At 41.7% G+C, this 288,358-nt stretch overlaps 1 protein-coding gene across 3 annotated transcripts; it reads right to left on the minus strand.

The window, feature by feature from the left end:
* Positions 1 to 62,830: 62,830 nt before the first annotated feature.
* ZSWIM6 (zinc finger SWIM-type containing 6) lies at positions 62,831 to 229,704 on the minus strand. Of its 3 annotated transcripts, none has more exons than XM_030566876.1 (14): positions 229,194 to 229,704; positions 139,445 to 139,801; positions 119,889 to 120,037; positions 119,226 to 119,376; positions 99,923 to 100,102; positions 97,830 to 98,006; positions 97,427 to 97,573; positions 93,541 to 93,687; positions 90,353 to 90,613; positions 85,137 to 85,272; positions 74,859 to 75,016; positions 73,981 to 74,144; positions 68,285 to 68,366; positions 62,831 to 65,472 (listed from the first exon to the last, which is right to left on the minus strand). In XM_030566876.1, exons 1-14 carry the CDS (start codon positions 229,702 to 229,704, stop codon positions 64,610 to 64,612), a joined length of 3,483 nt encoding a protein of 1,160 aa, XP_030422736.1. In that variant the 3' UTR covers positions 62,831 to 64,609. The 3 variants fall into 3 exon arrangements, with proteins under 3 accessions (XP_030422736.1, XP_030422737.1, XP_030422738.1); XM_030566877.1 differs by lacking the exon at positions 229,194 to 229,704 and adding an exon at positions 175,407 to 175,514; XM_030566878.1 differs by lacking the exon at positions 229,194 to 229,704 and adding an exon at positions 146,312 to 146,330.
* Positions 229,705 to 288,358: the final 58,654 nt, after the last annotated feature.

Consider the following 288,358-nt stretch of genomic DNA (forward strand, 5'->3'; position numbering starts at 1 on the left):
GTGGAACTGCAGTCAGAGGTCCCATGGTCCCTGGACTTGTGTCATGGTATAATTCCCCACTCTGAACCTTAGCATCCAAAAGATGGGGTACCAGCATGAATTCCTCTAAGCTCAATTACCAGCTTAGAACCTGTAGCGCTGCCACCAACCAGGAATTCCAGCGCCTGGTACACTCTGGTCCCCACAAAACCTTGCCCGGGGACCCCCAAGACCCAGACCCTCTGGATCTTAACACAAGGAAAGTAAACCCTTTCCCTCACCGTTGCCTCTCCCAGGCTTCCCCTCCCTGGGTTACCCTGGAAGATCACTGTGTGATTCAAACTCCTTGAATCACAAAACAGAGAGGACAATTCACCTTCCTCTCTCCTTCTCTTTCCCCCTCCCAGACTCTTCCTGAGAGAAAGTAATCCTGGCACAGAGAGAAATCAGCCTCTCTCTCCCTCTTCCCTCCTTTCTCCCCACCAATTCCCTGGTGAATCCAGACCCAGTCCCCTGAGGTCTCACCAGAATAAAAAAACAATTAGGTTCTTAAACAAGAAAAGCTTTTAATTAAAGAAAGAAAAAACAGTAAAAATTATCTTTGTAAATTTAAAAAAAATGGAATAGGTACAGGGTCTTTCAGCTATAGACACTGGGAACACCCTCCCAGCCTAAGTATACAAGTACAAATTAAAATCTTTTCAGCAAAATACCAATTTGAACTCCTTTCAGCCAAATACACATTTGAACTTCTTCCAACCAAATACACATTTGGAAATAAAGAAAACAACCATAAGCCTAACTCGCTTTATCTACCTAGTACTCACTAGTTTGAACTTATAAGAGCCTGTATTGGAGAGAAACCTGGTTGCCCCTCTGAGCCCCCAGAGTGAACAACAACCAAACACTAACAGCACACACAAAAACTTCCCTCCCTCAAGATTTGAAAGTATCCTGTCCTCTGATTGGTCCTCTGGTCAGGTGACAGCCAGGCTTACTGAACTTGTTAACCCTTTATAGTCAAAGAGATATAAAGTACTTCTGTGCTATTAACTTTTCTTATCTGTTTATGACAACTTGTATTGATGGGATACCAGGAGAACATTGTGAGGAGTGGGCTGGAAGCAATGCAGCCATATGGACAGAGCAGTGCACAGGCATTAATTAAGTTCCACTTAATCTGCATTCAACTTCACTCTGTTAATGAAACAGTTAGGTTTACACTCCAAAGGGGCTTACCTGGGAGGGCCTTTCATGTATTTGCTGTGACTTGCCCTTCACATCTCTGTACTGCCAGCAACCCCGCTTTCCACCCTCCCTCTGTGTCTGTACTCAAGATCCCTTCCAGCAGTTAGCTCCTGCTGGGTCCTCATCTTGACTGGAAGGTAGATAGTTTTCTGCTTATTTTGTCTCTGCTCTCCAATGCACATTGAATGAGCACCCAGTGTACTGAAATCTGCTTCCAGGGTTAAGGAGTCCTGCTGCTGGGACATAGGCCTGCAGCTCCTACATGCAGTGCAGCATGAGAATGATATCAGTTCCTCTATGAATTGAAGAAACTAGGTTGCCAGCCCTGGCACCACAGTAGATAAGACACCAGGGGGCAATGAGGGGAAAAGAAAGCAGAAGAGTGAGGAGCAAGAGGGAGCATGTGCTCTTCCTGAAGAGGTTGCTTGCTCCCACTGTTAGGCGAGCTGCTCGGCTCTCCTTTCATCCCAACCCTGGCACATTAACGCCCTATACAGTCAGCGGTGACTCACCTTCTTCACAGAAGCATGCTCAGACTCTTCTGTAGCTAAGCACAGGTCAACAGAGCACCATCATCATCATCTAGATCATGTGACGCCAAAAATTGGGGCCCTCCAGCAGGCCTCAGGCCTCACACACCCCTGTTGAGCTCAAACAAAAAGGAGTGGGCATGTATGAGAGTGTATTGAGTTCTTCTCTATATCCTTTGCATGCAAGGATTGTGGGGAACATCTACCTTTATTTTCCATGTTTTTTAGTGTAATTTACACATTGGATTGAGGTGGCCTCTGTGAAAGAGGTTTGGTGGTCTCAGTCCAGTTCCCAGTGGACAAGGACCTACACCACAGAGACTACCATCACCTCACAATTTGCAGTTTCAGAAAAAGAGAGGCCAAAAATGGAATGGACACTGAGACTGAACCATCATGTCTCATCTTAAATTGGATCATAAGGTCCTTGGGACAAAGACTGACATTTTAGTAAGTGTTTGTGCAGTACCTACCACAAGGGGGCCCTGACAGGGGCCTCTAGATACTGCCGCAATACAACAACAAATAGTTGTGATAATAAAGCACCGGCAATGTGCTTAGCCCTGCTCAGGACACAAAATGAAGAAAATCCCAGCCCTAAAGATCTTACAAGCTGTAGACAGCAATGGAGCCCTGAACATAGCAGAAGTCGGGAGGAAGGAAGAGCAGAGTTACTTTGTTGAGTGTTAATATCTGTTTTGTAACAGAGCGGTAGCCATGTATGTTGCTTTTTACAGATCCAGACTAAGTGTCCTGTGGCACCTTATAGACTAACAAATGTGTTGAACATAAGCTTTCGTGGGTGAATACCCACTTCGTCAGACAAAAGCTTATGCTCCGATACATTTGTTTGTCTATAAGAAACCACAGGACTCTTTGTTGCTCTTTAAATATCTGTTTTGAGTCACTTCTTGGGGCCGTTGCGGAGGAAAGGAGTATTAATGAGGGATTAAAATGCTGCAATGGTGGTTTCTTAGTGAATCAGGCTTAGGGGAGAGTTCCATGCATATGGGAGTTCCATGGAAAGAAACAGAGAGGGGAATGGGAAAAAATGAATGGATTTAGAGGTTGGTATACCTGGCTGAGCGTGTGTGCATGGGGCAATGCAGTTAGAAATAGATTCAGAGATGTTTTTAAACTTAGAATGGGTGGATATTTTTGCTGATATGTGTTAATGGCTACGGGCTTCCACTCTACAGTTCTGTAGATAATCAGAGGATTTCTATCTTCAGAGTCCAGTCTGGTCCTGTTTATCGGCACTAAATTCCATGTGATATCTCTCTGAAAAACTGAATTATGCTGATATCTAATAGAGAGGCCTACTGCAAACGTACATTGTAATGTCAGTCCCATTTGTATTCTAGAAGCTTAAAACAATGAGCCAAATTATTCCCTGATGCAACGCCACTGAAGTCAATGAATAGTGTTTGGCTCAATGACTTAAACACTAATTGTGGCACACACTGTATTTAATAGAACTGGGAAGTAGTAACTATCACCTACACAATAAATAGAATGTGTATGCCATTAACAATGTAGAGTTCCTAATAGAATACCGTATATTGGAAAACTACATTTGTACCATTTATCACTATCATGTGCTGCTAACACTATATTTATAAAACTGCACAAAATTTCCAGATTACAACAGGGTAAAATAAATAAAGTGCACCAACAATCACCTCTTATACCTTGTTTCCATGAATTTCGTGATTAGGTAATAAGACAGGAAGGATTCATATTTCTGAATAGTGCAGGCCCTAGGTGGCGTTATAAAAACATGAAGCCAACAGAAAAGTGGTTATACCCATTTAAGAACTGCAACACTTACCCAGAAATGAACTGCAAAGGGAGTGTTTTATTTCTGTTATTAATAGAACTGATCAAATTAGCTGTCTGAATAAATTACCTGATAAATGTAGTTCTGTTTTCTGTTTGTGAAACATTCATGAACAGATTTTGGCCAGTCCATTGGGGCCTTGATTTCAAATAATTTTTGTACTTATTTCTTTGTTAAATCAGTTTGTTAAACAGTTATATCAGTTTCTGGGTTGTTCAGAAACCTCACTTTGTCTATTCACTGTTCATGATATCTAATTGGTCACCTACACAATATCACATGGGATTGTTTCTGCTTCCTTACTGAAACTTTTTAAACAAGAGAATAATGATTGTCTTGTTTGTATGCCAATACCTTCTTCACATGTGAGTACAGATGTTCAGAGTAGCCATTTCCCCAAACACTTATTGGGAATGAAAACCCTTCTGCATAAACATTAGCAAATAGAGACTAGAAAGGGTTAGGAACACAGGTGAACCAAGCAGCTGTTTGGATCTCGAGGGAATCTCATGAACATTGTTTTGCAATAGCCAGTTTTAAATACAACAAGAGAAAAAAATTATCCATACAAATAATGCATACCTTTTTCTGTGCAGGATGTAACTTTATTGATTGTTTATCCAAAAGGTCTACTTGCATCCACAATACCAGAAGCCATTTCAGATATGCTGGAAATTGATTAGCTTTCTTTTTTAAAATAAGTTGTATTGAGGGCAGAAAGCCTGCTGTGGGGCATGTAACCCCTCTTGGAGTGTATGCCATTCCTTTCCACTTGTTAGCTTGGGCTTTGATGGCCTCCATACTTGGTTTCATTTTTATTGCAGTATTTAAAACCCCCAACTGGAGTAGTCACATAGTGATTTTTAAAAAAGAAAACCAAGAGCCAGGAAGGTCTTTCTGCATGTGTGCTTCTACTCACTCAAATGATGGAAAGACAGCTGCTTTTTTATTTTATTTTTTTTTAACTTTTTTTTCCATTGTCATTCAGAAGTTTGAGTTAACCAGGCCTCGTTAACTTCTCTGGACAAGAAATCAGATGATTTGAGACAAAGAGAGAAGAAAAATGAAAGCCATTCTAATATCAGACTCAGTGAATCATCATCTAGGCTGATTATCATGATGAGGGGTGGCTAAGGCCCACCTCAGTGCCCCCTGCCAGGAAGATGCTGATGCCACCCCTGGGCCTTGGGCAGGCGCGGTGCTGCAGGGGATCTGGGACAAATGCTGTCCCAGAGTCATTCAGCCTGGTAGTGGGACTTGAACTCTGCATTTCGGGATTCTCCTACCGAATTCGGGATGGGTGGTCACTCTACCCATTGTACTGGATACTGTACAAATAAGAAAGACAGTGCCTAATCCAAAGTGTTTAAAACTAAACAGGATGCAACAGGGGTGTAAAACATAATAGGGGCTGGGCCTGGCAGGCAGGAGAAGAAAGACCTGGAGAAAAATAATACAACACCTGCCCTCTGTTATTTTGATAATTTGCCTGTATTAAACACCACTTGATTTCAGGTTAGAATGTACAGCACATTTCTGATATATAAGGTATTTAGCATTTTTTCATTTTCCAGGATACTTTTCCATTGACCTAATGGGGTTTTCCATGCATTCCTCTTCCACCCACTACTCAGGATGGCACAGTTCATGGGTGTGTTGTATTAACCTTCCAGGAAGAATTTCTGGCCCCTAGTTCTTTCCACCTCATTGCACTCCATTACATACAACTTGATATAGTGCCGTGGAAGAATAGATCAAAGCATATGAAAACACTATAAACTAGCAATGACATCCTGGGTAAAAATATTTGCACTGAAATCATTGGAATAGATGGACATCGAGAAAGACAAAATGGAAAAATGGAAACAACAATTTGCCCAAATGAGGAACTGCCTTTCTTGGAACAGAGAGAGCTGTGTACCATTGGTAGAATAGGCAAAACAGCCATATGTATTGAGGACTAGGAAGAATGAGAATCAATTTTCCCCTGGATTGATCTCCGAATCCTTGGAATCCTTGCTTGGAATTTGGATCTTGACACTGGTACCCTGCTAGGAGCCTTTGGCTCGGTTCTGCTGCCAATGGCAGTTTTGCCAAACCCTTCAGATTAAATCTAAAGTGATCTAAGGGCCAATTTCAGCTTCCCATTACACCATTGTAAATACAAGGCAACTGTTCTGATATTAAAATGTGGCAATCATCCTTTTCTCAAGGGCCTTATTCAGCACTCATTCCCCAGGAAAAATATCATCTGGGCTAAGTATCAGAGGGTAGCCGTGTTAGTCTGGATCTGTTAGTCTATAAGGTGCCACAGGATTCTTTGCTGCTTTTAGATCTGGGCTAAATTCTGCCCCTGTACACCAGTGCAACCCTTCAGGATCTCCTGGGATACAGAAAGGGCTAGTAATGCAATTACCCTTTATAATTCTTATTTACTATTTGTTTGCCTTGATGTAGTAGTCTGTGCCCCAGAAACTTTAAAAGGTGGCATCCTCTTATCCCTACTTTGACTCATCCCCCATAGCGAAACATGGAGACAGGGAGCCAAGTGCACGGATAAGAGTAGCAAGTGTATGGAGAGGCTGAAAAGACAACAGAAAGGAGCCTCATCCGTATGCTCACACTGCTGGAAAGGAGAATGTGATTGGGAAGTGGAAAGGGGCCACAGACCTGAGCCTCGGGCCAAAGGTTAGGAAGGTAGACTCCTAGTCAGACAGTAGGAATGTGTGTGTGTTTTCAGAATGTGCCTTTAAGGCAGCTTCCATTAGGGACATATGTCTGCAGATAGTGAGCTCCATTTCTCTCTCCCTTGGCTCAGGCAGCTAGTCTGGGAGGCAGAGGGCTTTCCTGCTGAGCATAACCGGGGTGAATCACCGTTAAGTCTTTGATGCCATCCAGCCATTGTTTTGGCGGGACCTGTACAGGAGAATTATGTGGATTATGTTATTCTGAAAAGAAATATTGCGTTTTCCAAACTACAGCAATGAGAGATGGGCTTGAGTCTGCACCCATAACTGGATCTAGACCTCAGGGATATTTCAATCTGGGCCTCTCTCTTCTTATAACTGAGTCGGGGGAAAAAGGAGTCATTTTGAAGAGGGATCTATTAGAAAAGAACTATGAACATCTTCCATCCTGAAACACTTCTGTAAAATCCAATCTCTGTGTCTTCAGTTTCTCCATCTGTAAAATGGTGATATTAATGCTTTCTTAACAACCTCACGGGGGAGTTGTGAGGACTAATTAATTAATGTCTACAGTGCTTTGAAGATGAAAAGTGCCATATAAGTGCTAAGTATTATTACAGTAAAAGCATTCCATTAAACGGACTGCTGATTTTAAACCACTCCGTGTTGCATTTTGGACTTGAAATGCTAGTTTTATTCATAAGAGTTACCCCAAGGTAAGCCAATACAGCTCTTGCCAGGGTAAGCCGAAACCTTTATGTTTTGTTCACTTGGGTTACCTCAGAGCTGTGTTATGTTGATTCTTGCGCCTCTGATGAATTTTTAAAGCCCTAAAATATTTCTCCTTATGGGAAAGTCCCATGTATTTAATAGGGATGAAGTCAATAGGATTCTAAAGAAATTATTCTAAAAACCAATAGAATTTAATGGAGAACAATCTCCTTTCAATATGTTTTTGAACCACTCTAAGTAAGTCTAAAGATTTCTATTAAATTATATTAAGTGGATAGAAAACCTTTTGGAAAGGTTAGCGGTCTCTGTTAAATTCTATAGGACCTTTCCAGAACAGTACCTGAAGGTAACAGTTTTGAAGCTGGACATGGAATGGGAAAATTGATTCAGGAAAATGAGAACCTGCCTCAGTCTCAATTTTTAAAAATTGTAGTGAATTGAATCGGAGTCTTTTTAGAGGTTTAGCTGATGGGGCTCCCCATTTTAATCTCTAGGGATAAGTCCTACAGAAGTTAATAGAGACTTAATCAAAATAATAGGATGATGTATTTGTATTACTATAGCACCTATGAGCCCCAGTCATGGACCAGTACCCAATTGTGCCAAGGAGATTACAAACTAAGTATAAGACAAGAGATGAGAGGTGGACATGGAGCACACGAAAACAATGGGGCAGTACTGGTCAACAGGACAGGAACTGGTCTCTGCACACTAGCTGCTTAACTGCTGTCATGCTTTTGGCAGGCACCACAGCACAAGGGTTTCAAGGAGGGATTTGAAGGAGGACAATTAGGTGGACTTTTGTAGTATTTTTAAATCAACTCTGTAGAATTCTATATCAGGGATATAATTGTATATGATTCATAGCTCATAAGGGACCATTGTGATCATTTAGTCTGATCTCTTGTATGATGCAAGTCTTACAACTTCCCTGAATTAATTGCTGTTTGAACTATAACATCTCTTTTAGAATATTACCTATGATCATTTAGGAGATAGAAAAATTAATAAGCATCTAAATTTTTAGAATAATTTCCATAAATCCCTGCTGATTTCTACAGGAGTTTTTCTACAAGAACATCTAAACAAGCTCCTAACTCCTCCCAGAATTCCTTGCTCTCAAGCCCACACATTGGTATCATACTAAGAAGCCCCAGAATGAACCTGAATAGAATGGGGAAGACATACTAAAGCTTAGCAGACCTATTGTGAGATCTACTCAATCCATAATGGGACAGATCATGAAAGGATAGGAGGCACTGCCAAACATGAAGGTTAGAAATTGTAGGAAGAACATGATGGAAAGACAAATAGTACCTTTGGTTTGGTGAGGGAGTGGTCTTGGAGAATGAAGGTTTATTGCAGGCTGGGAAGACAAGAGAAAAGAAGAATGCCTTTTTTTTTTGGTAGGGATTGGGGGAAAGGAAGAGATCTAAAAAGGGGAGATCTAAAAAAATCCTTGACAGATTTTCTATAAGCATTTCAACTTATTTGGGACTATTCTGAACCCTTTGAAGTTCCATTGCACTAGATTTTGTAATTGCCAACATTGCAAAATGCGGACTTCACCCTAGTATACACTAAAAAGATTTCTCCTCTGTATGCAATATTAAACTTCAGTCTGCAGCAACTTTCCCCACCCCATCACCCCCTCCCAAGGAACAAATGTAACAAGACAAATCTTATGACCATTTGCAATAACTAGAGGGTAATGGTAATTTCTAAATTTCCAGAATTTCTTGTAAATATCAGACCAAAATACCGAGAAGGACGCCACACAAGTGGTGAGTTTGAAAGAACACTCTTAAATAAAGTTTTCAAATGATTTAGAGCTAATGAAAGGTTCTGGACTGACAGCTAAGAACACTGAAGTCCACTGTTCTAGGCCAGGCATAGCACAAGCATGGGTAATGGGAGTTGCCCCATGCTGCCCTGCCAATGCATCTCAACCTATCCCAGAGGGATTACCTTTAGAAGTAAGAGGGTGGTTCAATCACTTGGTCTCTTTCCTGAGACTGCCACCAAGGTTTCCAGGTGAAGGGATGACTGGATCAGTCTATAAATACCTACAAAGGGAACAGAAATTTGACAATACAGACAAAGGTATCACAAGATCCACAGCTGGAAATTGAAAAACAAATTCAGAGATGTGATGGATTCTTCATCACTGGAAATTTTTCAATCAAGATTGGATGTTCTAACATATATACTCTATTTCCAACAGGAATTAATCCAGGGCACTGCTATGGTCTGTGTTATAGAGGAGTTCAAATGAGATGATCATAAAAGTCCCTTCTGGCCTTAAAGTCTATGAATCAGTTGCATTGGTAGTTATTTTATAATATGGGTTACCTGTAACTAGATTAAGGCTACCCATACTTTTCACATAGAAACACTGAACAGTCATCACTTAAGTCAGGTCACTTTACTACTGACCTGATCTGGATTTCAGCTAGTGACTTTGAAATATGAAAAACTGGCATGTGTAATGTGTCACAAAGGAAGGTCTCCCATGTGCTTATATGAACATTTGCATTATAAACAAAGTTGATCAGGTAGCCTGGTTGGGTGGGTTCTGACAGCAGGTCTATAAGGCCCTTGAAATACATGCTCTTCTCTAGCTTCCACGGGCTATGTCATACCCTTTAACTTTCCCAAAAATGACTACTGCCATCATCACCCTGGAAGAGTATTTCACCCCCAGAATGGTTTCCATTTTGTGACTAATAAAAATGGTCCTACTAGTTACAGCTCATACAAAATCAGTGACACACATTGCAATAAAGGTCTGCGTCATAGATCTCACTCTTACAATGGACTTTGATAATTGGTCAGCATTGATCTGTGTGATTCAGTCTAACTAGTACAGAGCCAACTGCTGTAGGGAAAGGTTTACCTTCTTTGGTGCTGCGCGTGTGTGTGTGTGTGTGTGTGTGTAGCAAACAGATTCCACCCACACACACGCACAGCTCAGAAGACCCTAGGGATTTAGGGGGGCTGACCCCCTTTCTGGTGCACCCTCTGACAATAAAACATGAGTGTAGAAACCACTAAGGTGGGCTCTGGTGAGGGAACAATCTAGGTGGCAGCAGAACAGAGAAAATGGCAAAGGAATTTCAGAGATCTCTCTACTCTATGAATATTCCATTCACCACCTTACGTAGTTCCAGGTTTTCTAGAAACAGTTCAGATGGTTCTAGCTTAGATCTATACAGCACCCACCTCCTTGGCTAAATCTACTGTAGACATTACTGAAACCATTAAGATCAATCGTTACACTAACTCCTGTGGGACATGCAGAAAACACTGCCCAGTCCTGTTTTTCCACTGGGAGCAGAAAGCAGTGGATAAAAAAAAAATCATTTCTCATTACAGACAAAAAGAATGTCATAACTAAGCACAGTCAAGAAACAGCAAGAAAGCACATGAGATGCCTAGATGTTTGATTGCATTTTTACACTCATTTTCATTCCAGTTTCATATCATCACTACATTCGCATAGCCGTTGCCTTTCTTCTTTTGCTGGATTAATATGCATCCAATTCCTCCTCAAAGCAGACTTTTGTCACAGAAATTATGGTTATTATCACAGCTTGGAATTTATATTTGTACTGTGTAATCAGAGTTCATAAGCCATCTCACAGGAAACATTTAGCGTATACACTATCTAGAATAATAAATATTTTTCTGGTTTTATCCCGTATGCCTGTGAGAAAAATACCAGAAATCTACCTCCAGGCCTCTGTCTTCTCAGATTTTATATTTTAAATAAATACCATTAAAAAAAACTTGTTGCTGAAGATCTTGGCCCAAATTCAGCCTTGAAGTAAGTTTTGTAACAGAGTGAGAAGCCTTCTAAGAGAATTGGGGTTTCGCTTCTCATACCAGGCTCCTCTGACTCCATTCCTAGGTCAGTGGGTGCTCCATGGGAGAGGATAGATACTGTCTGGCATTGCAATACAGGAAAGGAGGCAGAATGGGTTCCTTTCATTGGTAAGAGGAAATCATTAAGCTGAAGCTAAAGGGAGGGAACAGTGAGGCTTAGGGGATATATAAAAGTGCTTGCAGGGTGGATCTTAGGATGGTATGTTGCAGGCCAGCTTGGTCAGGAGATTTTTGTGGCCTGTTCTAGAAGCACTTGTCTGGGCACCCCACTGTAGCAGTCACATCCTTTCAAAGTCAGCTACAGGGTGGCTGAAAGTGTGGAACACTGCAGTCAGCTGAAGATATGATAGGACAGGGTACAGGGCACTAGTGTCCAGGAGGAGACAAGGCCAAGGCCAAGGATGCATCATTTAATATCAGTGCCACTAACCATGCCTGGGATTTTACTGGCTAGTGACCAGGGCCTTTGGTCAACACTATTAAATGCATGATTGTGATGGGATGCCTGCCCCACACTGGACTCTAAGGGGTTAATAGACTGCACAGGAAGCAGCCAATCAGAGAAGAACTGAGAGGAGCAGCCAATCAAGGCATGGCAGGCCCATATAAGAAGAGCTGCAGGGCAGTGCAAGTTCAACAACTGTCTAGAGCTCGAGGAGAGAAGATGAGGCTCCTAGCAGGCTGAAGGCAGTGAGCACCTTGGACAGAGCAGTGCTGCAGGCAGAGACGCGGAGAGCTAAAGGCAGCTCCTGGTGGGCTTCAGGGATCTGCAGGCTGAGATCTTGAGGCAAGGGCAAAGAGGGCGCTAGGGCTGCAGGGAAGTGGCGCAAGGAGAACTACAGAGGAGTTGGAGGGGATGCAGCAAGTGGCAGCCATCTGCAAGGTGCCTAGGCCGGGACCCAGAGTAGTGGGCAGGCCCGTGTCTCCCTCTCCCCACCCCCACCACTAAGGAAGTGGCCAGACATTGGGAATCAGTTGCCACTGAGGAAAGTGGATGGAGCATCAGACTATGGTACACTCCCCAAGAGGGTGGGAGCACAGAATGCGACATAACCGGAGGCCTGTGTCATGAAGAGGACGCTGCGGTCCTGGGAGTGACGTGGATCCCTGGAGCAGAAGTGACAGCAGCAAGATGCCACCAGAAGAGGGCACACCAGCTAGTAGAGTTGATCCCCACGACATCCATCAAGGGGTGCCGCAGTGGCGATTCGCACCATCACAATGATCAATAAAGCAGCTGTTAGCTAGGATGGAATTAAGACTATCTACCACCACCAGTGGGACCTCCCCAGGACCTCCATTATCCAAGCACATAAGGCACCCAGGCAAGTGACGAGCACATGCCCACACCCAGGTGACCCGGGGAACAGAGAGTTGCAAATATATTCTCGGAGCACACAGAGACTTGTGTACAGCGAGATACGAGGGGTCTACAAGCAGTTAAATGTGTGCAAGCCACACATCTATCTTTAAAGCACAAACTTGCAGGAGCCTGAAATCCCCCTGTACTTAAATCCTATGTGGGGGCAGGAGTTACATTTGTGTACCTGGGTCTGCTAGGGCCTTGCACTCTTGGGTTGACTTTCAATAGCAGCACTCCTATCACCCTAGGTGCACAGAAATCCTTGGATATGTCCACACAGGGCATATTAACATCACAGATCGGGTAGTGACTCTGCATATGCAAGTCAAAGCTTTCTAAAAGCTCACCTGCAACAGTCTGACACTCCTTTCTCCTCACCAGCCTCATTTCAAATAGGTGCAACCATTCAGCTTGTACTTCTGCCTGCTAACTTGCTCAGCCTTCTCTTCCTCTTCTTAAACTCTCTCCCTCTCCCGACTGCCTCTAAAATTGTGCCGTGTAGTGTAGGTCTTGCCTCAGAGCTGCCTCTTCTGCAGGACAGTAGCTGACGAAGCCATAGCTTGAATCAATGGCAAATCAGTTCCACCTGGGACTCTCATCTGTAGAAGCAGTAAAAGCCATTTTATGTTGTGCCCATCTTAGTCAGGGGTTCGGTGTCATGCATGCAGCTATGTTACTGTTACTCAAGAGCAGTTTTCAAGTCCATTTCCCTCTAAGTGCAAAGTGGACTATTAGCTTATTTAAAAAGAAGCTTTCCACGAGTTAATTCAAGATGGCCACTGTTACAAAGTGAATCGAGCTCTTTCAGGGAGATTTTATATTTGTTCTTTCTTTCCTTGCTGGGTCTTTTAGCCTAAAATAAAGGGTATCTCATAATGAAAGTGTATTGTTGCTCTTTGGACAGGGAAAAATATGAAACACATGAAACTCTGTACATAAGTACTATCTGCTAGATGCACCTTCTTCTGCACTTACAAACACCTGCCTGCACTGGCATTTGTTCAGGTTCAAGTGGGCACGTACCCTTATGCTAGCCTACAAGTTTCCTCTGAAGAGAAAGCGCTCACCTGTTATCTGTGTGAGCATCTGCTTGCTGGCATGTATATCTGGATTTGCCTGCATGCAAGTCTTTCAAAATGTGGCTCGCTGTAATGCTGTCATTCATATTCTTGAGCTCCTTTAATTTTCATTTCACAGGCCATATTTTCCATATCTATATGTGAGATAGCTGCTATGCTGGAGCAGCAGAACTCCTATGCACTGAAAATAAAACAAACTATAATGGATCCAACACAGAAAGAATCTGGTAATGAGATTGATATATTCAAGGTTTAATTGTTAATAATTCTTTGTTCAGGACTCCGATTATTTACCATTCTGCTGTTGCACAATGGTTATCTTAATAGACCAGATTAGATTTCTATCAGAATAAAGTGGCATGATCAATAATTAAACACTGAAATGTATATATTAACTCTGAATCCATACCTACTCACACAGACATGGTAAGTGGTATGCAAAAGGGCATGCAGTGTACTGTGTATTCCATTCCATGTTCCACTGAAAATACCAGAGGAAAGTATATTCCCATAGTAATTTGAGGGTAATGAAAAATAATGGCACAAAAAACAAAAGGGAGCCGACTTAACTGTAGTGGAAACTAAAACGTCAGGGGCCAGTAAAGGCCGAAAAGAAATTATAAAAGTAAAAACTTTATGGAAAAAAAGAAACAATCATCATCTGTCAGATATCAGAGGGGTAGCCGTGTTAGTCTGGATCTGTAAAAGCAGCAGAGAGTCCTGTGGCACCTTATAGACTAACAGACGTTTTGGAGCATGAGCTTTCGTGGGTGAATACCCACTTCATCAGATGCATATAGTGGAAATTTCCAGGGGCAGGTATATATATGCAGGCAAGCTAGAGATAATGAGGTAGTTCAATCAGGGAGGATGAGGCCCTGTTCTAGCAGTTGAGGTGTGAAAACCAAGGGAGGAGAAACTGGTTTTGTAATTGGCAAGCCATTCACAGTCTTTGTTTAATCCTGAGCTGATGGTGTCAAATTTGCAGATGAACTGAAGCTCAGCAGTTTCTCTTTGGAGTCTGGTCCTGAAGTTTTTTTGCTGCAGGATGGCCACCTTAAGGTCTGCTATAGTGTGGCCAGGGAGATTGAAGTGTTCTCCTACAGGTTTTTGTATATTTCCATTCCTAATATCTGATTTGTGTCCGTTTATCCTTTTCCGTAGCGACTGTCCAGTTTGGCCAATGTACATAGCAAGGGGGCATTGCTGGCATATGATGGCGTATATTACATTGGTGGACGTGCAGGTGAATGAACCGGTGATGGTGTGGCTGATCAGGTTAGGTCCTGTGATGGTGTCGCTGGTGTAGATGTGTGGGCAGAGTTGGCATCGAGGTTTGTTGCATGGATTGGTTCCTGAGGTAGAGTTACTATGGTGCAGTGTGCAGTTACTGGTGAGAATATGTTTCAGGTTGGCAGGATGCCTGTGGGCGAGGACTGGCCTGCCACCCAAGGCCTGTGAAAGTGTGGGATCATTGTCCAGGATGAGTTGTAGATCTCTGATGATGTGTTGGAGAGGTTTTAGCTGGAGACTGTATGTGATGGCCAGTGGAGTCCTGTTGGTTTCTTTCTTGGGTTTGTCTTGCAGTAGGAGGCTTCTGGGTACACGTCTGGCTCTGTTGATCTGTTTCCTTATTTCCTCGTGCTGGTATTGTAATTTTGAGAATACTTGGTGGAGATTTTGTAGGTGTTGGTCTCTGTCTGAGGGCTTAGAGCAGATGCGATTGTACCTCAGTGCTTGGCTATAGACAATGGATCGTGTGATGTGCCTGGGATGGAAGCTGGAGGCATGAAGGTAGGCATAGCGGTCGGTAGGTTTTCTGTATAGGGTGGTGGTAATGTGACCATCACTTATTTGCACCGTGGTGTCTAGGAAGTGGACCTCCCGTGTAGATTGGTCCAGGCTGAGGTTGATGGTGGGGTGGAAGCTGTTGAAATCCTGGTGGAATTTTTCCAGAGTCTCCTTCCCATGGGTCCAGATGGTGAAGATGTCATCAATGTAGCGTAGGTAGAGAAGGGGCATGAGTGGACAAGAGTTGAGGAAGCGTTGTTCCAGGTCGGCCATAAAAATATTGGCATATTGTGGGGCCATGCGGGTGCCCATAGCTGTGCCACTGATCTGGAGATATATATTGTCATCAAATTTGAAATAGTTGTGTGTGAGGATAAAGGCACAGAGCTCAGCAGCCAGTTGTGCTGTAGCATCATCAGGGATACTGTTCCTGACAGCTTGTATTCCATCTGTGTGTGGGATGTTTGTATAGAGAACCTCTACATCCATGGTGGCTAGGATGGTGTTTTCTGGAAGGTCACCAATGCGTTGTAGTTTCCTCAGGAAATCAGTGGTGTCACGGAGATAGCTGGGAGTGCTGGTGGCATAGGGTCTGAGTAGAGAGTCCACATATCCAGACAGTCCTTCAGTGAGAGTGCCAATGCCCGAGACGATGGGGCTTCCAGGATTTCCGGGTTTGTGGATCTTGGGTAGTAGATAGAATAACCCTGGTCAGGGCTCTAAGAGTATGTTGATTTGTTCCGGCGTTAGTGTAGGGACTGCCCTGAGTAGATGTTGTAGTTTCTTAGTGTATTCCTCAGTGGGATCTGAGGGAAGTGGCCTGTAGAATTTGGTGTTGGAGAGTTGTCTGGCAGCCTCCTTTTGGTAGTCAGACCTATTCATGATGACAACAGCACCTTCTTTATCAGCCTCTTTGATGATAATGTCTGGGTGGTTTCTGAGACTGTGGATGGCATTGCGTTCTGCACGACTTAGGTTATGAGGCAAGCGATGGTGTTTTTCCATGATTTCTGCCTGTGCACGTCAGCAGAAGCATTCAATGTAGAGGTCCAGACTGTCATTTCAACCATCAGGAGGAGTCCATGTGAAGTTGTTCTTCTTGTGCTGTTGGTGGGAGGGTACCTATGTATCAGTGCACAGTTCAGTGTTGTCCTGAAAGTATTCTTTGAGTCAGAGACAGCGGAGGTAGGCTTCCAGATCGCCGCAGAACTGTATCATGTTGGTGGGGGTGGCAGGGCAGAAAGAGAGTCCCCGAGATAGGACAGACTTTTCTTCTGGGCTGAGTGTGTATTTGGATAGATTGACGATATTGCTGGGTGGGTTGGGGGTACCACGGTTGTGGCCCCATCTGATTGGTACATTTTAAACATAAAAGCCCCATATACATGCATCAGAAAAAGTTGTTCTTGTGAAGCAAGGCCTGAAGGGAGACCCTGCTTCTGTAATAACCACTGAGCTGTATGCAAGAAAATAGAGTGGCCACTGCTATGTCCCAAATGCACCATTATCCAAACTGCCTGCTGTAATTATAGTGCTTTGGAACAAGACAGACTGAGGGGAAAAAAAAGCTACATATGTGCGTGGATATTTTTCTTCTATTGTACCTGGTTCATTTGAATTATAATGTATTACAGTTCATGGTATAGGATTTTGTGCCTGCAATATTGAACTGCCCCATAGAATAGAGTAGCTGTACTCACCCTTGGCATCCGGGGGCAAAAAAAAATGTTAAACATTGAGGCGAAGTACTGCAGCAGCAGATGATTTCAAAGTAATCAAATCATGTGATACTGAATACCCTGATGGGATCATTTCTGAAGCTATCATACTGCTACCAAGTACTTCTTTTTCAATTTTTGATCACAAGGTTTTACTGAGCTCCCATGTAAATATGGTAAATAAAATAATAAAGTTTGCTAAGAAATCCTGCCTCCTCCAGAAAAGAACATTTTGGATCTAAATTTGATGCAAACCGTTTTCCTGCTAAAATCTTAGATAGCCCAACATGTACTATGTACATACACATATAGATTCAAGAAGGGTTAGAGGTGAAAAAGGCCAGAGCATCCAGTTCATCCCCTGCCCTTGCAGAACTGTTCTCTATGGTATATCTTTCTAGAGTTTTGTCTGCTCTAGGTTTAAATGTCCCAAGCAATGGGCCTTTCACCGCTTTCTTTGGAAGTCTATTCTACAGCTGAATAGAGCTCACTGTCAGGATTTTTTTTCTCCCTAACCTTCAATTAAATTTGCCCACACTGATGATAACAGATTTTCAGTGTTCCATGATCTCCAGTTCAGAGTCCTCTGCTTCCCCTCCAAACTGCAGGCCTGGATTCTGCCTTAGTCTGTATGTGACTATAGACACTTAGACGTGTTTAACTTTAGTCACCTGAGTAGAGCTAGAGCCAGTCAAAAAATTTACAAGTAAAAGTTTAGTTGTCAGAAAATAAAGTTGAACTGAAAAATTTTTGCAGAAAATCTTTGCTTTTGATCAAATGTTTTGATTTTAATTTTTGTTAAGAAGTTGTAAGTTTTTCTATACTTCCCAACATTATATGACTATTTTTAAACTAGGGAAAAATATGGGAAACGGTTACAATTTGGGGAATAGTAGTTTTTGCACCATAGTTTTTTTTTATTATCATTGTTTTATATCGTTTGCCAGTTGAAAAACAGTCACAAAGTGTGAGAAAGTGGGGGGAACATCCCACTTTTTAACTGAATGATAAGAAGATACAGAACATGAGTTCCCTCTTGTTTTCCCATTTCTTCCCTTTTTCCAATGGGAAAAATAGCAAAACAGGCAACATTTGAAGCTGAATGCAACACATTTTTGTTTCATTTTATTTTAAGGTTTCCAATATAAAACTGAAATGTGACCAAAAATTTTGATAGTATTTTTTCTCTGCAGAAAAAAATCCATGGGAAGAAGTCCTATTTTTTCACCACCTCTTCATGTGAGTAGTCCATTGAAGTTAAATTCCTGGATGATTTTAAGACTTCCAAGTATAGTCCACAGTTTCAGTTGCAGTTAACATGGATGGAATTTCCTTAAAAGTTTCAGTAATTGTAGTCTTGCAACCTCCCATCCCTCAAGGTGGATGATCATCCATGGATGACAGTGGCAGTGGATGCTGGAGAAGAGATGGATGCCATCAGAATTATTGTACATAATCACTCTTGATGACATGGTGACACTTCAGTGTGGAAGCGACACATTGGCTGCTGCATTTGGGGGAAATCCGTTCTTTTGCAGTGGATAATTCCAACAGTGCATTTGAGAAGGGGTGACTGGATTCCAAATTAATTAAATTATTCAAGCAGGTGGTTCTCCCTTAGCACATGGAATGGTTTTACCTTAAAAGTAGGTTACCATCAACTAACACAAAATGAGGTCTTGTCAGATAAGTGGGACATGATTGGTTTGTGAGAGTCCAGATGGACTGGGCATGGAATGATGATTACTGTGGAAAAAAACATGTTGATCTGGACTGGAATAAGACAGAATGGGGCTGTGCTGCTGCTGAGGACATGATGGACAAACCAGCCAGCCCCGGGTATTTCTTTGCTGACATGGAATTGAACTTGTGACTACTACTCTACTCTAGCAACACTCAGCTACATTTGGAGAAGCAAAGATATTACCATGAAGTGTAAAATGAAATTGCTTGTCTCTTGTTTTCAGCATCTTGCTGTAAGAACAAGAGACGTGAATGTTAGAGAAACAGGACATTACAATGCTTTTTACCTTTGAATTGAAATGCCACAGGCAATTGCTGCAAATAAGCTGTAATTGCTTGAATTTAGAGCATAACAGGAGCAATACCTGTTATTATAAAGATGATCAGATGATAACAACTTGAGTTTGTGGGACATACGGTTTGAATGAGTGGAGAAAGATTGCCTAAGCATGTGTTGCTGAGATTGGTCCCAGGGACATGGGCTCCCATGGTGTGGTTTGATGATGTGGTTGACTGGAGGGATGAGGTCTGGCACAGTTCTCAAGGTTGTGTAAAGACCACAAAATGTGGAGGAAGATTGCTGGCCAATGTCTCATGTGTGTTGTGTTTACTGTTCATTGTGATGTGACTATGGTGCTTTGTACTATAAGAGAATGCAATGAATGAACATGTTTGTACACTAGTAAATTCTGCTTAGCCCTGGACTCTGCCCCATCGCTTTTAGGGTGGTAACTGTAACCCAACAGCACTTGTTGGAGACACATACACAAAAAGCCACTAATTAAGTTTTTCCAAATGAAACCAAAAACACCATGAAACCCTTCTCCTGCCAGGGGCCTTATACCCGAGTTTTCAAAATTCGTTCAATTCTCCAAAGAGGTGTCTGCCTCACAGCATACCATTATTGGCAAGGAAACAATATACAGTGGGAAAGGAGAGTTATTTTCCTATCACTTTCCAAAAACCTCCCACCTCACCCAACCCCTAGCTCCTTCCAGATTTCTCCCTTATCCTCTGGAGTTGTTGTTTGTATAGTTCCCTTAAGTCCCAGCATACTTTGCTTCAGGCTAGTACTACTGTCATGGCTGCACAAGGGACTACAATTACCAGCAGTCTCTGATCTGGATGTCAGTGAACGACTGACTGGGAACACCCCTGAATCAACCTTGTCCCTCGCTACTGAAGAAAAAGTGGTACTCCAGCCCACATCGCTCATAAAACTTCAGTCTCAGAGCCCTAAAATCAGAAACAGCCTTGTGTGTTCTTCCAAACCCAAAACTGCCTCTGAGACCACTTTTCTCTTCCTACAGTGATCATGGCCCCTTCACACAGATATTGCTCCTTGAACAGGTTGTACTGGCTCAGAGGAGTTTCCATCCAAAACCTCAAAGGTTCAGTACATATCTCTACACCACCACATTAGAATACATTTTATGGAGAAAACATTTCTTCACTGAGCCAGTTGGCTGTGGGATCTCAGATTTGAAGCTGTGTCCCTAGAGTGTAATTTGAAAGGATTACTTAATAATTATACTGTCCTGCACATATTGTGACAACACAGCTTTAGAAAAAACTCTATACTTTCTAGAGATGGTCAAAAACCCAACATTTTTGTCCAACTCATCATCCTCCCCAAACTTTGGTGGTTCTGGTACAATACAACCTGGTCCAAACTATTCCAGGATAGCGCAGAACCAATTATAAAACCACTCTGCTTTGTCTCACTCTGTAGTGAGAGCAACAACAAAACTTTAAAACAAAAATATTTATCAGAACATCTCAGCTATGGTGGTTTAGATAAAATAGAACTCAGATATTCAAACCAGGAGAGGGCTGAAATATCAAAACTTGACCAAAACAAAACCTCAACAGCCTGCCTCTTGTGTTTTTCTGGGGGGAAATGGGGTGGGGGGAATCATTGAGTTTATGCTGAGGAGCAGTGCGCTGCATATGTGAATGGCATGAAATGAAAACCTTTTAGTATAGATCTTGACTTCAGAGCTTTGTGGAAGCAGCAACTAAACATGCTAGTCAATAAGACTGGTAAATCCATTTACAGCATCTTTTAGATCAATTTCTGTTCTGATTCCTTGTACAACATTTAAAACCTGCCAAAGCCCCAAGACATTCTTATCCTGTGGTGCCTTTAAAATAAACCACTCAATCATCAACAAACACTGCATACTTCCCTCCACAACCACAAATTGAGACTGGTATTTTAAGTGCTATTAAAACTAAGGAGTGAAATGTTGGGAAAATTACAGAAAGTAGATATTAAATTCTCTCCTCCTCCACCCAACTGTTGCTTTTGGATTAGTCTTAAACAAATGACTGATGCAATTTTTAGTTACTGTCATTTCTCCCAAGGGAAGGTCTTAATTGTGTACCAGCAACATATTGGCTGTGAAGATGAAATTCAGAAAACAATGGAAAGCCAGTGCAAGTGTATGTAACTTTTTTACCAGAGGTTTCAGAGGGGTAGCCGTGTTAACCTGTATCAGTAAAAACAAGGAGTGGTGATTCTTGGTAAACTATAATAAAAAAAACGAGGAGTTCTCGTGGCACCTTAGAGACTAACAAATTTATTTGGGCATAAGCTTTTGTGGGCTATAACACATGATGGATGTATCTGATGAAGTGGGTTATAGCCCATGAAAGCTTATGCCCAAATAAATTTGTTAGTCTCTAAGGTGACATGAGGACTCCTTGTTTTTTTATCATAGTTTACCAAGAATCACCACGCCAGTTTTTCAGTCTTTATGGTAAGCATTGGACAAAATGTTTTACTCTAATCTAGCTTTCTTAGTTAGATCTAATTCCTCTATTTCCTATTGCAAGGTTAGACCCAAGTCACTTCCAAAAAAGACAGACTTAAGTGCACTAGAAATGGCTTGAGGGTAATTACAGCACCAGCTAGCCTCTCTCTGATGGCTGGTCTACATATAGGATACAAGCCTCCTATTGATACAAGCGAAGGGAGTTGTTGATGCTTCATCTGAAGTAGCAAAGGCAGGTGTTAGACGTCCCAGGGTCTATCTGGGCTGATGACCCACAGGGATGGGTTTTTACATATGCTCTCATATTAGATTTGATTCTCCTCTTTCATCCAGTCAAGAGTCAATGGAATTATACCAAGGTAAAACTGAAATCTGACCTACTGACTATACCAAAGCCTTTCACTGCTGTTCCTGAGTTGGGAAAGTCAAACTGCTCTTCAGCAGCTTTACAAAGCCCTTGTGTCATAGATTCATAGACTCTAGGACTGGAAGGGACCTTGAGAGGTCATCGACTCCAGTCCCCTGCCCTCATGGCAGGACCAAACACTGTCTAGACCATCCCTGATAGACATTTATCTAACCTACTCTTAAATATCTCCAGAGATGGAGATTCCACAACCTTCCTAGGCAATTTATTCCAGTGTTTAACTACCCTGACAGTTAGGAACTTTTTCCTAATGTCCAACCTAAATCTCCCTTGCTGCAGTTTAAGCCCATTGCTTCTTGTTCTATCATTAGAAGCTAAGGTAAACAAGTGTTCCCCCTTCTCCTGATGACACCCTTCTAGATACCTGAAAACTGCTATCATGTCCCCTCTCAGTCTTCTCTTTTCCAAACTAAATAAACCCAATTCTTTCAGCCTTCCTTCATAGGTCATGTTCTCAAGACCTTTAATCATTCTTGTTGCTCTTCTCTGGACCCTCTCCAATTTCTCCATGTCAGACAGGATCACCGTGAAAACAAATATCAGAGGGGCAGCCATGTAGTCTGGATCTATAAAAGCAACAAAGAGTCCTGTGGCACCTTATAGACTAACAGACGTATTGGAGCATGAGCTTTCATGAGTGAATACCCACTTCATCAGATTCATGAGCTTTAGTGGGTATTCGTGGCTCCAATATGTCTGTGAAAACAAAGGACAACTTCACAAGGTTAGCTAAGAGCTTTAACCTCTCTTCTCTGGATCCTCATTTTGTAGAAAAAGTTCTAAGCAGGTACTGCTCATAACCCATTTTTACTCTTAGGTTGGGGGGGTTGTTTTTATTTTTTTACTTCTAAAATAGCTTTGGTGGCGTATTTCTACATGGAGAAAGGAAAAGAATTATTGTATTAAAGTTTAGAATAAAACAGGTGTATGTCAGGCTTTCATACCACCTAGGGCAGTTCTGGCTTGTTTTAACTGCAGAGTTAACTTAAGTGTTGCCTCTAGCCCAAGCCCCATCTACACACACAACCCCTTTACTCGAGCTGCCTTACCTATCGGGGTATAAACCACTGCTTGAATTAGCACAACTCATCAGCTGCTAATACAGTCACCGTGCAGCTGGAGTGTTATTTCATACTGCCGTCTCTTGCTTGAGCTAAATTAACTCAAATGTAGATAACGCGCGTTAACTCTGTAGTGAAGACGTAGCCTCACAGGGAAGCTCAAGTGGTTTATCAACATCTTCATAATTTGGGATGAGAATTACTAGCTGACAGATAGTAACAGTAATCTATCCATGGCTAATGCATGTTAAACACTGGCTAGATGTTTTAAGAGTCTTTTGAAACAGCTGCTGCTGTTCTTTGCTGGAGTTGGGTGAATGTTTCACAGTGGACAATTTATTTAATTTAGCCCTTCATACTAGATCCACAAACAGACTTAAATGTTTTCATTATTCAGAATTATTCACTGAATAATGTATAGGAACATATTGCAGCCTATGTATTACTTGTGAATTATGGTCCAAGGCTTTTGCTTACTCTTTATTTATAATTCACTAGTCACGCTGATTGGTCATGAAAGTCACAATTTTTTTTCTGCACTCTGACAGGAACATTCCGAACCCCAAGAGTTTTCAAGTTGGCTGCGCAAAAGGCAAAAACATATTTGCAACATATAATTTTATGCACATTCTTATGATTTTTTTTGCATGTATTAATTGTAGAGGATGGTGAAGAAAAAGGAGTTGAAAATAGTGCAAATTCAAATGAATTTTCTTTTATTTGGAAAAATGTTGGTATGTTTTTAGCACAATTTTGTCTCGTTCTGCTCTGCATCAGTTGGGTCTACAGATAAAAACAAATAACCTTCAAAAGTTCTCATTACACTTGACTATGCTGACTTAACTTTCTGCTCGGTGTAACTTCATGCTATCTGGTTAGCTTTTACAAGTGATGGTACAGACACAAATTAGAGAGATTAAGGGTGAGAATATCAAGTGCACCTCAGGGAGTTGGGTACCATTTCCTATCAAAAGCCAATGGGAATTTGGCTCCTAGTCTCCCTTAGGCTGGCTTGGCACTGGGTAGAAGCTGGTATTTATAAAATGCTTGTTTTTACAGAGGTGAAATAATTGTTTTATTATTGGGCAATAACAAATAATTGTGTCAAATTAGTGTTCTCTATCATTAGATCACACTTTTTATTATAACAAATAATTACAATTCATCAAAATGGTATCTTTCATAAAAAAATTTAAACAACATTTTTCATTTACAATGTCACACATTTGGGGGGTATTAATTGTTAACTGAAAAACAAAAGTTTTCAGGTTTTTTCCTCTCCTCTTTCTCTCCCTGCTTTTATTCCATCACCCTCCCCCCCGCTTTTTTTTTCCATTTAGCCACTGCGAAGAGAAGGATGGGAGAGAAAAAAATGGAAGAAAAGAAGGAAAAAACCCACCAGATCTCAAAACGAGAATATTTTCATTTTGGACTCAAAAACCATTTGTTTGATTGAGATGAAAAATTGGAAAATTTCAGTAAACTAAAAGTTTTCTGACAAAACTTTTGTTTTTGAAAAATTCATTTTTCAGCCCCAAAATGCTTCAAATAAAAACCATTGGCCTGTTTTACAAATAACACGTCGGCAATGATCAAGTGAGCATCTAGCAACCTGATTGGCAATATGCTCTAAACACTGCTATGTCATGTAGCATGCTGAGAAGCATGCTGAAAATGAATACTGCAAAGTTTCAGTGAGTGTTCCCCATGTTGCGTGAACTCCAGGGTGCACGGCACAGTTCTGGGATGGACTACTCAAACAATCTATACATTAATCACTCTGCTGAACTATGGTCCTGTTTAGCCATCAAAGGGGCCCTTGCCTGCACCTTTAAAAAGACATATTTACTGTTTAGTTTGTTTCTTAAAAATGTCAGTAAAGATTCAAACAAATGATTTTTGCTTAAAAACAGCAGAGGGAATGGAAAACACATTTTACAGTTATTTTCATTTTGTAATGACATATGTGTACCTCTCAGTCATGTGGTTGTCCATTTAATTTCTGGTTTTGCCCATTTCTCTTGCTCTAACTTAGAAATTGTTTCCATGTTTCACCCAATTAATTTCAGAGACTGATATTAGTACTTTGCAAGGAGAGAACAGATCCCTAGGAGGAGTTAATATAAACTTTACTATCCACTAACTCTTAATTTGTTATCATTCCAAATAGAAGATTCCAAAGAGGGGAATTCCAAATCAAAGAAACTAGGAAACACGCAGCCTTGCTAGAACCAATAAAGAATACAAAAGGGACTAGGGAAGAATGTGCATGTCCAGAGGCAGAGGGACAAATAATATTGAGGTCAGACTCTCAGAGAGAAAATGAACATGCACAACTTTGCAGAAAGAGTTTAAAAAATTACATGGCAACAGGGTAAAAATGCTTCCAGGCCTACAACCATCAGGGAGAGAAGAGAAGGAGCCTGGCAGCATAAGCTGTAACATGCAGATGGGATGCAGGGAGCCACGAACTCGGCCAGAAACCAAACAGGAGAGTGAGGCTGGGTCAGAATAATCACTAGCAGGAAAAATACAGTAAGCTGGAGGAAAGATGAAGGCAATTAAGTCTAAGTAGAAGGAGCAGAAGTAGAAATAAGCTGTGAATGCCAGCTCAGAGCTACTTCATGAAAGCATTGAAAGGTCTGATTGGAGTCCTTATAAATAGGATTTTTTTTTATTGGTCTATTGCAAATGTACTTTGAGAGATAGGTACTAAATCCTCAGAGGAATATGTGGGCTAAAGCAGTGACTTCCCAAAGCAGGGAGAGAAATACTGAAATCTCTTTCACAAAACCTTGCTCTTTTTAACTCCTTCATGGCGGGAGTATCAACGATGGGAAGAGCAGTGACAGTCCACTGGTATCAATGAAGCCTTTCATTTCTTGAACGAAAGCAGAGTGTATACCTATGAAACCAGGATTTGACTATATCTTGTAAGTTATTCCTATACAAAGGTATGATGCAAGGGGAAAGACGGGGAGATACTGTCACCTCTCACAGACTTCTGTGGAACAACAAAACCTATTGAGAATCTCTGAGGCAAAATGCCCAAACAAGGTTTAAGCTTCCTTTGGGAGACACTCATGCCTCTGCTTCTGCTGTGAGAACACAAGCGTGGTGCAGAGTGCTGCAAGTGAAAGGTAAGACTAGCATTTAAAAATATTACAAGGGGGAAATGGAGCTGCTGGGGTGACACTAGTTTACATAGATGGGATTTCTCCACTTTGAAGGGATAAATGTTTTGGGACTGGGAAAAGGAAGCCAGACAACAAGGGCTGGATATTTCCCTCCACTTTTATTGAGAGAAGTGAGCAGAAGCCTCAGACATCTGGCAAGGATGGACACTGAGACAAGGAAGCAGTAAGGCCCTGGCCGCCTCTGCTTAAACACAAATTGGTTTCAGGAGAGCCAGGTGGTGGGATTCTGTTACTGCCTTTGCTGGGCTGGTCCCACAGCATGATCACCTCCAACCAGAAAATATTAACAGGAAAATTCAGGGGAGTTATTTTTGCCAGAAGCAACATTAAATCCTACCCGTGCTGTTCTCTTCCCAGGAAGCAGGGAGATGCTTGGGGGGAAGGGGTGTTTAACTACTGTACAGGGAGCTGTGCTCCCTAAGGGTTTGGAGGCTGCAATGCCTGCCTCTTCCTGGGCCCAAAGACTCTACTCTGAGAGGAACTTTCATCAGAAGCTCCCTGGGCATCATCTCAAATAGATTTCTGAGCCTGCTTGTCCGCCTCTTGCTGGGCTTACTACCAAAGGCATGGTATGGCCCCTAGGACTAGCATTTAAAAAAAAAACACTTGGGAAAAAATGGAGCTTCCAGAACTGCAGTGGAAACTCAAATGTCAGGGGTTAGTAAAGGCCAAGGAGAAGCTATAAAAGTAAAAACTTCATTGAGGGGCAGAGGTGTAAACAATATTTGATGGGTACATTTTTAATATAAAAGCAACAAACTGGTGAAATGGGTCAAGAAGCAAGCCCTGAACAAGACTCTGTGTTTCTAATAAATATGTTATTGATTTTGTAGGTGCTGGAGTTTTAGCCTAGAAAAATTACAGTGAGTTTCCCCAATATCCCCAATGCTTTGTTATCCAAAACATCTGCCTGCTTGTAATTACAGTTCTTTAGAAAAAATGGAGAGAGAGACACTGAAAAATCTACTTGCATTTTTCATCCATTGTGTTCAGCTCATTTGAATTATAAAGTACAACAGCTGATAGTGTAAGATTTTGTGCTTTGAATATAAATTCAATCACGTGTCTATTACCTGTACTCACCTGCAGTGTCTATTGAGGAAAAAATGTTAAACATGAAACAATATCATACCATGAAAGATGATCTCAAGGTAGTGGAATAATGTTGTGAAACACCCTGATAATAACAATAGCTGGAGCTGGAGCTATTGTGCAGCTAAAGAGACACTGTCAACTTAAAAAAAAAAAATCACTTCTGGATGGATATTTTTTTTTTATCTAATATTATTATAGGTAACACCTAAGATTACTGTAACTGAAATTAGAGACAAAAGCTTTTTCTCTTTTTTTCCAGTGATCTAGTGATTGAGTATAAGAATGGGAACAAATCTTTGTACCTAATGCCTTAGTATATTTTTCCAGAGTCCATTTTCACTCAGATAATTTGTACCTTTCCTCCACTGACAACAGCCTTCTTTCCTAGGTCCTCCTCTTTTCCTGTTTGACTCCATCCTCTCTCTCCTCCCCTTCATGCCCATCCCCCTTTCTTCCTTTTTCACCCTCTCTCCTCAGTTTCATCCTTCCACCTCCATTTTTACAACTCTCCTCTTCCTCACATCATTCATTGTCCCACCCACCCACCCCAAGTTCCCATGGAGCATGAGAATACCATGGGAGTTTCATGTAGGGAAGAGCTAAGTATAAAGTTACAAGTTCTTCTCTGCCCTTCTCTGAAAGCCAGAGGAAGAGTCACCAGTCACTAGATCTCTTCATTCCATCTTGACCATCTTCCCTCCAGAGTAGAAAGTGAAGGGAAGAGTTCTTCCCTATCTCTCACTGTGTCAGAGGCAGGGGGACCTAAGCCCTGATAAGTTTCTGAGAAGAAACTTGGTCCAATGGATTAAATATGGTGCTGGAGTTCAAGAATTTTGAGTTCTATTCCCTTCTCTGTTACTGACCTGCTGTAAAACTAGGACAATTCAAATCACATTTTTGGGTTTCACTTTCCTCATCCGTGTAATGAGGATAATACTTATCGATATCATTGAGGTGTTGTAAGGGTTTAATAATGTTTGTACAGTCATAGGTGCTGGAACTAACCGTGCTGTGGGTGTTGCCACACCTTCTGGATTGAAGTAATAATCACAACCCTAATACATGGTTTCCCCCTTCAGCACCCCCACTATAAAAATTGTTCCAGCATAGCTGCGTACAGTCCTTTAAACATGTGAAAAACTGGAGTATCAATGTTGATCATTTTCTCCATGCTAGGTTTCTGCTAGTGCTGCCAGCAGAGTAGACATCTGGCTGTGTGGCCCAGCCGGAGAGTGGCCAAATGAGTGAGTATCCAGCTCAGAGTGAAAACAGGTAAGCGAATGGCAAAAATGTTTGTTCCTGAGAGCTCATCATCCTGTCACTGAGATAAAAGAAAGAAATCCCTTTATCACATAGTGAACAACAGTTACAATATCCACTATATACGTTACACTGACTATTACAAAGTACTGCAAGCTCTGTTAACCGGAAGAAAACTATATGGCGAATACACAAACTATGTCTCCTTTCAGCACCAGAAATCCAATCCAGCCACGTCTTGGCCTTTTTGGCTATTTGAATGAGCTAACTTCAGCTTGTGTGTCATGCTTTGTTGGCATTGAAAATGTCTTGTGCGTCAGCATGAGGATGCAAGGGTGCGTCAAGGCAATTTGATGGCCTAGATGCTCTTGTTCTCACAAGGGGAATATCAGCACAGAGGAGCTGTTTAAGCAGCAGCACAGTTTTATGCCATCTCTACTTTGTCTCATATCACTTATGAAAGTCCTTGAATGGAACTCATGTAAACAGAAATGCAGATGTTCTTAAATTAGTGTGTGCACTTGGTGGCACACCGCAAACATACACTAATGTTCTCATGCGCTGGCCCCTGAAGGTTTGTATTTGAAGACAGCTCCTTGCACGAGCCTATTTTCCATCTGTAGCAGAGAAAACACAAGCTATAGAGAAGCACAACCGACAGCAATATACACTGAAATTAATAAAACTTGGAAAGTAAAGCAGCAGGCTCCAGCCTAATAACCTAGTGAAACGTGCTGTCAAATGGGAGACTTGGTTCAGATTAGCTACCTTGGGTCATTTGTTCCAAGAATTAGCTAGGACTGGGAGCATCACCGAGGTAATGATCTTAGCCCTCAAGGGAAGAGTGCAGCACACATGGCTCTTCAGCACCCCAGCCCAGGCAATGGGCTGAGAATTCTTCAGCAGCTGCTTGTTTTCCCTGATACTGGGTTGATGTACAATGATGCCCAAACTGGGGGTGGAGGAGAAGGGCAGGTAAGTGATGGGATTAAATGGAAATTACCTCCAGTTGAACTAGGGATGAACTCTTTACTGAAGACCTGAACCTTCAAGGTAAATCAATGAAAACTGACAGCACTCAGCACCTCACAGCATTGGGCCATAGTGACTGCAGTCTAGGAAGATTTACAGAGCAACTGCCAATACTGGAATCACTGATGGCGACAGGGGAAAGTGGAGAATGACTTTTTTTCTTCTCCAGCCTAAAGCAAAGACTGTGACCAGACTAAAAGCCTGTGGGCCTACAAACCTCTCTCAGAAGTCATCCCACTGAAGTGAATTGCATAAGGGTTGGTGCATCAAGCTTTAGTTATTAATAAAGATATAGGCACAAAAAGGTGCTGCAACACAAGGGTTCTCCCTAGGCTTTCATCCAGTGCTGCCAGGTCTCAGTTTCCTCCACACTGATCCACCATATCTGGCAGGGTGATTCAGGAGGACGCATCCCTCCAGCTAAACAGAAGTCATCCTCTTCCAGGGATTAACAAAACAAGAGTCCAAAGAAGTCAAAATGCAACCAATGGTCTGTTTGACCATGCCAGGCTCAAGTAGTTGTCTTCCCCTTGGTACTAGGGCTTCCTGTTCCCCTTCTACCAGGAGGCTTTGTGCCCATTATCTCAAAGTGGACACAGCTAGGAGTAGGAAAGCCCAGTTCTCCCTTTATCCCATATGTCATTCCCCAGACCCTACACAGAAGAGCGGACAATCAAGAGGAGGTAGGAAAAGTTCCAGACAGGAGGTGCATAGCAAAGCAAGGGGAATAGCTTTAGGGATAATATTGTTTTTCTTATTTGAATACAGTTACTCATTCATCATGAGAAGAAAGTGACCCTTTCTGTGACTCATTGTCACATGACACTGATTGAGTTTAAAAAGTTACTCAGTTTTAGCAGGAGTCCTAAATTGCTAGTTAGCTTTACACTTTCAGGTAACGTGCCTGGGAATCAGATTCAGATTCTACCTAGAGATTTCTAACTACTTACAAGTGGGGAAATCCATTAATATACATGGTCACCTAGAATGAGCAATCACAAGTACAGCATCCAATGCTAGGAAAAATGTTATATTGTTTAGAGGTGATTGGTGGGGAGTTAGAACCTTGAGGGAAGAAACAGGAAAAGAGAATGAGGAAGCTTGAAGAGCACAGGCATTGCAAGAACTGCAATGCAGGAAATGTGAGGCGTCAATGCAGTGAGTCAGTGCGGTTGTTGGGTAACTGAATGGGGTGTTGGTCCAGTGAAATCAGAGGAGGTTCCATGTTGCAAAATCCACATCCAGATTTCAAACCCCACTAAGTTTGGGACTGTTCAGGGCCAGGATTTTGAGTTGTGTCATCCATCTGGGTTGTGTCATCCAACAGTCAGAAGACAGGATACTGGGCTAGATGGGCCTTTGGTCTGACCCAGTATGGCTGTTCTTATGTGCTTATGTTCTTATATATCTAAGAAACATGGCTGTTTTAAGAGCCCAAGTGCATCTTCTTTCTGCATTTCTTGTCCTGCCACTTTTGAGCATCTTAATTTTTCCACTTTTGGGGGCTGATGCTCAGCTGTATACAAGTTTCTAAAGTGACTATTAAAAATGTGATTAGTAAAAAAAAACCCAAGAAAATAGTGTTATAATAGATGGTAAAATAGTGCTACATGCCAGCAGTGAACACAAGTACAAAATGTACCCCAGCACTCCTTATGCTTGGACGTGAGCTAAAGACTACAGCAAATCTTTTAAGGCTTAAAATTAACTGGTTCACAAATTCAGCCAAAAAATAAAGAAGCTAGAGATAGGTTTGAGTCTGGCTATTTGCTAGTGAAGATTCATTATAGCTGTCAAGGCCATATAATTTTATTGTGAGCTCAAGAAATTCCATCACTGGGCAATGACAGATCCAGCACTTCTCAGAAAACACTTACGAAATGACTGGATCTAAGGGGAGAGATTCTTTTCCCCAGCTCAGCCCTATATGCTGTTGCAGAAGCACAAAGAGATCAGAAAAGTCCCTTAGCAGGCCTGGAGAGAATTGCCCCATAAAGCTAGTGTAAAGCTGACAAGGTAGCCATCAGCAGGACGCTTCATTGAATTGTAGGACTGGAAGGGACCTTGAGCCGTCTTCCTGTCCAGTTCCCTGCACTCATGGCACGACTAAGTATTATCTAGACTATCCTTGACAGATATTTGTCTAACCTGCTCTTAAAAATCTCCAATGACAGAGATTCCACAACCCTCTAGGTAATTTATTCCAGTGTTTGACTACTCTAACAGTTAGGAAGTTTTTCCAAACATCCAACTAAACTGCCCTTGTTGCAATTTAAACCCATTGCTTCTTGTCCTATCCTCAGAGATTAAAGAGAACATTTTTCCCCTCTCCTTGTAACAACCTTTTATGTACTTGAAAACATATGTCCCCACTAATCTTCTCTTCTCCACAATAAAAAAAAACTATTTTTTTCAATCTTCCCTCAAAGGTCATGTTTTCTAGATCAGGCGTTCTCAACCTTTTTCTTTCTGACCCCATCCCCCAAACATGCTAGAAAAACTCCACAGGCCATCTGTGCCACAACTGTTTTTCTGCATATAAAAGCCAGGGCCAGCATTAGAGGGTAGCAAGCAGGGCAATTGCCTGGGGCCTCATGCCATAGGGGCCCCACAAAGCTAAGTTGCTCAGACTTTGGCTCAGCCCTGGGTGTCAGGGATTGGAGCCCTGGGCTCCAGCTCAATGCAGTGGGGCTTTGGCTTTCTGCCCTGGGCCTTAGCAAGTCTAACACTGGCCTTGCTAGGCAGACCCCCTGAAACCTGCTCACGGCCCCCCACAGTGGCCCCAAATCCCTGGTTGAAAACCACTGTTCTAGACCTTTAATCATTTTGGTGGCTCTTCTCTGGACTTTCTCCAATTTGTCCGTGTCTTTCCTGAAATGTGGCACTCAGAACTGGACACAAGACTCTATTTGAGGCCTAATCAGAGCAGAGTAGAGCAGAAGAATTACTTCTTGTGTCTTGCTTACAACAGATCCCTTTCCTCAGTACTCCTTCCTAGGCAGTCATTTCCCATTTTGCATGCGTTCAGCCGATTACTCAACTTAGGAAGGAACACTTTGCATTTGTCCTTATTGAATTTCATCCTATTTACTTAAGACCATTTCTCCAGTTTGTCCAGATCATTTTGAATTTTAATCCTATCCTCCAAAGCACTTGCAACCTCTCCTATCTTGGCATCATCTGCAAACTTCATAACTGTACTTTCTATCCTATTAGCTAAATCATTGATGAAGTTATTGAACAGAACCAGAACTGATCCTTGTAGAACCCAACTTGATATGCCTTTCGTGCTTGACTGTGAATCACTGATAACTACTGTCTGGGAATGGATTTCCAACCAGTTATGTATGGTGTATTGGCATACTGGGGGCAGGAAAGACATGCTGGGGTGAGGCCATGGTATGTAGTACAGTGAAGATTCTGGGCAGCAAAGGATGGGCTGCCCGAACTCGTGATGCCCAGTCTACTTAAACTGTTCTGGAGGCCTCATCAGACCCTAGGACAGCCTAGAATCAGGAAGGGGGAAAAGTGGCCCAGTCAGCTCCTTATAGTGCCACTTTCCCATGCTTGCACTTGCATGTACCTCCAATCACACACATCATGTTTTAAATTGTGCAGAAAGTTCTACCTCTACAACCAAAATCAGAGCAGGTTTCCAAACATTCTGTTTGTATCAAACCAGTTAAGAGATTCAGGTCACATCATCATATTCAGAACATAATCTGAATCTTTGGCCCTAAAGTGAAGACTAAAGCAGCAGCAGAATTTCTGATGTTGTACATCAAGTATAAAGTCTAGGCAATAGAATTCTTTTATCCTAGTTGCTGCCAACATGTTAGTAGTGCAAATAAGAAAATAGCCTGCAAACTGAAGACAAAAACAAAAATGAACCAAATACATGTTCTCTAGACATTTGCTATGTTAGTAAATAATCTTTAGTTCAAATGCAGCAAGGGAAAATATTACATCATCTTCCTGCCATGCCGTACAAAGAGTCCCTGTTCGGGATCAGTGAATAGGAATGTGCAGCCAGCCTCCTTGTGATTGCCTGCAGGTTATGATTTTGGAAATTGGTGGAAAATTTCAGATTGAGCTTGAACATTTGCTCTCATCTGGACTTTAGTGTAACAGCCTAAAGGGAGTGTTGCTCTAAATTTTAAATCATACTGAACCTGACGAAGGGCTAGACATGATCCACATGAAAAGGTCAGAAAAACTGTAAATGTTTATTTCGATGAGATCAGGGAGTGCATTGATGCCAGTTTTACATTCCATCTATGTATCTAGTTACATAGTACACAGAGCATGCCTAGTGCACTTTTGTTCCAGAAATCTACAGTATACATACAAGGAAAGAAAATGTACAGCTATGGCATATAGCACTCTTAGAGCCTAGGATGAGTGGAATTTGTGTGCAACTGCACAGACATTTCTTACTCTTTCAAATTATCTGCAGACAAACCAGTTGGTCAAGAAAAAGGAAGCTGTAGGTTATTGAGGAACAATAATTCATTTAGCATGAAGATAAAGACTTGCCTAGCTGACACCAGTACATAATGAAGATATCTTGACTAATCAGATATCATAATGGAGAATATACATTTATATGCATCATGAAAGATATAGTCTAAATGCAATGTGCAAAGGAATGCAAATGAATGTCATCTCAGTCCTCTCAGGGTAGACATATGTATTTCAAAAATCACCAGTGAAAATGAGACTAGAAGAAATCAGCCAAACCATTATGGTATACTCTCAGGAGAAGGAAGTCCAGTGGTGGAGGTATGTGTGAAGGGTCTCAGGGATTTAAATGGCTACAGAAGAAAGGGAACTGTTCCATCAATGGATCATTCAGCTGTACAGATCCTGAAAAACAGATGTTTCTGCCTCCAGCATGATTAGGGAAAGCTCACTAGGCATTTGTGACTCTTCAGCTGTGTCTGCTCTAACTTTGAGCACTGTTTCTAAGTGGAGTTTGAATTCTCTAAATGGCCAGTGATTTCAATGTTCTCTGCCTTCCAAACCATTAGAGCATGAATTCAGAGCCATGTGCCACCTCAGAACTTGGACGCCTTGTGTTCAAATGGCATCTAGCATAAATCTCTATCTCCAGTGGTTCTTGAGATTGGCCACAAAAATCATGTCAGAACAGATGTAGACAAAGAAAGCTAGAAAGTGATACAAATTATATGATTTTAAGTTCCAATATCATTAATAGCCTAACTGATCCCCTCCCAGCATACAAAATGAGTGAGCACTTCTAAAAGTCTGCCTGCATGTGAACTACAGTGGGACTGTGCTCCACTTCAAATCATAATGGCTGAGTTTTACACAGCTCTGTTTAATGCGGCCTTTTTAAACTGCATTGGGCTGGGTAACACTAACATGTGGTTCTTGTTCCCTTGTCTTAAAATATTGCTTACCGTGATATTTCCATGTGATTTGCAATGTGAACTTTGACAACACATGAATCATTAAACTAACTAATATGCATACTGGTAGCTCACCAACTTTCCCTGCTAAATCTGCGTGAAGTCTGGACTGCTGCCTTAGTTCACATACTGCTGATTATTTCCTTGGCAGAGCCACTTTGTGATGATTTAGTGAAACACATTGGCTAAAAGACAAAATATGAAGATGATCCTTGGATAACTGACATAAAGAACAACCATAAACCAACCCTCCAGCCTCATGTAAGTGACTGTGTCTGCCAAACATATACATTAGTGACAGGCTTTATCTTGTGGTGGGACTCCATGACAAGCAAATCTCTTCACTTTGTTTGGTCTTCAGCTTCAGCGTTTTTTGCTTCCATCCATCCTGCAATGACATACAAGTGCTGACTATAAAACAAACTAGCTCACCTGCAGCGCAACATCAGGAATAAATGTATGAGTATAAATGCGTGGCTGTGTAAGAACGAGTATGGGCAAGAATGGATGTAGGGGGCGTCACTCATTAAAAGAAGAATCTTTCAATGGGTGCTCATTAATTGCAGCCTGGGAAGTTGCAGTGATGAGCATTTCAGGTCTGTATGTGATTAGGCATATGAGTCTGAGGGCTTGTCTACATCAGAAAGTTGCAGCGCTGGTGAGGGAGTTACAGCGCTGCAACTTTGAAGGTGTACACATCTGCAGGGCATCACCAGCGCTGCAACTCCCTGTTTGCAGCGCTGGCCGTACTCCCGTTTTGTCTCGGGTGTAGAGGATCCAGCGCTGGTGATCCAGCGCTGGTAATCCAATGTAGACACTTACCAGCGCTTTTCTTGACCTCCGTGGAAGGAGGAAGCCTCTGGTAATCAAGCTGGTCTCCTTCCCCGGCTTGCTCTCGCGTTCCCGGAACCCCGAGCAAGCAGGTCTCCTTCCCTGCGGTTTGCAGGGTGGTTCGGGGAACGCGAGAGCAAACCGCGGCGAAGCTGGTCTCCTTTCCGGGTTTGCTCTCTCATTCCCGGAACCCCGAGCAAGCAGGTCTCCTTCCCTGCAGTTTGCAGGATGGTTCGGGGAACGCGAGAGCAAACCGCGGCGAAGCTGGTCTCCTTTCCCGGTTTGCTCTCGCGTTCCCCGAACCCCCCTTGAAGCCGCCCAACAGCGCTGCAGTGTGGCCACATCTAACATCACTTGCAGCGCTGGTTGCTGTAAGTGTGGCCACTCTGCAGGGCTGGCCCTATACAGCTGTACTAATACAGCTGTAACAACCAGCGCTGCAAAATTTTAGATGTAGACATGGCCTGAATCTGACATCAGGGTTACTAACAAAATGACCACAATGGCGACTGCACATATTCAGGAATTACTTGGTATTATAGCAAAGTGTGAAGGGGTCAGCTCACCACTTGCGCCTCTGGGCTGGGCTTGGCGTGGCAGTTGTGTGTCTGCTAAGTGCTGCAGCTGCCAGGTGCTCTGCCTCTGTGGTGGCCTGCCCTTTCCTGTGAATTGGCATCCAGCCAGGTTACTTCCAAGTTTCTTCCCTTTTGGGGTAGATCACAAACAAAACCAAAGGGAATTAACACTAACTAACTGAGTTAGTTTTGAGGGGGACGCCTCCCTCTCAGGGTGTATCAGAATCACATCCTCCCTGCCACCAGGGAGGGATCTTCAGGCAGTTGTTGTTGGGAAAGATCCTTTCTTACCTCTGGAGCTGTGGGTTGAAGGTCTGTCCTCTTCACTGTTCTGCTTCCCTTTTCTCACCTTCTCCAGGTGGTGCATGTGCAGCAGGGCAGGACTGACTGAGCCTAGAGCCGCTCTTAACCCCTTGTTGCCCAGTGTGGGGTTTATACCCTACCACACAAACGTTTAGTTCCATTCATCCACTTGATCACAGATGATTCTATTGACACTGGGTATTGAAACTAAATAATAAATCATAGAAGATTAGGGTTGGAAGAGACCTCAAGAGGTCACCCAGTGCAACCCCCTGCTAAAAGCAGGACCAACACCAACTAAATCTTCCCAGCCAGGGCTTTGTCAAGCCAGGCCTTAAAAACCTCTAAGGATGGAGATTCCACACTTTCTTAAGAAACCCATTCCAGTGCTTCACCACCCTCCCAATGAAATAGTGTTTCCTAATATCCAACTTAGATCTCGCCCACTGCAACTTGAGACTGTTGCTCCTTGTTCTGTCATCTGCCACCACTGAGAACAGCTGAGCTCCATCCTCTTAGAACCCCCCTTCAGGTAGTTGAAGGCTGCTATCAAATCCCCTCTCACTCTTCTCTTCTGCAGACTAAACAAGCCCAGTTCCCTCAGCATCTCCTCGTAAGTCATGTGCCCCAGCCCCCTGATCATTTTCGTTGTCCTCTGCTGGACTATCTCCAGTTTGTCCACATCTCTTCTGTAGTGGAGGGCAATGAGCACAAAGACCAGTCACAAGTGATTGTAGCCCATAGAATATCTAACAGCAGTCATTGCCCTGAAACCCATGCAGCAAAATGAGGTTTGAGAGGCAGTCTCACCTCTGTATTGTGGTCTTATGAGAGCTTGAGTTATTTTAAATAAACATTGTGTGGGGGGGGTTGTACTTAAAGGCTGGACAAAACTGAACTCTCCTGATATCAAAGAATGAATAAATTCATATCTCATGCATTCCATGTTAAATGTTTGCCAGGGTTTTTATCTGAGGCCAACTATTTACAGTGGCTCTAATAATATGTAAAAGACTGAAGCAAGCCTTTCCTGGGGGACTATATTACTATTTGGCTTTATATTTCTTTTGATGCTTCCAATAAATCATGAACTTCTTCAGAGGTGTCAGAGGGCATCCTGTTTCCTCTACTGCAAATGACAAACTATGAATAATACACACTGCTGGCTTTTAAAAAAAGAAAACAAAAAAAACCCAAAATGCATATTTATCTCCAGTGACTCCCGTTGTTGCATTTGGACGGTCTGTTCTTGCAGGCCCTAATCTACAGCTGGTATAACTAAACTGTGTTCTATACAATTAGAGTGAATCTTCTGGCTGGTTTCCCTTGGTAGAGGGAGAATAGCTGACATGTGCATATATCCTCACACCCTAATTCAAATCCAGCACAAAGGTATTCAAGTCACTGCCTTTGAAATGGCTGAAACTTTTAAATTGTTGCACACCCAGCTCTCATTATAGTGTTACTGCAGCCTTCTAAATTTTTCACAAATATCTACTAGCATGCAAGCTACTTCACACCCACCTTTCCTGTGATGGTGATGGGAACGAAGAAACTAATGACCTTTTGCTCACCTATCAAAAAGTATTTCTTGCTCAAGGTGAGCATCTGAATGGAATTTTGCAAGGCAGATCAATGAAAAACATCCAGCAGTGTCCAGCAGAAAAGTGTTACCTGGCATCCAGTATACCAGCAATGTTTTGACATTCTCCCTGCCGTAAGGAGTTTATAATCTAAACAAACAGAAAAAAATTATACAAAAAAAATCAGAGGAAGATTCTACCTCATATAAGTGCAAGGCTGGTTTTGTAACATTATTATTTATGATAGGTAAATGGCAGCATTTCTTACTTAGGTCAGTTAAAAGTGGTAGGTTTCTTGGAAGAAGCAAGTTGAAGGAGGAATTTGAAGACTTCAATAACTCAGACATAGGTTAGGGGTTTGTTATAGAAGCGGATGGGTAGGGTTCTGTGGCCTGCTTTGTGCAGGGGGTCGGACTAGATGATCACATTGGTCCCTTCTGACCCTAGAATCTATGAGTCTATGAGACTCTGAATAGACAGAATGATACCCCTTTGCTCACAAGGGGCTGGAGGGAGTACAATTATGGAAGAAAGCATGAAAATGAGGGGCAGACCGTATGCTTTCTGTTAGTCCCACTTAAACTGCACACTTCAGTCAGCAGTAGCAGTAGAGGGTGTTTTATGTGTGTACCATGTGTTAAATATGTGTTTTGGTAAGAGTAACTGGAATAACAGAGGTTAAGTACATCAATAAAATGAAACAGAGGGGCTCTCCTGCACAGAAATCTGCTCAGAACTGGATGGTAGGGTGGTTCTACATGTAGCCAATTAAGCATCAAACTGCTCCAATCTTGACATGAGTTACAGCAGCCTATGGGCTGGTTATAGTCCATAGGAGAATATACATCATCATGGATTAGCAGTACAAAGCACTCCTCCCATATACCCTAGCACTGCTTTTGTGGGGGCAGTTGGCCTAGGAGTGGGGTCTGGTGACTCTATGCCATTGGAGAAGTCCCATTAGCGGAATTCTCATACTGGCAGCTGTGGCCAGATCCTGGTACTGTATGCCACTCTGATAAAGGGGCGGGACCCAGGACAGAAAATCTGCCCCAAAAGTTTATGGGCCCATTCCTGGAAACTCTTACTTATGCAAGTAGTCCACTTGTTTTCCTCTCTTTGTCACCCCCTGACTTCAGTTCAGTTTGTTAGCTCTTCCCGGAGGAAGATCACTGTGACAGTGGGTGAGGTTATTTGGCAGATGGGTGTGCACTTCAGTTTGAATATTGTGAGATTTGGGCTGTGGCTGATCAACTATGGTGGAAGTTCCATAATCTGAGCCTGTAACTGAGGTGACTTTGTCCCCGTGCTGCTTTGTCCTGGCCCTTTCCAGATGTGTTATCTCCGTCGGGCGCAGCTGTCTCAGTGGGCTGTGGCTGATGATGAGGCAGACTCTGAGGTAGCTAGGTCCTAACCCTTTAAGTGCCTTTTTGTATTAGAACCAAGAGTTCAGTCCAGGAGTGAATGGGGAACCAGTGGAATTTCTGGGAGTGCTGATGAAATATGTTGACATCAGTCCGTATTGCTCAAGCCATGCCTGGCTGCTGCATGTAGCATTAGCTGCCTCTCCCATGTGCCGCTGTGCTCATGCTCAGGTGGAGTGAGTTGCAGTATTCTAACCCGGAAGTGACAGAAACATGAGATCACAGTGGCTAAGTCATCACCTGCGAGGAAAGGGCACAGTCTTAATGGAAGGACTTGCTCATCTGAGGAAGGATTTGCAGGATCAGGCCACGTGTCCACAAATATTGAAGCTGCAATTTTGGATCAGAAGGTGGGGCACAAAAAGGCTGGAATCATGGTTCACTGTAAAGCTCCTTTGAAATGTATGAAAAAGAGAACTCCAGTGATTGTGATGAGTGTGTGGAAAAGCACAAATTTCTATCTGAAAGGCTGTGAAGGTTTTTCCCCCACTTTGAACTTTAGAGTACAAAAAGTGGGGACCTGCATGAACCCTTTTAAGCTTAATTACTAGTTTAAATCTGGTACGCTGCCACCAGCCAGAATTTAGTGTCTGGCACACTTTCTGTTCCCCCAAAACCTTCCCCGGGGAACCCAGACCCAAACCCCTTGGGTCTTAAAACAAGGAGAAATTAACCATCCCCCTTCTTTTCCCCCAGACTTTCCCCTCCCTGGGTTGCCTTGAGAGGCTTCACACCAATCCAAATTCCTTGGATCTTAAAACAAGGAGAAATTAACCATCCCCCTTCCTTCCCCCCCCCACCAATCCCTGGTGAGTTCAGACTCAATCCCTTGGATCTTAAAACAAGGAAAAGTCAATCAGGTTCATAAAAAGAAAACTTTTAATTAAAGAAAGAAAAGATAAAAATTATCTCTGTAAAAATCAGGATGGAAAATGTTTTACAGGGTATTCAGATTCATATAGACCAGAAGGACTCCCCCCCTAGCCTTAGATTCAAAGTTACAGCAAACAGAGGTAAAAATCCTTTCAGCAAAAAGATATATTCACAAGTTAAGAAAACAAACACAAGACTAATCTTCCTTGCCTGGCTATTACTTACAATTTTGAAACATGAAAGACTGATTCAGAAAGATAGGTGTACGTCTGATCCCTCTTAGCCCCAAGAGTGAACAATGAACAACACAAAAAGCACAAACAAAGACTTCCCTCCACCAAGATTTGAAAGTATCTTGTCCCCCTATTGGTCCTCTGGTCAGGTGTCAGCCCAGGTTACTGAGCTTCCTAACCCTTTACAGGTAAAAGAGACATTAACTCAAACATCTGTTTATGACAGGGGCTTTGCTGTGGATTCACTACAGGAGCTGCTGGTGTACGTCTCCCTCCAATTCTCTTTACTGACATACCATGGAAAAGACAGACATTTCAAAACCTTAGAAGACACATTCTGATGGCAATGCAATACATAAAACCTCGTGAGACTCAAAGTCACAAATCTGCAGAGAATGTTTTGTATTTCTGATCTCTACTCTTTTCAAAAAAAAAGGTTTAGTTTTAAATTAATTTAGTCCCCAAAATTTCAGATTCCCCAACAGTGCTTTTCTTGCCAAACTTCTGTCCCTCACACCCAGAGGCACCTACTCCACTTGATTCTGTTCTTGACCATGACGGAAGGGTGTCTTCTTGGCATTTTCTTGTATCCCCATGTACCTGCCAGTCTGCACAGCAATGAGGCTAACAGACTTTGGGTGAAAATTGCCATGGGACCTTGGAACACATTCTTCTGTTCCCACTTTCAGATCCCTGGTCTTCTACCTCCCTCTGTCCTAAGGACCCCTCCTCAATGTCAGTGAAGCAGCAAAGTTTGAATCTGGACCTGATCTTTTCTGAAAGCTGAGAATTTTCAGTTTGGCCTTTTATAAAGAATGGCCAGACAAAAAAATGTGGTTACAGAGGCTAATTCCCTCAGAGTTTTAGGCTGTTCAGATCTAGGGTGTTACAAAAGCCCAGCCTCTAGCTGATATGGATGGGTTCTTAGCACCATGGCCTTTTCGGGAACAACAAAAAGAGACTGGAGGATAACTTATGTGAGCAGTCTCTTATGTACATGTTTCATTTGCACGCCAGTAGCATCGAGTTTTTGCGGTGCCTGTGAACATGGGGATCAAATTGTGCATCTCAGGGGACAGCCGGACACTAATGCATACCTAGCCAGCGGTGTTCCTGACCTCTGGCTAGATTTGCAATTTGTACATCCTGCATGTTTCTACAGCACACAATCGAACCAAGTTCCCCATGGTTAACAAGCAACAACTCTGCCAGGTGAGCCTGAGCTAAAGGGGGAAATTCCCCCTAGCAAAGTCTTGGGTATTGTGCTGAGTTTATCTTAGCTGGAAGTCACTCTTCGTATATATCGTAGACTTCCTAGCCACTCCAGTGGGGAATATATAGGCACCTACCCAAAATGTAAACCAGGATGTTTCCTACATTTTAAATCTGAAGCAGTGCACTTACATACCTTTCCAAGAATGCTTAGCATTAGCTGCAGCTCTCATTCCTTGGGCCTGGAAATGAGAGCCACTTCTGCGGAGCAGAGGTGCTGGAACAATTTGACAGCTGTAAACCCTGAATATGAAAGAAACCAGCTCAAGGCAGGAGGTGCAGCAGCACCTGTAGTTCCAGCACCTATGCTGTGGAGGCTAGGTTTTGGGGAGTCTGGAAGAAACAGCAGATTGCTACTTGCTAATTGAGCAGTTTCTGCCAACTAAGTCTTGGAACTTAATTAACTTCAGTTTCAAAAGAGGCTGCTGTGTCTCTCCTTAGCTGGAAGAAGAGCTCCACAACAAATTGCTGAAAAACTCAGGAGGAAATTCCAAATTCATGATGATCTCAACAACTACCTTGTGAGACCCAGTTGCAACTTTGTAGTGCCCCAATGTAATTAAAGGGCAATTCAGTTTTGCTGAGTAAATGCAACTGAACTGCATTTTAACCATGATCCAAATCATACCTTAACCTTGGGCTTCAGAAGGTTTGGGAATATGGTGATAGCACTTGTTTTGGGAACATGCTCCCATCAATACTGCATGTTCAAGCCATTTTTTAAATGTGTTGGGGGAGTACAGTTTTATAACCAGACCAGCCATCACAGAAGTTGTTACACTGTAGATGAGATGAAAATAAGAACCATTGACCCCATGGCGTTTAAGCAATCCATTATCATTATTATGAAAATCCCTGTATGCAGTTAACTCCCCATCTCGCATAACTGAGTTCATGCTCTCTCTGATGCTCTTAATTCTCCCAAGACTTGAATGCACTTTCTCTCGCTCACTCTGCTTATTAATTTTACATGGCACTTTATGAGACAAGTTAATAATAAGATCCAAGTCATACATTGTCCCACTGTTGGGGAACCAAAACGCACTGATGAGAAACCTAGTGCTAATAGCAGAACAGTTCAGAAAAAGCAGAGTTTACCCGTCTGTGTCAAAAAGCTAGCCAGCCCGCCTCCCCTCCTCTTGGAGATTCTGTTCTGCTTTGTGGAAACAAGCAAACAATTCAGAGAGTATTTGTAACAATTAGAAGGAAAATTAAATGGTATAAAATCACTTTATTGCAGTTTATACTTGAGGGTCATAAGCTAGAACACTCATTATCTAACTATTGCAGACAGAGATTGATTAGTCTGAATATATTGCATGGCAGCAGCAGCTCTCCTACCTCAGAAAATAGTCAGGCTAAGAGAGGTGATGGCTGGATGGAGAACATCTTACAGATCTGAACATGAAAACCCTTTTCATTTACATAGCGTACACGATGTCTCATTTCCTTCTTTGAACAGCCCCCACCCCCCACCCAATCCCTAATTGGGCTTTTGGACACAATCAGACTATTTCTATTTACTACTACTACTACTGCTATGTGAATTCAGGAATAGTGGAGAGTGTTGTTATAATCTTGGAGAGCTCAGCAAACAGTTCACAGCGAATAACTCATTCTGCAAATGCACCCCTTCTCTATTTGCAAATAATTTTATCAAAACTCATTTTTATAAAAGTTTGCTATTTGTAATTCTTCAGCAAATCATTTCTGTGAGCATGTTAGCCTTTGCTCACAAACTATTTGCCGCTTGTAATTGGCTGTTTGTGGTTATCTAAGTCACATCAGGGCTGCCCAGAGGATTCGGGGGGACTGGGGCAAAGCAATTTTGGGGACCCCTTTCATAAAAAAAGTTGCAATACTATAGAATACTATATTCTCGTGGGGGCCCTTGCAGGGCCCGAGGCCTGGGGCAAATTGCCCCACTTGCCCCCCCCCCCCCCCCGGCAGCCCGATGTCATATGACATGGGGTGGTTTCTGCTTGTTTATATATATATGGATCTTAGATTTACAAATAGCTGGGTACCTTCCTGACAGCTTTATAGGTTATTTGGCAGACTTTACATTCAGTTCTCTCATGTCACGTTCATGCCAGGTAATTCTGGATGAGTTTTTAGCTGCAAAGGTTGCAGCTAGATCCTTGGCTGAATTGATACAGTTTCCAAGGTTTTGGGTTCCATTTTATATCCTACTTGCACCAACCACTCAGTCACAGCCATTCATCACATGTATGTGAAGAAAAGGGGGCATTCTTAGAACCTTGTAAATTTCCTTTTTACCTACTTTAGGACCAGGTCTCTGGCCTAGAGCTTTGAGGAACACTGTTTCACATAATATTTCACATGTCTACCACATGCTATAATTTGATATTCTATCTTCTGCTACTAGTCACCATAACTGCTGCCAGTCACCATGAATTGGGTGGCTGAGTGGGTGTTCTTGGTCACAGTCACAAAAAGTGCAGTTACCTCTTCCTTGTGCCTGGTTTGGTTAAACGCCTCAGTGCAAAACCTTTGGCAGGATGGTTTGTCAAAGTTCTCTCTTAACGATGTCCAACTCTCATGCCATAACAATATTTTATTTTTACATATGCTAGGTTACTTTCACATTCCAGTCCTTGTTTCTTTCTCTGCTATCCCCATTCACCACAATCACTGCCAGCCACCAAAACAGTACATCCTAGCTGCACATATGCACTGCTGGAGCTGCCAAGGGTGCAGACAGATCTCTGTGTTTGTGCCAGAGGGATTTTGTAACAAATATATCTGCCTACTTTGTTAATAGTAACTTCCTCTATTGGTTATTACCAGCACATAGTAGTCATAGTAGAAGTGAAAGTAGAAAGGGGCACGCCACATGGATATAACCCCTTCCTGATGATCAGGCGCATCCTGCATTTTAACCTGACGGTTAAGACATGTTTCAGTGAATACACCATGCAGAATTTCACCCAAGAGGGGACTGTCTCCATTCACACTGTGATATAAAAACACTTGATTTACAAAAATATATGCAATCCGACACAAACATTTTTGTGCCTAATTTCAATAAGGTGTTTAAGCCTCTTCAGGCCTACTGCGTCATATTTCATCCTACAGTCAAAATAGTTGCTACCCATATAGTTCAGCCAGGGAGCATGGCCTTCCCCATTGATGTAAGCGTACTTGTTGGCATGACAAAAGCCAGCCAGTGTAAATTTGCTGTCACAAAGCTTTATGCAAGAGAAAGGGCAGATAATGTTAGTGATCCTGGTGCTCTTCATATCATAACTCAGGAAAATCTAGGGCAGGTTTCTGCTCCTATTGAAAGCAGTAGTAGGAATTCCATAATTTCACTGTTCCTGATGTGTGCTTTATATATATATGTATATCATTCCTATTCCAAAAAGTACCAGTCTATTTTTAAAAATCTCTATTTTTATTTTTTAAATTGATCTGGTAGGTGATGTATATAATTGGTTTATTATTCTAAAGCAGTCAATGCTGATCAATGGTATTGTTCCCTATCTGCCTCCTTTCTTCTCTGAATCATATCCCCATTTTGGTTTCCCACCCGCTCCAACAGGACAAACGGAAAGAGGAAGAACCAGCTGCCTGCAGCTCTGCCTTCCCTCCAGAGTATAAGAACATAAAAATGGCTATGCTGGGTTAGACCAATGGTTCATCTAGCCCAGTATCCTGTCTTCTGACAGTGGACAGTGCCAGATGCTTCAGAGAGAATGAAAAGAACAGGGCAATCATTAAGTGATCCATATCCTGTTGTCCAATCCCAGCTCTTGACAGCCAGAGGTTTAGGGACAGCCAGAACATGGAGTTGCATCCCTGATCATCTTGGCTAATAACCACTGATGCACCTGAGAGAGACAAGGTGGGTGAGGTATAATCTTTTATTGGACCAACTTCTGTTGGTGAAAGAGAGAAGCTTTCAAGCTCCACAGAGCTCTTCTGCAGGTCTTGGACATCTCCTCTCTGAACTTACCTAGTTCTTTTTGAACCCATTTATACTTTTGGCCTTCACAACATCCCCTCACAATGAGTTCCACAGGTTGGTTGATTGTTGGGTGAACAAGTACTTCCTTTTGTTTCTTTTAAAACTGCTGCTATTGATTTCATTAGGCAAACCTGGGTTCTTACATAATATAAAGGGGTAAATACTCTATTCACTTTCTGCACAACATTAAGGGGGGATATGTCTATAAAATCATGAGTCATCTCTTTTCTAAGCGGAACAGTCCCGGTCTTTTTAATGTCTCTTCATTTGGAAGCTGTTCCATACCCCAAATCATTTTTGTTGTCCTTCTCTTCACCTTTTCCAATTCTGATGTGTCTTTGAGTTGGGGCAAGCAGAACTGCACATAGTCAATATGGAGATAGTTGAAATCCCCCATTATTATTAGGTTTTCTGTTTTTGTAGCCTCTCTAATCTCCCTGAACATTTCACAATCACCATCACTATACTGGTAAGGTGATCAGTAATATAGTCTTACCCCTGTACTCTTACTTTTCAATCATGGAATTTCTATTTGATTAAGTTAAGATTTTTACTGTATTTGATTCTGTGCTCTCCCCCTCCCCTATAGTGTCACTGTCTCTCTAGTTTGACCTACTCTGTCATTCCTATGTGTTTTGTACCCTAGAATCGCCATATCCAACTGATTATCAGCATTCCACCAATCTTTTGGTGATGCCTATTATATCAATAGCCTCATTTAATACTAGGCACTCAAGTTCACCCATCTTAATATTTAGACTTCTAGCATTTGTATACAAGCACTTACAAAATTTATTAATATTTAGTTGTCTGTCTTCATATGATGTAACTAAATGGGACACTTTCATTTGACTGTTTCTCCTCAGTTCCTGTCTACACTTTATTAACTTCTATCCTATGAACTTTTAGCAGGATTTAGAGTATCCTCTTTAATGTATCCTCCCTAAGGGATGTCTGTCTGAACCATGTGTTCCTCCACACCTGTTGACTTTCCCTCAGCCCTTAGTTTAAAAACTACTCTACCACCTTTTTAATTTGACATGCCAGCAGTCTGGTTCCATTTTCATTTAGGTAGAGCCCATCCTTCCTGTATAGGCTGTTCCTTTCTCAAAAGGCTCCCCAGTTCCTAATAAACCTAAATCCCTCCTCCCCACAGCATCTTCTCATCCATGCATTGAAACCCTGCAAATCTGCTTGTATAACTGGCCCTGACATGGAACTGAAAATGATTCAAAGAACTCTACCTAAAAGTCCTGGACTTGAATTTCTTACCTAAATTTGGCCTCCAGAACCTCTCTCCTACCTTTCCCTATATCACTGGTATGTACACGTACCACAACCCCGGCTCCATCCCAGCACTGCACATGAGTCTATCTAGATGTCGAGAGGTCTGCAACCTTTCACGCAGCAGACAATTCATCATGTGGTTCTCCCAGTCATCACAAACCCAGCCATCTATATTTCTGATAATCAAATCCCCCTTTACTATTACTTGTCTCTTCCTAATAACTGGTGTCCCCTCCCCTGGAGAGGTATCCTCAGTGCAAAAGGATACCACATCATCATCTGGAAAAAGAGTTCCAACTATGGGATCGTTTCCCTCCACTCCAGTTGGATGTTCTCCTTCCCCAAAACTTTCATCCTCCTCAGCAGCACAGAGGCTTTTAGGCTGGGGATGGGACTGTTCTGCTGTTCCCCAGAAAGTCTCATCTATGTCCCCTCTGTCTCCCTTATCTCCTCCAATTTAGCTGCTCTGGTCTTAAGAGCCTGTACTCTGTCTCTGAGAGCCATGAGCTCCTTGCACTGAACGCACATATACGCCACTTGCCCACAAGGCAGGTATCATACATGCTGCACTCAGTGCAATAAACTGTATAGCCCCCCACATTCTGCTGCTGGACTTCTGCCTGCATTATTTTTACTCTTGAAGGATTGTTCGTTTGTTTTTTTGAAGGGGTACTGGCCTAAGTTTAGAGTATGTTTGATAGGCGTATCTGTTTCTCACACTCTCTCTCTGAACTCCTCTGTTTGCTTCTCCTGGTTCCTAGCTCCTCTGCTCACTTAAGAACTAGCTTTGTAACACACACACACACACCCGTTCATCCTGAATAAGCCCCGCCCCCTTGCCAAGGGCTTGTAAAGAGTTTAAGGATTAGGATGGCAGGCTAAAGCCTCGTTTGTAAGCTCTTAGCCTAGTCTAGCAGGTCACTTAGCTCAGCACATATTCCCCACAACAGACCACATTGCCATGCACTTGTTTGAAGATTGTAAACAAACTAACAGACAGACACCCCAAAGATCACAATCTCTCCTCCTCCACCTGGAGAACCCCTTTACAAAACTCCTGTTTGCTGGCTCCTGCTGCCTCACATTGCCAGAACACAGAATGGCCCTGTTGGTTCCATCTCCCCTCTTGGCACGCTATAATGGTGCAGGCTGCTGGGAGCACAAGACCGCATGCCTACACTTACATTTTAGCTGGCTATGGCCCTGTTTGGAAACACAGTCCTCTCACATCTATCCATTCGCTTGCCCCATTCTCTACTCTGCACCACGCTAGCCCTCTGACATACAACCACCACACATTTGAATGTAGAGCTCACCAGAGTATCATCTCAGCAAACTAGAACTTCTAAGCCAGTGACCTCATAGCAGGCTGTCCTTTGACATCAACTTCTTAGGCTAGAGGTCCTGAGTCAATAACCTTAGAAAGTCGCCTGCCTTAACATGGGACTGACCAGTCAGAGTAACTGAACCAATAACCTCACACTGGCCTCTCTTTTGCCACTAGCCCAGCATGCTCAAGTTACTGAGCTAATGACCTCACAGAAGCCCATGACTTGACATCAGCCCAACAAGTTAGAACTGGGAACCAGAGACCTGAGAGAAATTGGTGCCTTGAAATAAGCCCAGCAAGACAGATACTGAATCAGTGACATCACAGAGGTATAACCCTTGACATCAGCTCAGCAAGCAGTAGCTGCTGAACTAGTAACCTCAGGAGCCCATTCACGGACAGCTAACCAGAATGCTAGGGATTCCACTCAGTAACCTCAGAGTCCTCTGCAGTAGCAAAGGCAGCAGAGTCAAGCCTGAACATTAAAATCATGTCAGGCTGAAAAAAAAAAAAAAGGCATGAGGTTTTAGAAGAAAATACACTTTGTGTCTTAACTTACCTCGTGTCTTTTAACCTTTAGGAGTCACATTTTCGAGCTTCTCTCTGCAGCCACAAAGGCTAGACATTTTTAAGTAAAAACGGGATTCTCACATTATTACATGACCCCAGGAGCTGGAGATTTGAGAAAAACACTCAATATCATGAGACTCAGGATAAAATTGTGAGTTGGCACAACTGTTTCTGCCTTCACATCAAACCAGCCAGCTAGTGGAACCAAGCCAGAAATCTCACCCCATAGCATCATCTCAGCAAGTTTCAAGGGTTGAGCCAGTAAATTCACAGATGCCTGGGCCTGTCACATCACCCCAGCAAGCTATAGGTGCTAATCCAGTGATTTCACAGAGGCCTGCAACTGGTTGCAGACCCATAAAACAGGTAGTGCCCAGCTAGTAACTTCTTCATGGATTTTGCCTCACCTTCAGTCCAGTAAGAGGAAGATTGAGGCTTTTTTGAAGCTACATGATTTTTCATCAGCCCAGCAGCCTAACATGCTGATCAGGGATTAAAAGTAGATTCTGTTAGAGACAGAAATATGGAAGTGACACTTATGACTACACATTTCCACTTGTGCTGAGATACAAGGGTGATGACAACCATATAAGTATCAAGAGGAACAGAAATTCCCGCAACCTTCAACTCCAACATATGTCTATACTTTCTAAGCCCCTGCGAGCTTTAGAAAAAACAATGGAGTACTTGGGAGAGAACAAGAACTATGGGCATGTCTACATTATAAACATTACACATTGCAGTGATTACTGCAATGGTTCATGTCCACACTGCCCCATCTTCTGTCGGTGCTGCGCATCCTCACCAGGAGCGCTTCCACCGACTTAAGAGGGGGTATGGGGGGTCTGAAAGCCAGTGTGCTCAGCTCCCTGTGCAGCTCCCCACTGACTGCCCCCTACTTCAGCTCCCTGCTCCCCACCGTGAATGGGGCAGCCGATTGGACACTGGGCACGGATCTCCTCACTGGGCTATGGGCTCCCTGCTCCCTGCCAGGAGCATTGCCGTGTGTGGTACCACAGGAGGGAAATCTGTTAGCTACTTGGAAGAGGCTGGCTTCATCAAAGCAGGAAATACTTTGGAGAAAGATTTGTAACAAGATAATAGCATTCCTATTCATTACTCAATCTACTCTCTTCCTGGGTGTAGTGCTTTTAAAAATGGGGAAATTTACCGTGGTGTCTTGGCTAAACTCCAAATCAGGTGAACACATTTACCCTGGCTAACTCTCCTGGCTGTTTTCAACATGGTAGATTTCATTACTTGCCGTAGGAGCTGTTGTGTAAAGTTACAGACAGTCCTCTGTTAAACAGCTGCTATGTTCTGCCCCAGAGGTGGCTGCATTTCAGCGGTCACAATGCAGGGATCTCATGCCTACCTCACAGGGATGATGTAAGGCTTAATTAATGATTGTAAAGTGCTTTGAGGAGCTCAGATGAAAGGCATTATAATATGCAAAGTATTTTAATACTACATTGTGCTATTAGCTAATGCCGTGTTGTTTCTCTCTCTGCATAGGAAAGTCAGAACCATTAAAATTAGCAAGTAAATAACTAAGAGGAAAGTTAATATCAAGATAGCTTTTTTCCAGATAAGTTTGTAAGAAATGCAGTAGTCTGATAATGCCAGTCAGAATACAAAGGACTCAAATGGTTACTCCATAATGTAATTATCCTCACAAAAGAGAAAAAGGGAAGACGCTAGAATGATAAATCATGTAAGGTCAGACACACTCTACTTGATCAGTGGGTGAAATTGACAAAGCTCCACTAGCATCCATTCAGAGAAGTACTGAAGTTTCAATGCTGTAAATGGAAACACTGCTATTAGGTAACCAAAACATCACACTGCTATGTACTGGCAGCATCTGCACTGTTAGATATATAATCCATGGCTACTTACATGCCATGGAAGATTCAAATGATTTGAAGAACAGAAATGACGAGCCTTTCTTGAGGCAGAAGCCAATATAGCCTCTTCCAGAGCATCACATATCTTTTAAAAACTCTGGGATTATTACAGCGCTGCCCATTAGCGTCAACCTATTGAAGGATGTGTCAGTTTTTCCATTATATACACCCCTGTTTTTCAGTGTGTTTTAAAACTCAGCTGTAAACACGTGATACTTGGCATACAAGGACACAGTTCATGTGCTTTTATACAAGAGTTTTTTAAAAAGCGTGTGCACATATACACGTGCGCATGCACACACACAGATGGAAATGTGCTATCTTATTCTATAATACACCTCTGTAGCCCAAATTGCTCTAAATCAAACGAATAATTTGCCTTTAGCCTGGGACATAGCCACTTACCTTTGCAGGCTTGAGATCCCAGCATGTTCCATTCTGGTCTTCAGACCTTGAAAAGCAGTTTTTCCTATGCACTGCTTGCACTTGCTTTTCATAGGAATTATAGCACTACTGCTGAATAAAAATTTTACCCATGTAAGGACAGTGGAATCAAGCCCTCATACCACAAGTATAAACAAGAAGTAATCTAAAACCCTCTTTAATGTGTATTTACAAAGGTTACCTTTAAAACAAATTTAAAAATAAAAATCTTTGAGCTGCAAAGAACTTTGGTGCATTTTAATATGTTTGCAAAACATCAAGAGAAATAGAGCTGCCAAGAAGCAATTTGTTTAAGTTTTATCTTTCGCTCCTGTTTATTTTAAGCTACTAAAGAGAAAACAAAGGAACTTTAATGAAAACCCCTCTCCATGTAAGATAGGGAGAGCAGAGCAATGCTACCCTGCTGGTGCATCCTTCATGTATGTTTCTGAACCTTTGAGGATCCCCATGTTTCTCTTATTTTAACAAACCCACCACAGAGGCTGCAGGTCTCATTCACCATACAGGCAAGGACGACTAGATTTTAATTGACTAGAAGAAAAAGGGAGCCAACTTTAAGGAACCAGGATCCCCACACTCTGCCAGACCACACTGTTTACATTGAATGACCAACGCTCACTCATGAACAGAAGAAATGATGAAACACCAAATTCTACTTTGTTAGATCTATGTAAAACACCAGTTCAGCAAAGTTCCTAAAACACGGGGGTAGCATAACCAACCTACAACAGAGTCTACTAGTGTAGAACATTAGGCGTGTGCTTCTGTACCTCTCTGTTCCAGGACCTAAACTAGTGGTAAGTCCATTGTCTACCATGGGCTTTATAAAGTTATTCCAGATTTATAGCTGGTTACAAACCCTAAGCATCCCAGATGTCAGCTGTGAATATTTGTACCAGGCTAGTTCATGGCACTAAAGTTACTAGAGAAACTAAACAGTCAAAGAAGCTGAAATTTGGTATTTAACCTTTGGAAACTGTAGCTCACAGAAATTATACACAAGTATCATTGATTTGTTTGCCAGAATGCTGCAAGGGCTGTCCAGCTCCATTATGTCATTTATTAGCTACTGCAGCAAAGATATTATGCAAAGAACATTCACTGGTCTGAAAATCCAGCTCTCTCAAGAAACTACAGGCTGAGTCAAGGAACACATTTCATACTGAATCCCAAATCCTTTTTTCCTGTTGAATTTAGTCAATGCTTCAGTGTATACTTATACTTTGTGAAAATTTAATGCACTACAAAAATACTGCAAAGAATCCTGTGGCACCTTATAGACTAACAGACGTTTTGGAGCATGAGCTTTCGTGGGTGAATACCCACTTCCTCAGATGCATTCACCCACGAAAGCTCATGCTCCAAAACGTCTGTTAGTCTATAAGGTGCCACAGGATTCTTTGCTGCTTTTACAGATCCAGACTAACACGGCTACCCTCTGATACAAAAATACTAATATTAAATGTCATCATAATTCTTAGCAGTTTTATAACATTGTCATTTGCAGCTAACAAACACTTCCCAAAATAATGCAGCATTTTATATATGGGGAAACAGAGGCACAGAGGCTTTTCTAAGGTCATATAGTGAGGCAGTGGCAGAGCTAGGATAGAATACAGGTCTGCTGACTTCACATCATGCCCTATTCACTGACGAACGCTGTCTCCTTAATCCTCAACATCCTTTTTCAGGACTAGAACTCTGCAGCTCCTAATCCCAAATCCTGTGCTTTGTGCTCTAAACTGTGCTGCCTCTCTCTCATGTGTTACGAGGTAGGTGTTTCTCATTTTGTCACATCCTAGTCCCCCCAGGAATGGGGGCCCACTATTGCCACTGATAAAGGATAGCCTGGATATATTGTAAGTATCCTGGAGTGAGCAACCCAATGTGGCAAGCATGCCAGAGATACAAGTAGCTATTCTCCAATTCAGCAGGACATACTATGTAAACAGGTGCATAAAGCAGCAGTTTCACAGTGGGAGAAGTAGAGGCAGTACCATTTGAATGCATCCAATTAGATCATCTGCCCCACACCTCAGGTAAACAGACCACCTGAGCATAGGCGCCAACTCCGTGGGTGTTCCAGGGCTGGAGCACCCACAGAAAAAAAAATCGTCCCAGAACCCACCAGCAGCCCTGCTGATCAGCACCTCCTACTCCCTCCCAGCACCTCCTGCTTGGTAGTGATCAGCTGTGTTCAGAAGGCATTAGGGAAGGACAGGGGAGGAGCGGGGACTGGAAGAGGAGGGGGAAGGGGGTGAGGCAGGGGCGGGAAGAGGTGGAGCAGGGGTCGGGCACCCCTCGGGAACTGGTAAATTGGCACCTCTGCATCTGGGTACAAAAAATATGCAGATTAAAGATCAAGTCACCCATTGTCTGATGTTTGGACTTTTCCATAGCTAGAGAGCTAATTTCTTTGCAGCATACACACTTATTGACAATGATTGTGCTTCTTTCTTAATTTCTGATGAAAGCTCTGACATTGGAAAGTCCTCTTTCCTTTCATGTTGAGAATTGCTAGCAGTCATCTTTTACAGCCTGCATTTCCTGTTTAAGGAAGCTGATACACACAAAATGAATGACATAAAACTTTGAACAGAACCATATCACTTCCTTGCGAAGCATCATCACTTCTTTCTCAACTGAGAACAATGTGTATGGACCTTAATTATCTATGAGAGACAGGAACTGACCAGTTTAAGGTTCAAGGCTTTGACAGAGGATAAAAACAACACACTGTAGTTACCATGTTAAATAATAAAACCTTATTATAAACGAATCACTTGGCCTGTCAGTGGCTTAAATGAAGGCAAATGGTCAGGTATTTCAGATTCTGTGGTATGGTAAATTGGCAAACATTGGCTTTTAAATCCACATATACCTCCTAACATGATCATCACTCCTTGGTCTCTCGTCGTTAGTTATTCATTAACATTTCTCCTTTGGGTTTTTAGCTGTAATGTAGCCCACCTTATGTTTACATCCAAAACTGCCCACTGGACTGTCCAATTGCCCATCATATATTTACACACAACACAGGAACTGCTCCTGAAATGAACACATGGTGGGGAACCAGTGTTGCAAATTCTCACTTTTTATCATGTCTTCTGATCTTTGGCTTTTTTTAAGCCTCAACTCCTGGAATCATGGGATCATATGGGAGTCTCAGCTTTCATAAAGAAAAGGCTCTAGCCTTCATGGATGTAAAGAAATGCTTGAAAGCACGAATTCTAAAAGGCTCAAAAAGACTAGAAGGCATATAAAAAGAACCCAAAGTTGATTACTTTTAAAAATCTTCTAAGTTTTGAATGTTTGAGGATGACTAAACTGGGTAAGGTAGAGTTGTAATACCATCTTCACAGTCACATCACCCTGTCCCCAAACACAGAGGTACTCCTTATTTGTTAGAGATACTATGATGACCCATGGCACTGTCCTACATTGAAAACTAACCTTGCATCTGGGCTTAAGTACCATCCCCAATCTTGGGAAACTCTCTTAGCAAGGATATTAGATACATTAAAGAACTTCTTGGAGAGTGGATCAATATTTCTATATTAAAATCAGGAGCAGATGAGAAAGGCTGAGCTGGAATGGGAGGTCTCAGCATGCTTCAGGTATGCAGAAATTAAGACATGCAGTGGTCCCCTAGAACATTCTTATTCATTTGTCTTGACGTAGCACACATAAGGTCCATGAAAGTTCTACAACATATTGAATATTTGGCAGCGGGTTTTGGATTGTTCCCCCCCAGCTGCCCTGGCACCCCCTAGACATTATTAGCTGGTTAAGTTCTTATAGTAGAGTAGGTGAAAGTGGGTCAGACCAGTTGGAAAGGTCTAAAGTCAAAAGAAGTCAGTTAGAGGGCTGATGTCTGGCACAGCCTTTGCAACAGCATCTGCCTTTCACAGCTTTCTATTGTGTCTAAGCCTGGCAGGCTGAGGATGACTGAAGAGATTCTTCACATAAATATATTTCCTTCAATGACATGAACAGGACAGGCACTATGTCTTTGGTTTTTGACGTGATTATTGTATACTTTTAGTTACCATAGTAATATATTAACATGCTTAAAGTGTCAATTAGATGCACAAAAGAAATCATCATGTGTTCCTCATGACCACATATTCCCACCATTAAAAATACAGCTCCTCTTATAGCTTTACATTAATAGAACAAAATAGATCTATTATGCTACTTTCCCTCTGCAGCCTTGGCAGAATGAAAAAGATTAAATTTTGCTGTTATTTTAACAAGTACTTTAAAATATAGGAACACTATGGAATGGAGATAATTAAAACTTTCTGGTTAAACTCCTGATCTACTATTTGCTAATTCATGGCTGGAATTTGAGGCCACCAGTCCAAAACCATCGTTCTTGTCCATCGAGGGCAGAGGTACCGACAAGAGTTTGGCAACACTTCTTCCACCATTGCTGTTCTTACATTCTTCCTCCCTCCAGAGTCTCCATAGCATGAGCCAGATTAATCCTCCATGTAAGGCCCGCAGATACCATGGAGTTACAGAAAGGGGAAATTTGGCCCTGTGTCTATAAACCAACATTTGAAATATCCCTAATCACACACACACCTTATTTTCTTGCCTCACCCTTCTGACCAGCTGTGGAAACAGGGACACTTACCTCTAGAATGTGAATTACCAGAGAAAAATATAATTTTCTGGGATTTGGGCAAGAATTCAGATGCAACACAGATGAGGGTCATCTAAAGATCTAGGCAGATGGAGCCAATCCCAGACAGGTCTTGATCTCATCTAGTCTGATCTCCAAGAAAAGAATCATTGGAGGTTCCACTCTTTTCTGCTCTATCCAATGATCTGTGGACATTTCCTACCCACTTCCAAATAGAACAACTCAGCTAGGGTGGTTATGCATACAGTTTATTTATATACTCCTCAGTACACATTGTCATGCCACACGTGGGGCACATTAGGTGTGTGGTCATGCACATGCACACGTGCTCCAGCTGAACATCTTTCTAAGCTGAAGCTTCTTAAAATTGCAGTGATTGAAGGTAAAGACGAAGGAGAGGAACACCACCAAAACCCACAATTGACACACAGTTGGATACAGGGCTCTGCTCAGTCAATTGCACCTGGCCTGATGGGGCAGCAGAAATCCCAGGAATCATGACTCTTATAAATTTACTGAAAGTTTTGACACGGACATTTCTGCATCTCCCTGTGGCTTAACTGATGTTGCTGAAGGATTCCATCATGGGACACCAGGAATGTGGGATCTACTATCAGTAAATGGCTATAATCTACCCTCTTAATATTGAGTACTCCAGATACTAGGTTTCAAGTCCATCACAAAAGGACCATTAGCATGTAAGCATTAAATATTTGAATCAGTTATTCAAGAAAGGAAACTTAACTTGAAAAAGTTCCTTCCATTGAGCCCCCATGGTATCACAGGTGAAATGTAGCAAGATAATGACTATTATATTATTATTGTAGTGCCTAGCAGTCCTAGTCATGGACCAGGACCCCATCATGCTAGGTGCTGTACAACAAACTTGCTAATTACTATCAGTTTTTAGGTGAATTTCCATTTTTAGCTGCTACAGGTCAATAAGTATTTTGAACCTGTGACCTAGTTGGCTGCAAGGAGCAACAGCTGGTATAATCTTCTCCTAAGGGCAATTTTTCTTTCCCAGAGTACAAGTATCTGACATCACCTTTAGGAAATGATCAGAAATGTTCCAGCTGAAAGCCTTGTTTCTACTTCTAGTTAGGAGTCCCAATAAAGTATCTTATAAACTGTACTTACTGTACTGGCACAGTGAAGTATCCTCTAACATTTATCTACTGCGCTTTGCCATAGCACAAGGTCCAAGCATGAACCAGCCCAGCTTGTGCTATAAAAAAAAAAAAGAAGAAAAGAAAAAAAAAAAGAAGCATAAACACTGTTTATATGGACATTCTTAAACAGATTTGTTTCCACATGACAATGTGTTATTACTGAGAGTACTAGCCATAGCTGCAGGCTGAGAAAGCAGCAGAATTCAGCACCTGTTACCACAATGGTGGTTTCACAGCTTTCCACCCAATACTTGGTACACTTGAACTTTAAAATAGAGGTGTGCTATGGAGCAGGCAGAGTTGCTTTTGAGTTACATCCTGTTCTGTCCTAGTGCAGAGCAATTGACTCAGGTTGGAGGTGCTGGCCGTACAACAGAGAGGAATTCGTAAAGCAGTCTCTGTACCAATCTTGGAGGTATTTTCAAGTGATTATAAGGAATTTAACCAAATTTATATCTGGTACAATTCCACAGGCTTTGATAGAATTTCAGGAGGGATGAATCTGATCCAGTCAGTCTAAACTGGCATGACCAATGCCTTCAAACCCCTCTGTATATAAAGCACCAATTGTGACTCACTAAGGTGTAATTTATTCTATAATTTGACATAACTTCAGAAACAAAGCAAAAAAACAAAAGGTTTAACAACTTTTTCATAGAGAAACTTAGAAAGCTTGCAGCATTAAACTCACTTTTTCTTTAGTGACAAGAGTAAGTTTCTAGGAATACAATGAAGTCTGATGAGTGATGGAACATTATGGGTTTTCCATGGAATAAAAGCTAGTTCTTAATGTATACAATAAAGTTCATACTTAGAAAGTACTTAAGACCGAGTTCTACTCTTGCCTTTATATTCATATGGTAAACTCTTTGGACCAGGGACCATCTTTTTGTTCTTTGTACAGCGCCTAGCACGATGGGGTTCTGGTTCATGACTGGGGCTCCTAGATGTTACAAAGTAAATAAATAAATAAATAGCCCTACAGTATCAAAGATGCAGGCCCCCTGAATATGTGCACTGCTTCTTTCTAGCGCAGAATCAGTTATTCTACATATCAGCAGGTTTACTGTCGAATTAATTTCACCTGGTACTGTAAGATACATCCATGTAGATTTACAGTTTCAGACTATGGTCCGACACCTGAACTACTAATAGAAAGAGCACATAGAATCATAGATTAGGGCTGGAAGAGATCTCAGCAGGTCATCTAGTCCAGTCCCCTGTTCAAAGCAGGACCAACACCAACTAAATCATCCCAGCTGGGGCTTTGTCAAGCCTGACCTTAAAAACCTCTAAGGAAGGTGATTCCACCACCTCCTTAGGTAACCCATTCCAGTGCTTCACCACCCTCCTAGTGGGATCATGTTTCCTAATATCCAATCTAGACCTCCTCCACTGCAACTTGAGACCATTGCTTCTTATTCTGTTATCTGCCACCACTGAGAACAGCCTAGCTCCATCCTCTTTGGAACCCCCGCCTCAGGTAGTTGAAGGCTGCCATCTAATCCCTCCTCACTCTTCTCTTCTGTAGACTAAATAACTTGTTCCCTCAGCCTCTCCTCGTAAGTCATGCATGCACATGCATCTTACTTTTCAATTTCTCTCTCGTGTTCTTATGAATTCTCTTCTCTGTTAATTCCATATGCTACAGATCTGGAGTAAAACTGTAGCACTAAAGGAAACAGATTTTGAGATAAAGAAATGAAGAGTAGACCATTAAATTACAACGATCCCTTTGTCCATGAGACTAGTAAGTTTATGTCACAGGCCCAAGAGTTTCTCCTGAAAAAACAACCACCACCACCTGATGTGGACATAAAATAAGGGTTGAAAACCTCTAAAAAGCAAAATGAAGACAGACCTAATTCCACTGAGAAATAGTCCCTCCCCAGTTCTGATTTAGACCATGAACATATATAGGCAGAGGGGCAAAACAGAAAGTACAGCTACAAGTAAAAGCTTCAAGGGGTTCATAGGTTACCAGACAAGCTTCTCAGAAGTGGTCATCGAAACAAACACCAGCTCTTTGAAATTTCACCTAAAGTTACCAGAGGAAGGATAATTCAGTGGTTAGAGCACTGACCTATGACATGTGACCCAGGTTAATTCCCTGCTCTGCCACCTTCCTTTGTGACCTTAGTCACTTAGTCTCAGATCCTCATCTGTAGCACAGATGATTACTTCCTTATCTCACATGGGTGATGCGAGGTTCTCATGGTGACCATGGGCAGCAAGGAGCTATGTGCCACAGAACTGAGAAATACATTTTTATCCACATATTTGAGCACATGGACTCCCTTACTCAATTGGTATTGTCTTCCAAAATTAGTGTCCCTTTTGTCATTGGCTCTACAGGATGCCTTCTACCCCTAAGCAGTTCATATCCTTCTTGGTTCACCTTATAGAAGCTTGAAATGCCTGCTTTATTAGTTAACCCTATGGACCAAATTCAGCACTGGAGTAAGATAAAACTCCCATTGAAGTTAATGGTAGTTGCATGCATTTATGTCAAGGCTAATTTTAACCCAAAAGGTCTTCAGGTTTCTTTCTAAATAGGCTTCAATTTTGCTATCTACACTGTCCACAATAATGAATCCTCTGTAGAAAGGATGCCCACCTGAAGAGGTAGGTAATCACTGAGCTACATCCAAAGGCCAGATTGAGTTTTCTCTCTCTCATGCTTCATTATCCATTGGGGGGCAAGTAAGTGTGGCATTCTGTCTACACCTCTTCTAGAATAAAGAAGTCTTTTGTTTTTAAATTAGGGCATCAAAATAAGTCTTGTTTATATTTATTTTAAAAAATAATATTCTTGATCCTCACTAGAGGAGTTGGGAACTTTCAAGTCCTCTAATTGGAATCTGCTTATTGCCGAAAAGGCACTCTTACTTTCAAGAATCCCATAAAATATTCATGAGGCCTGTAGAACAGTCCTAGCATGGCAGAGGAAGTAGCCAGATGAAAAAAAAAAGGAGGATCCAGAAGGGACCAAAGCCTATGGAAAGTGGATATTGTTGAATTATGACAGCTTGGCTGTTAATTGCCTTGGGCTGGTAGTCAGACATGCATTTTACATCAGATGTGGCACAAAATCTCCCCCCATTCCTCCCCCCCCCCCAGCTAACTGGCACAAGTCTCATAGCACAGCAGATTTGGGGGCAAAGTGGCAATGCTTTGACATTTTTATTCATTAGTTGCTAATTCTCCCTTCATCTTAAGATACTTGAAGGTACTCAAACAAGGGAATGGAAGAATCACAGGAAGGAGTCAAGTGAGTGAATTCAGAGTATACAGTCTGAATTTATTGCATGGGAAAAGCAATGCGTGGTGGGTCTGAGATTGAACAAAGAAACAGAACTCCGCAAACAAAGTGAAGAATGAGTAACTAGAAAGTAAAGTAAGTGTGTCTAAGTCAACTAAATCCTAGAATGAGAGCACAAGAGTGGTCAGTTCTGTGTAAAGAGCAGTCACAGTAACTGAGGTGTTCTCATTCATTTGGTTTTAATTCGCAAGATGTGTTATATACATACAGATCCATTATTAATAATGTCAAAATACTCAATGGTATGAGAGTCTGGAAGAAGGCAGAGAAAATCCAGGATGTGCATCTGCACGGATGACTAATGTTGAAGGTGTTAAGATTTCAGCCCAGCAGTGTACAAAATATCTGGTTTACATGATATTGTTGATATTCTGGTACCACACATGTACAAAGAAAAAATGTTTAGGCCCGAGTTAAGTGCTTCTGACTATAAACAGCAGGCTCTATTGCCCCAAGTATCAGACACATAAAAGAGGACAGTCTTCATGTATCTAATATTTGCTATCAACAGAGCTTTTTTTTGCAAATTATGTGTGCCACTGGCATCTTCTATTATACAAGGCCATGTCTACATCTAAAATTTTGCAGCGCTGGTTGTTACAGCTGTATTAGTACAGCTGTATAGGGCCAGCGCTGCAGAGTGGCCACACTTACAGCAACCAGCGCTGCAAGTGGTGTTAGATGTGGCCACACTGCAGCGCTGTTGGGCGGCTTCAAGGGGGGTTCCGGGAACGCGAGAGCAAACCGGGAAAGGAGACCAGCTTCGCCGCGGTTTGCTCTCGCGTTCCCCGAATCACCCTGCAAACCGCAGGGAAGGAGACCTGCTTGCTCGGGGTTCCGGGAACGAGAGAGCAAACCGGGAAAGGAGACCAGCTTCGCCGCGGTTTGCTCTCGCGTTCCCCGATCCACCCTGCAAACCGCAGGGAAGGAGATCTGCTTGCTCGGGGTTCCGGGAACGCAAGAGCAAACCGAGGAAGGAGACCAGCTTCGCCGCGGTTTGCTCTCGCGTTCCCCGAACCACCCTGCAAACCGCAGGGAAGGAGACCTGCTTGCTCGGGGTTCCGGGAACGCGAGAGCAAGCCGGGGAAGGAGACCAGCTTGATTACCAGAGGCTTCCTCCTTCCACGGAGGTCAAGAAAAGCGCTGGTAAGTGTCTACATTGGATTACCAGCGCTGGATCACCAGCGCTGGATCCTCTACACCCGAGACAAAACGGGAGTACGGCCAGCGCTGCAAACAGGGAGTTGCAGCGCTGGTGATGCTTGCAGATGTGTACACCTTCAAAGTTGCAGCGCTGTAACTCCCTCACCAGCGCTGCAACTTTCTGATGTAGACAAGCCCCAAGTGTTGTCTCAGGATTGGTATAGATGAGAACCTTACAGTGGAGCCAACCAGATTCTCTCTCTCTCGTTCTACATGAGGGGACATTTCAGTGTAGTCTGGTTTCTGTGCATCTCAAACTCTTACCCATTTTTTATTTTGCAGCCGATAGAATATTAAGAATAGGGCACTCCTGTTACAGTGGAACATTTCCCTCTCCCAGCAAGATAACTAGTCACACAAATTAGGACTCATTAAGGTCATGAGAACTGCATCAGACCACTTCATAAGGAGTGCTTCAGAAAACTGGAGGATCCTGGATGATGACTGGTGAGTGAGAAGGCAGTGACTCATAATATTGTGTGGAATGAGCTGTTCTACATATTGTGGAATACAGAAAATACACAAGTAAACTGAAAATAAACAGAAAAAAAGTACTGTGCTACCACATATACAAATATTTTTCAAATTTCTCATACCAACCTAACCAATGCTGTTCCATGAAAATAGTGCATCAGCAAGCTGTACTTTCCACACTGGGAGATATGTCTGAACTGGCTCTATTATACAACAGACTAAGCATCTTTATTAGCAAGCAGCATTAATTCTTTCCCCATATGCCTTATCACTATATCTTTTGTCTTTATGCAAGAATGGGTAGAACTGAAATTTTTGAAAAATCACTAGTTACAAATCTCTTTTTTGGAAAGCCAAAGTTTTTTTCTCAGTATACAGATTGCTAAAGAAATGGCCATGGAATATCCTAACACAGTATTACACCAAGCATAAAAGCTGTGGCATGTAAGAAGTATAAGCTACACTTAAAGAATTGAGCTGCAGTAACAGACACCATAAAGGAGGCAGAATCAACTTTCAAAAAACTAATTTTAATCAAAACAAAAAATTGTTGATCATTAACAAGTTTATAAAACAGTGATTTAGTTACATAAATAAATTGATATCAGTGTATCAAATCTGAATTACTTTCAACTTCATGAGCATGTTTACATGGGTGATGAAGTACAACCTCTTTACCTATTATAATAAATAAAATGGAGAGCATGAAATAGTTTCTCTAAACAAAAATACCTACAAACATACCTCTAGCATGTTCTCTAATGAAGGGAACAAGAGACACTGGACAACTTTTGCACCAAAACATAAAAACTGCTTTAAAAAGCACAAGGATACAGAACCATCAGCTAAAGTAAAGACACTATACTGTAACCAAAGTTGGTATTTAATAATATAATGAACAGTTTGGTAGTTAGATCTCCAGTTTGGTTATTTTAAAGCATTAAGACAAGGCAAGATAGAAGGCTGCTTTTGTTTGAGTAATTCTAGAGAAAATAAAATATATTAAAAAATAAACTGAAAAGTAGAACAGTCATACCTACACAACTTTCTGTCCTGCACAAAGTCAAAATACCTATGCAGCATATATATATATATATATAAAATATTATATATATATATGTTATTTGTGCACAAAGGTTAGCTTATTATTAGCTCACTGCAAAGGCATAATGTATCATGTCAATCATTTTGGAAAACATTTTGTGTTTTGTGTCAAAAAGGATATTTCTTTAAGTCTTTTAGGCTAGGAGGCACAAACCCCACTTCTGGCATACTGTATTCTTAATGCTAAGGCTTGCTGCTCTGGCTGTGTATTTTGTTGTCCCTCTTTACTATAGTGCCTGTTACAAGCATGTGTGTATGTGTGTATACATATACATATATATGTATACACAGATTGTGTGATTTCCCCCAATAGGTATCAGTCCAACTATGCAATTCAAAAGGTGGCTCTGCATAGATGCCCAGCATATAGTTCACCACCTGAGCCAACCCTGAAGCAAGGCGCACTTTAGTCCTTCTGATAGGTTCTTTTTTTTTGTTTGTTTAAAACCAAGCTACTGCAGCTTCAAGTATTTTGCATTACATAGAATTTTTTTTATAAATTAGTTAGTTATATTTTTTCAATATTCAGACATATACTATAATATATATACAGTACAATAAATGCTCTCATTCTTTTTTTAATTTTTTTTTGATAAATCCCTGAGAATGTATGTTGACAGTCGCTAAGTTTCCACATGCACAAGCATTGTGTGCCATGCTTCTGGATGAACAGCACTGCAAAGCCACGTGGTCAGCCTTTTAACTATTACTATTTCATTTGTTGGTTTGTTTAACTATGTTGAAATGTAAGGATGAGTTACAAAGGAGTAAAGCTGGATCCATTCGAGGTACTTATCACAGGATGGAGGTGTTTGGTTTGGTTTTTAAAGCCATTGCAATATATATTTTTGTTTTCGAGGCTGTGAACGTATACAGAAAGAACAGGAGAGCAATGTGGGCTTTTGCCACTTGACAACATATACTCAGTGTAAACCAAACCTTTTTTTAACCTCTCTCTCATACAAAATAGAAAAAGAAAAAGAAAAAAAAAAAAGGAAAAAAATAAACACACAAACTTTCACAACATGACAATTTAGTTTGCAAACTCAATATAACTATACACATATAATACCGGTGTGGCTCTGTTTCTTTAAGTTAAAAAGGATACAAAGGCAGGCTCAAGTAAAAACAAACCACCCCTTCCCTTCCCTTCCCTCCCCTCCCCCCGCCCTCACACATTTTTGTCAACCAAACCGTTCACGAACCAACATCATCAGTTTCTTTTTGCCTTTGTATATTTGTTTTAGGTTGTCAATAAACTGTGTAAACTGAATGTGTCCATCATGAGCCATTAAGAAAGTCTCTCGGGCCTTACTAAGGAACTCTATAAACTCACTATAGTGTCGAGGGCTGATGTGTGTGAGTCGTGAATGTGTTGTATTAATGTAGGCTCCAATCGTGGCATCCAGGAGTTGCCTTAAAGGGGCTTTGTCCAGTGACATGAGCTTACCAGAGTTCCTCCTTCCATGAAGTCCCACCATTCCAGGCGTGGTCAAAGTACACCTACGCAAAATGTCTGACAGTACTGTTGCACATTTGACACTTTTGACCACCAGAGGTATTATAGCTGCAAGCTCATTTTTCCCAAGGGAGTGGCTGAGCGCACATGCCCACAAAACGTCGTTAATGGCAGGGTGTGTGTCCTGATTGTAACTCAAGTTGAGATGGTTCATGGCCAAAGTGGCCAGCTTGTAGGCCCGCATAGGGTAACCACGATGTTCCATATAGCGTGCTATAGTAAAAAGCTGCGTATAGCTCATGCCTTTTGTAGCAGCATCTAGAACAATTTGGTAAGCGGTCTCAAAAGCTATGTGATCCTTTTCACATAAGGTCAGTGCAGAGAGGGCACAGTTTTGAGGATCCTTCATGGCACACTGTAGAGCAAGCGTCCTAGCACTGCTGGCCAGTTTCTCCTGCTGAAGGCAGTCCAGATGCAGACGGACAATGGTGCTGTTGGACATCACTGTTGTAGCAACAATACTAGTGGCCTCAGTTGGAGTGAAAAGTGTAAACCAGTTCTGCATGATGCTATCCAGTGCATAAACACCTGTGAGAGACAGAGACAGGATCATGAACAATTGACAATCACTAGGATTCAATCAGAAAGAGGCTCTCACCACAACTTGTTTTTTTTTCAAACTAAGCCTAAGAAGTTATCAGTACGTCCAACCACCTGCTATTTATGCAACCAAACTCAATGGAGATAACATGATGGGAAATGCACATTAAAATAACACTACTCTGCATTCTCTTTCAAGTTCTCTAACAGCTTCAGTGACTCTACAAAAGTCACATGATAAAGTTTTAACTTCCTGGAAAGACATCTTGTTTTTCTGGTTATTTAAGATAATGCATTTTGGATAACAAGTACTGGCTCCTACATGTGGGGCCAGTTACAGAACTAAAAAATCTCAACATCTGACCGAGCAGCTCAAATCAACCCTCAAAATCTAATTTTTAGAACTATTTCACCTCCTTTTTCTCTATGTCAATAGTCCTGTCATGGCAGGGCAAAATGTTTTAAGTTATCTCAAAACTGCTCATGTGTTTGTATTTGGCACTAAAACTATAGGGTGGGCCTCACAAGGGAGACATGGGAATATGTCAAGGGAGGCGCAAGCTGCGTGGTTTTGTTTTTTGTGAAGAGCTCTGCCTGTCAGCCCCAGGTGGCTGGGGCTCATGCAGAAAGGCCGAGCACACCCACCCAAGAGGAGGGAAAAAGGAAACAGATGGAGCTCTGCCACCTGAGATTGGTTTTGACCCCCAATCCCTCACCAGGAGGCAGCAGGGCTTTGGCTGTCAGCTCCAGGGTGCCAGCAGCAATGCAGAAGCAATGAGTGGCAATGGAGTGCTAAATCTGCTGTGAAAAGTGATATTGACAAATATCACTTTTCACATTCCCATCCTTATTTCTGCACTGCTGCTGGTGGAGGTGCTGCCTTCGGAGCTGGGCACCTCATAGACTTTAAGGTCAGAAGGGACCATTATGATCATCTAGTCTGACCTCTTGCACAATGCAGGCCACAGAATCTCACCCATCCACTTCTACAACAAACCCCTAACTTATGTCTGAGTTATTGAAGTCCTCAAATTGTGGTTTGAAGACCTCAAGCTGCAAAGAATCCTCCAGCAAGTGATCCGTGCCCCATGCTGCAGAGGAAGGTGAAAAACCTCATCAGCAGCTGCTTCTCTCTGCTCTGCCTTCAGAGCTGGGTGGTGGTATATGTACTGGGGGATGGTGGGGGCTGGGGGGGGGGGAAGAAGAGAGAAATGATTACAGAAACAAAGAAGGGTGGGGGGGGAGAGAATCAGATATGTTTGAGAACCACTGTACTAGAGTATTCAATTATAAACATGCTTCCAGAACAATTTTATACCAACTGATATGTTCCTTCAGAGGGAAATATTCTTTGCAATACGTGCTACTGGTTTTTCTACTTGTGTGCAGTGTTCTTTAGTACCATTTTACTGCTCTTGTGGGAGAGAACAGTGACTATAGGCAAGTAGAGTGCCTTATTATGGCTAGACCGTAATTACACGTGCTAGTGAGCTCACCTAAACCACAACCAGAGGTCCTCATTGCCTCTGTTGCACTTGGCATTTCTTGTGCACCCTTTATTCATGTGCCAGAGATACAATGTAACCAGAGAATGCCAGCTCTTCATTTAAATAGACAGAGTTCCTGCTTTACAAACTCAATTAAGTTTTAAAGGTGGTTTGCATGATGTTATAGGTTCTTTACTGAACATTTCTACTAGCACGTGTGAGCTAATTTAATATGGCACGAATAAAGGCATTTTATCTGTACACAGGCAACTGAACAAAATAAAAGATATGCTCTAGTATCCAGAGATACTTAGTCAAGCTACAAAAGCAATAAAACACTGCACCATTGCATGAAAACTTGCAGACATGCACCACTTTTTGTCTGAGGGCATAGAAAGGCAAACTATATTTTCCAGGCTGCCAGCAGTATTAATTTCTCCGATAAGTATAAGGCAAAGGACAAAATAATCCTGAACAGAATAAGTGGGTTGATGAAGTTCTGAAACACAAAGTGGTCTCAGCTGTCTACTAGACAGAATCTGACTCAAATCCATGAAAAGTAGGAGCATGTACAAAGATCGTTAAGTGTGCTTTAATGGAGTAATACTAACGACAATTAAAATTGCTGTATCTGTGGTAAGTTATAGCGCCTTCATTACTGCAAAATCTGAACACTTCAGGTTGTTGTTTTTTTTTTATCCTCAACACTCCTGTAAGGTTGGGAAGTATTATCATGCTCATTCTACAAGTGGGGAACTGAGGCACACAGAGTCTATGTGACTCACCAAACCACATGCAAGAAGTCTGTGGCAAAGCAGAGACTAGAACCTGGATCTCCTAAGTTCCAAAGTAGTACCCTAACTACCAGAGCACCTCTCCTTTAGACTCTAATTACAAGGTTAGATTCTGTCACCCACATTCATGTTGACTGGTACCTTACTCTATGCTGAAATCAATGGAGCTACTTGCCGAGTACACTACTTCTTAACATGTAGACAGTGACCACAAGTCCACAAACAGCGATACATGTGGGAATGGACTAATTGCTTCACTCTACATCTTGAAAGACAAAGTATACCAAAACTATTCAGTCCTGATTTTACTTGGGCTGTGTCTGTTATCTTATGTGCTCAAGAAAATTGCTTGTTATTGCTCTAATTAAAGACTTCTAATCAGAAAGTAATTTCCGTAAACCAATAGAAAGGGATTGACTTTTTTAGTGCCTATACACAACCAAACAAAATGAAACCACCAAACCATTTAAGACAGGCTAATGAAGGCACTAATCCTTGGACAATATCTGCAGAACATACCTACTTCTGTTGCACAGGTTACCAGCCATCTCACCATCTCCCGCCGCCGCCAATTCAATGTTGACAATGTCATCCGCATCACCTATTTAAAAACAAACAAGCATTGGATGGACACTTAAGACAAATGAATTCTGCTACAAAGTTGAGATAGCACACAAACAATTAAGAATCTGTGTTATTTAGACATAGCACTGATTGAAAAATTGCAAAATAATCCTACCCAAAATGGTCATTTTTTTCGTTCAAATTTCAAAGATTTGAAAAATGCCAATCAGTTCTATTGGAAGGACAGATTATTTTCAGAACTACATTCTACATCACACAATAAAACTGCAGCTCTTTTAAGGTCAGATAAAATTTTATTTTCCCTCAAAAATAATCAAATGCTTCATTATAAATGTAAGAATTTTCAAGTAGAAAAAGTGGCGTTTAAAATGTATGATGATATATATGCCTATTTTGAGTACGCCAGCCACGAATGTTTTTTCCTTAAACCCTTAGTATTGCCTTTCACTTGACTGCTGTGATATATACTAGTATTATTGCTTATTGCAATCTGCTCTGCTGCTTAATTCTGCCAAGTCTCCAGTGGTTGTTTCTCTTTTCAGAATCAATAATGATTTGACTCGTCTATCAGAATGAAACCTCAGATTAAAGAAGCTCAACATGAACATGATCAAAATTCTAGTAAAGGTCCTGTATCTGGTTTTTAAGGGCAGTACCTCCATATTTCAAATCCACTTGCAAATAGACTCTTTCTTTCTTTCTCATTTTTATATTTACATGTGATTGTTCCAGTAAGAATTGTGACTAATTTTGTGAAGGATTGTTCTAGTACAAGCAAGTAACATGTTTATAATTTTCAGTACCTGAAATTGTACAGAAAGGATAATGCCGTTAACTGTGCAGATCCCGCAGAAATCTAGATGACCACAACAAGGAGTCCTCCATATTACGTAATGAGAATATCACTGAGAAAACATTCAGCATTCCCTTCCCCCATGAGAAATATATAAAGCTGATCAAGATAAGTCGGGTGAGGTAATACCTTTATTGGACCAGTTTCTGTTGGTGGAAGGGACAAGCTTTCGAGTAAGTCCAATAAAAGGTATTACTTCACCCACCTTGTCGCATTCAGATTTGGAGCAAAATTTCTGACAAGTGAAGTTGCAAGAAGGGCTAATTTCCAGATACCCCAATTTGGAGACGTCTTTGCTATGGAGTTCTTGAGTGAAAGCTTGTGCTGGTCATGTAAGTCTCCACTCAGCTGACCTGCGATTATATTATTAATTATTTATATTACTGTAGCACCTAAGAGCCCTAGGCATGGTCCAAGACCCCAGTGTGCTAGACCCAGCACAAACACAGTAGACAAAGACTGTCCCTGCCCTATTGAGCTTAGAATTGTCCTTGCCTTCAAGGTGAAGAGTTTCAGTGCACTATGCAGCAGTCCTACAGACCTACATACAGCATCCTTGCACAGCTGGCTGGAATGTGTCCCATTGCTGTTCATGTAAAATATCACTGTAGTATATCTGATAATATTTAACCACTCTGCCAGCTAGATGTAAGAAAAAAGTACTTGGGAGCCCAACATATCCCTCAACTCTGGAATTTCTGCACGAAAAAGCCTCCACATCAGCATTTTAGTGACTGAATTGTCAAATTCTTGCAATGAGCTCCCCAGCTCACATTGGAAGTGCTGACTATGGCTGAGGAAGCTGGGGGGTTGAATACAGCTCTTATGACTACACTATATGAGGTAGGAACGCATCCCTGGGTAGTGTCAATTTCACAAAGCATTCTATCAGTATTTGTCATACAGCATTCAACTAACTAGTATTGTAGAGGTCTTTTTTTCAGATATGCATATAGAGTTACATACATTGCTGAAGCCATAACACCCATCAGTTCCAGGGAGATCATTACTGTGTTCTAGGTAGTATTTCTATTGCCATAAGGATTTTTAAGTAGCTTTCTTTTAGATGGAAAGCTCTCAGTATCTAGAAATGCTCCAAGGTCACCTTCCCCTCTTGCTCAGTCATAACTGTGTGTGATTTCTACCAGTTTTTCCTGAACCCAGTGTTTGGAATAAGATACATGTTTATGATAGAGCTTTTGCTCATTCCTGCTATGAGGATGCCCTGGTAAGCCAATCATCCAAGTAAGGATACATATGGATACTCTGACATCTCAAGCATGCTGTCACTGCTGAAAGGCACTCTGTGAATACTCAAGATGATGCAGACAGACCAAATGGAAAAACCTTGCATTGATAATGATCTCTTCCCACAACAAACCTCAGGTATTTTCAGTGCAAATATCTGCTTAAGATGTGAAAATAAGCATCCTGTAAATCAAGAGCCACAAAGTAATCTTGGAAAGAGGAGGGGATGACAGAGGCTAGGATATGGATATGGAATTTGAACTTTCTGATGAAAAAAAAAGAGTTGAGTTTCTGAAAGTCTAGAATGGGTTGAAGATCATCATCGTTGTTTAGGATAAGTAGTAGTACTTGGAATAAAATGCCATCCGTGGAAACTCTTTAGGAACTTTCTCTATTGCACCCACCAACTCTAGCAGTGAATGAACTTCTGATTTTAGCAAGTTCTTCTGATAAGAATCCCTGAAGAGGGATGGGGAAGAAGAGTGAAGTCTTCTACCTTAGCTCTTGTTCCAAGAATAGTTCGGACAAATGTAATCATGAGTGGTGCCTCAATGTAATCGTGGATACTACAGCTTTAGATACAAGGTATGCTTCGCAATTGATCAACCTTTGTTAATAAGAGATTTGGGCCACTTTTCCTTTGAGTTGGTACAGACTGTGCAAAGTGCACTATTTTTTCCCCCTGGGTAACACTGGCCATCATCATCTGGCAGTTCACCATTCTAATTCTCAAAGTGGCAGAGGAGAAATTCTTTCTACCTAGGGTTTACCTTCTTACCCTTTCAATCCAAAGGGGGTAGAGCAGACTTGATCTTTTAGCTCTTTGGTAGTGGGAGCTGCCATCGAATCAATAGTAGCTGTATGGGTCTGGAAGAACTCAAAGCCCTCAGCAGAGGTAACTTGTCTGCTTTCTTACAAATTACTAGTCAAGATGTTGGGTCTAACTAGGTATTTTTTGCCAGCCTATAATAAACCATCTAGAATTGGCAAGGTAATCTTGTTCCTAGAGGGTAAACAACTGTGTCATGAACTGTGCGTGTAGTTTTCTCTAAAGTTACCAAAAGGACGTTTAAGGTAGTCACCATTCCCTCAATGAGTTAATGGAAGTGGAACAAATCCTCTGGTGAGGAACAGGATTGGACATCCGTATCTACTTTCATAGGTTCAAAAAGCCTCTAGTTCTTCAGGCAGTGTGTCCAGGACAAGTAAAGGAGACTGTTCCCTAGATACTAGCAAGAGCTACATACCCAGGCAGGATGGTTCCAGTGCAGGGCATTTACCTCTAACTCTTTTGGAAGATGGCTCCCTTTTTGCCAGCTTCCTTCAGCCCCTTTAAATTCACAGCAATGCCTACTAGAAGGAGACTATGGCCACACTGCCCATGGTGGTACCTTTCCAGTTCTGCCAGTACCCAGTTTAGAATTTCCTATTATAATCCCTGGGTGCAGGAGAGTGAACTCATACAATCTGAAAGGTTGGTACAGAGTCTCAATAATGTTCTCTAGGTTTCTTGATCCATTCCTTGCGAGGGGAAGGGCAAATAAATCTCTCTGGTTGGACGTGGCCAGATTCTGAATCTGAGGAAGTTTTCAAGCGTGACAATGGTTTGGTTAAGTGAAATGCTGAAAAGGGGCGAGATATTTCCCCAGGGCACCAGTAGAAGTCCAGGGGGAGGATCCTGCATCTCTCGGGAGGTTTGTATAGTCAAGGAAACTGGTTCAGCCTTGCATGATTTCTCTTTTTTTTTTTTCCTGGAGAAGGATGAACCTGCCTCACTGCATATGCTTTTTATTTTTATCTTCAAGCACAGAGGATAATGTATACAGTGCTGCATGAAGGCCCGCTTCTGATCGCAGGAAATATCTTGTGCCTTACTAGGCTTCAAGCACAGTAACAATGACAATGGATCTGGGGCAGGATGATCCTATATAGACTTAGCTTTCAATACCACCCTTTGCTGTGACTCTGACTTCGAGGCCACAGAACTACAGACATGCTCTTGCACCTCAGCGTGATGAACTGGAAGTCCTGGATTCCCAGAGGCAGGCCCTTGAGGACTGGCTCTTTCAGCAGAGGCTGACACCTGTAAGGCCAACTGTTTATTGCTATGCTGGATGCGATCTTTGCAATATTTCCATAGACTGGCCCCTTCGGTTTGGCACCAGTCAGGAAGGCAGATGCCAGTGCTGGGACTTTGTCTGGCTCTTTAAACCACGTTGGGGACTAGAGCAGAAGCTAGTTTCCCAGCACTTGCATCATTGTGCTCTGGAATTTGAGGGTTTAGTCACTAATGCTTACTGCAACAGCACAGCTTCCAGGAAATTCTGATGCTCCTTTCCGGCCCTGAGGATGGAGATGTTGCATATACAGTGACGAGACGATGAACAACTTCCCCACTCCTCTAGAGGGCCAGACAAAGCACATTTGTGTTCAAAAGCGGAAAGCTGACAGGTAAGAGGTCCATCACTTGAACCTACATTTCTTTTATATTTTCCTTAAGTCCTGACATATTGGAACCAAAGACCTGTGCCAGATCACAGAGTCCTTAATAAAAATATCCAAGAGAAGAAAAAAAGAAATGAAATAAAAAGAACTAAATGCTAACTAAACAAAGGTTGGGATGGCACTGAGAACTGTTTATTCCAGTGAATTTGGGTCCAAGGATCCCAGTCTCTGCACTACAGTAGTTCATAAGAACTAAGGTTCTTGGAGCATTCTCTCTCTCTTCCTTTTATAGCTCTGCATTCCAACAATTGCTCCAATGGACACTGCTACTAGAAGGCTCCATTGGCCCAAACTGCACCATCTGTGCATCCCCAGGAATGCAAAGAGGCCACCTGAAGAAAATATTTTTTTCCCCACCAGTAATGGAATGTATGCACATAGCTTCCAAACAGAACTTCTTAAAGACGCAGTCCCTTGCAAATTGAAGATTCAATTTCCTTGAAGAATTTTTTTTTGACTACAGCATAACACAAAGAAGATCCATTCACTAATACTACAAGAGTGTACAACTGCCTCTGTGCTTTATGCCACTTTTTCATCTTCTTAATGTTGGTCTGGTCTAGGTGCCACAGCAGTCCCAACATATATGTTAGAGCAGCCACAAGGGCTGGCTGCTCTAATTTAGACAGACATGCAAGTCTGCCTACTGGTTTCTCCGCAGCCCAGAATAACCAGAGCACTTAGCTCTCTGGCCATTCCTCCTCTCATCCTGAATACACTCCTATACAGGGGCTGCTTACACTAGTCTCATGCTACCCCCGAACTGGGGGAGTCCCCCAGGAAGGTGTTCTAGTCTTGTACCATGACCTGTATGGTGTAAAAGGGCCAAAGCTGGTGCCATATGCTGGCCCTATATTTATCAGTACTATACAAATCAGTGAAGAGAAGGGGCCATGTTTGGACTTTGCACAAGTGGGTACAATTCTCAATGGCTTCAATGGGAGCTGCACCCACCATTGCAGGGCTGAATTTGGTCCAAGGACTCACAGTCTCTTATTGCAGCAATAGCTAATTTCGGGAATACCTGAAGGCCTAACTCCAAAGAAACTTTCAAAAGAGTGATGTCTGGCAAACTGTCCATGAGTGTTGCTATTTTAAATGCATCCTGGGCAAGCTTGAAGATGTGTGATGAGGAGTGAATATTTTTCTGGATGGATTCTAACACTGTTTCCAGCCTCCGAACATCACCTGCAATGTAAAAACAAAACCACAAAACAAAGAAACAATTAGGTTACCTAAAAACATTCACTAATGGTGCAGATGTTACAACTAAACCAGAGTCGCCCAGAGGGGGGCAATTTGCCCAGGCTCTGGGCCCTGCAGGGGCCCCCACGAGAATATAGTATTCTATAGTACTGCAACTTTTTTTTTTTTTTTTAACATGGAAATTGCTTTGCCCCAGGCCCCCTGAATCCTCTGGATGGCCCTGAATTACACATGCCAGAACTGCAGCAATATAAGAAAGTTTCAGCCATACAAGTTCTCTTAGAAAGAACTAACTAAATGCACGTGAACAAAAAACATGAAATCAAATATCCCTCAGGTGCCTGCTGATGTTAGTTCGGTAAATTCTACAAAGTTGTCTTAATTTAAAGAATTCTAGAACCGACTTGTCTGACTTGTCTTGCCATCCACATTAGGCCACTGCAAAACAAATAACTTGTCTTAGACCCAAAACCAGTCTGTCTGGCCACTATCCAGCTGGTCTAGCAGCAGTGCTAGAAAACCAAGTGACAGCCTTAAATTTGTTCAGTTAGTCGTTTCCTCCTCAAGTGCTTTTCAGAGCAAAATTCAGACTCCTAAGCAGCAGTTTTAAATTAACTTCACTCTATGTTTGAAATACAATATTGGAAATATAGCATGTCTACTAAAAATATGTATCAGCTTTATTGATAACGCTACCTTTGGCTGCTGTTAGCATAGTTGATGCCAACTCACACTGCTGGGACTCAATGTGACTTAGCGTGAACCAACGGGGATAGCGGTTTGGAACAACTGATGCAATGTGGTGTGGGCGGGACATATCTCCTGATGGAGCTGTAGATTCCAATACTAGCAACCTGAAATAGGAAAGAACATACACTCTTTTCACTCAATCATCATTATAACTGGGGTTACCTATGAGCAATCACAAAGCCAGAAAAGCACTTTGGCTGCTTGTACAAAGTGTGCCCATTCGGGTGTAAAAGCTGCAGCAAATCATGTCCTTTCAACTAGACGCTACAAGTCAGATTGCTAAAACCCTAATTAACCATTAGTCACCCATATTTGACACATGATCCTTCTTAAGTATCAAACAGGAAAATTAGAATTTAGAATTAGAAGCAGTATTAAGCTTTCATTACTGAAGACCATTGTTATTCTCTCAGCGATCTAAGGGGCTGAAATCTTTCACTTCTTTCACTTTCTACTTCAGTCTTTGGACCACAGCTCTTAGAAATGAAAGTGGAGAAATTCATAGACAAAGAGATGCAAATATTTCCCAATATACTGTACATGACTTATATGTGAGCTTCTTACCCCCAAAAAGAAAAAAATTATGCAATGAATGACAGAGATTCTCAAACAGACTTCAGCATCTGAGTCAAAATCCAAAAGAAAATTGGACATTTTACTCCTTAACTACAATGCAACAATTATTTTTATTTCGCTTCTTGGCACATGAGGGCTAGAAACTCTTAACATTTTATATAATAGCAAGTCTAGAGGAAAGACCCTAGTTTGCAGTGATTGGTAGTCATTTCTCTCTTTTGAAATTACTTCTCTGGAATCAATGCCTGATCCTGAGGCTAGAATTTCCTCGGGTTTCCCCTAATCTAGAACCATCTCAGTAACGAAAGAATTTACATGCAGAAAAGTGACCACCATGTTCTATATAGGGATACTGGCTGGAAGGGTTAGGAGAGTAGCTTTAGCAGAAATGATCACCTGTCATGCCTCCCTCACGAAAATCCACTATGCTAGATAATTGCCATTAGAAAAGATGAGGTTGTAGTCATCCTGAAGAAAAATACTTATCCTCTCTTCTGCATTCCAGGTCATGATAATTGAGAGTAAGATGTGAAAGGCTAATGAAATAACGAATGATAATCACAGAAAGAATGTAAAGAAGCAAAACCTCTCATAAAAAGATCAGTCTCTTGACAAGGGTTAAGAGACATCTTGCTTTAATGACGCAGTCATGATGCCTTGTTGACCCATTATAGTATGGATTTTGTCCCAGTTTCAATGCCATTGTCTTGATGATTGGCCAACCCTTTCCTTCCGTTTCTCCTCTTCTAGCTCCCCATCTATTCCCTTTCTTCCCAAGACACTTCCTCTCTTCTCTCTACCTGAGCAACAATGGAGGCCCAGATGTGGCTGTGTGGAGTGCTCTTTTCAGACATAGCTGGACTCTAGTCACCATTCAGGGAGGCAGGACAAGTGACATGCCTCCCTCCCACCAACAAAACAAGTGACAATCTCCCTCCCACTGGACATCAGACATGCTTGGATCCTCAGCCCGCGGCCCAACATGGACCTCAGTACAATCTCCCCTTCAGCTGGCATAGACTCCCTCCAATAATCCTAAAAATGTACTGGTTCATGGCTCCAAAAATCTGGTCATCCTACTTGGGCTCCAGGTTGTTACTATTGTTTTGTACTCGGTTGAAAATTTATTTATTTTTGAAGGGAATGAAATGGGAAGAGAAAGGAAATTTGCATCTCTCCAGTCAGCAAAGGCTCTTCAAAATCCACTGCGTTGAGACATTAGGCAATGAATGAATTAGTTCAATAAGACATGTATTACAATATCATTCACAAGATTTTGGGCTTAAAAAATAAAAGAAAAGAAAAGAAAGGATCTCTGCTCTTTAGGTAGGAGGGTATTTTGCTTCCTCACTAAGGACTATAGAATCTATTTGTAAGACCACTGAAGTTTTACAGAAGATGTCATTCCGTTCTCTGCAGGTTCCTAAAACATACAAGAGCAACTTCAAGAGTCTTGAAGAATGGAAAATGGCATCTCTCACTCTCACTCTTCAGTTAGTAAATTTTGTCAGGTAAGAGGGAGGAAAGAGAGGAGGGAAAATGATTTGGGTACACAAGAGTACTTCCAACTGTTACATGCAGAAAATGTAGAACTGAATAATAGGTTATGAATGACAAACCAGACAAAGAGCATGAAACACACAGCGTTTGTGAAATCTTGTAGTGATCACTTTATCCTTCACCACCACCACCTAGCTTCCAGACCCTTCTGCAATCCCAATGTAAAAAGGTGAACTGTCTGCTCACACACGTTATTTTTGATGGATTATAAAACATCAGAGTAAAAGTCAAAACTGCAGCAGATCTGAAGGCCTCAATTAGATCTAGTCAAGCATATTTATTATTCTTTACTTTTTCAAATCTCATTTTTAAGAAGCAATGAATTATTTAACAAGATTTCAGCTGAAGCTGCCTTCTGATTAAACATGACCTAAACAAGACTCCTCCTAAAATCCACACAAAAAAATCCATTCTTAATTTGGGTCCAAATTCTGCCCTCACTACGCACAGAAAACCCAATGAAGTCCAAACAAAGTTCATAGTGCCCTTTGATAAAGAAAGTGTGCTAAAAGAAGATTAACTCACTGCAGTTTGAGTTCTCCAAGTAGATTGCCTCTGCAGATCCACATTCTCACGCTATGTAGCTTGGTGCTGCAAACTGAGAAACGATCTAGAGAGCAGTGGCTGTTGAGGGTAGCACATACAGTCCCCATGCAGACCCAAGTATATAGAAGGGACATCAGCTCCAACTCCCCTCCATTCCTTTCTGCCCGTTCAGTATACTAAAGGCGAATGCAAGAAAATGGAGGAGTGGGTGATTGTAAATATGCAGAGGCAGGATACCAAGAACTCCAGTTACAGGCAAGTAACTCTTTCTATCTAGAATAGACTGTGAAGACTTTTGTGCATGGGGGACCGACCAGTAGCCCTGTCTCTAGATGGTGTGGCTAAGTACTTAAGACTCCATTGAAAATACCAGCTTTCGTGAATAATGAAGCACAGCTCTCCTGAATAACGCTGCTCTCCTAAACTGAGAACAGCGTTGCATGAAGGTGCAACTTGAATTCTATGTAGCAGCTTTAAAGATTTCAAGGTTAAGAAATATCTTCATCCTTGTCATGAATGTAATCTGAAATTGAATGGAATAGGCTATAGGCTATCTGCTAGTCAACTAGCTCTTCTGCTTTACAGAAGGAGTCATAGCCATGGCATCATCATATAAAACTTAAATCTTCAACTAAGTATACTTGTTTTTCTCAAGTTAACATAAAATAATCTTCTCTCTTTGGGTTTGTATCAGGAGTTGGAAATATTTTCCCTCATATCACTGAGGTGCTTCCTTAGCTTCTAGGTTGATCAGAGAGAGAAATATACCATGTCTTGGAATGTTCTCATTAAAGGAATTCCTGAAAAGTGATGAAGAATGCAGTCAGAGACAGAGCTGGGTGTGACTGGATCACATAGCCTCTATTATTCTCAAGACACATCTCTAATCCACACTGTAACAATACTACTACAGTAGAACCTCAGAGTTACAAACACCTCGGGAATGGAGATCGTTCGTAACTCTGTACAAAACATTATGGTTGCTCTTTTGAAAGTTTACAACTGAATGTTGACTTAATACAGCTTTCAAACTTTACTATGAAGAACAAAATGCTGCTCTCTCTTTTTTAAGTAGTTTACATTTAACACAATACTGTCCTATATTTGCGTTTTTTTTTGGTCTCTACTCCTGCCCGATTGTATACTTCCTGTTCCAAATGAGGTGTGTGGTTGACTGGTCAATTCATAACTCTGAGGTTCTACTGTACTACTAATAAAGCCAGGCATCAAAAGGAGAAGAGGATAACTAAGAGTGGAGGGCAGAACTTTTCCATCAGCCTCTGCAGGTGGAGCCAGATGAGTTAATGAGAACAGGCTCTGCCATGCTGACAGCTCCTGCAATGCTTATCCACATGTAACTGAATGAGAGGACCTTTTTAGTATTGTTCATAGTGAGGTGGTAGTTGAGCAGGAAGGAATTACCTCTCAGACTTAAAGGATCTCTCATGCTGAAGGGTGATTGGATCACCAAGAATTTGGCTGTCAATTTGGTCTTCCTGAATCTCTCCAGTATTGTATCTGTTTTTCCATCTGAAAAGGTCAATATCTTCAAAAATCAAGCTTTCAGCCATGACTTGGGCTTCTGGGGAAAGTCCAAGGTCCTTACTCAGAAAGATAATGTGTTACAGCTGTTGACACTGATCTTGCTGAAGTGTTGAATACATTGTACTCCGCTTGTGTTGAGATATATTCTGGCCCTCCATGATGGGCTTTAGCTCTTTGCTTTTCTCGTCAGGCAGGGAGTCCATGAAGGGAACAACTTAACCTCAGGCGTAAAAGCGATTCCTGGCAATCACTGCTTGATAGCTCACTGTATAAAGTGACAGAGCAGCAACAGAAGCAGACTTGCAACCCAACTGGTCTAGTCTCCTAAACTTTCTCTTGGGGCATCTTAAATCCTAGGCCATTAGTGGTTGATTTATGCCCAGATAAACAAACAGTAATAAGTCAGCAAGACCAGATGGTATTTACCCAAGAGTTCTGAAGGAAACTGCAAAACTACTAACTATGGTATGTAACCTATCGTTTAAATCAGACTTTGTACCAGATTTAATTTAACACTTATTTTTTAGAAAGGCTCCAAAGATGATTCTGGCAACTAACAGGCCAGTAAACTTAGCTTCGGTACCAGGAAAATTGGTTGAAACCATTGTAAAGAAAATGATCAGACTGATAAACATGATATGTTGAGGAAGAGTCAACATGGCTTTTGTAAATGCCTCACCAATCTATTAGAAATCTTTGAGCGCATCAACAAGAACATGGACAACGGTGATCCAGTTGATATAGTATATTTGGACTTTTCTGAAAGCCTTTGACAAGGTTCCACACTAAAGGCTCTTAAGCAAAATAAGCAGTCATGGAATAACAAGGAAGGTCCACTCATTAATCAACAACTGATTAAAAGATAGGAAACAAAGGGTAGGAGTAAATGGTCAGTTTTTGAAGTGGAGAAAGGTAAATAGCAGTGTCCCCCAGGATCTGTACTGGACCTGTGATGTTCAACATGTTCATAAATGACCTGGAAAAGAGGGTGAACAGTGGGGTGGCAAAATTTGGGAGATGATAAAAAAATTACTCAAGACAGTTAAGACCAAAGCTGACTGCAAAAAGAGTTACAAAGGGTTCTGACAGAACTGGATGACTGGACAACAAAACGGCAGGTGAAATTCAATGTTGATAAGTAATGCACATTAGAAAACATAACCTCAACTATATATACATAATGATGGGATCTAAATTAGCTGTTAACATTCAAGAAAGATCTTGGATCATTATGGATAGATCTCTGAAAATATCTGCTTAATGTGCAGCATCAGTCAAAAAAAGCTAACTATGTTAGGAACCCTTAGGAAAAGGACAGACAATAAAAGACAGTAAATATTATAATGCCACTATATAAAACCATAGTACGCCCACACCTTGAATACTGTGTGCAGTTCTGGTCACCTCATCTCAAAAAAAGGAATTGGAAAGGTACAGAAAAGAGCAACAAGAATGATCAGGGGTATGGAACAGCTTCCATCTGAGGAGAGATTAAAAAGAAGACAAACTGCTCATCTTAAAAGAGATGACTAAGAGGGGACATGACAGGTGTATAAAATCACTTTCTCCACACCATTTGTGAATAGGGAAGCACTATTTACCCATTCACATAACACAAGAACTAAGGGACACCCAATGAAATTAATAGGCAGCAGGTTTAAAACAGAGGAAAGTACTTCTTCACACAATGCACAATCAACCTGTGGAACTCGTTGCCAGGAAATGCAGAAGGCCAAAAATATAATTGCGTTAGAAAAAAAAATTAGATGGAGGATAGGTTCATCAATGGCTGTTAACCTCATGCTCCAGGTGTCCCTAAACCCCAACTATCAGAAGCTGAGACTGGACGACAGTGGACGGATCACTTGAAACCTGCCCTGTTCTGTTTTTTCCCTCTGAAGCATCAGAAAAAAAAATATTAATCCAGACGGACCATTGATGGACGGACCCATCATGGACAGACCTAGTATGGCTATTCCTAATGTTCAAAAACTTGAGGGCTTATATCTCTTATTTTATTAATTACATGAAATTTACCTATGTAAAAAATTTACACAAAACGTCTAGGGTTTTCTGGAATTTTGCAAAGAGCTTAATTTCAATATATCTTGTGGCCATGAGCTCCATAAGATTAATTGTGCATTGTATAAAAACAAAAGTATCCTGTTTTACCTATTTTAAATTGATGCTTTTGAATTTCCTTGTGTGCCTTTTGCTCTATTTAAGAATAAATAAAATAAAAGTAGGAGCTCTCTGTTTACTAGGGAGTAAACCATTTCCTATTTTATATACCTCTGACAGGTCACTTCCCCCACATCCCATCTCATCTGCAAACTATATAGCTACTACATCCAAAAATATTTAAGAGTTGTAGAGTCAAGCACTCAGGAGTGTATTCTCAAATGCATGCACACACGTGTGCATACAGCAGTGCTCACAAGTATTTTTAAATGCTGTGACCAGAACTGAACGCAGTATGCAAACTAAGGACTCACTACTGATTCACACAATAACGACATAATATTTTCAGTATTAAACTCTATCCCTTTCTTACTATAGCCAAGCAGCTTGTTTAGTTTTCTACTACTATTGCACATTGTTAGATTTCACTGATTGGTGCACAAAGGCATCCATATTCCCCCCTCCAGCAAATACTTGGGGCAGGTCTACTCTATGAACAGTAATTACTATGGTGGCTGACTTTCACGCTACTTCTGTCAGAGGTGCACGGCCTCACCAGGAGCGCTTCAACTGACTGAAGAGGGGCAGTGTGGGGACTGAAAGCCAGGGCTCTTAGCTCTGTGCAGCTCCCCACCAGGAGCAGGGGACAGATGCCTGGGCTTCTCGCCTTCCTGAGAGGGGAGCTAGAAGTGGGAAGCCCAGGCAGCAGCCAGGCTGGAAGCGGAGAGTCTAGGGGCAGCAGGGTTCCCAGTGGGGAGCACGGGCAGCAGCCCAGCTGAGAGGGGGGAGTCAGGACGAGGGGCAGCCAGACTCTAGCTGGAGCCAATCACTGGCACCAGGCTTTCTTGTCACGGAGCTGTGAAATTGACAAGAATGACAGCCAACAGCCAATGTAAGTAATGCAGTATCTACACAGACACTGTTACAGTAACTACACCCACATAAGCCTACACCTCTTGTGGAGGTGGAGTTATGATGTCAGTGTAGCAAAGCACTTACATCAGTGGGAGCAAGGCTGTGGTGTGTACACAGACAATTACAATGATTAAGGCAGCTTACATCAACCTAACTCTAATGTAGACCAGGCCTTAGTTTAGAACTCAGAACTGGGTATAAATAATTCAAATGGTTACTCTAATACACTGATTTCATTTGTCAGGAGTTAAGCAGACATCAAGTTTATCTATAGCTCCTGTCATTCCTGGCTTCTTTAACCTAAATTTGTGTAATCTGCAATTCTTGCCAATTCACAGTTCGCCCCTTTCTCCAGATCATTGTAAAATATGGTAAGCACCAATCCTAGTATGAGTTCTTAGGCAACCCACTATTATCTTCATTTAATGTTAAAAACTGACCAATTAATCATATTCAGTTCTCTCTCTTGGCCAGTTTCTAATCTATGGCAGAAGTTTCACATTTCATCTTTTGCCCACTTAGCTTCGTTAACATCTTGTGAGGGACTCTGTCAAACACTTTTTGATAGTCCAAATATATTAATATCAACGGGTTCTTTTTTTCTATTTATTTGACAGCTGCAAGGAAATCAAATACAAAAAGTGATTTTCTTTTGCAAAGTTCTGCTGGCTTGTCCCTTCTTAACTGAGCTCATTTTAATTTTATAGGTCTGTCTTTAACTGCACTAACTGGTTAACATGGTACAGCCTGGTAAGGTTCTCTGGAAATTAAAGACCATTACTGCCTGAGAATCAGCGACTGAACCAGCACTCTGGTCATTGTTTAACCAATCAGGTCCCAGAGAGTCCCTGATTAAGGAGGGGAGTTCTCCATTACCAGACTAGACTGGGGCTGGATAATAAATGACCTAATTAGCCCATGGATAAAGAGCACAGGAAGAAAGTTCAAGGGGGAAGAAGAAGGAGATGGGGAAAAGAAAATTAAAAAATGGCTCACAGGGCCTGATGAAAGGGAGTTCTCTGGGAGGAGACACCTTCCTCCACCCAGTGGAGGAGAGATAGTAGAGTGGGGGAATGTAAATACTGTAACTGCACTAGTATGTTTAAAAGGTGGTGGAGTGAAACACTGTAAAAAAGCTGCATGGTGGTACCTACTAAAAGGAAGGCTGCAGAGCAGTCTGTGGAAGCAAAAAAGGACAGGCACATTGGGATCCCATCATATTGCCCCCCAGAATCTGTCTTTTATTTTTTTTTATTTTTTTATTTTTTTTAAGTGAAGTACCAGAGTACTTTACCTAGACAAAAAACTTATGATCGATTACATTCCTAGTGGTTCTTTTGCAGACTTTAATAGTAATCAGAAGTTTGAAGTGTTTGTGTTGTAGTAACATCCAGAGACCCGCAATTAGAGTCATGGCCCTAGTGTACTAGGCATTGTCCAAACAAGAAGAGACAGTCCCTACCCTGAAGGGCTTACAAATGAAGAATGAAATTTAATGACAATTAAGAATGAATCTGTTTGTGTCTGGCAATTTGTTCAGCAATTTCTGAGACCTTCCAATCCCCAACCTAGACTTACCTGTCCTAGTTCGTTTTCCTTTCTACTTCTACATTTTGAAGAACATCCTTTTGGCTAAAGTAAATTATTGCAGCTTGTCACCAATACACTTTTTTGCTTGCCTTCCAGCTTTGTTTTACTTCTGGAACCGACTCATATGTATTGCTTGGGACTAAATCAAGAGTATCCTCTCTTGTTGTGTGCTCTGGAACTAGTTTCAGCAAGCAATTATTTATTGTCAAATCTCTCTACGTATTTGACCAGTTGTGCATGTTGCTGGAATGACACATTATTACTCCTTCAGATTTTGTGGCCTTCAACTTGATGCAACCAATTCTCACCATCTTGGATCCAGAGACCAGGAGCATAACCTTTATAGTTATACCTTTATGACCTGAGAATTGTATCCTTACAGATTCTACATGTAAGAACTAGTACTTAAATTTCTTCACAGGTTTCACTTCTAGTAGCCAGTTCCTTGAACTTCTAGGTAGTATTGGATCCATGGTAATCCAGATGGGGCCAGTGCCTTCACTGTACTCAGAATGGAGAATATGAATTTAGCCATTCATACTCTCAGCTGCCCTGAGAGGTAAAGCCAATGCAAACTGAGCACTTCCTTAGGCATGCCCTTTCTCCCAAATACAGAGAGCAACTTGGATACCAGTCCTTCAGATATTTTTAGCGGCCTGACATCCAATTTAATTCCAATCTCATTCCTATCTTCAATCTGGATCTGTACAAGATTGCTTGGTAATGAAGCAAAAAAAAAAAAAAAAAGAAAACTGGTCTGAACTACACAGCAGCAGAGACCGTTATTTTAAAAAATGTGTTTTAAAATCAACTCCATAAAGTGAATTTGTAAAATAATAAAGGGTTTGGGGAATAAACTGTCCTGCAGAACAGACTAGACAGAAGAAGGTCCTGAGACCTGCCACCTTCAATGGTAAAGTAACTTTGAGCTGTTGGAGCCATGACCCCCGCAACTACCTTTCACACAGCATCCAGATTAACAAGAGGGAGAGCATGATTGCAGTAGTCACTGTGGTCATTTTTTTAAAGATGATTTTGTGGCTGCAACGCTGCAGCAAGAGTGGGGATTTCAATGCAATTTACAAATAAATGATTTTACCCAACACCTCTGAGGTAAGGGGTAATAACTGCACATATTAATTGCTTTTACAGATGAAGAAATTGAGGCACAGAGATTAACATGTAACAGAACACAGGTCTGACTCCCTGCCTTCAATCAAGCCTTCCTTCTTTGGGGTTATTCAATTTACAGCAATTTTTTCTGACTTGGATTTTTGTTTTTCTCTTTCTAGATGAGGTCTGAATACATACCGCATGGCTCTCAGTGCAGTTTTGTATGCCAATTCAGCATCATGAGGTAGGAGAGAGGTGAAGAGATACTTGGCAAATGTGTGCATTGGAACACTCTCTCGATGGATGATTTCGCCTAAGCCACTATACGGTCCAGCTGTGAGAGAGAGAGAGAGAGGATGACAGAATTTACACATTGTCAAACAAACACCACTATTTTTTTTTTAAGGTGCAAAAAAGTGTTTCAATTATAAATTGTTAATGTGCCCAGAAAGAAAAATGTCTAACACAAAGAGAAAACATTCAAATAGTCATGATAGGGTGAGGGCCTTATAAATGATCAGATTTAAACTCTTGCATTGTCCGTGCTAAATAAAAACATAAAAAGAGGCATCCTGTTGGGCTTATTGTAGGATTCAGACAGTCCATGGGTTACATAACTCTTCTAAATTTATAGATGAATTTAAAATTCTTTTCCCAAAGTTTATAATTAAAATCTGCAGTTTAAGTGAGGCTACTTTAGGCAGTAACCATTTTACAGAAAAGTACCTTTTTCACACTGAGAATGGGGCCTCCCCAATATCAGAATGGCAGTCAGCAAGAGGAAGAAGAAGTTACTGTTCACATTTTGTTTAAACATCTTTTAATACTTCTCAAGCACCATCAAGAGCAGATTGGGACACATTTTACATTGAGCCCCCAAAAGATCAGTTTCCAGTTGACTTATGCCAAATATCACAAGACTCATGATAAAAATCAGAAGCCTCAGCATATTGAAGACTTGCAGTTAAATTAAGCAAAAAATTAAAATAGAATATACCTTGCAACAACTTTTAGTCTCCTGCTTTTCCACGCATTTAAATGGTAGCTACATACAGTGTGAATTAATCTATGTTAAACATGCAAAAGGTCATCTTCATATTGCATTACTAACTCTTTTTGTTACACCTAATTATGAAGAAAGACGCACTAAACACCACTGATGTGATTATAATCTTAAATCACTGCAGTTCTTCTTTATTTGTTGACACTGGTTGTGCCTAAATTGTTTGAATGTACTGAAATCTTTGCAGTCAGGATTTCTCAGCACACAACAATGCAAGAGCTCCTTACCCACTCCTTGTAACTGTGTACTAGACAAGCATATTGCTACTCATTTAACCTCTACAGATTTCCTGCTATGACCACTTGCTTATTGCGCTCATTAATCATGACAAGAAACAATGATCTGAAAGCCTATCCTTTCATTCACAGAAGTGTGTAACAGACCCCAGGGAAAGCTTGAGAAGCCATTCTTTCCCAAAAGGTCCCAGTACTATGTAAATAGTGTACTGCCACTGTTCAAAGAGTCCCAGCTAAGGGAAGGTGGTACAGGAAGTACAGAACCATGTCTACCCCAGATCCTGGCAGACCTCCTGTTACTACATCCACGGGCCAGCCAGTAGCCCTGCAGTTCCACCACCATATGGGATGAGGAGGGGAGAGACGATTCCAGTACCAGCAATAATTCTGGCTCTTCTGGCTTGTCAGAGACTGGGATGTTGTGCAGCCTCAGGAGGAATAGCGTATTGCTCTGGATTCTCATGTGTAATCTTTCATTCAAAGTATTTTTCAGGAGACATACTTGCTTACTGTATGCATGAAAAGCTTCTCATTGCTCTGAGGCAGTGAATTTAGCACCCAGATTTAAATATTCAGCCCTCAGCCTTTCCCCCCCAATAGCCATCACCAGTAGAGCTACGAGAACAACAGATCTTTTGGTTTACTAAACAAACCGAGAAATTAAAAAAAAATTGTGTTTCAGGTTGAACAAAAAAGTTTGGGCTGACCAAAATGAAACACTTCATCACACTGAGGGTTGGTTTTTTTTAACCTTTTTAAAAATTGAATTAAAATTCAAATGAGAAGCTGAAATCTTTATTTATCAAAACGTATAGGGTATTTTCTAACAAAAAACAAAGCAACCAATTAGATACAAATTCATAAAATGTTTTCTACTCAAACCTACATTTTGCTGTTAAAAAATTTCATCCAAAAAATTCTGTTCAACTTTAATCACCGGATCCTCATGCAAACACAGAATGTTCACACCAATCCTACGACTCCTCAATTATTCAACAATCAATATGTAAGCACCTAGGGTAATAGGGTAATAAGGAATAGCCAGCATGGATTTGTCTATAACAAGTCATACCAAACCAACCTAATTTCTTTCTTTGACAGAATTACTGTTCTAGTGGATGGGGGAAAGCAGTACACATGATACCTAAATTTTAGAAAGGCTTTTGATACAGTCCTATACGACATCCTCATATGCAAACTAAAGGAAATGCAGTCTAGATGAAATTACTATAAGGGGGCGGGGGAGGGGGCACAACTGGTTCAAAGATCATATTCAGAATACTTATCAATGATTTGCTGCCAAACTGGGAGCACTGATCTAGTGAGGTTCTGCAGGTGTTAGTCTTGGATCTAGTATTATTCAATATTTTCATTAATTACTTGGATAATGGAGCAGAGACTAGGCTTACAAAATCTGCAGATGACACCCATCTGGGAGGGGTTGCCACTACTTTGGAGGACAGAATTAGAATTCAAAATGGAGAACTGATCTGAAATCAACAAGATGAAATTCAATAAAGATAAGTGTAGTAATTTATGCTTAGAAAAAAATCAATTGCACAACCACAGAATGGGGAATAAGTAGGTTGGTGGTAGTCCTGCTGAAGAGGGTCTGGGCATTACAGTGGATCATAATTAATTGAATGAGTCAATGCTGCAATGCAGTTGCAAAAAGGCCAATCAGTCTTGGAAATATTAACAGGAGCGTTGTCTGTAAGATATGGGAGGCAATTGCCCTGCTGTGTTTGGCACTGGTGAAACCTTAGCTGGAGTACTGTGCCCAGTTCTGGGCACCACAATTTAGGAAACATGTGGACAAGTTGGAGAGAGCCCAGAGGAGAGCAACAAAAATGATAAAAGGTTTAGAAAACCCGACTTACGAGGAAAGGTTAAAAAACTTGGCATATTTAGTCTTGAGAAAAGAAGACTGAGGGGAGACCTGATAATAGACTTCAAATATGTTAAGGTCTATTATAAAAAGTGCTGATCAGTTGTTCTCCATGTCCACTGAAGGCAGGACAAGAATTAATGGGCTTGATGTGCAGCAAGGGTGATTAGGGTTAGATACTAGGAAAAACTTTCTAACTATAAGGGTATGTCTTCACTACCCGCTGGATCGGCGCGTAGCGATTGATCGATTTATGGCATCTAGTCTAGACTCCATAAATCAACCCCCGAGCACTCTGCCGTTGACTTCTGTACTCCAGCACCGTGAGAGACGCAAGCAGAGTCGACGGGGCAGCGGCAGCAGTCGATTCGCAGCGGTGAAGACACCGTGGTAAGTCCATCTAAGTACGTTGACTTCAGCTACGTTATTCACATAGCTGAAGTTGCGTAACTTAGATCAGCCTCTCCCCCAGTGTAGACCAGGGCTAAGGGTGATTAAGTGCTGGAATACGCTTCCAAGGAAGGTTGTGGAATACCCATCAGGTTTTTAACAATAGGTTGGACAAACATCGGTCAGGGATAGTTTAGGATTACTTGGTCCTGCCTCAGCACAGGTAGCTAGCACGGCTGGTGCAACCACTAGGCGGTCGCCTAGGGTGCCAAGTGGTTGGGGGTGCCAAAAAGCAGTGTCCTGGCTCAGCAGGGAGGAGCCACCTTCAGGAGGACCAGAGAGCCAAAGTGTCAGCGTATGGGGGTGGCGAGCCCCAGCCATGGAGGAGCCGGCGAGGCACAGAGGGGGCAGCAGCCATGCAAAGGCGGCAGAGCCACTAGCGGGGAGTAGCCAGACTTCCCGCCTCTCCTGCCCAGGCTGTGACCCTGCACCGAACCCCCCAGGGCTCCTGCAGGCTGCAGCATGTGGGCGGCAGCCCCTGTGCACCCCCCAGCTCTCCCCTCGTCGCACTCGGGCTCTGTGGCTCCCGGGAATGTGAGCCGCCGCTGCCGGGGCACAGGGCCCTGAGCCTGCTCTGGGAGGGGCAGTGGCAGTGGCGGCTCACTCTCTTGGGAGCTGCAGAATCCGAGCGCGGCGAGGGGGGAGGTGGGGGGGGCACAGGGGCTGCCGCTCACATGCATCCGCTGCAGGAGTCCCCGGGGTGGGGCGGATGGCGCCAGGCCGCAGCCCGGGCAGGCGCGCCTCCCAGCTCCCCTCACCGCACCCGGGTTCCGCAGCTCCCAGGTGCAGGAGAAGGATGGCTGTAGGCAAGAAACAGCAGGAGCAGCGCAGCCTCTCCTTCCCCATGGTGGGCTACGCTACCTGCATGTCCCTGCTGCCGCAGAGGCTGCCACCTCGCTGAGCTCAGGCTGCCCAGCTCCCCCAGAGAGGTGCCTGGTTCCTGCTGCTCTCGGCTGGCAGGTGCGGGGCCCCAGCTTAGCTCGGACCCTTGTGTCTCTCCTCTGCAGCAGCGCTCCCACCTGCATCCTCCCGGGTGGCAGCAGTGGCAGCAGCCGGGGAGCTTGAGAGGAGTGGCGGCCCCCGGGCAAGCAGGGAAGACTCCGAGGTGAAGAAGCTGCTTGCACGGCCCGAGTGCTGGAGACTGACAGGTATCTGCCCCTGCCCCATCCCGGCACCGCCTGCTCCCCGGCTCAGTGGCCAGTTCTCCACAAAATTTCAGTCGCAAAAAAATCAGAGGTTATTTTTCAAAATCAAGCCCTAAATACTAACACTTTTTGTGTTTGACTAGGCACTATATCCACAATGTGCAATATTCAGTTTCTGCACCAATGGTCTCAAATGAAACTTTTGAGCTATTTAGTCTTGGACAAGGATAAAACCCTTGTTCATTTACGAGGCTATCAGTATTTTGTCAGACTGCAAGTGACATATTTAGAATCTTGCTACCAGAGAACAATTGATACCATTATTTATCAATTGTGAGCCTGAACTGAATCATTAGGACACCAAAACTATGAATAACTTAAAATTTAATTTGAAGCATAAATACAATAAAAATGAAAAGCAAGGGACCATAGGTCAGCAAGATGCTTTATCTTTCCAATGATAAATTCTAATGTACTTCAAAATATTGCCATGATTAGAGACCTGAAAGATCTTTAACTGGAGTGATTATACTTCTAAAAAAAAAATCTTAAAATTAGTAAACAAGTCAACTCCCACAGGAATACTTTTTTTTTTTTTAAATGACAAAAGTTGAACATCTATTTCAAGATACCTTCTAATAGGAAGACTGCTTGCTTTCGAAAGATCTTCACCAGTGTATCATCCAATTCAATTTCCTGTAGCTTAGAAACGAGCTGCTCCTCATTTCGACAAACCTTCTCTTGTGCATACAAGCCATCTGGCATTATTCGCTGCTGCCCCAGACCTATCAATGCTACTTCCACAGCTAGTGTAAGGTAAGATTCCCCTTCTTCTAAGAATTTGTGTGAAGGCAGGTGCTGGTACTCCAGAGATTTGCACTGCCCCATGTTCTCTGTAAAGGGTTACAAAACAAATAATACATCACAAACAATTTTCATCAATAATTGGTTTGCAATCTCACATTCAAATATTTCTTTTATCTGTTATTTTAATTAATTATTTTTAAAAAGTGAATTACTGTATTAACTTTGAAAGATGCCACTAAAAATCACTCTTCAGTTTTGGTAACAATCTGTTTTCAAACATCTTTTTAAAGGTTAAGATAAAAGAATACTGCCCTATTGTAAATCAATAGGGACTTCCATTCAATTCTTTAGGACAGAAATGCATGCAACTGTCATTGAAAAATAGAGCCACACATCTAGACAGAAAACAGATTAAGGTTGCAGTAACTAAAAGCCAGGAAACTCAGGTAAGAATGAGAGATTTTATACTCAAGTGATAGCGATTATGAAAAATAGCAACTGTCCCAACTTTGTGTTCATAAGGCGGAAATATCAGCTTGCACTTTGAATGTCTTTGTTTTCACCTCATTCAGTAACTACCCAAGCCCTGATCCTGCAAAGGGCTGGTAAGGAGAGGACCCTTACATCTTCACAGATTTCCACTGAAGTTAGCAGGAATCCATGTAGGGTCTGTCCTTGCAAATCCATTAGCACGATCACAGTCAATGATTTTTTGACCATCCATCTGTTTGCGAGTCATAGAATCACAGCACTGGAAGGGACCTCAAAAGGTCATCTAGTCCAGTCCCCTGAGGATGACCAGATGTCCCGATTTTATAGGGACAGTCCCGATATTTGGGGCTTTTTTTTTTTTTTTTTTTTTTTTTTTTAAATATGAGCTCCTATTACCCCCCACCTTGTGTCCTGATTTTTCACACTTGCTATCTGGTCACCCTAAGTCCTCTGCACTCACTGCAGGACTAAGTATTATCTGGACCATTCCTGACAGGTATTTGTCTAACCTGCTCTTAAAAATCTCCCGAGATTCCACAATCTCCCTAGGCAATTTAGTCCAGTGCTTAACCACCCTGACAGTTAGGAAGTTTTTCCTAGTGTCCAACCTAAACTACCCTTGCTGCAGTTTAAGCCCATTGATTCTTGTCCTATCCTCAGAGGGTAAGAAGAACAATTCTTCTCCTTCCTCTTTATAACAACCTTTTATGTACTTGAAAACTGTTACGTCCCCTCTCTGATTTCTCTTTTCCAGACTAAACAAACCCAATTTTTTCAATCTTCCCTCATAGGTCATGTTTTCTGGACCTTTAATCATTTTTGTTGCTCTTCTCTGGATGCTCTCCAATTTGTCCACATCTTTTCTGAAATGTGGTGCCCAGAATTGGACATAATACTCCAGTTGAGGCCTCATCAGTGTGGAGTAGAATGGAAAAATTACTTCCTGTGTCTTGCTTACAAAACTCCTGCTAATGCATCCCAGAATGATGTTTGTTTTTTATACAACAGTGTTACACTGTTGACTCATATTTAGCTTGTGATCCACTATAATCCCCAGATCCTTTTCTGCAGTACTCCTTCTAGGCAGTCATTTTCCATTTCGTATATGTGTAACTGATTATTCCTTCCTAAGTGGAGTGCTTTGCATTTGTCCTTATTGAATTTCATCCTATTTACTTCAGACCATTTCTCCAGTTTGTCCAGACCATTTTGAATTTTAATCCTATCTCCAAAGCATGTGCAACTCCTCCCAGCTTGGTATCATTCGCAAAAACTTTATAAGTGTACTCTCTATGCCAGTATCTAAATCATTGATGAAGATATTTATAAATTTTTAAAAATGTAACAATTATTTATGATATGGTAAATATATTTCTGAATGTCTTTAAACACAACTTGTTCCTTAGCAAGGGTAACATACAAAATTTCAGTATTGAACAAAGTTATAAATAAATGCATTATTATGTTTGTGTAAAGTTGTTTAACGTTTCATTCTCATATTATAGCATGCTTGTTGTTTTCTTATATAGCACCAAAGACTTGCATGGCGCTTCATAGATACACCATATTACAAAATATGGTCCCTACCCCAAAGAGCTTACAAACTAAATCAGACACAAAATAGATTTTGACAAATAGCTATAGGAAAGACAACTGTAGCAATGAGAAGGGATACTGCTCTTGGGAGACCATTTTTACTAGAAAGCATACCATGCAAATAATTTGTTGTTAAACATATTTGCTGTATTTTTACCTTTCTAAATTTAAAGTTTTTCCAGAAGTATATAGTGCAGGATTAGAAGTTTACTGAAGAAAAAGTAGCTCAATTGAAAAATCCACACACAAATATTGGTTTAGTTTTTAACCTAAAACTGTTTTTAGACTTTTCTCACCCAAATGAAAAAACAAAAGTGTTTCAGAAATGTTGATTCAAAATGAAATGTTTAAACTCTTGATCTTGAAAGTGTAAAATGAAACACAATCAACCTTTCTGAAAAAATTTTTTGGAGTTTTTTTTTGGCCAAAACTATTTGCGAAATTCAACCCAAATCCATGTGCACAGAAAAATGCATTTTTTTCTGCAAATGTAGTATTTGCCAAAATTTTTTTTCCCCATTTCTACTGCTGATATAACTCATTATATGTTAGTTCTATAAGATTACCTTGTAAAACAACATGCATTACACTAGGTATACCATCATTTTTAGATTTTTCCAGTAATTTCTTAGAACTAGGATCTAGTATTTACTTATCCAAAGCAGGAAGACAAGTTTTGTTAAATAGATATTTCCAGCATAAAAGACAGGCATTCTTCAAGCTTGAAATAATTATCAGCAATGTTTAAAGTTGTTTTTAGTTAAAGTTAATTAAATATTTACTTCAAGCACTGCCTCTCATGTTTTCATAGGGAATGCTCTGCTCTGAAGCAAATGTTTCCTTAAAGTTAATTTGAAGAGGAAAAGTATTAAAATGCTCAAAATTTCTCAAGAAACAAATAAGATAAAACTAGAAACAGTTTTACCTGTGAAGTCTGAAAAGCCATGGAAGCTTTCATCATCCACCCTGCAGGCTTCCATAAGGCTACTGAAGAGGGTGCCAACTGGATCCAGTGGGTGCCCCACCCAGCCTTCAAGATTAGTTATTGAGGTTACTCCTTTGTGGAGAAGTTCTACATCAGGAAAATTAGATAAATATAAAATGATAGGTGAGTTTTAATAATTTACACTACAAACAAGACCTTATCCTAGGCACTCTGTCCAACATCCACAGAATGCACAGTAGTTTGTGTTTAGAAATAAACAGAGTAATATTTATTACTAAAAATAAGAAAAGTATTACTTAGTTGCTGTCCCTCAAACATGTAAGGAAAATGAACGAAGCTCTCTCACAGCTCTACTTTCCATGTGCTCCAGAGTTGCACCATGGGTCAGAAATTCCAACCCTAGTGTCTTTTTGAAAACTGTTATTTGCTAGCCAGGTAGTCCCCTGGGTGGGGGAAGTGAGGAGAGAAGCATCTTTGCTGAAAAATTACAGTAAAGAGGAAACACTTCTGTAAGATAAATGGCAATTTCAGTTTCCTCATCCAGAAACACTGCAGCACCATTTTTATATTCCAAGTGAATCTGATAGAGCTGAGAGAACTAATAAAAATACTTTAAAGTGTTCCATTTTCATAAATAAAATATGAGCTTATCTTGCATCTAAATATTTATTAAAGTAATAAACTCAGGATGACAGCTTCTTTTAAAAAACAGAGTCAAGGATTTAAATGAGGTATTGTATACAAGAAAAAACTGCCCTTTAAATTGACAAAGTGTGGTTTCTTGTCATTCTTAAATTCAAGGCAACAAACTCCTCCATGGATACTTTGTTTCATAGCTGTCAACTATCAATCAATCAGAGCATGAAAAAAATTATTGTTTAGCACAGTGAATTGAAGGAAGTACAGCTGTGGTAATAGAGGTTATAGGGTCCTCAAATTCCTTTTCTACGAGCAGACATTCCCATGACAGTAGCTTCCTTTTGACTGCAATTCTAAACTTACATTTCCCCTGGACATGTATGTACTGTGTAAATATGTGCGATTAAAGGCCATATTGGTAAAAAAAACGTAACTGCATAAAAAACCCACTGAGTGCAATAATTGTGCTCTATTTCTCCACTCCAAATACCCTTGCAGATACAACTCTTCCTGTCCCATTTCACAGGAAAAGTGTCATCTCTAAGATTGATCATGCTTAATACACATCATTAAGCTTTAGAATACTGGAAAGATTGGTTCTTACTTATCTGATATGTGGAGCTATTCAAGCAGCACAGCTACAGCATAGAAATTAAAATTTTCAAGCTGAAACATTACTAGGAAGACTTCTTTTGGGACTCAAATGACATGTTTATTGTAATCAATAACATATTAAGAAAATAAAACAATTGTTCCACCAACAAGTAGTCTGTGTGAAAATAAAGATTAAAAACCAAAAAAAGATTACTGCTGGCATGTAGAATCAAGCCTTCTACATGCCAGCATGAGTAATCTCTGCCTTCTGAATGACACCCTAGTACTTGAATATACCTATTTTTGTCTGTTTATGATCTTCACTTGCAGTGTCACAACAAACAACAGCTTCAATCCTCCAATCATATATCCAGATATTTAACTCTACTCATGTGGGATGTATCAGCAGCAGTGTTGTAAGCAAGACATGAGAAGTAATTATTCTGTCCTACTCTGCACTGATTAGGCTTCAGCTGAAGTATTGTTCAGTTCTGAGTGCCACATTTAGGGAAAGCGGTGGACAAACTGGAGATAGTCCAGAGAAGAGCAACAAAAATTATTAAAGATCTAGAAAACATGACCTATGAGGGAAGATTGAAAACATTGGGTTTGTTTTGTCTGGAGAAGAGAAGACTGAGGGGGGACATAACAGTTTTCAAGTCCATAAAAGGTTGTTGCAAGGATGAGGGAGAAAAATTGTTCTCCTTAACCTCTGAAGCAATGGGCTTAAATTGCAGCAAAGGAGGTTTAGGTTGGACATTAGGAAAAACTTCTTAACTGTCACTGGAAAAAATCACCTAGGGAGGTTGTGGAATCTCCATCATTGGAGATTTTAAAGAGCAGGTTAGACAAACACCTGTCAGGTATGGTCTAGATAATACTGAGTTCTGTCATTAGTGCATGGGTCTGGACTAGATGACCTCTCAAGGTCCCTTCTGATCCTATGATTCTACTTGAGTAACCCGACTGACGTCAATGGGACTACAATGGCATGAATAAATCTACATATAGTGTCTGTGGGACTGGGGCCTAAAACAAAAACTCTATGGGCAGGAGTCAAGTATTTAATTGCATATATGGGAGATGTCTAGCACACTTCTGAGTGCTCTATTAAAAGGGAAAAAAGCAAGAGCTGCAACATTTAAAAAAAAAAAAGACATCTCAAACTAAAACAGTGTTCTCATCTGTTCTTACACAGCATGGACCACATGTTGGAGAAACTGTCTCATGGACAATAACAACATCCCTATGGCAACTGCAGCAGTTGCTTACATGGAAAACTAATGTTAGAAAATAATTTAGTGTATTTTAGCTGTCTAGTTGGGCAATTTACTAGCTGGAAATGAGAAACACCAGTAGTATGCGACTAGTCAGCTGCTTGCAGACCACCAACAGGTTCTCCACACAGCACCAGTGGTTCGTTCTCTCTCTCTCTCGTGCATGCGTGCACACACACCCAACAGCCCACCCACCCCTCTTTGTTTGGAAAATGGCAAAGCCATGGGATGTTGAGTGAAGATGCGTTACATAGTGAAATCTCACTGAAAATTCTGACAAATACTAGTAACAGTTCTTTGCACTCATATAGAGCTTTTTATCTAAGGTTCTCAAAATACTGTACAAACATTAACGAATATAGCTTCACAGAACGTCAGCAGGTCAGGAAGTGCTGCTAGGCTGATTTTACAGTTAGGAAAACTGAGGCAGAGAAAGATTGAAGGTTAAATTTTCAAGCCAGGTGTCCATCCAGTCTCTGCTTATGCTCTCACACACTTATTTCTGTACAAACACCTTCACATGCTTTAAAAAGTTTAAACATGTCATAATGCAGAACTCCTTGGAAGAACTGGGAATAGAACTCAGATCTCTAGCTTCCATTCCTGTTCTTTAACAAAGCCATCCCTTCTTCCCTGTTTATGAGGAGGCCTGTTCAGGCCCAAGCCACTCTTTTACTTCTAACTTTAATTTTAGATTAATTTGAGTGGCCAAGGACTGAACATGCTTTTCGGAGACTAGACCCTTATGGGATAATTCCTTCCAAAATAAGGAAGTAGTACATTGCTAGGACAGTGCTGACAAAATTACACCACAGACGGCAGTGATTAGAGAACTTCTTTCCAGTTATATTAATCCAGCATCTTTCACAAGCACTAAAACTTAAAAGAGTCTCATTCTACACTAGGCATTCCTTCAATTATTTTGTTATCCTTTCTGTCTCAGAAATACATGGCACAAACAAAATTCTCCAGAGGGAAACAGGAACAAACAAACCCCCCCCAACCATGCAACCACACACAAAATGCTCCATTTTAAAAAGATTACACAAAAGCAATATTTGTATTGCAATAATGCCCAAATCTCCCGATCAGGATAAGGACCTCAATTACGCTAAGTATATTACAAAAAGAGATAGGGAGTTATAGTCCTTGCCCTAAAGAGCTTTTAATCTAATAAAGGACTTAGACATCCAAAACATTACATTTCTCACTGGTCAAATAAACTGGTAATGAAAAGTAACAGTCACCTCCACTTTTGTAGTTTCTAATAGAGTTAGTTTCCTCATGCAAAACTCCATACCAGTTTTTTGGTCACCTTGTAATGTCCTTTGCCCTTCTCTCTTCCCTACATTTACCTTTCTTCTGAGCCCGGAACATGTCCAGCTGTTTCTGCTGCTGTCTTCTTAGTGTGTTAACAATAGCTATTGCTAGCCTCAGTGCTTCTCTTGGGTATCCATGAGATCGTAATGCATCAACCCTTGCACAGGCTGTAGGAACATGTTCTAAAACACAGAACATAATTGGAAAAAAATACATCCATGTCTGTAACGCCCCCCGATTTTACTATGCTGCTTGAAAGGTTATTTTTAAGCTATGTAAAGGGACTTAAAAGGTTATTTCTGAACCAGCATTTGAAGGGAGGATCTGTTCCTATTTCCAGGCCTTCCAGTTATCTTCCCACCATCCCTCAAAAATAATGCCATAGAAACTGAACAAAGCAGCAAGTCATGGAAACGTCTTTCCGGTTTAGCCACTTACCATGCCAGAGGGGCCACCCGTGAGAGTCAAAGAGTGAGTTTTCAGTGTCGTCATGGTAACAGTAGTTGGTGTATAAGTCACTGCTGATAATGTGCTGTAAGTGGCTGTCCTGCCAGTGGAGATCGCATGCCTCGATAGCTCGAGTGAACACCGTCCGATGCGGTCTGTTTAATGAATCTGTCATTTTCACAAATACAGAAAGCTGTCATCAGCTTTTATTTATTCATATTTTAATAAATCATTCAAAATATTTTTCAGTCTTGCTGTCTAATTCCTCCCCTCACACTCATGGTACCCCGTCTCCTTAAGTAGCAGACTGCAGATGACATTTTTCACATCCTAAATACTAGATAAATCAGATGTTTATTCCATATTTACTTTTCCTTCATAAAAAAAGAAAAAACATTGATATCCATTAAAACGAATGCTAAAAGGTGCTCTGTAAATAGAACCGTCAAATCGCCTTCTATTTTATCAATGTATATTGAACACTCCAGCTAGACAGACAGCAGGCATTCAGCTGACTCCCATATTCTTCTTGAATCCTGCTAAAAGGTGCTCTGTAAATAGAACCGTCAAATCGCCTTCTATTTTATCAATGTATATTGAACACTCCAGCTAGACAGACAGCAGGCATTCAGCTGACTCCCATATTCTTCTTGAATCCTGGAAGGTCCAGTCCTGCTAGTATCATTGGCTTCTACCTGTCACTTCAGCCATGTAACTCTGCTGGAACACAGAGTCAGTGTATTGGGGCAGAACTCTGGTAAGTGTTGCTTTTTATTTTGTTTTAAAAGGTGACATGGTTCTACATAGTTTGAAATACTTGTAACCTTTGTCATATTAAATAATTTTTAAAAGGCATAAAATACGTGGAATAAAGTGAACATAGTATACTAAAAATCACAGCACTGATCTGAATTTCTATTGGAGAACTCCATGTGACAGCAGAATTCTGTTGCTACCAAGATGTTAGAGCTGAAATTAGCATAACAAGTTGGGCTGGACATTAGGAGACCCAACAAGAAAAATCTTTGTAGGGAGTTATGTGCTGAATGTCCCCCGTTTTCCCTGGCTACAGGTGGAGATTAAAAGCTAATCTGTAAATGAATGAAATTTGACAATTCTCTTCCCAGGTATCTTTCAAGAGACTGCACGTGACCCATAGGAGACACCTCACCAGTCCAAGCTTTTATCCTTCTTCCGCAGGCATTAAATTTTCCATCATTTTATATCAATTTGAAATCAATGTGTATTCGAAATATTGTAGACGTGAGGTTTCCCAGATCCATGTTTCTGTATTGCAAGATTATATTCTTATATAAATAGAGCTCTTAGTTGTATAAATGGAGGATATTTCCCCCACCCTGGTCCTTTGCCCAAGGAGGGTCGGATGGGACTTTTTCAAAGTTGAACATCTCCTAGATTAACCATAGAGAGACTGCTGCAGAGCAACAAAACACCTCTCCTCTCCAAGAAGAGGGTGTCCTGCCTCTGCAACAGTCCCAGCCCCATGAATAGAACCTGGGATCTTGTGTCAGTGCAGTGTTAACCACAGGGCTGATCCCACAAATAGATGCTTCATTTTAACACACCTAATTTCATTTAGTTGCAGTAGCATCTCTTTAAATAGCTACTGAAAGCTTCACAACTGAAGAAAACCACATATAGAAAAGCTCAGAAAAGCATGCTGGCAGTGATACCAGCTTAAAGAGCAAACAAAAAAAAACAACCAAAAATGCTTATATACTTTAAATACAATTCATTAAATTAACTGAAATATAGATACATGGAGCATAGATATAACATTTTTATAAAACAAAAGGGTTGGAAACATTTAGAATGGCTCTGTCTTGTATTTACTACATAAAATATTTCATTTGAACACACAACACACACCCCTTGCTCAACTATCATTATGAAAATGTATTTATCCTCCCTTCACTTGATACTTTAGTTGTCCATACGAAGACCCACTCCCAAAGAGAGAGAAAGTTATTTGTCCCAAGAAAAAAAAAGTCAAATTTTGCAGGGATATATTAATAGCATATATTACAGCATATGTTACAATTAGTGCATCTGTTCAGACTCACCTTGGTTAGCATTTGCACCCTGAGGCAAAGCATTGGTTAAATTGGGAAGCTCGTTTCCATGGTTTCCATCTTCCCAGGGACAAACATCCACACAGTTCCATTTTTTCAGCTGTTTTAGCCAACTGGCCTTCTGCTCCAACTTGCAGTGAGGATTTAAGACTATACACATCCAAAGAGCACCTGATTTTAAAAAATTGCTCAATTATCTTTTCTATTAAAAGAGCAACAGACAATGACTAATTTTAAAAACCTATGGAGTTTTACCAGATGGTATTTTTATACTATAATGTTTTTTCCCCTGCAAAGCCACGCTGTTAGCCTCCAAGTGTGGTCTAATACTAGCGGACCGTAAGTTCCTGACTCAGCATCACAGGGTTAATGTGACCTTTTTCAACCACTCCAAATAACTTAATTAGAATATACAATCTTTCTACTGAAATTGAACATATAAAAAGATAAAGCAGGTCTTCATATGAAACACTACAAAATCTAAAGCCTCCACTCATTAGTTTGTCAGAAAGGAATATCAGTTTAAAGTGAAAAGAGAAAGAATCTATACCCAAGTTACAAAACTCACCCACTCATCCTTTTAATTCTGACAGAGGAAGCAAGTGCATCAGTTTAAAAACAACGCAAAAGAGAAAATGTAGAAGAAACAGAATTATATTTGCTATGTAATTATTTCCCAGTTTTACATTACAGTAAAATATTTTGAAATAAAAGTAAATATATTAAAACACAAGTATACATACACTGTACACATATACCTCCATATCCTCAGAACTTATCAAAACCTATCCAAAGAACTGTAATTCACACTCAAAATCATTTTCAAATCACATTTAGATTTCAGAGATTTAATATTCATTCAAGATTGCAGCACTTTTTAAATACAAAGACTTATTTTTACTGCCATTATTTCAATAATTAGGTTAAACTGTAAAATGTTTTACATTCTCTCTTTACACAACTCAAAGAGAAAGCTGATTTGTGCTGACATTTCACACATACCGTCAGTTCAGAATCTGACTCCTTGACACTGCGTAACAGGGCATCCACAAATACTTCAGGGTCTGTGGCAACAATTTTCAAATGGAAACATTTTTCTCGGTATCAGTTGTCTCTTTACCAACGTGAACTCTAACAGCAGCATGAAGACGTGCTATTTAGCAACACTTCATTTGTTCATTAAGGATGTACTTTACACACTATAGGAGGTTTGCAGAAGTGCCTAAAAACTGCATGACAGATGCCCAGAAAAAAGAATAATGATGCAGCTGGCTCACCTAAGGTGGTTAAACTCTAGTAGCCAAATAATAGCTTGCTAACTAAGAAAGTAAATGGTATACCTGGAACACAGGCCATCATTCAACAGATTCCTAGAAGTAACTTAGCATTCTGCTATCCTACACACCATAGTATGGGAGCGTATTCTTAAGTACCACTCAATGATGAGCCAATGGAAACTTAACCTTACAAGATCAAGCCCTCAAAACCTTCAGATGCTGGTGTGGAAATGGGGGCAGGGAAGTGTAAAAAAAACCCCCAAAATCTGAGACACACCGCAAAATAAGACAGGGTGCAGCAAAGGACAGAAGATGGTGTCACTAGAATAGCGTAGGCGATTTGGAACAGTTAGACACACTAAAGGAATCTGTTTTAGAAGATTAAACTTGCAGAAATGTATAAAAGAAAAATATACTGAATCTGGAAGTCAAGAACTCTTTCTCCTACGGCCCTTTTTAATCAACTCTTACAATTTCCTTTAGACACTCTGTGCAGTGGTTTAAACATATTGCAACCCTCCTAAGCCAAGTAAAATTGAAGAATTTCACTGACTATTTTTACTAGTAAGCACCAATGTGCTCAGCACTGGCCCAACATACAATGAAGATGGTCCTTGCAATCTCCAAGATAAAAGAGGAAACAGTGAGGAATGGCTAACTGATTTCTTAATTATTTTCTTCAGTAGCACTTATGAGCACTGAAGAGCATGACAATGCAACCCTCTGTATTAAAAAGAGACTAATACAACTTAACACATTGCAACTGGATTTCCAATGATTCTAGAAAAGCAGCTAAATAAACCAAGGTCAAGCACAAAATTTTAACTGTATTTGATGACTATTCTAAATTATTCAGCAGGGCAAAATATACAACACTGAGAATTACAGCTACAAAACTGATTTATAGTATGAAGGAATGCATAAAGCAATCAAAACCAGTCAACAGAGTTAGTGAAGGCCTACCATGCATATATTACACTTAGGAGGAGGAAGAGGAGGGACAGAATTTCAAAATATTTAATTTCAAGCATCTACTTTAATTTCAAGAGGGCAACCGTGTTGTGAGTTTAATTATATCAGTAGCTGTATTCTCAGAAAGCCAAGCTATTTAGTGTAAATTAAACTCAAGGATTAATTCTTATATTAAGACCTTTACACAGAAATCCATGCGTCACATCAAATAGAGGTTATATTACGTAATTTGATTAAGTCCCACGTACAGAACGGAACTCCCCCATGTGCCACTTAAAATGTTAACTCCCACTGACATCAATGAGATGTGTGTGTTTGTAAAGTCTGCAGGACTGGGCCTTCACACTACTTTCAAGGTTAACTGATGCCCTTCTGGAGGAGTGGGAGAAGGAATTCCCCATTTGGAAGAGAGTTGAGCATGGAGAGTCTGAGGTACCATACCCACAGTGTGTCATTTTGGGGGAGGAAGTATAATGCCAGTGACTCCATTCCTCATCCCTGCAATTTTTTCTTAAGTGCATGTATAGTGTGTGTGTGTGTGTGGGGGGGGTGTTATGGGAGGGGGAAATGTGCATGGGTGGGGCAGAGTTTCTACCTTCCTGTTTCTTGGGGGCAGCTGCTCCATGCTGGGTATTTGAAATTCACTGCTTCCTATCCTTTAACACTCTACTGCAGCAAGCTTCTAAGAAGGGAGATGTTTGGTCGTACCCACTATTCATCCACCAGCCAAATGGAAGAAGCCAGAAAGCCGTTCTTCCTATGTCACAGCAGCAGCTGGTCTACCTCTTGCTGCTGCTGCAGTAGACAAGCTCTAGGAGGCATCCTTTTAGATATCGAAGCAAAGCACAGGCTTATTCTGGTTTTGAACAATGGGGTTCTTGGAAGCTCCCAGCTACCTTCTACCTAATGGCTCCCATATGGGGCAATTACTAGCCATAACCACTGCTTAATACAGGTAAGGATCAAGTAAAAATTAAGGACAACTACCTTTTGTGAGGAAACTTTTCTTATCCCATCTCAGACTCAGGAAAACAACAAGAGAATTTCAGCAGACTTCTCAAACTTGCATCCGACAATGTGGGCACTCACCCACAAAAGCTCATGCTCCAATACATCTGTTAGTGTATAAGGTGCCACAGGACTCTTTGCTGCTTTAACAAACTTGAAGGTTGCTGTACACAAAAGAGTCTGTACTAAAAAGAGCACTCCTGTACTCCAAAAAGGATATTCCCAATATGAAGAGAAGTTCACCAGCTTGACATAATGAAATCCAGCTACCAACATGACCCACAACATAAACAAACTATTGCCCCAATAAAGACAAAAAAACCCTGCTCAGAATATATAGTATTAGAAATGGGCACAACTGATCACTCAATACAGCTGCCATATTTTTCACCCAAAACTTTGGAGGTATTTTGATCCAGGCTAGTGTCCCTCTCATACAGGCCCAAACAGACTCCAAATCCACACACTACTGAGAAAAAAGTAAAGTTTGGATTCAGATTCTGGACTGCGTCCCACCTCTTTCCAATATGAAAATGCTCAAAGTGCAAAGGTAAAATATCACAAACCAATATGCAAATTTCATTTTTCCCTGAAGATAATTGGATGATAAGTCATGCTGTGACTGCAATTTGATATTAATTTCACAAGGGAACAAATACTAAAACTGTCACATTTCAGTGAGGAATTGTCTATTCTGGCTCCACAATAATCCTCTTGACCTGAATAAAGCTATCTTTGCCTCAATAGACCTTTGGTTCAAACAGCATATCTTCAGAGATGTACCGCTGTCATTTGTCTCCAGTACATCTCATCCCACAGAAAAATGTATTTTATCACTGTTCTCCATAGTATGTGGTTTCCCCATACATATAGCCAAAGATTAGCATAGCTATATTCTCTCAATAAACATCCTGTTCCAGAACCAAGGCTGTAGAAAGGGACAGAGTGTCCATGCTGACTCAGGATTTAAACAAGTAGAAAATAGCATTATTAAAGCGCTCAGTTACTGTAACAGTAGGTGCTGTAATAATTACACACTCACAGTATGCATGTATTCATCAACCATGAAAAAAGAACAAGGAATGTATACAGACTCTCCGTAGAGATTAAGTATTACTCAGTTTCCATAAGTCCCATTACATTTCACCCCTTCCCCAACAACTGGAAAAACCCCACCTAATTTTACTGTGTGGAAACAAGATGAGAAATTGAAGATTCAGCCTACAATTCAAGACTGATTATATTAGTCAAAAGAAATCTGCTTTCTCTAGAAGTATGATAATGCCCTGTCAATGATGGTATATAGCTAAGCTTGTCTCAGCATTTTCACAATAACCATTTTCAGTGGTTTATAACACTACCGTAATAGGTTGCTACAGGCTGAAACTTGGTATAAGGCCTTAGCCTGGTGGAATTTTGTATTAAAATGTTTATTTAAGTCAAGTCACTCATTTGTAAAATTAAAATATACATTGTATCTGCACACAAGTTGCTGTTTATAAACTTACAAAGTTTTTATGCTAGCACAACAAACTTTCATTTAAGAACCAAAATTTCAAAAGCAGTCAACTCAGATTACAAGAGTAGCCACATTTAGAATTTTCACTGTTAATTGTCTGGATCAGTTTTCTTTGGTTAAGAGTGGCTATTGCACAGTGGAATTAGGTCAGCCACACTGAGTCACCATTTGTTGCATATGTGTCATCATACCTCATTTTGTCCTATGTGATTCTATTATGGAAGTATTGATTTAGAACATTTAGGTGTTACATATATGCCACGTGGATGTTTAGAAAACTGAACTCATTAGCCTTTTTATGTTAAAGGCTTTAATGTCAAAAGTGGCTGTTAAGATAGGAAATCTGTTTAGATGTAAAATGACTATACAGCATTATATAAAACTTTATAATCCAAAACTTCTATATAAACACATAACACTCACATTGGAACAGCAACCAGACAGTTAGCAAAATAACAGAAGCAAGTCTAGTGTGTACTACTCCCCCATCCTCAAGGGCAAATCCCCTACAGTCACTGATAAAACCACCTCCTTCCTACATGCAATAAGAGGTCTCTATGAGAACAAAAAGTATTCAGAAGCCCCACTGGAGAATGATCCAATTAAACAGCTGTTTTTATATAGAATAGTGAAGATGGAGAGTATTGTATTGAAGTGCTTACTCTATCATAAGAACCCCAAGGAGAAGTACGCGCAGTATTCAGTCAAATCTGAGTAGCAATTTTATTCATAAAAACAATTCCTTAATGCACTCTGTTTTTTCTACAGAGCCTTCAGAAAGAATCTGCAATGGGTGTTGTGTTTCTTGGAGAACAGAATGTTTCATTTTGCTCTAATTCATTCTATTACTGAATTAAACTTTGATGTATTGGTCTTGACAAGTGCTTCATGCTGATTGTATTGTGTATGATAGTATAATCACTCCCTATGCATTTCACACTAGCTGGCTGATTAATGCAACAGATTACCTGCAGCATTGATACATTCTGCACACTAAAATCTGTGTGTGTGTTAGGGGGAGCATAGGTGTACCATAAGGGGGCAAAATGAACAGATTTCTAGTTCCTTTAACTTACTTCCTTCTCTCCCAAGACTGTTACATTAAAAAAACAACATTTCCAATGTCATGGGAGCAAGTGTGTTCTAGTGCAGAGAAATGGGCATCGGAATTCTACACTCAGCTCTGATACTCACTCATTGACCCTTGCACAAGTCACTGAACTGTTCTGTGCACATATAAAAGTAGGTTTAATACTAACTTTCACGCCAGCCTCCAAATCAGTGTCCTCAAATTTTAATACATTAAGAAGATGAAAACAAAAATGCATCTCATGATTTAATGTGATTGTATCCCTTGTCCTCTGTTTTTTTTTTTTTTTTACGTCCTTTGTTCTATCATCCCTTACCAAATTATACTTAGTTTAGGCTCTTAGCCTGCAAACTACTGACACTGCGTGGAGCCCCACTGACTATGCCAATGGGGCTCTGCACAGATGCTGGGGTCCACTCAAGCAAAGCAGTTTTCAAGATCAGGACTACAGATTGCCATCTCCTCAAGACATAAACTAGTTACGTCCATCAAATCTCAGTTAAGGGCCATACTTCTGATTCCTTACAAATAATTATTCATTTTCATCATTAATACAACAAGAGGAATAATTTTATCTACAGAGCCAGAAGAAAACACCAGGTGTTTTCAAAGAAACCCACTGGTTTACTTTCCTAGCATTCATGATAGTTTATTCTGAATGTTTGGAAATAAAGGTAACAGCATTGTTAATACTAGAGCAAACAAATGGGTATTAAAACTTTCATTAAACTGCTCATGGCTGTTTTTTAAATATATACCTTAATTATTCCCATAATAAATTCAAATAATTACTTTTGGTCACAGTTAAGTTGTGAACAGAAAATGGGATTCTCGTTCTGACAAAGCATAGACTAAATATTTCTTCCGAACAGTTTAACAATTACAAATAAAATTTTAAGAACCACAACATGCTTGCAGATCATTTTCAAAATGAAAAAGAGCAAAATTAGTCAGATAAATTGTTCACTATGAATAGATCATACAGCTCTACCGCACTACTTCACAGGGACGTTAAACAACTCAATTTTTTCTACAGCATTTCAACTTTCTTGAGATGAGAGGGACAAGGGGTTTGACCACAAGAACTGAAAGGGAGTTGTTGCTGAAATAAAGGACCGTTTTTGAAAATATAGTCACATTAAAGAAGGATAAGTACACTCAAATAAAATCACGAAGATGCATAGAGGGAGAGGACAAGAAAAACAGCATGATGACCAGCATTATGCTTACATAACTGAAACACATCACCACACATTCACATAAGCCTCATCTATGGCAACATGTACAGTACAGGCACTATAGCTGTAGCTATACACTGCAGTGAAAGGCAGGCTATATTCACACTTGTCACTGTGGTGTGCAGCTACAGGCAACAGTGAAAGGCTCTGGTAGACAGGAGATGGCAGGACACTACACTGCTCAAAATAGCAGTGTAGACATGGGAGGCATTGCTTGAGCATGTACAGAGAGCCAGGCAGGGTATGTACCCTGGGGTTCAGGTGGGAAGGGCACTCTACTCACCTAAGCAGTGCCTCAAAGTCTACACTGCTATTTATACCCAGGCTAGCTGGGTGTGCTGGGTCTGTACTCTACACTCTGCCATACATGTAGATATACCTACAGATTACAAAACCATAAGTGACCACCGTGATCATCTTGGCTGTTCCAAATAAAACACAGGACCTTAGAACTTCCCTGAATTAATTTCCATTTGAACTACAATACAGCTTTCAGAAAAGCATCCAATCAATTTAAAAATTGCCAGTGATGGAGAATCCACCACAATCATTGGTCATTTGTTCCAATGGTAATTGCCCTCACTTTTAAAAGTACATATCTTATTTCTAGTCAGAATTTGTCTAGGTTCAACTTCTAGCCATTGAATCTTGCTATACCTTTATCAGGTAACTTATCAAATTTCTCTACTCTGTGAAGGTATTATAGACTGTATGATCAAGTCGCTCCTTCACCTTCTCTTTGAGCTCCTGGAATCTCTCTACAAGGCATGTTTTCTAATCCTTTAATCATTCCCATGGCCGTTCTCCGAGCCCTCTCAAATTTATCTATATCCTTCTTGAATTGTGTATGTGAGAACTGGGTATAGTATTCCAGTAGCTGTCACGGGATGGGATTCTAGTACTCTGCAACAAGAAGGGACCTGAATAAAATCACTACGGCCCAATGCCTTGGATCCCAAAATATCAGAACTCATTGAAGATGCACCCACTCCATAGTAGGGTGACCAGATGTCCCAATATTAGGGGCTGTGTCTTACATAGGCAATTATCTCCTCCCTCCCCCCAAAAAAGGGTTATGATTTTTCACACTTGCTATCTGATCACCCTACTCCATAGGCATGTATAATCTACTTTCTCTGGTATTTACTGGGGGTAATATCAGAAGATTAGATGTTAGCTCATGTTACTCTTATGTTTTTTAAAAACAGAAAAGTGTGCTCTCTGAAATATAGGTCAGCAACTAATTTCAGTCACAAGTCAAATTTTGCACTTAAATTATGGAACATTGGTCATGGTCTCATAGAGATGATGAAATTACTTTTTCACTTGAAGCAGGGATTCAACCACTTAGTTATAAAAGGAGTATTACAACATATCCTCAAAATTACAGCACTTATTGTGAGTACACTATGAATTTTCAGGAAAATTTACAAGTTAATCAGTCAATTTGTTTAGGAACTAAAAGTATTTTAAAATGGGTTTTTGAAGAAATTTAGCACCCACCATCTAGCTTTTTGTGTTAGGTCCTGGATAATCTTAATGGAACACAGACTCTGAACTTCCCAATCACAGAAACTTGCACATTGACTTAATTTCAATAATGCTGTTCATGGTAAGAAATAGTAGTTTCTGCCATTATTTTTCATAACTGAAAGCTGCTTCTTCAGCAGGGTCTGACAAATGCTGTTCTATTACACAAAACTGAAAACCATCCTTACTTTAAAAAGGCTACCATCGCCTATTGTCTTACTAGAACTGCGGCCACAAATGCCCTCAGTGAAGATGCTCTCTTTCAAGATAGTCACTGCTTTCCGTTGTTCCCAATGAAAGTGAAAGAAAACTGGTCTCTGGAAATATAGGTGTGCTCCATCTTTCTCAAGGCCATCTAGGCTTCACTCCCAATGGGATCAATAGGAGACAATAGCCATTTTGAAAAAAGGCAGTTATTCACAGAATTCTCTGTATTAGCACATTATTTATCACCCTCTGCTGAAAAAGAAATTTTTAGTTATAATGAACTCGAGCAAAACATCATTAATCTAAGAATTTTTGAGAACCATGTGTTGCACCAGACATAAGCAACAGAAAGAGGAAAAATAGGAAGTGATGTTCTAACTTCTACAGTTCAGTAAAGTGGAGAGAAACTTGCCAATTCATTCTGGCTGCTTTGGGCTGCTCCAGAGCAGGATAAAGCATCCATAATGTGCTGGTGAACGTGCTACTAAAAGTTTTTAAAAAATTAAAAATTAAGATTGATATTATATTTTACTCACTTAAGATACAACCCAGACAGCAACATTTTGTGTTTTTTGTTTAGTGTTTATATATGAACTTTTTAAATTAGAGAGTCTCTTACCTGGGAACTGCCTATGTAAAATTGGAATTAAAAGTTAATACATATCACTAACTAAGGGCAAAAAAATATCACGGGCATGTTATAATTACATCATTGCCCCCTAAAATAAAAGCATTCCAAACCCAGGAAACTCGAGGTATGATTAAACTTAGAGAAATCTAAGCATTTTAAGGCAAGGAAAAGTATAGCTAGGGAACCCAAACAGTCATAACGCCATCCTGTAGTCACAGGAGACAAAAAGTCTAATGTGTCTGAAAATCAGTTTAAGCTGAAGCTTCAAAACACTTGTTAGAGCCACAAACCCTTGATTTAACAGCAGTCAGTTTGAACATAACATATATATGAATTGGATAACAAATAGCAGAAGCAAAAGGTAATGACAAAACCACAAAGAAGAGAAGTTTCACACACAACTGAGATGCTGTGTAGAGCCACTGCTGTTCAATTTCTCATAAAAGAAGAAGTCATCCAAAGCTATGCCTTTCAAGCGGCAAAATTTGTTTATGGACACTACAGTCAGAAATAGTTAGTTTAGTACTTTAAACAGCATAAATCAATCTAGGACACATTTATACATGTTAGTGTAATATTCTGTGAAATGGCTGATATAATTTAATGGAAGTGCATATGATGTGTAGATTTTTTAATCCAAAAAAATTGCAAAACAACCAGTTTAATGGTGGGTAACGTCTCCAATATACTGACAGTGAAAAGGGATTTATGAATTCATGTTAGTTTAGCACTTTGTTCAATTGCAGTTAAAACTGGCCAAAAGGATGCTATGCTGTATCAAATACTGCTTATAAATAAGAGAAAGGAAGCAACACCAATGTAAAAGATCAAGAGAAGATGATGAGCCGAGTATACTATAACGCCACCTGACCAGCTTAGGAATTTATGAATTTCACAGTCTACTTTCATAGACTCAGACTCTAGAACTGGAAGGGACCTCGAGAGGTCATCGAGTCCAGTCCCCTGCCCTCATGGCAGGACCAAATACTGTCTAGACCATCCCTAACAGACATTTATCTAACCTACTCTTAAATATCTCCAGCGATGGAGATTCCACAACTTCCCTAGGCAATCTATTCCAGTGTTTAACTACCCTGACAGTTAGAAACTTTTTCCTAATGTCCAACCTAAATCTCCCTTGCTGCAGTTAAAGCCCATTGCTTCTTGTTCTGTCATTGGAGGCTAAGGTGAACAAGTTTTCTCCCTCCTCCTGATGACACCCTTTTAGATACCTGAAAACTGCTATCATGTCCCCTCTCAGTCTTCTCTTTTCCAAACTAAACAAACCCAATTCCTTCAGCCTTCCTTCATAGGTCATGTTCTCAAGACCTTTAATCATTCTCGTTGCTCTTCTCTGGACCCTCTCCAATTTCTCCACATCTTTCTTGAAATGCGGTGCCCAGAACTGGACACAATACTCCAGTTGAGGCCTAACCAGCGCAGAGTAAAGCGGAAGAATGACTTCTCGTGTCTTGTTTACAACACACCTGTTAATGCATCCCAGAATCATGTTTGCTTTTTTTGCAACAGTATCACACTGTTGACTCATATTAAGCTTGTGGTCCACTATGACCCCTAGATCTCTTTCTGCCATACTCCTTCCTAGACAGTCTCTTCCCATTCTGTATGTGTGAAACTGATTATTCCTTCCTAAGTGGAGCACTTTGCATTTATCTTTATTGAACTTCATCCTGTTTACCTCAGACCATTTCTCCAACTTGTCCAGATCATTTTGAATTTTGACCCTGTCCTCCAAAGCAGTTGCAATCCCTCCCAGTTTGGTATCGTCCGCAAACTTAATAAGCGTACTTTCTATGCCAACACCTAAATCGTTGATGAAGATATTGAACAGAACCAGTCCCAAAACAGACCCCTGCGGAACCCCACTTGTTATACCTTTCCAGCAGGATTGGGAACCATTAACAACTACTCTCTGAGTACGGTTATCCAGCCAGTTATGCACCCACCTTATAGTAGCCCCATCTAAATTGTACTTTCCTAGCTTATCTATAAGAATATCATGCGAGACTGTATCAAATGCCTTACTAAAGTCTAGGTATATCACATCCACCGCTTCTCCCTTATCCAGAAGGCTCGTTATCATATCAAAGAACGCTATCAGATTAGTTTGACACGATTTGTTCTTTACAAATCCATGCTGGCTATTCCCTATCACCTTACCACCTTCCAAGTGTTTGCAGATGATTTCTTTGATTACCTGCTTCATTATCTTCCCTGGCACAGAAGTTAAACTAACTGGTCTGTAGTTTCCTGGGTTGTTTTTATTTCCCTTTTTATAGATGGGCACTATATTTGCCCCCTTCCAGTCTTCTGGAATCTCCCCCGTCTCCCATGATTTCCCAAAGATAATAGCTAGAGGCTCAGATACCTCTTCCATTAACTCCTTGAGTATTCTAGGATGCATTTCATCAGGCCCTGGTGACTTGCAGGCATCTAACTTTTCTAAGTGATTTTTTACTTGCTCTTTCCTTATTTTCTCTTCTAAACCTACCCTCTTCCCGTAAGCATTCACTATATTAGACATTCCTTCAGACTTCTCAGTGAAGACCGATACAAAGAAGTCATTAAGCATCTCTGCCATTTCCAAGTCTCCCGTTACTGTTACCCCCTCCTCATTGAGCAGTGGGCCTACCCTGTCCTTAGTCTTCCTCTTGCTTCTAATGTATTGATAAAAAGTCTTCTTGTTTCCCTTTATTCCCATAGCTAGTTTGAGTTCATTTTGTGCCTTTGCTTTTCTAATCTTGCCTCTGCATTCCTGTGTTATTTGCCTATATTCATCCTTCGTGATCTGACCTAGTTTCCATTTTTTATATGACGCCTTTTTATTTTGTAGGTCACGCAAGATCTCAAGGGTAAGCCAAGGTGGTCTTTTGCCACATTTTCTATCTTTCCTAAGTGCTTAAATTTAGTTGCCTAAATACATAGTTAGGCACCTAATTAAAAGTAGTCTTATTTTCCAAAGGTGCTGGGCACTTACAAGGCTTATGGACTTCAAAGGATGTAAATGTCAACAGGAGCTTCAGATGCCCTGCACCTTTGGAAAAATAAAGTCACTTTTAATTCAGTGCCTAAATAAGGACTTAGGCAACTAAATTTAGGCACTCAGGCTTGGAAATTACAGCCTACATCTGTCCATTTTAACAATACTATGAAATACATGGGGGAAACGGAATCTTTCTGCAGTGTACGTGTACCGTAACAAAAAAAACGCAAAAGATAGTGACCTTTTAATATGCAGCTGCAGAAAAACAAAAACTGGAATGACTATTTAGCCATAGTAAATCTTGTTCATGGTAGCATTTAAGTAGATGCTAAATTTGGGGTCAGGAAGGAATTTCTCTTGGGCATATTGGCAGGAACCTTAGCTGTTTTGTCTTATTATGAAGTACTGAACAGAGATCATTTGCTTGAAATAGCTGGCATGCCCCGTACAATTTATTTTCTGTAACTGCAAAGTGAAGAGTCACTAAAGGCCTTCCTATCTTCTACTTCCAGATTTCTATTTAGTTTAGGTTAAAAAAAAAAAATCCAAACTTGATATGTCCTAGATTAGAATACAAAGATTCTCTCAGAATACATGAAAGTAGTTTCAAAGACAGGAAAATGTTATTTAACACCTTGAAAAAAATTGTTTCCCCAGAATAAAATAGTAATTAAATCCTAACTAATAACAACCTCTAACGATCATGTGTTTAAATTAAATTTCAGATTGGGAGGACAAATTTACTCAAAAAATAAGAATTTGAAAACAAGCATTAAAAAGCACAAATATGTTGTAACAATTGTCCATGAGATCTGAATTCATACAAGATTTTTAACTTCAAGTTAGCCAGTCTTCCTAATCGTTCGTAATATAAATATTATGTACCACTATGGTTGATAAAATTGACATAAGAATATTAACAGAATGTTAATATGAATACAATTTAGCTTAACTACAGCATATCAAAAGTTTTTAAAAATCTTAACTCGTCTTGAGCATACAATAGCAGTTTCCACGAGTAAAAAAATTCATTTAAGGGCTAATCCATTAGGCAAGGAGACAACAAAATTCTTGCCACACAAGAGATACATGTGCAGGAGCAGCCTTTCCACTAGGTATGATCAAAGAGAATTCAGAGGTGTCTCCCAGGAAGGCTTTATACTGTTGTAGGACTCAGTGACATCACAAGAATGCTTCACATTTAGCAATATTAGTCAGTGCATAGTGGTTCAATTGGGTAGGTGAGTGTGGGGCTAATACAACAAGACCTTGAGAACAACCCCAATTCCTGCTGATGTCAAAGAGAACTGAGGGCATTTAAAGAGTACCTCAAAGATCAGAGCTATAGTATGGAAAAGGTAAATCCAAATAAGTAAAATCTCAGCATCTTAAATGAACTTAATAGCCACTGTCCTGTCTTAGAGTGAGAACCTCCTTGGCAGACCCTCCTCCCTGGGGTAGGGCACATGTGGAGAGCTATCGTGCCTTTGGTTCCATCAGAAACTATTTTTTTTTTTGTTTAAAAAAGTGAACTAAATATTGTTTTAAAAATCCAAGTGGGGGGAAAAATCTATTAGAAATGTTTGTTTTGAAACATGCAAATTGCGTGAAGTTTCTTTACTGCAAAGGCAGGCAAGTGGGTGGAAAAAGATACTGAAAATGGGAGATCAGAAAAAAATCTGATCCTGTAATCTACGTGTTGACAAGCTGTTGGGCTCCATCACTCCACCAAGTAGTAGATACTTGTCTTGGATTCTTCTACTTGACTGCTTTCATCAGATTAAGCATCTGGGATTTAATTTAACAGTTTCAGCTTTATTAAGCTGTCACAAGAGCAGCCCCACTTTGATAACAGTAGCTGCTCCAATTATGGCTTGGTTTAGGGTTGACAAGTATAATGATTCATTCGTGGCACATGAGAAGCAATAAAAGGTTGTTTTGCATTACAGCTTTAAAAATGTGGGCACTTTTTTCATTTAATTTGTCACTTAGCTTTTGCTAAGAGGACATTTAAATTGCAGTAAAAGGCAAATGGGGCTTTTAGTTTAAATGTAATCCCCATATTTAAATGATCTGTAATGGCGTAGTGTTTGAGTGGGAACACTATTGTCTCACAGTGGGCCCTGATGGTGACATGTGACATTTGTATTCAGGTCCTGTATTATCCATGTGGCTAAAGGGCTTCCAATTTCATTTCACAGCCAGAAGCCTGCAGAAAACACCAATTAACTTACATATCCCATTTGCCGACAAAACTCAGCTTCTTCTTGATGCCTGGCATCTGGCAGTGCTCAGCATTTAATTCCAAAGCAAAGCCTTGCAGCAATGTGATCCCTGGGCTGGGGCACAAAGTCAAATTTCCCCCTTTTATTAAGAAAGAAAATCTTTTCACTTTCGTAGCTCAGAAGCAACTTTTATTTAATTTTTGATGGATGAATATTAGAGAATTATTACTGAAGTCAAACTGCAGGGACTTTTTTAACCTACGGATAGGGAGAATTTTTTCAGAGCAGAAAGAGGGCTGACTGACCTTTTATTGAAATCAGAAAACTGAGTGCAACATGCACCGGCAGACTTTTACTTCAGGGGATTATAACCATCTCAATATTCCTCTATTTTATCAATGTGATTTAATGGCAGACCAAAGGGTTCATATTATAATTAATAATGCCGCAATTTCTCAGTTTTGATCAATGATAATTGAGGGTTAAACTTTCTAAAATCAGCATGTCGTATTTTACTGAGGTACCATTTAAAGAACATTATTCCAGCTCAGAACTTTGAAAAGGTTATCTATATGCCATTGTAGCAGGTGGGGTGTATTGAACATATGAGTGTAATGATTCACACAAATCACTATAGGCACTATCAATGTCTCTAGCATCAACAGAAGTAAATAATTCTAATCTTAACATGCTACATCTGTAATCCTGACATCTCTAATGGAAAATATTTTAGTTATGCTGGAGACCCTCCTTCAGGAGTTTGTTTTCATCATATTCCTTTTAACTGTTTTTAAACACAGCGTGCTGCTTAATTCTAGACCTCCAAATTAGAAATTACTTGTGTGACCCCTCCAGTGCACTGTATCATCTCCTTTGAATGATGCTAGCCTCACAACGGATGCCAGGATAATAAAAATTGTCTTGCCCAATACCTCCAAACTTAAGGCTCAATCCTGCTTCTGCTAAAGTGTAGGGGAGTTTTACTAAAGACTTGAATGGGAACAGACCCTCTGTCTCCTGTTTAACTTCTTATTCCAATTACCATGCAAGTGCCCACTGCATTGCAGGAAGCATAGGTTAAGTTTTTATGAAAGGATCAATCCAGTCACAGAATGAAGCTTATTACAGTAAGCTTAAAAAAAAATGCCCAAAATAAAACTGAAAAAATGTTCATATGCCTAATGGTTGGTAGGCTACAAAATTAAGCAACTCGTTATTAAACAGAACCCATACTCACACTGTACATGTGCTAAAGTCTTTCATAACTACAATACAAAAGCATTATTTAACCAATGAAATAATCAAGAGCTTAATTAACATACAATATTTGAAAAAACATTTGACTGTGATTAACACCACTGCGAGTATTTTCTTCATAGATTTAAGGGAAAAATTCTAATTTGTATATACCATTCTCAAAGCAGATCACTCTGAGCAGACAAAAGGTAAATATGTTGTTTTACCCTTACATATAGCATGCCTAGAAGGAAAGAATCAGACATGCTTCTGATTTCAGGAGGTACAATCATATTTGTTACCCCTGAGCATCTGTATGAGATCTCCCTTGCCACTGTTGCACAAACAAATACCTGGTCCTCAATATTCACCCTGCTTTTCATTCTGCGGATCACTGTTTTTCCTTTGGGCTTCCTAATACCCTTGTCTTCTTCAATGCTCATATTTCTCTCTCAGGTCTGTGTCTTCACTATGAAAAAAGAGTATTAACTTGAAGTAAAACCCCTAGTGAAAACAGGCAGTTTATAAAGTTCACATGTCAGCAGGTTAAGACTATGGGGAAGTACAGTCTGATCAACTCCAAAATTTCACGGAACATTCTAGGCACCAGTAGGAACAGCCCTATTGATTTTGGTGACAAGCAGAAAATTGGAAAAAGCCTGATTTTCACACTCTGCCCATTTGGTGCTACACATAGAGGAGTACTGTGACATAGAGGTAACCCAGCCACTCGCCACTCACTCCAGGTCATCTGCATACTTCAATACCATTGGTTGAGTCAGCAAATAAAACTGCAGGTCAGGACTGAGGTGCCTTGATAGAGGGTGTGCATGGGTTCAGGACCGAAGTAGAGGAGACTGCATCAGATCAGGAGCTATCATGCCTAATTAGAAGTGAGGATGGAGATTTCCACTGTGACTGCCTACACACACCATGACTGCTTCAGACAAGATCATTTTACCTTTGACAAAACAGTTATAATTCATCTACACAATGCCCCCACTTGGTGCTCCAGGCAAAGATTCTTCTACTTGCAGCACCAGACGGGCATTGTCAAGGGGTGACATGGCCAACACAGGCAGCAGAGTGAGGATTAGGGTTACTTAGAAAGTAATGACTGACTCAGGGTATGACTACACTACAGCCACAGACTAGACACTTCCTACATCAATGGAAGCAGTTTTTCTATCTTTGTAGTTAATCCAGCTCTCTGAGAGGCAGTAGCTAGGTTGACAGAAGACTTAGCCGCATCTACACCTGGGGTTATGTTGACCTAACTACGGCACTCAAGGCACAAAATTTTTCACAACATAGATTCATAGATTCTAGGATTGGAAGGGACCTCGAGAGGTCATCGAGTCCAGTCCCCTGCCCTCATAGCAGGACCAAATACTGTCTAGACCACCCCTGATAGACATTTATCTAACCTACTCTTAAATATCTCCAGAGATGGAGATTCCACAACCTCCCTAGGCAATTTATTCCAGTGTTTAACTACCCTGACAGTTAGGAACTTTCCTAATGTCCAACCTAAATCTCCCTTGCTGCAGTTTAAGCCCATTGTTTCTTGTTCTATCATTAGAGGCTAAGGTGAACAAATTTTCTTCCTCCTCCTGATGACATCCTTTTAGATACCTGAAAACTGCTATCATGTCCCCTCTCAGTCTTCTCTTTTCCAAACTAAACATAGCAAGGGCAATCTAATTTTTAAGTGCACTCTAGGCCTGAATTATATCTGATGTCACAATGCAACTGCTCAGGATCGTCTGCCTGTAGCATTAAATGAGCACAGTCAAGAGGAAACTGCTGATATGAAACTTAAAATGAAGAGGAGTGGTGACCGAGACAATTTATTACAATATAGGTTTAGCTGCAGTATCCTGTAAAATTGCGACAGGTTCCAGGGTAGCCGGTTCCAGGATAGCCCTTCCCAGCACCTACTAGCTCAACCTACATAAGCAACAAAGTATGCATTCGTCTAGTTTTAAATATAGTTATATTGTTACTTTCAATTAAGCATATGTCCTTTATTTAGCAAAAGCTTTGTTTCGCCGTCAAGTCAAGATGTCCAAGCTGCCATTTCTACCACTCGCTGTATGCCAGAAATTCACAACAGTTCCAGCCCCTTCTAAAATGAACTCTTAAGCCTGCAGAGACCACCAGTTTCAGTTTTATAAAGTATCCTGATAAGCCTGCCTTTTTTAAATGTCCAATTCTTCCTTCATTCCTTAGACTTCTGTAAGACATTTAACTTGGTACCACAAGACATTCTGATTAAAAAACTACAATGATATAAAATTAGCATTGCACACATTAAATGGATTAAAAACTGGCTAACTGAAAGGTCTGAAAATGTAATGGTAAATGGCGTATAGTCATCAAGTGGGAAGGTTTCCAGTGGGGTCCTGCAAGGATCAGTTCTTGGCCCTAATCTATTTAACATTTTTTATCAGTGACCTGGAAGAAGACATAAAACAATCTGTGATAAAGTTTGTAAATGACAAAAACTGGGAAAGTGGTAAATAATGGAGAGGACAGATTACTGATTCAGAGTGATCTGGATTGCTTGGTAAATAATGGTTGGGTGCAACCAAACAATATATGGTTTAATACAGCTAAATGTAAATATACACATCTAGGAACAAAGAATTTAGGACATTCTTACAAGATGGGGGACTCTATTCAGGAGAGCACTAACTCTGAAAAAGATTTGGGAGTCATGGTGGCTAATCAATTTAACATGAGCTCCCACTGTGAGGCTGTGGCCAAAATAGCAGATGTGATCTTGGGGTGCATAAACAGGAGACTCTTGAGGAGTAGAGAGGTTATTTTACCTCTATATTTAGCACCGGTGTGACTGCTGCTGGAATACTGTGTCCAGTTCTGATGCTCACAGTTCAAGAAGGATGTTGATAAATTGGAGAAGGTTCAGAGAAGAGCCATGGGAATGATTAAAGGATTAGAAAACATGCTTTATAGTGATAATCTAAACACATTGAGCTCCTTGAGCCTAACAAAGAGAAGTAACAATAGGTTCTTCAATCTAGCAGAGAAAGGTATATCATCATCATCCGATGGATGGAAGCTGAAGATAGACAAATGCAGACTGGAAATAAGGTGTACATTCTTGACAGTGAGGGCAATTAACCATTGGAATAATTTATCAGGCAATGTTGTGGATTCTCCATCATTGCTGATTTTTAAGTTAAGATTAGAGGTTCTCTAAAAGCCATGCTCTAGGAATGATAGCCTGTGTTACACAGGAAGTCAGATAGATGATCACAGTGGTCTCTTCTGGCCTTGGAATCTATGAAACATATACATACACAGCATATAATTTTAATTCTTTGCATTTACCCAGTTCATCCCAGAGTTGCCTATACTTGTCAGTCATTGCAGTGCCTTGTTGCCTCCAAAGCGACAGACGAGGGTCAGCCATGAACTGTTCCGTTATCAATGTCAACATGCGAGCGCCATTAGAGTCTCTCATCTTTAACATCTCTCGCACCTAGGAAACAAAAAAAGGTCTCTTAATACAAGCTTAAAAAAAGAAGCTACATAATACTAGTGAAATACTGAAGTTTATGCTTTCACTCCTCCTCCCTCTTTGAGACACATATACTATTAAAAAAAAAATCTCATTGTCAAAAGTTTTAAATGAGAACTTGACTACATTGAGTTTGTTCAACAGTAAAAATGGTTTTAGATCACTGTTAATGTCCCACTGCAATTTCTGTTCTGAACAGTTTTTCCACAAGAAATGTACTTACATTAAAATGTATGCCCCAAGAATATCACACACAGTTCTCCAAAACTTTGGGGAAAAAAAGCTGGTTATGATAAACAAGTAGATTTTAAGGCACATCAAGTTATGCTCCTTTGATGGAGAATTCTAAGTAACATAATGCTGTATTAATAAGGCTTAAATTGGTTTAGAAATGACTGCATTTTCAGTAATTAATCAAATATGGGCTTGATAGAGGAAAACAAAAAGGAAGGAGACCCAAACGTAACCCCTACCTTTGCAAAAAGCAAATTGAGCTGCTTCCCTGATCCATGGTATCCACCCTGGGAGAGGAAGAGTTTAACTTGCTCCTGGACTTGTTCTTCATCCAAGTGCCAACAGTTTTCATCATCTATGCTAGCACCTGCTGTTGGGTCAGGAGCACCTACAAACAGCAGCGAAAAAATTATGGTCTAAATAAAGATTATAGGTTCATGCTGGGGAGGGAGGGAATGAAGCAAAAGGAGGTCAGAAGTACAGAGGGATTTTTTGGACTTGGGCTCTCTCATGTTTTCGGTATTGTAGCTTTACCATATTAAAATAATTTTTCTCAGTACCCTGATCACTCAGAGAAGAGGAGAAAGGGGCTCCAAGTAATAATATTTAATAATTAATTAATTACAAACTAAGCGAAAACCTGTTTAATTACAAGGGTTTTTACAATAAAACGTTTCTGTAATCTGACATTTTATGTCAGTTTCACAAAAAAATATAGCACGATACCTGAAACAAAGGTATTCTGGAAAGTTTAAAGTGTGGCTCTACTCTAAGGGTTCCGTGTTCATGATCTAAGTAAAGTTTACATCAAACATTTTCAATTAACAAGATTTTTTTTCTTGCCAGAACTGACAAAACCAGCTTGAGGTTCCCTTTCAGTGCACCAGTACATAGAAGAAAAGGTTCTGCAAGCCAGATTATGTTTCCTTCAGTATTTCTTCAATCACAGTGTCTTCAGATAGTGTCTTCCATGACACCTGTACAACACCCAATGCCTTCAAAAATCTTACACAGATATAAGTGATTGATATTTGGTGTACAAATCTGAAATGCAGTAGAAGAACTCATAAGTAATCATGTAGAGGGAACGGATCTATTGGTTAATAAGCATTTTTTCCACAGGCTAGGTCTTCAACAGTAATCACAGTTACTTTGAGTGTACCTAATGGAGTTAACTAAGGTGACAAGACAGCAAGTGTGAAAAATCGGGATGGGCGTGGAAGGTAATAGGTGCCAATATAAAATGAAGCCCTGAATATCGGGACTGTCCCTATAAAATTGGGACACCTGGTCACCCTAGAGTTAACTCCTTTTAAATTAGGCTATCTTGAGCAACTACATTGTTGGTATGTCTACACTACAGGATTATTCCGATTTTACATAAACCGGTTTTGTAAAACAGATTGTATAAAGTCAAGCGCACGTGGCCACACTAAGCACATTAATTTGGTAGTGTGCGTCCATGGTCCAAGGCTAGCGTCGATTTCTGGAGCGTTGCACTGTGGGTAGCTATCCTGTAGCTATCCCATAGTTCCAGCAGTCTCCCCTGCCCATTGGAATTCTGGGTTGAGACTCCGATGCATGATTGTGCAAAAACAGTGTCGCAGGTGATTCTGGGTAAATGTCTTTCCTTCCTCCGTGAAAGCAACGGCAGACAATCATCTTGTGCCCTTTTTCCCTGGATTGCCCTGGCAGATGCCATAGCACGGCAACCATGGAGACTGTTCAGCTTTTTTTTTATTTTTTACTGTCACTGTATGTCTACTGGATGTTGCTAACAGAGGCGGTACTGCAGTGCTACACAGCAACATTCATTTGCCTTTGCAAGACAGCAGAGACGGTTATCAGTCGTTCTGTACCATCTGCTGCTGTCATGGGTGCCCCTGGCTGAGGTCGGCTGGGGGTGCAAAGACAAAAATGGGAATGACTCCCTGGATCATTCCCTCCTTTATGGTATCTAAAAATAGAGTCAGTCCTGCCTAGAATATGGTGCAAGTGTACTAGAGAACCAGTGGAGCAGAGAAGCAGAGAGCACAGCGGCTCTGTGTCAGATCCCGCAGAAATGATGAGCTACATGCCATTCTAGGGGGTGCCCCTGCAACAACCCCACCATTGCTTCCCTGCTCCCCCAACCCCTCAGGGCTACCGTTGAAGTGTCCCCCCATTTGCGTGATGAAGTAATAAAGAATGCAGGAATAAGAAACACTGACTTATTAGTGAGATAAAATGAGGGGGAGGCAGCTTCCAGTTGCTATGATAGTCCAGGCAGGACATTAAACGGTGTGGGGGAGAGGAGCCCAGCATCCCGCTGCTATGACAGTTCAGGCAGGACAGAATCTTTTCTTTACACATGAAAGGGAGGGGGCTGATGGAGCCCAGAGCCCAGTTGCTATGATGAAGACAGTTACCAGCCGTTCTGTACCGTCGATTGGGAATGACTGGGAGTCATTCCTATTTTTACCCAGGCGCCCCTGGCCGACCTCACCTGAGGCCAGCCAGGAGCACTCACGGGTTGATGATGACAACGGATTGCAGTCAAATTGTACCGTCTGCCACCGGAGAGGGGAGAGGAGAGGAGAGGATATTGCTGTTCACTGCAGCAGCATCGCGTCTACCAGCAGCATGCAGTAGACATAGGGTGACATTGAAAAAAGTCAAGAAACTATTTTTTTCCCTTTTCTTTCACAGGGGGGAGAGGGGGAGGAGGGTAAATTAACGAGCTATACCCTGAACCACCCCGGACAATGTGTTTGACCCTACAGGCATTGGGAGCTCAGCCAAGAATGCAAATACTTTTCGGAGACTGCTGGGGACTGTGGGATAGCTGGAGTCCTCAGTACCCTCTCCCTCCCTCCATGAGCATCCATTTGATTTTTTGGCTTTCCGTTACGCTTGTCACGCAGCACTGTGCTGTGGACTCTGTATCATAGCCTGGACATTTTTTTCAAATGTTTTGGCATTTCATCTTCTGGAACGGAGCTCTGATAGAACAGATTTGTCTCCCCATAGAGTGGTCAGATCCAGTATCTCCCGTACAGTCCATGCTGGAGCTCTCTTTGGATTTGGGACTGCATTGCCACCCGTGCTGATCAGAGCTCCACGCTGGGCAAACAGGAAACGAAATTCAAAAGTTAGCGGGGCTTTTCCTGTCTACCTGGCCAGTGCATCCGAGTTCAGATTGCTGTCCAGAGCGGTCACAATGGTGCACTGTGGGATACCGCCTGGAGGCCAATACCGTCAATTTGCAGCCACGCTAACCCTAATCCAATATGGTAATATCAATTTCAGCGCTACTCCTCTTGTCAGGGAGGAGTGCAGAAACCGGTTTAAAGAGCCCTTCATATCGATATAAAGGGTCTCGTTGCGTGGATGGGTGCAGTACTAAATCTGTTTAATGCTGCTAAAATCGGTTTAAACGCGTAGTGTAGACCAGGCCTGTGAAACAGCACTCAGACAACACAGAGCAATTCAATTACTGCAGAGAGTATCTGTATTAGCAGCTGACAAGATGTGCTAATGCAAGTTTTAGCCTATATCCTTGATAGGCCAGATAACTTGAGTTGAAAGCTTGTGTGTGTGTGGATGTAACTCAAGTTAGGAGCAACACTCAAGTTATCTACAAAGCACTCAAGCCCAGAGTCAAACTGCAATTTTATTCCCTGTCTCGATTAAAATTTAAATAAGTGCCATGATAGACCAGGGGTAGGCAACCTGCGGCACGCAAGCTGATTTTCAGAGGCACTCACACTGCCCGGGTCCTGGCCATTGGCCTGGGGCGCTCTGCATTTTAATTTAAATTTTAAATGAAGCTTCTTAAACATTTTCAAAACCTTATTTACTTTACATAAAACAATAGTTTAGTTATATATTATAGATATAGAAAGAGACCTTCTAAAAACATTAAAATGTATTACTGGCACACGAAACCTTAAATTAGAGTGAATAAATGAAGACTCGGCACAACACTTCTGAAAGACTGCTGACCCCTGTGACAGACCAAGTTAATCCCACTGAATAGCTAACAGCTTCTAGAACTCTAATCAAGACAAAGCAACTGTACTTTAGAACATGCTCAAGTGGTTGAATTAAAGGCCTTACCTTGACCAGTTCAGCACATTCTAAAGTACAACTGCTTTGACTCTGAGTTCTAGAACCTGTTAGCAATTCAGCCATGTAACTCGATGTAACATTTCACCACTTAAATCTTGTCTAGATAGGGCCTAAGAGTATGTCTAAACTGCATTAAAAATCCTCAACTGGCCTGGGTCAGCTGACTCAGGCTCGCTGGGCCCAGGCTAAAGGGCTGTTTAATTGTGGTATAAATGTTCTGGCTTGGGCAGGAGCCCAGGCGCTCGAACCTTGTGAAGGGGGAGGGTCCCAGAGCCACAATTAAACATAGACTTACTCCAAGCCATGTGAGCCTGAGTCAGCTGAAACGGGCTGGTCATGGGTTTTTAACTGCAGTGTAGACATACCTTAAGTATCCTTCTGTAACCAACACTATAAAAATAGTGCATTAACTAGAAACAAAAAGTATCAATTCTAATACTTTTTTCCAATAAGTGCTGAGAAGTTTAAAAAGAGGACAGAAAGTTCTCCAGAGTTTTTGAATTAAAAATCACTACTTCAATTCTAATTTTTTCTCCATTCTAGCTATGCCATGCAGAAAAGCTTATAGATGGCTGAAAATCTGGTTGAACCTCTTGAAGTGAGCTCCTTCTTTGACTAGTGAAGACAACTGGAAGATTCTGAGGAGAAGAGAGGTGTTTTGTACTCAACTACTAGTACCTCAAAGCCAAAAATCTTATAGCTTGGAGTTCCTATGCTTGAGACCTTAAGAATGGGAATCTTGTGGGGATTGTATCCTTAAATAGGTTTTTTAATTGAGAGAGAAAAAAACCTGTCCCCTTGAATATGTACATACAACTCCCACTGACTTCCAGTGGATCTGTTTAGAGAGAGTGTGTGAAGACAAAAATTGAGCCGAGGACATTATGTAACGAAGGAATGAAAAACGTCACTCCAGAAGTCCTTCTCTCTTTTACTCTGTTCATTTTAAGGGGCTTTCAATCCAGTGCACTACATGAAACAAATGCTGACAAGTCTTCAGTTGCACAAAATGAGATAAAAAGGGAAATCAAGCCACAGGAAAACAGGCAGTGCAGCTGTTGCAGTAACTCAAGTTTTTTGTATCACCTTGCAAAATAGCTTAAATATTTCATTGCTCCAAAACACAAAAAGACAACTACTTATTGCACTTGTCATTTATAAAACACAAAACTTGTTTTAAAATAAACTGGCTGAGATAAATTATAATTTAAATTCATTTTTGTGGGGTTAATTTTAATTGTATTAAAACAATTTAGTAAGTTATCACAGCTAAACTTTGCTATTTGTGAAAAACCAAATTCTTTCTGGACTATTTACATTTTATCAAAAGCTCGTAAGCCAGTTTGTACTATAATGCTGAATTTCAACAAGGATATTGTCATTCCTAGAGAATCTACATCCTGTCACTGGAACACTGGTATCAGATCAGCCCAGAACTGTAACAACAACATTGCCAGAGAGTTCCCCAACACAGGAGTAATGAACAGGGCAGTTTTGAGAGGGAGTTCTCTTCAGGTGAAGGAGTGACTAGGTGACCCTTGGGGTGAGTTTGACATCTGTCTGTTGTGTGCCTTCTTGACTGAAGTGTATAGTGTGGTCTACTTAGCAGGCAGTGTGCTTACCCGAGGCCAGGGGTGGGCAAATTTTTTGGCCTGAGGGCCACATCTGGGAATAGAAATTGTATGGTGGGCCATGAATGCTCACAAAATTAGGGCTGGGGTGCAGGAGGGGGTGAGGGCCCTGGTTGGGGGTGCAAGCTCTGGGGTGGGACTAGAAATGAGGAATTCAGGGTGCGAGAGGAATGGGGGCTGGGAGAGTGGAGTACGGGGGTGAGGGCTCCAGCTGGGGGTGCGGGCTCGGAATGAGGGGTTTGGGGTGCAGGAGGGTGTTCTGGGCTGGGATCGAGGGGCTTGGGGATCAGGATCATGGCTGAGGCAGAGGATTGGTGCATGGAGAGAGGCTTAGGGGTGCAGCGGAGCTTACCTCAAGCAGCTCCCAGAAGCAGTAGCATGCCCTTTCTCTAGCTCCTATGTGGTGGGGCAGCCAGGCGGCTCTGCACGCCTCCGCGTCTGTAGGCACCGCCCCTGCAGCTCCTATTGGAGCGCCAGAGGGGGCCATTGGAGAGCGTAGGAGCTGGAGCGGGGCCATGCCGTGGGTTTCAAGAGCCGTGTGATACAGTCCCCGACCCTATGCCCTGGCTGGAGCAGGACCATGCTGTGGCTTCCGGGAGCCTGACCCGGATCTGCCTTGCAGACCATAGTTTGCCCACCCTTGGCCTAGGCTGATAGCTTCCTAGAGAGGGGTTAGTCTTTCATCCATTGAGCCCTGATCCCTTTAGGATCTCTTGAAAAGGGGGCATGGCTAACTCAGGGAGAACAGCCAGCCCTTAAGTGACTAGAGGACCTAGCAAACAAGGACAGCAAACAGTTTTTGGAGGGAGATTAGAGCAGGAGCATAAGAGCCAGATACACCTAATAAATATTCTCTAAACTTAGGCCAATAACTGACCCCTCCAATCCCCTCCTCCGCACAGAACACAAACACAACCACCCTTCCGCCAAAATATCCCCAAATCCTGCAAGAGTAAAAACAATGAAGCACAAGAACAGCAGCAGAGTGGGGGCTATTCAGTTTATTGCAAAGAATGCAGCATGTATGATTAGCTGCCTTGTGGGCAGGTGGCGTATGTATGCATTTAGTGCAAGGAGCTCATGGCCCTCAGAGACCACGTATGGGCTCATGAGACCAGAGTGGTTAAACTGCAGGTGCTAAGGAAGACAGCAGTACATAGGTGAGACTTTCTGGGACACAGCAGAGCAGTCCCACCCCCTAATCTGGCAGCTTCTGTGCTGCAGAGGAGGATCAAAGTCTTGGGGAAGGACTATGTAAAGCTGGAGCAGAGGGAAACATTCCCATAGTTGGGGATCCGCCTTTCAGATGATGTCATGATATTGCCTCGCACTGAGGATCCTCCTCTGACGGAGGTGACCCCAAGTTATTTGGAAGAGACAGGCAATAGTAATGCAGGATTTATTAGAAAGAGAGAGAGTTGGGTTTGTGATGACTGGGAGAACTCCCTGATGAATTGCCTGTCAAGTGGGAAGGTTGTGGATCTCTCAAGACATCTAGACAGACTTATGTGCTGGAGAAGAGCCAGTGGTTGTGGTATATGTAGACACCAATTACATAAGGAAAGGTAGGAGAGAAGTCCTGAAGGCCAAATTTAGGTTACTAGGCAAGAGATGCAAGTCCACGACCTCCACGGTACTATTCTCTGAATTGCTTCCAGTTCCATGTGCAGGTCCAGTTAGACAGGCAGAGCTGCATGGTCTCAATGCATGGATCAGACAGTGTTGGAAGGAGGGATTTAGGTTTATTTGGAATTGGGAACATTTTAGGAACAAATGAGACTATACACGAAGGATGGGCTCCACCTAAACCAAAACGGAACCAGACTTCTGGCACGTAAAATTAAAAAGCTCATAGAGGAGTTTTAAACTAAGGCTTAGGGGAGTGTTGACGTGTGAAGGAACACATGGTCCAGACAGACGCATCCCTTAGGGGAGGATTTATTAAAGGGGATATTCTATATCCTCAAAGAGAAGAGGACAGAAGCTGATAAATTACAGATAGGAACGGAAGAGAAAGTCATGCAAAAGAGTTCCATTCAGTTACACTACAGGAGGGCAGACACCTAAATATTGAAAGATTTTAAGTGCCTCAGGAACATTACAGAGAATAATAAAACAAAGCCCAGTAATAATGGAGTATTTCAACTATCCCCATGTAGACTAGGAACATGTCACCTCAGGATGGGATACAGAGATAAAATTAATGACTACTTCTTGGAGCAGTTAGTCCTGGAACCTAGAAGGGGAGAGGCAATTCTCAATTTAGTCCCAAGTGAAGCAAAAGATCTTGTCCAAGAGGGGAATATAGCTGAACTGTTCAGTACTAGCAACCGTAATGTAATTAAATTTAACATCTCTGTAGAGAGAAAATACCAAAATAACACACCATAGAACCATTTAACTTAAAGGTGATCTATACAGAAATGAGGAAACTAGTTAAACAGAAATTAAAAAGAACTGTCATAAGACTGAAATGCCTGCAAACTGCAAGGAAATTTTTAAAAAACACCATAATAAAGGCTCAAATTATATCTATACCTCCTCATTAAAAAAAAAAATGAAATAGGACTAAAAATGCCATCATGGCTAAACAGAGTAAAAGAGACATTTACAGATAAAAAGACAACTTTTAAAAACTGGAGATCAAATCCCACTAAGGAAAATAGAAAGGAACAAACTCTGTTAAGTCAAGGTATAATTAGGTATAATTAGGAAGCCCAAAAAAGAATTTGAAGGGCAACTAGCAAAAGACAAAAACTAAACAGTTTTTTTTTTTTAAATACATCAGAAACAGGAGCCAGTGGTGATCAAGGTGATAAATGAATAGTGAAGGAAGACAAGGCTGTTGTGGAGAAGCCAAATGAATTCTTTTCATCAGTCTTCAACGCAGAAGATGTAAGTGAAAGTCCCATACTCGAGATAGATTTGTTACTTAAAAAGAATGAGAAACTGTCCCAGATTGAGGTGTCAACAGAATATGTTGTAGAACAAATGGATAAATTAAAACAGATTTAAGTCACATGAAAAAAAGCCAACAGTGTTAGGAACCATTAAGAAAGGGATAGATAATCAGACAATAAATATAATACCTCTATATAAGCCAAAGGTATGTCCTCATCTTGAATACTACGTTCAGTTCTGGTCACCACATCTCAAAAAGAATATTTTAGAATTGGAAAAAGTCAAAAGAAGGGCAACAAAAATTAATAGAGGTACGTAACAGCTTCCCTACGAGTAAAAAGAAAGGAAAGCATAGAAAGACTGGGAGTGTTCAGCTTAGAAATGAGATAACTAAGAGAGGATATGACAAAGGTCTATAAAATCATGAATGGTGTGGAGAAAGTGAATAAGGAAGTGTTATTTACCCCTTCACATAAGACATGAACCAGGGGTTGGCCCAATGAAATTAATAGGAAGCAGATTTAAAAACAAACAAAAGGAAGTACTTCTTCACATAATGAACATTCAACCTGTGAAACTCATTGTCAGTGGATGTTGTAAAGGCCAAAAGTGTAACTAGGTTCAAGAAAGAAATAGGCAAGTTCATAGGTTCCTCAATGGCAATCCTTCAAGATGGTCAGGGACAGACACCACTTCGTGGTCTGGGTATCCTTAAATCTCTGACTGCCAGAAGCTGGGACTGGAGCAGAGGGGATGAATCCCTCACTAAATTGCCCTGTTCTGTTCACTCCCTCTGAAGCATCTGGCACTGGTCACTGTTAGAAGACAGGATACTGGGTTACAGGAACCATTGGTCCGAGTCAGTATGTATGGCCTTTCTTATGTTCTGGTTTCAGTCAGTTTCTGAAACTGTTTCCACAGTAGCACTGTGTCCTTAACCACTTTTGCCAGCAAGCTGCCAGAAGTCTTGGTAACAAAGGCCAAAGACACCAAGTTGAGGGTCTGTTCACAAATGTGGCTCAGCCTAGTATTACAGAGACTTCATCCAGCGTCTGGAGGCTCCTCTCTCAGAAAGCTGCATGTGTTATGCTCAGTATGGTCTTTTTCCTTTTTTTAGTTAGGAAAAGAGTTAAAGGAATTTCCTTATGTGTATTTATTGTCTGTTTGGCAACGGGGTGTTCTCCCCAAAACACAGAGTTTACAGTTATAACTCACTAATTTTTCCAACAACCCTTATAGCGGTCTTAGTCAATGGTCATGCACTAAAGAGGCATGGAGGCCAATGTCTGAAGGGGCATGGCCATTCTTAGGTACCTTCTCAACTGAAGAATTAGTCCCTGCTGGTCAAGATTGAGGCACAGTGGTAGTGCAGTATGGGTACTTGAGTTGCCACTACCCATGTCACCCCTGTTCTGTGGATAAACAGAAGATTTTTCTCCAGGGCGCTCAACTGGTTACTTTTCAAGAGTACTACATTCACTCATAATAAACATTTCATAGGTCAATCTCTTTCTCTCCCCTCTCCCCCCATCAGAGCAATAGATATGATTTTTTTATTAGCTAAGGTAAACTACTAGCTCAGCGGAAACTGAGTTTAAGACAAAGAACATGGTTCCTATTGCTTATTGTAGGCACCCTTTAGTAGAGGGGCTTCTGAACTCAACTGAGTGTGTTCCAATTGGGAAGATCCTGAGCACTGTAATCCAGCCTTGGAGTCCACAATTCCTATGATGCCTTGGATGGGAGAAGGGGAAAGAGAGAACTTATTCTAGGGAGAGCATGAGACGGGCTCTACTTTGAAGAAGTAATGAGATTGCTTTTGTGGAGCTTTGTCCATACCAGAAGCTGCTGCTCAACTGCTGCCAGGAAGCCAGAAGCTACTACTGAAAACCTGCTGTGGCTTTGAGCAAGCAGGAAGCCTCAGACTGTTGGTGGCTTCACTGGAAGCAGGACAGAGACTGTTGCTATGCCCAGAGCTAACTGAGGTGGATCTGCAGTGAACGCAATGCGAGAAACCATCACCCTTGTTTGGGAAAGTACTTGCAAGAGAAGGGGCACAGCAAAGCCTTTAAGATGTTTTCTGAGTCAGAGAAGAGCAGAATGGTCTTCTCATGAAACCAGAACCCACATTTGCTGACATTTGATTAAAACAGCACCAATCTTCAGAAGGGGTGTGCAGCTTGAAAGGATTCCAAATTAGAACTGTTCTGCCCCTTGCTGCCTTGGCTGGACTGATTCACTGGACCAACGAGCTGTTGTCTTCAGCCTCAAGATCTCCAAGCGCACCCACACAAACAAGTGTTTAGAACTCTGAAATCCAGGAGTGTCCACTCAGGAGTGGGTTAAATGCTGGCAGTTTTAATGCAAGTTAGATACATTTCATTTACTACTGTAAAGTGTATTTTTTAATAGATTAACGAAATTGCCACCCTTGCTGACTTAAATTAGTAGTGACATTCAATCTCAGTCTGTTATACCATGTTTCCTTAAGTTGTAAAGTAAAGGTATGTTAACTTTAATCTAAATGTATACTGGGTGTATATTGTTTATAACTGATATTTTTAGTTAGACTCATTGCACAGATTAGAATAGGTTTATTCCTGGAGGCTCCCATTGAGTGTGTACAGGGTCCACTGCCAGTTTTAATTTCCTTTACAAGTAAAAGGACTGCAGCAGAGTAGATGATGGAGGATTCCCACCTATCCAACATCACCACAGCGATACCAGGATCTTCTGTTCTGTCAAAAGATCAGGCGCCTAGGCACACAGGTGAGTGTTGCTTGTCCCCAGTGAAGAAAGGGGGGTTACATTACAAAGGCAGTTGTACACCTGCCTATAGGTATGTCTACACTACAAAATTAGTTCGAATTTATAGAAGTCAGTTTTTTAGAAATCGTTTTTATACAGTCCATTGTGCGTGTTCCCACACAAAACGCTTTAAGTGCATTAAGTCGGCAGACTGTGTCCACAGTACCGAGGCTAGCATCGACTTCCGGAGCATTGCACTGTGGGTAGCTATCCCACAGCTCCCACAGTCTCCGCTGCCCATTGGAATTCTCAGTTGAGATCCCAGTGCCTGATGGTGCAGCAACAGTGTTGCAGGTGGTTCTGGGTACATCGTCAGGCCCCACACTCCCTCACTCTGTGAAAGCAATAGCAGATAATTGTTTTGCGCCTTTTTTCCTGAGTTACCCGAGCAGACGCCATACCACGGCAAGCATGGAGCCCTCTCAGCTCACTGTCACTGTACATCTCCTGGGTGCTGGCAGGCGTGGGACTGCATTGCTACACAGCAGCAGTGCATTGCCTTTTGGCAGCAGACAGTACATTACGATTGGTAGCCATCGTCCTCGTATTCCTGGGTGCTCTTTTAGCTGACCTCGGTGAGGTTGGTCAGGGGCATCTGGGCAGACATGGGAGTGACTCAGCCAGGTCATTCCCATCATCTGCCGAGCACCTGGGAAATGACGATGGTTAGCACTCGTACTGCACTGTCTTCTGCCGAGCACCCAGGAGACATAAGGTAACTCCCTGTAAGCCATGTCGTCAGTCGCCCCTCCCTCTGTCAGAGCAACGGCAGACAATTGTTTTGCGCAAAACCAAATGAGGAGGTGACGGCAGCACGGTGATGAGAGTGATGAGGACATAAGACATGGTCATAGACTTCTCATAAAGCATGGGCCAGGCAATGTGCCCCAGCAATGTGCACATCATGCTGATGAGCTCTGCATGGTCACTTGTGCTGATCAGCTGGCCAAACAGGAAATGAAATTCAAAAGTTTGCGAGCCTTTTCCTGTCTACCTGGTCAGTACATCTGAGTTGGGAGCGCTGTCCAGAGCAGTCACAATGGAGCACTCTGGAATAGCTCCTGGAGACCAAAACCGTCGAATTATGTCCACACTACCCCAAATTCGACCTGTCAAGGCTGATTTCAGCAATAATCCCCTTGGAGGTGGAGTAAAGAAACGGATTTAAAGAGCCCTTTAAGTTGAAAAAAAAGGGCTGTGTCGTCTGGACAGGTCCAGGGTCAAATCGAGGTAACGCTGATAAATTCGACCTAAAGTCGTAGTGTAGACTAGGCCTAAAATAGCTGAAAGCCCAGACAACCATTGGCAGGAAGGGATAAATTCCAAGTAAAAAAAAAGGTAAAGGCTCCATTCCAAGAGAATGCTTCTCTTATGAATCAATGCGACTCCTGAATGCACAGTTCTAAATCTCTAATGAAGTACAGTTTGTTGTCGGAAGAAGCACAGAACTGAGAGCCAGAAATTCTTGAGTTTAATCCTAGCACCAATACCAACCCCTTTCCCTATTTGTAAATTGGGGATAAATATTACTTATGTGCTTCAGAGGTGTCATGAGGATTAATTAGCATACGTTTGAGCTTTGAAAGTGAAAAGCACTATTTAATTATATGAAATATTTTAAAAACCTGTAATTAAATGGTATCAGTTTAGACACTCCCATATATCTGTTCCCTCCTCACCGCAGGATTAGTTAACTTATCAGTCATGACTGGTCTTTAAAACAGATTTTATTTAATGCACTTATGGCCATTTTTAATTTATATATACACAAACACGTTCAGTATATAAATAAGGATATACATTTTTAATTTGTGCTTCTATGGCTTAAAAGCAAAATGTTTATATAATTAAAAATAACGTGCATGGCCAGTATGTCTTTTTCAAACATTTGTTATGATATCCATGAAGCAAATTATTTCAGAAAGATGCTTGTCTCCATAGATTATGATGACAATGAAAAGCTACCTTTTTACAAACTAGCCCATTTTCAAGTCCTGAGCTGAAGAATCATTTTTATTTTTAATTTAAATTTCTTTAGACTATTAAAAAGATATTTTTCTTGTTGACATTGCTTAAAACATCTCAGACAACTTGGCTTGAGCTTTTGAATTACATTTAACCTTTGAACAAGTGTAGAAATTTCACTCTAAAAGAACAATATTTGAAAGTGAGAGTGAATCAAGGAGCTTAGACTTCTCTTTCAAACCTGCATTTACCAGAGAGTTGTGACTTTCTAGACTCTAGCACAGGAAAAATAGAAGCCTGTATGGTGCAGACTACTCAGGAACTACCATCCATCAAATCTAGTTAAAATACAAACAGTATTTTATGCACAATTCCCCCACTCCTCATTTCTGAGCAATGTTTCTATCTTCAGTCAAACCTATGCAAACCACTTATTCAACTCATATTTTAGTACTCTTCACATATACATTTAAAATTTGTAAAAATATTCATACAATTAACGGTAGATCATTTAAAGCAGGGATTGGCAACCTTTGGTCTGCAGCTCGCCAGGGTAAGCTCCCTGGCGGGCCAGGCTGCTTTGTTTACCTGCCACGTCTGCAGGATCGGCCGATCGCAGCTCCCACTGGCTGCAGTTTGCTGTCCCAGCCAATGGGGGCAGTGGGAAGTGGTGACTGAGGCTTCCCACTGCCCCCATTGGCCTGGGACGGCAAACTGTGGCCAGTGGGAGCTGGGATCGGCCGAACCTGCAGAAGCAGAAGGTAAACAGAAGGTGCTTACCCTGGTGAGCTGCATGCCAAAGGTTACCCATCCCCGATTTAAACCTTTAAGTGTCATCCGATGACAGCATTAAGAGGAGGGGATGAAGGCATGGAAATAAAATTTCAAATAAGAGCATGCTTTAATTTGTAGTAAGCAAAAATGGAATTGTTTCAGCCTATCAGAGTGCAGTGATTCTGTACGTTACCGACACAACAGCATGGTAATTAACTTCTATAAATATAGTGAGAATTAAAATGAATTACTTTAGAAGCACCATTTGAATTATATAAAATCAACACATGATCAAATTAACAGTCACAATTATATTATGTCTTTGATCCCTAAATGCTTCAAACTTATACCTGAAGCACTTCATTTGCCAATAAATTTCAAACTCCTTTTCAGGAGGAACGCTTGTGCCTTTTAACAGTACATAGTAGCACAGGAATACAGGAAGTGCCACACTGGATCACACCTGTGATCCATCTAGCTTAAATATCCGAGTGGCCAGCACCAGATGCTTCAGAAGAAGTTGCAAGAAACACCATAATGGGCAGATGCAGTTACACAAAAAAGTGTTACACTAACCCTCAATATAGTCTTAAAAAAATCGCCCAGAAGCATGGTTATATACATCTTCCAAAATACTTTTCTCATATTAACTATTATAACTGGATATTCATGTTATCTATACATGTCCAATCACTCAAAATCTTGCTAAATTCTTGGCCTCAGCAACACCCTGCAGCAATGAATTCCGAAGTCTAGTGACATGAAGTAGCATTTGCTTTTATCAGTTTTGAACTGGACACTTTTCAATAATCATTATGTGTGCCTTTGTTCTGGTGCTTCCTGTCTCATAGAACAGAAACTCCTGAACTACCTTCTCTAGACCATGCATTATTTTGTATACATTTATGATGTGTCCTGTTATTAGTTTCCTTCCTAAAATATACATGCCAAATATTTTAAGTCTCTTCCTATGAGATTTTTTCCATGGTCCTATTCATTCTTCGCACCCTTCTCTGAAACTCCTCAACTGCATCTCAAAAAGGATATTGCAGAATTAATCAGTACTGCAGACAGTACTCCAGATGAAGGCAAACCCCTAATCTGCACAATGGGAAATGTTTTCTGTATCATTCTCCATCGCATTCCTTATGCATCCTAGAATTTTACTTGTTTTTTTAAGCTATAAATGCAAACTGAACTAAGATCTTCACTGAGCTGTCCACAATGATGCCCAACTTTCCCTGAGTCACTGCTGTTAATTTTGAACCATGTAATCTGTATGAATAGTTCAAGTTTCCCTTTAAACACATATTACTTTGTATTTAATCAACACTGAGTTTCATCAGCCATTGTCTCTCCTATTCACCTGGCTTGGTTAGGCTTCTCTGGAGTTCCTCAGAATCTTCTCTGGTTTTGACTAACAAATAATTTTTTGTCTTCTACAGTTTTTGCCACCACACTGCTTACCCCATTTCTTCCAGATCATTAATCAACACATTAAAACACCAGTTCTAGTATGAAACCTCAAGTTATCCTGCAGTTAGTATTCTGCTTCCCTATGATGAAAAACGACCACTTTGTTTTTTGTCTTTTAGACAGTTTCTTACGCGGGATAATATTTTCTCTCTCACCTCGGACAACAGTGTCTATAGCTGTTACCACAACACTACAAATTACTCTTAGTTAACAGGTTCTCTCTTATCCACAACCTCATACATTCAAAGAATTCTATCACATTGGTTTCTACAAAGGAAAGCTGTGTCTGGCCAATCTGCTTAGACCCTACCTATATAGTTTTCCAGGTGTGTGGGTTTTTTAAGTCTATTGTTAGAGTTTGAACTAATTTACTAATTTATAGAAGGCTTACTGGTCTGTAATTCTCTGGATCTTTAAAAGAGTCTTTTATAAAACACAGGTGCAACGTGTTACCCTCCAATCCTTTGGTACTGTCAAATTTCTTAATGAGATTGCATGATTTTTCCTAGCCATTTAAACTGATAAGATCCTTCAGAACTCTTGGATATACATCATCTTGACCTAGAAAAACTTGTCCTGCATGATCTAGGACAGGATGTCCATTTGAAAAGTTACAGATAAACCCTATATAGTTCTACAAATGAAGCCAACTAGGACAGCAGTATTAACATGTTAATTGTGCTTATCCAAGAGAGGGGAAGTTCCTATTTGTTAGCAAAATGTTTGTTTTTTCACTCAGTCCTTCAAAAATAAAATAAATAAATAAAATGAGCAAGAGTTGGCAGATATACAAGATCTTGGATCTCAGTTCTATAGTCCAGGCCATGTCTATACTACAAATTTTTGCCAGCATTACTATGTTGGTCAGAGGTGTGATTTCCAACCCATACAGCTAGCTGTGGCAGCAAAAGCCCATAGTGTAGAGACAGTCATACTGCCAAAACTGGACTTTTGCTGATTTAGCTTATTTCCCTTGGGGGAGAAAGGGTAGGCACGCTAGAACTAGCAGTGTTGCTCCTATGAGATGCATTCACACCAAGAGCACTTTGCTGGTATACCAGCAAACCATGCCTAGCATAGATTTGGCCTCATTTTAAAAAGGATAGTATCTCAAACAGCACAATGATTGCACAAACCAGTTTTATAGGTTTAGAGCAATACTGACCAAGAAGGAGCCACTTACTGAACCATCAGCACTACCCTAAGTGTTCCTTGAAGGCCTTACAAACTGGAACTGATCCCACTCAATGCTCAGGTAACCCACTGGTTAGCATATTATGTGCTCTCCCTTGTGCCCAAAACTGCAATGGACACGTCTGTTACAGCCCACTGCTACAGAGCCTCTCTCTTTGGCTCAAGCTGTAGAGACTTGTGCCGTAACAAGTCCCCAGTTCAATCCCCAGCGTCAGCCACTAAGCAAATGGGAGCTTGTCAGATAGATAACACTTAGATTATGACACTTGACAAGAGAAAAACAATAACCGTACCCTTGGCATTAACTCTGCTCTCTATAGATCCACATACCCAGGCCATATCCAAATTTTGCTCCTTCTTTCCCCTTTAGACTTCCAAAATTCACTCTCTTCTCCAGGCAACTCCTCCCTCATCTTGACTACCGAAGCCTCCTCTTTATCTTCGATACCTATGCTGTCCCCTACAGATCCATCCAAAGTGCGGCTGCCAAAATTATCTTCCTGGCTCAAATGTTCTGACTATGTCACCCCAAGATCACTCTCCATTTACTAAGAGGTTCAGCATGGCACTTTAAAGACATGCCATAATCAGATTTGGAGGCAACTTCTGCAATTGGTGCTGTAAACAGTGTTCTGCAGCATTCATCTGTGAACAGTTATCTTAATACAAAGGTGACCAGTGAAGTCCATGTACACAATAATGTTAGTTAACTGTCCATAGCAATACAAATGCAGGAAACATGGCTTTGCATTAGAAACAGAGTATATATAATTGAGAATATGTGCAGCTGGAATACTAGAAAATTCCTCTTTTTCTTAAAAGAAACTTATTTACCAAGTTAAAATGGATATATCTTCTTAAAAATCAGGAGATAGTTTTGTTTTATTTTTTTTAAAACCCTTTTCTGATGTTCAGGACTTTTTCTTGTAAACCGTTCTTAACAGTGTGTAGTCGATCATTGGTTTGGCTTGTTTGGATTTGATGCAGGAATCCAATTTGTATATTCCTGCCATTGTTTGATTACTACATAATTATATTGGCAATTAAAATAAGCTTATTGCTATAGTTTTCAGGCAAATGTAACTGCAATGCACACAAGCTGACAAACATTTTAGTTTTATAGATACTCTTAACCCATCTTACCCATACGCTTAAATGAACACTTTCAAAAGCTTGTTCAGTACTTTACAACCTTTGTTTTCTTTTGTTTTTATTGTTTTGGTTTCAATATCAGTTTTAAAATAAACATTTAAAGGCATGTTAGAAGTTAAGTACTACCACTTAGAAGGCAGCCCCACTTCAGACTGAACAAAGTGGCTGTTTTTCTATAGGCCAATGTATCCAGGATTAGTATAATTACAGTTTTAATTTTGTACAGCACCCCAGTTCTCTCTACTCTAGCCTCATCCTCTGACCCCTATACTGCTGTTATTACTGTGGAGCTTCTCCTTTTCAACATCTTAGCCTCCTAGGACTTTAAGATGCTTGCTGCTTCTCTCCTAGCTGTCCTCTTACTTCTCTGACCCTTTTCCTCTTTTCAGCACCTCTCTCTTCTTCACCCCTTTTTCTATCCCTGCAGGCTATCCCACCAACCTCCATGTCACTCTGACCCACAACTTGGGCATCCTCATTTTTCACTCTTCCAATGCCTTGCCCCACCCATTAATGCTATTTCCAAATCCTTCTGCTTCTTCCTCCTTGTCTTTTAAAAAAAAAACAAAAAACAGTCCTTTATTTTTTCCACCTTCACAGCCAACTCTCTCATTTCAGGTTCTCATTATATTCCATCTTGAGTACTCCTCTCCTCTGACCTCCCCATCCAGCAGCCCAGACAAAATGTTGCCACTAAAGTCATATTCCTCGATCATTTAACTTCTTTCTCTGATTCCTTCCATGGGCTTCCCATCCAGTAGCCTATCATATATAAGCTTCTGGCCCACACCACTCCACCACTTTCAAAGCCCACCCCACTCCACCATTGCTCCTAACTTCACCTTTCCATCTGATTCTCAGAACAATCCCTACTGTGCCTTCTTCTATGTGGCTCCCGTCTGGAAGGCCCTCTCAGGTGGACCAAAATGTGGACATGATCCACTTGTGCTGTGCTGCCTACCGTGAATCAAGTTGACTTGTACATACAAATTGCCTAGTCTTATTCCTTTTCCTCTGACATTTGTGTACTTGTTTGTCCTTGGATTGAAAGCTCCTATGAGCAGGGACCAATCCTCGTAAACATTTGGAAAGTCCTTACTACATACTGGGCACTATAGCAGAACAAAACCAAATGGCACTTGAAATGAACAAAGTCAGTCAAATATACTTCCTCACTGAACAACTGCACCTAAATGTTCCTGTAATGGCAAGGCTAGAACAGTTTTTTGCCAATTGGCCTTACATTTTTAATACATTATCCTTTCCCAATTCCTCTCTTGACTCCAATGCAGAACAAAACCCAAACAAAAGGACCATGGAAAACTTAATTTAATCAAAGAAAAAATATTAATATTGTATCTGTTTTTCTGCTTCTTTTAAAAGCGCCTTTGAAATGAAGCTATGGAGAAGCAGAATTTCAAAGATTAACAGTAAAGAGAAACTATCAAAAATATATTCAGTATGTTTACTGCAAATTAGGTATTCTTAATAAGATGGCTGTAGAAAGATCAGAAAAACAAAAATGTAATTGTAATATGGATCAAACTACATTGCTACAGTAGTTATACGATATTGCAATATAGATTACTCGTATTGCTTATACATGGTTTCTCTTGCAAACTAGCACTTTTTTCAAGCCATCTTAAAGTAATGGTAGAATAATGATCCACATTTACATACAGTACCTGATTTTCTCAACTCCATACAAAAAAATAAAAAAAACAAGTGAAGAAACGACACTGGTGAACAAAGGGAAGACAAGGAAAAGCAGTTGCTAAACTTACCATGGACTTGATTGATTTCTGAATTCTGAGAAAGAATTTCGTCTGCTAATTTCTGAGCGGTTGGCAAAACTTCTGTGTGGTGCATTGTGATCAAATACTGTACAAACTTTTGTAGTTGGTCTCTGTTCATTTGAAAGAGTGTCTCTGAAATCGGAAGATGCAGTTTGACCTGATCTGGTTTGCGGATCCGGTATAAAGAGAGTGCGACAACATGGGCACAGTAAAATATGTCCTTGTTTCCACAGCTACAGGTCACTGAGGTAATCTTGCAACGATCAAAGCTGATAGCTACCTTGCAAACAGTTTCTGGCTCCGATTGCATTGCAGGATCTGTCACCGTGCCGCTCAAGTGGAAACCTGTGCAAGAAAACAAGAGACCTTACATTATTCAGTAAAATGCTATCATCTCACTGTCAAGTACTTTTTCTTTTTAAACAAAGAAAAGCAATTATTTATTTTTGAGAAATGCAATGCATCTTTTTTCTCTCTCTCTTTTTTTTTTTTTTTAAAGAGATCTAGCTTTCATGGCTTCATATATAGAATAAGGCATTTAGAACACAATAAAGAAATTTTTCATATCCAAGAAAGTCTACTGATCCAGTCAAAAAGCTTTTCAACAAGCATTTCTCCCACCCACCCCTTGTATAAGTGTTCATAAAAGCTTGGTAATCAATAAAACATTCACTCTGGCAAAAGAAATACAGAATGAAAGAGTTGAGCCTGATCACACCAGTGACAAGCTTCCCCAGTAACCTTAAAAAGTCTTACAGCAGTAATTTTTTTCAACTCTACAGGTACAGACCACATCTAGCAGCAAGTTTTAACATTCTGTTGGTAAGTGAGAGAGGTGCTCTAATTATATGGAGCACACACCTTTTCATCAGAAACTCTGGAGTCCTAATTTCCATTCTACCACTGACCTGCCATGCCAGTCACTCAACCTTTCTGTCTTTATTTTATCATCAGTAAGCTGGAGTTAATGCTTACCCTCCCAGGGATGTTGTGGTAAAATTAGTTAATGTTTGCACTGCACTCTGGAGATGGAAAGTGCTACAGTTACCAAAATATACGAAAAGCTATCCTTCTAATTCTGTGCTACAATTAACATAATCAAATGCTTAGTAGTATGCATTATGAACTCACTTTCCTCTGTAATGTGGTGGAGGAAAGGGGCAAAGCAACGGGTCAGTTTTGTATGGGGAAAAAATTTATTTGCTTCAATAGATATTTATAGTAAGTCCCCTCCACCTCCAAGTTGCCTGTTGCATCAGTATTATTACAAAGGTTGTCTGAGTCTGTGCTCAACCCACCTTTCCCCCCCCTCATGAAAACATGGATTTTTAAATCTGCTAATATTTTATTTTCATTATTCCTTCACGCTGTTCTTTAGTTTGTTTTGTTTAGGAGCATGGAAATGTGTCTTGTGTAACCAGCCAAATTCATCAACAGCATAAGCAAAAAGTGGGACTATTATAATGGAATTCACCCATAAACAGTAAATTTGGCTCAGTAAATTTTCTCCAAGACACAGGGATATATTGACTATCAAATGCCATATATCAACATGAGCACTAAAAAAAGTTACTACCATATACATTTATTATAGCTGAGGAAGAATACCAAATACTCTTAAAACAAATTTTAAAAACTGATTTCAAACATGCTTCTTGAAATAAATGTTGTTAGCAAACACCAACGGGGCACTACATCAGCTGGAAAATCGTGACACTGGCCAACAATGTTATGCTTACAGTTGTTACAAGAAACCCTTCAAATTATGAGAACTGAGAGATTAGAAGAAACACTCCCTATTTTTTCCATTTGTTTACACTGTACATTTGACATCACTTTGCATAGTCAGCATCACTGTTCGGGTTACATTCAGTTCCACTAGTCTGGTACCTTCCTCAGCGTCACATGCACACTCTAACCCTGGCTTTCTAGGACGATGTTTGCCACTTACAGCAGTAGCAGAGCTGACAGTGAAACAGAAGAGACAGTAAGCTAGAACATGCATGGAAAAGAAAGGGACGGAAGCAAGAGCAAGCCTCCAATATGTTGTTGCTCTCAGGTCCACCCAAAGCACTTAGATACAGAAGGGGAGTAGAAAACTCCATCACTTTTTTTTTTTTTTAAGGATAAAAAAAAAACCCCAAAAAAAAACACATATTCAAGACATATTACTTTAATGTAATGGCTAAAAATTAGGCAGCTTCAAATACTGTATTTAAACAATGTGCTCCTTTACCACAGATGAATACAAATTAGATTAGTCATTTTAGCTGCTTTTATAGAGATTCTTCTTTATCAAGTTCCCTATCACCTTTGAGCTATTTCCAGTCTGCATCTATGTACTTAGAAAATATCTAGATTTGAATATTAATTGTGATGCAGATTAGGCTTAAGGGATACCATCCAACTCCTGCTGACATCAACTGCCAAACTCCCATCAATGTCAATAGGATGAAGATCCAATATAAAATGGTCTGCAGAGCTGTCTGGAAAAACTTGTGCTACAAATGATTTTGCCTAATGTTATCAGTTTGACTTTTTAACAACCTATAATTAATCTCAAATTTAAACAGTGTTTTTTTGGGAAGGTGAAGGTCTCTTGAGAAATATTTGGATTAAAAATAAAAAAAACAGTATTTAAGTTCCTACTCATTTTGGACACACAAAAGGCACTTCTTTAGGACATCGTAAATTTTTTTCCAGTAAAAGTCTGTATATGCTAACATTAGTAATAAGATTCTGGTCTGAACAATGGTAACACAGTAGTACATTACACTTGTAGGATGACAGCAGGTTTAAACAAAAAAGACTATCACATTTTATTGAAGCCTAAAATACATAAGTTCCTAATCAGCCATGTCTTAACATACTAGTGTTTAAGTTAAGAAGCAATATTTCGCCCTCTTTTCTCTTTGCACATTAATAACAAATTGATGGAAGTTGAATATATGTTGTCTAAAAAAAAGTTCACACACAGCAAGATCTATCTCAGAAGTACAGTTAGGCTGTAACAAATTTATCAACTGTTGCTCTGTATTACCTTTTGAATGGGCCTCCCACAGCAATGCAGAATATTAAACAGTGAAATGATTCTGCTGCTCCATTTTCCCTCCTGTGCAGGTTCACTCTTTTAAAAACTAGAAATTCAATATCCTACATTGAACTCAGAGTACTAAAATCTAACTGACAGTTTGTAGCAGAAGTAAATAGACTTGCTATGCTTGTAGAGGAAGGAAGAGCTACAACAACTTTTCATTTGCAGTAATGTATTCCCTGACAGGTAGAGAAATGTCCATACTCCTTGGAGGAGACCAAGGAACAGTTACTCCCAGTGGAACTCTAAAATATTGACATTTCACTTCCTGTTGAGCCCCAGATGAATGGAAAGCCTCCACTATTACAAACCTGTCCTACTTTTTCACAGTACTTGTTTCTAAAAAGTTGTAATTTGAATCTTCTCTTAAAAAAAATGCATATCTTCCCTGATGTTCAATGTTTATTTACATCTATTTAGAAAATACAAATACAGAAACAATAATAGTATCACTGATATTTGTTAGCCCATTTGTCAATCTGTTGACAAATGGGTTTGAAGCAAAGAAGTCTACACTGGTTGCAATATACTTGCTCCAATAAATAGCTTGTTTCACCTTGTCTCTTCAGCGCTTGAATCATAGAATATCAGGGTTGGAAGGGACCTCAGGAGGTCATCTAGTCCAACCCCTGCTCAAAGCAGGACCAATCCCTAACTAAATCAATTAATTGTTTTAATATCTTTAACAATAGCATAGAACCAATAGTTAAAGCCATGCTGACATTTTGCAATCTGCAAGAGCCTTGTGTTTTTGAAAAGTGTGCCTAGGAAGTCAGTTGAAGCATTTAGATGCATGTCAAATGTGGCTCATTTACTATGTAATTTAACCTTTGTTTAAACAGTCAAAAGACAAACATTGACAAACAAGGAGCTGTTTGACTGCAGAAAAACAGTGATGTTAAATTACTGAAGTTTTCAGGTGCTATATTTCTAAAGAGAAACTGTGCCATGAAGGCCATTAGTACGAAAATTTGAAGCAATCACTGCAAATTACTTGCATCGTTCAGCAGGCCGGATTATAACTGTTAGTATCATATACTCTTACCTAACACATCCTTATAAAACCAAGTACTGTAGTAAACATTGAGTTTCAGATGATGCTTCACTTCACACTAAACATTTGAAAATAATTTCCACTGCCATATTATACTGAAGTATCCTCTAATGTACTCAAATTTGATATTCTGTGTTTATAAAAAGAAATTTGTAGAAAATAAAAGTATGTTTGAATGGGTATGTTCACGTCTATGATGGATTTTACTTTTCTGTTGCTGAAGGATATAGTGGGACTGTAGATAAAGGCAGGGAGAAGGGAAAGGAATTTGATGCAATTTTATTTATTTTAAAATTTAATTTAGAATGTAAAAGTTTTGAAAATTCTACATGCACAATATACTATAGCTCAGCACTGCAGTTACCATAAAATGGTACCATTCTGGGCAAAAAAGGAAATATCTAAAATTAGAAGCCTGTTTCTGTTCCAAGTGGGCAAGGATGCACTAATTGATGACATACAATCAGATACACTGGCTTTCCTTTATAATAGTTCGTGGAAGAATATTGTCTCTCAGGTAATCACTGGTTATTTAACTTTTGAGCCCCATATTCACCCTTATTTATAAATGACATAGGCTAAAATATTACAATTTTAAGTATACTTTCTCTTTAAATACATGTCTAGTTTAAACCCCCTTTTCAGAGAAGAGAGCTACTCTTTAAGTCCAATTATAAGGAAAAAACTACACCTGAATTATATAAATTAAAAATACATCTTTACAATTGAGAATTTTGATGGCATAAGTCATTCTAAGCTTCACTCACCTGGTTTATAAAGTTACCAGAAACCTTTGATTAAAATACAACCAGAGATCACCACTGGGTGTAGTTTATTCTTTCCAGAAAATATAAGAATGTCAGAACTGGATCACAAAAAATAGCCTAAAGATTAAAAAGTGATTTTGAATAGCTTGCTGTAATGTGCCTCCAGAGAACACTATCACACTGCATCCAATATGCATTCATTATCTTAAAACTGAAATGAAGTGTACCAGCAACAGCATTTGGACAACACAGCCTTTTCTTAAAATTGATCTGTTAACCCCCTAAATGTTTCCAAGTAGCAAACAAGGATTATCTATATGGCTCCCATAAAGATTAGCCATACATTTTCTGTTTAATCCCTGCACACAGTTCTGAAGATGAATGAGACAGTAGAGGAGGGAGATAGATGTGCACTGCAGTTACTTATTATAGGCCTTTCTTCTTGGGAGAAAAAGTAACAGTAAAGGCAAGGAAGAATTTATATGAGCCTGAGCTAAGAAATCGGGATTTTCTCTAGAGAGCCCAATGTGGAGAATCCTCTCTTACACAATTTTTGAGTGGGTTTATCAGAATCATACTATCTATCTCAAATGATCATTTAAAATGGTATTAGCAGACTGGTCTGCCAGATAAGACATGAATACTGTATCTCTTGGCACATTCATTACTACTGTGTGGACTAAAAAGCACGTGACAAGTAAGCTTTTGCCTCACCACCCCTCTCAAACCACTACATTCTTTATGGAAAATAGTTCTTGAGTTTCCATTATCCATTTTTCAAAACTCAGCAACTGACTGGTTGTTATTTTTTCCAGGCCAAACAAGAGTTTAGACGACATTCACCATCTGTCCAATTTACTCTTTTAAAGGTGGAAATGGTTTTAAATTAAAGAGTACAAAGACATTTCCTAAATTAAATTGTGTGTGAACTTTAATACACCCTAAAAGAAACAAATTTAATTTCCAAGTTAAAAACCTGCATGCCAACACTCCACCTGGAGCTAATTTAAATGGACAATTTATAAACCAGGGAAAGTTGTGGTTTAAAATGGAAACTACTTCCAGCCATAGTACCTTTATACCACCATGTTCAAGATAACTTGGAGAGAAAGAAAGGTTAAGTAGCAGCACATAAGGTGTCTGTTGTATGTGACAAATATTCAGTCTGGGGTAGTTTATGTCCTGAAAATACATACTGTCTAGAATAAGTTTTGCCTCACTACTGAACTGCACCCAACACACATTAAAGATGGATTTTGTCGCAAAAAATATAAAGAAGATAGCTATGATTTAACATGTAACAATTCCCAACATGCCAGGAAGAGGGTGGATTACAACGGTAGATAGCACCACAGGCACACTTCACTGACAGCTTTAAAGTTCATCCTAAAGCTTTTTTGGAAGCGAGCATGGCAGCTCAACAACAATATTAACACAATCACTACATCAGTGGACCTCAAGCAAGCATCATACCCCAGCATAATGAGGTTTTCCCACCTCATACAGAAAGCCAGATGTATGCAAAATGTGGCTGGTGACTAAATTTTTACCAAGACTTTCCTCAAAGTCTGTCCCCTCAGACCTCCAGGCCTGAGAATTTTACAACTGCCTACGTGCATTACAGGGGCTTTCACCCTCCTCTAAAACACAGTGATGTAACTCTGATTATAGCATTTCTGTTTAAAAAAAAAAGTGACCTTGGTTTACAGAGCAAGTGTCTGATTTTTGTTACTGGTAATGAAACTCAGAAGAAAACCATTTTTTATTTTTAAACCACAACCTTTAATAAAAGGAAGTTTGTCATGACTTATCAATGACTACTAAAAGCTGTTGCTAAAATTTTAGCCCAATATCCAAAAAGAGATGTGCACATACCAGATTTGTCATTGCTCTAAATCCTCACATCCAACAGGGTTTTCACATTCTTCTCAGAACTATACCTTGTGTGTAAACACCCTCTAGGATTCTTTCAAGTTCCACTCCTTATCTTCTGGCTAAATAGTATGACTTCTGTAACCACTTCCACATCAGCCATGGCGGTCACCACTGTGGAAGGAGAGCAGCTTCCTCAGTACTGTTCTCAGCCTGGAGAACAAGAGACATAGGCCAGATCTACACTACCCAGTTAGGTCAATGTCAATCGCCTTCCATTGATCTATTTGTACATATGCCTATGCTCAAATTTCTCTCCAGGTGAGTGCCCCATTACAGTGATGCAGCAAAGCCACTTCTCCAAATGGTACTGAGCCACAGTCGACCTACAGATGTTGATGAAGTGTGAACGCAGACACTCCATTACCTACATCATGCCTAGCAGTCCTCCGGCAGCTGTACCACTATGCCCCATTCCCTATTACAGGGACTGCTCTGGTCACAGCTGTGAACTCCACTGCCCCAGCATTATGGCAAGGGCAGCCACCTTCCTCTTTAAAAAAATCTCCACATATTTTTGTACTGTCTTCCTGATTGCCCACTTTGACAAGCACACCAAGGAGCTCTCATGTGCAACTGCCCAACTCTCAGTGTCGGCACCATATACTAGACGCTCTCCTGTCTTGAGCAGACAGGACATACTGGACTGCCTGGGCCTGCAGGAAGAAGAGGTTGTACAGGCACAATTACAGATCAGCCACTGAAGTGTGGCTGACTACATGGAGGATGCATGTAAAGCGATATGACAGGGATCAGCAGCAGTGCCATGTGAAAATGAAAGAACTGCAGCAGGCATACCACAAATTGATCCGGTGCTGAGTCACATGCTTTTATAAGATTCATGCCATACTTGGTAGACACCCCATTAGCACCCCACAGACCACTGTGGATACCTCAAAAGAGGCCAAGATTTAGAGACCTGTCATGGACAGCAGGGTAGAGGGGGGAGGATGTGGTGGAGGATCTAGTTATGCCACGAGTCAGGACCTGTTTGAGCCTGTGCCACAGAATATCCAGTTCTGCCAGTCGTACACGGATGAGCCCAATGAAAAGGAAGAAAACTTGGGTAAGTGCATGCAAGTATTTTTCCTTAGAGTTCAAATTTAAAGATGGGGCTTGGCCCATCCCCAAGTTAATAAGACAGGTATTGACTGCTGTTTTACTCCTAAAGGAGAGGTAGAATTATAACAAACAGAGATAGCAGCAAAGAATCCTGTGGCACCTTATAGACTAACAGACGTTTTGGAGCATGAGCTTTCGTGGGTGAATACCCACTTCCTCAGATGCATGTCATCAGACATGCATCTGAGGAAGTGGGTATTCACCCACGAAAGCTCATGCTCCAAAACGTCTGTTAGTCTATAAGGTGCCACAGGATTCTTTGCTGCTTTTACAGATCCAGACTAACACGGCTACCCTCTGATACATAACAAACAGAGATAAAATTGGTATCTGCTGTGGGGCGTGGGGAGGAGAAGAGGGCAAGTGGTGCACTTCATTTTTGTACATAGGGATGTTCTTTGTATCCTCTTAGATCTCAATGAAACTTTCATGGAGATACTCTGCAATTCTCTCCCGAAGTTTTCTAGGAACAGCTGCCTAATTTCTTCATCCATGGTAGGACACTTCTCCATGCCACTCCGCAATGAGTTCGGCTGGCACCACTGCAATAAATAAGATAGCACCAATCAGGCCCAGACAGCTTCGGGACACCAGTAGTAGCTATGCTCTCTGTACCTTTGTGGCCCTCAGGAGTGAGATGTCAGCTAAAACCACACCACCGCCACCCACGATACATTGTCCAATATTCAGTGTCATTGCCCTGTACCTTTGACAATGGAATAGGGACTGAAATGTCTTCCCCCTTTTGCCCCTGGTAGGCTATACTCACCATGGCTGGGGCTGGGAAGTGGTGCTGCGGAGAGGCACTCCAAAGCTGAAGAGCAAATAAGCTTGTCTCATTGAAAGTTTTTAATGGGAATAAGAGAAGAGTGTTTTGGCAGCTTTTCCCCGTTTGCCCCACAGATATTATGCTAGACACAACAAGTAACTAAAAGCACTGAGATACTTTTCTCACTGAGATACAATCTTGTTAGTAAACACTGCCAGTATCCCTTTAATCCACAGAGAGTACATTAAACTTCATTCTGCACCTGCTGAGATGGTAGCTCAATCTTTAGTTGGTGCTCTTGAGGTGGCCAACACAGGGCATCACAAGCTATGGGAACAAGGAACAGGCTGGGTCCCACAGAATCACTATTAGCATTTCAATGTTGCCAGTGATAATCCTCCAATCCAGAAAGAACATCCCTGCTTGCAGCTTTCTCAACAGTCTTGTGTTCTTAAAGATGCAAACGTCAGGCACCTTCCCTGACCTGCCAACTCTTATCATTGAAGCAACCCTGGTGATTCACCAACACTTGCATAACCATAGAAAAATAGCCCTTTCTGATGATATATTCTGGTGCTGAAATAGACAGCATGCATAGCCCTATCAACCCACTACTGTTTGGGAACTGCATTGCTGCAAAGTTCCATTCACTATGTCCTGCACATTGCAGAAGACCATGAACAACCCTATGCACTTACATGACAATGGCCCCCAATGTGGATTTTCCAACACCAAAATGATTTCCCACTGACTGGAAGCAATATGGCATTGCAAGCTTTCAGAGTGTGATAGCCACTCACTTCACTCTCAGTGCAGCTCTCACTCTGGTGTCCCTGCCCTGAGGGCTGGGGCAAGGTTGACACACAAATCTAGGAATGTGGCCTTTTACATTCAGAAGTTCTGCAACCACTGCTTGGCACTCCACTGTCTGTAGGTGCTCCATAAATGTCACCAACAACCTTGAAATGTTTTTCTCTATGTCCCTTAGCAATCTGTCCTCAAACAAAGAGTCACATCCCCTGTTACTGCAGTTCTTCCTGTGGGTCTGCAAATACAGGAGCAGCATGTGTCCTATACTTGCAATGGTCATGAGAACAGTACAAAGGTAAAGCTCTACAGGCTCCAGGCTTCTGTTAGAGATGGCAGACCTCAAAAACTGCGATGCAGGTTTGTGGGATTTGAGAGTCATTTCTACCCCACAACCAGGGGCGGCTCTAGGCATTTCACCGCCCCAAGCACGGCAGGCAGGCTACCTTCGGCGGCTTGCCTACGGAGGGTCTGCTGGTCCCACAGCTTCGGCGGACTTCCCTCTGCTGTGCCTGCGGGAGGTCCAGAAGCCGCGGGTCCAGCAGACCCTCCACAGGCACGCCTGCAGGAAGTCCACCAAAGCCGCAGGTCCAGCGGTCCTCCTGCAGGCAAGCCACCAAACGCAGCCTGCCTGCTGCCCCTGCGGCAACCAGCAGAACGCCCCTTGCAGCTTGCCGCCTCAAGCATGTGCTTGGGCCTGGAACCACCCCTGCCCACAACACACGGCTAAAAGTTGCCCAAAAAGAATTGTACTGGACAGCAGCAGAGAGCATACTGGGATACCTATCCCAGTGCACTGCACTTTACACTGACACAAGCATGCCTGGTAAGTATGCACAGGGCTGAGACAAACAGCAAAGTATGCATGTACACAAGCGATAAGCTAACAGCAGCAGCCGTATGCCAACATAACTTGTGTCAACTGAAGTTTGTAGTGTAGATGTGGCCTTAAGTTTTAGTGGCATGGCAATGTCCATGTGAGCTGTGATTATTTTTTAAACTGACATTGTTGTGCCAGTAAAAGCCGGAGTAGATGCAGTTATACCAGTATAGCTTGTATCTCTTTGGCAAACAGGAATAAGCTATAAGCAGCAGACACAGTTTTATACTTTTTCTCCACGAGGTGGGGTTTGCTAGCAAAGTTAAAGCAGCGAAAAACTTTCAAGTATAGACAAGGAAGTCTAAGTATGGAAGTCAAACCTTGGTCTTCTGGATAGCAGTATAGATCTCTAGATCTCCAGACTGGTTTCTTGGTAAAGGTTTTTTGTCGTTGTTCTGACATGAAAACAGGTAAAATTAATATTGTATCCTTAAAAATCTCACTGGATTGCACATCTTGTAATAAACTATAAAAACCAACCAACCAAAGGAGAACTTTGTTTGGAGATATACCTACCAAAAAATAATATTTTGGTTTTTTGCTTCCCTCATCATAAGCTAAGAATAAAGTGGTTTTGTCATCTCTTGCTTCTTAGTTTTCACATCACACATATTTGTAAAATGCCAATAACTGCCACAGCAACCATTTGCAATATCACAAACAGGGGACAATGACTGCAAGTGCAGAAAAAGCGGCACGATCAAGTGAATGCAAACCAAAAATCTTACTTTCATTAAAATATCCTTAAAGTAACATGACAAGGAAAAAAAAAGTTAGTGTCATTAAATAAAGGATAAATTTTTACCACTGTCGGCAGCCCTAAATATCTTAGAAAATGGTTTGCCTGACAAACTGACAATATGGGGAATATTTTTAGGAAAGTTGCTGTTTACTTTCCTAATGATAACTGAAAATTTTCTCCCTATTTCAGGCCTATGAGTTACAGTTCTATTGAACATGTAATCTATTTTTTAAAGTGAAGAGCCAGTGGGTCTGCAGCCCACTTTCAGACACAAATACCCCTTAATCAAGCAAGCAATCACCTCTCCCTCTATGAAAAGCCAATTTTTAAGACAAAATGTGAACAAAAAAAGTAATAACAGGTTTTTAAAGAGAGAAAAAAGTCTAAAGATAGATCTATTTAGTAGTTGAAATCAGTTTAAAAAAATAATCAGTGGGGTGGATTTCTCTCAACTGCGTTTAAAAAATGCCATATCATTCAAGACCAATATTTGAGATTAATCTTGGGTGTGTCTTGTTTCTGAGGCTAAAGGAGCTTATGAATATTATGAAAGAAACACACAATCTTGAAGAGGGAGGGAAGTGATGTAGAGGAGGAAAACCCTCAGAAATAATTTCCTGATTGACTCAGAATGGTCTCAGCTTTGAATGTCTCCCATTCTTTTGATGAAGGGCCTGATTCAGCTCCCACTGAGGGGTGTGGGGAGAGAAGTAGTAAGATACCAGCATTAATATATTGTTGAGCAATAAAGGTATTTAAGCTAATCCAACCACAGTAACCCTTTGCTATTACAGTAAGCGAAGGTAGTGTTCTTAAGAGAACAAAATGTTGCCTATAAGTTTAAGTATGCGTAACACTAATGTAGTTAAAAACATTGATCTTCTGTCAGGAAATCTGCTATAGTCTGCTTAAAAGCAAACAGCCACTCCCATTCCAATTCCTAATAATGGGATATGTCATTTTCCCCTAGCTAAAATCAATGGCGTGCTTATGACCCATGAAAAATGGTATTTAGCAGCTCCTGGAAAAAAGGAGGCACCCCCAGAGATCTTCTAAATGCTGCTGTATTTCCACACTTCTCTTCTGCATACCTATTTTTATAGAAGTACCCAGGCTGTTTGTTATAAGTCTTTTCAGGTTTGTCAAATAATTGAAAGTTAAATGTTTTTCTTTTTGTTTAGAGCAAGTTATTCATTTACAGCATGTTGTTCATGCAATAGCCAGAATATACACTAAATTCCTCTTTAAGTTATATAATACACTCAAGATGGATGCAGGAGGAGGAGGAGGAGATATTTTTAAAGTGTTACTATAGTAAGCTCATTGTGATAGACTTGGAGTTTAAGAATGGGCTCAATATGGGATGTAAGTTTCCACAGCAGAGATGCTTACTGTAACTTCCTCCGGTCATTATGCATTACAACGGATTCCAGAAAAAATAAGGAAGAACTATGTAAGCTTTCCTGACAGAGCAGTTCAGAAAAAATCACTAACACCGAAGCACTGAAAGAGCAGCCAGATAAAAATCTGTCAAAACTCAACATCACAGCTGAGTCAGTCCAGGATAGCTGTTGCAAACATTTTGCGGAAAGGCAGACTCTTTCTAGCTGTAGAATGCCTAGCACAACAGGGCTCCAGTCTTGATTGGAATATCTAGACCCCACTGTAATATAAACAAATAAATTGTAAGGATGCATGCAAAGGTCATTTATACCACAAACCAGAGTGACAGCACTAGCATACAACATTAACCCACACAATAGCAGCTAGTTTTCACAAAATGTACTCAATCTTTTGCTGCTCAATAGAAGTGTTTCCATATTGTATAAAACAAACAGTCTCTTCCTGGTATTTAAAATCAAGAAGATCGCTAAAACTCTGGATATAAAAACCCACACCAAAAATGGTAATTGTTGGGTGCATCAGAACACTGGACAGGAAACCCAAGTCTGATTCTAGCTCCTACAGTACATCTTATTTTAAGATATATACTTAAAGATGTAGACGTTTAGGGATCAATGAGAAGACAAAATCAAACTAACACCAGCTGCTATTGCTGAACTGCACTTAAAATATAAATGCTGAAGTGTAGCAAAATTTTAAGAGAAATTTCTTGGGTTCACCATATCCATAATTTTCTGACAGCCTGAAGTCCTGGGAGCCCAATCCACAATGCAGAGTACAACAGTCTTTCCCTCCTAACAAAGTACTCTGACATTTGTGCTGCTTCTCCCTAAATCTAGGCCTCTCGAAACATTCCTGTCATTCTACCACGCTGGCACACTACCAGTCACAACTCAAGACTGCTCCTTAGAGACACGTCAGAGGGGATTTAAGGAGTTTAATTCAAAAAAGGTAAACAGGAGCCAGCCACCAAGCACTTAGGTTACTGTCAATGGCTTTACTCCACAACTGGCTACTCTTCTAAAAATCAACCATTTACACATCTTCAATGAGTTGACATACCAGAGCTGTCTGCCTAGTGCCAAGAAATCCTTAGGAATGTACACCCTCTACTTTAGGGTATCCCAAACCTTAATTGACAAGGGGGGGAAGGAGGAAGAGACAGCTAGCCATATTTATAATCAAGGTCAAGTGATTTGCCCATGTTGACCCAGAATTAGTGGCCCATTTGCCATTTTTTAAAACCTATTAAGCAGATTTAAATGTCCTAGGAGATGCGGTGTCTGCTATACATCTCCACAACCACAGTGGACAATAGTAGCTACATAGCAGCCTGCTTTCCTTGTAAGAAGTGACCCAAAACCCAAACCTGAAGTGCAGAATGTGTAAGTGGGAACAGTTAAGAAATCCCAGTTCCACAAAGTGAAGAGAGCCAAAACAGTCACTTCGCAATAGTTTTCTGTTCAGAACAAGAAAGTTTCAGGTCTAACCTATTCGGGTTCTTCTACACAATCCACAATCACAGTACTTGAATGAGTAACAGGCTACGCTGGCTAAACATCCCCTTGCTCACAGGCTGGTCGAGGGCTCTTGCAATAAAATGCAACTTATTTTTCACTCATTAGTACACCACATGAGGAAATCTAAACTCTCTGCAGACTGCGGCAGAGCAAGGGCAAAGACCCTGTCAAAGAAGAGTTTGGGGAGGAGGGGGGGAAATGTTAACATGGGAGGGGAAAAAATTACTGGGAAATTAAATAAAAAAATCAGCTTAAAAAAGTAGAACAAATCATGCATCGAAAGGACACTGGAAGTGAACCAAGGAACATTCTAAGTTCTCAGGGGAAAAAAAAACAACATCTATTATCAACTAGTTTGCTTTAAAAAAAAAAGTGTTTGTATAGACTTAAAAATTGAATGTGAAGGTGTGGGAATTTTCCTCTCAAAGATCTTTTCTCCACTTCCATGATGCTGAGTAGCACATCCTTGGAGTTTTAAGAACAAACTGTATGCTGCTGCTTCAGTATGGTTATTGTGGATCTGACTGAAAAACACTAAAACATAATACAATCAAAACATGGGACAGTGGAATTTATTAAATTGATGTCAGCTGTATCATGTTGTGTTCTCATAATGAGCTTCAACAGCTAGATTTAGACAAGTTTAAAATTAAATACTGATTAGTCTTGTATAACATCATCTTAGAGGTTCAATGGAGGTCCCAGTTCTACTCGAGCCAAGAGTACAACAAAATAACTTCAGAACAGTGTAGAAAACTATCTTGCATTGGTAGGCAAATAGAGTAGGGGTGACCTAATACAGTAGGGCCATTTTCTGTAATTTGATTATGGACTACTAATTAAAGAACTGAAAATCAGGCCCTTAACATTTAGAGATGTCAACACCACAACTCCTCCACTGATTTCAGTGGGTATTTGTAATGCTCAGTACTTGAGAAAAATCAGGCCCCCTAAACAGAAAGGTCTTCTTCTCCTTGAGCTAGTTCTCTTGATTTCACTGTATTTTTTATTCTGAAAGGGTACTTGTGTCTTCAAGGTACAGTATCACCTAAAAGAAGAACAACAAAAGTAAAGGCTCCAGTCCCCTTTTGGAAATCTTCCCCTTTAATTTCACTCTATCAGAATAAATCAGAGGAAAGATCTGGGCCCCAAGCCAAAGAGTTTTCAGTTTTTCATACAAAACAAAAATCACCCAACCTCTCTTTCAACAGGACGCAAAAGATTGTTTAATTTAGAGTGGAGTAATAGAGAGAGCCAAGAAATTCTGTGACTGCAATATGATCAGGTTATTTTTACCTGTTGAAAAAGGGTTTAAATAGATTGTATACCATAACAAGGTAGTTTAGGCTACATGTATCAAGGCTTGCAGGGTACAATACTTTATCGTCTGGCCTTTCCCATACACATAGCCAAACAGGAGACTTCTTCCACAGATAATGTATGTGGGAGTTACCAAGAGCTGCAAACACTACCAACCACTTCATTTATTCGCTTTTCCCACTTACAACCACAATGTTTTAATACAGAACTGACAGATGCCCTATTATGCCCGCTGTACATCATCTTCCTCCAGGCAAATCTCAGCAGTCCAGATTTGTAGAAGTGGTGTTCCAGAAGGGCCTGTTCCTCACATGGACTGCAGTAGTTTCAACTGAGTAACTGAAATATGCATATAGGTCAGCTCTCAATCTAGCCACCTGGAAATATTTCTAAACAAAAAAATATATAGATAGGAAATATGGGAGCATCAGAAGCCTCTTAGCACCTTACTTATTCAGCAGGAAAATCCTGTTTTTTCCTGATCTCAGTGGTAGAGAAAAATATGCATGTAAATGTCAGATTTACCTACTAGCTAAGTCTTCCTGTACCTATGAGAGGGAGCCTGTAATGGAGGATTAGACACTGAATAAAGGGATAAGAAAAGTTTACCCATTTTTCAGTACACATTCTCTTTACAGATCAAGACGTCCATCTACCACCTTCTCCCTACTGCAGCATACAAGCCAAATGCTGGCTTGTCCATTTATAAGAATAATTTTTCAATCTGAATACAAAGTAACAGATGAGCAAACCTCTTCATGAAGTTACCCCCAAGAGTTCTGAAATGTTCCTCCATTAAAAGCACATCTCCACATATCCTGCTGGTTTTGGTTGCTCATATGCTCTCCCCCTCCTCATTCCCCTTCAGTCTCTCATGGACTATAAAACTGAAATTAGCTATTCATTACATGTGAAGGAGCTTCACATAGAGCAGCACCCTGCTGAGAGAGACTGCTACTTTACATGTCAATTTCAGAATGAAAGCATCTGCTACCTTACTAATATGTATATTTAATGCTGCTGCATAATGTGCAGAATTATATGCTGTTCATTGCCTGTTTGTTCTGATATTACGTACTCTTGACTAGCATTATTCTAAATTATTCCCTTTGAAAAACATTGTACGTTTTATTAGGACTCCGCCCTAGTGTTCTTTGTAATAGATACCCCAGATGAGTGGCTTGCAGACTATTTCAAATAAAAAAAACCATGACTCAGGGTGAGGTAACCGAATGTGACAAGTTTTTGGCCTGCAATTACGAATGTAATTTATTTTGTATTCCAGGTCTCACTTTCTCATGTATAGTTTTTACTTTTATTTTATTTTTATTTTTTTTAAATATGAAGGGACACAGGGAATTATCTCTCAGCTGTTACTGGTAAACTGCCCTAAAGTTGTTCTTGCCCCTGGAAATATGAATATAGCATACTCTCTGTTATCTGGGGAGCATGGGCACATGATTTTATTCTGATAATTGGGAGTTCAGATAATCAAGAGGACAGAAGCCATTCAGCAGCAGAGCAGCCTCCCTTGCAATGGTGGGAGTCCTCCTGTTCACAGTCCAGGTTGCTCTGCCCTGCTCATTCACTCCACTGACAGCAGGGCTATAGAAGGTCCCCTGTGCTGCACACCTGATCCCTGCAGGTACAGGGTGCGAAGGAGGAAGGATGCTGTGGTCCTGGTGGGGCAGAGGAGAGACCATCAGCCAGGACTTTGCTCTGCCAGGACCACAGCCATCCCTGCACTTTGTGCCTAGAGGGATCAGGTGCCATCAGCCCAGCAACAGTGCAGGGAGTCCACTGCAGTTCTGCTGTCATAGCCGCAGCTCATCAACTCACTCCCATGACAGTGGGGCTACAAAGGGCTCCCTGTGCTGGTGCAAAGAGGCATGAAGAGGTTATATTACCTCTGTATTTGACAGAGGTACGATTGCTACAGGAATACAGTGTCCAGTTGTGGTCTCCACACTGCAGGAAAGACGTTGATAAGTTGGAGAAGGTTCAGAGAAGAGTCACAAGAATGATTAAAGGATTGGAAAATATGCCTATAGTGATGGACTCAAGGAGATCAAATTCAGGTTAACAAAGAAGTAGTTACGGAATGACCTGATCACAGTCTAAATGAACCTACATGAGGAGCAAAAGGGTTGTTGAAGGCTCTTCAAACTAGGAGACAATGGTATAGTAAGTTCCAATGTCTGGAAGTTGAACTTAGACAACGCCCTGACTGGAAACAAGACACATTTAACAGTGAAAGTAATTAACCAAGAATTGTGGGGGATTCTTCATTACTGGCAATTTTTAAAATCAAGAATGGATGCATTTCTAAAACATATGGTCTAGTTCAAACAGGAATGGACGTAGGGAAGTTCTCTGGCTTGTGTCACACAGGAGGTCAGCCTAGACGATCATAGTGGTCCTTTCTGATTTTATAATCTATGAATTTATGAATGTGTTGCTCTGTCCTGCAAAAAATACTTCCAGACTATAGAAATCAAGATGGCTGAAGAACTACCTGACAGAACAAGAACTCAGCTGTATTTTTGGTACAAGAGGATTTTTTTACTCTTGATAAAAAAGAGCCAGTTTGAAAAAAATAGATTTTTCAGTTTTGATGAATCCTGGAGAAGCTGTCAGAGAATTCTCAAAGTAACTTTATACTATTGAAAAAGGCATGATTATTAATGCCATAATAAAGATGTGTGTGTCATGGATCTTTCATTTCTGCTTAACCAAAAACTCTCACACTTTGGACCAATGTACAGAGCTGCAGCTGACAATATGCAAGATGTTACCATCTCTATCCCAATTGGCCATAGAAGTTTTTTTTTTTTAAATGAAGGATTTAGTGTGTGTGTGTTGTACACACACACACACACACACACACACACACACACACCACCTACATTATATAACAAGAGTAGTGGTTTAGTTTAAGGAGAAATGATTACTTTTGAGAACAAAGGAAAGTTTCCACAATCTGTACTAGTTCAATACCTACACAACTATGTGTTTCTTTATTTGTATTTGTTCTTTTGAAAGATGACGTTGAAAATTACAATTGTAAGATATGGCAGCGAGAAACACAGCTTTTTGATCAGCAATTCCTTTTTGATCAGCAATTCTGTTGAATTTAGAATAAGCTTGGATTCAGAGCTCTTGGCTTGGATGTTTACGCTGTGAGAACTCATTCTTTTAGAGGCCAAGAGAAATCTGAGATAAAGACTCTTTGTCCTGCCCCAAAGGTGGAAGAGGGTGCAAGAGAAAGATGGCCATCCTCCAGGTACCTGTTTACCCCCAATGAGGTACCATGACTCAAAGGGCCAGGGAGAAAATAACTCCAATATTTGTGTAGCTATTCACAGCTGATCTGGTGTCCATGACCACCTTGAAGAGAAAAAGGAACAAATCTCCACTAAAGCAGAGTCTGAAACTGTGGGTGATTGAAAAAAGACATGAGCAGGATCATTAACATATATTTGATGCTTCCCTTGTTCTAGCATGTTCTGTATGCTGACAGACCCCAGTGACTTATGGTCATTTGGATTGTCCACCAGCATTCGTAAGCTTCTAGTAAGAGCCATCAGACTGCTAGATTACTTTGCTTCAATACTTTACGAAAAACTGGCAGGGGAGCTCAAGGTGGCAACCAAGGGCTTGTCTACATGACCCTGCAGTTGGGACTAAGGGGATGTGAACTGCAGTGCCCACTAGCGTACAGATAGTTGTAACAGTCCTTTGAGGGAGCTGCTGGCACCAACGAAAAGGTACCTAGTTTGCACGGACGTAGTACTATCGAAAGAGGACTATTTTCGCATGAACTAGGTACATTTGAGTTTGTACCAGCACCGTCCATGAGGTAGCTACAGTGCTACAGTTTGGTGTGCTCTGAATTCACACCTCCATGATCTAGACTGGGCAGCTCTCGTATGCCCATGGAGGAACAGAATTTGGACTTACCTTACCCTGCAAGTTCTGGCTATTTTGGTGGTCTGTGGGCACAGGGCATCTGTTGATACTATCTAAGTCTAGCTGTTGTGCTGCTGAGAGAAGCCAGTTGAAGGTGTGGGCAATGGCAGCTGGGCTAAGCCACATATAATCTGGGAGTTTGCCAGAAGGATTGCAGATTTAACATGCAGGATGCTCAGGGTAAGTCTATACTAGCCGCTGGATTGGCAGGTAGTAATCCCTCTATCAGGGATCAACGCCCATACTCCAGCTCGGCAGGAGGAGTAAGCAGCGTCGACAGGGGAACTGCAACAGTTGACTTGCTGCCGTGAGGACGGCCAGGTAAGTTGAACTAAGATATTTTGACTTCATCAACGCTATTTGCATAGCTGAAGTTGCGTATCTTAGATCGATTCCCCCCTCCAGTGTAGACTCTCCAAAAGAGGGGCAGAAAGGTTTCAATTACTGAAATTGAATTTGCAGCAGTTTGAAAAGGAAGTTCATACATTACTGCTCTTAGTGGGAAAGAGAGCAAACTGGGGTCAGGCCACAGTGCTGCAGAAGTCCAGCATATGGAGTCTGAAATCAAAAAGATGAAAGGATAACTACGCATTAAAACAGATTTTAGCAGCGTTAAACCAATTTAACGCCGCACCTGTCCACCCTACGAGGCCCTTTATGTAGATATAAAGGGCTCTTTACATCCGTTTCTGTACTCCTCCCCGACGAGAGGAGTAGCGCTGAAAAGACGGTTACTCACCTTTGTAACTGTTGTTCTTCGAGATGTGTTGCTCATATCCATTCCAGTTAGGTGTACGCGCCGCGCGTGCACATTCGTCGGAAAACTTTTACCCTAGCAACTCAGTGGGCCGGCAGGTCGCCCCCTAGAGTGGCGCCACCATGGCGCTCCATATATACTCCTGCCGGCCCACCCGCTCCTCAGTTCCTTCTTGCCGGCTACTCCGACAGTGGGGAAGGAGGGCGGGTGTGGAATGGATATGAGCAACACATCTCGAAGAACAACAGTTACAAAGGTGAGTAACCGTCTTTTCTTCTTCGAGTGATTGCTCATATCCATTCCAGTTAGGTGAATCCCAAGCCTTACAAAGGCGGTGGGGTCGGAGTGAAATGTGGCAGAATAAAACTGCTGAGCCAGAGGCTACAGCCTCTCTTGACTGCTGAACCAGGGCCTACTGCGAAGCAAAGGTATGGACCGAGGACCAATGGAGCTTCACGACAGATCTCGTGGGTAGAAACACGAGCCAGCAAGGCGGCAGATGAAGCCTGAGCCCTGGTAGAATGCACGTTGATGTGGCTTGGGGAAATATGAGCCAAATCATAACAAGTGGGGATATCCGCCATCACCCCAGATGAGATCCTCTGAGAGGAGAACAAGCAAGCCCTCCCTTTGGCCCGCTACCGGGATAGAGCTGGGGCACCTTAGGAAATGGTTCTGTCAGCACAATATAATGCGAGCACTCCACAGATGTCCAAGGAGTGCAACGGTTGTGCCCATTGCGTTGAACTGTGGGTAACATGAAAAGCCAAAACCACCTTAGGGAGGAAAGCCGGGTGCGGTCATAACTGCACCTTGTCATTGTGAAACCTAGTGTACTGCGGAACCCCCGTAAGAGCTCTGATCTCAGAGACCCGTCTGGCCAAGACTAGGTTGAGGTCCCAGGTCGGGGCTGGGCGGCGCACCCGAGGGTGCAAGCGCTCCAAGCCCTTGAGGGACCTCGAACCCATAGAGCGTGAGAACACTGAACGTCCATCTCAGCCTGCTGGAAGGTAGAGATGGCTGCTGAGTGTATCCTCAGCGCTGATACCGCCAGGTCCTGCCGCTGAAGGCCAGAGGCAGGCCAAACAGAGGGGATCGAGACCTCAGCAGGAGCAAGATCGAGCGTATTGCAGCTGTAAAAGAAACGCTTCCACCTGGCCCGGTACGTTGACCAGGTGGAAGGCTGCCTGTCACCCCGACTCAGGTACGCAGCAGCCACCGTGAGGCGAAGAGGCTGCAGGTCCGAGTGACGAAGCCTGTCGTTGCCCTGAGTGATGAGGTCTGGGCTGACAGGCCGAGTAACGTGGTATGTCAGCGCTGCCCGGACCATTCTGGAGTGATCATGATGATGCACGCTCTGCCCCTGCGGAGTTTGAGCAGGACCTAATGAACCAGTGGGAACAGTGGGAAGGCATAATGCAGTTGGCCTTTCCACGGCATCAGGAATGCGTCCAAGATCGATTCCGAGGAGAGATCTTGGAAGGAGCAGAACACCTGGCATTTCCTGCTCTCGCGGTGAGCGAACAGGTCTGTGTGAGGAAACATCTCCACTTCCGGAGAGCGGGACGCCTCACATGGGGCAGAGTGATCACTCGTAAGGCAGGAAAGACCTGCTGAGGCAAAGAGTTAGGACGTTCCAAACGCCTGGGAGAAAGGACGTCGCCAGCTCCATCGAGTGGGCCATGCCAAAGACCCGGAAATGGATGGCCTCCTGACAAAAAAAAGGGGGGGGAGGACTATTTCCCCCCTGAATACTTATGAAGCACCTGGTCGTTGTGTTGGCTGTAAACACCGAGATACAACGGCCTCGCAGCTGCCGCTGGAACCGCTGGCATGCCAGGCGGACTACTCTCAATTTTTGGGGCATTGATGAGGAATGCCAGCTCCCTAGAAGACCAAAGGCCTTAAGCTCAGAGGTGACTATGAACACTCGAGCAGAGAGATGAGGCGTCCGCCGTCAGGGGCAGTGAGCCGGACTTGGAGAGGACGGAGGCGGAGCTTGGCGTGTTTGGTTACAAACTTGCGGGCAACCATGGACCTAGGAGACTGAGACAAGAACGAGCTGAGGTCGTTGGGAAAGCCTTCAGACCTCAGATGATTGTTGCCATCGCCTAAAATCTCAGTTGCGATAAGCAGGCTCCGGCTAGGTAGGAGACCAGGATAGCCCCTAGGGAGCCCAACCTCTGCGTGGGGACCAGAGTGGATTGCTCTATAATAAACAGCAGGCCTTGACCTGTGAATAAGACCGTGGCGATGCCCACGCGCTGAGTGGTTTGTGTCTCAGAGTCTCCGTGGATAAGCGAATCGTCCAGATACGGAAAAACGCATATCCGACATCAGCGACGGTAGGCGGCGACTATGGCCGTAAACCGGGAGTATTGACAGTCGGCTATAGAGCGGAGGCATCTCCCGTGCGGAGGGAAGATGGCATTGCGAAAGTACGCGTCCTTCATATCCAGGGCGGCACAGTAGCCCCCAGGAGGCAAGGATGGAATAATGGTTCCCAGGGATACCATGCAGAACTCCAACCTTATCCTAACCCGGTTGAGTCCGTGCAGGACCAAGAAGGTCTGAGACCTGTGTTCGAGTGGGGGACTAGGGCATAACGGGGGTAAAACCCCTTACCCCTTTCGTCCGCTGAAGTGGGACAGGGCTGGAGCAAATTAAAGGTGGTACCTATGCTCCATCGTGCGCAGGACCCAGCGATCTGAAAGTAACTGGGGCCATGCCAGGAGAAAGCGGGATCGGGATCCCGTCCTGCGACTGGTACACCGCCCTCAGGTGAACCTTGGAAGGTCCGTCTTTGGTCCCAGTGGTAATTGCGAGGGACCTCGACTTTGGCTCTTTAGGGGTCCTGACGTTCGTCTGCGACCACCTTGGCCCTGCCGTTTGCCAGAGTTCTGCCTCTGGCTAGGCACAGAGTATGGCGGCTGGGGCCAGAAAGGCCTGCGTTTGGTCGCTGGCGTATACATGCTGAGACGCATTAGGACCCTATTGCCCACCAGACTTCGCAGTCTGGGGCTGTCTCTGCCGCGAAGATGCCTTTACCAACAAGGGGTAAATCCTGAATGGCATACCGCAGCTCCGGCCGGAGGTTTAAAACCTGAAGCCATGAAATGCACCTCACGGCGACACTCAAGGCCAGAGTGCTGGCCGCAGAGTCTGCTGCGTCCAACGAGGCCTGGAGGGACGCTCTGGGAACCTTCTTTCCCCCCGTCCTCCAAGACGGCAGCGAACTCCAGGTGGAAGTTTTGAGGGAGAAACTCCTTCACTCAGGTGCTATAATTATCGCAGCTAAGCAAGGCTTGTTGCTTTGCTACCCCGAGCTGCAGGGCCCCTGCAGAGTACACCTGGCGGCCAAGCCTGTTCATTCGCCAAGCCTCTTTCTGCTTCGGGGCTGGCGCCCGCTGGCCATCATATCAGGATCGTGGTCCTGAGCATAAAATCTGCGCATATGGGATGACACGGATGCGTGTCCGGACGGCCATGGAGGTACTAAAAGAAGGCACAGGCAGAGTCTCTGACTCACTCAGACCTTGCCCAACTCGGCACCGGGGACCGGCATCGGGAGGCGTATCGGTACCTGGAACGAGATCCAGACCCGCAACCAGAACGGTGTCGGGGGGTCGACCGAGATCTCGAGGCTCGGAGAAGGGCTACAGGAGTCAAGGTACCTGCCCCGGTGCCAGAGGTCGGAACGGTGCCGATAGCGGGTCGGCGAACGGGATACCGACCGGTGCAGCGAGTGTGACCAGTACCGAGGAAAACAGCACCGGGACTGCCAGTGGTGTCCGGCGTGCCGACAAGACTTGGAGTGTCTGCGGGACCGTGATCATGAACGGTGCCGCTCTGCTGTGCTGACAGGGGACAGTCCCCTGAAGAGACTGTATTACCCGTACCGGCGGTGCCCGGGTCAGGCAGCACTGACTCTGTCATGGCGCTGAGAGCCCTCGCCGTTGGTAACATCTCCGGCGTGAAGGGAACAGCAGGCTCAACCACAGTGCGTACTGGGGAGCTGTCAGGCACCGGATTCGACAGCCCTCGTGGGACCGGGATCCACGGTACCGAGGTCATCAGAGCTTCGGTAGGTGTCGGTGCCGGGCGATCCGAGTTAGATAAGCTGTCTGGCTGCGGTGCCGTCAGCACTGAAGCAGCGGGAGTAATACGCTCAACCACGGCGCGTGCCGGGGAGCCGTCGGGCACCGGATTCGATAGCCCTTGTGGGACTGGAATCGACGGTGCCGATGTTGTCGGTGCCTCAGAGGCGTCGGTGCCGGGCAATCCGACTTAGACTAGCCCTCTGGCTGCGGTGCCGTTGGCACGGAAGCAGCCGGAGCATTAGCTCTACCACGGAGCGTGCCGGGGAGCCGTCAGGCACCGGATTCTACGGCCCTTGCGGGACCGGGGATCGACGGTGCCGACGTCATCGGTGCCGCAGCAGGTGTCGGTGCCGGGCGATCCGACGTAGACGAGCTCTCTGGCTGCGGTGCCGTTGGCACGGAAGCAGCAGGAGCAGTAGCTCAACCACGGCGCGTGCCGGGGAGCCGTCAGGCACCGGATTCTACGGCCCTTGTGGGACCGGGATCGACGGTGCCGACGTCATCGGTGCCGCAGCAGGTGCCGGTGCCGGGCGATCCGACTTAGACGAGCCCTCTGGCTGCGGTGCCGCTGGCACGGAAGCAGCAGGAGCAATACGCTCAACCACGGCGCGTGCCGGGGAGCCGTCAGGCACCGGATTCTACGGCCCTTGTGGGACCGGGATCGACGGTGACGACGTCATCGGTGCCGTAGCAGGTGTCGGCGCCGCGCGATCCGACTTAGACGAGCTCTCTGGCTGCGGTGCCGCTGGCACGGAAGCAGCAGGAGCAGTAGCTCAACCACGGCGCGCGCCGGGGAGCCGTCAGGCACCGGATTCTACGGCCCTCGTGGGACCGGGATCGACGGTGCCGACGTCGTCGGTGCCGGGCGAGCCATCTTAGACGAGCTCTCTAGCTGTGGTGCAGTTGGCACAGAAGCAGCAGGAGCAGTAAGCTCTACCACGGCGCGAGCCGGGGAGCTGCCAGGCACCGGATTCCGTGGTCCTGGGGGACTGGAATCGACGGAGCCGAAGTCATCGGTGCCTCTGCAGGTGTTGGTGCCGGGTAACGCAACTTATGCGAGCTCTCTGGCTGCGATGCAGGTGGCACGGAAGCAGCGGGAGCAGGGGGCTCAACCACGGCGCGTGCCGGGGAGCCGCCAGGCACCAGCAGGAATCGTAGGCTCTCTCGACCTCGGAAGAAGGGAGCGGTGCCGAGTCGACATCGGTGCCGGTGACGGTCGGTGCCGAAAGGCCTTGGTAGTACCGGCGGGGTCCGGTGCCGAGGAGGCGCTTCTGCCCGCCGCTTGAACATCGCTCGGCGCCCAAGGTAGAGGGGTAAGTGAAAGTCCCGCACCTTTTTGTTCTCGGCTTAAAAGCCTTGCAAATGGGGCACTTATCTGTCAAGTGTGATTCCCTGAGGCACTTCAAACAGGAGTCATGTAGATCTCTCTTCGGCCGCGGCTTCTGGCAGGCCGGGCCCCTTTTAAAACCCGGTGAGCCATGCATGGCTCCGGCACTGGGCTCATGGAAGGGGCTACTTCCTGAACCCCGCTAACTAAACTAACCATGTTAGCAAAGAAAACACGTATAACCATACAAATATATATATAAAAGGGTTATAACTGCATAATTATATACGAGAAAACGAGTAGCTAGGGAAGTGGAGGTCAGCTAAGCCGCGCTCCACTGTTCCAACGACCGACACGGGCGGTAAGAAGGAACTGAGGAGCGGGTGGGCCGGCAGGAGTATATATGGAGCGCCATGGTGGCGCCACTCTAGGGGGCGACCTGCCGGCCCACTGAGTTGCTAGGGTAAAAGTTTTCCGACGAATGTGCACGCGCGGCGCGTACACCTAACTGGAATGGATATGAGCAATCACTCGAAGAAGAAATCGGTATTACCATATCGGATTAGGGTTAGTGTGGCTGCAAATTGACGGTATTGGCCTCCGGGCAGTATCCCACAGTGCACCACTGTGACCGCTCTGGACAGCAATCTGAACTCGGATGCACTGGCCAAGTAGACAGGAAAAGCCACGCGAACTGTTGAATTTCATTTCCTGCTTGGCCAGCGTGGAGCTCTGATCAGCACAGGTGACCACACACAGCTCATCAGCACAGGTAGCAATGCAGTCTCCTGAGAATCAAAGAAGAGCTCCAGCATGGACCGCATGGGAGGTACTGGATCTGATTGGGGAGAGGATTCTGTGCTAACAGAACTCTGTTCCAAAAGACAGAAGGAAAAAATATTTGAAAAAATTTCCCAGGCTATGATGGAAAAAGGCCACACCAGGGACTCAGTGCAGTACAGAGTGAAAGTTAAGGAGCTCAGACAGGCCTACCAGAAAACCAGAGCAGCAAACGGAAGGTCCGGGTCAGGGCCGAAAACATGCCGCTTCTATGCTGAGCTGCATGCAATTTTAGGGGGCTGCGCCACCACTACCCCACCCCTGTTCGTGGATTCCGAGGTGGGGTAATCTTAGTCTTGTCTGAGGATCCTGCGGACGGGGAAGATGAGGAGGAGGACGACGACGACCTTGCAGCGAGCACACAGCACTCCGTTAGCCCCAACAGCCAGGAGCTTTTTGTGACCCAGATAGAATTACCCTCCTAGCCCTCCCAAGCCACTAGCCCAGACAGTGAAGCCATGGAAGAGACCTCTGGTGAGTGTACCTTTGTAAACATAAAACATGGTTTAAAAGCAAGCGTTTTTTAATGACTGATTTGCCGTGAGGGCTTGGGATGCATTCACGGCCAGTAAAGTTACTGGAAAAGTTTGTTAACATGTCTGGGGATGGAGCGGAAATCCTCCAGGGACATCTCCATGAAGCGCTCCTGGAGGTACTCCAAAAGCCGTTGCAGAAGGTTTCTGGGCAAGGCAGCCTTCTTCTGTCCACCATGGTAGGACACTTTACCACGCCATGCATGTAGCAAGTAATCGGGTATCACTGCATTACAAAGCATAGCTGCGTATGGTCCCGGTGACTGCTGGCATTCAAGAAACATCCGTTCTTTATCTCGCTCTGTTATCCTCAGCAGAGTGATATCGTTTATGGCAACCTGGTTGAAATTCAGGAATTTAATTAAGGGGACAGAGATGGCCGCTTTCCTACTGGGCTGTTGCTTAAAAGAAATCCTTCCTTGCACGTAGCCAAGCAGGGGGAGGAGAGGAAGGATAGCGCTGAGCTTTTTTGCGTTTGGCTAGCAGGAATCTTCCCAGCTACCAGCCACGCGGTGGGGGAGAAGGGAGGCGATTAGCAGTGATATTCCATGATACCAGCCATGTGATGGGGGGAGCGGTAAAGCAATCATCCCAGAGAATTGGATAGGAGGGGTTGGCTTCTGCTGCTGCATGTTAACAGGAAAGAAGCATCAGAGGGCACTGTGTATATGAAGGCTGGAGAAGCCGAAAGACAATGGCTTACCATGGCCACATGCAAGCTGAATTCTGATGCCTGGACCTGCGTCTGTGAGATCTGTAACACCAGAGTCGCAGGCACTCAATATTAAGATGCAAAATGCGACCTTGTAGTGAAATCACATGCACTATGTAAGGTAAATAGAGTTGTTCACTGTGAAAGAGTATAGCCATTGTTCTGTAAAATGTATCTTTTTAAGTACTTCTCTCTCTTTTTTCCCTCCCTCATGCAGCTGCACATTTCTCAAGCCTCCCTACTCCATCCCGAAGGCTATCTCAGATAAGGTGGAGGAAAAAGAAGACGCGAAACAAAATGTTCTCGGAAATCATGGAAGTAACCCGCAATGGAAGAGCTCATCTGAATGAGTGGAAGGACGTGGTAGCAAAGTACAGGAAAGATGCCAGTGAACGTGAGGACAGGAGGAACCAACATGAGGATAGGAAGGACAAATGTGAGGATAGGAGAGACGCTCGAGATGAGAGGTGGCGGCAGGAAGATCAGAGGTGTAGGCAGGAAGATCAGCCGTGGCGGGACGCAACGCTGGAGCTGCTGTGTGATCAAACTGATATCCTCTGATGTCTGGTGGATCTTCAGGAAGAGCAGCGGGGTCACAGAGTGCTACCCCTGTGTAACCACCCTCATCACTCACCATGTTCCATATCTTCCTCACCCAGACGTGTAAGAACGCATGGGGGAAGGCTTCGTGCACCCGCCCACTCCACCTCCATGGACAATCCAACCAAAAGCCTGTCATTAGATTGAAATGTGTTTAATGGCCTTTTCCTTCCCTCCTATCCTCCTGCCAAACCACACCCGGGATACCTTGTCAGTTCTCTGCCTCTTTTTATAATTACTTTTTAATAACGAATACATGATTTTTAAACGATAGTGACTTTATTTCCTTAAGCAAGCTGTAATTGAAGGGGGAGGGTGGGTTGTTTACAGGGAAGGAGTCAATTGGGGGGGGGTCATGAAGGGGAAACAAACAGCAGTCACACCGTATCCTGGCCTGTGATGAAACTCGTTTTCAAAGCTTCTCTGATGCGCACCGCTTCCTGGTGTGCTCTTCTAATCGCCCGGTGTCTGGCTGCGTGTAATCAGCGAATAGGTGATTTGCCTCAGCCTCCCACCACCACATAAAGGTCTCCCCCTTACTCTCACAGAGATTGTGGAGCACACAGCAAGCAGCAATAACAAAGGGGACATTGGTTTGGCTGAGGTCTGAGCGAGTCAGTAATGTGCGCCAGTGCGCCTTTAAATGGCCAAATGCACATTCTACCACCATCCTGCACTTGCTCAGCCTTTAGCTGAACAGCTCCTGACCACTGTCCAGGCTGCCTGTGTATGGCATCAAGCGGTAGGCTGGGTCACCCAGGATAATGACAGGAATTTCAACATCCCCAACTGTTATTTTCTGGTCAGGGAAGTAATTCCCTTGCTGCAGCAGTTTAAACAGAACAGTGCTTCTGAAGACACGAGTGTCATGAACCCTTCCTGGCCATCCCACGTGGATGTTGGTGAAACGTCCCTTGTGATCCACCAGTGCTTGCAGCACCATGGAAAAGTACCCCTTGCGGTTTACGTACTGCGTGCCCTGGTGCTCTAGTGCCAAGATAGGGATATGGGTTCCATCTATCGTCCCCCACACACACAGCGTTAGGGAATCCCACTGCAGTAAAGCCATCCACTACAACCTGCACGTTTCCCAGAGTCACAACCTTTCGTAGCAGCAGCTTAATGATTGCTTTGGCTATTTGCATCACAGCAGCCCCCATAGTAGATTTGCTCTCTCCAAATTGATTCCCGACTGACCGGTAGCTGTCTGGCGTTGCAAGCTTCCAGAGGGCTATTGCCACTCGCTTCTCCACTGTGAGGGCTGCTCTCATCTTGGTATTATAGAGTTTCAGGGCAGGGGAAAGCAAGTCACAAAGTTCCCTGAAAGTGCCCTTACGCATGCGAAAGTTTCGCAGCCACTGCGAATCGTCCCACACCTGCAAAACTATGCAGTCCCACCAGTCTATGCTTGTTTCCCGGGCCCAAAATTGGCGTTCAATGGCTAGAACCTGCCCCATTACCAGCAGGATCTCCAAAGCGCAGGAGCCCGCAGTTTGAGATAATTCTGTGTCCATGTCCTCATCACTCTCGTCGCCATGCTGCCGTAGCCGCCGCCTCCTCCTCGCCTGGCTTTGCAGGTCCCAGTTCAGCATAGACTTCACGAGAATGCGCGAGGTGTTTACAACGTCCACGATTGCGGTATTGATCTGAGCAGGGTCCATGCTTGCTGTGCTATGGCGTTTGCACAGTTCACCCAGGAAAAAAGGCGCGAAATGGTTGTCTGCTACTTTCACGAAGGGAGGAGTGAGGCTGTACCTAGAACCACCCGCAACAATGATTTTTGCCCCATCAGGCACTGGGCTCTCAACCCAGATTTCCAAGGGGCGGAGGAGACTGTGGGAACTATGGGATAGCTACGGGATAGCTACCCACAGTGCAAAGCTCCAGAAATAGACGCTAGCCTCGGACCATGGACGCACACCATCGAATTAAAGTGCTTAGTGTGGCCGTGTCCACTCGACTTTATACAATCTGTTTTACAAAACCGGTTTATGTAAAATTGGAATAACCCCGTAATGTAGATGTACCCTTACAGTGGAATGAGCAGTCCAACCCATGAGTAGGGTCCAGACCACAAGATACTTATCTGTTGGCTTAGCAGAATTGGATTTTTTTCTTTTATAATTTCAGCAGATAATATATCTATACTTGTTTTTAGCATTCTTGTCAATTTTTATTGATATACATTTTCACAGCTGTGGGAATGTATGGGGACTTCAGATACTCATTTAATGACAAATGCAGATTCAAAAAGCTAAACCTTTATATTCAATAAAGACACCAATTGTCAACATCACATCAAAAATAGACAAGGTATCCTTAAAATCATATTAATACGTTCTCAAGCAGCATTTTACTTACTTCGCCTATCTGTACATTTCCATCATCATCAATTGGAATATTTTTTCATACATTGGTATGTGTAGAGTGAAATCAACATTTGTCAACATTTACCAATTAAAATCTAATCCTTTCAAGCCTACTTATTGTGAGAAACGACAACATGGAATTTAAGTGGCTTTTTTGCTTGTTTGTTTTAATTGTCCCAGTAGGGGGAAAAAAAAACCCAACAAAACCTACCTCAGATACAGAAATAAATGTGAGTTTCCTCTAGAAATAAATTATAATGATTATAAAAGTAAGAAAGAAAAAAAAATCACTCATCATGCATTGAGTACATGCCCAAAACTTGAAAAGAAAATTTTTACCTCTGTATTTTATGTCTATTGGGCCATATTTACTAGTGTTCTCCTGCTGCTTCGTGCCACCTATAGTTGAATCTGGTGCATTATCTTCTAAAACATTTAATAGTAACTATGAAGGCTTTACAGTCCCTCTTCAACCTAGAGTATGTACTGCTTTTAGAATCAGAAAGAAATTAGACAAGCTATAATCATGCAATGATCAGGAATAATAAAAATATACAGAAGAATACAAATGAAATGCGTTGGATATTCACTGCCTGCAGACCGGGAAGATTTTTCCTATACTCATTCTTCCAACATAAACCAGTTGGGCAATAAACAAAGATTTCCTCTTCAAAAAGGGGAAAATAGGACTCTCTACAAATGACTCTAAGTTTGTTGGTTAATCCAGAAACTACTATTTTAAAATGTAATCTTTAACTGTTGCTTAAAATATTCATAACTAGGTTTGGAATAGTTATCCTGATTTAGAGCAAAAGCACATCTGTTCGTGTGTAAGTAAATATACTCTGACAGCAATTTGGATCATCTATCAGAAAGAATCAACTGCAAGCTTAATAAGCATTATTTGTATTCCACATAATAGTCTGTTTATTCTTTCAAGCCACTGCAGTGATAAAAACACACACTCAAACTCATCCATTGTCTGCCCCAAAGGTGGAAGAGGGTGCAAGAGAAAGATGGCAATCCTCCAGGTCCCTGTTTACCCCCAATGAGGTATCAGGACTCAAAAGGCCTTGGGGCCAGAGAGCAAATCTACTGTATTTAGATATAATCTAAATCTAAAGTACTTAGGTGAAGCATGGCATATTCCAGTTGGATGCTTCTCAACCCGTATCACTCAACTTTTTAAAATATTACTACCATCTGGTTACAAGGCTTTGTTTACCAAAACAGTAGCTGTGCACACACTTCTGCAGCAGCTCTAGTCAAAAATTTCAAATGGCTCCATTAAGTTACAACTTCTAAGGAAAAACAAATTAACACATTTAACATAGTGCATTAGTATATATTTATAGGATCAGTAACTGAAACTAACATGCATCTGACGAAGTGGGTATTCACCCACGAAAGCTTATGCTCCAATACATCTGTTAGGCTATAAGGTGCCACAGGAGTCCTTGTTGCTTTTTACAGATCCAGACTAACACGGTTACCCTGTGATATTTGAAACTAATACTTGACTCTAGGAAAAAAAATAGCATTGAGTGCATATTGCATACTGTTTTGGTTTCTTCCACACATAACAGAATATATTTTATCTCTCCTGAAGCAGAAATGAGTGGGAAAGAAAAGAGCAGTGATTCAAGAATTAGCCAAGAGCTAAATGATAGGCAGACCTCAGTTATATAATACGTAATTCCCTTACAGATGATCAGATACTGTAAAACTAGTAGCACACCAAAACCATGAGGTACTACCCAAGGAAGGCAACTATTCCTAAAAATCTCCCAGCTCCAAACCAGGCCCTCTGAACCTTGTGCGTTGGAGAGTCCAAGAGGTGCTGGATGCTGACAACTTCCATTGAGACTATTTCCAAGGGGTAGAAGATTATGCCCCAACATAATTACATACATTTTACTTATGATTAATCTGAAATAATATGAACGATGGAAATTGGGAAGAGTGGTGAGAAAGGGGAAAATATCATGAGCAGTCAGAATTTAAGTTTGGAAAAAGCTCTTATCTATATTTTTTCCATTCCAAGGCACAGTGCATTGGAATAACCAGGCCTGGGGGCTACACATGTAAAGAATCATTGTGACCAAGCTGGCAAGACAGCACAAGGCAGAATCTCCAAGCCACCTATAGGTAGATTAAAGCATTTTCAGTAGTCGTCACTATCTGGATATCCCGAAGGAATGAAGCATCCAAGACGACTGAGGGTATGGCTACACTTGCACTTCAAGTGTCGTCGCAGCACCAGTGCTGGGAGAGAGCTCTCCCAGTGCTGCACATACTCCACATCCTCTACGGGTGTAGCTTGCAGCGCTGGGCTCCCAGCGCTGCGGCACTGTTTACACTGAGACTTTACAGTGCTGTATCTTGCAGCACTCGGGGGGTATTTTTTCACACCCCTGAGCCCGAAAGTTGCAGCGCTGTAAAGCGCCAGTGTAGCTATGGCCTGAGTCTGCGAGTCATCTTTATGATCAGAGGGCAGACACCCTTGATAGGAAACACACTAATGTTAGGGTATCAATTCGTATTTTAAGTTTGTCTTATTTCCAATTTGCCCATGTTTAAACTTCAGACAGCAGCTCTTAATCCAGATTCTCATTTCACTTACATGCTAGGATAACCTTGAGATGATGCAGTTTATATTTTATGCGAAGGCGATGTAATCTGCATGCTGCTGGCATTTGAGCCCTTGTAGTCTCACATTCTTCTCCTAGTTTAATACAATTCCTTGAAGAAGTCTCTGATGCTTTCTGAAGGTGAACGGAGACATTCCAGATTGATAAAGCACTTTACAGTTCTGAACAGCTCTGTAGGCTGTAATTTTGGAGTCACTATGGCAGAGAAGGATCTCTTTGATCTCTTTCACAGCTAGGGCAAAAGGTTTGTAGAATTCCTTGTGCCAGTCTACCCACATGTGCCAGTGTTCTAAAAATATTTTTGCCACCACTGCTCATGTACTTTTCGTTCTTGTTTTATCTTTGGTTGGTGTCAGATATCCATGGCAACCTGGGAGTGTTGAAGTGCTTTTGAGCCTATGTCAACAACAGTGGACAGCATCCGGTCATATTGTAGTATTTCATTAATTTTACCATTCCTTGGCCTCTTGATTGAGGAGGAGGTTTTTCGTAAATTACCTGGGTCCATGAGATTTCAGAGGGGGACCATCACGGAAAGACCTTCCTCTTGTCTGGAAGTTTTGAGAATTCTCATTGCCACCTAGAAAAAGTAGTGGTCCAAGTGAAATAGGGCTGTAATTCTTGGGCCCTTTGGGTTCACAGCCAGCCCAAAAGTCAGGCAATTTATCAAAACAAGCTTGTGATGAACAGGAAAATTAGCAGGTTTGGGGTCAAAATAAAGAAGCTTCATCTGAGGGGATGCTGAAGTCTTTCAGGACAAAACAGAAGACTTTACCACCATGCTCAGTAATCTCAGGTTTCAGAAGATAAATAAAATTACCTTCTTTGTTCATCTTCTCTTCTTCCCAATCCTTTGCAAGAAGGATTTGGGTTTGTTTCTGTCTTTGTTTTTTGGGTTTTTTGTTTTTTTTTTAAAAACAAACATCTCAAAGCAAAAAAGTAGATTACAGTCTGCCCACAATTCCTTTCACATCACAGCCAATGTTCCATCCCTAAAAGAAAAGCTTCAAGCATCCTGGTATGGCAAAGTTAGCATACAAGACCTTCACACTACAGGAAGGGTGCTGATGCTCAAAGACTTAATAGCAAAGAGACACCATCTATCTTCTTCCTCACCCCCTCCCTGCAATGGGGGGCTCCATGGTAGGTTTATGCTTTTATTAAATGGAAAAAATCATATGGTTTATACAGAAGAATATGCTAAGCAAAACTTTGAAAGGGCTGACAATTGACATCAATATGGATGCTTAACTGATTTTTGCCTCATGCCCATGTAACTGAAACAGCAGTTCATGCACAAGTTATGTCTTGCATACACACAACTAGAGGCACAAAAATTATGTTCTAGGTATACAAAATACAAAAGCAGTTTACTGCTACCTAGCCAACACCTCAGCATAACACTGCAAACAAACAAAAAACAAACAATCAATAAGAAATCCGTTTTAAGAAACCAATAATAAATCTCACTTCAACTCTTCTCTCCCACCCAAACCTACTATACCATACAAAGTAATACTAGCTTGGGTAGCTATGGATGAATGCACTATTCACGTCCCTTGGACTTCAAAAGCTGACATCTATGGTTCAACCTGCACAAGTTGTCTAGAGTTCATCACTATCTATCCAATGATGCATATTCAGCCAGTTCTCTTTTGCTAAAATCAAACAGAGCACAGGCCAAAGTTCAATTTAATGTTGTTGAGAAGGGGGAAGCAAAATTGTTTTGAAATTCTCTCTGAAAAGCAGACTGTTGTATTAGAACAAACAGCAGCTTGTTTTTATCGTTCTTTTGTTTGACAAGTTTGGGCTGGTTAGAAAGGTCATTTATGCCTCAAAGCATCAAATTAACATTTGAGGACATGAATTTTAAAAATGGGTATTTGCTTCTGCTCTCTGAATTGCTAATGCATTAACAAATAAATAAATAAATAGAAGACCTAGCCAGGCCCCCAAAAGGAAAAAACCCTTTTCCTCAGGCAAACAAAGTATTGATTTTATGTCCATGTCAACACAAGCTCACTATATCTTAATTAAGCCATGTTCTTAACACAAGAATTACGCGACTAGCTGAAATGGTGTCAAACTCAAACAGTCTGGAAGGAAAATTACTGTTTAATTACCATGAAAGGACTTTTTCACACATCATAAAAAGCATTAAAGAAGGTTCGCCCCTCTGCCCCCCAACACTAGCAATAGAATCACAATTCGAAATCCCCACTAACCACATAGTCTCAACTCCCAAATACATTTTTCAGATTTGTAACCCTTTAAAATAATAATAAAATTAATAATATTTGCAGGTTACATCTTACAAAAAAGAAGCCTTGATATGTTTTCGATGGGAACTGAGCTTAACCAAGAGTAATGTTCTGTATTTATTTTAAATAAATGAAAACCAGTAAGGTACAGACATGTAAATAATTGCTTTTCCCAGACAGACAGCCATAAATATTTGGAGTGATGATTTGTAGGCATTAATTCTTCCTACCTGAAAACTCCAAAACTACCACCTGTCTTTGATCCAGCCCCTAGGGCTATCATGTTTCCTATAAAGTCCTGTACAATGAGGTTAACACTATATACTTACAGCCATAAATGTTCATAAAACTGGAAGTATTTCCACAACTGAAATCCACAATGTTAAAAAAAAAAAAAACAATCTAAGCACAATTTCTTACCTGATGATTTGTTTCCTTCAAATAAATCCACATATCTGTACTACATACATTTCTTTCAGGTGGAGATTGGAACACAAACTTTGGTGATGTCACTCCTTGCCATACAGGGGTCTTGCTACCTCATAGGACTCAAAACTTTAAGCAGTAAACCTTGAATGTAGAGTTCCAGATCCAGTTATAATGAAGAGCCACCCATCACCACGACAACAGTCAGATAAGAGTTGTGGTATATGATACTGAGAAAGAAACTTAAGACTGTCTTCTCAAACACCTAGTGGGATTTCAACTATAAGAAACAATAACCAAGAGCCACCACTACAGCTACAGTTGTAACACCTGCCTAACTACAGCAACCTACAGGAAAATGCTGTCTCACAAGACTGCTGACAACTTTGAATTAACTTGAAAAGCAGAGGTTACAGGAGACTAAGGTCACTGGATGACATTTATACTGAAAACGGTTTCATTCTAGATAGCAATCTCCCTGGGAAAACTACTAGACTGTCAGCAAGAGTCATCCAGGATTCACTTGGGAATACCTCGAGTGAAAACAAAATTGTAAGTTTTATTCACGAGGATAGTCAACCCCACTTACAAACTTTCAATGAACTGTACAAGTCTCGTAGCCAAGGAGAACCTCTAAAATAAGTTCTCCACATCCCTGTTACATCTAAAGTCTCGGCAGAAGAATATAATGAGCTTAAGCAGGAACTAAAGACTATATGAAGAAAAAGACAAAATATGTCCACAACTCCACATCTCAGAGAACTACTGAATCACCTAAAGTTATCTGAACTTGTCAGTACAAAACCTCTGAAAATACTTTGCACAGGCAAACAAACAAAAAAAAGACTGCCTACATTCTACTAGGTATCAGTTCATAGTAAATGTATCTCTAATTTGCCAGTACAGACAGTGGTTCCCATTTTTGGCAGACAGGAAAAACAGTTGTTTCAGACAACCAACACCTATGGAAAAGGGAGAAAGTCAAAACTTGTGTGTCTCCATCTGCTGATAGGGGTAAGTTAACCTGCTGATTTGTGCTGGTACAGAATGATGAACCGAGAGCAGTAAGTAGAAAATTAAACTAAAATGCCAGTGAAAACTGTTGCTTAGTTTCTTTTTCTTCTCCACAGTGGCACTGGAATAGCTTTTGGAGTGGGTGTGCTGAGCTGCACCCGTTACCCCTGTCCACGCCACTCACTGCCCCCTAGAGCTGGCGCCGGGAGCAGGGTCGTGGCTCTGGGATGGGGAGACACAGCCAGGGGTGAGGCAGCAGAGGCTGGGGCCACAGCCAGGAGCAGATGCAGAGCCCCAGGTGTGGGATCAGTGGCTAGGACCCCACCTGCAGGGCCGCCAGTGGAGCCTCCGGGCGTAGGGCCAGCGGGATCCTGGGGCCAGCAACTGAGCAGGATCCTGGGTTGTAGTGGAGCCCCTGCACGTGGGGCCGGCGGCTGAGTGGGGCGCGTGGGGCCGGTGGCCAGGACCCTGGGCACAAAACCCCAGGGTGCTACAGCTCCCACCCCCCTCTCCTCGCATCCCTACTTCCCATGCCCATGCTTCTCCATGTACTGGAGTTATAAAACAAAAAGTTTCACAAGCCTGAACCAGACGAGACACACCCATTCTCCCACTTCCAGGAGAGGAAAATCAATGCTTTGCCTCCTTGGTAATCAAGGAGAGCTCACTGAAACCCACCTCATCACTAATAAAATAGTTTACATTCTGCTTCACTTGTCAAGGCACAATTAACTTGTCAAGTCCCAAAATTTATCTTCCTCAAATGTAAATTCTATTGAGCATCACTGGAGGATAGCTTAGTTATATTAAACGGAGAATGTTCCTTAAACCACACAAACAACATTCAGGCAATGAGTTATTTTGAGTGCAGCTACTTTCTTATCTAACCAAATAGCTGTTCTTGGCATGGATCAGCATTCACATTGCACTCCCCATCAATACCCTGCCCAAGCCAGGGAAGCTAATGATTCAACCAGTGGACTGAATTCCATGCTGAATAATGGTCTCATGCCATCTAAGGCACATTGTGCATACACTAAGACAACTGGATCTCTGCTAGCTACATGAGACAGCGCTGCTACCAACTCTCTTGTTGTGAGAATTTAGATGGACAGCCCGCAAAGGTCGGAATATCCACTGACCTGAACCTGTCAATAGCTAATTTATAGGAAGCAGCTAAGAAAAGAGCTCACAGTCTTCAATCTTACCTCCAAGGAGAAAGTTAAGATTTTAACAAAGTGCTGGCAGTTTCCCGGTGATGAAAGCTGATAGCAGAAGTTTGTTAGGGTGAAGAATTAATTGAGGCCTAAAGTGAAACAACAGAATTATGGCCTGAGTGCCAGTTTTGCACAACCCTTTTACCATTAAAAGTCACCTGGACTTGGGGGAGCCAACGTGTTTGCTGATGAAAAATGGAGGGGAGCAACTCTTTCCAGTGTAATTAAGGCTTAATATGTAGAATTAATGCCTTTACTAAGCATTAACATACAGTCACACAGTACGTAGTGCAAGAGACTAGTTAAACTCTATCAGTGTTCTTTAAGGACAGGGGAAGGAGCGCATGGCATGTGAACCAGGAAATAAGCAGCAGACAAACATTTTCTAGCCACACTTTCACATTTTCTAGCAAACAAAGTCAAACAGAAAAACCCAGATACCAGGAGAGATTTGAGTTTCCAGTGTCTACAGTGTTAACGAAACTAAATTATACATGATCTTAGCATCAGTCTCTTTAAATATTAATCAGTACAAAAAACTCCAATACTGAGACACTGGCAATCCCTGTCAAAGAATTTACCGTGTGTATGCATTTACTCTTTGTTTGAGGGATTCTGTGGATCCTCCCATTACACCCTTTTCTCCAGACACAAAGGACAATAACTGACAATGCAAGAGTTACCAAGTTGGACACTGTCTCTTGCTTAAGATAAGTTTCTAAAAACATAGCTGTGCTCCCCGACTGTTTACTTATGCACACTCAAACACACCCTGAGTTCCTTTGGTCACATAGAAAGGTCTAAATCCCTCCTTCCTCTTTAATGAACTGAACAGAAATGCTATGCTATGCTGCATAGGATTCCTAGATAGGTTTTATTACGGCAAGATGTTTCCTCTGCTTACAGGGGAAGACACCTGTTTCCTAACAAACAGCCTGTGAGGTCATTCAAAATGACTCACTGTGACAAAGGACTTCATGATGTAGGTACAAGATGCATTGCACCATGAATACTTAGACTTCCCTCTTTGAAGAGGAAGTGAAACAAATGTGTGTGAGACTGTGGGGGAAGAGGCAGAAATCAGTCTCCAATAATTATCGATGAAGGCCTAAAACCCATTAAGGGATATTCCTCCATTTGGGAAGCAGGACTCAAGACCATGTATAACCAGATTAATAATTTTGTTTTTAAATGCAGACAGTTTCAGTCCATTTCCACTCATGTTAAACAACCTCTCTTTCAACATGGTGAATTTCACAGTGGACAGATGTTTAAAAAACTTTACATGCCCCTCTTTCTGCAGGTTGCTTCTATAATTGCTCGTACCTGGACACTGTCCAGCCCTGTATATAACATACCAGTATTGTAGGCAGTGTAAATGTGTCAAAGTCGGTTTCATACATCCCACTTCACAATATTGCAGTGTCAGTTATACTTTGAGTCATTTTATAGCTCAAAAGGAAATAGATTATAATGAGTACAATACAGGGAGAGGTGTAAAACAGATGTCTCACCCATATAGGCAATACATATTCTTCAGTGCCAAACTACCATATGGTGGGTGTGACCTCTAGCACACAGCAGGTTGGGCTGTCTCTCTGAGAGCCAACGAACATGGACCTGGAGCCATAATAATCATTTGTATCACTGTGGAGAGTGCTCCTGTCTCAAATAGCGTACAGTCTAAACAGACCAGACAAAAGGTGGAAGGGGAAGAGACACACAGAAGTGTAATGACTTGACCAAGATCATGACAGCACATCAGTGAAACAGAAGAGCCTGACATCTCTTGACTCCCAGTTCAATACCCTATCCAGTGGCTATGCTACCTCATGCTACATTGTAACTCTGGGAGAAGGTATTTTACATACAAACATGTTTTTTTGGTTTTATGTTTTGGTTTTTCGCTCAAGCTAAACTGTTGGCCTCAATTATATCTTGTAGTGGTGAGCTTCACAGGTTAGTTGTGCTTTGTGTGAAAAAGTATTTCCTTTTATTAGTTTTAAAACTTCCTGTCTTTCAGTTTCACTATCTATCTGTTCTCTTGTTCTTCTATTCTGAGGCCTTGGCTACACTCACACTTTACAGCGCTGCAACTGGGGTGTGAAAAAACACCCCTCTGAGCGCTGCAAGATACAGCGCTGTAAAGCGTCAGTGTAATCAGGGCGGCAACGCTAGGAGCGCGGCTCCCAGCGCTGCACGCTACACCCGTAAGGGATGTGGTTTACATGCAGCGCTGGGAGAGCTCTCTCCCAGCGCTGCCGCTCTGACTACACTCACACTTCAAAGCGCTGCCGGGGCAGCGCTTTGAAATTCCAAATGTAGCCATACCCTGAGACAGAGTGAATTTACTGGTGCCATCTACTTTCCCTGTAGCATTCATTATGTCCCTATCTGGCCGTATCTCCCCTCTAAAGTAAACAGTCTTTTCAGTCTTCATATAGAGCTTTCCATGCCTATCATCATCAACAGTTTCTGGACCCCTCTAATTCTATTTTGTTTTTTAAAGTTAGGGTGATCAGAACAGAATAAGTATTCCAAGTGAGGATGTACCAGTAATTTACCTAATAGCATTAGACTAATTTAGTATTCTTAACTGTTCAATTCCTTATATGCATAATTTTTGTTTAAACTCATCTGTACACTGAGCAGAGTCCTGCACCGAGCAACACTGCCCATCCAGTTTTGCAGAGGTCAGCCTAAAACAGGGGATATGAGACTTGATACAGAATGCAAGGTAGTCCAGGGATCAGAGTAAAGAAAGAAGGCTCAAGGAAACTATTTAAAATTCGTTTCAGAGTGGTAGCCATGTTAGTCTGTAACAGCAAAAAGAAAGAGGAGTACTTGTGGCACCTTAGAGACTAACAAATTTATTTGGGCATAAACTTGTGTGTGTATATATCTTCCTACTGTATTTTCCACTCAATGCATCTGATGAAGTGGGTGTTAGCCCACAAAAGCTTATGCTCAAATAAATTTGTTAGTCTCTGAGGTGCCACAAGTACTCCTTCTTTTTATTTAAAACTGGCTAAGCCAATACCAGAATATCATAGAACCCTCTGCAGTCAATATGATTCTTCAAAACCAGGTGAAACTTTAAAGTAATATTGAATTGAATTCACTGAGATAGTTTACAGAATTAAGCTGAAATGTGCCTTCTTTTACTCTCTTCTACAAGCTACAGCTTTTCCATAAGTATGAAAATTTGATTACTTGTTCTTACTCATGATCTAATATTGCACATACCTATTCAAGTGGGAAAAAAAAAAACAACAAACAAACCTCCCCACACTAATGTTTCAGAACTGTGTCACAGAGCTAAAAAGAATAAGATCCATAAACTATTCAGGTCTGAATTGGCAAGTAAAGCATAAAATTTTTTTAAATAGTAAAATTAATCCTGATGAGGCAGACTTTAAAAAAATTAATCTTACAAATAAATTAGTTTTTACAGAAGATTTTTCTCCTAATTAAATGAGATGGAAGCAGTGATAATCAGAGCATGCTGACTTAACTAAAAAAACCTGTTTCAATTCTTCTGACTACAACTCATGTCTCACAAGTCATCTGTTTACACAAGACAGGGCACCTCAAAACACCCACCAGTACCATCACCCACAAAAGACCATTTGAAACCAACCAGAGCTCAATGCATTTTTCTCTTTTTTCAACTTATTAAAAAAACCCTGGATATATGAAAACAGAGATTCAGTCTATCATAGTATTATGAGGAGGTTGGGGAAGGGATATACAGCTTAAAAAAATTCCTAATTAAAAAAACAAAAACAAAACCAGATTGAAAAGCAGCCACTTCATTTCAGCAACAGCAAAGGAAACCCAGACAGTCTCACCCCTCCCCCAGCCATGCCGAGAACACACGCACAGCCACCCACACAACGCCCCTCCCATCCCTACTGTCAGTCTGGCCTGGCCCTCAGCTGAACTGCTTGCACTGACGTCAGCTGGCGACTGAGGCAGCATTCCTAAACAGTTCAGACAAACCCACTGGTGGGAAGCTTAGAAAGCCCTCAGCTGTAGTGAAGAAGGCAACGGCTTGGCTGAAAGCCAGACTACTGAGCTCAGCATTTTGTAATGCACTTCCTTTTTACTTAACAGCTTGCATAATGCCTTAACCAATTCCACCTTTAACCCTTTCTTTGCCTAATTTCACTTTATTTTTGAAGTTTTAAACATTCTTTCATGTCACTAGCCCATGCTATGTTGTCCAGCAATTTCCAGCAATACAAAGCAGCAATTTAGGGTACAAACAGGAAGACGCCTCACAAAACTAAACATGTAGAACACCAAGAAAAAATAATCTGATGGCTTTGCTTGCAAGAAATTATACTAAAGGATGTGAACAATTAACAACATACAAAGACAACTTTTAAGGTAAAGGCAGCCCTAATCCTGTTTAGTTTTTTTGAGTCAATACCTCATCTTACCCCATCCTGAACTGAATCTATTCAGACAGCTGAATTTTTCATCGTCATATTAAAAACATCACTTTCAACAATGTTGTTGCATCAGTGTAACAGAAATATTTGGCCTTATTTGTATTCTGGCAGCACCCATATGTCCCAATCAGGATTGGGGTCCCACTGAGAGGAAGATGTGGTCCTTGCCCTGATGGAAGTTATCCAACTTACGAAGATTTAAAACAAATGGTCCTAACAAAGGTTGAGGGGTAGAGAAGGATAGTAGTGATAATTTTGACTTTTTCCTTTACAGGGAAAGATTCAAGCATTTGTATTGCAATTAACACCAAGAAATGCAAGATAACAAAACATTAAGTCAAATTTTGGTACTCCCAATGAGCTTATACCACTTTAAAACTATTCATTCTTAAATAGGTCGTTTGGAAATAGAACAAAGTATGAGCAAGAATGGAAAACAATTTAAGGCTGTTGGGGTGAGAGGTGGCAGTAGCAGCAAGCCTGTGTCAGGAATCTGTGTAAAGCACATTATTTGCAACCTTCCATTTTGCAACAACATATACTTACCACCGAGAACTATTCCACGCCCCCTCAAGTCTCATCTCATTATTATATCTGACTACATGTCACACCAAAACACTTTTATAGGGCATGAGGGGCTTAATTTGCTTAAACACACCCAATACAATCATCTATGTGTAATAGTTTGACTCAGCCATTAATTTTAAAATTGGCTAAATTTTATTGCCATGAGGAAAGCAAATAATACTAGTCACCCTAAAAATCTTTTGTATAAAAATCTCTGTTTCCAAACCTTAGAAATTCACTCAGCACCATCAGATTTCACTTAACTACAAACCTTTACAAACTTACAGTTTCAAATCAGATCACATCTAAGCAATTCTGTGACAGAAGAGTTCCTCCAAGAGAGTTTGCTATATTTAAAAAACAAAGACAGCAGCTGGCCATTTAAACATTTACTCAAAAGTGACTCAAGGTCATTGGACAAATGAGTGATTATACGGAAAATATCTTCTGCACTAAATAAAATGTGAAAAATGAACTATTACTAGATACTGTGACCAGCAGTGTTTAGATCCCCAACACTACTCACTAATGTAAACACATTCCTGTGAACAGGTCAGCTTGCCAGTCCCATTCACAAGAGGATAAAAAGGCCATACTACTTCCTGTAGAAGGCTGTGTTACAATGTAACCTTTGACTCTTCAATGAAGGCCAAGACTTTCCAAAAAATGGGTGACTAGAGCTAGGCATCCAAATAAAGATAAAGATAAACATACCTGTTTTTGAAAAGTCTTGGCCTAAATGTGCAAAGCTTATAGGACAACATACATGGAATCATCCAGACTGTTACAATTCTATGCATATGCTTTTGTTTTGTTACTGAACTAAGATATATATTTCAACTTAATTACCCTAAATATCAGAAAATCTAAAACACTCAAAATTATTAAAACTAATTTTTTTTTCTTCTCTACTAGGAGGAATTGTTGAATTACAGTATCAAAAAGAGTGAAAATATGGTACTATACATAATTACTGGCCCTTTCTTTTTATATAGTCATCTTAAAAGCCAATACGGTTTCTTATTTCCCTCTTCATTATTAAATAAAATTGCACTATACTCCACACAATCAAGAACACTTCTTGCACTAAAACTTTTCATAGCTAGTTAGGTAACACGTCTCAAAAACAGAGTGACTTACTATTTTAGTAACCCAAATCCTTTTATCCTGCTTTGACTATTACTTTTCACACTACATAACAGGAAATATCCCTTTAGTTCCCCAATATGGACTCCTACAAGTTAAGAAAATATAAATTTATAACAGCATAATATTTGCAACCCTATAAATAGGACTTAAAAATCCATTTGCCCACTCTTCAACTGCAAATGGGCACCTTTTCCTGTCAAGTGTGGAAGCCTAAGACATCAAGTTTCTCCAAAGACTAAGTTTTACAACATTTGAAGAGCAGAAACTGCACATGTTCAACATATTACCTTAATTACGTAATTAGTCAATCTGACATTTCTACAGCTCCTTCTATCTGAGGACCCCAAATAGCTTCCACATGCTATATATGGATATCTATTCAATTTATTTGAAATTATTACAAATTAATATTTTATCTGATTGTGCAACTGATGCTGGTACGCATAAATATAGTGAGTCCTACACTCTTCAAAGGCACTATGGTATTTATTTGTATATGAGTTCCCCCACAGCTATTATAATTGCCGCAACTTATTTTATTTATATATAAAATACACACACCCACACCCCTACATATAGCAACATAAAACACACACAAAAGGGGCAGAGTTACACTTCCTGAGCAGATGACAAATTTTGGATTTCTTGACTTGAAAGAATTTGGTCTCCGATTTAAAATCCAATAAAGCTATGTAAGTCGTATTTAATAGATATCTGAGTTGGAGATTATCTGTTGCTTCATCTAATTTATTCTCTGCACCACTGCAGGAGAAGATAAATAATTTATGCATGATCATTAATTTGCTGTGGCATTTTGCCTGAAATATTTCTAATAATGGTAATTTTACAAGCTTAGTTAGAGGTTGTCCCACAAGGTAACTAACATCACTATTATAAAGTGCTTTCTACCACTGAGCTTCCATTTTCCTCCCCTAGTTTTAGGCTTTTTTGTTGTACTTTCATATGCTACTGAAAATAGTTCCCACATTCCCCACTTCCTTTATTCCCTGTATTTATTTACAGTTATATTGCCCCCAAAGGTCATCTTTGTTGGTAAATAATTAGAAGATAAGTAATTCAGCTAAATAGTTCACATTTCTAGACAGCAAGCTATGAATTTGGTTTTTAACATCTTTTTATAACTGTCCTAAGCCACGTATCATTTGTTGACACTTTATATTAATCTAAATTAACAATTATTTTAAAAAAGTAAGAGTGAAAATCTAATTTTTTTTAATATATTTTATTATTTCTTTCCATTCATAACAAATAATCCCTTTACAAATCTAGGCACATTTCACAGGTAAACAATGCCTGTCTTGGGGTTTTGAGCTGTCGTCCATCACTGTAATAGCCAAGCACCCTCTATATAAAAGCAAATCAGCTAGAGAGAGGACCCCAGTGGATTTCACATAATCTGGCTCTTGTCCCCTTTTGAGGGAGATGCAGAGTTTAGGAGAATTTGAAATTCTGATTCATGAAATTTTTACTTATGTTGTATGCTCGTCTTAGCATGACATATGGAAGCACGAAGCACATTCTACTGCAGCTGGAGAAATTTGGTAAAAAAAGTTTATGTCGTGGAACCCAAACATGGATATACTCAAATGTGAAGTTATCGTGGTGCCAATGCTGTATGGAAAATAATAATTATCCCCTTGCAGTCCTGCACAGAGAAGAAGAATATTTCATACAGATATATAGGAGTTTCCATTTAACTTTAGATTTTATCAAGTAACAGAACTCCCTATAAATACCCATCAGGTATATGACAAGCTAAGTAAGTTATATTAAAATAGATTACTTGAACACACCAGACAATTGCTTAATTAAACATTCAGAAGATGGCTGGTTCTGTGACTTCACTGTAGTGGTTACTGTTACCTACTGTATGTTTACTACCAGTTTACCATTAAAAAGAAAAAAGTGTCTCAATACCAGTGTTAGCAACTCTCGGGGTTTTATCATAAGTATTGAAATATCTGGCATTTCTCTAAAGCCTCTTTAACTCCAGGAGGCATGTTTGAAAGAAGATCCACTTTTTTTTTTTTTTTTTTTTTTTAATATTGAAGTTTGGGGGTTCATTTAATTTGCTTCTGGTTTGAGCCTTCAAAAAGGGAAAAGTGTGAAAATGTGAACCCAAATGGCTCAAACCAGAGGCTAATAAAAAAACAGAGGCAAAAATATATTTTTAAAAACCTTATGCCTTTAAAGTCAATCATGATTTTCTCAGAGACCTCCTTCAATGTTTTGAATACTTGCATTAACGACATTAATATCATCTAAATTGCCACCTATTTAGTGTACAACCCCCTATTCATATAATTTGTTACCCTTGTCCTCCACTATTCCTCTCCTATTAGTTGTTACACCACTTGTTATATCTTCAACTATAATCATTTTGGGGCTAAGACTGTCTCATACTATCAATTTGTACAGGGCCTAGCACAATGGGGTCTCATGCTTATTGGGACCTTGTACATGAGCTTAACACAAGCACAAAATAATGGTTGGGACAACTGAAGTCACCTTGATCTTATTCCCTAAGTCTGTAGGGGTATGAAACACTGCAGAAGCAGGGTTCCTAACTGTCAGGGTAGTTAAACACTGGAATAGATTGCCTAGGGAAGTTGTGGAATCTCCATCTCTGGAGATATTTAAGAGTAGGTTAGATAAATGTCTATTAGGGATGGTCTAGACAGTATTTGGTCCTGCCATGAGGGCAGGGGACTGGATTCGATGACCTTTCGAGGTCCCTTCCAGTCCTAGAGTCTATGAAGGAGGAAAGCCTTATCTGGCCCAAGGGCAACTCCTACATAGCTCATTAATGACAGGTTTCAGAGTAGCAGCCGTGATAGTCTGTATCCGCAAAAAGAACAGGAGTACTTGTGGCACCTTAGAGACTAACAAATTTATTTGAGAATAAGCTTTGGTGGGCACAGCATCCTGAAGAAGTGGGCTGTAGCCCACGAAAGCTTATGCTCAAATAAATTTTTTAGTCTCTAAGGGTACGTCTTCACTACCCGCCGTATCAGCGGGTAGCAATCGATTGCTCGGGGATCGATATATCGCATCTCATCTAGACGCGATATATCGATCCCCGAACGCACTTATACCGATTCCGTAACTCCACCAACCCAAAAGTAGTTGCGGAATCGACAGGGGGAGCCGCAGACATCGATCCCGCGCCGTGAGGACGGTGAGTAATTCGATCTTAGATACATCGACTTCAGCTACGTTATTCACGTAGCTGAAGTTGCGTATCCAAGATCGATTTTCCCCCGTAATGTAGACCAGCCCTAAGGTGCCACAAGTACTCCTGTTCTTATAGCTAATTAAGGAGCAGTGTTGATGAACTCCAAAAAGAGCTATTCAGTCTCTCTCTCTGCTGCAAGGATAGCTGCTATCACAAAGGTCTTTGAATATAAGCAGTGTGAAAAGGAAAATCCAGGGAGAGAGAGGAGTCTGAAAGAGACACTGACAACCTAGGGGAAAAAGAGACAATTCAGCAAATATCAGACAATTAAGGTTTCTGTTACAAAGATAAAGCTACCTTGGCAAGGGTCCTGCCTTGGGGATGGAAGTTCAGCTACATCTAAAAATCTAGGGAACACTAGCCTTAAGTTATTTTAAAGACACAATTTTCATTTTAATTGTAACACTTATAGCTAGCAAACTCCTTTACAAAGTTCTACTAAGAGCAGATTTCAATTTGATGCTTCTCTATTTATGCAGCCTAAGGCTTGATTTTATTTTTTTGTGCTAGTTCTAAACATGGCTATATTCTTGACATCCTGTTATTTCTTTGTTTGTGTTCAACATACATGTACTTCTCTGGAAACCTATATTGTGTACATTTCTAGGGAGAGCAGGTTTCACTTTACCTCACTGTTGTGTCCCCTACTCTCTACCAAGACTCAATGGTGTGAGTTTACACCAAATAGAGTGAACTACCATTTGTCTTGATTCTGTGCATTTGCAAGATAGGTAGCGTAAAACTGTATGGGATATACTGTACATTTAAGGACAAAGTCTCGAGTCAAATTACCTTGTTCCAGGAGTTGTGCAAGCAGCGACTTAAGAAATGACAGAAGCAGATGCTGAAAAAGAGGAAACGGTCTCAAGGTAACATTTGGTGTTGAGGAGGAGAGAAAGACAGGCTACTGTTCTTTTTAAGGTCTTGGAATCACAAACCTTATAGCGCAGGGTGGACCAGTGCTCCTCTCAGCCAGCCAACACAGAACGGAGGGCAGCATATATTTTGCATCCTCCTTCATACCCAGGAGAATGACTAGTAGAAAGGAGGACTGCCTATGACCTTGACCAATCAGAATGAGGCTGAGATGCGCTATGCTATGTAGTTGTAGCCATGTCGGTCCCAGGATATTAGAGACACAAGGCGGGTGAGGTAATGTCTTTTATTGGACCAACCTGGTGAGAGAGAGATGCTTTTGAGCCACACAGACCTGAAGGAGAGTTTGTGTAAACTCAAAAGCTTGTCTCTCTCACCACCAAAAGTTGGTCCAATAAAAGATATTACCTCACCCGCCTTGTCTCACTGAATTGTGGTGACAGTTTCCAAACTATGAAAAAGCACTGGAAAACCAGCACCCACAGAACAGGTAGCTAGGGAGAAAAGAGCATTATGTTGTGAAGATTTTTGTTTCAAAGGCTTCACTGCCAGTCTAGCGGGGGAGTAATTTAAAGGGGAGATGGGAGAAGTCAGCTCAGGGTTGCAGCCTGCTACAAAAAAATTTAAAAACAGATTTCCTGCCTTAGTGTGAACATGCAACAGGAGAAAGAAGGCAACAAAACATTGTGTTAATAACTAGGTGAGGTGACAAAACTGGCATGGTGGGGACACATAATTACTGAGTTTTTATAAGTTATTTTGCAATCCATAACAACTCAGCCCAAGACACAGAGGCTTATTTAAGAAGTGCGGAGGGTTCCCCCACTACCCAATAGATGGCAAAGCACACTGAAAATAGCTTATAGCATTATTTAAATTTACGTTCGAAACTGTGTAAAGTCATATTATGAATACTTAGCTCAAAATAAAAAAAACTGGCTGAACCAGAGCACAAACACACACACATTGGACTTTGACCTCCCTATCCCTTGTGCTTTCATAGTATACCAAAGGTTTTTCAAGTTAAAGAAAAATCTCACAGTTAATTTGCTCGTGTGGCACAAAGACAAGTCCTTAGCACTCCTATTGTGAACTATTTTGGTGAAGACTCACAACAGTGCAAAGAGTACCCCTGTGAGCTTTCACAATAGCTTGAACTATATATTATTAGTTTGGGGTAAGTCTTGTTCTAACCCTTATGGGTTTCATTATGAATTGTTTCAGGGAAAACAGCTGGTTTTTGCCTTTTTGAAAGAATAGTTTCACAAGCCTCTACTAAGTGCAACAAACTGTTATTCTAAAATGTCAAGCACGCATTGAGGGGGTAGGGGGAAAGGAGAGAGAGAGAAAACCAACTTGTTTTGTACACCTTGAAGTTTATTGTGCAGGATGTTTTCCATTCTTTATACAAACTACGTTAGTTTATCAGACTAACCAAAATCTTTGTTTCTGCCATTGCCTGCCACCACCTATTCTATTGCACATGCTCTAACCTGCCACAAAAAGCTGACTGTTTAGAATTGCAAGATTAAGGTTTGAAGCAGCACAACCTCAATGCACTAATGAATGGAAGGAATGCAGCAGCAGCATGCTAGGACCCAGCATAGAAGCTCCATCAATAAAGTAGGAGTCGAAATTTGTACTGACATATGTACCAGTGGTTAGAAACAGTAATACCATATATAGAAACCATCAGGTAACGAAAGGACTTGAGGGGAAATGGATTGTTTTCTTACAAACGTTAGAGCAGTTATCATTCGTAAGTGGTTATTTAACTACATACACAAAACAGACATTCATCTGTAACTGAGTTTCTGTGTAACAGTAATGCACATTTCAAAATTTCTGATTCGCACCAAGAGAAATGAAGCTGGTCATTTAATCAGTGGTACAACTGAGGCAAAAAACCCTCAGACATTAGAAGTGTCAAGTACATTTCTACACTGCAATGGGACTGTAAAGGGCAAACTTAAGATGTCTTAATGATTCAACGCTACCTTAGCAAATGACAAAGATGGGTAATATCACATTCAGCATCCAAGAGAAGTGAACATTACAAAAAATAAGTTCTAAATGCACTATTTTGCAAGAGGTTTAAAGCAACAAGGCTGTCTACAAGTAATTACAAAAACAAGCCATTACCAGTAAAGTTGTAGGATCTGACTGAACGATTTTTTTGCCAGAAAATGACAACTAAAAACCTAAACTGTTCAAAAGAATGTATCCGTTCCAATTAAATGAACTGGTTCAGGATGAAATTTCTGGTCAAAACAACAGCTAGTTCAGACAACTGTAATGTGGGAGAATCAGGCTCAAGTCCCTGCTCTGCTTGATTCAGAGCAGGAACTGGAACTAGTGTGTCCCCCACAACCCAAGTGAGTTCCCTAGCCACTAAGCTATTCCGTGGCAGGGTCCGCTTGTTTTTTCAGAAATAATTTCAGATGATATCCGTTTCACCACCATGAAGAACAGGAAAATATCTCTAAAATGTTACTACAGAGGGAAAACAGTTTCCCATCCAGCTAGACCTTGGACCTCAGAGTTCTAACTCTCAATGAATATGCTTGCAGTGATGTCACTGGGGAGAGGGTGTCTGGTCTGTATTGTGATGTACAAAGGTTTTTTTTGCCCACAAATTAATTTGTTGTGTTTTCCTGTCACTTAGCAGTGATTACTCTAGCCCAGGGGTAGGAAACCTATGGCATCCATGCCAAAGGTGGCACGCGATTTCCAGTGGCACTCAGGCAGTCTGAGTCCTGGCCACTGGTCCGCGGGGTCTCTGCATTTTAATTTAATTTTAAATGAACCTTCTTAAACATTTTAAAAAATTTATTTACTTTACATACAACAATAGTTTAGTTATATATTATAGACATAGAAAGAGACCTTTTAAAAACATTAAAATGTATTACTGGCACATGAAACCTTAAATTAGAGTGAAAAAATGAAGACTCGGCACACGATTTCTGAAAGGTTGCCGACCCCTGCTCTAGCCGATGAAAAGAACACCGAGGCCCCAAAGTGTTCTATTTAGTCCTCTTTTAGTGAGCAGGCAAACATTTGCTATGAAGAGCTTTGGATAGGGTTCAAAGCAGACTAATAAGTGAATTTGGCTATGACTGCTTGACTGGAAGCTTACTGATGGAGAAATCTGGTCAAAGACACAGAATTAATGGAATCAGCCTTGCAGGACTGATGAGGAAACAGATCCAACCCAGAATAAGTTCTCTTAAATGTGTTTGAGAACACAATCCAGGAGATCCCCAAAGGGTGAACACTCAAAGAGAATTTAACATGGAGAAAAATTTCCTAAAGGTTTAAGCCAAAAGGCCCTCCTTGCTAACAGTAAAGTATCAACATTAGTGGAGATTTGTAAGGAATCTTGTACAAAGTTCCTAACAGACATGACTGCTGAGACAGAACTGTTCAAAATTGTTTCCCTGACTGAGTGTGGTAGGATTACACTACCTCAGGTTATATAAGAGAACCTTATATCACATTTACTCTCAATGCAGGGGACATAAATTGCAACATCCAGGCCACATTCAAATAAAAATCCCTACTGAAAACTCACTACATCTTACAGTTTTTAGCAGAGGTGCTGGCTTTCAACGGAACACCCAAGAACTTAGGAGATGCTCTAGAAGGGTCAAGTTTGGGAGCAATTAGCCAGAATATGCCTAGATGTTTGGCAAACTTATTATGGTTACTTTCATAGACTGGGTGAGAGTAATGTCTACACCTAGAACCCCTCAGAAAATATTGATCTTTTTAACCAAAACAGGAGATTGGGAATATTTTCTCCCTGTTGATTCCACCCCAGTTAGAGTAAAGCCAGGAGTCTTCCTCCTTTTCCACACAGGCTGCATTTTAAATCTGTGGGATTCTTAATAACCACCCCTCAAACAAGACAATTCCAGAAGGTCTGGTATTGACTTGAACGATACGACCTCTCCTTCTCATTTAGAGGTAAGGAAGGGGAAAGGGGCAAACAGAGGCAATAGCCTTGATCTTGCTGGAAACCATTCCCAGACAGAACACTGATGTTTGTATGCAGGTTTATTGAAGCAACAGGTGAAAGAACTATTACGGAACTGGGAGGAGGTGGGGGAGAGAGGGATAAGACTCCAATGGCCTTTCTAAACATCTATGGGGTCCATAGGATTAGCCCTGAACAAAATATTGCTTACCTGATCTAATGCCACTAAAAAGGAGTCCCTTACATCTATTCTCTGCCATATCAGAATACCCACTATTCTCTGCTTGCCAGAGAATCTGAATCTGAAGTGGCTCTGTCTTGGGCTGCAGACATCCTGGGAAGAACTAACCATTAGTAGCACAGAGGCAACCTGATGCCTTGATCACCTGCCAAAAGTTTTATCTGTCCACTCAGAAGCCACTACAGTGGAAGGAACCTTCAAAAGAGGCGTATATTGTGCCACTTCACCCTGGGAACTTACAGTCTCCGTTCTTGGGAATCTCCTTTGTTATTGTTAATTTTATAAGATACACCTCTACCTCAATATAACTCTGTCCTCGGGAGCCAAAACAATCTTAAACTGCGTTATATTGAACTTGCTTTAATCCACCGGAGTGCGCAGCTCTGTCCCCTGGAACATTGCTCTACCACATTATATTGGAATTTGTGTTATATTGGGTCACGTTATATCAGGGTAGAGGTGTATATTAGAATATGGAAGAAAAAGCTTTCAGAAGCTCCACTGAAGAGCCAAAAATAGCAGGGGTTGCATCAGTCACACTCTGTTCTTCAGCAAGTGAAACAGTGACCATGACTAGCATGGCTAATGGAAGCCAAAGCTGGAGATTGTCAATTTCTGACCTTCCTGTCAAGAAACAAGGGGCATCATCTATGTGTTTTGCACTGGTATCAACCAGCACACAAAATTCCTCATGCCCAGTTTTCTTTTGGTCAATTCTATTTTTTCACTGTACCCCTCCCTCTCCAGATGGAATCTAAATGTCTGACTTATTTACACTGTTTAGAAATTTACATAAGTTAACTTATTTAGTTCAAATATTTAGAAGTCTTCACTAGTTTCAGGAGGATTAATTCACAGAAACCACAGCTAGGGCTATACGCCAATTTTTAATAAGTTTCACAGCAGAGGTGCAGGAGAACAATGATGTGTTACAGAAAGGGTGGGCAGGGGGAGGGTTGGAGAGCGAGCTCACCCTGTACTCATCCTGCAGTGGTGCCTCTTGTCCTGCAGGACTAGGCCCAGCTCCCTGCTCTAAGTGCTACAACCTGGCCCATGTGGATGCAAAGCTATTCAGATCTGGCACATCCGCCCCTCTGTAAATGGACATAGGGGAACAGATGCACCAAAACCAAGTGGCTGGGTGGCCCGATGCACTAGACTACACCACCACTCAATTTGGATACATTTCATGGACTTAATTCAAATTCACAGCTTCCATGACCACCATGACATTCAAGTATGGTAGACCCTCACAGTACAGATACATATCCCTGTTTTGACCCCCCACATCCCCCAAAAAACCTCAAGATCATGCAGTCTCGTTTTAGACAAGATGCATCAAAGGCGGCAACAAAGCAACAGAGCATGGGAGAGAAGGAAAGAATAGTTGTACATCAGTAAGATTACAAATTTAGTCAGACATGTTCCCTCATGCTGTGAACATTTCCTTTAGAAAAAAAAAAAAGTTAGGAAATATCACTTCCTGATGCCATGTGTTTAAAAGTGGGTCTTCAGGATGCATTTAAAGAGATTTCCTAATAGTGTAGGTTGGTCCTTAGTTTTTGAACTCTTCACTAGGATGAGGACAGTATTTTAAACCAACTATCAGTCTCTTTCATGATTATGTACACCAATATTAAGTTACCATGAAGTCTTCTTTCCTCATAACATAAGACAAAAATACTCCATCACAAGTTATGCTGCACCCTTCTGAAGGCAAAACAAGATTCCAATAACCCCGTAACCAAGACTATAGTAATCCAGACAGGCCAGGTAACTCAAACATAGGATTCATCTTTTTGTATACTTTGATTCATTTGCATGCCACAGAAAGTCCTGGTGAGCACCTATGTAGGCTACAGTAAAGAGTATTGGATTAACTCGAGTCCACTTTCATCAACAAGCCTAAGAAAGTGATTTCATAGTACAAATAGATGGAGGCTATATCTTCACCTATGTCATTAAACTCTATCTCTAGGAGTCATACGTGAACATGCATGGGGATTTCAATCAAGTCTTCAGTGATGTAAACAGATCTTCACAAGACTCCAAAACTCAGTTCAAAACTCTACATTAGTATTCTAGTGAAAAAGGACCAGTGCATGAATTAGCACTATAAATCAGAGTACATGATCCATTTGTTACATCTTCAAATCAATGCTTTTGTGCTTTCTCCTCTCCTGCCCCTCATGCTTGAGAGGAGCATCCCATAAACATCCATAACGCTACCTCATCCTTATTATCCTCTTTCAGATTTCTCCTCAAAACTCTCCTTTGCCATGATGCCTATAATAAATTTGACAATGGTTATGCTACTGCTGTGCAGAGACCACTCCTTATCATACTGACCCAATACTGTCTCAGACTGAATACAAGGGACCAAACTGTAGCCACCTGTTATTTCTTATCTTATACTTTGACTAAGTTCTTTATGGTAGGGACCATGTTTTTACTCTGTTTGTACAGTCCCTAGCACAACAGGGCCTGGTCCATCACTAAGGCTTCTAGGAACTATGGTAATACAAACAACAATACTCACAGCCTTATAATGAAACTTGCATCATTTGCCATCCCCAATATATCTTAGTATTCCCAATGCTGTCACCACTTTCAGGAGCTGCCTTTCAGGAGTTATTTAAGAACAGAAGTAGTGCTGTGACATGAGCCATTTAATTCATAGTAGTTGCAAATGCCTGCTTTGTTACTTCAGTCATATACAATGTAAACTGGCTTCTAGCCCTGCACAGATTACTGCAATTCAGTTGACATTTCTAACAAGAGTGCATCTAAACACTTATTTTGAAAATAAATCAATCTGAATAGATCATAGGAATTTAAAAAAACCTATATAATCAAATATTATCTATAGATTAAATTACAGTACATGGGCAGAATGCTTGAAAAGGCTAGATCTAAATACCTACATCAACATCATGAAGAAAAAAAAGTATATACAGGGAAGTTATTAATCAAAGCTTCACACACATAACAAGAGAGCCCCTAATTACCACAAAGGTAGTTAAAGCTCAAACCTTTTATAACTGGCCATTTACACACCCCGCTCCCTAATCTAGATTACAGTACTCCACTCACAAAACCACCATTATTTTGCCCTAAACTAACAGGATTTTAAAATCCACATGCTTCTAAACTGTTACTCCAAAAACAAACAACACAAACTACTTAAAGTTGCTGGCCATGCAATGAAGTAAGATAAGAATAATAGACGCTGCAATTATGCTTTAGAAGATGAAAATCCATTTTAAAATGAGGCAATCTCTTCATATACAGTTGCTGTTTGAGATGAAACAAGATTTCTATTTAAATAATTAATGCAAAAACCTCAAAACCATGTTCTCTGGAGATACTGCAGTACCAAATAATTCAGTCTGTAACGTTTTAAAAAGTAGCGTACAACACAGCAGTCCCTAATTCCATTTTAAAACAGGCTCATGTACTATACCAAATGCTTGCAGTTCCATTGAAGTCAACGTGACTCTATTCCTGTGAACAAGTTATGTAGCTGCTGAAGCACTTGCTGCAGCAACAGCAACTAAATTCTCTTCTTGGTCGAGAAGCCACATCTATGAAGATATTTAGGCACCCAATCCCACTAAGAGTCTATTTGTAACTTTAACAAAAGTGTCTAAGCAAGTTAGGTGCCTAACTTGCGTAAGAGATTTACAAAAGCTCATTCCATGTCTGTCTATAACAAGGGTAGCAACCTTTCAGAAGTGGTGTGCCAAGTCTTCATTTATTCACTCTAATTTAAGGTTTCGCGTGCCAGTAATACATTTTAACATTTTCAGGTGGTCTCTTTCTATAAGTCTATAATATATAATTAAACTCTTGTTGTATGTAAAGTAAATAAGGTTTTAAAAATGTTTAAGAAGCTTCATTGAAAATTCAATTAAAATGCAGAGTCCCCTGGACCGGTGGCCAGGACCTGGGCAGTGTGAGTGCCACTGAAAATCAGCTTGTGTGCCACCTTTGGCATGCGTGCCATAGGTTGCCAACCCCGGTATATAACTTTAAGTGCTTTAATACCTTAGTAAAATCTGACCCTGTCACACTTCTGTAAAATTCAACTGTAATACCCTGACAGTTTTTTTTTTAAGTGCATAAATTTTGAATTAATTTTAATCTAAAATTGCAGTAGCACACATTTTCAAATTAGTTTCATAAAAGCCTCAATCTGATTTAAATAAAAAGACAAACATTATAGTCACCTATTCACTAAGATCAATTATTTTAATCATCCTGATTTACACTGCTCCATGGATAGAGTAATTTCTAAAAACGTTCTTTACTGTAGTCTCCATATCAAGACAGCCAATTACCCTATTTGGGGTCATATGAAATGTTAGAACATCAAAATATGGGGAGTCACACCTCCACCTCCTCATTTTTTAAAAGAGTAATGTATGAAGACATCACCAGACCTTCTGTTGACAAATAAAAAAGTTAATTCAGCCATCTATTTTACAATGCATAGCTATGCCATATGTTCTGTGTCAACTGGATATAACACTATCAAAACTAGTAACATTGGAATTCCTTGCCACTTATGCCTCAGTTCTATTTTAGTTTTTAGATTGCAGTCATTACCATAGAATCTTAGTGCCTTCCAAGATGCATTAAGAGACATCACTAGCATCATGTATGTATGATTCTTCCCCCCTACCCCCACCTCGTTTCCCTTTCTCCCTAGGGAAAGGGGAAGTTGCATGTGTAGATTTGTTTTGTTAAAACATTTGTATATTACAAATCTGCTGTGCAAGACAAAGAAAGTAATGCACCTTGTATTTGAAATTGAAGCTGGTGAGGTTCTTAGAATCTTGCTGGGGGGAGTGTCCCTTGCAGATGACTGCTTTAATTTTGCCCAAGAAGCAGAGATCTCAACCACAGTACTCTGCCGAGATGTTTAGGTGATCTTTTAGGAACTCTGGGACAATACTACTAAGCAAGATGAAGACCATGAATTTGACTCTGCATTCTATGGGAAGCCACTGTAGTGAGTGGAGGACAGGTTGGATGTGTGTATGGTGGCCATCTGAGGAGATGTACTGCTGCTTTCTGTACTGATGGAATGTGCTAAGGGGTTGACTGCTTCATGCATAGGTAATAAATCAATTCAAGGTCTGATGTAGTACCTACTACGTATGCTTCTGTTTACTTAAGCTTTTCAGTGCTGATAGCCAAATGTCACCTGAGGAAATATACACAGGAACTTAATTTCAACTAGTAGCACATACTATTTTGGTAGCTGCCCATAAAACATTGTCGTATTAACTATTGTGATGCACTAACCCTTTTCACCTCCTAGTACTCTGCAGTTGTTTTAAATGATCCCAGCTCCCAACCAAAAAATTAAGTTGTCAAGAGCTTTGTCTCATGCCTCCATTATTTATAGCTACCGCCTTCCAGCAGTAGGATTCTACAACCCTACATACGGCTGGCTTGTCTTCCCATATGTGGTATAAACCTCCCATAGGCATGAGTGTTTACAGATAATGACCTGCCTAATTTCCATTAAGACCTGGGTCTTCCTTTGCACTGGGGAATTGGATAAAGGAAGAATGTTTAATGGCCAAACCCATGCTTTTATGAAGGCCTTATTCTCCTTCCCACACGCAAACATGCAGCTTTGTTACCATCATTTTCCAACTCACAGGTTTTAACTGACAAATTTCAGGAAGAAAGGGTTAGCTCCTAAGACTTTGACAGGTATTGGCATCTCAGTTTGACAAATACTGGCAGGGAAACCTATCATCTTGATTGACGGCTAAGAATCCTAAAAACAAAATTACTGGGAAAGTTGAAACTCACAAGGCTGGCAATCAGCTAGTCACTTATTAAAGGGGAGACAATAGGCCTTAACTGTATTGATAACAGTGGGAAAAACCCTAAAACTTGAAGATGCCAGCAAGGACTGACTATCAAGATAGAAGTGCCTAGCCAAATATAGGTAGAGGCTCAAGAGGAAGGGGGCAAGAAGGGGTTGTTCTGCTTTCTCCCTCGCACCCCCTGCAATTTCTATTCCCCTGCTCACTACTCAAGAAGCAGCTACTTCTCTAGAAAAACAGCCACTTCAGGCCAAATTTTCAGAAGCATTTAAGCACTCAAGGATGTAGAGAAGTGCCTAGTGGGATTCTTCCACTGATTTCAATGGGAGATAGGCATTCTTAAAAATCCCACTAGTGGCCAAGCTGCATCTGGGACTAAATGTCTAAATCACTTCTGAAAATGAGTTAAGCTCATTAGGATAATATTTAAAAAAAACCAACCACCTAAGGGCCTGATTCTCACTTATGTTAGGACTGCTTTACACCACTCTGACAATGCAAAGGGGCCTTCAAGCAGACTTTAAAGCTCCTTTACTTGCCAAATGGTGTAAAGTAGCCTTAATGTAACTCAGAATCAGGCCCCAAGTCTGCAGAGATAAAGAAGCCTCTCAGCTCTATACCTTTGTCCTACTATATGCTACTCTGTTTGGCAGTGACTATTCAAGGACTAATACGCTGCTTTTGGAGGGCCCTCAGAGGTGTAGAGCTTTCATGTCACGTTCCAAGACTCAGTCCACCCCAGAGCAGTTCCTTTTCTCATTTCCAAAATGATGCAGTCTCGGTTTTTAATTCAGCTAGCAATGTTGGAGAACATTTGTGATATTCTCCCACCCTTTCTGTCCAGCACGGTGTGCAAAGCCTTATGTGCACATCAGGCAGGAAGATCCTATAATGGGGAATGCAGAGTGGACAGTGAACTTGTTTCCTTATTCTATTGTGCTGGTGCAGAATATGGGACTGTCAGGGTACAGCTGGCTCTTAGCATGGTCACTAGGCAACCTAGAAAGCTCAGTTGGGCCCTATGTGCCCTTTCCAAACAGTTCCACTTCCTGATTGGTCAGGGGACCCAGCCTCTACTACTTGAGCATAGCAGCAGCACAGGGGCTGCTCAATGTGTACCATGCCTACAGCTGTGCTAACCCTGCTCTCACTGCCACTTCCTGCTCCAGTCCTCACTCCAAGTCCTGCTCCAGGCAGTACCTGCCCTGTTCTGTTTTTTGACCCGTGGCTACCACACCGGCTTATGCTTTGATTTCTGACTGCAGTTCCGACCTTTGGTTTGGCCCCTTGACCCCGACTCCTGCTTCACCCTTGGATAGGTGTCTGATCCCTGAATTTCACTTGCCATTACCTGAACTCCCAACCACTGAGCAAGGTCCTGCTCTGCCCTGTAGGTAAGCTGCCTATGCCCCAGCAGCGCATAGAGACAGAACAAAAACTTGAAGGAGTCGAGTCTGAAGACCAGAGTTGAGAGGACATGTTTGTATGAAAAAAGAGAATCTATCTGCCTAGATTGATAGCAGATGGAATCCCAGAACTCTTCTGAGCTCAGGTAATACTGCTCTGGATCACTTAACAGGTTGTGTCTATCAAATGCCAAAAGGCTCCCTGTACATTTCAGATAACTGAGTGTTGCCTGTGCGGCATGCAAAGCTCTCCTCGGACTGAAGGAAAGAAAACAACCCTCCCCCCGCCCCAAAAAAAACAAACAAAAAACCCCCAAAAACTGTTCGTATTCTTGTCTCTCTAGGTTAGAGTCAGCTCAACTTTGTCCTCTTGTGTAAGACAACATTTTGAATTGTCTAGTTATCTTTATTGCAAAGGTATAATGCGGAGCATACTGTGTTTTGAGAAGCTTATGTACATCAGCCAGTGACCTATTCTAAGTCAACAACTTTGCAAGTATGCACTATGCCCTTTAAAAAAAGGATCCTAAAACATGACAATCTCTTGCAGTTTATGGATGGCATAGTTAAATAATTGCAAAGTAGAATAATTTAAAAGCAATGTAAAGAGCTTAGAAAAAAATAGCTGTAACCAATTTTAGTTTGCTTTCTATTGTTCAGTGAACACACTAAATCTTATCCTCTGAAAAGGCAATTCTGAGGGCTAAAGACTGCTGCAACTAAGCTTAGTGACTATTTCATGCAACAAACTGATGTAGCACTGTATTATTTTGGGAGATTTTCCACAGCTGTTCAGGAGTGAACCAAATACAAAACATTTAAAAATACTTCAGCATAATACATTCTAAAAAAATTTTTGGGTATGTTAATTGATTTAGAATGTAATATTTCTATATGTTGTAAAACTTAATATCAAGTTCAGAAATATTAAATTAACCACTGAGGACTTCTTTTGTCTGAAATCAAACTAGTCAGACAATTAAATAGCCCTTTCCTATAAATCTTCCAGGTATTCAACAGTATACGTTAAAAGGATACAGTCTAGATTAACTCCATTATACAGGTAATTTCTAGTATACAACTATTGTATATTACCAAAAAAACCCCAAACACCTTAAAGTCTAGTTGCTCACATTTTATTATGATGGTTATAATGAAAGAAAGAAATTGTCTTTGTCAGCCAAAATATAGTTACTCACTTTAGGCAAGTGAACAAGTAGAGTTTTAAAATAGTGCCTTGCACTATTTGTGTAAAGTTCACTTTCTAAACATCTTTTAGATAGGACAGTGAAATAATACTGTTTACTGGTTCTCATGTAATAGCATAATGCTGTTGTATTAGGGTTTCCTACATTTCAGAGAACTGCTACTAAGTTCCATTGCCCTGGTAAGTGTTCTTCCCCCTCCAAACAGAAATTTTTTTCCTCTAAAGTTAAATGATCAAATGAAAACATTAAGTTTTGTAATTTTAAGCAAAACCTACATTTCTCCTTAGTTTTGCTGTTTTTGAGTACTATGGTAATCTGCCAAGATGTGGGTCAGGAAAAACAAGAGTGCTATACCTTTTAAAGGTGTCACGATGAAACCGATTCAGATATAGAACAACTCATTTAAGCAAAGGAAAAAAACGTGGTCCTAGAAAATGGAGAAAGTATCTCTTTCAGGTTGTTTAAGCAGAAGAAAAGTGCTAGTAAAGCTGTATAGTATTTTGTACTATGGCTGTGAAAAGAAAAAGAAGGGGTATTAAAAAACAAGCAAAAATATGGGCTCACAAGCATGAGGGACTGATTATCTTGTTTCCAAAGGATTCCAAAATAAAGTTCATATATTGAGGGAAATGTGACAGGCACTATATAGTAATGGTTGGAACATCTTTCTTTAATCCAGTTTAAAACAAAACACTAAAAAGGTGGCTGCATCACTGACTTTGGACTGAAGAGTTCTAGGTGCATTATGGAGTTTGGAAACACTAAAGCCATCATGTCCATGTTATTTTTAAAAAGGGGAAAATAATTCCCTGCACTTAAAAGCCACAACATACTTTGGAAACTGATGTTTCCTGATATATTTCTGATTTGCAACACGTGTGCTGCCAGCTGCCTTGACATTTGTGTGCCTTAAAACAAAAAGGGGGAGGGGGCAGTTTTTCTGCACCAAAGGCCTTTGTTCCACGGAAGACCAGCTCACCTTATCTATGAAAGCCTCATGAACTTTTGTCAGCTGTTCCTATGGTAAACAGCTGAGATGTATGGAAAATTCATTACTGCTGCCTAAAAATTAGAGCAGGCAGCATGTTCTTGTATTTATAGTGAGATTTCTCCAAACACAAATTGATATTTAAGTACAATTTGAAAGGGTTTTCATTTTCCATACCTATACATGTACTCAGTTTGAAGGCTCTCAAACAGGCATGATAGTCAAACTAATTAACTGCTTGGTGCCAAAAAACAGGATCCCTGCTAATAAGTGCTAATGTGAAATGCAAGAATATTGGCAGGGAGAGCACTGAAGGACTCATTGGCACGTAGGGGTTAATGAAGGTCATTTTAGCAGTCTTGCTCCCACTGAGTCCCAGCCTACTTAGTATTTTACACAAATCTACTGCACTGAGCAGATATGCACCAATTTTGAATGATTAAGCAGAAAATAAGGGGCTTTTATAACTTTAAATGTATTAGGGGTATGGTCAAGGAACGTAATGTGTTAGGAATGGAATGCTTTGAGTGGAATGGTTAAATGCCAAGTTAGAATAAGCAGATTCCTTTTAAAAATTTGCATATTCCTCAATCTTTAAGACGGCCTGTCAATATAGGTGCAGTTCTAAATTTATGGGATTTTAGTTCAGGTTAAAATTCAACATCCCGCTACTTGCAGTTCAGTCAAAGTTGCCTATGAGAGTAAGACTATCACATTTTTTATGGTTTTTGCAGTTCACTGAGTTTTTCTAGTTCACAAAGAAATTATACTCTTAACCACATCAAGATTTAGGTTTGTCACATTAATTATTTCTGCAAGCACTGCGTACATCTTCAAAATCCCACTGGTAATTCAATGAAGCCTGTTGTGTGGGCAATTACTCTGAATGTAATTTTGGGAAATGGGGGGGGAAGGAAGGGTACTTCCTAACATCTTGTAAATGATTCCTGCTAAGCCGTCAGGAATGCTTTTCAAACCTTTATTGGTTGAAGGACTTAATACACCTTTGTGACTTGGCTACCGTTAATGCAGATGGCGTATTCTCTTCTGCTTTCAAGAGGCAACACTTTCAGATTCAACAAGATATTTCACACCCTCTTCCAGGTCTGGTCCTCTGGCTTCCCCTACTACACTTTCAGTTACCTTTTCATGATTAAACAGCCACAGGGCTAGTTTTTTTTTGGGCGGGGAGAGGGGGCAAGGAGGGAGGTCTTTTCCTCTTATTGTTACTGCATGGTAAGAAAAGAGAAGGAGGCTGACTGTGTGCAACTAATACTGGCTGATTCTGGTGATGTAGCGTAAGTTACTCAAATAAGAGACACCATTGCACCCAAATCACAAAGCCTCCATAAGAGGAAAATGAGGCAGCGGGGGAAGTCAGAGGATACTTTTCCTCCTAAAGAGGAAAGGCTCCTCTCCAATGAGAGGTTATGTTGTGATCTTAGATATTTACTCTAGTTTATTCCTCAGTGTAGTGATTTCTTTTATTTTAATCAGGGTGCTCTCAAAACTCATTAACCTAGCAAATTTTGCACACATTTAGTAAGCACTATGGTCTGTGAAGGTTGGGAATAACCAGCCCATATTTAGAACAGTCTTTTTTAACCACTTCTATTAGGTGGAAGGGGCTGACTACCTGCCTGCATCAGCCTTTTGTCTTCTGTCATCCTCATGACCTAGTCCAAATGTATTATTTGGTTCTCATGCCAGGTAGTGTCCAAATTACACAAAAGCAAGATTTTCAAGTTGCTGAATTTGTGACTTATACTGGTACGGACAATGCTCAGGAGGTGTATCTTCCCAGGGACACCCTAAAGAGATTGCTGAGCTCTAGCCAGGATGGTGGAGCAGACTAACCCTAAGTCTCTATGGAAGTTCTTAGCTAAGCATCTGCTGTAAAGACTTAATTCAGAAGGCATGAAAAGTCCTATGACTGGTTGTCACCTAGTAGAAAGAGAATTTACCACAGTTCTCTGCTCTAATCTCAAAATAAGTTTGCACAATTTTTTTTTGTAAATCTCTATATAAAGAAAGAGCTGGATGAAGCAGATCGGCTATCCCAACAATATGGCATCCGACAGGAACTCTGAGCCCAGAAGTCAACCAGTATCACAGGGGTTAAAGCTAATATGATAATTTCAGTAACTGTTAAACTGTCAAGAGGCCAGAAACTAAACAAATGGTAAATAGTCATCTAAAAGTTACATGAGGCAAAAAAAATCTCTGTCTGCTCAATTCATTTATCATCAGTCCTTGTGGGTTACTTGATCTGGGAGCTTTTCATCCTTCCTGTCACAGGACTGGGATACTAAGTCTGAAGCTTGATTGAGGAACAGAGATACTATCAACTTTAAAGCCTATCTGAAGTTGTTCTTACCTGTTCTTGCAAACATCCGAGATTACTGCAGTCGGTTTCTCCATTTTTTCCATTTATTTATGTATGTCACGGTACTTTGTATATAGTTAATTTTATTGTTCTCCTGTACAGTGAGACAAATTTCCCCTGAATATTTGTCTTCAACATACAAAAGAGGAAGGAAAAAATATGATTGTAAAACTTCACAAATTGGCAGGAGATCCAGAGAGCAGATGATGTATCTGAAGCTACTTTTAATTGTCTTTAAATAGAAGATTTCAAGTTGGTGTTCCTTTAAACAGCCAGCCTTAACTAAGTCCTAGTAGGTGCCATACACATATTTGATAATGTCAAACAGATGTAATAATCCTAAAATATGCTTTTACAGGAAGAGCCAGATAACTTCGTAGACTAGCCAACCAGCCAACTCTGTGCAGTGAAGCAAGATAGATAATGGGCTAAAGAGCTTCACTCTCACCAAACAAGAAACACTTGATTTAGAAAGCAAGAACACAGTAGCACATATGGTTGGAAACAGCTACACCCTTCACAGAAAAAGAAACTAAACTGTTCCATTGGGACTGATGATGATTCAAGCTCCCCACATGCAGAAGATGGAAAGAAAAAGGTATACTGGCAAACAAACCACAATTGTGTATTAGGGGCTATATCTGTATGTTTCTCACACAGGCCTGCGAAGGAGTCGATGCAGCATGTTCTCTTGATTGGCCTTCCCCAGTGTGACTCACGAGGGGGAGGGACTGATCTAGGCAAGCAGGCTTTAAAAGCCAGAGGCAGAGCAACCAGGGAGCAGAGCGGACAGGGAGCTGCAGACGGGAGTTTGACAGAGGGAAGCTTATGATGGTTAGGAAGACCCAAAACACCTGTGCCAGCACTGCTTCTGTCTCCTCCACCTGCGCCTGTAGCCAGAAGCATGGATGCTTCTACCCAGATCCTGGTGTGGTTTTGCAGGGACTGTAACTTGCAATTTCCACTTACTGATATCCAGGCTGCGGGGGCATCCAATGTGAAAGGTGCCTACTGGTGGAATCTCTCAGGCAGCAAGTGGGAGAGCTACAGGAGGAGGTGACTAGGTTGAGGAGCATCCGAATCCATGAGCGATTCCTGGACAGTGTCCATGTGGAGACAGCTGAGGTAGCTGTCCCAGTACACAGGACTGCTGACACACCACTGGTGGAGGAGGAGATGGCTCAGGGTGGACACTGGCAGCTGGTTACTTCTGGCAGCGGGCAGTGCTCCCTCCTGCTCCGAACCCTTCCACTGTGGTAATAGGTAACCGTTATGCTCTTCTTGATACAGGAGAGAAGGAATCACCCCCTACAGTAAAGGAGGAGAAGCCTCGTACCCCTAAGGATGGGAGGTCTGCTGCCACCACTGCAAATAGAAAACGTAGGGTAGTGGTGGTCGGAGACTCTCTGCTGAGAGGGACGGAGGTGCCCATCTGTCGCCCTGCCATTTCATCTCGGGAGGTAGGCTGCCTGCCAGGGGCCCGTATCTGAAGTGTTACAGAAATATTGTTGAGGATTATCCAGCCCTCTTACTACTACCCCATGCTACTCATCCATGTGGGCACAAATGATACTGCGAGGTGTGACACTGAGCGGTTCAAGAGTGACTACAGGGCTCTGGGAGAACAGGTGAAGGAGTCTCGAGCACAGGTGGTATTCTCTTCGATTCTTCCTATCAAAGGTAGGGGCCCGGGCAGAGACAGATGCATCATGGAGGTGAATGCCTGGCTGCAAAGATGGTGTTGCCAGGAGGGCTTTGGCTTCCTCGACCACAGGATGCTATTCAAGGAAGGACTACTAGGCAGAGATGGCGTTCACCTTTCGAGGAGGGGAAAGACCCTATTTGCACACAGACTGGCTAACTTAGTGAAGAGGACTTTAGACTAGGTTCGACGGGGACAGGTGAGCAAAGCCCACAGGTAAGTGGGGAACATGGAGACCTGGGAGATGGGTCAGAAACAAAAGGGAGCGTGGGCTATAATGGCAGAGAGAAAGGAGGGTCAGGGTAAAACTGGGAGGCAAGATCAAACCAGTATCTTGGATTCCTATATACAAATGTGAGAAGTATGGGTAATAAACATGAAGAACTGGAAATGCTAATAAATACATACATACATACAACTATGATATCGTTGGCATCACTGAAACTTGGTGGGATAATACACATGATTGGAATGTTGGTGTGGATAGGTACAGCTTGCTCAGGAAGGATAAACAGGGGAAAAAGGGAAGAGGTGTTGCCTTATGTATTAAAAATGTACACACTTGGACTGAGGTGGAGATGGACATAGAGACAGAAGTGTTGAGAGTCTCTGGGTTAGGCTAAAATGGGTAAAAAACAAGGGTAATGTCGTGCTAGGAGTCTACTACACAGGCCACCTAACCAGGTAGAAGAGGTGGATGAGGCTTTTCTTAAAACAACTAACAAAAATCATCCAAAGCCCAAAATTTGGTGGTGATGGGGGACTTCAACTATTCAGATATATATGTTGGGAAAATAACACCATGGGGCACAGACTATCCAGTAAGTTCTTGGACCGCTTGGCAAACAATTTTTTATTTCAGAAGGTTGAAAAAGCTACTGGGGGGAAGCTGTTCCAGACTTGATTTTAACAAATAGGGAGGAACTTGTTGAGAATTTGAAAGTAGAAGGAAGCTTGGGTAAAAGTGATCATGAAATCATAGAGTTTGCAATTCCAAGAAAGGGTAGAAGGGAGTATAGCAAAATAGAGACAATGGATTTCAGGAAGGCAGATTTTGGTAAGCTCAGAGAGCCGATAGGTAAGGTCCCGTGGGAATCAAGACTGAGGGGAAAAACAACTGAGGAGAGTTGGCAGTTTTTCAAAAGGAACACTATTAAGGGCCCAAAAGCAAGCTATTCTGATAGGTAGGAAAGATAGAAAATGTGGCAAAAGACCACCATGGCTTAACCACGAGATCTTGCATGATCTACAAAATAAAAAGGAGTCATATAAAAAATGGAAACTAGGTCAGATTACAAAGGATGAATATAGGCAAATAACACAGGAATGCAGGGGCAAGATTAGAAAGGCCAAGGCACAAAATGAGCTCAAACTAGTTATGGGAATAAAGGGAAACAAGAAGACTTTCTACCAATACATTAGAAGCAAGAGGAAGACCAAGGACAGGGTAGGCCCACTGCTCAGTGAGGAGGGAGAAACAGTAACAGGAAACTTGGAAATGGCAGAGATGCTTAATGACTTCTTTGTTTCGGTCTTCACTGAGAAGTCTGAAGGAATGTCTAACATAGTGAATGCTTATGGGAAGGGGTAGGTTTAGAAGATAAAATAAAAAAAAAGTTGAAAATCACTTAGAAAAGTTAGATGCCAGCAAGTCACCGGGGCTTGATGAAATATATCCTAGAATACTCAAGGAGCTAATAGAGGAGGTATCCGAGCCTCTAGCTATTATCTTTGGAAAATCATGGGAGACGGGAGAGATTCCAGAAGACTGGAAAAGCGCAAATATAGTGCTCACCTATAAAAAGGGAAATAAAAACAACCCAGGAAACTACAGACCAGTTAATTTAACTTCTGTGCCAGAGAAGATAATGGAGCAAGTAATTAAGGAAATCACCTGCAAACACTTGGAAGGTGGTAAGGTGACAGGGAATAGCCAACATGGAATTGTAAAGAACAAATCGTGTCAAACCAATCTGTTAGCTTTCTCTGATAGGATAACGAGTCTTGCGCATAAGGAAGAAGCGGTGGATGTGGTATACCTAGACTTTAGTAAGGCATTTGATACGGTCTCGCATGATATTCTTATCGATAAACTAGGCAAATACAATTTAGATGGGCCTACTATAAGGTGGGTGCATAACTGGCTGGATAACCGTATTTAGAGAGTAGTTAATGGTTCCCAATCCTGCTGGAAAGGTATAACGAGTGGGGTTCCGCAGGGGTCTGTTTTGGGACCAGCTCTGTTCAATATCTTCATCAACGACTTAGATGTTGGCATAGAAAGTACACTTATTAAGTTTGCAGATGATACCAAACTGGGAGGGATTGCAACTGCTTTCGAGGACAGGGTCATAATTCAAAATGATCTGGACAAATTGGAGAAGTGATCTGAGGTAAACCGGATGAAGTTTAATAAAGACAAATGCAAAGTGCTCCATTTAGGAAGGAACAATCAGTTTCACACATACAGAATGGGAAGAGACTGTCTAGGAAGGAGTACAGCAGAAAGGGATCTAGGGGTTATAGTGGACCACAAGCTAAATATGAGTCAGTGTGATGCTGTTGCAAAAAAAGCAAACGTGATTCTGGGATGCATTAACAGGTGTGTTGTGAGCAAGACACGAGAAGTCATTCTTCTGCTCTACGCTGCGCTGGTTAGGCCTCAACTGGAGTATTGTGTCCAGTTCTGGGCACCGCATTTCAAGAAAGATGCAGAGAAATTGGAGAGGGTCCAGAGAAGAGCAACATGATTAAAGGTCTTGAGAACATGACCTATGAAGGAAGGCTGAAAGAATTGGGTTTATTTAGTTTGGAAAAGAGAAGACTGAGAGGGGACATGATAGCAGTTTTCAGGTATCTAGAAGGGGATCATCAGGAGGAGGGAGAAAACTTGTTCACCTTAGCTTCTAATGATAGAACAAGAAGCAATGGGCTTAAACTGCAGGAAGGGAGGTTTAGGTTGGACATTAGGAAAAAGTTCCTGTCAGAGTAGTTAAACACTGGAATAAATTGCCTAGGGAAGTTGTGGAATCTCCATCTCTGGGAGATATTTAAGAGTAGGTTAGATAAATGTCTATCAGGGATGGTCTAGACAGTATTTGGTCCTGCCATGAGGACAGGGGACTGGACTCGATGACCTCTCGAGGTCTCTTCCAGTCCGAGAGTCTATGAATCTATGACAATACTTTATGGCAGAAATAGGCAACCTATGGCACGTGTGCCAAAGGCAGCATGCGAGCTGATTTTCAGTGGTACTCACAGTGCCCAGGTCCTGATCACTGGTCCGGGGGGCTCTGCATTTTAATTTAAATTTTAAATGAAGCTGCTTAAACATTTAAAAAACCTTATTTACCTTACATACAATAATAGTTTAGTTACATATTATAGACTTATGAAAAGAGACCTAAAACCATTAAATGTATTACTGGCACACAAAACCTTAAATTACAGTGAATAAATAAAGACTCGGCACATCACTTCTGAAAGATTGCTGACCCCTGATTTATGGGGAACTCAGGAAGGGGTCCAGCAAGTGTGAGCAACCCAACCAAGCTTACCTAGTGCTAGATTGCAACACACATGTATAGGAAGGGAGCCAGTCAGGAGCTCTAACCTTCCACACTACAAGTGCCCGGATGCACAATGCTGTGCAGGCTAGTGCAATGCCACAGCTATGCCTCCTCCACACCCCTCCCTTGGTGCATCACAGAGCAAGCAGATGCTGTGCTCCTCATGTGCAGAAATTTCAGTTGTGACAGGGTCCTGCACAAGATGCAAGTGGGAAGTCAGGCTCCTATGCACCCCACCCCAACCCAGCCTTCAATAAAGCTTGGTTCTGTATTGCTTGCATTTATCTGAATTGGATCACACCCCTTTTTAACTTCTAATATTTTACATGCATCTGCTTTATTCTATTCATTCTACCAAGCATATATTACAAACACACGTCATAGCGTGCTATGCCCAATATACAACATTTTGTTCAAGCAATGCTCTATTTTGAAAAGTAGCGATAAAAGTAGAGCCCCACAATGCCATTTTTAGTCTCAATGAGGTTCACATCAAGTGCTCAGTTTAGAAAAAGTATCTTATTTCTTTGTAACTACCAACCTTGCAAACTCAGCCTGAGACCTACAAGTTATGCTGAGTTGTTTCCTTCTCATACATTACTTGCAGTAATAGAGACCCTGAAAGCCAAGTAATGCCTCTGTTAGACCTATGTAACCCTATTGCATTCAGTGAGGTTGTAGAGGAACAACTGATCAAAACTTAATGAACAGTTCTGTTGTCGTACAAGGATGAAGAGAATCCAGCTAACTCTGAACTATATTCTTGCAGGGTTAACAGGAAAAACAATGTTGTGAACATTTATTAAGGAGATGTGAATTAATATATACATGGAACAAATCTGAGTAAGTGATGCCCATTTATATCTGGCCATATTTCAAAGCAGAAGTGGACCCTAAGGAAGAAAATTATCCGGGGGGGAGAGGTGGATCTTCTACTTGGTGTGGATATGCTTAAGTTTCAGTAATATCCTATAGAGGGGTAGGCAACCTATGGCACGTGTGCCAAAGGCGGCACATGAGCTCATTTTCAGTGGCACTCACACTGCCCAGATCCTGGCCACTGGTCCGGGGGGCTCTGCATTTTAATTTAATTTTAAATGAAGCTGCTTAAACATTTTTTAAATTTTATTTACTTTACATAAAACAATAGTTTAGTTATATATTATTGACATAGAAAGAGACCTTCTAAAAATGTTAAAATGTATTACTGGCACGCAAAACCTTAAATTAGAGTGAATAAAGGAAGACTCGGCCCACCACTTCTGAAAGGTTGCCGACTCCTTTCCTATAGGAAGAGACTATATTTGTACTTACAAGTATAAAAAGCATCTTACATGTTGGGATGAGAGAATATTCCATCCTAGATTTGTCTTATATTATCCACATGCTCAGTGTAAAACAGCTACATATTCTCCCTCTATTTGCTGTACTTGTAAGTGCCTAGATATCCAAAACATAGGCTTCCACTTAGCCATTTCAAACTTTTTTTTTCTTAAGTAATCTTAGGTACATTTTTCCCTTGATCATTGCAAGTTCTGTAGAGTAAGAAAATACATCTGTGCATGGAATGCAACACTAGTGTTTCTTTCACCCATTCTATTGTATGGTATTATATCTCATGATATGGATTTAAATTTAGCTAACAATGCCATATTCCAAATGGAGGGAGGAACAGTTCCCAAAAGTAAAAAGGGAAGCTTGCCACTAGCCAGAAGAGTAGAGGGTTTCTGCAAAGGTTTCAGTTGAAAAGTTTCTGTGGAGGGAAGACAAGCATTGAGGAATCATTAGAACAGTCTGAAAAGAACATATTATATTCTCCCTTCCATCACCAGAAATGGGAAATGTTGGAAGTTACACAAGACAAATAACCGGTATTTGTATTTTCAGACAAACAAAAGCTTAGCTTTTGAAGAAACCCAGAGGACTCCAGGTGAAAACACATGGTATACAGAAGAAATGAGTATGTGCCATAAACCACCACCCAACTCAAATGCCAGGCCTTCTGCAGTGGTTGATATAGTCTGATTCTCCAGTTTCTTCCCCAGAGGTATCCAGGTAATTTGAAAGAACAAGGAGAACCATTTCTATAGTTTCATGTGAAGTTCACACATGAGCCAGAAGGGAATATGCCCCCCATCCACACACACACTTCAAATGTTACAAAAAATAATTACTACCTACAAGTAGAGTAAACCAAAGGTAGTGATCATTCTGGTGGCACAAAGCCTCCAGTGCTTGGCATTAAGAGAGTGATTAATAACTAGACTTACTGGTTATTTGCTTTGAGGCAAAGCAGCATACTAGGCACATGCTATGCATGTCAAAGAATTATACACACCCCTTCCCTGCTCCTATAATGTTCAATTCCCTTATGTCCTATGCACGCAGAGGACTCCTATGGGTTGGCTTATTCTTAAAAATTTTACCAGTATAAATACCAGTTATGTGACTTTCACAGATGTAGTTGTACGGGTAAAAGCCTTGGTTTAGAAGTAGTTATGCGTCTAGATCAGCTATTTCTGTTTGCTGATACTATGTAGATAAACACTTTCCTTGCTCATGCTATGTCTACCCCAAAAGGAAGGTATCTTAAGGGGAAGAGAAGAGGGAGAACAAGTCAACCAGCTTTTGTTCCAAGTCACCATTATCATCAGGTGTTTTAATATCCACAAGGACATTGACTGTACTGGTTGCTTCCTGAAAAGACTGCATATTGAGATGATCCAGAGTCTGTCAACCCTGAAGGTTACTGCTAGCACAGCCATAGTAATTATGAGAGTTCAAGAGCAATGCAAGTGTTAGAGACTTCTACTGGAAGTTGCCATTATCAGTTGTGAACCTAAGGCACTTCTGATGAGCAGAGGAACTTGATGTGCATTGGTGTGTCTGAGATTAATAAACATGCTCTGCTTTACAAAGCAAAGGAACTCCAATTTTTGATCCTCCACAAATTGATTCATTCACTCCAGTTTCAAAATGGGCAATAGTGTATTGTATCTTTTGGGGACTTGAAAGAACACTGAATGGCCCTGAGGAACTGGGAAGTGGCATAATTACCTATAATAGAGAGTGCACGCTCTGAGGACAGAGAGGTGGCAGAGGACACTAGGAAGTGTTAGGAATTTTGGGCTTGGCTCTTCATTCCATCCAAGCTCTGCTCAGAAAGCAAAAGAGGGAAAGCCCACAGGGAGCCTGCTATGGCTTCTCTATTCAGAGCCAGCTGGCTCTACCACAAAAGCTAGGGCTCACATAGGCACTGTTAACTTACATCAGTGGAGGATCAGAAGTAGCAGACATCCACTGCCATGCTCTCCACCCTAACTATCTCATCCCTGGCCCATTCACAGAAGGCAGATACAGCCATTCCTTACCCTGACACCAGGGATGGGGAGGTGGTCAATGCAGGAAGCAACTGAGATGCCTCTGCCACCAAATTCCTAAGCACAAAGGGATTTCCCCACTGGCCTTCTCAAGGCACTTTAAGTCAGTCACTCTAAGGCTACATCTACACTACTGTGGTAAGTCTATCGACGCTACGCAACTCCAGCTACATGAATCATGTAGCTCGAGTCAACGTACCTTAGGTCAACTTACCGCAGGGTCTACACCGGGGGGGGGGGGAGGAAAGGGAGGGAGTTGATGGGAAAAACTCTGTCGACTTACCTTACTCTTTTTGTTGGGGGTAGAGTACAAGGATCGACTGGAGAGTTATCTGCTGTCTATTTGGCAGGTCTTCACTAGACCCACTAAAATCGACTGCTGGTGGATCGATCTCAGCGTCGATCCTGGCTGTAGTGTAGACATAGCCTCAGAATCTGACCCTTTGGGTCAACATCACCTTATCACCTTCTTCTAAAGTACTCCAGTTCTGAAGAGGGAGCTGCAGAGACTAACAGGTTCTTTCAGTCCCAAGAGCTGTGAAGAGACTTCTGGAAATGTCAGAGGAAGAACCCTTGAGTGATTAGTGCCCATTTGAGCCTCATTTTGGACCCCCTAAACCTGTATTTAGGGACCCAAGTTTGAAAAGGAGGCTCACAAAAGAAATTGTTGAAAATACAGGTTTAATAACACAGCAATATCTTCTCTGTCAAAAGTTACAGTCAGGCACAACACAGGTCATAGACAGAATCAGTTGTTCATTTGAACGTATTCATGGCTAAAATATTTTTAAATGGAATACACTTATTTTGAGATGCCTGTTTCATTGTCATTAGGATGAAAAGTTCACCTAATGCAGTGGTTCTCAAACTTCTGTACTGGTGACCCCTTTCACATAGCAAGCCTCTGTGTGTGGACCCTCCCCCCTTTTAAATTAAAAACACTACTTTACATATTTAACACCATTATAAATGCTGGAGGCAAAGTGGGGTTTGGGGTGGAGGCTGACAGCTCGTGACCCCCCCCATGTAATAACCTTGTGACCCCCTGAAGGGTCCCGACCCCTAGTTTCAGAATCCCTGACCTAATGATAGATGGCAGGGAGCAAGTTTGCTAGAATGGACTGTTGAGGCTTAACAGATCTGAGTTCAAAAGAGAAAGGTTCTGACCATGTTTTGTGACCGTATCAGCATATTTCTTTCAACTACTGAGCTTGTTCTCTGAAGAATGTGCCCCCTCCCTAGAAAAAGGGGGAAACAGAGAGAAACTAGAGGCCATATGAATAATTAGAACAATTTCAACTTCTCTCAATGCAAAGACTTATAGCACACTGAGGCTGCCTAATTATATATAATGTAACATTACAAGTCTCAACAGGAAAAAGCATCAGGCTGATATTTTAGCTTATGATATCATATTTATGGGCTACAAAGACCTCAAGTATTGGTCCCAGTCCTTGATCAGTACACCACCTGTGTGCCACTACAACAGGCTCAGAACTGCTGACATGTACAGCTGGAGCTAGTGGAAGCCCACAACTACATTCATGAGAGCACCTCATGGGACTCAATTGAGTCAACAACCCTGAGCATTAGTAACACAGTTATGAAGACCACATAATAGAGCTCTAAAACTGCCTCTCTGCTGCCCTGTATTAGATCTACTGGAAGTGCAAACTGTCCAACAGCTCTCGTGGTGCTATCTGCTCATGGAAGAGGGAAAACCCCTGACCAAACCAGTTCTGTGCATAACATCTGTAGGTGCACAAGCATTGGCAAAGTGGGAGGGGGAAGGGACATGCACCCAAAGCCACCTCTCAATGCATGTATGAGAAGCAACAACAATATGCTCATATTGATTCCATGCATAGAGGGAGAGGTGGACATCCTGAAATTGGCTCCACATGAAACAGTAAGGGCGACTGGAGAGGGGAGAGAACACTCCAACTAGCTTCATGCACAGAAAGGTCAGGAGACCTACCCCAGACCATTACCACGCCAAAGGCCTCAGGGAGAAAGAAACAGTGTTGGTGAGCTGATTTCATATTTCATGAAAGCTGCCAGGGGCAAGAGGAAGCTGTTGCCTGGATACTTCATTCTCCTGCAGACTTCTGATTCTGCTCCTTTTCGCTCCCTAACTCTGGGAATATGTATCCGTATATTATCGAATAAAAGCTTGTAGGGTGTGGGAGTTAAAAAAGGAACTCAGAAGTAGTTCATTTTAATTATTCAAACTGTCTGCTAAAGTTAAAGGTAAAATAACCTTGGACACATGGTTGCTATTAAGTTTTGCCAAGAGTGAGGTCTTTACTGTCAAAGACATTGTGTATGGATGTTTTATCCCATCTGCTATCAAACACTCTTTACGAGATCCTCAATGCTAAGTCCCGTAAAGTGGATGGTATGTTATGGTTTATTTTGTAATCGCTTATTAAGCTGAATTCCTATATCACATTGAAAGAAAAAACAAATACCTACAGGCACTAAAATGTCTGGGTTTGTACTAGAACAGAATATTTACACACAAATTGTTTCTAATCCTACTAAAGTTATGCCTTGTATCTGCACATTACATAGGCTAAGAGACAAATTGTTGAAGTTTCTCCTCTTTCCCTCCCTTTCTCCTATTTTACTGCTTCCACAGCTCTACCTTCTCCTATTTCCCTTCCCCTTCTTTCCTCCAACTCCTTTTGCCTGCCCAAATCCAAAACCACCTTCATTTCCTCTTCTCCTCTTTCTCTCCGATGAGTCAGAGCCGTTGTCTACACTAAAGGGAAAAGTCGATCTAAACTATGCAATTTGAGTAGCCTGATTAGTGCAACTCAAATCGACGTAGCTTAGACCTCCTTACTGCTGTGTCCATTGTAGATGCTCTCCCATCAACTCCCCTTACTCTTTTCGATCAGGTGGAGTACAGGAGTCAACAGGAGAGCGATTGGCGGTCGATTTTGCAGGTCTTCACTAGACCTGCTAAATCGACTGCCAATGCGTTGATTGTCGCAGTGTCGATCCTCCAGTAAGTGTAGACAAGCCCTCAATATTGGTCATGCCTCAGTCCCCGCTAGTCCCCCTCCAACCTCAGACCTGATCCCACCCTGAAGTCTTTTCTCCTTCTTTGACCCCTCTGAAATGCCAGTTCATTCCCTATTAAAACAAAAATAACCACCAACCTGTCATTCATGATTTCTTCCGTCCCTCTCTACCTGGCTCTCACAGGGCGCTGAATTTCCCTCCTCTGTCTCTGCAACCACCCTCTTGTTCAGCAGTCTCCTCCAATCCCTTAGCCCTACCGCAAAGTCATCCTCCTAACATTATGTTGGAGATACCAGGCTTCTCTAATCCTCCTTCCACATTTTTTTTCCTTTTGGGGAGGGGGAACCCCACACTATTCCATCCACCACTTCTCTTCATCTCCCTGATCACATCACATACACAGAGCATCCATGGTCCTCTCCTACTTCAACTCCTAGCTCTCTGTTTCATCATAAACCCCACCATCATCCTTAGTTTCTTCAATTTCGACACCAGTGTCCCATCCGATCCCCTAGCGTCCTGCTTCTTTGCCTGACAGTGCTGGTGCTAGCTCATTGGGAGCCCTAAACAGGAATATTTTTGCCCTACTCCACACCACATACTCATAATAGAGCTGCTTGAAACCCTAGGCAATTGCTTAGTCTGCATATGCCTAGTTCATACATCCCCCTTCTGACCACCTCATCTCCAACATTACTCACATCCCTGCCACCTATTTGTTTCATAGCTTTCAGTCCTTTAGTATTCAGAATCTCCATCCATACTTAATCCCAGTATGTGTACACACACACACACACATTTTCCATGCTCTTATTCTCATGCTGCTGAGCAATTCCTGAAATTCTACTGACTTCCCCACTTCTCCCACAAACTGTTCAATCGCTCTCCTTCCCTTCATCTCCAAACTCAAACATGCCATCTGCAATCACTGTCTGGAATGCCTTTCTTCCAGTTCTGTTTTTGACCCTCAATCTGGCATCCACTCTGTACACCACTGAAACTACTCTCACTAAAGTCTCCAACAACTTCTTCCTGGCCAGCTTTCAGGGCTGTATTGTATCCTTATCCTCCTGGACCTCTCAATGGCTGTTCGTTGACCACTCCTAGAAATTCTGATCTTCACTGGCTTCAGGTGTTTCTTAAGGCTCTAATCCTTACACTAATCTTCTCCTTGTCTTTAATCGCTCTTCACTACAAGCAGGGCTTTAACTAAAATTTCTATGCTGATGACTCCACATGTCCATTGCTATTGATGAGTGGTCTCATTTTATCCAACCTAGCATCTCATTTGTGACATCTCTTCATGGATGTCAATCTTAAACTAAGGCCAAAACTGAACTCCTGATATCTTCTCTCTTACTTTATCATTGGACACTCCCTGCCATTCTCTCAAGAACTGGGCCCCATCAGCTAGGTGTTATCTTTGGCTCTGCTCTTTTACTGAAGCCCCATTCAGGCCATTTTTAAGTCTATGCTTTTTCTTATACAACAACTCTAAAATACAGCCTCCTTTTTGTCCATGCAACCTAAATTCTAGTCCAAACTCTAATTTCACATCCTGAATACATCAGTCTCCAGTCTTCTAGCCTTCACTACTGCCACCTTGCTCCCTCCAAGTCTATTCTGACTGCTGCTGGCTAGCCAGTCTCTGTCACTCTGATCACATCAACCTCCTCTGTGGGTCCCTTGCCCTTCACCTCTGCATCCAGTACAAGGTTTCTGTCTTCACCTTTAAGCCCCATCATAAAGTTCTTCCAAGAAGGGATTTCTTCATGTTTGTGCTGGGCACTGTACAACAGCTCCCTCCACCATAATATTTACTACTACAAATAAACAAGAGTAAGTGTAACAAAGAGCGTGGGAAACAGCATTTTCCATCTGTTTTCTCTTTACAGGTTAAATTCAAAATATTTTAAGCCATTCACCCCAAGCTGCTGAGAAGGAAGATGAACACAGAAGCTGGATGTTTTAGAGACCCATATAGTATAAAATGTCCATTTCACTGCAAAAAGCTCTGTGCCAAACACTAGGACAAAAATGGAGTTGGTGGTTTTGTTTTACAACTTTAACTGAGGAGTCCCTACTGTAACTCCATACCAGTATTGGTTTTGCTTCTGATAAACTGGAGGTATCTTTGGCCATCAAATCACAGTGAAGCTCAACTAAAATTAGTACGTTACGAAGGCCAGGAAAATAAGCTCACTCAACTCAATTGTGGTTTTACAAATACTGTTTCCTTTCTAAAGACATGTTACTTTATGTTTATATGCTAAAAGGGCTTTTATAGGGTTAACTATTGTGCAGTTTGCAGTCTTCTTGGTGTTAAAAAGCCTGTGGTAACAATTAATCTAACCCACTAGCTTCTTTGTGGTCCCTTTTTCATTTGGCCATCAATTGTAGATCAACTCTTCCACTCACTCATGTGGCCACTCACTTAATCTTCTCCTCACTAATACAGTTCCTTCTGGGATCTTTCAAATTAATAAGCTCCCTCCCGACCATTCCCTTACCACAGACCCCACACTTTATAGGCAAGTAGTTATGAAAGGTCCAATATTTCACTACTTCTCTCCAACTCCCATCCTGCTAATGAACCAACCTTGGTTCACTCCTAAATCCCTCCATTCCTGTCCCCATGCTCATAAAAAAATACTATTGCCAAGATAGGCAGTGAACACTGCAAAGTAACAGTTTTACCTGACAGGTTTCAGTGATCAAAATAGGTTTTTGTATACAGAATTTTTAAATAGCACTAACCAAATTACCCTCTGCTTGCCTTACATGATCAGGCTAACCAAGCCAACTGTTAAATCCTGCTTCCCATTTCCTGTCACTGACCTCCATTTCTGTCGAAGTGGCACATTCAGCTAAAGTACCCTCAACTGAACGCATGAGTTTAATACTAATCAATACAATATCATTGGACATATGATGCCCTGCCATACACAAAAGCTAAATTGTACATTTTGTATTTCCCATATCTCTCTGTATCAACAAGCACAGGAGTGAAAGTGATGCTTCAAGCTTCTATATAACACAGCTACACCAAGTCCAGATACTGATCCAAAACATAATGGATTTGATACTCTATCCCCAAGACACTAATTACAGTCAGTCTGTGAGATTTCAGTTTACAGCCAAATTAATGGAAGAAATGAAACTAATTTTTTGCAACTACAACATAGCCAACTGGCCCACTAGCTACTGGTCAAAACACAATCAGCTTTTATTCTAAAATATTAAGATTCAGATTTTACTTAAGTAGTGCATTATACAATATTTTGTGTATCTCCAAAGTTTCCTTAATTCTGAACTTGTCTGAACAATGGATTCAGCAGAATATGTCTTAAGTATGGAGATCAGCTATGTTTAATTTAGTTTCTTTCTAGCAATCTATGCCAATTTTGTTAAAAACATTAATTTTTGTTTTAACTAATCCACCCTCTCTCTCACCCTCCCAGATCAATGCATTATGTCCCTTAGATATGCGAAAGGAGGTAAGTACTATATTTCAATTACTACTTTAAAAGTAATCAATAGCTTACTGTAATACTTGTAATAAACCTTCAATGACCATCATCTTTTCTAAAAAATTTCCAGGATGAATATTTGTAGACACATGTAGAATAAAGATTGGTTCTCTAATCAATTGTTAATATGTCATTTCTTCCACCATCATTTCTGTCCAAACTGCAGGTTAATGATAAAATGTGTCTGAAGTCATAAAATTGCACAATAAGCTCAACACACTATTTGCATTTATACTTCATACTAATGTAATATAAGCCAAGATTACTTCTTGCTGAATATGGATTGATGCTATATGAATTGTAGACTGGTCAAACTATCAGGCCTAAATCCTGAGATTAGCTAAATACTAATAAAACCCACAGCTGCTACAAGGATAAGCCATAAGTTGCTTTTATTTGCTGAACATAGCAGCGGCATGAACTATGCCCAGAGTACATGACCAATTATTTATATGTAGGTGAAAAACAGTCAACAGTTACTTCAGGATAAATAGGAAATGTTAATGTAACTGTTTCAAACAACATCAGGAACCAAATACCCAAGTTCTAACCTTGACAACCAAAGTTAATATTTAAAAATATGAAAGACAACCAATACCAATTGCTCTGAATACAAGTTTTAAATAAAAATATCAACATAGTTAGAACATACATAAACCAATTCATTCTGACTCATAGTGGATTATAATCCCATTATTTTTCAGGTTTTATAAAACAATTTTGCCAGTTATTTAAATGTTTACATGTTCTCTATTTCGTTAGTCAATATAAATTAGACATTGTAGGCATCCATATATGCAGTATTCAATTCGTGCACTGTATTTACATAACTACTGGTGCTATCAGTAACCACCAAGCAGTTCAACCTGGCATATGTATGAGTTTCTTGTTTCTTAGAATTCACAAAGCTATTCAAGATTTGATTTTTCCAGTCACCAAAGCGAACATTTGAATGCAATTAACTATTGGCCGCCAACAACAACAAAAAGGAAGCAGACACAATAAAGATATATTAATGCCTATTTCTGTGATATTTCATTCTACATGCCCCCGCAACATGTTTTCATACAATTCCTGAACATATTAGAGGTCTGACACCAATTAACAATGAAAGATGACTTATGTAAATAGGCAGGTTGTTAAATAAAGCAGGACAAGAGGTAAATCACCTGAATTTTTAGCGCATTAATTCAGTAAATGAGCTTCTGATTTATCTGATCAGCCAGCTCTACTAGTATGAATTTAAACTTACTGACAGGTTCTACTGCATCCTTCCAATTAATGTCAGACTCTCTCAGCCATTGCCCATGCACTTCCAATACAAAAATTTCCAGCTGTTTCAAAGACTGTCAAGTACACCGACTTGCAACAAGAAGTAGAAGGCCTTAGTAAAAAATAAAATTCAGATCTTTTAAAAGTGTGTGATGGTGCAGATGACTTAACAATTATTTCCTGAAAATATACTTTAAATGCAGTTAAATGTGATTCTCCTCTACCACAGTATGTGCTTCAGACTTGATGTTCTCAAATTTTCAAAAAAGAGGTATGTTTTTAAGTTAGTGTATAGAAAGCTTACATCAAAGGAGACTAAAGTACATTGAATTGCAAAGTTAAAAGGCGTGCAAAAGGCTTTTCTATCAGTTCTAACAATCACAAAGCAATTCTTTACACTTTAGTTACTATTAGCAGCTATATTCATCTGATGTGTTCATAAATAAGAGTAAAATTATTTCAAGTTGGCAGCTACTATTACAAATCTTTCAGGCACTGGGACTTTACCAATTCAACCAATAAAACCAAAGCCTATATGAGTATGGCTACATAATCTCAAAAAAAGATGTGGTGATGCATCATGAGGACATCACGTAAATCATGTTAATTGGCATATTGCTAGAAGGAGGATGCAAGCCTGCATTATGCAGCACCAGCAGACAGCTCCAGTGATCCACCAGGTCAACGATGGTTATGAAGCCATGTCAAGCAATAGATAAATATCCAATAAAGAGAGGAAAAACATTTAAATGCACAGATAGTATTAGACAGCAAACCAAGAGGAAAAACTGAAGGTTCACAGAGAGACTTCCCTGAACAATGAGAGCAGTTATTGCACAGTACTCAAGTATTTGCATGCTGTCAGGCTGACTGCATTCCAGGCAATCAGAATTCACATTTAAACTGTATCCTTTGTTATGCATGGAAGATTTTTTGAGGTTTACAAGTTCCTTACATAGACACCATATTCATAATCTAAAGACTTGAATTCGTTATTATCTACTGCCAAGTCTTCAGGTAGTCCATCTTTTTCCCCAAGCATATCTTCTAAAATAAAAAGTTTGAATACCAGCTACTTCTCCAATTCATCATAAATTTTCATCAGTATTTTGAGACACTGTTTTAACGATCAAGAACCATTTTCTAAAATGGATTATCCTCCACACCTGTAGCTAGTTTCACTGCTATATTGGATTATCTGTTTAGAATGGGATTTTTTGGCACCATACAATTTACAACCTCTATACATATTTCACTTTATCAAGTTATATATGTGGAAAAACAGGCAACAACAAATAAAAAGTCACTGAATTTCTGACTTTTCAATAGCTTCTTAATTTCTGCCTGGCCCAGAAAAAAAGCCACACATTTAGCTTTTAATTGCTCACTTCTGAAAGTCAGACTGCAGAGAAAAAAAAAAATGAATCAGCAGCTGACACGACAGTTGGCTATAGTTCAAGAATTGCTACATACCAAAACATCTGATCATATGCAGAGCTGGAATCATTTTGTTAAACAGAATTTGAGAGAGATTTCATTTTAAAAACTTGCCAATTGTTTTCTTAGAATTCTTAGAAAAAACTGAAGCTTGGGGAACATCAATGCAAGTGTCAGGTTCTGCTTATCAAATCTCAGAGTACGAAGTCTGTTTGCAGGGCAATGATTCTTCAAGAAGAGCAGAAGTAGAAAAGAAAAATTATAAGTAAACTTTTGAATGCTAAGCTATAATAAATGTTAAATATTTTCATCAGGTGTCTCGAAATAAAATATATTTCTATAAAACTGATTGATGCATTTTTGAATTATGTTTAGTGGAAATACGTTACACACAAATTGTAATTGAATAAGGTGTTTTTGTTTAAAAGAAAGTATTAGAACTGTGTCTTTAATAGGATGGTGTCACTACTTTTGTGTAAAGACACACATACTACCATTAATATTTCCATTATAAAAAAACAGTAAGCTTTATTTCAGGGCAAAGTTTCTGTCACTTCAAAAAGTGACTTGAAAAATAATTGGTTTCAAATAATTGACCTACCAAAAGAAAAAAAGATGTAGTTTTCCCACATTTAAATATTCCACTGTTGCAAAGTGTTACACACCAACGCTTTCACAAGAAATAATTCAAGGTTAATAGTACATGTTAAAAAATGTGTACAGACAGAGAGAGAAAACAGCTCCTTTGTTCCCTAATCAAGGACTTATGTTCCAAATCTAACAAGGAAACTGGAATACATTCAGATTTTTCTCCCCTTAAGGCAAGATATAGCTTTAAAAATTGTTTAATTGGTTCGTGGTTTTGTACACAAAAATATTGGCGACTACTATTTAACTTGGGTTAGAACCCAAGTCACCGAAGGTATTTTCAATTTAAATGTTCAGTTACAGGAAATTAGGGTAGTGAGTTAATTAACAATAGTAGATGTTGAGATTAAATAAATTAAAGCTTTGTAAAAACTGTTAAAACAAATTGACATCACATGTCAAAATATACAAGATAAATATCCTGAAGTCAACAAATCACACCTGTTTTTACTATTTGTTTCCTAGCCCATTTGTAACAAGCCTAATTCAAAAATATAAAATTACTAAATTTTTACTCTTATAGGTCCTCAAGCAGCATGTTTCCTTATTTGCCTATCTATACATTTCGATCATCTATGGAAATATTTTTTCCATCCATTTGTATGTGTACAGTGAAATAAATAATTTACTGACATTTATTGATAAAAATCTCATCTTCCAAAACTTAATTGTAGTCTTCACTCTAAACCAAAAAACAAAGACAAAGTCAGACACATGTGTCTGTACCACAGTACTGCATTAAACAAGTTATAGATGACCTCCTTTAATCATACATTCCTAACCAAAAATTCCAACATTAGACTTACTGCTAGACCTGCTTGCATCTGTCAGCATGTCAGCAGAGAAACACTTCCAATTTAAAGACAGTAGCAGATTTTAACATGTTCTTCCCTTCCTTTTTTCCCCTAGCCACAAAAAAGTCACTACATACACCAGGACAACGCTAGAACTTTATCAAAAAGAGTTAGTGAAATATAAACATTTTGTTCCATACTAAGGACAGTCTTACTTGAGTCAATTCATTTACAGTTACTTGAGATTTTAGATAAACTAAAGGAACTACAGATTTCAATAAATAGCTAAGTATTATCGCTTTAGCCAACTTTGTTTAAATGAAGAGTCTCATATCTGCAGAGGGGTGCATTTAAATTCATAGCACAAAGTTTGTTTGGCAACTTTATTAAAAATATATTCAATGTGTCCTCTCTCATCAATTAAAAAGGTGTTCAATACCATACAGTTGAAATTCAAACAATTCAAGTTTGAAACAAGAGCAATGACATTTGCCTAACTCACTCTATAATTTAATTGGCTCTATATACATGGCGAACAAAAATTTAACAATGGTCTTTTCAATCTAACAGACAAAGGTACAGATCCAATAGGTGGAAGCTGAAGCTAAAAATTTCAGACTGGAAATAAAATACACAGCTTTTTAACAATGAGGGTAAATAGTCCTCGGAACAACTTACCACAGGGTGTTGTGGATTCTCCATCACCGGCAATTTTTAAATCAAGACTAGATTTTTTTTTTAAAAAACATATGCTCTAATTCAAATAGGAATAAATTAAGAGAAGTCCTATAGCCGGTGTTATACAGGAGGCTGAACTAGATGGCCACAGTGGTCCCTTCTGGCCTTAGAATCTATTAATTTTAAATTGTGTTTTCAAAAAGTTGTCCAAAAGTAGAAAATTAGCAAAGATTCTGATCCATTAGATCCATAAAAGCATCTGAAAGTTGTTGGCTACAATTATATTTAACCATAATTTTACAGAAAAAAGCGACTCATGTAGTCTCATGAAGCATTCCATTCCAGGTGAAAAAAAACCATGACTCCTGGTTTTGAGAGTAGTTACTAAATGTGGGCTTAGGTTTGTAGTTTTTTTTTTTTAATTAAGCTTTAGCAATAAAATAAAGGACCATAGAAACATGTGAGTCAGAAGAAAAACATTTTTTCTCAGTATGAGAAAAACAAAAAAGCAGACCTTTTAAACTTAAATTAAGAATCCAAATAAAGAAATACATATAGAGCTCCAAATGTTATTTTACACTGAAGAAAACCAAACTAAAGTTTCTCTGGAGAGAATTAGTAACATTTCTACAACTGCATTTCACTATGTTTCACTGTCTAAAACCCAACGTTATGCAGTGAAGAGACACACTGCTTGAATTAACCCTCTTCAAACGAAAAATAAGCTGAGTGGCTGGCTTACAATATTAACATTAAATAAATCTTAGAAATGTGATAAGCATCAATCACTTAATCCTTCACATTATTTTTTTCTTCTTCAGGAAGTTCTTCCCTTCAGCTCATCCCCCTGCCAATCATATCTAGAAGTAATACCTAGGTATTACTTCCATTATGATGTCAAGCATTGCGGTGGAAATTATTGTAAATGTCTTAAACAGAGACCAGTGTGAGCAAACAATCGTCTATACAGTGCAGACATACAACTGACCTTAGATTAAAACAGATTTACATTTCACCATCTATATTTTCCCCTCACTTTTGGCATGTCTTTCAGATTGCCTAGAAAATAAGTTTTCATTTGGCCAGTCAGTCAATTTGCCTTGCAAATTTTAATACACTTTGAAAATGTTGCAATGTTTGGATTGCAAACACTGCTGGGCAAGATCTAGTGATTTAAAATGGTTTAAAGCGAAAATGTTTCATCTCTCTTAGGCTTCGTTTTTAAAGCTACCTCTTCTCCCCCAAGCTCTTATCGATGGTCACTCAGACCCTCTCCCCCAGTCTTGATCCAAGTATGATTTTTAAACTGACAGCTTCCTGCCCCTTTGGAACAAGTTATGCTTATTAATGAAATTAATTACTTTGGAATAAATTAAGTTAGCTTTTAAATGCACTAATAGACACTCAAGATTTCTGCTTGAAAAAAATCCTTATACAGTTTACAAAATATATAATTTTATGCAAAGTAGTCCTTTACAATACAGATGTGAGACAAGGAGCTGCAAAAATAGAGATTTTTCATAAAAAGGTACCTAATGAAAAGCAGTTTTAATAGACAGATATAATATTAGAAGCATTCAATCTATCTTCTATATATATACACATATATAGCTTGAAAACAAGTTGCCATAGTAATGTTTCCTTCAGCTTAATGTTTCTACAGTGTATTGACCGAAAATGTAAAATTCAGAAGCAAATATTGTCGTTTAACTAGCACTGAAGTAAAATTTACATGGCTTGCTTAGCAAATCTCCAATCTGTTTGTATTAATACTAGTGTTGCAAGTACGACAATAAGATCTGATATACAATGAAATGTTGTCTGTCCAACAATTGTGCTTTGGGAAAGCACAACTGTAAAAATGTACAAAGTTTCTATTACTCATACTGCACAAAAAATACGTTCACAGTTATACCGTCACTAAATCCACACTTATATAAGCTCAGTACTAGGATACATATTCTGCTATATTGCATGAAGCCAACTCCATTCTCCAGTCAATATAATTCATTGCAGTAGAGTTGCTTGTGCTCTTGCATCTTTTTGCCCTGGAAGGCACATTTCAAATACAAAACCCTTACCAGCTGTGACACAATGTTCCCAAATTACACAAGTACTTAGAGGATACTCTGCCATCTAAAAGTTATACTGCTATGCCCTCCAAAACAAAAACTCCACGCCAGTCAGAACAATTGACATTGTGTTTCAAAGCACTGGTATTGATACAGTGCTACTTTTGAATGGCTTCCCCAAAAGACTTATATTTTCAACAGTTTGTATAGCATTTGTTTGAACTGTGGTTAAGTGTTCCAGGAGCAGCAGTCAAAAGTTAAATTGTATTTATGTATATTTTCTTTCTTCACATTGACCCTGCCAACATTGCTAAATGCCCCTCCCCTTTTGAGGCTATACAAAAAGTTACTACCCCTCACCCCCCTTCACAACTACTCACTGAGGGCTCTTCTACTGCTGAAAGCAAGCAAAGCAAAGCCCATGCTGGGTGTCTGTCTCCTAGAGAAGATTGCATCTTTTATTTATCGCCCTTTGGCTTTATTTTCACAGTGAATTCCTGACTTAAATGTAATCAGCCAAGAAACCCTCCCTATGTGCACTCCTGTCATTCCTCATCGCCTGCAAGCAGAATCAAGCACAGGCAAGAGAAAAAAAATTCCCAGCATTGCCAACCAAACCAAAATGAGACTGAATTCTGGTTTTGCCACAAGTGCGGAACCATAGATGTCCCTCAGTCCTCTAGAAAGAAACAAAGCCAAAAGTAAGATGAGACATTTTAAAAAAACAACTAACTTTCAATGCTGAACCCCCTCTCTAGGCAGAAGGGAAGGGCACTGAGCCTAGAGAAAAAGCAACAAAGTCTGCCTTTGGAAAATACATGATCATGCAGACATCACATTTGTAGACTGTATTCTAATTCAAATGAACCACAGCTCTCTCCAAGGATAGTATGAGGCAAAATTACATGAGAACCAAAATTATGCAACAGATCTTAAAATCTATTGGGCTTTTGGGGCCAGAAAATCTACACCCGCAATCATTTAAAAACAAGGCATAAATAAAAGGAAAAACGAATCCATTTTTGTTTTAAGTGCTTTGGAAGAAGAGGGAGAGAAGAGAGAGAGTTGTGAACTATCCTGCTGTTGGTTTCAGTCCATTTAAAAATGTCATCACGTCCATGCTCAAAAACTGATAGCTTGACAGGGAAGAGAAAAGCTCAGGCTTAAACTGCACATTGGGGAAGATTATGCAAGTCTATTTGAGGGAAAATGGAATCGTGCAGCTTTAAGTCATCAGTCCTTCTTTCCCTTTGTCAAATCTTCACTATTTTGCAGGCAGTGAAAAGAAATAAAGAGCCTCTTTTGTTTGGCTTCCCCTTTTCGGAGCCTGGCAGAAAACTGAAAAGGACACAAATAAACATGAAAATGAGAACAAAGTGCCAGATCTTCCTCCTCCTCCACCACAGGGAATTGCCTCACGGCGATTCGAGATGCGCAAATGGCAAATACATTCAGCTAAACACAACAAAACGAGAGCTCCAGCTCCAGAGAACCTCACCCTGCACGGAAGTTTTATTAGGGAAATTATAACCCATCTGCCCGTTCTGTCACATGGCAGCGGGGCCTGGATTGCTAGATCTGTAAAGCCTTCCCCACCACCATCAGAAACCAGGAGGTGGTTCATCCTCTCCCCATCAGAGCAAGCCAGGCAGAAGATGGGAAATCTACAGCCTTCCCTTGTTGTGTCCAAGACCCACAGGAAAATGTGAGCCGGCCATGTAGCTCGCCCAGCACTCTTATTGATAGGACTAACCCCTCCCCCCCCAAACACAGAGCTCCTCTTCCTCCTCCCTTCAGAGGGAGGAGGGGACGCACGCCCCCCCCCCTCCGCCTTTTAAACTAACTAGAAAGGGAGGAGTTAAATACAGAGAGATCTATCTCCTGGAGAGGGTGAAGAGCAGCAGCAGGCGGCGGCAGCAACTGGGGTGGGGTAGGGGGAGTATTGTTCCCGGAGAAGCAAGAACAGCACTTCCCCCTTTTGCTGTTGTCATGAAGCGAAGAAAGCTACATCCGAAAGCAACTGGCAGTACCCCATGTACCGCCGCCTCCATACACAGAAGCTCCCCCTCCTCCCAGCCATCGCTCAGCGCCCCCCCTCCCTTCCGTGCTGGCAGCCCGAGCTGGATCCGCTATCTGGCAGCTTTGCTATCCAGCCACCCCCCCCCCTCATCCCGCAAAGACAACCGTGGGGTGATTCAAAGGCAGCCTCAGGCTTAGGTTGCAATATCTGCCGCAGCTCGCAACCCGCCCCGTGCCTCGCTGGCGCTGCCCCCTACAAGCGCCTTTGTTCAGCGACCCGAATCTCTCCGCACAAATTCGCTCCTGGGGTTTGTAGGTAACAGATCCCTGCCCCTCCCTCCCCCCACGGGGGCTGCTTCTGCTGATTCATTTCCTAGCCCTCCCTGGTCTGCGGGGCAGAGGCGGCGGGTTTGGCAGCTCCTCTATTGTGGCCCAGGGTATGACGATGACCCGGATTAGTGGGGGTGGGAGGGGACAAAGTGAGATGGGACCGCACGGCGGGATTACGGGGGGAGTGGGGACTGGCGGGGGAGGAGTGTGAAGAGAGTTAAAGGGACGGGAAGCGTTTGATTAGCCGGGGGCGGAGAGTAAACAGGCGCTGTGTAGGGGTGGGAGGGGGAGAGAGGGCAGATTTGAAGGGCAGTTGGTAGGCGAACAGAAGCAGCGTGTAACCTGGCCTTGGATGCAGAGGAGAGGCGTGAAGGAGCCACATAATCCGGCTGCGAGGGGGAAGGGACGGGAGAGGAAATGGCAAGGCCTGGATCCCTTGGAAATGAAGGGGGTCGCTGGGGGCACGGAGGGAGGGCAGGGCTGCAGGGCCCGTGCTCCGGGGGCCGGAGGCGGCAGCTGCCTAGGCGAGGTGAGAGGAGAGCAGAGGTGAAGGGCTAGCCGGGGGTCAGGGCGCTGGGCGAGGGCAGAGATTACAGGTGGGTGACAGGCGGGCGAGGGGCCCGGAAAGCCCCGCTAGCCGGACTACAGCGGTGCTGGAAAGGGGCCGCAGCCCGGATTAGGGGGGCGCGGGGCTCCAGATGGCCGGCCCGGCTCCCGGTGAGTGACTCACCGACTTGCAGGACGTTATCGACGCAGCTGCCGTCGAGCAGAGCGATGCCCCTACGGAAGGGCAGGCGGTTCTCGTCAGCGGCGGCGTCCGCGGCCCCGGCGGGCGAGCTGCTGGCAGCGGCCCCCCCGGGGGCGGCGGGGTCCTCGGCGCCGGTGTTGAAGGAGGAGTACATGCAGATCTCCCTCTCGCTGCGGGGGAAAGACCAGTACACGATCCTGCGCTGCACCGGCTCCGGGATCCGCTCGAACCGCTCCTCCACCCGCTGGAAGGGCCACTTCTCTGCCACCTTGCGAGCCGCGATGTCCAGCAGGGACTCGGGGCTCTGAGTCTTGCCGAGCGGCAGCAGCCCCAGGGCGGCAGCGGCGGCGGCCGCGGAAGAGGGTCCGGCACAGAGCACCCCGCTGCCGGGTCCGCCGCCGCCCGCCCGCTGGCCCGGCCTGCACCCCGAACCGTAGCCAGGTCTGCAGCAGAGGCGCTTAGCTGGGGGAGGGAGCTGACCGCGCTCCGCCATGATCGCGCCGCTTCTAAGCAGACAGCGGAAGTGGCTGTACCCTATAAACGGCACCAGGAAGAGAGCGACCGACAGCCGAATGGCGGCCCCGCCCATCACCGCCATGTATGGGCAGGGGGCGGAGCCTTCTGCCTCGCCCACGGCAGAGGCGGAGCTATGCAAATCAGCGCCTACAAACATAAATAGAACGGGCCCGGCCCGGCCGCCGTGCGCTCGGCTCATTAGCAGTAGGGATGGGGACTGCAGCTGGGCGGGGCCTCCTCTGGAGATCTCATATACTCGCTGGCCTGGGCGCGCCCGTCGGGTATGCGCGTGGTGGGAAAAGGGGGTGGGGCAGGCGCCACCGCCTTCTGACACCATCTAGGGAATGGAATGTGGGGGCGGGGCTGTCGCGGCCTCAACCCGGTCACCGCCGCTGGGAAAGCCGAGGGGAACGAGAAAGACGGAGAAGGAGCGGCACTGAGCGCAGCAGAGAAATACAGTAATGAAAACGGAGCTGAACCAGGGCTTCCCTACATTGACCCCAGCCCGGTTCCCAGCGGCGGTAGCAGCCCGTCGGCCTAGCTCGTACTCGGCTGCCCAGTGCGGGGCAGCCAGCTCCGCCCGTCCGCCCGCAGCAGCGCAAGGGCAGCCCCAGCCCGCTCAGGGTAGCTGCTGCGCTGCCTTCGGTGTCGGGGGACCCCCGGGCCGGAAAGCAAACCGGCCACCAGGTCAACCCGGAGCCCCGACCCCCGAAGGCTGGTAAGTGAGGGGGTCGCCTCCGGTCCTGCAGCGCCTGCGGACCCGCCTGGGCGAGACGCCACATGCAGTATGGGCGGCGGAGGGGCTAGGGCTAGGGGAGCGCTGAGCTAGTGCCGGGACACGCTGGGTCCGCCTGCCGTCTGGCGCGGGTTTGTGCTGCACCGGCAGCGCGTCTCAGTCCCGCAGCCGAGTTCGCGTCGGTGTTGGGGCAGCGAATCCGGCGCCAGCGCGGAGTTGCGGCTGGGCAGAGCCAGGGCGGGCTGAGGGGCGCTGCCCCCGGGGAGGGACACGCTCCTCCGCTGTGCTATGCCTTCAGGTGACGCCTGCCGCTCCCCTGGGGGAAGAGGTCGGCCGAGTGACTTCTCCTGTCCGCCGATTACTCTGCGCACCTGATGGGACGCGATGTGGAGTCACCGGGGCGGGGGGGAGGATGCAATTAGAACCAAAGCCAGGCCGCGCTAGGCACAGGCTGCTCGGTTCGCACGGAGGCTGAACAATCCCGATTGCACGCGGCTGAGGGTGGCTGCTGGCTGAGCTCCCCGAGCTCCAGAGCATGAAGCCTTGACACCGTGCTGCAGCCTGAGCACTAGTGCTAATTACGCGATGCGCAGCAAATCCCAGCCGGGGGCAGAGTCCTGTATTTAATTACCTTATTTGAAACTGCGCAGGTCTTTGACCCAGATTTCTTTGACCCCATTCCTAGCCTGCTATGGAACTGCAGGGCCACTTGTAATATGGTTTCTGGGAGATGGCCAGGTTATGAAACTTCCGAGGCTACCTTATGTTATGCAAGCAGACAAACGGGACCAGAATGTGCTGGCCTGGTTGGTAAAACCGGGCCTTAAGCCTGTTCTAAGGTTTCCCCTCTATTAGGAAAATCGTGGTAACATGCTGCTTGTGGGTCAGTCCTTCCGTGCTCCTCAGTCTTGAGGGCCAAAGCAGAGGCAGCACCTATACAAGAAAGGGGGGAGGACTCTCTAAAGCAGAGAAGATAACGTAAGAAGAAGCCTAATTTTAAGAGAGCCTGTATTGTGCCTTGTAAGATGTTACCTGGCCTTCCTCCCTTCTCTCTGGGGGAGAGAGGAATAGCCTAATGCCCTATCTGCTTAATATTTGCTCCTTGTCACTTACTAGTGTTACTGTTATGTGTGGGTGTAAATACACAAGCAAAGCCTAGACAAGACTTGAATGCAAAAGCGTAATTTTTTCCCAAAGTAAATTTGTTACCTACAGAATGTTCTCCTTAAAGCCACTAATAAGGACATGAAATGAATATTGCAAATACAAACATAAGTGACCTACCTCATATCAGTCACCTCTAAAATAACTGGTCCCCATGATGCATATTACAGAAATTCTCATGTGTAGGTTGGTTTTTGAGAGGGGTGGTGGTTAGGTGTATACAAGTACTATATGAGGTTCTTCAAAGCATTCTGGGCAGGATGAGTGCTTTTGGGGGTGAGGAAAGGATAGATGTTTCTGATTAAAGCATTTTTCTCTTTCATGGAGAAGAGAACACCTGCAACCTCACTTAAAATATTCTAAATTTCAAAACAGCTAAAAGAGGGAGCAAAAATGGTTTCCAGGAAAAGAGGCAGATTGTATTTTGAAGAAAGTGTGTATATTGTAGAATCAGACTTGACAGCAGCCTTAAATAAATCTCATTTTGGAAGACCACTCTGGTTTCTTCCTCTGAGTTCTGTGGAAATCTATATTGTTCCATGACCCTTTTAGCCTAAGAGGTCAAGATAGCAACCATTTCTCTGTCAAAATTCTGGATGCCCACTGGTGCTGATTAAGGTTAGGTTAAGGCTGTAAACTTTCACGTACAGTCCATTTTTGGAATCAAGTTCTGCACCCCCAATGTGATAGGCTTGATGCCACAACCCACAGTGAGTAAACTGAATGCAGTTAAAATATTATGTTTGCCCTAGTGTTGGAAAGGAACTATAAAAATACTGGTATTAACCATCTGCTGTGGTTAATTTTTAGCAAATGGTTTAACGTATAATGTTAATGTTGCAATTCTAATAGCATGCAATGTGAAATGTCTTCCACTGTTAGTTTTGAACAGTTAGTTTAAACTACCTTCTAATAAAATCAAACAACCTTTCTGGAACAAATGTTATAACAATGCACAAAAGCAGGTTCAGAAGCCACAATTTGCTATTCACAAATAGATGGCTGGTATATTTCTGCTACTGATTAGTAGATCAAAGTCTGTCCTCACCTCAGATTATTCAGTGGGGATGCACAGGTGTAAATAAGGGCAGAACTATATCTGAAATTTACTGTACAATATTTTCATAATGTTGGTGTAAACACTAGAGCTAAAAAAATGAGAATTTCTTATGGAAAATGGAGATTTCAACTTTTTCATCCAAATCAGGATCAAGGGTCAAAATAGTGAAACTTTTCACAGAATGAAATATTGTTTAGAAATCTTCAATCGAAGCAAAACATTTGGCCACTCCTGAATTGGAACATTTATTTTTGGCTCAGTTAATCACTGAACAGCATTTGTCTGAACTGCTGTGGGTTGCCTCAGTGGAGTAGTAGGTCAGGTGCTTCATGTCTCTATTCTCCTGTGGGGGGCAAGGCTGCCCAGTCAGACTACCACTCCCATGAGTCACTGCAGCAGCTCAACCAGAGAGCAGTGATAGAATCCTGCACATAGGAGAGGGGGTGGTGGGAGCATAAAATACTAGGGCAGATCAGGCAAATGCAGTTAAACATTTGGTTCCACAAACAAAAATATTTTGTTTGATTTACCTGAAGGACACTTGAAAACTTCGGAGACTGCATTTTGACATTGATTGAAAATTCCCGATCAACTCTATTAAATGTTTTGTTTTTGCTGAATTTTTTTTAAATTGTCAAACACAATCAGTGAAAAATAGTGATCAGATGTCCTGATTTTAGGGTCTTTTTCTTATATAGTCTCCCACTACCCTACACCCCCATCCCAATTTTTCACACTGGCATAACTTTGTCTTCAGATTTTCCATTAGGGTGACGACACAGCAAGTATCTTAATGTTTGATAATATACACAATTTTTTAATTTCTTTTGAAATGCCTTCCTTTAATTAAAAAAATCTATTTAGATACTGTTTAGAGCCATAGAAAAATTAACATGGCAAGAAAAATTAGTGGCAGTAATAAGACTTCTTTAAGACAGCGAAGAGTCCTGTGGCATCTTATAGACTAACAGACGTATTGGAGCATGAGCTTTTATGGATGAATACCCACTTCGGCGGATGCATGCTTTGCTGCTTTTACAGATCCAGAGTAACAAGGCTACCTCTCTGATTCTTTAAGACAATAGCTTTAGACTAAAATTAAACAGAGCTGAGGGATTGAATTAGGCCTGCATAATATATTTGTCCTGCATGGCATGTTTCAATTCTTAGCTTTTTTTAAATTTGTAGTCCTCAGGGGCATGAAGAATATATGTTCTGAATATGACCTGAGTGTAAAGTGATCTTCCTGAGTGTGCAGACAGCATGAATCAAATACTCTAAAAGATGTGAACCCCTCACCTCCCACTCATCTTTTGGATATTAACTCTAAAGCCTAACACCACTTTAGCAAAAGAACCTAAGGGATTTAGATGCCCAATGCTCCTGGAATTTTAATGGGGTTTGGGAACTTGAACAGATTTAGGCTGAGATTTTAAGGAGCCTAAATGTATCAGCATTAACTATTTCATTGCTTATTTTAGCAGTGAAATGGAAGTGAAGCCCATGGGTGGAGAACTGGGAGTTACTGTAGAGGACATGCATAGAAAAGACACAGGCAGAGAAACAGAAGGGTAGGGAATGAAGAGAAAGAAATAGCAGTGGGCATAAAAGGAAGCAGTTTTCACTGAGTGATACTGAATGTGACAAGGAACTGAACAAAAAATTAGAATCTTAGCTATTCCATAAGGGCCATAATACTCTACCCTCAATCTCTGTGCAAACTTTCTTTGACATCAGTGGGCATTCAGCTAAGGTTTGAGAAATGCATGTCATAAGTGTTTACCTTGTGCCCAATAAAAGTGAAACTTGGCTTTGTCTACAGAGCCAGTTTGATACCCCCTGTTTTAGACCAGTAATTTTGGCCTGCTTTGGGGAAGGATCTGCTTTCACCTGTCATGATACGATCTTGTGTTAAGTGCTGTAATTTCTGCTGGGGAGATGCTGCTTCTAACAGGGTACCCATTTCCCAGGCAAGAGGAGTTAAGCCTTACCTGGAAGCAGCTGATCCTATCTCATAGAGCTGGAAGGGACCCCGAAGGTAATCAAGTCCAGCCCCCTGCCTTCACTAGCAGGACCAAGTACAAGTTTGTCACAATTTATGTGCATTTAACATGCGCAATTTCAACTTTACACTGTATGGCTGGAGTCAGGGAGGGCGTGGCCTCAAGATTTAAAGGTCCTGGGGCACCAGTTGTGGCTGGGAGTCCCAGGATCTTTATTTCACCCAGGGGGCTCCCGGCTGCAGAGGTGGCTGGTAACCCCTGGGACAAACTAAAGGGCCTGAGGCTTCAGCCACCGGGAAGCCCAGCGGAGCCCTTTAAATCCCACCTGCAGCTTTGGCAGTGGGGCTGGGGCCAGCGTTTAAAGGGCTCCACCAGACTCCCCGCCGTGGCGGGAGGCCTGGAGGAGCCCTTTAAATGCCGCCCCAGCCCGGCTGCTAGAGCTGCAGGCAGGATTTAAAGGGCTTGGGGATATAATTTTGAGTATACATGGTTTTCGCTTTACGTGATAACCGTGGAACAGAACCCCTGTGTAAGATAAGACTTGCCTGTACTGATTTTGCCCCAGATTCCTAATTGGCCCCCTCAAGGATTGAAGTCACAACCTTGTTTTTAGCATGCCCATGCTCAAACCACTGAGCTATCCCCCCAGTTGCAGAATCCTGCATGTAGATTTTATCAACGCCACACTAGCAGGAGTGGCTGCTACCTGATGGTTGCTCTTTTGTCCAGTCTGTTCCCTTACCATCTCTCTACCATTAATGTGTAAAGGTATACTTGGCTTATGAATAGGTCAATCATTAAGAATTTCTACCTTCTAAATCAGAGGAGTCATTTTATAAAACTACATAAAGTATGCACAACTCAATAAAAGCTAATACATGCAATCAGACTAAAAAAATCTTTTCAAACAAAAAACTTTAAAGTTGCATAAATCTACTGTTTAGTCTGAGCAAGCAGACGTCCCTAAACCAATGGGGAATTTGCCTAATAATCAGCAGCATGATATGTTTCTATTTGGTTAGCCACAATACTATCTCCAGCAAATCTTCAAATCAAGAGAAACAAACTTAAATTAAGAGCATCAAGAAATACATCTGGGAAACATGTATTGCTTTTTAATGTACTTGTAGAGGAAAATCTTTAGGAAATTCTTAGGGGAGACAGCACAAGCATTTTGCCAAATAATGTTTAAAAAGCTTTGACACTTTTAGTAGAGATAAAAGCTGAAAAATAACCAGCTTGTGTCTTGGGCTACAGTATAAAATTCAGAAGAGAATTTGTACCTGCTTGCTAGACACTAGCTTAATGAAACAGAAACACTAAGAAATTACAATGCTAACATGAGAAATATAATTAGGTATTTGGCACATTAATATGCTGCAAATTTTTGAAACAGATTTTAAGTGATCTGGTCATAGTCAAATACATCATTCCCCTTAGCTCCTACACATGTAAACAAGATACCCTGACTTTGGTAGTGATTCCCCCATTTCTTTATAATTACCTGCTGCAACATAATCCTCTTCATGGCTGGAGGGGGGGTGGGGTTTGGAATTGTGCAACAAAAAAGTGCCACTTTGAAGATTGAAAATCTGGAAGAGTGACAAAAGGTGCCAGCTCCTGTTTCAAACAAAAACAATGAAATGAAGGTTATTTCAAACTAAACCTGGAAAAATTCCTAAGCCCATTTAAGAAATCTTACAAATAGCGACTGTCTCCATTTATTTTTCTATCCATCTGCCACTTAGCAGGAATAGCTACTTTTCATTATGTCCAGAAATAGCTACATATGTTGCTGCCTTAGACTTGCATTTCTTTTCCTTACTGGGAGGGGAGGGAAGGAGCACAGAGCACATGCCACACCTCTTAGAATGATATAGCAGCAGCTGTGCTCCTGACATTGTGCCTCAGGCAGCAGGTACAACTCTTTTCTCTGAGGTGGTGAATCTGTGTACCATTCCCATTGCAGCTGGTGGCTTTACAGCTCCAATCTGCCCCCTGAGCATGGGATTCTTCAGCCTTGGTAGTATTGCTCCATGAAATCATTTAAACCTCACTTGAAGTAACTACTGTCTTTGGATCAAGAGATTACGGCCATGGCTACGCTTACAGTTCTGCAGCGCTGGTAGTTACAGCTGTGTTCGTATAGCTGTGTAGGGCCAGCGCTGCAGTGTGGCCACACTGACAGCTACCAGCACTGCAGTGTGGCCACATTTGCAGCGCTGTTGGGAGTGGTGCATTGTGGGAAGCTATCCCACAGAGCACCTCGTCCCATTTTGGCGCTGTGGCTTGTGGGAAGGGGACAGAAGGAACAGGAAGCGGAAAGACCTGCACCCAACGCCCCATGGTGCTTTGCTACACATTCCGAGCAGTTTGGCGGCATTGTGAGTCTGCAGTGCAATTTCTGTTACAAATGGAGCACGAGCTGCTGAGGACCTTGCTGATGAATGTTGCCAGCACATCACGCATGGCAGTGGAGCTATTCCTTCAGCTGCAAAGTGACAGCGAGGAGTCAGACGATGATATTGATTCGCCTGACGCTCAAGACAGTAAATTGCTTGTGGCAGTAACAGACGTGCTCAGCACCGTGGAACGGCACCTTTGGGCTCGGGAAATGAGCACTGAGTGGTGGGATCACATTGTCCTGCAAGCCTGGGATGACGAGCAGTGGCTGCAGAACTTTCGGATGAGAAAAGTCACTTTCATGGGACTGTGTGCTGAGCTCGCCCCTACCCTGCGGCGCAGGGACATGAGATTGAGAGCTGCCCTGCCAGTGGAGAAGCGGGTGGCTATTGCAATCTGGAAGCTGGCAACTCCAGATAGCTACCAATCGGTGGCGAACCAGTTTGGAGTGGGAAAGTCCACCGTTGGAATAGTGCTGATGCAAGTTTGCCCAGCCATTAATCGCACCCTGCTAAGAAGAACTGTGACTCTGGGGAACGTGCAGGACATTGTGGATGGCTTTGCAGAAATGGGGTTCCCTAACTGTGGAGGGGCAATAGATGGGACGCATATTCCTATTCTGCACCACCCCACCTGGCATCAGAGTACATTAATTGCAAGGGGTATTTCTCTGTGGTTCTGCAAGCGCTTGTGGATCACCGTGGGCGTTTCATTGACATTTACTCAGGATGGCCTGGAAAGGTGCATGATGCACGCATCTTTCGGAACAGTGCCCTGTTCAGGAGGCTGATTGCCGGGACTTTTTTCCCAGACCGCAAGATCTCAGTAGGGGACGTCGAAATGCCCACTGTGATCCTTGGAGACCCCGCTTACCCCTTAATGCCATGGCTCATGAAACCGTATACAGGGAAGCTTGACAGGAGCAAGGACCGGTTCAACTACAGACTGAGCCGGTGCAGAATGACTCTGGAGTGTGCTTTTGGCCGTTTGAAAGCCCGCTGGCGTTGTCTTTATGGGAAGCTAGATTTGGGGGACAGCAGCATCTCTGCTGTTATATCCGCGTGCTGTACCCTCCATAATATTTGTGAAGGGAAGGGTGAAAGAGTCAATGAGGAATGGACCTCCAAGGTTCGACGCCTAGAGGCTGAATTTGCACAGCCGGAGAGCAGGGCTACTAGAGAGGCCCAGCAAAGGGCTTCAAGGATTAGGGATGCCTTAAGGGAGCAATTTGATGCTGAGAGCCAACAGTAATGTTTGGTGCCTTTGCTGTGCTCGTTTTTCCCTTGGAGTACAATATTTACCACTTTCTGCAATAATAAAAACTACCGTAAAAGCCATGAAATCCTTTATTCAAAATACAGTACATAAAAGGGCAGGGGGGTAGGGTGGTGGACTGTACATTCAGAGGTTTGAATATGTCCTGTTTGGATTGCTGTTCAATGTCTGCTGCACTTCAGGATTAATATGCTGCAGCGTCATGGGGGTGGAGTGCACAGAGTAAGGATTGTAGTAATCAGGGCTGGTAGGTGATCGTACAGGTGTTGGGGGCAGCTGGAGGTAATAAGAAACAGGCTGCTGGAGAAGGGTGTTTTGTGCTAATACTGGGGAACAAGAAAGAGAGCTTTGGGAGGGGTGTGGGTTACCACGGTACAGATCTGCCTGCATGGCTACGAGAGACTGGAAAGAGTCAGTTTGGCGAGCCAGGAGGCTTATCAACTGCTTCGAGGTTTTTCTGGTAGCCAATTCCTTTCTCCTGCTTTGTGTTTGCCTCCATTCATGCATTTTCTCTCTCCATTCCTGTGTCTTCCTACTTTCTCTGGCGTACTGATTCATAACTGCTTTGATCAATTCTTCTTTTGATTTTCGCGGATTTTTCCTCAAGTTCTGCAAGTGACGGGCAGGCGGTGATCTGGCTGCATTATTCAAGGTCACTTAAAAAAACATAGATAGAAACATGTAATACACAGAGGCTACATTGTTTATTATCACACAGTGAAGGAGTTAGTAGACTTTTTGTAGCATCATTCCCACATACCTAACATAGCACAGAGAGGGCACGGAAGCAAAGGCATGGCGAGCAATGGGGTGAGTGTTTCTGCCCCGACTTCACCTGGGAAGGGGAACTGCCTGATGGCTCACTGGGGTTTCTCTGCACTGGATAGAGGAGGGAGCTGGGGGCCTGCACAGGGGACAGGAGGGAACAGGAAGCTGGCGACCTGGAAGGAGGGGGGAACCGGGAAGCTGGCGACCTGCAAGGGGGGGGCGGGCCGGGAAGCTGCCGACCTGCAAGCGGGGGGGAGGCCGTGAACCTGGCACCCTGCACTGAGCAGTATCCCTACATTCTCAACAGGGTTTCCTACTGCCAGATATATCACTGCTGCATGTTACCTGGGAAGAGAGGGAGGGTCTTCTACAGCAATGTGGATTCCGCCCTGGTCCCTATGCAGCTTGCCTGTGTGCAGCAATGGCCCCCCCACCCCTCGCGGCACAGTGGCTCGGATGAGTTAACCTGACCGGGACAAGGACCACGGTGGCTCTCCCTATAAACTTGCACAAGCACATTGCCCACGCTCTGGCTGCAAGTTTTCAAGAGATTACCGAGGCCGATTACAGAGACGTGATAGAGCAAATCAATGGGCTATTCCACATTTAGGCATGCGTGCAGGCAGCCATAACCCCAACCCTCCTCTCCCAAAACATAAAATCTGCTTACCCAGAACACGCTCCTCTGCTTCTTCTTCACCAACAAGTTCCAGCTGCTGCGACTGGCTAGCCTCCTCCTGGCTTGAGAAGAGCTCCTGGCTGCATGCCTCCTGGGACTCTGGGGTGTCTCCCTCCACCCCAGTAGCCTCACTCTCTGTTTCCTCTACACCCTCCCCCACTTCTCCCTGCTCTGAACTCTCCATCGTGCTCCTCGGGTTGGCAGTGGGGTCACACCCAAGTATGGCATCCAGCTCCTTGTAAAAACAGCAGGTCGTGGGGGCAGCTCCTGAGCGGTGATTTCCCTCACGGGCTTTGCAATAGGCACTGCGCAGCTCCTTTACTTTTACCCTGCACTGCAACGCATCCCGTTCATGGCCCCTTACCTGAAAGGACTTTGATATCTGCCCATAGGTATCATAATTTCTCTGGCTGGAGCGCAGCTGTGATTGCACAGCTTCCTCACCCCAAACACTGAGGTCCTGCAGCTCGGAACTGTTCCATGCTGGGGCTTGTTTGGGGTGTGCAGGCATGGTCACTGATTGATTGCACTCCACACCTAGCTGAGCAAACAGAAATGGGATTTTTAAAATTCCCGGGGCATTTAAAGGGGGGGGTCAGCTGAGCCCAGGGCAGTGGAGTGTGAAACGATTACCAGAGTGGCTGAAAAGGTATGCTGGGATACCTCCTTATACCCTGGAGGCCAATAAAGGCGCTGTTGGTGTCCACACTTGATGACCAGCGCTGCATCACCAGCGCTGGAATCGCTACCCCCGAGGCAGACCAGGTGTACAGCCAGCGCTGCAACCAGGGAGTTGCAGCGCTGGCTGTGCTTTGCAAGTGTGGCCACATCCTGAGTTGCAGCGCTGTAACCTCCTTACCAGTGCTGCAACTCTCCAGTGTAGCCAAGCCCTACAGTTGTGGTGTTTGTAGAACCTTAACTATGCATTTGTAAGTTTGAGGTTTGGTTTTATTTCTAACACACATTTTTTGAGGATATGTGGGGAGACCTTAACAGAGCATTTCCTGGGGCATTTTTGTTTGAGTTCAGGTTTTAGAAGGCCCATATTCCAAAAAGATATAGGGAGAAAAACAGGATATAGGGCAGCAGCAAGTTTAACTCCACCTTAACTAACTTTGAATAAGATTCAGCCAAGGGCTACATCTTCATAGCAACTCAAAGTACCTTTAAAACTGTGTTCTGTAGAGTTGCGTCTGTCAGTGTTGAAGTATCTTTATAGTCTTCAAATAGTGTCACTTCCTACTAGCTGTAGCGCAATCTATGACTAAATTCCCAAAGGCTTTTTTTAAATTAAGCCAGCACCATTACAACTGCTTTCTGTGGACTTGTCTACACTTATTGGGGGATCAGTGATCAATGCATTGGTGGTTGATTTTAGTCTAGTGAGGACTCACTAAATCAACTGCAGATCGCTCTCCCATCGACTCCAGTACTCCACTGGATCAAAAAGAGTAGGGGGAGCCAATGGAAGAGCATCTCCTGAGGACATGGTGTAGTTTGGATCTAGTAGTAGGTCTAAGCTACATCGATTTGAGTTACGCTATTCACATAACTCAAACCGCGTAGCGTAGATTGAATTTCCCCTGTAGTGTAGACAAGGTCTTTGGTGTATGTTTCTCCACAAATTGTAGACAATACCAAAATTGGAGTATGTACAAAACACTCAGGAGGGCAGAACCAAACTGCAAAGTGACCTGGAAAGATTAGAATAATAAGGACTAAAACCAAGAGAGGGGAGACTTGGGACTGAAATGCAAGTCCTACATTCACAGCAAAAATATAACTAAGAAGCTTTAACATTAAAACAAGTTTATTTTTATCTTCTCCCTTTAAGGACTGAAGTATTAATTTTCATGTACCTGATCACCATGCTGGATACGAGGAAGGTGTGGAATTGGGAGGGCAGGTATCCAGGGAAAGATCTGTCTTCAGAAGTGATCTATAACATGAAACTTGGAGAACCTCTGCTCTAGAAAACAGTGCTGGAATTGCTGTTCCTGTCTCAAGTGGCAAGACTAAGGCCATGTCTCCATGTACAGCGCAGCAACTGTACCGATGAGCTGTACAGCACATCTGGTGAAGACTTTCTATGCTGACATGAGAGCTGTCCCTTCAGCATAAAAAAATCAAATTACCTTCATGAATGGCCAAAGCTGTGTTGGCAGGAGCAGCTTGCCTGCTGACACAAGTGCTCATGAGCGCACATGTCAGCGTAACTTATGTCGCTTAGGGGGACGGTTTATTCATAGCCCATAGCAACATAAGATCTGCCAGCATAGGCTGTAGTGTAGATATAGCCTAAATCCACAATTACTAAGTTCTCTGCAACTTCTTACAGGTGGCCATTCTCATACACGGAAAACCAGTAGACTTGAAGAGAGCTCTGTGTAGCTTGAAAGCTTCTTTCAAGAACAGTGATTGGTCCAATAAGATATTACCTCATCTACCTTTTCTAATGAGTATTTTTCTTAAGATCCCTTGTTAGTCTCTTAACTGTGTATGGCAATAGAAAATGTTTCTCTAAGAAATTAGAAACTGAGGGGTTCAGATCTGATATTGACCGGAACATCATTTTGGAGGTTTTAAAATGAGCATGTGCATATTTGTCAAGTTTTATACAGCATGTAATCTTCTAAAGCAGATGGTTATAACTCATTTGAAGAGTTGAACATAGAGAAGCTTTGCTTCCTAGTAGCCTTAAGTTAAACCTAATATTCTTTTGAATAAGTGTTACCAAGGGTTTCTAAAGTTAAGTTTCTACACCTCTTCCCCTATATAATGCTGTCCTGGGAGCCAAAAAATCTTACTGCATTATAGGTGAAGCCACCTTATATCAAACTTGCTTTGATCCACTGGAGTGTGCCGCACCCCCTCCTCCCCCCCCGGGCACTGCTTTACTGCACTATATCTGAATTTGTATTGTCTACCCCATTATATCGGGGTAGAGGTGTATTAAAAAATGGGGGGGGGGGTGGAAGGCAACACTGAGTCAGCTGTCAAAACATGGCTTGTTACTTCTATTGAATTACAGGATGAGGCCAAGAAATGAACCGAGTCAGATGTTGATTGTACAACTGTTGGGAACAGAAATTTAGAATACTAAACATACTCTTCTCATCTTTCAGAGCTATCTAAAAAATACCTTGAGATTTCTCTAATTTGAGCCATGTTTTCCTGATGACACTGCCTTTTAACTGCTTTAAAGAACTCTATAGGGGTAATTCTGAGTAAGACTAGGTCTTGGATGGTAGTGAAGATACCAGTGATTCATAGTCATCCATGTGACTCCATGATACTGTGTATTCTCCCCCACAGCAAACTAGTGCACTCTGTTTACAACTACTGAGAATGGACCATGGGCAGGTATAACTCCTTCCTTACAAGGAGCCTAGTATCATTAGGTTGCCCTGGTGGGGTAACCTAGCTCACTACTGCTGCTTCTACTGTAGGAAAGAAAAAAGTCATTGTTAAATACAGGTAAAGTGAACATGTGCAATGAAATCAGGAAGCTGTACATATTGGAAGTGTCACCTGAACCTATTAGATCTGTTTGAGAAACTAAAATTCTTGGTTTAGTCTCATTTCTGTATTCTACCTTCTATTAGAGTTTAGTTTGTTCTTTGAACATTTGCAGAAGTTCTGTACTTGGCAGGAAACTGGATTTAACCTAAACCGTTAACTTGTTTTGACTCCTCTTCCAATAGATGTATGCTTGAAAATATTACACACCCTACTTAAGGCCAAAACAATCTATTTTTGTTTAAAAATAAAAATTGATGAAATGTTTTGCTTTCCTAGTACCAATGTGGAAAGTTAGATGTTTGTTACAAGACTTTCTATATCCTTTAAAGTGTATCTTTCCTCCCAGGTGTTTTCTTTAAATATATTTAATAGCTTCAAACAGTTTCAGTTGTGATAGTATACTTGTGAAGTACTAAAAAGCTTCCTCAAAGTAATTTAATTCCTGTCAGCTATCCTCCCTGAAACATGTGACAGTGTAATCCATGCAAGTTTGCATCTTATTCGTCCAGTTCATGAGCTCTCCCCCTCCTCAAGTCTCTAGGGAGTACCAGTATATACTGTGTACAGAAAGCTGTAAAATCTAGGAGATGTCTTTTTCTAAAGAGATTGTTACATGAAGCTCAAATATTGCCTAGTCAAATAAGCTATTTATCTTAATGGCAGTCTGTGGCAATACTCGACTAAAAACTAACAGACTAGTTTCTTGTGGTATTTTGTCTATATTAACTCTTTCCTCCAAAAGGAAACTTTTTATAATTGCCAGTTTCCTCCTAAATAAATAACTACATCATCCCTTTAGGCTTCCTTGCATTAGACTCCATCCTATAGCTGCTGTGCTGTGGTAAGCAGCATATTTATTCTTGGCAGGAAACTTGGTGCATCTGAAGGGCATACAACCTTCAAACAAGTAACATCAGCCGCAAGAGTCATCTGCCTGCCCAACTATTCCACCAAGGCAGAGGAGGAAAAGAAAGCAACTGAGATAGACAAAATGAAAGTTAAATGAAGCGTGGGGGTGGGGAGAAAAATCAACTGTATTAATAACGTTAAAGTATTTAGGCTATCGGAACCTTTCTAAATACACAATATTTATATACGCTTTTCCTGACAGTGAAAGGGTGTGTGCTGGTGGAATGGTTCCATCATAAGAAGCCTCCCTCTTGCTCACTAGCAAGCTTCTGCCTCAAGACTTGAGGTTTAACAGGCAGTATTTACAAGAAAGTAGCTTAATTAACCAAAAAACAATGGGGAAAACTTCCTACTTCACCCTTGTCCTAAAATGTCTGTGCTCTATGCATCTGTACAGTGGGAGGGGAAAGCTGATCTTGAGTTAAGCCGCTGGTGTGATCCTGCTGTTTGTCACAGGGTATGTTTTTGGAAACTGGTCCATCTTTACAGCCTATGATCTAGGAGACAGAGGATGTAGGGGAAGTGAAGGGGGGGAGAGAGAAGGGTCAGTGTTTCTGGGACTTGCACAAAGATGTCCTTATGTTGCATACAGAGGAAGTCAGTGAATATCTGAGTCTGAACATGAGCTGGAGGTAGGTTTTCTAAAAGTCCATTTCAACTTTAAACCCTTCCTTTCATAAAGATCTAATTCACAAGTGTTCCAAGAGTCTTGCAAACAAAGTCCTCATGCCACTTCCTCCTTTCCTCCCCCCACCACCATATGATCGGTCATAGCATAGATTCCTCTGTCTTCAGTGTGTTTTCTGCTAGTTTCTCCCACCCTGTCTTATATAATGTTTTCTTCCATAAACTGTCTCCTTCTCCTCTGCACAATTCTCAACATTGTACTTTTCTAGCTTATACTATCAGTGGCTCATGTCCACCATTTCCTCCCCTCCCACATAGGACCTTGGAAACTTTGCCAGATACTTCAGAGCTAGAAGACTAAACCTACTAACCATATACAGCAGTTGGGGAACAGGAAGATAGGAATGGGGTCCTACAGCAGTGACAATGTGAGAAACTAGCCTTTCCTGAGCTGCTGGGAAAGGGGGAGGGGGATTCCTATGATAGCATTCTCCCTGGACCTTCCTTGGGGGCTCTTATCTTTCATGCCATCCTGTGCCTAGTCAGCATCTGAAGTCTGACCTGATGGAAAGGAGCATTTTTGTTCTGTTGCTCACCACAAACCTGGCTACCAGAGTTTTGTAAAGGAAATCTAGGGCTCTAGCCAGACCATGATGTGGCCTTGCCCTATTCTCCACTGGAAGCGATAGTGACAAGAGGTTCCCTTCTTATCCCAGGAAAGCAACAGCAGGGGCCCTCCTCCCCTGGGAATCAGGAGCAGTAAGAGGGTGTTCCTTTTTTACCCACTGGAGAGGTAGGGGTTGCAGCAGGAGTTTTCCCAGTACTTAACCCAACAGCCAGTCCAGCTGCTTGAATCCCAGCAGAGGGCTCTGTCTGGCAGGAAGACAGAAGTGCAGTGAATCCAGTTCATCCTGTCCAAGCAAATGGAACTGTCTGCTGGGTTAACAGACTCTTGCTGGCTGCTAAAGGGTGGAGGGTCCTTGCTATTTTGTGGTTCCTCACAGTCTGTGGAGAGGGAGCGGAGTGTCACTCCACTACACTAAGTTTAACTTCTTCCTAGTTAATAGTCCCAGTAGCCATTTCTGCTCATTGCTTTGCCACAAACAGTAGCATGAAGTTGACTTGATTCTTTATGGTTTCAGTGTTGCCCAGATGGTTCTGAATAGCAGCAGTGAGACCTGGGAAGACATGGGCCAGTTTTCACTCTGCTATATCTCAGTTCTGAGCAGCAGTGCAGGAGCTAGAGCTCCCCATGTGCAAACTGAAGGACAGCATTGCATGAGCTTGTACCCTGCCCCTAGCTGGACAGTTCTTTGCAAACAAGTGCTAGACACCTGACTTGTTTTTTAAATCCTTATTCTTCAGTAGTTATTGGCTCTGTCCCTCCTACTGACTATAGGAGAGTGAATTTTTGTCCCTTTGATTTTTAAAAAGGGAATGGAAAAGGAGAGAAGAACAGAGGAAGAGGATGACAAGAGGCTAGCAAGGGTGGAAGTACAGTTTAGTGCATAAAGCCAATCCTTTTCCACTCTACATGGCACTTTCTACGAGAATGAGGGTCCACCCTAAATTAGTTCCAATATCTGGAAAATTCTCCTCCTAGAACTGTTCTTATGCTCTAGGAAGTCAGTTCCTTACACTCCATCCCACCCCACGCAAATGATGCTGTAATGATAGCTGTGTGTCAGCCACCTCAGCTGCTGAAAGGGAAGATGGGGATCATCCGTGTTGATTTGCAGTCTCTTGTGTTATCTGTCATGAACTCTATGGGAAACAAAAAGCTAGTGCAGCTTTAGGTGGAGCATTTTCTGAAAGGAATGGAGTTCTCATTTACAAACTACCAGTACTGAAACTGCAACCTGTGGTGACTTTTATTACCAACACTGAAAAGAAATGGAGAATCATTTTAAAAGAATTGTGGGATCTGTCTAAACTGCATTACTGTCATCCAAGGTGGTTTTATTTGATACTATTTACAAAACAGGGATTCTAACCATGGAAACACTATATCACGACATGCCACTAGCAGTTCCCAATATAGTGTAAGAGTGAAACTCGTGTACAGGACAGCAAGTAGTGAGAGAATATTGAGTTCTTTTTCAAGGAGAGATCAGGATGACCATAAAACTTAGCATTTTGCTTTCTCTGAAGGTACTAAACCTGCCTTTCTTCAACCTAGTCTTCTAATAGTAACACCACAAGTCTTGTTTACACAGTTCACATCTTGCTGAGCAGAGTTGTAAGAAGGTAAATATTTATATAGAATTGTGCCCTGAGTTTGTGAGGTGGTCAGATACCACTGGTGGGCAGCATGACAAATATAGTGTTTCGGGTGTAACAAAATACTAATAATCTTCAGCCACAACTATAATGCAAACATTCAGAATAAAAATGGATTTTTTCAACAAAAATATTGATTGATTTAAAAAAGGGTTAGTTCTTTTCTGCAAATGTGAGCTAAGCATAATGTAATTCCCTGGCATGAGAAGTTATGGTCTAATAGAATTACTGGAAAGCTATGGGTAATAGCATATTCATTCATGTCTATCCACAAGTCACTTTTTAAAGGAAAACAGTCAACTTAAACACATGGCTATAGCCTGTAAGATTTTTTACAGAAAACCAACACTGAATAGAAATATTTCCTAATTAGTTTCACTAAGTGTTGTATAAACATTAAGTTTCCCCAGAAGTTGAGTTTTTCCCCTTGTATAGGGGCCTGAATGCAAGAAGGAGAAACATATTAGTATAAAATAAACTACACAAGTTGTTAAGGAAACCTGGGCAAGTGTAGAACTACTTTTAACTTTTAGAAGTTGACTAGATTTCAAGTTGTGCCCCATGAACAGCTGCTTGATACAATGACTGTTTCTCCTTGCCTTCAATCAACATTTCAGGGCAACACATCAGCCTGTTGATAGAATCAGGACTAGAGATGACAATCACTACACAGCATCGCTTATCTCTTTGAAAGTTTGGGACTGAGAGCAAAGAGGAGTCTTTGCAACTCTGCCAAAGACTTGCTTTGTCACTTAAATGTCTGTGCCTCGATTTCCCTATCTATGGATGCTAAATCATTGTGCTATTGCACCTCAAGTAATTAGTTTACACAGATAGGGCACTATGCTTCTTTCCCAGGAAAGCAAGATGGCAGAAAACCCTCCTGTGAAGGTGCACAAAGAAAGGGAATTTTGTAGGCTGTTACTACCACCTCTGCATAGGTCCTGCTTGTTTCTCACCAGGAAGCCCTCTGACGAATGCCAGTGTGCTAGGCCCCATGCTGGATATAGGCTTGTTGGCCTCATCCAGATGAAGGAATGGTGTATCGGATGAGCAGTTCTGACTTGCATATCACTTAAGGAAAGAATTGCCTTTCTGCACCTTTTCATGTGGGAGGGAAACATGGGTTTAGGCCCTGATCCTTTGAGATGCCCAGTGCTCTCCCCTTGATCTGTCAAAGGTGCAAAGGATACTCAGCACTTGATAGAACTGGGATTTGTAAAGTATTTTGCAAACCTTAGGTATCAACGGCACTAAGATAACAAGTAGTAATCTTTTACTACTGTGTGCAGCATCCCAATTCCCTCCAGCTGTGTATTGAAAACTAGGGGAAAAAAAGCCTTTAGTAACTACCTGAAGTTTTCCTTCCTGTGCCTAGATCTATAAATCCATTACAGTGGGTTTTCCAGCCTCTTTGCTGCTTGGGGCCAGAATCACACTGGCAACAGAAAATGCCTACTCCCTGATGGCTCTGAGGTCTGTCTGAACCAGTCCTGAATGACCTGTGCAAAAGGAATTGTTTAACATTGTATTGTTGGGAACTTTATGGGAAGGAATGTGAAACTATGGGTACATTTACACTACAGGATTATTCTGGTTTTACATAAACCGGTTTTGTAAAACAGATTGTATAAAGTCAAGTGCATGCGGCCACACAAAGCACAATAATTCGGTGGTGTGCGTCCATGTACCGAGGCTAGCGTTGATTTCTGGAGCGTTGCACTGTGGGTAGCTATCCTGTAGCTATCCCATAGTTCCCACAGTCTCCCCTGCCCATTGGAATTCTGGGTTGATCCCAATGCATGATGGTGCAAAAACAGTGTCGCGGGTGATTCTGGGTAAATGTCATCACTCATTCCTTCCTCCATGAAAGAAAAGGCAGACAATCATTTTGCGCCCTTTTTCCCTGGATTGGTCTGGCAGATGCCATAGCATGGCAACTATGGAGCCTGCTTTGCCTTTTGTCACTGTCACCGTATGTGTACTGGATGCCGCTGACAGAGGCGGTACTGCAGCGCTACACAGCAGCATTCATTTGCCTTTGCAAGGTAGCAGAGACTGTTAGCAGTCGTTCTGTACTGTCTGCTGCTGTCATGGGTGCTCCTGGCTGACCTTCACTGAGGTCGGCCGGGGGCACAAAGACAAAAATGGGAATGACCTCCCCCTGGGTCATTCCCTCCTTTGTTGTATCTAAAAATAGTCAGTCCTGCCTAGAATATGGGGCAAGTGTACTGGAGAACCAGAGAGCACAGCCACTCCGTGTCAGATCCCACAGAAATGATGAGCTGCATACCATTCTAGGGGGTGTCCCTGCAACAACCCCACTCATTGCTTCCCTCCTCCCCCAACCCTTCTGGGCTACCGTTGCAGGGTCCCCCCATTTGTGTGATGAAGTAATAAAGAATGCACAACTAAGAAACACTGACTTTTTAGTGAGATAAAATAAGGGGGAGGCAGCCTCCAGCTGCTATGATAGTCCAGGCAGTACAGAATCTTTTCTTTAGACATGAAGGGTGGGGGGAGCTGATGGAGTTCAGCCCCCAGTTGCTATGATGAGGATGGTTACCAGCCGTTCTGTACTATCTGCTGGGAATAACTGGGAGTCATTCCTATTTTTACCCAGGCGCCTGTGGCCGACTCACCAGGAGCACTCACGGGCTGATGATGAGGACAGCTACCAGTCCTACTGCACTATACCATCTGCCACCGGGGAAGGGAGGGGAGAGGATTCTGCTGTTCATTGCCCCGGCACCGCGTCTACCAGCAGCATGCAGTAGACATACAGTGACAATGAAAAAAGTCAAATGATTTTTTTTCCGTTTTCTTTCACGGGGGGGGGGGGGGGAAGGGGATTAAATTGACAAGATATACCCTGAACCACCCTGGACAATATTTGACCCTACAGGCATTGGGAGCTCAGCCAAGAATGCAAATGCTTTTTGGAGACTGTGGGATAGCTGGAGTCCTCAGTCCCCTCTCCCTTCGTCCATGAGCATCTATTTGATTCTTTGGCTTTCCGTTACGCTTGTCACACAGCACTGTGTTGTGGACTCTGTATCATAGCCTGGAGATTTTTTTTTCAAATGCTTTGGCATTTTGTCTTTAACAGAGCTCTGATAGAACAGATTTGTCTCCCTATACAGCAATCAGATCCAGTGTCTCCCATACAATCCATGCTGGAGCTCTTTGGATTTGGGACTGCATCGCCACCTGTGCTGATCAGAGCTCCACGCTAGGCAAACAGGAAATGCAATTCAAAAGTTTGGGCTTTTCCTGTCTACCTAGACAGTGCATCCGAGTTCAGATCGCTTTCTAGAGCGGTCACAGTGGTGCACTGTGGGATACTGCCCGGAGGCCAACACAGTCGATTTGCAGCCATGATAACCCTAATCCGATATGGTAATACCAATTTCAGTACTACTCCTCTTTTCGGGGAGGAGTACAGAAACCGGTTTAAAGAGCCCTTTATATCGATATAAAGGGCCTCGTTGTGTGGACAGGTGCAGTGTTAAATCGGTTTAATGCTGCTAAAATCGGTAAAATGCGTAGTGTAGACCAGGCCTATGTATGAAATGTAAGAAGTTGGGAAGCATCTGAGTGAGATCAGTGTTGCGAATAAGGGGAGAATTTTTTTGTGATATCTGTTTAATCTTTAAGCCCAGATGAACATTCTTTACTTGTAAGGTGGAAAGTCAGGTGGTAAAGACTGAAATTGGTGGCTGGTGTCCATACAATCCAAGTCATCTATGGCAACATTTTGGAAAATGTTTTATAATAAATGATCTCTTGTGGTGAGTGTGATAGCAAATAGAGTGCCAGAATGCTGTGTAATGCCAAGGTACCAGTCATCATGTGCTGTGGGAAATAAGTCTTCAGTTACAGTCCTGGGTGCAACTCTACTAATTTAAGACTGGTAATTTGGTTGAATAGTGTTATGCAATTTGCCTGTAGGACCTACATGTACTAGAAAAGCACTAAATAGTTTCCCAACTTATTTTAAATTTCATGCATAATTGTGCACTCCTTTAAACTAGTTCCCAACAATAAGTGTTATACAACTCCTTTTATAAAAATAAATAAATTCAAGGCTGGTTCAGACAAGCTCTAGAACCACTATTGAGGCCTCCACAGAAAGGCATAAATTTCTGATCATACTCACTACTCTTCTCATCCCGCACCAACTAATAAGTCTGTTTGAAAACAGAACCAAGAGTCTTGGGCCCAGGCCTGCCTGCCCTTCTGCCATGTCAAGACTTGCACTACTCCTGGAGCTAAGTGTATTTCTTCCTCCTTTTCCCAGTGAGACATGAGGAGAAGCACTAGTATGCAGGGAATAATTAATTTGGCTGGTTATGAAAGTGAGTCCTTTTCTGCTTATCTGCTGCCATACTGAGCCTTCCTCTATGCTAGGCAGCTTTATGTTATCCTTGACCAGGGACTCCTCTGCTGCCACTCCCTTTCCTTAACATTAGGTGGCCAGTACATTTCTATCTCCATATAACGCTGTCCTCGGGAGTCCAAAAATCTTACCACGTTATAGGTGAAACCGCGTTATATTGAACTTGCTTTGATCCACCAGAGTGCACAGCCCTTCCCTCCCCACCCCCCGGAGCACTGCTTTACCACGTTATATCCAAATTTGTGTTATATTGGGTTTCATTATATCAGGATAGAGGTGTATTTTAAGACTGCTCCTTTCTCCTCAAAGGAAACAAAGAGGATCAAAAAAGCCACTATGAGTAAAAGGCAGAGGCAAAAGGCATCCCTTTAAAACTTTGAAGTCAAGTCCTACTGAGGAAAACAGAAAGGAACAAACTCTGGCACATCAAAGGTAAAAGTATAATTAGGCAGGCCACAAAAGAATGACGAGCAACTATCAAAAGGTTTTGGAACAAACTGATAAAATAAATAGAAACAAGTCACCAGGACTAGATGGTATTCACCCAAGAGTTCTGAAGGAACTCCAATATGAAATTGCAGAACTAACGACTCTGGTATTTTGCTTAAAATCAGCCTCTGTGCTAGGTGACTGTCAATGTAATGCCAATTTAAAAAAAAAAAAAAAAAAGATTTCAGAGGTGATTCTGGCGATTACAGGCCAGTAAACCTAATTTCAGTATCTGGCAAATTGGTTGAACCTAATAAAGAACAGACACAGAGATGAACATGATTTGTTGGGGGAAGAGTCAACATGGCTTTCATAAAGGGAAATCATGCCTTGCCAGTCTATTAGAATTCTTTGAGGTTGTCAACAAGCATGTGGACAACAGTGATCCAGTGGATAGAGTGTATCTGGACTTTCTGAAACCTTGTGACAAAGTCCCTCATCGAGGGCTCTTAAGCAAAATAAGCTGTCATGGGATAGAGGGAAGGTCCTCATGGATCAGAAACTGGTTAAAAGATAGGAAACAAAGGATAGGAATAAGTGGTCAGCTTTTAGAATGGAGAGAGGTAAGGGGAAAGAGGTAAATAGCAGTGTCTGGCCCCCAAAGATCTGTCCTGGAACTAGTTATGAATCTGTTCAACAGTAATGATCTGGAAAAGAGGGGCAAACTGTGAGGTAGCAAAGTTTGCAGATGATACAAAATTACTCAAGATAGTTCAAAGCTCACTAAAGAGTTATAAAGGGCTCTCATCAAAGTGGGTGACTAGGTAACAAAATGACATGAAATTCAACATTGATAAATGCAAAGTAATGCATTTTGGCAGACAATCCCCACTATACATACTAAATGATGGTGAGCTACGTTGGCTGTTGCCACTCAAGAAAGGGATCCTGGAGTCATTGTGGATAGTTCTCTGAAAAATCCACTTAATGTGCAATGTCAGTCAAAAAAGCCAACAGAATTAGTAAAGGGCTAGATAAGACAGAACATATAATGCCAGTATATAAATACACCTTGAATACTGCATGCCATTCTGGTTGCTCAATCCCAAAAAAATCTTAGAATTGGAAAAGGCACAGAGAAGGGAGCAAAAATGATTAGAGGTATAAAGCAACTTTCATATGATAGATTAAAAAGATGGACTGTCAGCATGGAAGAGATGACTAAGGGGGGTGGAATAAGATAAGACTCTATAAAATAAATGGTGTGGAGAAAGTAAATAGGGAGGAGTTACTTACCCCTTCACATAACTCAAGAACGGGCCTTGACTAATGAGGTGAATAGATAGCAGGTTTAAAATAAACTGAAGGAAGTACTCCACGCAAGGCACAGTCAACTTTTGGCCTTTACAACACTCCCTGGCAATGAGTTCCACTAGTATAACTGGGTTAAAAAAGAATTAGATAAGTTCATGAAGGTTAGGTCCATTGAAGTCTGTTAGCCAAGGTGGTCAGGGATGCAACTCCATGCTCTGGGTATCCCTAAGCCTCTAACTTCCTGATGCTGGGACTAAACAAGGGGGGGGCTTGATAATTGCCCTGTTTTGTTCATTCCCTCTCAAGCATTTGGTATTGGAAGACAGGATACTGAGCTAGATGGACCATTGATCTGACCAAGTATGGTTGTTTTTATGATAAACCCTATGTCCCAGTGGTATGGTACTCAGGAATGGAGGAGACAGTGTGAGGAATCTACTCGTGTCTTTTTCTTTAAGAATTTTCTCAAGCATAAACAAAGAGGGAAGCACCACCTCCTGGCAAGCTGAAGAAAACTGACTTTTCTAAGAATGCTTATAATTTAGTTAGCAAGGGTATTTTGATGGTATAGCAGTGTTAAATTGGTGTAAAGTCTTTAGAAAATACCTGTCCCCTAGCACAATCTGGTCCATTCCAAAGACAAAATATTTGTCCTTCAGATGTATTTTTGGTGCTCTGGGGTAAGACAACATCTCTGGCGAGGATGATTTTCCTGAATTGAGAGCAGGGGAATTGGCAGGGGAGACTCCATCAGAGACAGGGAAATTATCCCAAATTTACCTCCAATGTGGTGGCAGAACTTTAAACTCCCAAAAGCTCTCTCTCCACCCTGTTTTCCCACCCCAATTAGTGTTTTACTGCTGCCCCTGACTAGAGGCTTCTTTCACTACTCTCTTGGGAGAACTTCCTTCTTTCCCCTTTGAGGCTGCTGCTGCAGCTTCCCTTTCCTGGCCTTGTACTCCTTCCTCTCCCCCAATGCTCATCCATATCATCCTGTCCTAGTTTAGAGAAATACTTTATTTTATCAAAAAAAGGCTCCCAACCCTCAAGAGGGAAGCATGAATGATCGTAAGGGGACCCCGACTGACCGTTTGCATTAGGTTCCAGATGTGTTTGAATCAGTTCTGACAATATCCTTCCCCTTGAGGCCATTTTATTTAGGCCCAGAAACGAAGTACAGAACTAAGTACAGTTACTTGCATTTCTGTACACAGCTTATTCATTGTTTGTATATGCAGCATGTTTGTGTATAGCTTCATTTACATATAAGAGGTGGTATTTCTTCTGCATGCTTTGTATTATACTGCTTACTATATTTGCTGCTACAGTAGGTAGATGAAGTGTCTTCTGTGTTGGGTAAAAATATGGGAACACTTGCATTATTTAGCATACCAATCATGTAACTTTAATTAATGTAACCCAACTGCCAGATTTAAAAATGGATACTGATTATAGAGAATCAGTTTTAAGGACTAAATTCATTGCTGGTGTAAGGAGGAACAGCTCTATTGACTTATCAGAATTGCACCCTCTTACAGCAGTGAATTTGGCCAAGGTATGAAGTGAGATGTGACTTCCCACCACTTAGCAAAAGGATATTTAAACTGAGTTGGATCCAGATGCTATTCTGAAAGTACAAAGTAGAAAATGAGTAATTGTGTAGGTTTGCCCAGCCACCTCTCCATTTTGAGAATTAAAATGATTAAAATTCACACAATTGAACCCAAATGAGAGCAACAGCATTTTTAACTATCTATGGCAAAATGAATCTTGAAGAAATGGCAAAAATATTAGTGTATCCCTCTTCCATAAGGATACAAAATTACATTGATCTTGAGGACAATGCCTTTTTCCCGTAAATTGGAGTTGTACCTGGCAGCTATTCAAGGGCCAGTCCTGCTGAAATACAGGTACTGTTTCCTGTATGTATTAGCTATCTGAAAGGGGTGGGATGAGGATGGGACCATGAATGAGCAGTTGCAGAGGAAAGCACAAGTTCTGTCCATTTGAAATAAGGGCAGAACTGATGCTGCAGCCTGTGCTGCCTGGGAGACCCTCAGAAAAAGGTTGGCTGAGGTAGGCAGAGTTACTCATGGGGGAACACCAGTTGAAGCATTGCCCATGGTTTAAAACCCACAATCTGGGATATAATCAATAGCTGCTGGGAATAACAAAACAAGAAATAATTGGTACCACTGTGCCAAAAACCTACACAGGGCACAATTTTTACATTTTCTACTTATATTGCCTAAAGTATCAGAGTGGGATAAACCCTTGATAAATAAGACTTCCTACTTTGAACTCTGCAGTAATTAATAAAAAAGACTGACCACAACCTATGCCCAGGGTAAGCTGGCTGTTAACAACATTTGGAGGATGAAGCCATAGGTGCGTCTGCTTCTACCAGCCTCGACTTATGTGAGTAGTCTTGACTCACATGGGTACAGTAGTTCCACTAAAGTGAATGGAATTGTTGTTAGAGTAAGTGCTACATGTCTGAGTAAGGGCTTGTAAGACTGGGCCTTAAATAAAGCGCTGTCTAAAACAAAATAGATACCAGGTTTGGGGTTCCCCCCCCCGAAACCTTTTTTCATAATTGCTGCATGGAAGTGAATGGAGTGTTATCAGTAAATATACTAATGGGACAGAAGGGAAACTAAGTTGTAGAGCAATGCCCTTGGGAATTCAGTAGCAGCTCCAGACAGCTGCAAGAGGGCCTGTCACCCTCCGCACCTGACCAGGTCCAGCAGCTTCCACTCCACTCAGGAGCTTGCACCACATGTGAAAGAGCTTTCGAATAGTCTTTAAGAGCCTGCATCCTGTGCTTGCCAACAACAGTTCCAGCAGACCAAAGAGGATAAGTCCATGAGAGAATAAGTGTCAGGCCTGTCATTTCCCCTTTCCCTTAGGTCACCTTCACAGTACAGTCTCTGCATGGCATCTAATATACTACATTTTTAAGTGACCTCTGGACTTTTTCCCTCTTGGTAGTTAGTCCTTCCTTCTTCCCATCCAACCTCTTTACTACCCAGCCTTCCTTTTCTTGTCCATCATGTCTTCTTTCTCTGATTTTCTTCCTTCTGACTTAGTCCTAAAACTCATTCCTTCCCTATCAGTCTCATTTCACCCACTCCTATTTCAATCCAAAATAACCCATAAAACAAGATAACCTATACACTCAGTTAAGAGATGTGCATAACAATTTAAGCAACAGCATGTTGAAATCTTGTCCTCATCTTCCCTCCTCCTACTTGTTTTGGCTTGTATCTGTTTAGACTGGAAGTTCTTCAGTCAGGGACCATGATCATTAATCTATAAAGCACCAAGCACACCTTACATTCAATATAAATACCTAAACACATCCCCTTCTCTTTCTAGGGTATACTGATATTAGAGAAGAAATACTGCTATAAAGGAAAAAATGACTTTCCCAATTTCTTTTAATTTTAATATTAAACACAGGCTTCCTGTATGCCAAATATTTCAGACTTAAGCTAAACTAATTCTACTGGTAAACTGAGGACCATATATGTCCCTCTGTGTGCACATGAAACCAGATGTCCTGGGGCTGTATCTCCATCTGCTGGCAAAGATCCCACTACCCTCAAAAATTGTGTGTTCTGATCAGGGGCAGTACAATATATGCCCCCAATGAAAGTTGTTAATGTGGATATGCGGCAGTATGCCTCCCCAGGGTTGCTACAAAATTGCCACAATATAAGGAACTGAGCTTTACTGAAAAAAGTGACACAACAGGAAAACATTCCTGGGAACATGGGCACTGTCATGCTAGAGCCAACCGGTTGTCCATTTATCCCAGTATTCTGTCTGTGATAGTGGCCTGTACCAGTTACTTTATAGGAACGTGCAAGGAGCCTGCCCGTAAGGGAAGTTCTCCTGTCCGTTAGTGGATAGCTTTGGCCCTGTAGCATAGAGGTTTTATATCTTTTTATATTATATATCCTGCTAATTAACTGCATGTTCTCCTCTCTAATAGTCCAGTCTCTTTTTAAAAATCCAGCTAAGGTTTTTGCTTTTGTGACATTTGTTGGAGTGAGTTCCACAGCTTTTTTTTTTTTTTTTTTTTAATGTAGCATGTATTTCCTTTCATGGGTTTTAAGTGTTGCCTCTCAGTTTAATTGAATATCCCCTTAATGTTGTATTATGGAACAGTAAATAGGAGAGTTTATCCCATTTATATGTGTACCTCTATCATGTTGTCTTATTAGTCTCCTCTTTAAATACGCCTCTACCTCGATATAAGGCTGTCCTTGGGAGCCAAAAAATCTTACCGCGTAATAGGTAAATCTGCATTGTATTGAACTTGCTTTGATCCACTGGAGTGCGCAGCCCTGCCCCCAGGGAGCACTGCTTTACCACGTTATATCTGAATGTGTGTTATATCGGGGTAGAGGTATAGTCACAGTATTTTCAATTTCTCTTCATAAGAGTCTATTAAAACTAATTTTCTATTTCTACTATGCTCTCTTTAAAAGATAGGATAAGTATTGCTGAGCATAGTATGCTAGGTGAGAGCATTCTTAGAGCAAAGTTTAAAAACTTTCTATACTCTGATTAGACCCCACTGCTAGCTTTTAACTAGATTCTTGCTTTTCTGTGAAGACTCATTTGTTCTCAAGCTGTGCCAATTCAAGATAATACCAGCAGAAATCAAACTGTAATGATGAACACGCTGAAAGCTGCTAGAGGTTTAGAATCTTCAAGTGTGTAGTATTTATATTCATTTTTAAAATATCAATTAAATTAAATGCCATGGGCAAGATAGGAAATAGTAAATAAAATGGACATTTTAAGGCTTATCACTTAAATTTCTCTACAATTTGTTTAAAAACTACCATAAAAGAAATCATTCCAGGGTACAGGATTGTAAGGATTAACGTTTCCATTATTGATAGCACTGTCTTTCTGCCTCTGAACACAATCAGTGTGTGTGAGCGCGCATGCATAGAATTTTGTATGGCTGTATTCATGGTTACTAACGTTTAGCAACCCAAACATCTCTCTGAATCAACTGAATAACTGAACACATTCAAATAGCTTAGTTTGAAAATGTAACTTTCTTCGTTTGAATAAGCAGTTTTGTTATGGTGCTAAACCAGTCAGTTTAACAAAGGGCAGTATGTTGATGAATTATGTATGTTATCTGCGTTTTCTGGCTGCTGATAATTGACAGGTATCATGGCACCTTCTACCAGCTTCCTGTAATTATGGGCCACATATCAAATACAGACTTGTGTAATATTTCCCCCTGCTCAAAGTGGTCTTGTATTTTATTTAGAGCTTACAGCATTTGAACATTTTCCATTTCTCTCTTGATTCCAGGCTATTTTACTACATCATCTCTCTAACAATGGTGAATTAATAAGATTTCTTCAATGTTAGTTTCACAGAGTCATTCAGACTGTTATAGATTGTGTGCTTAAATCAAATTTAATAAGGATACGTTTCCAGTGGTATCAGAGTATCTTTTAATTGTTTAAGAGCTAAGCTACCATGTGGAAACAAGATAGATATTTAATGACATCTATTTTAATCATTACAGAGTTAGTCAGGTATTGACAGGTTAAGAACCTAATGTCTCATGGAGCAAATTGAACAGCTATTTCCGTGGTGGTGGTACATACTTAATTGAGGCTAACTAAAACATATCAAGGAAACATTAATTGGGTTGTTCCACAACTGTACTCATTACTGATTAAAGTTAAGCACTACTGGATATTTTAGCACAATTCAGATTGTTTGCCTAGAATTTAGTATTACACTCTCTGGAAATAAATTCGATTTGCAGAGAATAATTCTAACATCTCTAATAAAGGTATAATCGAGTACTTTGAGGTATTGAAGGTGCTGTAGTGTGTGTGTGTTGCCTTTAAATAGCTGAATGTGCATATTTTAATCTAAGAATTTGAATCAAGTAGAGAATGCAGCTGATTTTGTGTAAGGTTGTGGCATGGACACTGGACAAGGACTTGCTACAGTGGATCAGACCAGTATCTCATCTCTGACAGGACCAGAGGAAGGTGCAGAAAAATAAACCCCAAACCAGGAGAAAACAGGTGTGGATAGGGAAAATACCTTCTTAGCCTCCATCACTTTAATCTTCATTTGGCAACATCTGTAGTGAGAAATCAGAGCTAGGATCTGACATCTGTTTAGCCCTAGATTGATCACCATTAAACAGCATGGTATTAGGTAAAGTGAACACTAATACTGCCCCAATAAAGCTACAGTTATTACTTTTCATCATTAACTAAGTCAGTTTCCAAGGTGACGTCTCAGCAATTGTAGTGCTATACTGGTTCCCACCTAATTGGAAGGTACCGTTAAAATATTTTATAGTTAGTTATACAGCACCTTTCACCCAAAAGCACTTCGTGTATTATAGAAAGATATCACCATGGAACTATGCTCATCTGAGTGGATGGCAGCAGCCAATCAGCATTCAAGATGTGGTACTGCAGAGGTAAGGGAAATTTGATATTTGGTCACCAGGGTAGACACCTACTCTTACTAATAAGATCATGGGCTCTTTAATGGACTGAAACAACGTAACTTCAATACAGGGAAAGCAACATGATCTCTTTTATCAGGCATGGTGTTTGGCAGAGACCTTTGGAAGTAGGGCCTGACCAGTTTGGAGTAATTCAGAAAGCTAAGGAAATGAATGTAATTAAGTGAGGCCTGCATAGTGCAGATTTACAAGCAGTAAAAATAAAGGTGCTTAAGAAAGTTGATATCATTGGTAATACATGAAGTCTGATTGTTTTCCAAAGCCTTTAATTCAATCAAAGCATAACTAATATTCATAGGGACACTCAAAGCTATGTCTGAGGGCTATTTCCCTGCTAATTTGTGTGTCTCCCTACCAGCCTTTAGGCCCTAGACCAGTTTTATTTTTGTTTGGGGTGCTGAAAATAATTTCCCTAGTAATTTTACTAACTGTTAACCATGATTCAGTTTCCACACAAGCATTCTTCTAGTCCAAAGGCCACGTGATGTTGATTATACCCAAAATGCAAATAAAAACATATGCAGGTTTAATCTATACCTAGCAAAATAGTTCCAGCTGTATTTTGGCTTATACTTGTATCAGCCCAGGAGATACCTTCCCATTATGGCACAACTCTAGAGGGATAAAGGAAAGCTCTGACAAAAACCCAGTCTTAGAGTATTCTCGGTACTAGACAGATGATGCCATTGCTGGCTATTGGACCTTAGCTAAAGTAAGATGAGGCAATTTAGCACCCTGTTGTCTCTTGAAGGCTTTTTCTTATTTCACTTTGCTATATTTCTCCCTAACTACTGAAGTTAGCATTTTTTTTTTAAGAAGTTGAACCCAATTTACTGTACCTGGTACCCAGTCAACTATTTTCTTTATATCTGTTAGCACTATCTTATTTAAGGTTTGGGCTAAGCTAATATATCAGGGGTGGCCAACCTGAGCCTGAGAAGGAGCCAGAATTTACCAAAGTACATTGCCAAAGAGCCACAATAATACGTCAGAAGCCCCCACATCAGCTTCCCACTCCCAGTGCCTCCTACCCACTGATCAATGTCTCCCTCTCCCGCTCCGCACTGTTTTGTGATGTGCCGGGCGCTCTGGGGAGAGAGGGGGAGGAGTGAGGGCAGGAAGGGGTAGAGTGAGTGTAGAGCCTGTGGCAGAGCTAGAGGTTGAGCAGCAAGCACCCCCCAGCACATTGGAAAGTTGGCACCTGTAGCTCCGGCACCAGAGTTGGTGCCTATACAAGAAGCTACATATTAATATCTGAAGCGCCACATGTGGCTCCTGAGCCACAGGTTGGCCACTCCTGTAATATATCAAGGGTCACTACAAGTTTAACACAAACAATCCTCTCTCATGAGTTCATTGTTTAGTCACGTGTTTGGAGTGGTCACATAGTATAATCCAAACTCAATTTAAAACCATAGTTAACCAAGGTTGAATTTGGGCCTATGTTCCTACTGGGCGAGTAGGGGGAAATATAGAAAGTTAAACTGTTCTTGCTCAAACTTGAAAAAATACCCTTTGAGCAGAAAGGCGTGAGGCAGTGCAAACAAGGATTCAATGGAACTTGTTATGCTTCCCCCTTATTTTCATTGCCAGCTATGGTACATCAGTATGTCCCCAGTGCTTCTGAACCAGTTTTTCATCTGCTGCCTATCTAGCTGATCCTGAAGCAGCACTGCTGTGTCAGGCTGCAAGTTTCAGTGGGAGAAGCACTCATAACCTTCTAAGGTGTAGCAGGGCCTCTGTAAGAAGACAAAGAAAATAAACAGGTTGAGGTGCTTTGGGAACACAAATAAACGATTCAGATTTGGAGGACACTAGGGATATGAAGTAGAGAAGGGAGGAATTGTTTAAGAGGAAGTGACAATTTGTTAGAGGCACTGCCTTAGTCATGGTGTGCAATTTTCTCCTTTGGATTCTGATCTACTTGAGCATGTTACTAAAGCAGAATTCTTATAGCTATTGGGGACTAATTCTGGGTGCTGTAGCTATCCTTCATAAACTGTTTTCATCTGCCTAAGATTACTGTCCTGATAAAAATCTTCCCTTTAGACTTCACTTCAGAAATGCATGTTTCAGATTCCCCGTCCCCCAGCAGACATTCTCCCTGGGCTGTTATAAATCTGATTGTTTTGGTATGGAACATCCTAACAGGTAAGTAAAACAGGATAGAAAAGTGTAATAGTGTTAAAATACAAACCAGCCCCGCAAAAACTAATAATGATTCTATAGTTATATAGAATCTTTAAGAGAACCCAGGGTGCTATATCTGTTTCATATACCCCCTCCCCCCAATCCATGAAATACAGTTGCCTCTGGAGTAGAACACTGCAACTGTTTAATAATATACAATAATGCTAGTCAACAGTACAGGCAGTGAAAAGACACCATATCTAACTGGAGATAGGTAGAATGTAGTTACCCAGAGTGCACTTCACCAGCACTTGTAGATAGACTTGTGGGATCTTTGCTTAATACAGACAGGGTCACTAAAGGAAGGCACCTCCAGCAAAGCGTGCATTAGTATTGTGCTGAAACATTAGTTCTGTATTAACTCAGACTGATGCCACCTATTGAATTATCAACACCATTTTTCTGCAGTAGCAAAGGGTTTTGGTTTATTTTTAGGGCTGTTAATTAGTAAACTCATGCAATTAACTCAAATTGTGATTAACCACACTGTTAAACAAAATAGTATTTTCAATATTGATTTCAATTGAAACAGAATAAAGTATGCAGTACTCATTTTTATTACAAATATTTGCACTGATGATAGTATTTTTCAATTTACTTAATACAAGTATTGTAGTGCAATCTCTATCATGAAAGTGCAACTTACAAATGTAGGGGTTTTGTTACATAACTGCCCTCAAAAACAAAATGTAAAACTTCTGGGCCTACAAGTTCACTCAGTCCTATTTCTTGTTCAGCCAATCGCTCAGACAAAACAAGTTTGTTTACATTTGTGGAAGTTAATGCTGGATGCTTCTTGTTTACAATGTCACCTCAAAGCGAGAATAGGGGTTTGCATGGAATTTTTGTAGTTGGTGTTACAAAGTATTTACATGCCACATACGCTAAACATTCGTATGCCCCTTTATTCTTCGGTCTCCATTCCAGAGGACATGCTTCCATGCTGATGATACTTGTTTAAAAATAAAAGTTAATTAAATTCATGACTGAATTTCCTGGGGGGAGAATTGTATGTTTCTTGCTCTGTGTTTTACCCACATTCTGCCATATATTTCATATTATAGCAGTCTCGGATGATGACCTAGCATATGATGTTTGTTTTAAAACACTTTTACTGCAGATTTAACAAAATTCAAAGAAGGTACCAGTGTGAGATTTCTAAAGATAGCTACAGCACTCGACAAGAGTTAAGAATCTGAAGTGCCTTCCAAAATCTGAGAGGGATGAGGTGTGGAGCATGCTTTCAAAATTAAAAGACCAATACTCTGATAAGGAAACTACAAAACCTGAACCAGCAAAAAAGAAAAATCAACCTTCTACTGGTGGCATCTGACTCGTATGATAAAAATTAACATGCATAAATCGGCACTCCTTTGGATCATTATTGAGCAGAACGCATCATCAGCATGGCCGCATGTCCTATGGAATGCAGGTCGAAGCATGAAGGGACATAGGAGTCTTTAGCACATTTGGCACATAAGTATATTGCAACGGTGGCTACAAAAGTGCCATGTAAACCCCTGTTCTCACTTTCACATCCAGAACAAAAGCAGTACAGAAAAAACATCCTGAAACCAATAAACCGCTTACATGCAGGTTGTCACTTATCAGGCGATCACATCTTACACAAACACACTCTGACAGATTTCAAAGTCTTTCAGGCCCTCTTCAGAGAGGCCGTCTCTCTTAGTCACAGTCTCATGTCAGTTCTTGGCCAAGGTGATTTCCCTTCCTGTATGATGGAGGTCACTTTATATAGTTTTCCATTCAAGGGTCTCCTGAACAGGGTTAAACTAGTATATTCAATTTCCTTCAAAAGGAAGTTCTCCAGACTTACAAATCCCTAGCCAGATATCATTAGTTATCTCTACAAAACTTGTCCCTCCTCCCCACAATCTTATCTCCTTCAAGAGACTGACATAACTCCCCCCTGTAGCTAAACATAAACCCTAGACCATCAAGTTATACACACTTATAAAGTTGAAACAGTAGTCCAGAAGGTATCTATAATATCTGTCACACTTCACCTTCTGAGAGCTACCCCTCTTTATTTCCATGTTGTGGAATTGTACTGACTTGGCTGCATGTGGAGGCCTTAGCAATCTGCAAAATTTCTTCCCAGGTTCATTATTTGGGCTATCAAGTATTTCAATTCTGTTGGTAACTCACTCTTGTCCAATATGAAACAAAAGTATCAATGTTTAAGATTTTGCTGGAGATTTTAGAAATTTGCTTTTGGTATTTTAAAAGTTATCAGTGAGACTGCTCAGATAAGCAGGCCCTGATGAGGGCTCTGGGCAAAGGAGCATTTGGCCTAGACTCTAATAGCCTCCAGGGTTTTAGCCTTATTCCACTTACTTTCTACATTGCCAAGTCCTGCAACTTTTTGTAAGATATTGAATATTTGGTGTTTTTTCCCCTCAATAAAGCCCCATCTCCTGGAGTCATTTGATTAAAGGAGAATTTCAGATATTTTTGTGAAGTTAGTTTTTAGGACCCATGGTGGTGAAGAAAAGCTTGAGAATGACTCCTGTAAACTAGAAACTCAAAAAATCCAGAAGACCAAAGTCTAAATTTTTTATTTATAGTCATTTTGGGGGCAAGAAGTGACATATCTTCATTATTTTGTTTTGGAATGCATGAGGCTGGAAACACTGCTTTCAGGTAATCTCACAGTAGGGACAGCGAGCTGAGCCCAGATCAGAAATCCTGCTCACTCACATTTCCTAGTGCCTAGTTGCAGTGAAGAGCGTTCTGGTAGTGCCCCTTAAGACTAGAGTGGGAAGACTTAGGACTTCAGTGCTCAGGCAAGAAATGCGTGTGTAGATTTTTCTGCGAATGCCACCTTGGACTCAGGCCTGGAATCAGGGTGACTCAGTGGGTGGAGGCGACAGGTGAGTATTAGGGGAGAGAGAATTATTGTACGTGGGATTGAGTGACAGAGAAATAGGTGTGTGTGGGGGCGGGGAGATACAAGAGCCTAGACATAAGGAAAGAGGAGGATGGGCAAAAGTATATGTAGCAAGGAGGAAAAGAATACAAGATATGAAAGGGAGGGAGTAGAGGAAGGTTGATAGATTCAGTGAACACAAAAGAAAAGAGATACCACTTATAATGGAAGGAAGGAATGGAACATAAAAGGAAAAGATGAAAAGCCGTAGAGGCAAAGGTAAATACTGTGTTTTAAAAACTGATGCCAAAATAATGCAGTGACTAAAAAAAATAAAGTAAAGGTTTGATGGCATATGCGCTACTCTTCAGAGACCCACTGGGGCTTAGGAAGAGGAGCAGAGCACTGGGTTCAGGTGGAATGAAGTGGGTCAGAATTGTGGCTGTCTGGGAATGTCACACAATGGTGTAAGTTGGCCATAATATATTGACTGGGGCACTTTGCACCTACCAGTTTGACCCTAGTCTTAGGTAAAATAAGCAGGATTTGTTCCTTAGTGTGACATTTAGTACAGAAAAAGGTTCTTGGTACTGCAGTGCATGAGTCAGGTGCAGTGCACAGCTTAGACTTGCTTGCGATAGTGCCTTCCATATGGATTTCTATTACCATGTATCCCTCCAGCATGCAGCAGTAGTAAGACACAAGAACTGTTTTTAATGTTCTCCCAAATTTAGTTCTGTTTTAAAAATTCTTTGGCACTGGAAACAAGCATTTCCCTTAAAGTAATCTCATAGAGCAGAAGTCCTACTACTCTAAAGTTCATCCACCTAACAAGCCCCTTTTTTGTCTGCCAAACACCCTCTTTCAAATCCCTCCTCAAGACCTGCTTCTCTTCTCACTTACTGGGTATAAAACAGGAGTAAAGGAATTACACTGTAAGAGCTAAGTGAGAGCAGAAGCAGGCCCTACTGTAGGCTGTCTTTCCATTGCTAAACTCTGGTGCATGACCATATTTAAAAACAAAATTCAAATGCCCTCTCCTCATTTCTGGCCCAATTTGAGAAAAAACATACTTTTAAACAACTTATATGATGCCTTCCCATCTTTTAATGGTCTCTCCTTGCCTATCTGTCTACTTTGCAGTGGTCTGATTCATTTAGGACTCAAGCATGCAACTCTTTCCTTATAGGAATAGTATTTATGCAAGTAGCATAATAGTCTACTCTTGTGATTAAGGGTTGCAAGAAAGAAGCCCTTAGACTGTAAATGCCTCAAAGTAAAGATCTTGTCTAAACATAATTAACAGTGTGTTCTATAAAGAATTATTGCACTAGAAGTACAATGAAAGCTCTGCATGACAAGTATTTGAGGGCTCATAGTAGAATCTAGGATTTTGGTTCTAGGTTCCATTCTGGGTTATGCTCCTTGCAATGTGAGTTCGAGCTCACTATTAATAGTTTAGCCATTGTTGTTTTTGCAACTCTGTGGATGTGGGTAAATGCAGGAGCTGTATCACTGAACAACAGATGTTACATCTAAATTGAGTTTTCCTGTGTAAATAAGTTACAGAATAAATAAAGGAAAGAGAATGCCTGTTAGTTCTGTCTCACTTAAGTCCATACACAAGAGAATTCCCAGCACTTTACTTTCAGCCTGGGAAATAGGCAAACCTCTGACAGGATTTCCACCCAGGTCATTTTGTGGATAGGCCTTCAAAGGGTGATTTGAAAATACACTGGCCTACACCTGCCCTTGAAGAGTAAGCACATAACTTCATTTATTTTTGCAACCTGCCCAAGAAAAGTCTCATGGTGGCAAATCAGACTGTCATTTGGATATTGGGGTGACTTGATTAATATCTAGTTGCAAAGCTTGTTTTGCAGTCAAAACATTGTGAAACCAAATCCATAATTTTTTCCTGGTAAACTCAATTAGCTTTTAAATAGAGAGCCAGACCAAATCTTCACTAATTATCAAGTAGTAAAGCAAAAGGTTTAGGACAGGTGTCCTAAAGTATGAGAAGTTTGCCACCTGCAATGACCGTATCACCTTTGTGGAGAATTGCTGTATTTTACATTGTGTGTGCTGAGGGGGAGGGAATGCTAAAAATAATCATCTTTATTGTGCTTTGAAAGCAGCTGTGTTCCATTCAGTTGTAGTGCTACTCTAGTGGGAGAAAAGAATCTTGACAAGTTTATACCTTATGGTTATGGAGACATTTATTTGCTGCTTTTCATTTGAGAGCCTCTCATAGCTGGAGACATTTAAGTCAAATCAATCAAGGTATCACCAGCTTTTGGACAGCAATTTTTGTAATTATGATTTTTATTTGCTGGGTGTTTCATTTATTAACCACTGAATATACTTATTTTAATCTTTGAAGTTTTATATTCCTGTAAAACTGGCAGACAGTCATCACCAATTCTAACATGTTTATGGACAAGATGCCTATTTTTTTAACATCCACTTTTTTGGTTAAAAGCAACAAAAAGTTCATTTACAATATTTAATGTCTTGTTAGCTTTAGAAGTGTGGGGGTGGGTCTTTGGTTTTTAAAGAAGAGCTGTCAGTAAATGTTGGTTGGCAACCCAATAGGCTGTGGTAGCATCAAGGTTTTTGGGCCTGATCTTGAAGTCCTGGGGAGTTTTAGATGCTCAAGTAATTCAAAACTGGACCCTTTATTGATATTTTTCTTAATGAAAATAATGGTATACAAAGTTAGGCCCAGAATCCTGCAAAATGGTTGTAGTTCCACTGAAGTAATGGGTCGACTCACAGGAGTAAATGCTAACTGTGTGTGTGTGTGTGTGTGTGTGTGTGTGTGTGTGTGTGTGTGTGTGTGGCTATTTTTCTTGAACTATCCAATTCAGATATGTTACCCATTGTATTTTTACTGCTATATTTCATTTTAACAAGTCAGAAAGAAAAAACAAAGATTTCTATCATCAAAACATTTTCACCCACGCCAGTAGACATTCTTATGCTGATGATGCTTAGGCTAGGAATTTACGTATTCCATTACAAAGATGCACTTTAAGTATTTACATGTTACAACTTCCTGAGTAATACAGACTGTGCTTGTGTAGAGCTGTTGATACATGACTTTTTCCGAACACCCAGTTACTACATATTTGCCTCAGGATAACTTGTGGAAAATTTCATGAGATTCTTTAGCGCTGATTGCTACAAGATGTTATCAAAATCAAAACAATTGATTAAAATATAGATATCTTTATGCCAACATTGTTTATCACTTCTGGTTCTACCTGATATGCTAGGGCCACATTTATAGTACTTCATCAAAATGCACAGCATTACACAAAATTAACAAATTGGTTTTACAAACCAAAATGCATATAAAGCTATGGAAACATACTAAAATAACTGAAGTGACCTTGCCAATTGTATCACCCAACAGAATAGAGCAAAGAGTTCACTAAGAACAATGCTTTATGAAGAGCAAATTAAATTATTTTATTTCTTCACATTTGATACTCTGGAGCATTTGTCAGTTTAATGAGACAAGGTCAAGATTGTGTAGATTCAATTTAGGCTTTTGATTCTCTTATTTTTAGGGTGGGGGGGTAGGGATTTAACAAATGTAATCTGAACACAGGTGATGCGGCACATCATTCACCACTACTCTGGCACCTCACCCTGGCCATTCTGGGGATTAGCTCTCCTCCCCCCAGTGCTACCTGCCTTTGTTTTCACCACAACATGTACAGATTTATCATGGGCTTCTGTTTCTTCTTTTCCCTCATGCCCTTGCTCTTTTCCTGACTGTCCTTTTTCTCTGTAGGAGACTTGTCTCTTTATATGACCCTATTCCACACACCAAAAGCAGGTCCTCCTCTGACCCAGTCACTTATTGTGTGGGAGTCCCTGGGCCCTTGCCTCTTGTAAGGCTTTTTTCTTCCATCTACATAGGGACATGCCCTCTTCAGGTGCCCCTGGCTCCCACACTCCTAACACCTTCAGGGTCTCTGACCTCCTAGCTCCACACAGCCTTTCCGCCTTCTCCTACTCCCCGCTGCTTTTCAGCTCCACTCTTTGGGAGCACCAACTCCAGCATCCACCCTCATAAAACATAGCTTCCCTCAGCCACAGAAGTCTGTATTGCAGGTTTCTCCATATTCACACCCCCTTGGGATACAGTGGGCCAGGATGAGCATTAGGGGCAACTTCCATGCACAGTCTCTCTCAGTCCCCTTATATTAGGGTGACTGTCTCCTACATCCCTTCACTCGCTATACAGTCCTCCAAACAATACTGTTCCCTCAGGGGTGACCGAATGCCCATGTTCTTCACCACTTGTGATGTAGTGCACCACTCATCTGATGCCTCCTCCTGGCTGCTTTGGGGATTAGCGCATTAGGTCAACAGCCATTCCCATCTTTCTCTGGTCCACAGCCCTTCTCTCACTCCAGCAACTGCAGGGCCCTTTCCATGACTTAGTCCTCTGGCCAGGTCAGTCAGCATGCCACCCTTTCAGGGTATATCAGTCTTTTCTTCAGAAGTCTTCCCATTCACTGCCTCAGGTGCCACTTCTTCAGTGGCTGGTAGGGGAACACAGGCCCACCCTCTACTGTGGGTTTTAGTTCAGAGACCCTCAACCCCATAGTTTTGGACTTTACTCTCCCAGCCCTCACTGCTCATTCCCTGAATTGCTTCCCTCCACTCCTGGTTCCCCTGCTTTTTCTAGGCATACCAGCACTAAACCCTCTTCCTAAAGAGTGACTGCTCTTGCCCAGCAGTATCCTTTGTCTGTTGCCAGCTGCCTGGCTTTGTAGGTCCCACCTATTCCTGCACAGCTGAACTTGCTTGCAGTCAATTCCCCCTCTCCCTGGCACTCTCTCGAGGTGCAGCCTGTGGAGTTAATAGGCCTACCTGGCCAATTTAACCCCTTCTAGTCCTGTCTGGGTGAACACTCCATCACAATGATAAAAAATGAATTTTTTAAATTTGTTTTTCTCTGCAATGTAAGAAACATAAATGCAACAATACTGTGTTTGTAAGTGAGAACCGGAAAATGAAACTGACCAGTTCAGTGTCACTGTCCAAGCTGAGCATAAATTGTGAATAGTAATGCTATTGGTTGCACAGGCAAGACATTTTTAATATATTACTGCCTATTTTAGAACTTGGAGAAGTGAAAGCTTAGCATTAGAATCACTCATGGAGGCTGAAGGAAGAGTGGAGGGCTAGAATGCTAGCATTGTGTGCTCTTCGTTTGTCAACACATATGCAGAGGCTAGGCGTAGTGCTTAGCAGTGTAACCAAACCTCTGTGCCTACACTAGAGTGAGCATTGGTAAATGTGTAGGAGGAAGGAGAAATGAGCATGCTGGGGAAAGAAGAAAGCAGGAGATGGTGTATGGTCAGGGCATAGCTGAATTAGTTCAAACTAATGAATACAAATCATCCACTGCCTTCCATCCACTTTAGTTCACTGTAACTTCACTGCAATAAATGGAGATATGTCCTTAAAAAGCTGTAACAGAGCGGTGGATCAAGCCTGATGTGTGTATCAGCCATTTTTAGGATTTTCACAAAGTGGCGGTGATGGTTTTATTTCAGCCTTGCATGATTCAAAAATGGGTGAATGTCATCTTCCGCCCCCCGAAAAACTTTCCAGAAGTATTGACTATAAATATAATGCCAAAAATTTCACCTTTTGGCTGAGACCAGCAGTTTTCGAAAATTCAAGTAATGAAAATAAATCATAATTGAAACTGTAATTATAAGTATTGAAGTTGTAAGAGATACCTACAAGACCCTGCTGGCTAATGGGCAGATGACGAGCTGAGACACCTGCCTACTATGCAAACTCTGCTTGTTTTACTTTTCCCTTGGGCTCCCATCCTCACCCCTCTTTGTTTCATGCATCAATTACACCTTGTTATAAATCTAGATTGAGAGTTCTTGGGGGCAGGAGCTAGCTTTTTAGTACATGTTTATACAGCATCCAGTTTTACTGTTGGCAACTAAGAAGGAAGGACTGTGTAACTGCTTTTTTCCCGTTCAAGCCAACACCAGGTTTGTTAGGGTATGTCTACACTTGCACTTCAAAGCGCTGCTGCGGCAGCGCTTTGAAGTTTCGAGTGTGGTCGCAGCGCTGCATGTACTCCACATCCCTTATGGGTGTAGCTTGCAGCACTGGGAGCCGCGCTCCCAGGGCTGCGGCACTGTTTACACTGAGGCTTTACAGCGCTGTATCTTGCAGCGCTCGGGGGTGTTTTTTCACACCCCTGAGCGGGAAAGTTGCAGCGCTGTAAAGCGCCAGTGTAGCCATGGCCTTAGTCATGAAACTGGAACCCTGTTTAAAAGACAGACAGACAAACAAACAAAACAGAAACCTACCCTAGCTGATGAAATGATACTGTCAGGAAGAATGACTCTTAGCCTGCTTCCTGTGATCTTGCAGGGTTAAAGGGATTTCCTATTTGCTATATGGGGTGGGAGTAAGATGTATAATACCGGCCTGGTTTGTATTCTGGTGTTTAAACAATATTGTTACTAAGTAGATGCAGGATATTACATGTGTTGAGATAGCAGGACCTCACACACTTAAGAAACTTCAGAGCCATATGTGCCTCTTCCCACATAAAACCATGTGGAACGGGAATACTGCCACCCCCCCCCCCCCAACCAGATCTGTAACCTTTTTGGATCTATCACTTTGCTGCATTTCCTCGCACTGTTGGAAATGGAGCAGAAGACATAGTGGAAAAGCATTAGACATGTCCCCGGGTTACTTAGTGAGGCTGTGGATGTGAGGGAACAGATCAGCACTTTTGCTATGAGTCCCTATGTATTCATTCTTGAAAAACAGAGATGAGGGGGTCTTCAATGAAGGGTACTTGGATGTGCAGTTCACTCCCTCTGGTGGTCTGCCAGAGTTTACAGCTCTCCAGAATGCATTGCACATCCTCATGCATTTGTCTGACTGTGAATCATTGCAGAATTATTTATTGTAGTTAGTTGGGATGCAACAAGGTTGAAGTTGCTTTGTTCTGTCTAACACAGGTAGTTTAAACATGTTGTTGATATCTTTAATATCCTAGATGCATAAACAATTATTACAATAAACAGTAAAATTATTATGATTCTAATTTTCCAGTGTCATGTTTCATTGTTTGAATGCAAGCAGTAAGGTGTAGTACCTGCTGTAACACTGATTTTATATTTGCACAGTGATTGCCTAAGAAGATTATATTAAGTAGAGAGGATAAGGCAAAGGGAGATAATTAGGAAGGAGAGGGGTTGGTGTTTCGATTTGGGGGAAGGAGGCAGGCATTTTACTTCAGGCTTGCCAATGCAGTGGAGTAATACACTCTACGGGGTGTGATTTCTAAACTGCACTAACGTGTTGAATATTATTAGTCCACGTAGACTCTGCTGGTGTGCTTTGACATAGTGCTGTTTGAAATAGTTCTGTGTTAAAGTGCACTAGGAAACCTTCATGTGCACCAGTGGGGTCTGCCCAGACCAATTAAAGCACAAACACTTTAGTCCACTTTAGAAATCTCATCCCTATAGAGCACATTACTTCACCATACAGACAAGCCCTTAGTTCTCTTTCACGTATGCAACTCTCTTATCCTTACTTTTTCCCCCATAAAAAAAGTAAGTACAAGAGGGGCCTCTTTGACCCAATAACACAACATATTGATGGCTAAATATTTCAAATTTTTCTGAGAGCTTAGTTGGCTACTACAGTACTAATTATTACATGGCATTGGAACGTGGAGAATGACTGAGCTGAGAACTGATTAGCTCTATGCCTGAAAACTACCATCAGTCTCCATTTTACAATTCACTCTGCTCTCCACCTCCAAGTCAGGGCTCTTTATTTGTATAGCCATTTGCCTCCAGGGGCGGTGCATGGCTGCTGGTTTGTGGTCATTAAATCTGTTACAGAAGCTGCTAAGACTGACTTCCTAAAAAGGAATGGAAACATGGTCCTGACCAGTTAAAAAAAAAAAAAGCATGGCCCTCAACCCATCTTTCTAATAAGATGGAGGAGGAGATGAAAGTTGTGAGGGGAGGGGAAATACTCAGGTGCACAGAGTCTACATTAGCAAATCCTTTAGCTATGCTTTATTTCATCACTCTTCAGTAAATTTTGTGGTACCAGTAACTGGTCTGGAGGCATGGAGGGGAGAGAAGAAAAAATTACTCTACCTGGAAATAATTAGCTTTGGGGGCAATTCTAAAGACACTTTAGAATGAATGATGATCCCTTAGGTGTATTCCTCTATACAACACATTGCAAAAGTCTTAAGAGACATTGATGACAGCATCTAGGTCCAAATCAGAAGAAAAGAGGTACTGAATGATTGATCAATATTTCTCCTTACAAAGTTTTCAAAATTATTTTCAGCAGCATTTTACCCATTGAAGCTCACTGTTTCACCATGGCTCTGGAGGTGCATCAGTAATGGCTCGGCTTCTCCAGATGCCTCTCAGATATTAAGAAAATATAATATACATCACAAATAGTGAACTTTCAGTGTGCTCTCTTTCACTCCAACTTGCATTAAGCTCCTTTACTTTCTTGTCACTCTTCTGTTACGAGGCTTAAAGTTTTTTCACCATGCAGGGACAGCTAAATAAGAAACTGAGGGGAGACATAACACTTTAATAGAGCAGATCAAGCAAGGTCCTACATACAAGCGGAGTCAGAGGCTTTTTATTTCCGGATTGCTCCCAATTTTTAAAATAGCTGATGTGCATATGTGATGGTGTTGCTTAAGTACTTTGCAGGATCAGGCCAAAATGCTCATGATCAATCCTACAGCATGTTAAACAGCAAGGTGGCAAAATCTGCAAATGATACAAAATTGCTAAAGATAACTAAGTCCCAGGCAGACTGCGAAGAGCTACAAAAGGATCTCTCAGAACTGGGTGACTGGGCAACAAAATGGCAGATGAAATTTAATGTTGATAAATGTGAAGTAATGCACACTGGAAGCATAATCCCAACTATGCATATAAAATGATGGGGTTTAAATTAGCTGTTACCGCTCAAGAGAGAGATATTGGAGTCATTGTGGATAGTTCTCTGAAAACATCCTCTGTGTGCACCGGCAATCAAAAAAGTGAACAGAATGTTGGGAATCATTAAGAAAGGGATAGATAATAGAACAGCAAATATCATGTTGTCTCTGTATAAATCCATGGTACACCCACATCTTGAATATTGTGTGCAGATGTGGTTGCCCCATCTCAAAAAAGATATATTAGAATTGGAAAAGGTTCAGAAAAGGGCAACAAAAATTATTAGGGGTATGGAATGGCTTCCATATGAGGAGAGATTAATAAGACTAGAACTTTTCATCTTGGAAAAGAGGTGGCTAAGGGAAGATATGGTTGAGGTCTATAAAATCATGACTGGTTTAAAGAAAGTAGACAAGGAAGTGTTGTTTACTACTTCTCATAAGAACTAGAGGTCACCAAATGAAATTAACAGGCAGCAGGTTTAAAACAAATAAAAGGAAATATTGTTTCACACAATGAACAGTCAACCTGTGGAACTCCTTGCTAGAAGATGTTGTGAAGGCTAAGACCATAACAGGATTCAAAAAAGAACTAGATAAATTCATGGAGGATAGGTCCATCAATGGCTGTTAGCCAGGATGGGCAGGAATGGTGTTCCTAGCCTCTGTTTGGCAGAAGTTGGGAATGAGCGACGGGATGGACCACTTGATGATTACCTGTTTTGTTCATTCCCTCTGGGGCACCTGGCACTGGCCGCTGTCAGAAGACAGGATACTAAGCTAGATAGACCTTTGGTTTGGCCCAATAGGGCCAATTTTATGTTCTTATTTCACTTTTGGCAGAGCTTTTAACCCCATAACTCTTGCATTTACTTTTTGAATTCAGGAATGGGGAGAGGAGGAAGTCAGCAGCAGTTAGGAGGAGGAGGAGGAGACCAGATAACTGGAGATGTGAAGTTGGTTGCATAGTCCTGGGCAGGAAGTGGGGAAGGAGCAGGAATAATACATAGGAATCAAGCAGGGAAAATACAGCCGGGGAGGAAGGGGCAGGTAGGCAAATATACACACCATCTGGCTTCAGATGGTTTGTGTTGTGCAAATAACTAGAATAGTTTGGAATGTTGGTCATATACTGTTAAGGATGCCTTAGTTATTGATGGCCATGTTGTCTGTATTTAGCACTTTCTTTGTTTTATTGACATAAACGTAGTCTATTAGTTTCTTGTCCGTGATATACCATAAAATGTAAGCATGTGCATTACCAAATTAATACTGCAGGAGGAGTTTTCATTTTGGAGTACTTGATTTCTCAATACTAACATTCATTTTACATTTACATAGACATATCCAGATACATTTTTAGAAAAGCTATAGCAACATTCTTTACAGCTAGTTGCTGAAAAGAGACTTCTCTTAAGGCTGTCTTGAAAGTGCTGTGCTGAACCCTCCAGACTTGTGAGGAAAATTGGAAATATTATAAAATTTAAGTTTTAACATATTTTAAAAAACTTTGCTCTTGAAATAGCAAGTCTCAGGTCAATCCAGTCTTACCAAACTAAGGAAGAAAAAAAAATCTAGAAAGTCAGCCCAAGTACAATGTGAAGAGTTTTTTTCTTTTTAAAACCTCTCTGATTTGTCTTATCTGGTTTGGTGACCAGTCATTGGCTGCAGTTAGTGATAATTGTAGCTGCTGATTGTTCAGCTGGAAGGATACATCACTGCAGAATATTTTCCTAAGAGATGCACTGGGCCCCTGTGTGTAAAATAAAGCCACTTGTACAACTTTGAAGGGTGGAGTCGTTCTCTCATTTCCCCCCTGTGGTGCACACTTTTCCAGAAGGCCAGACGCTGGCCCACTCAGTGCCTCATCATGTTTCCCAGGCATTATGAAATAGGCAGTTGCCAAATAAAGTGTAAAGTGCTTTTCTGGTCTTTATTATGGACAAACACAACTAAGAAAACCAAGATTATGCCTGCATCCCTGACAGAGTTTTCCATAGCCATAGCCTATAAAACAGCTCCAGCATCATTCTGCTGAGTCCCCAGTGGGCAGGTAGGCTGTTGGCCAGGCAAATGTCAAAGCCAAGTGCAAATGTAAGATAAGTCTTCAATTTCAGCCAGTACAGTATTGCTATCCCTAAGCAGCAATGCAATTAGCTCAGGACTTCCTTCCCAGCAATCTTGACCAGGCCCCAATTCCTGGAACCATTCTTACAAACCATTCTTTCCAAATAAGAGGGACTATATCTTTCTCTTAATGAGCAGAGCTGGAGGACTCGCAACTTAGCAGCTGAGCTTTTTTTCTTCTGTGGCTAGCCAAGTCTTTCCTGGCATAACTGGGTGTGAGTGTGAACATCACATTAGCTGAGTGGGAATTCACCCCATGGAGCTACCATCTCTCTGTAGTTAGTCTCTTCTCTTCTGCAAGTTAGCTGCAAGTTGTGGCTGTCAATGCCTGCAAGCTGGGGAGACAAGGTTGGTGTGGCAATTCTTTGGGCTATGTGGCTATATCGCTGAGCCAGCCTACTTTTACAGTATTTTAGGTAATAGGCTTGCATATGCAAACAAACACAGTTTATGATTAGCTGGGTTAATCTCTGATGTCATAAGCCTATCACCCAATAATCAGATGTTCATAAAGTTCTTGAAATCAAACACTAGAACTACAAAACATTAAGGACTTGTCTCCAACAGGATCAGAACATGTTTATACACTAGAGGCACTCAGTGTTACATCCCAGGCTGAGAGTTCTTTCTTGTGGATGGTTAGCAAGCTGCTGTATTGGACTCCATCTTTGGATCCCCTTGTGCTTTCAAGCCAATTGGGTCTGAACAGCATCCAGACAATATCAGTAAGTCTGACCTCTCAGGCAGACTCCTAATGGGCAGACTCCCTGTCTGATATGCCTTGTGGGACACGGAGTGTCATAGATCAGCTACTCTTGCCACCTCAAAACTAGGGCTGAACCATCCTCAAGTCTCCCCAGTAGCTTATGCATGCTCTCCCTGGGGTCCCACCTGCATGGGCTCTGTGTCTTACCATTTAGCTCTTTGTGGACTACATAACGGTTAAGGTAAAGAATACAGACAAGTTTGGCGAAGGAATATCTCAAACACACACAGTTTACTCATTGAAAATCACAAGAGATATAAGATCTATGGAAAAATAATGAACACTTGAGTGCAAATCCCTCCAGGGTACTCAGCACTCATGAGAATCCTTTGAGTTTTGGTCAATGTCCTTCAGAGGGTTTAGTTCCTTCCTGCTCCCTCTTTCTGCTTGCTCAGCCTTCCCATTCTGGGGATGAAGTGCCCACCTTTGCTACAAAGCCTCTCTTTTTAAGACAAATTTTTAATACCTTGTGCTGCTCCTGTCCCTCCACTAGGGTTTTTCCATTCTCTGACCTATTTCAGGATTTCTGGCAGAGGATCACTAAGGGTATGTCTACACTATGAAATTATGTTAATTTTATAGAAGTTGATTTTTAGAAATGGATTTTGTACAGTTGATTATGTATGTCCCCACTAAGCGCATTAAGTCGGTGGAGTGCATTCTCACTACCGTGGCTAGCATTGACTCACGGAGCGGTGCACTGTGGGAAGCTATCCATTGGAATTCTGGGTTAAGCTCCTAATGCCTGATGGGGCAAAAACATTGTCGCGGGTGGTTTTCGGTACATGTTGTCAGTCTCCCCTCCTTCCCAACCGCCCTTTGAGAAAGAAACTGCAGACAGTCATTTTACGGCTTTTTTCCTGGATTACCAATGCAGATGCCATAGCATGGCAAGTATGGAGTCCGCTCAGCTCACCACTGCTGTTGCAAGCATTGTAAACACCTCGTGCATTATACTGCAGTATGTGCAAAACCTGGCTAAGAGACGCCAGCACGAGGATGATTGTGAGGAGGACATGGACACAGATGTTCCTGAACGCACGGGATGGGGCAATTGGGACATCCTGGTGGCAGTGGGGCTGGTTGATACAGTGGAACGCCAATTCTGGACCCGCCAAACAAGCACAGACTGGTGGGACCACATAGTGTTGTAGGTATGGGATGATTCCCAGTGGCTGTGGAACTTTTGCATGTGTAAGGCCACTTTCCTGGAACTCCGAGTTGCCTTCCCGCGCCCTGCAGCGCAGGAATGCCAAGGTGACAGCTGCCCTGACAGTTGAGAAACGAGTGGCGATAGTCCTGTGGAAGCTTGCAACACCTGACTGCGACCAATCAGTCGGGAATCAATTTGGAGTGGGCAAATCTACTGTGGGACTGCTGTGATTCAGGTAGCCAATGCTATTACTGATCTGCTATCAAAGGTAGTGAATCTGGGAAATGTGCAGGTCATAGTGGATGGCTTTACTGCAATGGGTTTCCGTAACTGTGGTGGGGCGATAGACGGAACACATCTCTGATACGTTGGAGAGGTTTAAGCTGAGGACTATAGGGGCAGTTCTGTTGGTTTCTTTCTTGGGGTTGTCTTGTAGCAGGAAACTTCTGGGTACATGTCTGGCTCTGTTGATTTGTTTCCTTATTTCCTTGTGTGAGTATCGTAGTTTTGAGACTGTTTGGTGAAGATCTTGCAGGTGTTGGTCTCTGTCTGAGGGTTTGGAGGAAATGCGGTTGTACCTCAGCGCTTGGCTGTAGATAATGGATCATGTGGTGTGTTTGGGGTGGAAGCTGGAGGCATGAAGGTAGGCATAGCGGCCGGTGGGTTTTCAGTATAGGGTGATGTTAACGTGACCATCACTTATTTGTACTGTGGTATCTAGGAAGTGGACCTCCTGTGTAGATTGGTCCAGGCTGAGGTTGATGGTGGGGTGGGAGCTGTTTGAAATCATGGTGGAATGCTCACACAGAGACCAACACCTACAAGATCTTCGCCAAGCATTCTCAAAACTACGAAACTCGCACGAGGAAATAAGGAAACACATCAACAGAGCCAGATGTGTACCCAGAAGCCGCCTGCTACAAGACAACAAGAAAGAAACCAACAGAACTCCACTGGTCATCACCTACAGTCCTCAGCGTAAACCTCTCCAGTCCTCAGCGTAAACCTCTCCAATGCATCATCAGTGATCTACAACCCATCCTGGACAATGATCCCTCGCTTTCACAGACCTTGGGAGGCAGGCCAGTCCTCGCCCACAGACAACCCCCCAACCTTAAGCATATTCTCACCAGCAACCACACACCACACCATAAAAACTCTTACTCAGGAACCAATCCATGCAACAAACCTTGATGCTAACTCTGTCCACATATCTACACCAGTGACACCATCACAGGATCTAACCAGATCAGCTACAGCATCACCGGTTCATTCACCTGCACATCCACCAATGTTTTATACTCCATCATGTGCCAGCAATGCCCTTCTGCTATGTACATTGGCCAAACTGGACAGTCCCTACGTAAAAGGATGAATGGACACAAGTCAGATATTAGGAATAGCTATATACATAAACCTGTAGGAGAACACTTCAGCCTCCCTGGCCACACAATAGCAGATGTAAAGATAGCCATCTTTCAGTAAAAAAAACTCCAGGGCCAGACTTCAAAGAGAAGCTGCTGAGCTTCAGTTAACTTGCAAAGTTGACACCATCTGCTCAGGATTAAACAAAGACTGAATGGCTAGCCAACTACAAAAGCAGTTTCTCCTCCCTTGGTTTTCACACCTCAACTGCTGGAAGAGGGCGTCACCCTCCCTGATTGAACTAATCTTGTTATCTCCAGACTGACTGTTGCCTGCATATTTATACTTGCCTCTGGAAATTTCCATTACATGCGTCTGATGAAGTGGGTATTCACCCACGAAAGCTCATGCTCCAATACATGTTAGTCTTTAAGGTGCCACAGGACTCATTGTTGCTAATTTAGACAGTGATGTAGCCCCTCACCCAAGAACCAGAACAGTAAAACTGTTATAGAATAGTATTTTGGAAATCTGTAGCATGTTTTTTTATATAATTCCAAATTAGTTCTCAGGAACGCACATCTCTGTCCACATGTCAAAAGAAAACCATAGCAGATTCCTGTAGCTAGCACTGTTCTGACAGAAAAAGTTGTCTTCCCGGCTGCCCCCTCATATTTTTTTAAAGCTTATGACCACTGTTCACTGTCATGTTAGTTAGTTTTATTTGATTTTCATCAAACCTGTTTTTCTTGTTACGGTATTATGTGATCCATCATATTATCAGAACCCTGAAGTGTGCATACAGCCTTATTCTTTTTTTTAATTTTATATACAAGTCATGGGAGCTTTGCTTTTGAGGTTAGTGTGATCTCATCAGAATTGCTGAAAAGGAGGTTTTTGGAGCAGTATCTTACAGCTGCTTTGACTCCCCTAGCCTATGATCTTTGATATAGGAAGAAAACCTCCTACTATCTATAGATAACTATCTAACCAAAGATCTAATCCTGCACATGTTTACTGCTAGATGTACGTATGTGATTAATTGTATGAAAGCCACTAAGCCTACTCCTAGTAATAAGCATTTACAGGATCAAGGCCCAAGTTTGTATATGTATATAGAAATTGACAGTTCTCCTAAAATCAAAGCTTTTTCCCCTGAATGGGTCCAGGGTGGGCAATTCTGACAAGATCATGCTAACCTTAGAAGGAAAGCTCCCATGTCTTATGATATTATTGAGACCCTGACATGCCTATACAGCCTTATGCACAATCTTCTTGTGTTGCTTTGTGTACCCAAAGGATCATAAAATATAAAATGAGTAATTGTTATAAATATCTTTGCTGTATGAACAGATAATATCCATATTAGATTAATACTACTATTAAGACCTAATAATTGTTTAAATCCATGAGGGCTTACTGAAGGCTGTGATTCAAAGTATAGAGCACCAGGTATTTTTGTCTGCTTTTCCCGCTGGCTGTTGCATACCCAGGTATCTTTGTCTGCTTTTCCTGCTGGCTATTACATGCCAACTAACTTATTGCCATAGCACATAACATACCCTATCTATCACAAGCATTTTTAACATAATCTAAACTGAATATTGAATTTAGCCACACTTTATGAAGAGGGGTTTTAATTATTCTTTAGTTCTTAATATAGGGGAGTATGGCCAGGATGGAGGAGGATTGGGTTGTTAGCAAGATAGCTGGAGGGAATCAGAATATATCATTACCTAAGGGAGTGGTATCCTCAGTCTTCATCTACTTGAATTCCCTCACCAGCCACATCAAATGATAATGCTGTAGGGCTTAAAAAAATTGGGGCAAAGCTGGGGCAGTTGGAGGCTGATAATGACAACCTGTCTAGATAGCTGAGTGGCAGGCAACTAGAGAGAAACAAGTTTGCAGTATGGCTAGCTTGGGCCAAGCTGTATCTAATAGTTTTTATCAGTTTTTTATCAAATGAAGAGCACCAGGAGAGATTTGGCACTAGACTGAGCTGGCTAGCCAGCTCAGGTGAGCATGGCAGGAAAATTTACTCAAATCAATTTTTGTTAAAACCTGAAATCAGTTTGTCCACAGCTGATGATTATTGCATAGAGCACAAGAGAATTCATTACTCTGTCATTTTGCCTTCAGAGACATAAAGCACAGCATAGTTTCTTTTACCTGCGCAACTAGCTCTGGAGGGTCATCAGGCAGATGACTAGGATAGTGGAACTGGGATAGGTGGCAGAAACAGAAGGCTCCTTCCTTAAAAGCCATTCTCCTAGGTAACAGGGACTCAGGTTTCCTGCCTGTTAGGAACAGGAGGGGATGCTGATGAACAGATATTACTCTACATGGCTGAGTGGGTTGCTGATTTGCAGAGCAGGGTGCAGGCTGAGAATGAGAAGATACCAGCATAGCTTCCTTCTGTCTAGCTGTCTGCATGCAGTAGCAACCCTACAGCCATCTGTCCTCCAAGTCAGACAGTCTTAGGTGCTTCAAATGGGACCACACCAGGCACTTCTGGCTTTATGTTAATCATTATGAACCCAATTCCACAAGATGGTAAGTGCCACCTGAGATTGCTTTCAGCACCTCACAGGATGGACATCAAGGTTATGAGGTCACTGAAAGTGAAATTGCTGGGAAGCAAGGATCAGATACTCAAAAGTGTTGAGGCCTAACTCCCATTGATTTATGGGCCTAAGAGACTAAAGGGGGGGGGGCCATTAGCAGCTACCTCAAACTCTCAGATGCACGCTCTCTAACTCAATCCCTCTTTCATACTGCATCACTCCCTCTTTCCTCTACAAACCCAGTCCAACCAAAATCCATTCCACATTACATCCCTCATGCCAAAACTGTCCTTTACTCCTCCAGCCTACAGAGTGCTTGGGGGCAAGAGTCACATAAAGCTAGCTCCATCTGCAGGGCGCCCTTCCTTGTCAAACACAAGTGCTGCAGAGAGTCTTGTGCCCCTTTCCATGGTGCATGTATTAGAGAGGGAGAGGTATTCCCCTTGGTTCCAATGCTAAGGAGGTACTGAACACTTCCTCATTTCCTATTGATTCAATAGGAGAGGAGGTCTCTCAGCACCTTGTAGGAAATGCTCAACACTTTGTTGTGCTGGAAGACACCAGGGAGCACTTCTTTGCAGATAGAGGAAGCTGGCAGTAAATTGTAATGATGATGATGCCCTGTGAAGAATGGAGTCCCATCATGGCAGGTTCTATACAACAAGTAAGACAATCCCTGTGTCAAAAAGCTTTTGGTTTTTGTCATAAACGGATAGTTAAGAGTTAATCGAACAGAAGTACTTCATATCTCTTTTGCCTGTAAAGGGTTAACAAGATCAGTAAGCCTGGCTGTCACCTGACCAGAGAACCAATCAAGGGACAGGATACTTTCAGATCTTGAGGGAGGGAAGTTTTTGTGTGTGCTGTTAGAATTTGGTTGTTGTTCACTCTGGGGGCTCAGAGGGATCAGACGTGCAACCAGGTTTCTCTCCAATCTCTCCGATACAGGCTCTTAGAAGTTCAGAATAATGAGTACTAGGTAGATAAAGCGAGTTAGGCTTATGGTTGTTTTCTTTATTTGCAAATGTGTATTTGGTTAGAAGGAGTTCAAATGTGTATTTGATTGGAAGGAGTTCAAATTGGTATTTGGCTGAAAAGATTTTAATTTGTACTTATATACTTTGGCTGGGAGGGTATTCCCAGTGTCTATAGCTGAAAGACCCTGTACCTATTCCATTTTTTTAAATTTATAAAGATAATTTTTACTGTTTTTTCTTTAATTAAAAGCTTTTCTTGTTTAAGAACCTGATTGTTTGTTGTTTTTATTCTGGTGAGACCCCAGGGGACTGGGTCTGGATCCACCAGGGAATTGGTGAGGAGAAAGGAGGGAAGGGGGAGAGAGAGGTTAATTTCTCTCTGTTAGGATTACTTTCTCTCTCAGGGAGAGTCTGGGAGGGGGAAGGAGGAGGAAGGGGAATTTTCCTCTCTGTTGATTCAAGGAGTTTGAATCACACAGTGATCTTCCAGGGTAACCCAGGGAGGGGAAGCCTGGGAGAGGCAACGGCGAGGGAAAGGGTTTACTTTCCTTGTGTTAAGATCCAGAGGGATCCAGGGGCAAGGTTTTGGGGGGACCAGAGTGTACCAGGCACTGGAATTCCTAGTTGATGGCAGCGCTACAGGTTCTAAGCTGGTAATTAAGCTTAGAGGAATTCATGCTGGTACCCCATCTTTTGGACGCTAAGGTTCAGAGTGGGGGTTTATACCATGACAGTTTTAAATGAAATAAAGTCAGATGGAGGCGTGGGAGAAATCACATGAAGAAGGAGATTCCCACTGATGACTGGCACCTGTTACGTTCGTTCTCTTTGGATATTATCCTCCAGCTGCCCCTCCACCAACCTACTGTCAGTTCATGTTTGTTAACTCTTATCCTTAGCCAAATATCTGTTTAGTAACTAAACTGGTTGCTCAGCTGTTACACATCTGCTAGTTAGTTAATAACAGTTAAGTTTTCAAATGATTAATATTTATTACTTAACTTATTTATATATTATTTTAGTTTAATACAAAATTCTCACTGTGTGCTAGAGCAGCCTTTTAATCAAAATCCACCTAACATCCAATGAGGGGGCAAACCCAAATTTCTCTTTGAGGGTCCTTCATAGACTCTCGTGTCAGTACTGATGTCATCACAGATGAAAGCCCTTGGTGTCATGCTCATAGCATCAAAGGGTCAGGCTCCCATGGGAAGGTTTCCCTCTCTCACTATCTACTTCTGCTGTTCTGGCAGCAGCTGAAAAACTGCTCACGTACTAAAGTGACAGGGCCCATATAAATACTTAAGAGTTTCTGTCTGGCCTCACTCACATGACCCCACAAAAGGGAAGGAGTTGGGCCATCAAGGCCAAGTCTGGGCCCATGGGAAGGAGGGGGAAACTGTGCCTGGCCCTTTCCATCCATCTTACAGGAGCTGGAGAGTTTTGTCACTAATTTATTCCTCAGATTTTGTCTTGGTTTTCAAATTGTCCACAAACAAATTAGGAAAAGCTTGTATATACCATGTGTGATGTTATCTGTGGATTTCTTCAGCAAGTAATTCTTGACCTGTAGACTAGTTGCAAACAGTTAGCTGTAAATATTCTTAATTGACACTCTGGTTAGCTACATAAGTCATGGAGTATTGTTTCTATTTCCTGATTGGATGATTTATGAAAGTGACTGACAACAGTAGGTCCAAGGTTCACAGCAGGAAGGGGGATGTGGGAAAGGGAGCTAGTTCACATCCATTTTAGATTCTAATAGAAAGTCCTTTTCTTGGGTTTGGTTCAGTCTATAGTTAACTCCAGTTAAACAAAAGTTTTGGATCTTGAAACAGCCCATTTCCAAATGACAAGTAGAGGCTCCAATCCTGCAGTTGGATTCACATGGGAAGATCCAGTTGCAAGGATTAGGGCAAAATTACACCAAATTGATACTCATACCTTTAGATGTGAGCTATCCAGGGAAATCTTTCTCCCTAATCTCTTCCCTCCTTCTGTGAAGAGACCACTATTGAAATAGCAGAATCCACCTGATCTTGAGTGGAAGGAGGGTGATGAGTCTGGTAAGAGCACAGCTGCTTTAGAGTAGTCGGAAGGAAGCATATTACCCTGTTAATGCTATCTGGTGGCCTCTTTTTCTTTTGATGTTTTGGTTTGAGAAACAGGAGCAAGGTGCTTCTGGCCCACAAATGGCTTTCCTCCTCCACACGCCTCAAGAGCTTTGTGCACCTTTTGACGAACACAATTTGAATTGTGAAGACTACAATCCAGTGTAAAATTCAGAAATTGCTCTTGGTGAATGCTCCACCTTAACATTGCCTTTCTGTAATTACTGAGTGCTAAATTTATTTTCACAAAGGGTCACAAATATGGTCAAATCCAAATTTGCTTTCAAATTCGAACAAATATTTGTACAAATCCTCTCTCTTTCTCTTTCTCTCTCACGCACGCACACTGTTTGCTTAGTTCTAGTATCTGGCTGTGTGATTTATTTTTATGGCTTTGTAAAATGTAAAACCAAATAAATAAGGGTCCACATCACCCAGCCAAAGGCTTAACCAAGAAAACAGATGTTTGTACTTAAAATATAACTTGAAGGTTACTTATGCAGTGGGAGAATGTCCAACATGAAACTATTCAGTTCCTCCTTCATTCTGGGGTGGAGAAAAGCCTTTAAACCATGCAAATCATAGTTTGTCTGCAATAACCAGAGGCAAATTAAAGTATAGTATAATTTTCTAAATACAGAAAACATAATTTCACCAGAACTATTCCTTAGCACAAGCTAGACTTTACATGCTTCCACTGGAAAGGGACATTGAGGGACAGCTGGCTGGCCATAGTGCTAATCAAAACTACAAACATAGGCAGCTAATCTTCATCAAAATCTCTTTCAAACTTCTGGTGCTATATAAATAGCAAATGAAATGTGTACCATACTGTAGGGAGGAGATCTGTGCCAGAGACACAACATACTCCTTACAACCATTAATGTTTTAAGGCTTAACAGAAGAGATGCCAATCTGCTTCTGAAAGAGCTCATTTCTACTCCCCTATGGTGAAATTCACCCCTACACAGAGGGCTTACAATCCCATGCACGACTTTAGGTCCCATTAAAGTCTTACTTTGAGGGCACAAGTGGCATGTAAGTGGTACATAGACCTTGCACCAGGGAGAATTTGAACCCTAGAGTTCAGGTGTGCCTCCAGTGCAGTAAAAGGATGTTTTGCCATTGGCTCCAGACATCAGGAATGGGCACATACAGGGCTTTCAGAGACATCATAGAAACAATAAATGACATTTCAAAAACCAAGGGTCAATAGAAATGACAGTCTGCACGAACAGAACATATACATTCCGGTAGGGATTAACTTACTCAGGAATTGTCTGACTCCACTTTGTCCAGTCCCTGCAGAATAAATATTCTGTGCCTCATTCTCATGTATGCAAAGGCTCTCTGACCCGGAGTTTTATTTTGGTGGAAACAAAATACCTCACTGATCTCTAGAAATATCATTCATTTTCTGATCTCTAGTTACTACACCTCTACCCCAATATAACGCTGTCTGCGGGAGCCAAAAATCTTACTGCATTATAGGTGAAGCTGCGTTATATCGAACTTGCTTTGATCCACCAGAGTACGCAACCCCAGACCCCTGGAGCACTGCTTTACCGCGTTATATCCGAATTTGTGTTAATCGGGTTACGTTATATTGGGTTATAGGTGTATATGATTTTACACCCATCGCTCTGATAATGGTTCTGCAGAACTCAGGCACTTTCCATTACTCTAGTTATCATCTTTGTATAGCAAAGATAAAGGTATTTGAGTACAAGTCCTCTGGGCTTACTGTCTGCCTTAGCATATTGCCTTCTGGATACTTATTAGCATACTGTAATAAATAAAGAGGTTACACACACTCACTCCACCACAACAGGGTCATCAGGAGTGCTGAGCTAAAGAACCTCCTTGTATTGTGAAGACACGGTTATTATAGTGTGCTTTCCTTTGGTTTCCCGTCCTCTTCCAACAGGAAGAGAGCAGCGTGGCTTTTCTTTTATGAGAGGTGAGCTATTGTTACCCATCTCCGCCTCCCCATTCTGTTTTTCAAAGGCTGGAACAGATTGAGTACAAAGTACAATTGAGTACAAAGACTGTGTCCAAAGCAGTTGACCAACCCTTCTGAGTTAACAGATGAAATGTAATGTCCAGGACTGCAGTCCTTGACCTTGTGTGAGTCTTGATACAGCTGCTACAGTAGTTCTCTCATAGATGAGTCCCCCACTAGTATTAACCATATGTATTGATGGGGTTGGATGGAAGGACAATTTGCTCAATGGCTATTGGTCCTAAGCCTTGGACATCAGTCACCTGGGGACATATTCTGCCCTTGGATGTGCAATATGGGATGGTCTCATCCTCCTTGATTGAACTAACCTCATTATCTCTAGCTTGCTTGCATATATATACCTGCCCCTGGAAATTTCTACTACATGCATCTGACGAAGTAGGTATTCACCTGTGAAAGCTCATGCTCCAAAACGTCTGTTAGTCTATAAGGTGCCACAGGATTCTTTGCTGCTTTTACAGATCCAGACTAACACGGCTACCCCTCTGATACTTGACAATATGGCATGCACACACTATGACTTCAATGGGAGTAATGCCTGCTGAGCTGAGTGCAGAATTTGGCTGGAATGGATACTGAGGAAGAGACTTCCCTTTGTTCTTTGTCATCTCTGAAAGGATTTCAAAGTCCTTGAAGCCTGTTTTCTGTCGAACAACTACAACATTTTTGTAGTTTTAAAAAATATTTAAATCTTCCCCAAATACCCAACTTCATAAAGAATATGCCACACAAGGTTGAAAGTGTCAATGTATTTTCCATTTTGCCACCAAGTCTTAGTCATGGGCTATATTTTTATGTTGATTTACGAAGCTGCATTTCCTATTGCATGGAGGAAAAGAATATATTTAAAACAAATTACTCTCCAACATTCAGTAGACAAAAGTAGATTCCAATTAACATAGGGCCGTGTTCTGATTCCTTATTCATGTTGAGTAGTGCTTTACTCTGTGATTAATCCCATTGGAATCAATGGCCTTACTTATGGAGTTAAATACTGGTCAGTATTAGTAACGATATTGAAATCTGAACCTCAGTGACAAGAATTTCTCTCTAACCACATAACATACAATACATTATCTAAAATAATGCCAGTGAAAAACTACACAAACCCTCATGATTAATTTTACTTGTATACCTTACATTTAAATGAGCAGCAGACCAGGAATGCTTATGTTCATCTATTCAAGACTTTCTTTCTTTCTTTCTCACAGGGCTAAAATATATTTAACAATACTAGATTTATATGCTTCATTTGTATGCTTCAGTGTTATATACTGGGTAAAAGACATTGAAAATGTTTTGTATACTGTGCTATGGAGAAATGCTAAACTTGCCATGGAGAAACCTATATGGAATTTTAT

The sequence above is a fragment of the Gopherus evgoodei genome, chromosome 6 (assembly GCF_007399415.2).
Source record: "Gopherus evgoodei ecotype Sinaloan lineage chromosome 6, rGopEvg1_v1.p, whole genome shotgun sequence".
NCBI lineage: Eukaryota > Metazoa > Chordata > Testudines > Testudinidae > Gopherus > Gopherus evgoodei.

Coding starts and splice junctions, on each gene's coding strand:
- ZSWIM6 (XM_030566876.1), bottom strand. CDS start 229,704: ATGGCGGAGCGCGGTCAGCTCCCTCCCCCAGCTAAGCGCCTCTGCTGC. Junction 100,103..119,225: donor GCAACTCTGGGATGAACTGG/GTAAATGCAAAG, acceptor TTTTAAAATCAG/GTGCTCTTTGGATGTGTATA. Junction 85,273..90,352: donor AGCAGTCTTCCTATTAGAAG/GTATCTTGAAAT, acceptor TCTCTCTCACAG/CTGGACCGTATAGTGGCTTA.